This window comes from Doryrhamphus excisus, linkage group LG1 (genome assembly GCF_037039965.1).
Source record: "Doryrhamphus excisus strain RoL-2023G ecotype Guam linkage group LG1, RoL_Dexc_Guam_v1.1, whole genome shotgun sequence".
In the NCBI taxonomy this organism is placed as follows: domain Eukaryota; kingdom Metazoa; phylum Chordata; class Actinopteri; order Syngnathiformes; family Syngnathidae; genus Doryrhamphus; species Doryrhamphus excisus.
The window spans coordinates 9,274,187-9,515,549 of NC_136357.1; the positions used below are offsets into that span (position 1 = coordinate 9,274,187).

The window sequence follows — 241,363 nt, forward strand, 5'->3', positions numbered from 1 at the left end:
ATTGTATCTTATCTTAATTATTAAAATACTTCCACATTGTGGCTGTATTTTGTGAAATGTTTAGATGCATATTTTTGTTCATTAACATTTAGTACATTTGCACATGTAACTGATTAATTGCAATGCTCATATTGTACAGGGCAGCTTTTCTGCTTCTTTAGTTATCATCACAGATTTTCTCCCTGCCGTCCCCTTCTTCAATATCGAGTATCACTTATAATGCATTTTCACACACATCATTATTCTATTAGTGTTTAAAGAAAATGCACATTATGTATTCACTATTCCCACACTGTGATTGGCCAGTCACACACAGTATATACTTTGGTTTGTATATACAGTTACGTGTTAAACTTGTTGTAAACTTCCAAATTGTACGTTGTACATGAATGTACAGTCAGTCAGTCTCGGTAGAGGCAGTCACTGTGTGTGACTAGCCAATCACAGAGCGTGAAGAGTGAATACATAATGAGCATTTTCTTAAAATATGAATATGGAGAGCGACGGAATGTCCAGATTTTTAGCTCTCGTTAACCCACACCTACTTCCACTACAGATGGGTGAGCAGATACACATAGTGGTGTACTCGATTTATATTCCATCTATCCAACTCATCCAACTACACTGATCTGTGCCCAGCACAGTTTCCATTCCATTCCATTCAGTACGATATATATATCGACCTGACATCATCTAAAAGGCAATCAGTCGAATGAATCTGTATTAGGAAATAAATCATTGGATTTAAACACAGCAGGCTTTATATGGATATGTGTTTTATTAGCACTTTTAATGATGAAGACTCATGTAACATTTCTATTTTACATAATTTGATTGTTCATGTCTGTTGAGTGTGGCTCGCAGATGATGTCATGTAAAAGTGACTGTTGCCAAGGGTTGCGAACATGTCCTCTCCAAAGAGCACAAGTTGTCCTGTAAACAGTGACTCAAGACGCTACACTCAATTCAGTCTGCTTGTGATGTCATCGCCACGCTTTTTTATTGGGTTCATAATTATACACTTATTACTTATATAGTGTTGGACCACACTGAGTCTCACCAAAAGTTAAATCCAACATTAGCCCATGACATCTCATGGATCAGAACATCAAGACAATATGAAAGGTATGGAGGATATAAATCCACTTTAATATCTACATGCAGATGAAATTTGGTTTCAATTTTTTCCCCTCTGAATTACTGTGTGCATGCAATTTGTAGTGTGGCGTGAGGCCACACTTTTGATGATCAAAAAAATGTAAATGGCTACTGTGTTAATTTTTAAAACAAGCCCAAGTTATTATATACAGTTTTTTTTTTAGCTTTTGCCTTGACTCAATGTTAAAGCAATGAGAGCCAAAGGCACTATTTCCCAGTATGACGTTTGCTTTAACTTCTTTAATACTTAGCGTAGAGAAGTGAACGAGGTATGAAATTCAAGTTCAAGTCCTGTAGATGAGAATTAATCACAGACTTGATTTAATTCAACCTGTTAATTAATTCATTGTTGATTCAACCTGAAGTGTTGGTTGCACTTGATTCAAATAATGCATGTGAATGCATGTGTCCTTAATGTTGGTTATTTTTTTGTTTATAGCCATAATTAATTTACACCTGTTTCCATTATTTATTTCACAGTCAAATTGGTTGAATGTTTGGCTAAAAAGTTACTGAATCGTTTCGGATCGTAATGTTCTAAATGAACCAATATTGTCTTTGAATCATATCAGCAACCATGAATGTGATACAAATCGAATCGTTACACCCTAAAATTATTAATAATTGTTATGTTTACATTATTCCTATCAATGATGTAGTAATTAAAACTAGAAGTGACTGTGTGACATTTATAATCATGACTATCTGTAGAGCTAAATTCCCAGCAGCAAAAAAAATGGAGGAATATGTGTGAATATAATTATTAACCAGAGGAAGGGCTCCTTCTCCTGCATTCAAATGATTACTCTCTCACACTCTTGTATGTACACATACATAATACACTTTATAGTGTACTCTTTTCACCCCTTTCACCAAGGGCATGGACATATGTCCTCTTCTTCTGCCGCAACTTGCTCTCTTTCTGTCCCCTTTCACTCACCGTGTCTCTCTCATCTTTGGAAGAGATAACAGTGTGCTTTCATCTTCCTCCTCCCTGAAGAGAAGACTGCCCAGCAGAGCCAGAGTAGCCGAGTCAGCATTTTGGTCCGCCTATGATGTCACAGACCCCCCTCCCCAACGCACACACATATACTGTACATACATAGATATAAACTGGGGTGTTAAAAATTGTGCCCTGCAAGAGGTAAGAATGGGGAAATCTGTGCACTCCCGCAGACCCAGAGTGCAAAGTCTTAGATTGAGACTTGTGATTTTTTTTTACCTCAGTTTGGATGTGATAGGAGAAGAGTAGGAGGTAAAAGAAAAAGAAAAGAAAGGTATTTGGGAGTGGGAATAAAGTGCCTGAGGGGGCAAAGGGAGGGTCATTTCGGGGAGGTGGGGGGGTTTGAATGTGTTAATACACAGGAAGACTGCATCAAACCAATGCACTGCCTGCTCGAAGCTCGAGCAGCTGAGAGGAGTGCGTCAGCAGTACATTCACGTTCCCACTGAAGGACAAAGGGAGGGGGGCAGAGCAAGCGTCTTAGTTGCCTGCAACACACATGGGGGAGGAGGAGGAGGGAAAAAAGAGAGAGATTGGAGCATAAACAAGAAGAGAAGACTGGGATTAGGATGCTGCTGCTGCCGCCCGTTTATGTGTGACGGTGGGCTGCCTGTTTGAGCGCCTGCATGCCGCCTCCTCCTCCTCTCCTCCATCTCCCTCCCATATTCTCTCCTTTGCGCACTCTATCTTCCCCTTGCTCTTGATCTGTCACTAGTTCTCTCTCTCTCTCTCCCTCTCTCTCTCTGTGTTCTAGTCAGGCTACTGCAGCACTCCACCAGCCAGCCAGCCAGCCAGCCGCACACATGGCCAACTGACACAACTTACTACCTCAGCCAGCCCTGGTGGAGAAAAACTATCAAGTAAGCACGAAGAAGAGCACCGTGGGACACGACCTAAAAGGAGGACCAGCGAGCCTCAATCCCTGTTTATGGACAATGGAGCTGACTTTGTCACACATCCATTCTCTCTCTCTTTTTTGCTCTTGAGGACAAGCACGCTCCCTCTCTCACACTTCCGCGAAGCTCCAGCAGTGCAGCGCATCCCTTATTCTACAACCGACCCCCCCCCCACCTCCCCACCCTCTACCCCCACCACCACCACCATCTCTCCCACCACCATCACCGCCCCCCTCCCTCAGGAGGAATAGACGGATTACTGCTAACTGTGCACACGGCAGCCTGCAGCTGCTCTGACCGGGGCCAGCCCCGACGCTGGGAGGAAGCAAGAGGAGCTCAGAGGAAGAGGAGAAGAGGAAGAGAGAGGGGGCTTGATTGTGCCTGGAGTTCTTTAGCCTTTTTTTTGTCTCTCAGTCTCTGTCACAACAGGGCTAATCACCAGCCGAGCAGTCCTTGGCAAAGTCACACTGATGGAGGTCTCGCCACCAAAAAAGGCTACCAGCATGTATCAGGAGACAGTTGGACCAGTATTTTTGGGGGCAGTTTTCTTCTAACAAGGTGAAGTACATCATGGATTAGTTTTACCTTTGAGAGACTTTGGACTGGTAGGGTTAGCCGGGGCAGAAGAGATTTAAGCACCTGGTAAGCCTCACTGGCCTTACCTGCGTCCTGTGAGTGCTCAGTCCTTCCTACCAGGAGCCATTTTGTACCGTCAGCCAATCAAGGGCCACTATCACTTGCAAGAAAACTAATTCATGCCACTGTGACCCATAGATGGACTTCATAAATCAATGAGACGATTTTCAGACTAATGAGGTAAGTCGACATTGTTCTTATTGAAGCTGTTTTCCTACTTCATCTCTTGTCTTAATCTCTCCTTTACTTGCCCCTCTCTCTCTTATTCCTGCTTCTGGCGCATTTTATTTTGATGCAGCATCTTCCTGCACTGTCGATGGAACTCGGGAGCCTTAAGTTGCTCCAGCCAGGCTAGGGTGATCCGTCCTCTGGTGTGTGCCGTCTCCCCCCACCATGCAGAATAATGTGCCCTCCACATCATGAGTCCTTTGGGCCAGGTTAGTGTGCAGCCTACCTGGAACACAGCCCTGCTTGCCGTGCTCTCCCTCATGGTACCTGCCCTCAGTATGTGCCAGTCCAGCAGCCCAGCACTGGGTTCGGCCAACCCACAGAACTGTCCGGGTGTGTGCTCCTGCACCAACCAGCTCAGCAAGGTGGTCTGCACTCGACGAGGCCTGGTCCGGGTGCCTCCCAACATCCCAGCCAACACCAGGTATCTTAACCTGATGGAAAACAGCATAGAGACCATACAGGCTGACACTTTCAGACACCTGCATCACTTGGAGGTACTGCAGTTGGGCAGGAATGTTATCAGGCAGATTGAAGTGGGGGCCTTCAACGGCTTGACCAGCCTCAACACCTTGGAGCTGTTTGACAACAGGCTGACGGTGATACCCAGTGGAGCTTTTGAATACCTGTCAAAGCTAAGAGAATTGTGGTTGAGGAACAATCCCATCGAGAGCATCCCGTCGTATGCCTTCAATCGCGTCCCCTCGCTAATGAGGCTTGATCTCGGAGAGCTCAGAAAGTTGGAGTACATCTCCGACGGGGCATTCGAAGGCCTTCAAAACCTCAAGTACCTCAACTTGGGGATGTGCAACCTGAGGGAGTTCCCCAATCTTTCACCACTTATGGGACTGGAGGAGCTTGAAATATCAGAGAATGTTTTCCCTGAACTGAGACCCGCGGCCTTCCACGGGCTCAAAAATTTGCGCAAACTATGGATTATGAACTCCGCCATCACCATAATTGAGAGGAATGCATTTGATGACATCACAGCTTTGGTGGAGTTGAACTTGGCTCACAACAATCTGTCATCGCTCCCCCATAACCTCTTCACACCACTGCAGTACTTAGTGGAGCTACATCTGCATCACAACCCTTGGAAGTGTGACTGTGATGTAGTATGGCTGTCTTGGTGGCTCAGAGAATATATTCCCACTAATTCCACCTGCTGTGGACGCTGCCACACTCCGAGCCACATGAGGGGACGGTACCTGGTGGAAGTAGACCAGACGACGTTTCAGTGCTCAGCACCATTCATCTTGGACGCGCCAAGAGATCTGAACATCTCAGCAGCAAGGGTGGCGGAACTGAAGTGTCGTACTGCAGCTATGAGCTCTGTTAGATGGCTTCTCCCAAGTGGGACCGTGCTGACACATGGATCGGTTCACCCGCGGATTTCCGTCCTTAACGACGGAACATTAAACTTCTCCAATGTTCTACCGTCAGACACGGGCGTCTATACTTGCATGGTGAGCAACATGGCGGGAAATTCCAACGCCTCGGCCTACTTAAATGTCAGCAATGCCGAACTCAACACATCAAATCTGTCCTATTTTACCACGGTAACAGTGGAGGTTCTCGAGCCAACAGTTGAAGAAACCCCAAAACCCAAGCCTACTGTTCCGGCCTCGCCTTCAGTCTTTAAGCCTGTCTTCATCTCCACGCCTACTGTGCTGTTCCAAAGCACACAAACGCCAAGGCAGGTGTCTATACCTACTGCCAGAATCCCCAGTGGGCCTGCTGCAAGCCTGGATGAGGTCATGAAAACCACCAAAATCATCATTGGCTGTTTTGTGGCTGTGACCTTGTTAGCAGCGGCCATGTTGATAGCTTTCTATAAGTTGCGCAAGCGGCATCAACAGAGGAGCACAGTGGCCGCAGCCAGGACCATAGAGATCATACAGATGGAGGAGGAGGTTCCTCCGGGTCCACCCACTTCTGGATCTAGCGGCTCGGAGGAGACGGGATTGGTATTACCGACGCTAGTGGAACACAACAGCAACACCTTTAAGCCTGGCTATGTGTCTCGCCAAGGGGCCTACGGAGCCCACTGGACCCAGAACAACACTCTTCATCGTTCAACCAGACAGCATCACAGCCACATCAGCACCATAGCGGATCCTTATATCATTAAGACTACTCATGGAAAAGAGAAGGTCCAAGAGACCCAAATCTGAATCATGTTCCACACGGATTTATCACTGACTCTCCCTCACCTCTTGTCCATGTCGTAGAATGCACAAAGAAAAAAAATAAAACGGTCTTTTGTACAGAAGTGCAAATAAGAGACACTTCTTGTTTCTTGTACATGCCTATACATATTATATCACTTAAAAAAATACAAATATATATCTATATATGAGATGACCAGGCAGTGGTAAGACATGCAGATTTTATTAGAAAAGAAAAACATTTGAAACTATTTTCTATGACGGGCAACCTCTGTTGAAGGATGGCTTTAGTGTTTGAGGGTGGTTAATGAAGAGACATATAGTTTGTTTTGGACCATATTTAGGATGCAGTAAAATATGGATCTTTATATCCAGCCCCACATTGAAAGCTCCATTTTTTTACTGTGCCAAATGTGATATGCAATAAAATGGTATTATCCCACAAAGGAAAATGCAAAAAGAGGCAAAATGAATAGATCTCAAATTTTGACTAAGCATAGCAGTGTGATGGCACAGATTGAACGTGTGCTGTTGGGATGCTTTTCAACTGCAGTGCATCGCTGCAGCTAAGGTTCACCCTGTGTTTGCTGCTGATGGCACACTTTGACAGTTGTTTTATCGCAACATTTTAATTATATGTACTTATGGCACATCAAATGAACATGCAGACTAATAGCAGTTGTTGCAGATACTGTACTTTGTTCTGTCATTGGTTGCATTTTTGTGTTGTTTCTTCCCCCCTTTAGGTTTTGCTTCTTAATGGCTTGTGTAGTGTTTAGGGCTAATTTAGTAATGCATTACAGCAGTTGCCTGACTTGTCTCTGCAAGGGCTCATTCTGATGCTAATTTTTCAGCGGAACTGACATGTGGTGCAGTGATACAGGGCTTTGCGGACCATTCTGCTTTTTTGGGGAAGGAAAAAGGATTGAAGTTAAACACAATGAATGTCTGTGTGATACCCGGGGCTTTTCCATGGACTCATTGACTTTGTTTTACCAGTTTATTTTAAAGGAACCCTATTTTTATGGAGAGACAAAAAAAGAGGCTATGAAAAATAAAACCTTCTCATTTGTATTTCTTCAAACAGAAACACTTTCATCTGATGTCTTTTGTGTGTAATTTGTTGAAGAGTAAATAGCGGGGACAGGATTGTAAATCTAGCCCTAACACCCCCCCCCCATCTTACACTCTCCTATGCATTTACTTGGTGTCTGCATGAATGGGTCTTTAAGTAACTGGTGTACAATGCTGCATTATACCCCACAGTGGGGCTCTATGCAGGTCAGATAGGCTGTTGGTCTTTGATGCCTCCACTTAGTTTTTCTTAAAAACATTCATCTTTTTTCAGTGACTGAGCAGTTAAAAAATACATACGTATATCCCACAGTTGTGCAGTTTGTGGGTTTCTTTTCCTTACATCTGCAGGTTCTAGTGTATACTGTAGCATAGACAGTTGAACACCATCACACAACACTTCATTTAGATGACAAACACGGTAACTCAAAGACATACGACCTTGATATGGTGTGCCATCTATACTGGTATACAAGCACTGGCCAAACATTGTGTAATGCTGCAGACATTTGTCAGATGCTATTCAAACCCTGCAGCTAGATAACCATTTAGAAAATGTTGCCGACACACACACGCACACACACAAAATTCATCCTGCTGAGGCTATTTGCAGAAATTAAAGTCCGACCCCTGTGATAATTATAGAGCATGTTGAGTTGGCAGGAACAGCAAGGCTCCACTCTACAGCTCCAGGCAGTGTGTTCTTTTGCTGATCACAAAGGGTTAGCCATTGTCAAAATTATTTCTACTTTATGAAACGCTACACCTGTATTTTGGTCCTAGATGGTACTCCTAAGTAACTTTTTTTTTCAAAGAAGAAAAGCTTATTTTTGAATTTAGATATTTTTTAGTTACTATGTTCGGGTGTAAATTTAATTTAATGTGTATTTTTTAAATTATTTCAAAACTTTATTTGGAAATCAACAAATCAGTTTTGGACAATGTTAATGTTATGTTAATTTTATTTGTATTATTTAGGCTAATGTTTATTTGTAGAATTCATTAATTTTTAAAAGTTATAATACAGGCTTGTTGTACTACATATCGTAAATTAATTGTACACTAAATAATAATGACATATTTGAATAGAACTGTTTTAAGGTTGCAGCATAAACTTGCAGCATAAAATAAAATTAATAAGATAAGGCCAATCAGAAGTACATGATTTTTTTTACTAAATACAATCCATTTATTTTGTAAAATATATATTTTGACATAATTTATATGTGGGTTTGTTTTCAAGTTATAAAAATACAAATATTTGGACAATTTTATAACGCTATGTCTTACACTTAAGGCGTACATTTAATGTAAAAGTATATCATTCAATAAAATTAGGTATTCATTACATCTTGTCAATCTTACTTTTTTATCCATTACCCATGAATCCATTAAAAAATAGGTCATTTCAAGTAATCAAAAAAATGGTGAATTGGTAAGTTCTGTACTAATTAATTTGCATTCATTTTGTAGAAAATGCTACTAAATTATCAAGGGGACCAGGCACTATTAATAGGACTGAATAACAGTAGATATACATCTGGTTCAGCAAAACAGGGACAGTAATTATGTAACAGTCAGGCGTACAGATTGAATGGGAGCAGGTTATGTCAGGATGAAACATGGCTGGCTAGTTAAGCGCACCAGGCAGGGTGTGTGTACAGGTGGACCGACAAGGAGATGGAGCGGCCATGTGTTTGTAGATGGATGTTTCAAACACTTAAACCACAAAAACCTACACTCGCTGTAACTCTTATCAGGTCATTGAACATCACACATTTACCTGAAGTAGTTAATACCGAGGGTATTCATAAAAGAGTACTGTTGCATGACAACAGTTATTTCAAATTTGGTCATTTTGATCATTTACCAAATGTTCCAAACTGTGAATGAAGGAGGTGTGGTCTGATCTGATACATGACGAGAGATATGTAGTGGTATACATTATGTTTTTATATTGACTGTTTTAACTTTTGGCCCTCTGCTGCTATGCAAACTGTATCTACGCAACTGTCTTAAGCGTTAACATGTAGACTTGAAAATTAGACTTAGTAGTACAATTTTTATTGTTTTTTGTTGATTAATAGTAATGTTATTATATGACACTGTGATATTCAGGACAAATTCTATTGTAAAAATCATATGGTGGGATCATTATGTTGATGTTATGCCTTTTCTGGATATGACTTTCTTCAGCCCTTTCACTGGTTAATACGGTTCCAATTAAGGGGAACAAAGCATAACTTGATGTTTTCCTTTACCAGTGTATACATATAACTGTTTAGTGCACAGCCATAGATGCAGTGAAAAGATGTGTTAGCCTAAACTATCCAAACTAATAATTGTGGTTTGCACATTTCCAACAGTAAGAGACTTTTGAAACCACGAGAAGTAGTGTCTGGCCCAAGCTATGTTTTCCCCCAATATTAGTAGTGCATTTGGACGAGGAAAAAATGTTTTCCCGACTTTAACCCGTATTTCACACTGTCATAATCAATACGGGCCGCAGTCACTGAAAAACGTCTAATTGTCATGATAATGACCCACCTGGAACACTGGCAACTGTGTTTTCTTTCCCCAGGGTATAACCATGGCACTGTCAGCTATTGGTTTCACAGAGGCTTCTGCTGTTGTCAAGGGTTAAGAGGTAGAACATCGGAGTGCAAGTTTCTAGTAACATCAAAAAGGGTTATTGTCAATCCTTTCTCTCAGGTGGATGCGTTGATATGTCTTGCAGATGAGTCGGTCATGATTTATATATGGTAGTACAGCAACCGTCTTCTGCTCCATTGCTCTGTCTCTTACTTCTGTTGTACAAACTGTCAAATGTGTCCTTCAACATATCCAGCAAAAATGCCTAAATTCTTATTACTGAACCATCATTGGCCCGCTTGTCAACTATTCATGGAGTCGGTGAGCAGTCTACATGTCGACCATATTAGCATCGCTGAGGTGTGTGAGTGGGTGTGTCGTATCACTGTGCTGAGAGAGTAAATATTACTTTATTATTATTATACTTTATATATTTTTAGGACTGAATTAGAATTTTGATGTGAAGGAATTTTGAACTTCACTCAAATTAATTAATAGTAAAATAGTATTTATTTTATTTAAATCTACATATATTCTCGAAAAAAATACAACTAATATATTACTTTATTCCTGTTTTTTTTTTTTATTTAAGTGTGGCTCCATTAATACAAAGCATATTACAAAGACTGAACTGAAAGAGCAACGACCGGCTATTTATTTTAATCTGTGGCTATAAAAAGATGTAGTTATTGTTCGATTTACTGAAGAGAAAAACACACTCAATGAGACATATTAAGATTATTATCATTGTAATCGGTGTTTTGGTATTGTAAAGGCACTTACTAGAGCACGCATAATGAAAATTGGTCATCGTTACAACCATAGTTAGAACACTATAGCATAATACAATTAGGTTTAAAAACCTATTTATCTCTCCTTGAGGCAACTGTTACAAATGACGACAGTTTTCAGCAGCCTGTCAGAAGCCTACACTATCCATAGTAGAAAGGCACAGCGGAGATAAAAAGAATTAAGTGCCACTACATGCAGTCGCTTGTCTCCGCAGCTCAATGGGATCTGGTGGGAGGGGGAAGCAAACAGGCGAGATGACATGCTGTGGCTAACATGGTTTGAGCTAAAAGATTTGCTGCAAAAGTGAGTGCTTGAGCCTGAAGATCTATATCTGTTAATGAAGTCTCAAGCAGCAGCAGTACCAGGCAACACAGTAAGTCTGCCCAAGTTTCCCTGGTGACTAGGGTTTCCAATTCCCTGACAAATAAATAAGGGACTCCTTGTTGGCAGGGAAATACGGGACAAAGGGTATCCCTTTTTAGCTCAATGCGGAACACAGACTTTTGCTTCCAAATGCGGGATGATTCCATTTTTCAAGAGATAGTAGTTGGCAACCCTACTGTTGACTCATGTTTTTTCTGCAGACACAAAGACATTTGGAAAAATGATTCATGCTTGTACTATTAAGAAATAGTCTAGACTTAAATTCTAAGCTCATTTTATTTTCATTGCTAAGGTTAGGCTAACCCTTAACGTGCTGCCCAAGTGCAGTCTAACTTTAGTACGAGTCTCCAGTGTTATTCTCATGTGTGAGCTCTCTAGTCTTGATTTAAAAGGTCAGTCAAATTAATGACTAGGCCTCCACATTGTTAGCCTTTCACTCGTGCTATCCTGTCTAGTTTTGCTTTTGGTTTTATTAGTCTGACACAAACGTAATTTACTTCACTGTCTTGAAAGTGCGACCCATGAAATATCACAGTATCATAACTTCTGGAACCTGAAATTTTATCTTACTAAGCTGCAGTTATGAGCATAATTCTTATCAAACAGTACTTTTCAATGAATGTTCTGATGGTCACTGGTGTCTTTTTTCTATGATGGCTTGTAGGACCATATCAATAGGTTCCACTGAGAATCTAATGAACTAATCACATTACTAAATTGTTAGGATTTCCTTAGGGATGCAGGTATGCTGGAGCCTATCCCAGCTGTCTTCGGGCGAGAGACGGGGTACACCCTGGACTGGCCACCAGCCAATCACAGGGCACATATAGACAAACAACCATTCACACTCACATTCATACCTATGGACAATTTGGAGTCACCAATTAACCTAGCATGTTTTTGGAATGTGGGAGGAAACAGGAGTACCCGGAGAAAACCCACGCATGCACGGGGACAACATGCAAACTCCACACAGATGCCCAAGCAGAGAATCAACCCTGATCCCCTGACTGTGTGGCCTCCATGCTAACCACTTGTCAACCGTGCAGTCTGCCTCCTGTTCCAAAATCTGTAAAAATGTGATTTTCGTCGGTGCTCCGCTTGATTGACTGTCAGGCCATTTCCTGCTGACACAGGGACATAGTGCGTTTGCTGGCAGTGTTTAACCAATCAGAGAACATGGCTTAATATGTATACGTACGTACGCATAACGTATGCATAACATCCGCCACGTGCTGCAAAACAACATTGTGCTTATCTCTCCGCTACTGTGAAAAACCAAGTGAACTCCAGCCGCTGGACATTGGTGTCAACAAGGCGTTCAAAATGAAGTTTTGAGTGCTGAGAGAGCGATGGATGGAAGACGGCAAACATGGAGGCAGCGCTGGTCATGTTATGTCATCATTGATGCTCCAACTGTTGTCTCGGCTTTGGCAAAAGTCGGAATCATTGTTGAACAACCACCTGACAACGAGACTGACTCCAACAATGATGAGAGGGAACCCGGCATGTTTGATGGCCAAATTGCCCAGTTGTTCAATTCGGACACAGAAAATCAGATCACAAAAATAAAAATGATTCTAAAAACTTACATCTAAATATATGTGCATTTGTGGTAAAACGATGTTCTTTTTCTTCAGCATACTCAACTTTTGTTTCTCTCGACCTTTTAAAATGTATGAAGATGATGCTGTCTACATATTTGTTACGACAGTAATTTATTTCCTAATCAGTACTTCTCTAGTTTTATAGATATATAAACCTGTCCTAAAGCAGTGTTATGAAGCACTTCATCACCATCACGCAGCCTTCAGGCACACACACACACACACACACACTGTCATTGTTACTGTACGTGTCATTGTCACTGTAATTTAGGACAGCATGCTCTCATTGGACTGCAGCAGTGCAACTCTGGATACAGGGTGGCAGTTGGAGATTGTTCCTGGAGGTCTGTTTCTCTGTCACTTTGTCTGCCTCCATCATTCTGCGGTTGTGTGTGTCCATTTTATGTTATTTAACCTCACCCACTCACTGCTGGGGAGGTACGAGCTTGCTGCGGAACAAAAAGGAAAAAAAAAGATTTGTTGTAGAATCAAATGTGATTGCACAGTGAGTCAAGGGCAGATCATATTTTTTAGTACAGTGCACAGGCAGGGTGCAGCTGAGGCACTCTTTCACTAATGTGTGTGTTTATTTGACTATTATTCATGCATGCGTATTTTTAGTATAAAAACACTATTTGCTGTTAACACAATTGAATGGAAATGGTAACTACATATACCATATTGATGGCAAAGTAGAGTGTCTTTAACACAAAAACCAAGATCAGCAAAGATATCGTGTCTAACGAGAGTTAAACGTCAGGGGGAACAAGCTGCCAATGGGCAGAACCAACAGTGGCTGATCTCAAGCCTCTGGGCCGAGTGTAAGGCTGCAGCAGCTTAGTCTGGCCGGGTCCTAAGGTGCAAAGATTTGTGGCTGCTGGGATAGGCTTCAGCATGCCCGTGATCTTCATGAGGAAAAGCAGTAGAAATTGAAGGAATGAAAGTGAAATTTGAAATTGGACTGTGAAAATAACTGGGAGCCAGTGAAGGGAGGCCAGAAGAAGGAGTAGATGTGCTCATGTCGCTTGGTTTTTGTCTGGAGAAGGGCTGCCACACTTGGTCTAAAACCGGATCATACAAAATCTCGAATATTTTTTTTTATTTTAGGCAACATTATAAATTCAATTCATTCATTCTAGACACCCAAAAATACTTTTAATATAGAACTATTATGGTGTTACATGCAGAAAACAATAGAAAACACATATAAATGATTACTGAAAGGAAAGGGTTAAATGAACATTTAATGTCACTTTTACCAGAATCGAATGCTCTGGTTGACAAAAATGCAACGAGGCAGTGAAGAGCCCCACAGATGACACCATAGTACTTTGCTAAGGTGTTGAACTCAATAGTGTTTGTCACCTTTTTTATTAAAATGCTCACACTAGCAATTTCCTTCATCTTGTTGTAGGTTTGTAGGTGTAGGTTTTTGCAGCCATGACCAATAAAAACGTGTGGTATTACTGCTCATTAGCATAGAACTACAAAGCCAGCCTCTGCAAGACTTCATAGATGAGTGGCGGATGTTGAAAGACAACTTTTTCCTATTTCGGTTTCCAGTTGAGAGCACGCTAACAAATATGTTTTGTAATAAATATATGTTACAAACATGGTTGGACTCATACAGTGTATTAATAACAGTCATCAATGTTTGGGATTTCTTGTTTGGGCACACGAGTCCACCGGTCCGGACTAGTGGTTAGCGTGCAGGTAAAACACCAGGATACAACAGTGACTGGAAAGGAGGGATTTAATAGTATAATATTTTTTTTTCATTCATTCAATTCAGCTGCTCAGCTCTACAACAGGTCAGCATGACCTTGAACTGACTTGTTTGCATACAATTTCCCTTAATTTGCCACCTCAACTAACATAGTTATTTTGTGTCGTGCTCTTGCAAATATTACACCCAGTAGATGAAACTGTCAGGTTTCCCTCCATCTTTATCTGGTTGTATCATCACTTAGAAAGCTCTTCTGTGCAGTATCCTGGTGTAGATTTAAAGATGGCTTCATTGATAGAATTTAATTGAGGTCCTGTCCACACAGGAACAATCCTGAGAATTTTTTTTTTTTTGGCGGGTTTAAAAAGAATGGCCAAATGAACTTAGGCTATAGAAGAAAAAAGGACCCACATAAGTCTGTCTTCCGCTTTCCAAAGCTAATTTAGATTTATGACAAAGTGGAATTAAGAATGTATCATTTTGGGTGTATGAAGGAAGAAAATACCGTGCCACTCAAAATACTCAAAATATTATGTTGGCTTGTTGTCAAAGCTCGGTGTCGCTGATGTCATTGTATACATTGAGACATTTTTTTTTCAACTTATTTGAACAATAAAGTCATGAAAATACAGTTACTGTCAAATCGTTAAATATTTGCCACTTGCACAAAATTACCTGTCTGGCTTCTTTAAAAAAAAACCCATTGACATCCAGAATTTTTTTTTTCTTCTGTGATGCCATTGACCCTGCCAATAACTTCCAAGGCTTCAGGGTTGCTATGGTTTCCCTCGATTCCATTGCAGTGCTGATTGGCTGTTGAGGAATAGTGGTTGACACTGATCTGCGTGAATAAGGAGCCTACTGTGACCCTGGCAGACTGTACTGCATTCATATTTACTTTCAGCTGCTTTCTTTAGACGGCCTCTCAAAAGAAAACACTTAGTGGGCTCATTCATGCTCTGTGATGCGTTGTACATGCTGTGGTTGTCACTCGTTTCAGCGACTAACATTTATACTACTACACTCATCCCTCCCTTGCCATGTTACAGTTTGAATTTGGTGGAAGCAAATGTTAGGTATTTTTGTCAAAATTAAACATTTTCAAGCATAAAAATGGGTACAAAAATACAGTATAAGGCACTGAGAGGATGCATTCAAAGATATGCTAATATTATATAGTATTAGAATTGTATACACCACTCACTAGGTGTCAGTAATGTTATTGTAATGTTCGGTGAGACACACACACACACACCAGACTTGATTGGAGGAACAACAACGTCAGGTTTGGATGACGATGGGGTGTTATTTCATTTGTAATTATGTTTAAAACAGTATTTAGAAGGTCATAAAAAAGTATTCTATATTAAAACATTTGAATTATTAATAAGAAATCATCCTATGAATGGTATGAATGTGAGTGTGAATGGTTGTTTGTCTATATGTGCCCTGTGATTGGCTGGCGACCAGTCCAGGGTGTACCCCGCCTCTCGCCCGAAGTCAGCTGGCATAGACTCCAGCATACGGCCGCCACCCTGGTGAGGATGAGCGGTATAGAAAAACAATGGATGGATTTTCACTTCCATGGTTTCTGGGGTTTTCTTTTTTTGGTGCACTGCTACTTGAGAGACATAATGACATTCAAAAGGTTTATGGCTGAGCTGGTGCAACCTGCATTCTTCTGCTGTGTGTAGCGTGTATTCTTCTAATGGTGCACATTGTAACAAGTAGCAGAGCTGTAATGCAGGACACCATCAGTGTGTGAAGGTATTCTGCAATGCTGTGACTGGGGTGGGATGTTTGACATGATTCTGTTGTGTTGAAACCAATTACAGTATGTTATTGAAGTATATTAAATCATACTTCTAATTATGTGACTGAGGGATGCCATGTTGCAGATAAAAGCACCAACACTTGCAGTTCTGTGTAAAAGGTATGGGTAAATAAATGCTGAATCTCCGGCTCTGATGCAGCTATTCTTGCGGGATCTGAAAAAAAAAAAACACACAAGGGAGTTGTACATGACCTTCACAAAGTGGGAAAACAATAGTCGCTATACATTTTAAGGTCTACAAAATCCATTAATTCACATCGTCTGCACTTTGTTGTTTGCTTCCCTGTCCTTGTTGCTTTTAATGAAAACCAACACTCCCTGCAGATAGTTGAATAAGTCTCATGGACAGCAGATCATAACCTTGAAGCTTGTGAATATTTTTAATATTTAGCCATGGTGGATTTACTTGAGCAAACAAATTGGCACAGCAAATGGGAGCAGATGCAAGATGTGCAAGTGTTTTACTGAAAATATGATCACATCCCGGTAAAAGAAACAGGCAGAAACCACAGCAGACATGAGTCTAATAATAGCCTTCTTTTTAGGGCTTCTTAGCAGTTCAGCGAAATAAACAATGTTAATTGAGCTTTCGGTTTATTCAATTAAACTGTCAATAATCAAACAAACGATCAAATCATACTGCCAAAATGAAGCAATTAGCAATATCAGTATACTACATTACTTTTTGTTTTGTTTTGATTTTTTAGTTTAGTTTTTTTTTTTTTTCAGAGAGCCACTACAAACACTGAAGGAAGGCTGTACACTATACTGCACTACACTGCACAGCCAAGTCCCATTTGTTTACCACTTGCAAGGTACGCACAGGTTTTATGCTGCTTACTGGATAATGGATCATTTATTTACCACTATTTAATTCATTTAACACTAACAGATTTGTCCCAGCTAGTATTGTATTAAAATACAGTACATTTGCTACCCTGACTGTGCATTAGTGTGTCTACGGCATTATGTTGCCAGTTGTTTCAGCCTCTGCGCATTCGGGACCTTATCACTCCTGAACACTCTTTTGCAATCCTGTCAACTCCAATGAGCTAATTGCTTTAGCCTTCTGTTCTTTTCATATTTAAATTCTATTGAAGCTAGACCCCTTTTTGTATTGTGGCCCTCTCCACAATGCTACATATGATGTACTCTCAGGTTTGGTGGTCTTATCTATGTACTTTAGTCATTCTGATAAAGGTTCCAAATTATACAATATCTTCCAAATTTGGTTCCACACTATTGGACTGGAAGTGTGTTGCCCAAAATCTATCCTTGATGCTGGAATTCACACATAATGTTTCCCAGCATCTTTTCTGTGTCAACAGTTCTAGAAACACATCAGCAGTTTACTAGCATCCAGTGTATGCATTTTTTGGTCCTTCTTTGGCGACCTTCTTCATTTTTCTATGCTTTCACACCACCTTGCTTTTTTACTCTGTGAATTTCTCTGAGAATCCCCACTCTAGCTTCTCAGGGAGTGAAGATGGATAATACCATGAAAAGAGCTACAGTACAGTGCAGTGGAGAGGGATTTGGGAATACCAAGCTCAGGCGTCATTCATGTGCATCTGCACTGTATTATTATCCCACTGAAGCTCCATCTTTACACACCTAGGCGCTCTGGCGTCACCTGTGCAGCAGTAAGTAGACACCTACCTTTTAAGTAGGCTAGGCTGTTCATAGTGGAATGAGTTACTCAATGCACAAGAGCGATAAAAACTCCTGTATTGTCTGATATCATTGATAATGTGTCCTACAATATCATACATATGAGGGTTGGCACAAGAGTCACCAACTGTTGACTAGGCAAACATTAATTTGAACAGTGTCTACATCCACTCGTGTTTCTCAGTGCCCACAATCAGAACAAAGAAGCAGCTTGTCGCTGTGATCCGTGCATATTGGTCTTTGGCACCGTGAGCACAAGCTGCTGATTTTTTCGGTCTTACACAGACGGTGAGGATCTGACACCTCTTCATTTTGAGCATGCCCTCATGAGAGTGGAATTGGATTCGGGACAGGGTCACGCTTGCTGTTTCAACCAACACTTGATCATTTGCGCTCCCTCATTGGTGCAAGAACCAAAGTTTATCATTGTTGCTGATCAGTATGGGGAAACTTTTATTATTGTTATTATTATTATTATTATTATTATTATTATTATTATTATTATTATTATTATTATTATTATTATTATTATTATTATTATTATTATTATTATTATTATTATTATTATTATTATTATCAACAAACAGCTCTGGTGTATATATTACCTGGCTTTTACATACTTTTAACACTTGAGACAGGGGTCCACCACATTTTTTCTTGTAATTTGTTTTCTCGTTAGAATAGGATTTCCCTCCAATCTTCTTACTGAAGGGATAGGACAAATACATATGTGTGCTTATATGGTCTTTCATGTAAATGGTCTGTGGGGAACAGAATTCTTGCTCGGTGGTTGAGGATCTAACATTTATTTCCCTCAATCTGATACAAATTAATTCATAATTTTTCATATACTATTTGTGAGGCGGTAAAGTTAAATCAAGTAAGTACTTACCCCCACAAAATAATGTAACTATTCATTATTTTCAAAATACATTTACAACACTTTAGTCATATAGTCATAATCAAATAGACCGTATGTTAGTTATTTAAAGAGGTACTTTTTATAAAGACATAACTAACTTTACACTTAATAGCTGTTCGGTAGGTGCTTTTTGTCGATAGGATATAAAGAAGTGAAATATCCTGACTCACTTAACCGACTGTAATTTTCTCAAGCTTGTGCAACAGAGCAGGAGGAGTCTTTTGCGGGGAATAATGCGGTACAGAGTGTCACAGAGGCTAACTCTGTCGCTCATGCTCTCATCTGGCCAGGTTTCTCAAGGGACCAGCCGGCTCGGGCCTGTTTGAATTAGTCTGGAAAATCAGGCCAACGGTGCTACTTCAGAGACAAATTTATTCGGTGTGTGTGTGTGTATATATATATGTATATACGTATATTATGTGTGTACACACAGGATCTATCTATGCACACACACATATACGTATATATATGTGTGTTTATGTATGTGTATCTATGTACGCGCAGGTATGTATATTTATGTATGTGAATGTGTATATATGTACAGTGTGTATACACATATATCTACAGTATATTAATATATATAATGTATATATATATGTATGTATGTATATGTATGTATATATGTATGTATGTGTATATATATATATATATATATATATATATGTATATACATTATATATATATGTGTGTTAAACAGAATGCTGAATATACACAGAATGCTGTTAAAATTGTATGTGGGCTTGAGCAATATTCTCCAGAATCATCCAAATGGCAATTTATTACATGGTGAGACATGGAGGGACCCCCTGGGTAAGCAGACAGAGATAAGACTTTGCCATGGCAATATTGCTTGCGTGGTAGAGTATTTTTAGAAAAGGGAGATTATGTGTGTCTGTAAGGCGTCAACCTGAAGGCAGGTTTGCATGTTAAAAATAGAGCATATTTATGCTATTCTTTATAACAAATGTCAATATTGGCAAAGGCTTACTCATACACACACACACACACACACACCAAACACATGAGACATCAGCTTATCTTGAGCATTTGTGTAATAATGGACTACCACCCGCCCCCTCCTAACACACGCTCTCTCTTTCATCAGACAATGTACAGTATGAATCATACAATTCTGCTAAGAAAAATGAGAAACTGCTGTTATGTGTGTGAGAGACCAATGTGGAATCTTGTTAGTCAAGTAATTTCTTTTGTGAAAGTTGGTGGACTTTCCAGCTGTTCTAAAAAACTCATTAACTTGTTTTCCTCGCGCTAGAATGCACAGAAAAGGGAAATAAATATGTGCTTGTGTTTCACATAAGGATTGTGAATGTTGGGGGAAAAAAGTTCAGTTCCTCTTTAACATGAACTTTTATTCTCTGGTACCTTCTTGTTTGCGGGTTTATTTTACTGTCTAGTGTTCCCTCTCAGCTTTATAGGAGTCATGTTGAGTTATTGCTGATGAAAACTCTGAAACCTCGTCTTCAGTCACAGAGATAAAAAATGTAGGGTGCTTTCATTGTGAAGAGTTGCAAGTAAATTAAAGGTTTATGCTGCAGAACCAAAACAAATGAGATAACCCTACTCATTCTTTCATTGGGAAAATCTCAGCATTATCATCATCATTTCCTCGCGGGTTGGCATCCTCCACTGCCGTGCTGTCAAATACTGTTCATTTGGATAAAGAAATGGGGACTTTTCACCAGCATAAAATCAACAGTGAACAGAGGTGGATATTGAACCGAGCCTGAGCCAGAACTGCCCTGATAACTCATTATACAATATGATAACGTATTGGCTGGGCTCTGAGTTACACGCTGATTCACTAAGAGAATAGCAGACAAAGAGAGTGAATATTTATCCTGAATGAAAGTAGATTTTGTCCTGCAGTATGCCAAGCAATGTATTTAAAAAAACAATCACAATGTTAGATAAATGAGGTATCCACCCTTATTACATTACCCTACCTTGCACTTGATGGAGCCAGCCATGGGTACAGAGTGAAAAAAAGGTTCCCCTCACATTCTGTGTGGAAGTGGTACTTTATGGCTTGTTATTTGGGGGGCAGCATGGCTCAGCTGGTAGAGTGGTCATCTCCAAACCTGAAGATTGTGGGTTCGATCTTCTGCCCTGCTGTGATCATGTCAAATCATCCTTGGGCAACATACTGTGCCCCTCAGTTGCTCATGATGGCAGACGTAGGCAAATGTAAACAGTGTTTGAGTGCCTTGGAGGTGGAAAATTGTAATATAAGTGAAAGACCATTTATGATTTATTGTGTTCTTCTTCCCCATTTAGTTTGAAATCCTTTCCTCAGCATAAAAGAAATAAATTCAAGGCTAACTCACTCACTCACATTTCATTGTAAACTTCAGCAGCAGGTACAATCATCATTATACACACTGGCCCGGCTCACTTTCTGTTATGTGTCTTCCATAAACTGTTCCCCCTGCACCATGCAGAGTCTTACCTTTACATTACAATCCTATTGTAACAGACGCTACCTTTGTACTTTCTTGGATTCAATAGTGTTTCTCAGCTTCTAATCAAAATGCTGGCACTTACAAGTATCTTTGGTTCTATTTAAAAGAAAAACACACAGACCACTAAGTACTAAATATCAGTGTGCTTGGTAATGGGAAGGGTAATTTTCACGTCCAGAAGGAGTAGGAGGAAGCAGAGCTTATTCAATATTTTTGTTTCACATCAATTGCTAATATATTTATTCACTTCCTATTGAACATGTGCCCTTTACCAGTTCTGAAATAACATAAGAAAATTATATCAAAAAATGTAATACTTACATAGACCTCTAGGAAATGGAGAATAAGGAGTAACTGCAGTTGTTATACGATATACTGTAGCATTGTACGGGTATTTCCTTGTGGTTGTGGATTCCTCTTCCTTATACTTTATAAACATCAAACACTTGTACCGTTTCTTGAATGTGCATTGTTTGAGTTCTTTACTCAATCCATTCCATAATGTGATTCCACACATTGTTCATGCGTACGTTTAAGTGTAGGTTTATTTTTTTTCCCCCAAAATCATATTTGAACACCTCCTCAGCACAGTGTGCACCCTGCTTATTAGTAGGGAGAAAGGAGACATAAACTGAATTCATCATTCTGTAGGTGGTCTTTGAACTAAAAAAATTCTACGTGCGCATAATAAAGACTTAAGATTAAAGTATTCCCTAGTCGGAATCCTAACTCTAAAAAAAACACTATCCATTCTTCACAGAGACTGAGACACCAACATGCGGATGCTTCGTTTGGGCATATGGGGCATATGACAATTGAGATCCCACTCAAGACTACAGATAGACCATACATTTTAAGTTTTCTTTTTACTTGGACTTAGTTACCATAAATTTCGGATTGTATGCTTCTGCTTTTTTCCCGTGCTTTGAACCCTACGCCTTAAAAAATGATACTAATACCAATTTATGGCTAAAAGTACTACAGTTTCCATGGTGCTGGGAACACCAAGTGTAGGTCGGATTGCAAGGTTTATAGTGTGTCTTTGTGTTTAAATATCCCATTTTACAACGTAACTGCATAACTGTGGCTCAGTGGTTAACTTATTTTTACACTTGTATAACAGCTAAGGGTGTTCAAATATTACTTAAAAGATTCCTTGTACAGTTATTGGGTTTTATAATGGCAACAGTGTGATCCTGGATCGGATTCCTTATATTCTCATCCATGATTGTGTCCTACCTTAGTGCTTTCACTGTATGTTGCTGTTGATACGGCTTGATCTTATTTTAGTTTTTTTTCCCATTATTTGTCTCGCCCATCTGTGGGGACTTTGGACTGCTTACTTATAAGTAGGTTAGGTCTTTCAGTAGCATTACTCCTGCTCCAAACCAAACGGATCACTTTGTCCTCTCAATCCAATTTAGGAGCGTGATGCCCAACACCCCCTTGCAAATATAAATGTGTGTGTGTATGTATGTGTGTGTGCAATAAGTGTAAATTGGTATGTGGCCTCTGCCTACAGCTGGATGGTGGCTCCAGGCTAGCCTGAATTATGCACTGTATCCCACACACACTTTTACTCATTCAAACACACAAATGTGTTCCCTCTGCAGTCTGCACCGGGGTTAAAAAAAAGTGTTATTGATATCCCAAGTAAGCTGCTGGCCAAATTCAGGAAGTCTGTCGGCATTAGGGGATGAAGTCGGAACAAGCCCGCAGACGTCAGATGTTGCGGGTAGAACGCTACAACTCGCAGCAGAGCTCATCAGCTGAATAGATAAGTCTCCTCCTGAAGGCAACGTTGTTCACTTTGGACTCCAACAGAGCAAACACTGCTGATCAGCAGGAGGACACACACACATTAACACACACCAATTCCTTACGCACACACAAGTGTATCTGCCCTGAAACCACCCTTTCTCCCACCTTGTTCCCCTGTCGTTAATGGAGGGAGGAGTGGATGTTAATAGGCGGGAAAAGGTCAAGGTCAGCTACTCGCCTTTGGCAGAGAGACTGCAGCTGCTTAAATTTGTTCACGGGAGTCAAATATGGAAGATTTGGGGTGATGTGCAGAATATAGACAACAAGTACTGTAATGCACCATTAAATCAACCAATTAAACAATTATATTTCTCTTGCCAGAAGGACCTCTCTCAGGTCCAATATCAGCGACCTCTGACCTCACTTTGGTTTATTAAGTAGTCTTAATGCTTCTGAATGAATGGACACTCTAGAATCTTGTCGTGGACACCAACCATTCATGGCAGCATGCCCCAATACTTTTGTTTTTGTCTTGACGTAAAGTTAGACACCATTGGGAGTTTTCAAGTTTCGCCTCTGATGGAGTGTCTTACTCACCTGATCCTTTAATCAAAGCCTGCATCCATCTTATTAATGCCAGCTTATCTTCGAACTCCTACTTTTGTCGTTTCATCTTGCATTTTTGTTCCTCTCTCGTCGTGATGTTATAACGAGACAAAGCAGGGATAGAGGTTGGCGTGGGGAGGAGGCACACGTCAGACAGTTGCCTAACAAAGTATCAATCTGGGCTAAAATATTCAAGGCGGCACTCTTCTCTGTGACAGCACCAGGGGGCCCACAAGGCAGTAAAATGGCTGTTGCTGACAAACACGAACACTTCATTTACATGTGGCTCAGTTTCCGTTTTATTAATTCTCTGCTCTCACCTTCCACACTGCGTCTTTTTGTCTCACTGTAAATGATAGGGCTTTTGTTTTGATTGACAGGCAAGCCATGACTCCCCTCCCTCCCTGCTCTGTCTCACTGTCTCATATTCTGAGCTTCCCTCTGCTCTCATTCTGCCCGTCAGCATTATATAGCCTCATGAGGAGAGAGAGGAGAGGATGAGGAGTTGATGAGGAGAGGAGTCTAAAACGCCTCTGTAGCTGCTCTAACTTATGCATCTTTTTTTATGTTCTCTGGGTTGTAATAGGCTCTTCGGCAGTACTACGGATACACTGCTGACACCAGAAATGATAAGTATTTCATGTTTCTTTTTTTTTGGTCTTTTCTGGAGAGGCTGACAGTCATTGCCAAATGTTTGCTCACGTGTGAGCTTTACAGACATGGGTTATGCTGAAAATCAGAGCAGGGCTGTCTCATAGATGCCAAGAGATGCCAAGCGGAGAATCGAACCCAGGTCTTCTCGATCTCTTGACTATGTGGCCTACGTGCTAACACCTCGGGGCCCCTATAGAGCACTTCATATTCGAACTACACTTCCTGGCCACAAAAAAACAGATCACACACTAACATTTAATTCTCAGAATAGTCCAATGTTTTGCCCTTTGCCATTCCTCAACTCATTTGGCTGTGTGTTTTGGGTCATTGCCCTGCTGGATGACCCACGACCTGCGACTGAGACCAAGCTTTCTGACGCTTTGCAGCAGAATGCCTCCCTGATTGTAAACCAGGGTTGTCCACAGTGTGGCCTGCAACTTCTCATCAATCCATGTTAATTTAAGACTCAAAATAATGTACCGATTTAAGCTATGTCGATTAACGATCCGGTTAATAGTGGCCACTTCCGGTTCATGTCCGTCCATTTTTGAGATAACTACACTCACATCCGGTTTATGTCCTGGCCATTCTGAGTACAGATATAGATAATTTAGATTGATACAGATATAGATACCCTGCACACATTAAAGACACTCTGTGTTGGGTGCAGCAAACCAGCCATAGGTAGGTAGGTAGGTAGGCAGGCAGACAGAAATTGGCATTTCTTGCAGCTCTGCAAAAGTATCATAATAAACTTCATAAACAGATCACTTTAAATTCAATAATTCATAATACATAATATGTTAATTAGTGTTTTTCATCACTTCCCCTCCATTGTACTGATGTGACTGATTTGTCCTCATGTATGTTATATTTTCAGTGTGTATATTCTTTGAAATACTAGGCTACTGAATTATTTTTATCCCTTACACAATAGGACAGACTACTAGCAAGGGTTAACATGCAAACCTGGGGAAATGCTAAGTAGGACATTTAGATTCTTCATGGCTGTAAATCCGCCGTTCCCTTTAGCAGAAAGACATTCTTTGACTCTGCACACACGAGGCTGCCGAACACAACTAATCAAATATGATTCTATGAAGCGATACTACCACCAAATTGAGAAACAGTGGCGCTTTTTTATAGGGACCGTTAAACGGAGACAACCGAGATTTGTGCGTTTGCAATTTGCGAGGCTCTTAGCGATAAATTCATCAAAGCCTGCAATGCCTGACAACAGGAATTGCGCGGCAGCACAATAACGCTAATAATAAGTGGCAATCTGGCAGACTCTTTTAGTTGCTCATTCATTTATTCTGCATACTGCAGCCCGGTTTGTTGTGAACAGAGACTGACTCATTATTAGTTAAAATCACATCTGCAACACAAAATCCACCTGTGTCATGGTCTGTTGCAATATTTAGATACTACAAATGTGTACTTTTCTTTGAGCATAGCTGCAAGAAACAATCAGTCCTCTGATAAACATTGTACAATGCAACTTTGGTTTTCCTTGATAATTCTTTCTAAAAGGACAGATGAAAATGGGACGAAAAATTGGGCGATTTTAAATTCGCTTCACACATATTAACAAAAAATACAGTTTACAGAGAATAATTATACTCGGAAAACAATGTGAAATAATTGTAAATGACGAATGGACGGAATCGTTGATGTGGACTTCCCACACATCCAGGTGGGATCGAATTCAATAGTGTTTTTCATCTTCTTCATCTAATTGCTGGGACCCACAACTTTCTTTTCACCAGTTTCTCACTTAACAATAAATAAACAAGCAACAGGTAGGGGGCAGTGCAGGTGTTCATGTTTCACATAAGGCTTGTTAATGATGGGCAAAATTCTTCCTAAAAAGTGCAGTTTTCCTTTTGCTGCATTATACAAAAACTGAGACAGTGTACAAAAAATGAATCATATACTACAATTGGGCCATTTGAAAACAAAGGATGTAAATATTGTGTCACACTTTTTGTATGAAGTAATCTGTGAGATATCCAAGAAGCATCCCTGTAAGAAAAGTGGGGAAAAAACATTTTTTTGCTGAAAAATCAACAATAGAAGCTGCAGTACTAGTGTCCTTCAATCAATATATTGAGCAGACCTGTCTAGATTTCTTTGTTTTGTTTCTCTTTTAAATGTCCACTCTCCTCTCCACGTAAAAATTAGACATGTGTTTACTAGAGGAGTTCCTCTCACGCTGACTTCCAAGTGACTTGTTGATGAGGCCAAAACTAGCAACTCCAGCCCCAGTGAAAGCCGCCCACACAGCTCAGTGGAGTGTGTGTTTATCTCATTTAGGTTGGAGACGGCGAGCACCAGGCCCTCACGTGTGGTGAGGCAGAGGACCGAGCGCATTGTGACGAGTGCCTCTGTGCATGTCGTCAATCCGGCAAGGCTCCTGCAGGCTTGTGCTGCTGTTTTTCTGCTGCACTGCAGAGGCCTGCGACGCCTCCTGCTCGCAACTTTAGACCGGTTTCCCCGGCAACCAGGGTGTCTGCACATGGAGAGCAAGCAACTTCCCCAGATGAGAGCTTTTGTCAGTGCAGTCACGATCACAAGGAGAGAGAGAGAGAAGGAAAGAGAGAGAGATGGGTGAGCACAAAGTAATTCTAACCCATTTATCACTTATATATCTTGGAGAGCCATAAAATGCTATCTGTCCAACCAAGTGGCCAAACCTTCCCAAGTTACACGGTGCTGGAGCACTCTCTCACACTCACACGTATGTCACATACAACCTTTAAAACATTAAAAGTATTTTAAAAGTGCTCTTCTTGTATAAAGCTCTATAAAATACAACCCTGGAGTTCTTTACTGAGCTTTCAGTGGAGCGCAAAGGAATGTCATCTCAACAGGTAGTGCAGGAGTTGCTCCTACTGCAGATTGTTTGTTGTTACATAAAGGTGACAAGAAAAGTCCTTGTCCACGACAAAAATAAGCATTACACATGCTGCGGGGGATAAATCCTCCCCACGGATGAATTCACTTTCATTAAAATCTTCTACATAGCTGTACATCTCGCAAAAATATTAGTGGCTGTAAGTAGGCTAATGCTGTGTGTGAAATTTAAGCTTCACAGTAAGCAGACAATTAATCATTTAAATGCTTTTGTGTGTAATCTGATCTGACATGGTAAAATGAAAAAAAGAAGCTGTATCTAATCAAATTTCCAAGCACTTTCAACCTTTAGATCTTCTAGTTTTTGTTTGAGATAAACTACAGCAAAAAAAAAAAAACATTGCTGAAAGTAGGCACACTAGCTCACAATTAAACAGAACGGACCAAGTTATGTATCCACTTGCAGGACATACAGGTGCATCTGGACAGTTTAATGGCTTAAATTACATATATTACAAATACAAATTTCCCCACTGAGGGACAAATAAAGGCACATCTTAAATATAACATTCAAATATCAGACAAGGATATTTGTATACGTCCATGTATACATCCATGCTCCTCTAGCGGCTGTAAAGCAATGGAGACGACAAATCTGCTCTTTATGCTAAGAAAAATAATCTAAGAATCCTTCATCTTGGGTTATCTTCATCCAGAAAATCCAGAGCCAATCCTAACCAAGTATACCCTCGACTGGTCGCCAGTTTGGGGCGATGATGAAAGCCTATGTGATGTTAAGTGTGGGTTGATCCTACACCAGCAACAATAAAGTCAGCCATGTGAATCACTACACGGATTAACCAGGTAACGACTTTAGACCCCAGTTACCTTAGTAATCTTTTAAAATTGAGAGACATAAGAGTAATAACTCTCGAAAAAAAAAGAATGTTGTGTATCAACGCTTTATTCATTTTGAATGACGTGAGAAACAACCTTACAAAGACCGTTGAGGAATGTGAGATACGGCTGTCCTGCGAGGTAATGTGATGGTTACGTGATACATTTTCCGGGGAACGCTATTTTCTGCACATGTTTTTGTGTGTTCTCTGCATTTCCATGTATAAAAAAAGAAGCGTTTTGTTGCCCGAGGGGGAAAGAATGTACCTGCACATCCAAAAACTCAGGTTGCGTACCCTCCTCCCACCTTCCTCTCGCTCTATCTTACACCCCCTCTTTTTTTTTTTTTGCTCATTGCTCTATTTGTCTCCATGCATGACTCACCAGACTTGGAAGCTTTTCATTCAGAACATTCTACCTCCCCTCCACCCACTCTTGTTTCAATAACGCTGGCTAGCTGACCTTTTTCTTTGCGAATAATAACAAGTGTTTCCCCTCATGCCGTGGACATTGGGATACTGCCCACTTGATGAAGATGCTGCAGCTTGCATATATTAGTGCATGATATGTGGTTACAATCATAACAGAGTGGTGGCCGGGGGTAGGGGGGGTGGTGGGTGCATTTGTATTCATATTAAATGGAATCATTTGGTGCTCTAATAGCACGTCCATGTTTGTAGGCTAGTCATTATAGCCACTCGTAACTCTTCATTACAGCTAACAAGCAGATAAGAAGCTGTGTAGCATGGACACACAAAGCCTGGCAATTTCAGAAAAAAACTATTCTGAGAGTTTCCACTTTGTTTGTTTGTGTCTCTGATTGCAGTGAAAGATTTTTTTGTGTCACGTTGGACATAACAAGGGCTGCACGGGAGTCGAGTGGTTAGCGTGCAGACCTCACAGCTAGGAGACCCGAGTTTAATCCCACCCTTGGCCATCCCCGTGAATGCGTGGGTTTTCTCCGGGTACTCCAAAAACATGCTAGGTTTATTGGGAAGTCCAAATTGTCCATAGGTATGAATGTAAATGTGAATGGTTGTTTGTCTATATGTGCTCTGTGATTGGCTGGCGACCAGTACAGAAGACAGCTGGGATAGGCTCCAGCACCCCCGCAACCTTTGTGAGGATAAGTGGTAGAAAATGAATGAATGAATGAATGGACATAACAAAAAGCTGATTCCTTATGAATACGGATATAGAATACAATGTCAATAAATTATGTCACATCAATTAGGGGCGCAATGCAGACCAGAAATACCTCTCTTGTGGGAAACCTTACCTGAGGACTTTGTTTTCACTGTCTGATCGCATAAAACTAACAGTTATATGTGTCATCTTCACTATTTACTCAGCCAAGGCTGAACTGTTAACATAAGTGATTGTTTTTGTTTGTCCATCTCTGTTAGCAAACTGTTATTTGGTACTTGGAGAATGACACAAGATAATGTACTCCTGCTTTTATTTTGTTATTTGTTAGTCTAACCTAAGTGATCAGTATGAGCTGATCTCACTCATGATAAATATCAGAATAATCAGCATGAATTTGGTCTATGGTAATATCAATGTAAAGGGGACTAAATGGGTGTTATTTCAAGTCTAGAGGGTTCTACTGGTGTTAAAAAACTATATTTAGAACATTGTAAACAAGTTTTCTGTCATGATCTGCACTTGTTTTTGTTTACTGCCCCCTGTTGTCTCTGTTCTGTCCTGCAGCGGACTCCTGCCTTGCTCTCCTGGTCTGCACACCTGTTGTCCATCAGCCATTAGGCCTTCATATACCACTCCCACTTCTATTGTTCCCCTGAAGATCGTTTGCCTTGTCATGCCTGCACATTGCACGCTTCAATTTTGCTCCCGACCTTTTGTCTCTCTGACTTGTAACTCATATTTTTGCTGCTTACTGTCTGTAAGTAGTTTAGCAACTTTGGGAATCCTCATTTACTACTTTGTACTCTTTTGTTTGTACCTTTAGCTTCCCGGTGACCTTTTGCTGTTTGTTTTCCTCCATTTGTTTATTATTAAATTACCTGTTTTATACATTTGCCTTGGTCTCTGCTCTGGGGTCCTCAACACCTGCCAATAGTGCCACCCAGCGTAATGTTTTCTATGCCATAAATAAGGAAATATACATTGCCAAAATCCACTTATCATGGTCAGGTTCAGTTTGTCAATTCAGAGTATATTGTTATCCAATTTAGGCATTTTTTTGTCATGCCGCTCTTCTACAAATTTTATAAAGGCTAACTGACTCCAACAAACCAAACCAGCAGCTCAGTTTTTACACCACCTTAGAATACAACTGTACAAATGTAATATAATCTTATGTAATTTAAAAGACTGCATAATTTCCAGCTATTATCTAAGATTTTATTTGATATAGAGTGTGTATGTTGGTCTGTACATATTGTTAAACATTCCACTGTGCACACAAAGGAAAAAAAAATCCATCACCTTTGGGGCAGGCTGCTGTTATGGATTTAACATATCCAAATACAGACTGCTTCGCTTGCCTCCACTTTTCAGTTATGCCCTATGATTTGATTATATTAGTGTCCAGGGAGGAGGTAGAAGAGGCTCTGAGCTATTGTGCACGGGAGATGATGCCAAAGCTGTGCTGGATCCAACACTCCAGCCTCTGGCACCGGTGAAGAGAGATAAATGCACCAAACAATTCTCAGGAGACTTCCTGTTTACTCGGGTGTGGAAGAGACTTCTCTTCTTATCACCTTCACAGTCACAGTACAACTTCTACAGTCCGACTCGGGCTGTACGTGAGCTTATGAAGCATGGATTTGCTGCATGACAAAGCTAACATTCGCAACACGGGGTATCGTTTCACTGCATAGAAATAGGCTGGTGTCAACTATGAATGCTTATGCTTCTTGCTAGCTATAATAACTGGTATACAGTATTTGACATAAAAGCAGTATAGGCATGCATATTCTCAACAATTAAGGTATCAAATTATACTGAATTATATTATCAAATTATATGGATGGGCGGATAATTGGGGAAAGAAAGGACACAAAAACCTGACATGGTTTTATTTATTTATCTGATATTAACTTTAATTGAATCCTGTAAGTGATTTGCATTGGCCATTACTGATGTGATGTTTGCAAAATAATTACAGATAATATTGACATGGAAACCCAATAAAAATAGTTACTGTACCTTTCGTGTCCTCCGCCATCACACGTGTTAATTAGTGTGGGAGTTTCTTGAACGCCTTTTGTTTTCCTTCTAACACACACCAGCTCCGAAGCAATAATGTCGGCAAATTACTCCATGTAAATAAAATGTTATGAAGTTAATTATGTATTGATACTGTATTTATGGTGTCCAGTCATCATGACTGTTCAACTTGTCATCGCATTTGGAGAACCGTCAAATATAAAGTAAACATAAGCTCCAAGGTCAAAGACTTTTATAATAACTACATAGTGTACTGTGATATATATAAAAAGCAAACATAACTTGTATAGTTTAGTGTCTTTTTAGTACAAATCAAAGCATTCTATTAGGTTTGTGAGATTGTTTTCAGTGTGTGACTGCAAAACAATGTTCTCCAGCTAAACTCGGACAAAATTCAAATTGTCTTTGGATGACAGAAACAAAGAGAAAGTGTTATCAGTCACCTTGACTCATCAGGTTAGAAATCTAATAATGGTACACTACTGGTTAATGATGGACTCAAATCTGAACTCAATCACATTAAATCAATAACATCATGAGCTTTTTACCACTTAAAAACATTGCCAAAAATCAAGGGGATAGTGTCTAAACCAGATTTAGAGAAACTAATCCGTGCATTGCGTCCAGCAGGCTGGACTACTGTAACAGCCTTTTTTTACCGGGCTCTCTAAACAAGCTGTAAAACAGCTGCAGTCCATCCAGAATGCTGCTGTACCAGTCCTGACTATAGAACCAGAAAATATGACCATATTAATCCAGTACTCTCCCGTCTCTGCACTGGCTTCCTGTCGCTCAGAGAATACGCTTTAAAACAGCTCTGCTTGTCGAGAAGTCTTTTCATGGTCTTGCGCCAAAGTACATCTCTGACATGTTAGAGCCACATAAACCATCTCAGGCTCTGAGAAGCTCAGGTAGTGGAGGCACCCTGCAGGCACCCAGAGTCAGGACTAAACATGGTGTGGCTGCATTTCAGTTTTATGCTACCAGAAGATGTGCGACAATCCTCACCCTTGGCAATGTTCAAATCTAAGCTAAATACTTGTAAACACTTCTATTCAATTATGCATTTTGAAAACAAAGCATGTTATCTGCACTCTTCATTTAATTTTTTTTTTTTATTTACATCTTATAATTAAAACCACTGATCGTTGGTCTTAAGTCAACATTGTCACCTGTTCTGATGCTGTGCATATGAGTTACTCCAATATTGTAGTTTGTCCAATAATTGTGCCCAGTGTCCATATTGCCATACTATCAGCCACCAAGCTCATATATTGTATTTTTGTAAAAGTAATCTCATATTCTCCCATTATTTATTTATTCATCTTTCATTCATTCATTTTCTACTGCCTATCCTCACGAGGGTCACGGGGGTGCTTTGACGGGGTACACCCTGGACTGGTCGCCAGCCAATCACAGAGCACCTATAGACAAACAACCATTCACACTCACATTGATCCCTATGGACAATTTGGAGTCACCAATTAACCTAGCATGTTTTTGGAATGTGGGAGGAAACCGGAGTACCTGGAGAAAACCCATGCATGTACTCCACACAGAGATGGCTGAGGTTGGAATCGAACTCCGGTCTAGCTGTGTGGCCTGTGCGCTAACCACTTGACTTGTGCAGCCTCTCCCATTATTTAGTTTCTGCATTATCTATGTATAGCACATTTCAATGGAGCACTTCCGAAAATTTAATTTTGCTAAATAATTGATCTTTTTTTGGTGGGGGGGGTGATTTATTGATACAGTTAGACAGTCTCAGTTGTCTTGAGGTGCAAAAGTGATGTATCGACTTTAGTAGCGGCTCATAGAAAATGAAGTGCATCAATACATACAGCTGACATTCTCACATTATCACAACAGTTCAATTCAGACAGAGCTCAATATAGTTTATTCACTCATGATAGCCATATTATCAGTATGGATCATGTCAGACGCGTTCATAGCGCACATTTGGAAACAACTGACTGAATAAAGACAAATGGAAGTATACAATATCTTTTATCACTTGTTCACAGCACTTGACAGCTGGCTGCTAATAGATAGATCAGATAAGATCAATCGCTTCGTGCTGCCAGAATTTTTATTTTTTTGCGCACAATCACATCCATCTTATCCTCATAAGAGTTGCGGGCATGCTGGAGCCTAGCCCAGCTGTCTTCGGGCGAAAGGCGGGGTACACCCTGGACTGGTCGCCAGCCAATCACAGGGCACATATAGACAAACAACCATTCACACTCACAGCATGCGGGCATGACCACATTTCAAACAAAAAAGTACAGTGCAGTTTTCTGACAGTGCCGTCTTATGTACACAGTAAGAGCAAATAATTGCTTGGATTCCCAGTTGTCATAAACACAATAGGATATAATGGAATATATTTAGGAGACGCTTTTAACATATTTAATTATGCCTAAAATACACTCAACAAAAATATAACACTTTTTTCCTCATTGTTCATAAGCTGAACTAAAACTTTTTTCTATCTCTCAAATTTTACTCCCTAATCTGTTTAAATCTGCATTAAAATGACCAAAAATAAACCAGTCCTCCTCACTATAATGTTTTCTAGGCAACATTGGGCATTGGGCTCCGCTGCCACACAAAACAGAGAAAGGAACCGGCTGGAAAATAGAGACACATTAATTTCATAAAAATCCTCCCTGTACAAACCGATAAATACCTAATTTCACCACAGCACCATCTGCCAGATCTGGTTGGGGAATGCCCTACTTACTCTGATTTCCAAATCATAGTAATAGTCCATTCCATTCCATACTCAATTAATCGCTCCACTTTTCTTCTCTTCTCCAATTTTGCCTGCAGGGTTGTGCTTAATCTTTGCAGTTTTTCACACCATGCAGACTGGAGAGTCCTAAAGATGCAAGTGTCATCCACAGCTTTCAGCACGTCTTCTATGTTTGGGCCAGAAGAAAGATGTTTGAGGTGAGTTGTATGGAGACATCAAATGAAGCACTTTGTTGTGAGGGGAAGGACATGACAGAAATATACTGTGCAAAAGTTTTAGTCCAGAACTATTATGATAACTACCTATTTTACAGTTGACACACACAGATTGACATATTTACATTGCTGTTTAATTTGAAGTAGGGGTGCCACAATTTTAGTTGGACATTAAGTATCGATGGGAACCTAAACTAAACCTTAGATTCTCCTGTAATTGTTAATTTAAAGAAATTTAGATTCTCACTTTTGATTACTGAAAAAAATTACACCAAAGAAGAAGAAGCGTGTCAGGAAGCATTTGCTTTCATCTGTTTTAACCATGGACTGTGTGCAGCAGCGCTCAAATGTTTAGCTGAACTTCTGCAAGAAATATGAATGGTTGGCGCAGTGCAACATTTGCAACGCCGTCATATCACGCAAAGGAGGGTGCGCCACTAACATGATTATACACCTCCGGATTCATGGTGTACAGAGTGCTCTGTTTTTGACGCGCTACACCAGACTACTTCCCACCAGTCAATTTTGAAATGTGTTATAACTGCATGCATGACCTAAGCATGATGTTTAGGTGCATTCATGACAGACACGCTGTGTCTCCATGGAGGTGAAGAGAACCACACTGCTCACCGATTTCTGGTCGTCCCGCAACAAGCTTGTAATGATCATATTTCCACTCTCGATGTTGTGCCAAGATTGTCTGCAGTGTGCTCGCTCACTTCCACCTTTGCCCTCCAAATGGCTGTCTACCAGCTGGTAACTAGCAGCTGGTAACCCACACTTTAGCTTGCATCCAAGAGACGGCTCGTGAATTAAAAAAAAAACACTTGTTAATTGGGAAACTCATGCCACCGTATAAATGACAATAAAAAAAATAGCTGTAGTGATCCAGCACCTTCGTGAGCTTCTTCAGTTTCCCCAGCTGAGACCAGAAAGTGGCATTTGAGACTCAACCTACTCCAGTGTCAAATCCCAGCGACACTACATACAAATACATAGGTCTTGTCGAGGGAGCCATCTGCTAGGGATTTGAAGACAAACTTTCCATTCAAAATACACATTACTTTGTCCATTTCTGCTCAACATAAACTGCAACACAAGCTGCGTTTTCTCAAATTATGGTGTGGGCCAAGGATCAAACAGGACATACGCACGTTAATCTTACATCAAAAAAACAATGGCATTAAAGAGAATTTCACCAAGTTTGGTTAGCCTAGCATTGCTTAGAAAATGAGCACGTGGCCTATACACGTATGTGAAAGATTTTCTCGTTTGTGTGTGAGCAAAAACAAAGAAATGTCCATTTCCAGAAACCTCCAATCATATATCTTTGATTCAATAGTTCCATTACATAGTGCTGAGGCCCAGATAAGAAGTAATTGACAAGAATTGACTGATACACTAAAGACTATTGAGCACACTCATTATCTCAATGACCTGACCCCTCAGCTCGGCCCGAACCACATGACCACATCCCATCAGTACCACACACGCAAATACACACACACAAAGATCAACCTTGTTGTTACCGGGCAACTGCTGCAGCCAAACCTGTATCCAACTTGATCACATGACACAAAGGCTGACGCAGATGACAGTATTAGTGTGTGTTTGTGTGTGTGTGTGTGTGCTTACTTTTGCAGTACATTTAATTTTGTGCTTTTCCACCACGCCTATATTAGAACAGATTGTATAACATTCTAACGGTTAAACAATCCGCTCACCTTTGTCAAGGTGCATCGTGGGTATGATGGAGCCTATTCCTGCTGTCTTCGAGTGAGAGGCGGGGTGCATCCTGGACTGGTCAGGGGTGGTCAGGGCACATATAGACAAACAACCATTCACACTCACATTCATACCTATTGACAATTATTTTTAAATAATTCATAATGCAAATGTTATGTGTTTTGCAGTGAATTAGACAAATGGGACACTGTAATTAAAACTGAAAAATGCTAGCTCACCCTTGCACTCATGCTAACTTGAATGCCTCTACACAAAACCTGGACTGACTACACATGCGAACATATGCATTCACCATCTCCAATATTACAAAGACTGTCTGAACACCTCATAATGTGTAGTAGTAATGAAGGCATGGGCATGAGTTTCTCTTCACTGCACTCACTTCCTCTTCACCAATATCATTCACTCATCTCTCACAATTGGATTGGTCCCTCAGCTTTCAAAACAGCAGCCATAACCCTGATACTGGAAAAAAAAACCAAAAAAGCAGGTCAGACCCAAATAATTTCATTAACCTTAGTCCCATTTCCAATCTTCTATTACTCTGAAAAATCCTGGAATAGACCATTGCCTCCTATCTCAACTTCCACCTCGCAATTTCAGTCTGGTTTCCAGCACACCACCTCCACCTGGAGGATGACTTCTCAGGTCTTCTCACTATCCTCATTCTCCTGGATCTGTCCACAGCCTTTGGCACCATTTCGCCAATTCTCTCCTGTTTGGTCTCCCCGATATGTCACGATACAAATGTCAGCTCCGTCAGAACTCTGCTGCTTGTATAACTACAAGTAGCTCCCCGTCCAATAGTTCATCCTGTTTAAAATAATTCCCCACAATTTCATGTCTTTCCATAACCATCCCCTGCCATATCTTTTTGACTGCTCCTGCCGCTCCCTCAAGTCATTGTTATCCCCCATCTCACGTCTTGTCTTTCCACCATGTAATATTGACTCATTTACGCTCTTCATATCAAGACTCAAAACAAATTATTCAGGACAGCTTATTCACTTTAGCATCAACTATTTACTCTCTTTTAGCTCACGTATGCAAATTTAACTGACGTTTTCAGCTGTATTTTCCACTCCATTCTCTTCCGCTTATCCGAGTCCGGGTCTCAAGCCAGTTGTCTCAGTAGGGAAGTCCAGACTTCCTGGTCTCCGACCACCTCTTCAACCGGCTCCACCGGAGGACACCAAGACATTCCCAGGCCAGCAGGGAGACATAATCCCTCAAGCGTGTCCTAGGTCTGCCCCGAGGCCTTCTCCTGGCTGGGCATGCCCACAACACCTCACCAGGGAGGCGTCCGGCAGGCTAGATGATTTGCAGGTGCTGAGTATCATCCCAGAAGCTTCTCACTCAGATGCAAACCATCACAGTAAACGCTGAATGTCACAGCCTGAAGAGGCCATCAGGACCATATCGCACATAAGTAGCAGAGATGACGTCCTAAGGCCTCCGAACCAGACTCCCTCGACGCCTTGGCTGCGCCTAGAAATTCTGTCCGTGAAGAAAATTATGAACAGAATCGGTGACAAAGGGAAGCCTGGGCCAACGTTCACCGGAAACAGGCTTGACATCCTGCTGGAAATGCGAACCAAGCTCCTGCTCCGGTTGTGCAAGGACCGAATGGCACGAAGTAGCACGACACCAATCCCGTACTCCCGGAGCGCCCCCCAAAGATGGGACACGGACAAATGCCTTTTCCAAGGCATCAAAGCACATGTAGACCAGTTGGGCAAACTCCCATGCAACCTCCATCAACCTTGCGAGGTTGTAGAGCTGATCCAGCGTTCTGCGACTAGGATGAAAACTGCATTGAACCTTCTGTAACAGAGGTTCGACCAATGGTTGTACCCCTCTCTCCAGTCCCCAGCCCCCCTGGAATACACTTTCCTCTCGAGGCTGGGGAGTGTTAACCCCCATAGTTGGAACACACCCTCCGGTAACCCTTCATAAAAAGGGGGACCGCCAAACCAGAGGTAAACGTGTCAGTCAAGGCTCTGGATGTCCCTCAACATCCAGAGCCTTGAGGAATTTGCTGAATTTTTCTTATCTATTTTTGTGCTGCTTTTATTATTCTTATTTCTTGTTTGTATGATGTTCTTGAGTGCCCAGAAAGTTGCTCAGAAATCAAATTAATGATTATTATTATTATCTATAAAACCTTTAGTAAAATCTGTTGACTGCAAAGATAGAAAGAACTACATACTTTCTGGATCCTTCAAGCTAGACTACATTATCATACACTTTTCATGCCACCTACACGGTTTACTTCAACACCCTCCAAATATCTGATGTGTGCATCAAAAAAATGTTGTTGAGTGAAGAGATTGCAATGTGATGAACTAAAATGCTAGTCTCGTGGGTGCAAAAGAGAACCACTCGCAAAACAAACATTACAGAACATTTATAAGAGGTAGAAAATAAAATAGGAGATTGGGTAAACACGATGACGGTGGAAACTAATTTGGGATGCAGTCAAGCACTTAAGGCCCTGCACGTCTCTGCAGCCTAGCAGGCAAAAATGTAACCCGAACAACCAACAGAAAAGATTTTCACATAGTGCAATGAACTCCCAGTGAACTTTGCAGGGCACAGGCCAGTGAGGAAGGATGGGAACTCAGGTAGTATAGCTAGTACTAGCTTGTTTAGTTTGTTTATGTACCTACAGAATAACTCACTGCACTGCACTGTCAGCCTGTTCAATTTAGTAACAAACAACATTCACACTTGAAACAAAACTTGGTTTGGAATATACTTGGTTTGGACTTTCCTGGACGCATTATAAAATTAAACCAAAATGCCATCTTCTGGTTATTTGTATTTATGTTATGGTATATTTACCACCTTCTAAAATATACAAATGCACACATAGACAGAGAGAGCAGAGCAGAGAGACAACATTTCCAACACATTTTTGATTACATATTAGTAAGTTTGTATGACGTTGGCTGTAATTTTAATAATGGCCCATGTCTTTGGTCCTTGGTTCACATTTCATGAGTTGACTTGCAAGTGGACCGAGACACATCTCTCAAGTGGTCTTGATCCACACCAGTGTGCAGATAACTGCATTCACACTTGCCCAAATAATGCATACAAGTAGAGCAAACCAAACATGACAAGCCAAGTGTGAATGCACCCTTGCAGTAATTTGCTATGATTGTTTCAGGATGTGGCTTAAAAGATATCAGGCTGACATTGATGACAATATCAGAAACCACTTGGGATTCAGTGACTTTCACAAGGAGACTTAGATAAGGCTAAGATGGAACTCAGGTCAAACCAGAAACCTTCAGATTGCGAGATGGCCGCTCTAGCTCATGATCCACGTTGCCCACAGAAGCTTATCGATACATTGGTGGAATATTATGGGCTGTCTTCCCCTAAGCGATGCCTTGGTTGGTAAACATGGGAGCTGACTTGAGAAAAGGCAGACTGCGGTGACACAGAGAGATAAGTGATAAGCCAGTAGCACGTTTGACACCGAGCGTTGTGTGGTATCCACAAAGTCAGCTCCCATAAGATCAGGCAGGATTAGATTTCTGAATAGCAGTCATGGGTGAGAGAACAGGCTTTATGGAGCACACGTGTAGGCTGTAGACAAGTAGACAGTGGTACACAAACCACCAAGAGATTTCAATGGTGGCCTTCAATCATTTGAATCAGTTATTCATTAGTTATTCAATTAGACTTCTTTTCCTCCGGTAATTCATAACAGTAAATCCCCAACCCACACCTTCATATGGAGTTAGATCAGGTCAATTGTCATGACCATTGAAAATTGAAAATGACTTCAACGTTATACTGCTTCATTTTTGTCAAATGTCAGTGACTGATGCACGATCGCGGCGTCTGTCTTCTGAAAAGCACCGTGTATGTTATGAAAACTAATTTATGATTGCAAGGTGCATACTGCAATGTATTGAGACGGGTGTAATATTTCAGCACGCTTGTGTTAGTCATACATGTAGAATGCTTGATGCCGCTCTTGTGCTATTGTTTAAGTGTACCTAATGTTGTGGCCAGTAAATGCCGGTTATCGTTGCCACTGTCTGTGTACTGCTAACTGAAAATTAACAAAATTCTTGTATTGTTGGTAGCACGCCTGTTTTATGATAACTTTATGAAATTAGACAAAAACATATTTCAAGAAAAAAATGTAGACATGCTACCCCAATTGAGTTGTTGAGAGTCTGCATAGCGCAGTGTATCGTGCATTTTACGGGACACGTATACCAAGTACCTTTAGATACAAACCAAAATAGAGGCAATCTGAAGAAAACCTAATAAAGTGGAGACATTGTGACAAGCGTAGAGCTGTTTTAAACTTCCCAATTGCACTGTGTACTTGATTGAAGCGCTGCTGAGTTCCTCTGTGGCAGCCGCTTGCAGAGTTGGTCTAGGGAGAGCCGTTGCTGTGTGTGGCTGGCCAATCACAGAGCGTGAAGAGTGAATACATAATTAGCATTTTCTTTAAACATGAATACAGATAATGACGGCTTTCACACTCGTATCCGGCAAAAATGCATTATCCGTAGTAGTTGCTACTGTGGAGCATACTAGCAGGAGACACATGAATTTACTCACTGCCACCTTAGCATGCTTTTCCATGGTCGAAGATCTTGTGAGTTTTTGACTTTTCATCTCCATTGGCAAGGCGGTGTTGAAGTGTTTCTCCCACAAAGCTTGCCAATCATCTGGCAAGGTGAATGGTGTCTTTTAGAAATTTGAAGAAGCCTGCTCCGTCTCGTCAAGACGGGCATAATAACTGTAATAGTCAAGTCATTTTAGTGAAGGAAAACTTACATGTAAAGCCGTCTGGCTGAGACTTCATTTGCGCCTCCTCCTCAGAAGTGATGAAAATTGGAAAAAATTGTCAATATTTTAATATTATAAAGCATACATCTATCACAGGATGTGGGCATTGCTATTTGCTATTTTTCACTGTGGAAACAAGCTTACCGCCCTGCGATTGGCTGGCGACTAGTTCAGGGTGTACCCTGCCTCTCACCCGAAGTCAGCTGGGATAGGTTCCAGCATACCCACACGACCATAATAAAGATAAGCAGTTTAGAACATGGATGGATGGAAATAAGAAGTTTTGAGCATTTTAAGTTTATGTAAAGAGTCAATATTTGCAGTCTGTGGCATGCTGTCAATTCATCTCTGGGCCACATCCTGACTTATGACAACACATTACAGCAGAGGTAGGGAACCTATGGCTCGGGAGCCAGGTAGGGCTCTTTTGATGACTGTATCTGGCTCTCAAGCATTTCTTACCACAATAAAAATGTATTTTTGCTAACATTTTAAAGTAAACATCACAGAAATGACTGTTAAAAATAATATTAAAAATCAACAACTTTTTTATGCATTTTAATTCGTCCATCTATTTTCTACTGCAATACGGCCGACCATATCCATCTTTCCTGATATTTTCCAGGTCAAACACCAAAACTCGATTATTACTGGGTAATGCGGTAGTCTACCTCGATCATTGAGATGTCAACATGTAAATATAAACTTTTCTCCTTTAGTCAAATAGTCACCTAGCTAAAGCTGCAGAACCAAGCCTTCTGGCAAAGATGGCCAAAAGAATGAAATATACTGAGTATGGTGCAAAATTATGCAGCAGCAGAAGTTGTATTAATGGCAACAAGTATTTGATTTATTATTAGACACTGCGCTGCTCACGAAAGTGTGCTGGCCACACCCCATTGGCGTGGGTAGTGTGCCTGGTCTACACAATTAGAGCCCATTATATCTAAAACTGTTGGTCTTACATAAAAATGAACACATTTTATTGCATTCAATGTTTAAAAAAATTTATATGGCTCTCACAGATACACATTTAAAAATATCTGGACTTCATGGCTCTCTTAGCCAAAAAGGTTCCCGACCCCTGCATTACAGCATAATCAATGCTTGGAGTTTGTCAGAATTTGCAGGTTTTTGTTTGTCCACACGCCTCTTAAACATGAATCATTTCAGGATGCTTTGCTGTTGGCTTGACACAGCTCTGATGGTAACTCTCATCTTTTCTTCTCCAGACAGGCTTTTTTTCTGGATGCCCCAAACAATCTGAAACGGATTCATCAGAGAAAATAGTTTCACACCAGTCTTCAGGACTGCAATACCTGTATGTTCTGCAGAATACCAGTCTGTCAATTTGTTTTTTCATGGAAAGAGGTGGTTTCTTTGACACAGGGCCATTTTCAAAAGTCTTTGCCTCCGTGTGCATGCAGATGCACTCATGCCTGCCTGGTACCTTCCTGGTTTCTTCAGCGAGCGCTAAATTGGTGGTTCCCAGATGCTAAATCAACTTTGAGAGACGGAGCTGACGCTTGATGGACTTTCTTCGGCGTCCTGATTCCTTCTGCTCAACAGCTGAACGATCTCCTTGAAGTTCTTGATTTTGCAATAAAAGGTTAAATGAGGTGTACTCTTATAAGCAGCAATATCCCTGCCTATGAATACTTTTTTGCGCAAAGCAATGGTGAACTTCTCTTGATGATGTTTTGGTGTAAATGTTTGGAGTTGGCTGAGTGCCACTCAACAGTGGCAATTAGTTACTAATGCTCAAAGTTACTAACGGTAATGTAAAGCCTGTTTTATGCTTTCCGCATCCACGGCGTCCGCGTGGCTCCATGTGGACAAATGATGTCATCTTCACACCCCGTGCAGAATTTTTTTAAACTACGTGGATGAAGACAGAGGGAAGAAAATTGCAGACGGACAGGAGGTCCTCGCAGCTGAAATACAGAAATACCGGTATTTTATGAAGCAGCATACCCGGACGCATGTTAGTTTAAGCATGAAGAAACACTGAAACAAGTTTTGTTTTAAGTCAAGTTATTTGTTTTTCATTTTCTTTTGTAAGCACATTCTCCACTCGGTGTACAAGTCCCTGTGGTGTTGAGAGGAGGAAAGAGGAGAGGAAGGAAGAATGAAAGTCATTTCGAGCTGCGATTGCAGCTCTCCTCCTATTCAAAGGACGAGGGGACCACCTTCTTTTCCTTTTTTGTCGCAGCAGCAAATAAATACACAATTACTCTTCTTCGAGAAGTAGACACGCAATGCGCAAGTGTCGCCGTGTTGGAAGTCAAATGCAAACCTCTTCCGCTCTAGTTGATTACCTTGGTAGACGTGTGTTTTCCATATGCTGCCCCCTGCAGTTTCGGAGCAGACGCCGCACAGACTATAAAAACCACATGGTCTCTTGAGTGGATTTCCATGCTATTCGTTCGTGCTGAAAGTATAACTCAGCCTTAAGTCAGGCATAGTTTACTTCCTTTTCTTAAATGACAATGGCAATCATAGTGTCTGCTTGAAAAATTAAAATTGCCCAGTTAAGTCCCCACTCAACCTGTAACCTGCAAAAAATCTAATCTGAAAATTAGCTGGGCATTTTAAAAATATATAAAGTTCTACTTGCACAAAAGCTGATTGGTTTAATCCAAATTACCTTGCCATTTTTTTTTTTTTTAGTATATACGTAGGTGTCCTGTGATATTTAATTTATCCATGTGAATTCCTAGATGTTACCAAAAAGTCCCAGGGTATTTTCATGGAAAAAAGGATTTTATAACAAATTTAAAATTTGGTACATTTGCAGAAGCTTGGAGACACTTACATCCAAACAAATTTTACACAACTAAAGGTTTCTACATTTCAATGAAAAAAACAGATTTTTGCAATTTAAAACAAAAATTGCACTTATTCTGCAAATGTCCCTTTCAAAAAAAAAATGTTATGACCCGTGTTGTAAAATTTGTAGTTTATGCCCATTAATCGCAATATATATTCCATCAATTCGAACTTGGAAAATTGCAGATTTCTGTTGTTTATATGTATAGTTGTTGTGAATTCCCTTGTTCTGTACACTAGCTCCATACACAAAGGTTTGTGAAAATTGGTTTCGTAAACCAAGTAGCACAATCAAACAAACAAGAATTATGACTTCAGTAGTAGATCTTCTAAATAACGGTACAGTGATACGAGCAACATGTTACCAGCATGCCTGACCTCATTTCCCTCACTGTGTGTCTTTCAATTCAATTCCACATGAACATATATAAAGAACGATTAAAATGTCTTTATGTGCGAAGAAAGCACACACTGCAGCTAAAAGGCTGTACATTGGCAACGGGGGCTGATAAAAGGGAGAGTAGCCGGCAGAAGAAAAAAAAAGTCAATCCATTTGAACAAAAAGAGTATACGTACCTTAACTTACCCTAATGTAGCCTCAGTCAGTCTGTGTGTGCAGTCAGCTATACTGCCTGTAAAACATAATACGATTAGGGAAACTTGCGAGGGTATAAAGATTTGACAACACGTGCTGTGACAGACATAAACCACACACCAAGCAGTTTGTGTGCACAACAAACCAAACAGTGTGGAGAAATACTGCACTTCAATATTATGCAGTGTTTGCAATCGCTTAGCTGGTGCTTATTTGCACTGCTCCAGCACAAATGCCAAAGTTGTCTTGTGCAGAGCGGTGCACATTTAACAAGGTCTCCTCGCACCTTTTTCCTCCATATCATGGCGTTGCACTTCCTCAGCACACACGCTTGCTAAAGCAGATGCATGCAAAGACACGTGCACTACGAAGGCATATCTCCATCGCCACACAAATAAATGACTGTACATCATAGCACCTGATTGCCGGTTGCTATAACTGTATACACTGTTTTTAGCTTTTTAATAATGCTCGAATAGTTGTTACCTGAGACAACCCCGGGGAGAGGAAAAACAATTCTGGCCTCCCACAAGCCCCGTGGTTTAATCCCATCCAGTATCCTTGGGAAATAATGCCTCCTCTAATAATTCCTTTGGTCTTTGGGCCCAACATTGATGCCTTTTTTGTGTTGGCTGGGGCCATTAGTTCTGACACATGTATAATTGATTATCATATTAACAGCAAAAATCATTCAGCTCATTTTTTTGCTGATGTGAAGCAGGTGGATAATGGCTTTGAAGCAGTTGAATCTATACCTCATCTTGTTTGCTTTGGTCGAACATACACTTCTGGGAGCATAAGACTCAAAAATATTGCCCTTTTTGTTGTTAGTTGTGATATTCCATTAATGTGGAACCACTAATGATGAAGACAGTTGCTCCTGGGGCATCGCTTGACCTCCAATTTGTTCATATTTTGAACCATTATTTCGTAATTGTAAATAATGGAGATAGGAGCGTTTCAAGTATCAAATTGTCACCATCATCAAAACTTTATCATCGAAACAAACAATGTTTGAATTATTTTACACAACCACTGCAGTTAATATTATTCTGCCCGATGGCATTGAAAGAGTTCAGAACATTCAGAGATTCTCACTCACAAAAACAGTTCCTCTTTACATGCATAATTAGCCTCATAGTAGTGTAAATAAGCAGGCAGCATTGTTGCACAGCACTGAAGGGTTTACTGCTGAAGTGAAAAACAAAAGGAAGCTGTGACACAGCTCAGTAATGTAAATGAGCAGGACACAAATTACACCATATGGCTGAGAGACAATTGAGAAACTCCAGTGTCGGGTCACCACTCCCTGACCTTATTTGAGAAACTGATGCTGTGGAGAGTTACAATGGTGTCCAGAAAATGGAGCACCTCTCAATCTCACTTGATTTTTTACTTTATTGGATTTCAACAAGACATTAGAGGGGCGGACTTCCTTATATGGTTCATGGTTAGGAAGCACTTTGGGCGTGTGACCAATCACAGCGCAGTGGGCATGCCCGGAGTTGGGCCGTGGGTGGAATACATTAAAAAAGACAGTTTTGGCAGGAAGCACAAATCAAAGCAAATACAACTGGAATAGGCGTAGATTCTGCAAAATATAAAAAGTTTTCTGTGCGGGTTATTGTGTGTAGCTGCTCTATAGGAAACCACAACTCAATACAAAGGGTCGAAAAATTAGCACAATAGGTCCCTTTTAATCCTTTCTTTGACAAACTTACTACTTTTAGTCTAAGGAAATGTTGATTTATTCTTATTAAAATAATTTTCTTCCGCAAAATTGTGTCTAGTGTCTCATAGTGCAAAGTACAGTACATACATACAGTATTTATCTCAGCAGACAGAGGCACAGTAGCCGCCCCACAACACAGTATGATGCTCTTTCATAACTTTATTCAGACTTGAACACATCAAGCAGTGCAATTCCAACACCATACTGATGCTGTATGTATATGAATCTCCAACTGACAAACATGTCTATAATCCTCCTCAGAATGACACATCCTCAATGTCACTACATTGTGCATTCACAGACATTACACCACCTCACTATGTGTGTATATTTGGTGTAAATAAACAGAAAGACAAAGGAAAACAATAAGTAGACATTCTTATCACTCACTAGAGTAAATCTTACTGCCAAAGTACAATCTGCTGCATTTAAGTATTGTACGTAAATAATGCATATTATTCTTTGCAGTGCTCGTGACACCGCAATAATAAAAAAAACAACAATCTGACAATAACTGACAAAAAAAAAATTCGAAAAAAGACGAGTGACTGCAAGCAATTTATGTCTGGAACACTACTTTGCCAATCTGACGAGGCAAATGGTTTCTTTAGGAACAACACAGCAGCAATTCATCCAACAGTTGAGACAGTCAACACGAAGCATGAATGTAATTTTTGAGAATTCACTTTGAAAAAAATTAACAATGTAGAACATAATTTCAAACAACACATAACATACAGTATTTAAGTCAAGTTGATGAATAATAAAAAGGGACCCTTTAACGCTCACTCACAATGAAAGAAATATGTGCTCAGGAGAGCAATAGTTTTTATAAGCGGACAGATAGATATGCCATAGTTACCATATGCCCAGCACCACTGGGAGCCGAGGTGCACCGAAAGTACGGTGACGCATGAGACACGCACACACACTGCAGGACACCTGGCACTCAGCACTTAACGCATGCAAATGCACCAATAGTAGCATCCGTGCACTGTACCTGAATATAGCACCATCCTCTCTCTAACATTGTGCGTATTGTTTCTAATTCAATCATGGGTTAGCTCGAAAACTAAAGGCTAATATCGGTTTAATATCCTGTTGTGAAAAGTAACACACGTGTCTCCCAGGGGATCTCCCTGACAGAGAGAGATAGATGTTAAAAAAGACACACAGGACGAAGCAGGAAAAAAGAGGGTCAAAGATAGACATAACAGAAAAGGGAGGACGAGGAAGCAGCACATTATCTCAGTGTATAGAGTCCTTGGAGGAACATTGTGTTTGTAGAGTGATACCTATCAGCTCCCTTGCTGTCTCAGGAGGTATTACTGCACAGTGGTGTACTTTACTCAGATAAAACATCCCTGCATCTCTGATGGAGAGATATAGGCAGTTAGCAGCAAAGTGAAAGGGACAGGCAAGAAGATGCAGGAATCAATTCCTTTTTACAAATGCATTTTATTGCATAATGGAGAGATAAATCCTTATGTGACAAACAGACTCACCAGTGCAGATGTGTTGAAGCCACTACATACATTTTACATGTCCAACGCAAGGCATTTTGGAATGTGAGCAAAAACCTGCAAGCTGCTTGTCACTTTGACTGATTTCTCAGACAATGCTGCTAAATGGATGATTCACACTGCGGCGTGTCTGCATGCCTTCCTGCCTGCATGTTTCACTTGGTCGTGATCCCTCCTGAGACGCTGATTCACTAACTAGTGATTAATATCAACAGTGGCTTTGCTATTGACGCTTCAGGACGTCGTGCTTACCCGTGGATCTGGACCTTGAGATATGAGGTGCAGATTCAGAGGTGAAGCTGGAGTTGATCTCTACTGACTCAGTGGTGAGAAAATGGTTACACACTGCACTGTGTTAAAAATACTCTGCTGAATGCCAAATAAGCCCCTCTACCTGCCCACACGCATACGCAAAACTTTATTATTATTATTTAAATTATTTGTGCAATTTACTGTTTATGCTGTACATTGTTGTTCATATTTGATGTCATCTATTTATTTGCCACATTATTATTATTATTTATTATTATACTGGAACCAGGCAACGACATTTCGTTGGCAATTTCACTGCTGTGTTATTGTGCAATGACAATAAAGGAAGTCCATCCATCCATCCATGCATCCATCCAAACCAGCATTGTTTGAATATAAGAAGAAGATATGCAAACACAGGGAGAACATGCTAAGTCCATACATATAGTAAATATGATTATATGAATGAGTCAATAAAAAGCTTTATTTAAATACAGGGTTTCGCCTTTCTCCTGCAAGCTCTCCCATTCTTCTTTCCAAGCATTTTTTGAGTGTTTTGATCTCGTTGCTGTCTGATATTTGCATGGACATGCATGTTTTTGCCTTATCCAAGTGATTTCCCTGTTTTTTCTTCCTTACTTTCAAAGAGACAGTAAAAGTGTTTTTTTTTCGACTGCATTTTTATAGATATTATAAGCGGTTATTATTTTGGGATTGGAGGAAGACAAGTTATAAAGGGTCAAATAAAGAGCAACTCAAAATGCATTAGAACATATACAAATGTGATTTGAACTCTGAAGTTGTGTGCAAATTCTGAGGTATACTTTTGTTCAAAGTTTTGGTTGACATCTGAAGTGTTCAAACTAAGGAGCATTTGAAAAGTTGGTGTGCAGGATTATATTTTTTCCTTTGTGTCACATGCTGTTGTTCAAATGTGTGATATGAGCAGGAAAAATAATCAAATAAAAATTTTTACTCAGATTAATCATGGCACCTCGTCACAAAATATACATTAACGTCGGACACACAGGTTGGGAGAACCACAGTGTTGGCCTGGATAATTCGCCCACTCTCTCCGTGAAGGGTGCGTTCATGTCGGACACCGTGGAGAACCTTATATCGCCACGACGAACATTGGCCCCCACCATAGCCCTCCCTATGCTGTTGGATTGACAGTTTTTCCAGGTAAATTCTTGGGTGATGGCTATGTGGTGACCGACAATATTGTTATTTGAGACAGCCACCAAGTGTACTTCCTTTTCCAGGTCATGTAGCTTTTAGCAAAGTGTTGAGGCGTTGGGTGCTGCTGGATGCTGAGTGGAGAGTAAACCAATTTGTGCAACATACAGTACCTCGACTCTTGTCTTGTTGCAAATCACATCTCCAGAATATACTGTAATTATACAGTCACTGTGCTGATAGCTGCTCAACAATGATCAGTCAACAATGTGATCATTTCCAAATGAATACAATACAAGAAAGGTTGATTCAATCTCATTGTCAGATTAGAAAATAATCCTCCAAAATACTGAAAAGCGTGGGCCTCTTCAAATAAAACAGAAGTTAATTTATGAGAGTGCGTACAGTCGTAAAAAAAAATATTGAGCACCTTTAATCTTTGCTGATGTAATTTACTTTATCTCATCCTTTCAATTTTGTCTCCCGGCCTAATCTTGAGTGAAGCACCTTTTTTTTTTTTTTTTTTTGCAGAAATGTGGACTGAATGCTAATAAATATTTGCCATCACACCTTTTAAGACAGATACGTTAAGTTTGTTATGTAAATGTTGGTATAAAAACATGCAATGTTAATGTTTTTGGACTTACTTTTAAAACACTGTTATAGAGTCAAGCTGGGAAAATCCTTGGGATGTTGCGAGGGTTGACTGTATTTTTTTTTTCATTGGTTGTTTCCGGTTAATCCATTGGGTGTATTCATGCTGCAGCTGCCACGCAGGCCACACAGTGAGGAGACCCAAGTTCAATTCCACCCTCGGCAATCTCTGTGCGGAGTTTGCATGTTCTCGCCGTGCATGAGTGGGTTTTCTCCAAGGACTACAGCTTCCTCCCACATTCCAAAAACATGCTAGGTTAATTGGCGACTCCAAATTGTCCATAGGTATGAATGTGAGTGTGAATGGTTGTTTGTCTATATGTGCCCTGTGATTGGCTGGCGACCAGTCCAGGCTCCAGCACCCCTGCAACCCTTGTGAGGATAAGCCGTAGAAAATGAATGAATTAATTAATTAATGCTGGCTGAACAGTTTGCGATTATAATATCGGTTTTGTTGCTGGTTGTGTTGTACAGTCGACATGTTAATAAGTGACCATGTGGTCAAAGAGATAATAATAACATCTCCTATTATCACCTGCTTCCAATTATCTCCCCTTCCTGTTTTCAGTTTAGATAAATAAACACCTTGACTATAATCTTTGTATGGTAGCATTCACAGTACCTTTACCTTTACATTATTTAGTACTGCTGCTTGCAGCACCAGCAAAATTGAGGCTCACCACGTTTCCCTTTCTTTGCACTGTAAAACCACACACAGTAAATATACTATTTTATTTATGAAGAATGCATTTAATCCACCTTCTGTTGATACTGCTTTTGAATTTGTATACAGTTATTTTTTCATTAGGTAGTGAAAGGGTGATCATGTGGCTCCACCCATGTCTTCCACCTCTGCATGCGTCATTTAAAACTCTTGTGGGTCACATCTGAAAATAATTGTGAATTGGCAACATTCATCTTTTCCAGCCCCCCTTTTTGGCAAATGTCGACAGTGCTAAATACACCCACGAATTACGCCAGCCAGCCAGCTAGTCAGAGACAACCACCTGCAGATTGACAAGCTTATCCAGGGAAGGGGGGTGTAGGCAGGCAGGGCTTTAGCCATACCTGGGATCTAAGCCTGGTGTCCAAATACTCTATGCAGATTGGCACTAGTTGCTGGGGAGTTTGTTTTTACACTGCCAAAGTGCCCTTGAACAATGAAAGCACTAAACCCAGTGCTGTTGATACATAAATATAATATATAACAAATATTCATATATATATTTTTTTTCATTATTGGTTTTCACAAGAGGATAAGCAGCATAGAAGATGGATGGATGGATGGATGGTGGGCGACTATACCATATATTGCAATTTATGAAAGAAGTTCAAAATCCAAGGGAAATCTAAAATCTAAAAACAGAACACATCTGAAAACGATTTAATTAAATGAATGTGTTTTGTTTGCCAGGCTTTGTCTCACACATTTGCACAGTGACACATCAGTCGGGACTGACTCAATCGATCTGCTACAGTCCAAAAAATGTGTTGTAACACTTACTTTTTGATGACCACTGCACTTTCTTTCTTTTTTTTATGACTGAGTTTCAGAGTCATGTTAATGTCAATGAAATCTTATTTTGTGGCTGGGAAAGGAACTTAACAGCAGACTCAATAGTCAGCAAATACACTTTAAAGGTGCGAGAAAATCAAGTCAAGTCCCCTGAGAATGATGACCCGCACCTATAGATCAAGTGGATGATCTCAACTAAAAATCTACCTAGAGAAGTAATGAGAAATTAGATTCACACTATGTTTTAGTGTATCAATTTACAGGATGGCCCACTGATATGAGAAAGATCCTAACCACCAACCTTATTGTCCTACCACACAGACTCATCAGCACTTTGCACCCTTCATTTAAAGAGTCCAAAGTGCACTGAAGATGTTAAATTGCATTACAAAGACAACCTAACCAGATTTAGGAAAATGATTGTTAACTTATACTGAAACTCAGCTACCTTTAATGCAAGTTCAATGGCTAATGAATGCTTTTCGTGCGTCTCCGTTGTCACATTTTCCATGTCTCCTTTGCACTCTCGCTGACTCACTAATGCATTAACACAACTGTATGGACTGTGGCGCCATTCACCTCTGTGGGAGTACGGAAGTGTATTTTGGAGTGTGTATGGAGGTTCTACTTTGAGTTTCTTCCGGATGACAGTGCTTCTCACCTTATCGCGAAGGGAGAACCCAGCTCCCTTAAAAATAAAAATAATTTTGGCTGCTTTCGGTCACTAAACATAGCTCATGACTGTAGATGTGGGTAGGCACATACATCGACCGGTAAATTGAGAATGTTGCCTTTTGGCATCACTGCAGATGCCGAACTAATCTGCCTGTCGATCTCACGTTCCAACCTTTCCTCACTCGTGAACAAGACCCCAAACAACTTACTGGAAATTCCGCCACATGGGGCAGGATCTCATCTTTGACTCATTCTTTCCTGATCAAGAACCATGGACTCGGACGTGCTGATTCTCATCCCATTGCCAGTGAGAGTTGAAAATCATAGCTCAATGAAGCCAGCAGGACCACATCATCTGCAAAAGGAGAAACCCGATTCAGCAGCCACCAAACCAGAACCCCTCAATGTCCTGGCAGCACCGAGAAATTCTGTCAGTCCGCCCAGAGCGTCATTCAAGCTAGAACCGCCACTGCTCGTATTGCTCAATATAGTAGATATAATCAGAGAAAATAACCCATTCAAAACATGAACAAAACTTGTGCTTGTGTGTATTGCAATAAATGTGGTCCCCAGCAATGTTCCCTCTTTTGCAAGGAACATTGCAATTGATCCAGAGTTCTCTGAACACAGCAAATCTATGCATCCGTACAATCCAACCAACCAATGTAATGTTTTAGTTATATTTTCACCAAAATGTTCCCTCAATTCTTGTACTCTGTCTTGGTTATCATACAAGATTATACCATTTGGTACTTGGATAGCATTGTTTGTTTTTCAGCTGTCTTGGATCACACACCCAACACCAAATAGTCTTTTGATATCCTGTAAAGAACATTCATTTGGCAAACTAAAATGAGAATAGTACACAAACTAGCCCGTGTGCCTGCATATCATTCCACAGAAACGAGAATCACATGCCTTTCCCCTTTAAGCGCTAAAGTCGCACAAAATTGCAACAAGCAACATTGCTAAATTTAACAAGCCATTTCTGCAAATACGGTGCCTCATGTAGGCAATACCAGGAGATGGTGGACATCTGTAACTTCAATCTGAGCAACATTTGTAGGCATTTCTATGCAAAGTTTACAGACTTTGAAGCCTGTTGTGCGTACGGCAGTATGTCGGCTCGTCCACACACACAGCATACTTGAGCCGATGCTTTGCTAAACCTTGTTCGGAGTGGTGGGTTGTCAAAACACGGCTAATGGTGAGGGGGTGGTGGGAATGTAAAAAAAAAAAAAGCAGAAATAGTATGCGGTACGATCTGTGGGAGGCTCTATAGTATAGAGCAGTGGATAGAGTCTATACACTGCTAATAGATAAATATGACCCGAAAAACATAATGACCTGGATGAATGCCAATATTGACAGGTATAATAGATTAATAGACACTTTATATATATGTAATATTTGCAGTAATAATAGACATTGATGATGGCTTGAGACATGAGGAAGAGTATCCCAAGTGCATGAGACATTTTGTTGAGCTGGTATCGTGGAGACAGGTATCTGAGCTTGGTGATGTCATAATATGCACATTAGATGAGTACATTTACTCCCATCACAAATGCCTTTATCCCTAACAATTTTCAACTAAAAAAAAAAAAAAAATCTGCGGTCTAAAGGGTTAACTCATACTCAGAAGTCAATTTCCCCCAGCTTTGATGCCATCACCAATTGACACTTGACACTAGTTCTAGTTACACCACAAGTATCTGTGGGGGTATTTTGTATTGAGTATAGTTTGAAAATAATCTACCATGGGGTCAGAGAATATTGCAAGTGCGAGCACATTGATAAAGAAGCTGAAAAACACTACTGAATTCAAGAAAGAAGTCATTGCAAAACACAAACATGATGTCCTTGTGTCTCTTGCTTCCTCTCCTTTCTCATAACTCTTCTTCTTCTCTTTGCCAACAAAAATCTTCAAATCTTAAGGGCAATGTTAAAAGCTCATTTTATTTATACTTTAAATGGTTTATAATTGTTTTATGCACATACAACTATAATTATGCTCTATAAAAAGCAATACCACTTAGTATTACAATGTATCACTTAGAAGAAATATTGCTTGAGTTTGTCTTAAAAGTTTTCCATGCAAAAATATATATTCCTTCACATACACAATTACATTTTTGCATGGAGAAACAGGTTAGAGCCTTATGGGTTCATGTGTAACGGAGCATTTCTCAGTCTGCTCTCTAATACTGCACACACACACACACACACACATACATATATTTGCAGTGTGCGTCAGAGGAGATTCACAAGTGCTTTCACGCCAGCATGAGCAGCCCTGACACTCGCCATGTTCTCTGGATCATTTGGGCTCATGTACCCCGTAGATCTCATGGTGCACTGAGCCAAGTCACAAACCTTAGCCCCCTGTGTGCATACGTGTGTGTGAGTGTGTGTGTGTGTCTTTCTTGCTGTCTCCTTTTTTATGACTACATTTTCTCCCTCTCCATCCATCCAGCTGACCTGCAGAAACATGCCACACTTCTTCTCCCCTTGATGCCTTTAAAGTATCCTTTATCAGCAACCTCTGTGTGTGTGTGTGTCAGCATCAGTAGGGAATACATGGCGTGTGCATATAGCCTCAGAAGCTGTCAATTCACGTGTGTTTTGTGTTCACTCCAATACTATTTATTTAATACAGCATCAATTGATTTTGACGTTTAATCTCCAGCTTGTCCGTGCTCTCTTGTGCGTCACCTTCACTCCACATCTCAGCCTCCCTCTCTTTCACACACACACACACACACACACTCATACTCCATCTTTGGTCACCTTTTTTTAAAGGTTTTTTTTTTTCCCATCACAACAGATTCATGTCATATGTCACATGTCATGTGTTATAAAAAGCTGCTGTGCTGAACTATTTGCTATCTAATCCATAGTGTTGTTTGTGTCTTTCTGCTTTCATTTACCCAACTTTGGGTAGATGTTAATGTGCAAGTTTGTCATTGAGAAAGTATGCTTAAATTACCAGTACATACTCTATGGTACTGTGGCGCCATCTGCTGGAATGAGGTGAGAACACCAACGTCATCGAAGAAAATGAATAGCTAGGACAATGGTTCCCCTCTTTTGGAGATGGAATTATTTTCAGCCCCCCACAAAAACAAGATTAAAGAAAACATTTAATATGTTAAAATATGTCAAATAACATAGACATGTAGCATATTGGGATACAATTATTTCAGAGTGGATGCGGTTATACAGAACAAATGTAACAATACGATACAAATCTGTAAAGGAGAGCAGCGCACACGAACGTTCTCCTCTTTCAGTGTTTTGATTTGGTCCATTTCTACAAAAAAGCGGTATCGCAAAAAGGGATGGTCATAATAATTGATTCATTGGTTGTGTTTATATCTGGCAAAATTGCATGCAGTACTTGGCTGCAACCAGCAGAGGTGCTGTTGATTCAGCTTCCAAACAGCATCGGAATAGGATTTCAGAACTCTCATAGATTAATCAAATGACCATCCTTAATTGCAAAAACCTTTGTTAGGACTCCTATACCAGCTAAATCCCTGTACATCTCCACAGATACAGTATATATATATATATACAGTATATATTAATATACAGTCAGTGGGTTTCAATTGACATGAGGTTTATAGGCATTTTTTTATACAATGTAAGTGAAAGCTTGAATGTAAATTCATGAATACTTGCTTCAACTACAACATTCATTTATCTTGCCATACATAGATCTATAAGACCCAACAGAGAGTGCCATAATACACTCATTAAATAATTATATACACTTAAAAGCCCTGCCTCCAACACATGGATGTACTCTGTTGCTGAGCCACAACACTTTGGTGTTCAAAAGTTTCAAGTAATGCCAGGAATCCAAAGTATTCGCACATAACACAACTTTATCGCTACATAGCATGATGTATTTAACTTACAGTACCAGTGGTCATGCTGCATTAAGGGCTAGGGGAGGTATTTTAGAGTTAATACAGAATGGTGGTTCAGTTTCAAAAATAATGACTAAGTCTCTCATCATCTGTATAGTGCAAGACTGAGCTAACAGCTTGATCGGCAAGACGGGGCTGTTTTAATTGCCAATGGCCCAATGAATTCTGAAGCCTAACAAGAAATGCAAAGGTGACGTGGCCAGGAAAAAAGAAGTCAAGCAAGTATATGGTTGCAGTTTCTAGTTCAAATGTTGTCTGTGTGATGTAAATCATTGCTGCTGGAAGGGAAATTGGAATTTAAGTGGTTGGTGGGCCAAACTTTGGGTTTTGCTAACTTTGCTGCTTCAGTTTACATATTTCCACTGCTTCTTTATAATACAGCTTTAATATTACCACACAGAATTATGACTTGTTTTTTTTCATAATATTAGGATTTGATTCTCATTTATATTATAAATATAATACTCTCGCTAAATTCACATCATTTGATATCATTCATTCATTTTCTACCGCTTGTCCTCACGAGATTGCGGGGGTGCTGGAGCCTATCCCAGCTGTCTTCAGGCAAGGGGTGGGGTACACCCTGGACTGGTCGCCAGCCAATCACAGGGCACATATAGACAAACAACCATTCACACTCACATTCATACCTATGGACAATTTGGAGTCGGCAATTAAGCTAGCATGTTTTTGGAATGTGGGAGGAAACCGGAGTCCCCGGAGAAAACCCACACATGCACGGGGAGAACATGCAAACTCCACACAGAGATGGCCGAGGGTGGAATCGAACTTGGGTCTCCTTGCTGTGAGGCCTGCGCGCTAACCACTCCCCTGCTGCGCAGCCCTGATAACATTGTGATTTTGTTTAAAAAAGTTTTAATTTGTTAACTCTTTAAAGTTAAAGTTTTTAATTCATTCATGAAGACTTTCTTATAAAACTTGAAAAATTCTAATTTATTTTTGTACAATTACACCTATTTTTTCTCAAATATAATTTCCTCTTGGAATATTGTTATTTTAATCGCAGCAACAGTTACTGAAGCATCAAAGTAGTAAAAAGTAGTAACAAGTAAGTCCTTTCCACTGCACTGTTTGATTATTATAATTGTAAAAATTTTTCTTAGTCTGATTCGGGCACCATCTCGTCTTTACTTGCTGCTTTAATGTGCTACTAAACACCTGAACAGCTGTGTATTTTTGGTAATTACCATCATGTGCTCTGAAGAGTGCGGCATCTGTTCATGGTGTGTTTAAATCTTACATTTTACTTACTCATCTACTAAGAAGCAATCCTAAAAGCGGATGAGTCCTCCTGAGTTTTGCTGCAGTTGCTGGTACAATGTTAGTTTAATCCCCTGGTTTGCTGTGTGTTATTCCGTGCTGAGCTCTGGTTCAGGGTAATGTTTGAAGACTTTGTAGATCCATTGTGTGTAGAACGGCACGTTGATGAAGATGCCGGGTCTGTTGGCACGAGCGCAACCTCTGCCGTGGATGCTCACGCCAATAATAACCTTGAGCTCACCATCCTGACACACCAGAGGGCCACCATAATCTCTCTGCAGAGGAGGAAATATTGTATGTAACACTTGGGCACTTTGGAAATGGATGACATCATCAAGGTTAATTTTTTGCATTGAAAGAAAGCTAAATGTGTTTTTGTTGTTGCCTTAAAGGTAGCAATCATCCACGGTGTTGCAGGACAACTCTTAAAGAACACGCAAAAACCAAGGCTTAGGTTGCTGATGAAATGTAGTGCAACCCTCTCAAGCTTCTCTATTTTACTTCTAGCCCCACACTAAGCCCATAAATTCAAATAACATTTACTTAGGATTCAAGATCTTTGTCAGAAAAGCGTTGAACCCAGAGTGCAACATTCATCATTTCACACAAAGAAGAATTCAAAACTTGGATTTGGATCTGCAACAAGAGGAGCTTTGCATTTACCTCACACACGCCTTCGTTCCTCCTGCCTCCTGCACAGATTTTGGAGTTGGTGATATGCAGGCTTCCCCTGTGCAACTCTCTGCACTTTTCGTTGCTCACAATGGGCAGGCTGACTGCTTTTAGGATGCCCTCATGACCTGTACCTGCATGGCAAAGTTCATGGTAGTTTAATTACCTTAACATTTTTAGTGTAATCAAACGCATGCGCACCATGGCAAGCCACATCTCTCTCTGTTATGGTGGTAGACGGAGGCACAGTGCAATTCTAACACCATAAATGTATCCCCAACTCACAAACATGTCTCCAGTACTTGGAATGACATGTCCTCATTTTTACTGCGACTTTACGACCGTGAGTTCCATTCACGGACATATCAGAACATTTTTACGTGGCATCATTTACATGGGATCAACATTTTCAGATGTGGTATCTTTTATCTTGATTTAAACTGAGTTCATAAATTGAGTTCATTTGGAGCCATTAATACATACATATCATGTCCTGTAAAAATGGCCATATTTGACACAATTTCAAATGGTGATTAATCAAGATTAATTAATTAGAAAACTGTGTTTCGTTTGGTTCATGTTTTTAATAATTCGACAGCCCTAATTATTATATATAACATTAATTATTTAAGTAATTTATAAAAACTGCATTTTTTATTTTATTTAATTAAAGGTTAATTAATTAGAAAATTGTGTTTCATTTGGTTCATGTTTTTAATAATTTGACAGCCCTAATTATTATATATATATATAATATTATATATTATAATATTAATTATTTAAGTAATGTATTAAAACTGCATTTTTTATTTTATTTTAAATTGACTCAATTAATTAATGAAATACATGTACACAGAGTGACATTATGACTGGTAGAGAGACAAATGATAGCATTAACAGTGACAGAATGACTATATAATGTAACGATGAAGGACATAAACAGACAACCAAGTCATTGAACATTGAAGAATGCATGCTGTCAGAAGTAATAATCTTTTTTTCCACACTGTTATATGATTTTAAAAAGATAATTATATTAATTATCTGATTAATGGACATTTCAAGTATTCCAAACACATGCATGATTTAAAAGAGAGTATATAAAATACCTTTGGTCTCTCCCCATCCATACATTTTACACATGGTACCTTCCGAGATGGAACAACCATCTACAGGCAGCTGAATGGTATGGATGTTGTCTGCAGGGAGGGCAGGCCTGCACATACGTATTTGGTTTCCAAAATATGAATAATCATCACCGTGTATAATGAATTACATAGGATACATATTTGACATCCAGGTACTCACTTGGAAAGCCTTATTAGGGCCAAACTGGAACCTTCTGGGCCACATATCACCTGCGCGATGCTGACTTCCTGTCTTGTTGACCAATCAGACTCCTGAATATTAGATACTCCCAGCCACACTCGATACTCACTCAGGTCTGGAACACTGGAGACAAAGTGATACAGTTAGCTGGTAATATAAACTGTATACAGGAGATGGTAAAAAATCTGACAACAAGGTAAAGATGACATACCATGAGGAAAAGCACTGTCTGTCTGTGAGTACCCACTCCTCTCGTATGAGTGAACCCCCACACCAATGTATTGACCTGGAAAGGACACAAACAACAAAATGACATTGCACAGTATTGAGTAGCCGTCTATGTTAAAGTCACCAATTAATGCCTGTAATATTTACAGCAGCAGCACAGGATACTCCAGAATATTAATTATATAATCGAATAAGCTTTTGTGTGTTCTCAAAGGCAGCCAAGACCATCCTGTACGCCCCCAGTACTTCAGTAGTTGTGGAAAATGTGCCGAATATTAAACACACTGCTGTACCCTTTTTGTATGCTGACCATCCAGCTGCCGTCAGATACACTCACTGGACCTCCTCCAACGATCCTGGTTCTCTTATGAACAAAACAACCCACAGAGGACAGCTCACCTGGAAGAGCACAAAACACACACACACTTAAATTTCATTGGATTTGCTCTAAGTAATAATTCACTTGAAGTCAGACAAAAACATGCCTCATGACAATACAGAGAGGCATTCATTTATCTCCATTACGGGTCTGACCTGCGGATCATTTGTGGCCTGCAGCTAATTTTTTCACGGGCCCAAGCCGGTACAAACATAACCTTTACCCTTACGACATCCTAGGGACATTTTGTGATGTTCATTTATTTTCTATTTTCAAGCCATTTTGCTGTGTTGTATTCAGTTTTTTATTTAATCCAGTTCAATTTAAAAACCATTAAAAATGCTATTTTTTTAATCCTAAATATACAGTATATAATATAATGCAGTCCTTTGTTACAATACTAGTTTGGACTACTGGCTTTCAATTCTAAATTCATCCACCAGATGGAGTTACTTTTTCCCATTCAAAGCATGCAGGAAAATGTTTCCTGTTTCCTCCATGCTTGCCTTGCTACTGAAATTGTACTTTTGTTTCACTATAGTAAGTGTTGGATAATCTGCAAGTGTATCTTTCTGTAAGTATGTTTGTGTCAATGTACATACCCGCCCCCTCAACAAATATCATAAATATGTGATTTATACAATCAGGCTGAAGTAGTTTTAACAGACTTACTTGTTTAAAGTGGGGAAAATATGAATTCGCTATTATGTAATACATGAATCCCTCATTTGTCACAGTTGATTGATTCCAGACCTGATTGTGAAAAGCAAAGCTCTGCAAAGTAGGATTTCTTGAATATTTTTGAGTTAGTGCAAAGTTTACTTCTTTGAATGCATTTTCTGAATGCCTTATATTGGTATTTTTGTGGATTTAGCCATTTTAATGCTTGAAAAGAATTCATATATAGTTTAAGCAAAAAATACATACAGTTTTATTGCGTATGCTTTTTAAAATTAATAATCATGAAGCAGCAAGGAATTGTTCTACTTGTAATAACCATAACAACCATAACAAAATTAAAAAATCATCAAAGTAGATACAGTACCATTAATTGCAGTATTGCTCCTTTTCTATAGTGAGTTTTTTATAAATTAATTAACAAATGATGGATTTTTCGTGCTTGACAATAGTCTATTACTCGTCAAAACATATTGAAGTGCAAGAAGTATGCAGTATTCTGGTCATTAGGTGGCAGTAATGACGCAAAACATTATCTTACATTACATCATGTTAAAACAAAGTCAGCCGTGGCATGTCCAACATGATAGAGTAAGTTCTCCTCCCATTCGGTGTGGATGTAGTAATTTTTGGCTTCTTAACTTTAATAAATTCAAGTCTAACTGGTTAGCTCGCTAGTCTATTAGGTCACTAGCTTGCAGGCAACTCGGGTCCCTGCAGCGTAGGAGTTTCAATGTGGTGTAAACAATGAATAATAGGAGTGTAACGGTAAGTTTAGAGGTGTTATTCCATGTCTACAGGGCTCTAAACCTAAATTAAAAACCAAATTTAAAAAGTCAATAACTAGTTTTCTGTTCTCTAACTACGAAAATATTCCATTTATTAACGTTGAGTCCTATACTGCAAAAAATAATTTAATGTGGGCAGGTCTAGAACTAATTAACCGCTATAAAAGAGGGTCAACGGAAATTGTTTTTTTCCGATCATTAAATTTATTGACAGTTACTGTATGTATGCCCTTTTGCAGCTTATTTGTGCATTCAAGTCAACATCCCTCAGTGCTGGAGTGTGTATGTTTCCAACTGAGCTGTGAAGGGTTAAACTAACGATCCACTATGAAAATCATTGAACATAAAACATAACCAGTTATGTTAACAAGGTCATTAATTAAGGTAATTATTGAGTGCCTTTACAGATCCCATTAATGAAAAATGAAGTCCCTGAAGTCATATTTCACCACCACGACTGGTTCATCTTTCCAAGAAGGGGTTATGCCCACAAGTACAAAGTGTATAGGCACACAATGTAATCATAACGCTACCGCTTGCTCATAGGATGTTCCACATGGCAACACATAAAACGGATTAGTGCTTGTCTTGGATGCCATTAAATCCAAATCAACAGCAGGGCCATTTGTAAGCGAAGGCAGACTGATGAGCTGCCTGAGACACTCACCCACTGGAATGATGCTCTGGGAAGCATTACCTGCACAAAGGAGAGGAGACAAACGAGGGGGTCAGTCTTTATTAACGGATACAAATAAGAGAGAAAGACCCCACACCAGAGAGGAAAATTTACTGTGGGCCAAATGCCACAGACACCAGTGACCTTCAATTTGTCATGTCCCATTAGTCTGTAGTCACGAACAACTTACAGGACCATACTGCTAAAGTGGTACAATTGGGAGTACATCACTGTTTTCTGGAAGGAAAAAAGCCTCAAAAACCTCAACCGCATGTAGCTGAAGCATAATGGTTAGTCACTATTGTAGTGTACTTTACTTGCGGGTGACTCATTTTTACACTTGTGTGACAGTTCCAATGTAAATTTAAAACATTGATTCATGAAGTTTTAATGTTGGGCAAACAAGGCTGTTACGCCCCATAGTTTGTCGGATGCTATGTGTGTGTGTTTTTTTTTTCCTCTCCCCTCCCCCCTTCTGCTCTGCAGAGTGGTGACACACCTGGAAGGTGCATCCCAGGTGTGCCTGACTGCCAATCAAGTGGAGCTGGCATATATGAGGCAGACAGCAAGCAGTGCTCTCCTGGAAGCGTTGTTGTGTGGTAGACCAGGTGGCCGTGCTGTTTGCTGTGTGCGTGGCCATTTTGTGTCAGCTATTTTTGTTTCACTAGTTTCTTTTGCGTCCTGGTGTTGATGATTGCTTTTTGTTTCCATCCCCAGTTTTTGTGTGGAATGTTTTCTGTTGATCCTGGAATAAAATTCTTGATTTATATTGACCTGCTCGTGTGTTTACCTTTCACTTGACTGGTATTTTCCTTTTACACTTTTGTTAAGCCCTATTTTGCCGGAGACACCTTTGAGACTTAACAGAGATATCATAATTACATTTTTTTAAGGGGGACCTATTATGTTTTTTCTACTTTCTGACCTATAAATGTAGTTAGAATGTTGTATTCTCGTGTTAAACAATGCCGAAGTTTCAAACATTTGGAAGTGAGCCCTGAAAGTAGTTTGGGATGGCTTGAAAAGCTCTGATTCCAAACTGTAAAACTGCGTCTTTGTGATGGCACAGAAGAGGTACTACGTCCTTATGTGGTTCATAGTTAAGGAGCACTTTGGGTGTGTGACCAATCAGTACAGTGGGCATGCCCGCTTGTAGGCCATGGGTGAAATAAATTAAAACAGACCGTTTTGGCAGGAAGCACAAAACCAAGGAAAACGGCTGGAATAGGTGCAGATTCTGCAAAATCTAAAAAGTTTTCTGTGCGGGTTATTGCGTGTAGCTGCTCTATAGGAGACCACAACTCAATACAAAGGGTCAAAAAAATTGCATAATAGGTCCCCTTAAACATACAGTGGAACCTTCATTTTTTTGTTTCAATAAAAATTATTGCCGCATATACGTATGTCTCAATTATTGTATGGTAAAACAGTGCACCAAACAAACTAGTTCAGTGCAAAACAAAGTGGTGTCTCTTAAACAATGGATAGTGGTTATTTTAGAATTGGGACACCATAGACGGATTCCGACCAGGAACCCTAATAATATTTATTTTGTGTGTGTGTGTGGTTTATTTGTTCATAGAACTGACACACATTGATGAGGTGCTGAAGTGCAATGCATGTTTCTGAGTGTTTGAGGAATGTGTTTTTTTCTCAATTTTATACTATTAAAAATCTGTTTATTTGTATTTATTTTTCCATTATAAACAACAATTTAGTTTGAAAATCCGTAATATAAAAAAGGTAGCGGGAATAAACAATAAAATGCCAATAAACACCTCCTTGTAGGAGGTAATATGACTAAAACATACAATGAATAATTGTGTGTGTCTATGATGGTATTAAAGTATGCACTCACATGGTTTGACATGACAGTAGTCCCATCGTATAGCAGAATTGTTGGTGTAGCACCACGGTCCATGTTTGTCCTTATCAGGGTTTCTGCAGTAGTTCCTCTCTAGGCTTGAAACCACCAAGCCCCTCTCGCCACTATTAAACACACAATAATAAATCAACAGTCAACTCAAAAACACACCTAATATGTAAGACAGATTTCCTGGTGATTGAACTTCCAGTATAAGTTGAACGCATCCATGTAGATATAATCTGGACAGTGGAAGTACACAGCTGTGTAGGCCATCTCTCCTTTGAGAGGAGAAAAGGTCTGCAGAGGAATTACTCACTCAGACCATATAAACACCCACCTATTCTCTAAACACATGATTCTACATCACACTCAAGTCCTACAATGAGGAGATGTGAGGTAGCAAATCACAGCGGTTCACGCTCGTGTTTGTTGTATTTCAAGCAGCCGAGCTTAACAGCCAATTCTCTTGCTGACTCCCTAACCCTGACCCTCGACCTCTCCGGGCGGGAACCAAGCGGTGCAGCTGATTGGCTTTGAAGTGCTCCTACAACGAAAGGGTTTTAGGTCAGAGGTGAGGAGTGAAGTGGACCCCCCCCCCCCCCCCCCGCCCCTCAGGTCAAGTTATCACCGGGGGTCATTCTTGCTGAGTTAGGTCATCTGCAGGGGATATGCTTTGTGGGCCCTTTGGAGTTCCAAAGAGTGTATAGGTGTTTCTCAGTGATTCACTGACATTGGGACCCCCTCGGAAACAAGATGCTGCAGCTCGAGGGGCTATCCCAAATATTTGAATTAAACATTTGTGAGGTCACTGATGCCGGACCTGAAAGAGAACCTGGCTCATCATTTCTTCTTCAATATTGTTGTCCATGTACTGTAGTATGTATCTCGTTGATGCAAATAAAGAAATTACATTGCGTAATAGTAAAACAATCATTTAAAATAATATAAAATGATACCAAAATCATAATATAAACAATATAAAAGTTGTACTGATATATATATATATATTTTCCACCTATAAATAACTACATTATAATATCGATTTCAAGTGAAACCTGAGTTTTGTTGAACAAATGCAGAGAAACAGTAGACAGTGTAAACATGGACTTAATGTAAACATGAACTTGTTTAGAGCATCCTGTGCAACAAAAGAAATTGTCAAATTCCAAACTTTTTAGCCAAGAGACAAGGCTCTCTAGGTGCTACAGTTTTGGTTAGCGAGTTACATCAAATAGGCTCATGAAGTACCGTTTTGGTTTATTTTAAATGATTACAAAAAATATATATTGCTTTACTAGCTAATAATTATTATGATTATTATTATTAATAATACTAGCTTTAGGTCTTTAGTGGCTTTACAGATGTTATTTATGTATACGTTTTGGCCTCAATAGTGACCCTTGGGGCACGCCACATGATATACATCTAAACATGCAGATACATATTCTCGCTTCTCATATTGCTTCCTGTTTGCTAGGTAGCGTTTTACCCATTTTGAGACTAACCCTCTGATTCAATACCTTTCTAGTTTAATTAAGATAGTGTGATTAATTGTATCAATTGCTGCAACTGAACACTCTGTATGAAATATAGCGTTGGTAATTTCCTCCGTTGTTTCAGTTAGTTCCATGGAAGTATAAATATTAGCTGTGTATTTACTGTCTGTGAATAATTTGTTCTTATTTTTGAATTTATCTAAACCTGTTGTTGAATAGTTTTTTGATGATTTTTGAGAATACTGGTCATAAGGAAACTGGTTGGTTATGAGTGAATTGATGTTTGCCTACATTTTTGAAAATTGGTACTACTTTAGATTTTAATGTCTGTGTGTGACAGCAGACTCTATGACCAGAGGTCATGACATTTTTAGAATATTAGCGGGACAGTCACTATTCTAAATATATTTTTAGTGGGATTACCTGTTACTGTGTTCCCTCCAGGGAGCACAGGGCAGGTTTGATCTCGTCCTCGACTGCTCTCCTTGGTATTTTTCTCCAAAGCCTTCGTAGCAATCTGAATTTACGAAAAATAAAGTATGACATTATTAGTGTGTCTTTCAACCACCATTTACAAATATTAAGATTAATTTAGTGATATAGCAGATTTTGCTGGATTGTGCAGGTTTCCATAATGAACAAGGATTGTATATGCATTAACAATAACACAACGAATATTCATTATTTGTAATTATAGAAAACCTTAAACTCCTCTCTTCAGAAACTGCTTGTATTTTCATAAGGTCCCTTTGGAAATTGGTAGTTTTGCTAGCATTTATAGCCTTGCATCGTTAATTCAAAAATGTCTTGCTCGATTGAGAATTCCATGCCGCAACAATGCTTCCAGCCCATCAGTCACCGTCCAGTGAGACCTGACAATCTTGCGCTGCTGTCAGACTTTGTTTGTGTTAGGCGTGGTGGTGAGGCCTTCCCACAGTCCTATAGGGCCACATTTCTCCACAGGGACTGCAGGGGAAAATATTGGTACAGGCTACGTTGTGTGGTTTGGACCCTACTATATGTACTCTTATTCTACCCAATCAAGGATAAAATACTGTACTTGTCTTTATTCCTGCTTTGGTATTTCCAGTGGTAAAAAAAAATCTCTCACCAGGCTTGTTTTGGGAGCCACACTGGGGGATGTTGGTGCAAAACATTGTGCGGACTCTTGGGTCTGTCGTGAAGCACCATGGGAATTGTTGGCCATCTGGATTCCGACAGTAGTTTTCCCCCAGATCCCTGGAAAGCGCAGAAACAAGACATATTGTGCAGTATATGTACAGACATTAGCGAATGAGCGAGTTGGGTGGGTGGAGGACTCACTTGCAAGTGTATGCCTGTGGGATGAACGAGTGGTTATGGGGATACTGAGAGTCCCAGCGTTGGCAGGTGAGCCCAGTGGGGGTCATGTCCACCATCCCCCTGTAAGCTTCTCCATTACCCTGGTAGCACTCGCTTGTTTCCACCACCGTTCTTTTGGGAGGTGTGTCTGTGAAAGCAAAGCAAAACATGATGTAAGTGGAAATAACAAAGGCAGAATATTTAATCAAGGTAGTCAAACGTGAGTCAACGCTTTAAATCATAAATTATATATTATACACACGTTTAAAGTTTGGGGGTATTTTGTTCTTTTTTTTTTCTCTTGAACCCCACGGCTGACACAGTGATGCAGCTAATTTATGGTAATGTTTTAATCTTACGACATCTTTTATAGTTGAAAAGAGTCATCGTGCGCTTCATGCACACACCCTCATCATTGGAAACACACAAACAAATATGATGCAGCTTTCAAGTCAATTTGCCTGTCAAAGAAGGAAACAAGGCTGCTGTACATAATCTTGGCATCAATTAATCGATGGTGAGATGTTGGAAATGGAACTGGGAAAGCTGAAGCAAAGCAAAGAGGCTTAGGAACTATTGCCCAAGTCTGCCAGTGGATCTTGACATTGTGAAGCAGTGTTCACGATCCACACTCCTGCACGATGAAGAAGACAACTCAACATTAAGGGCTAATTTGCCTTTAGACAAAAGTGACACACGAACAAAAAAGAGAGACTGACAAAGTGTGTGACGAAGAAAATTATGAAGGTGTTCAATTCTGACACTGAAGAAGACAATTTTAGTGGGGATGAGGACGGCGATAAATGATTTTTCTGGTACGCTACGATTTAACTGGCGGTACTACATACACTGTTGAACTACGCCGTTTTACACTAAACTATTCAGCATTGTTTAACTGCAGACATTACATTCACTGTTTGGGCTAACTAAAAGTTCAATCTTTCTGTGTAACATCTTTCTGTGCACTAAATAGGAAATACTATTACAAAATTCTAGGTGATTCAAATGTTTATGTATTTTTTTTAATTTTTCAAACATTTTTTTGTATAATAAATTAAATTAAAGCACAGAAAAAAATCTCAATTTAAATCGTATGTTTCTATAGAAAACCACCCTCCAAATGAAGCATAAAACCAAAGAGATATACATCAAAAAAGCAATTTGGCTGACTAATTCTACTGCAATTTGCAGAAAAAAAACAATGATATGGATAAAACGCCTTATCTGACTGAAGCGGAGATGGTGAGATAAGACAAGACCGTGAGAATTTAAGAGAAGAGAACGTTCCCAGGGCGCGACAAAGCGTGAAGACGGATTATAAAATGACTAAAATAATTCATAACTTGGGCCCACCCCTCTGTTTTTCTCCTTGGACTGCTATTTGAGCAGATCTGTAAATTATTCTGCAATGGCCCACACATGTTAAAGTAGAGTTTAAACACAGCATGACTCAGACACATTTGCTTATCCTTGATGTAGTCATAGTTCTTAAAATTAGCTAGTCTAGTGACATTTAATACAAGCATTGTAGTAACAATTTTGCCTTTCCAAACAAAATAATTTGGATTGAGACTGTCAGAGCGGTATTAATTTAGTAATCGGTTTTGATTGTGGTTTGTAGTTGTGTAGAACTGCAGTGCATCGTAGTGGTCATAAAAAATGATATATTTATGTAGCTAAAACACACATATGCTTTAAATATGTGCTTTCCAGTAACTTTCACTGCTATTCATGTCTGTCATTGTCTTGTTTTACCATAAAAAGACTGATGATGGTGCTCACAACACAAACCAAACACTGTTTTTGGTTTTTGATAGAAAATGGATGAATGGATGGATATATCTAAAAATATATTTATTGGAGAGCACACAAAAGTGCAGGCATTAACAAAAGAACACTTTGTCTCACACTCTTATTCTCCAGTCACTGCCTTGTTTTCATTAAGACTCACTGGGTCGTAAACTCTGTCTGTTCCCAACAAACCTCCATATCAGAGAGAAAAGGGGGCAGATCATTTTAGAGAAAACAGGGGTGGGGGACACAGTGAATCACGGGGTCCACATGGAAGAGTGCCATCCTAGTAAACATGGTGCCAAGCAGGCTGATGATCACAGCATGAAAACAGACCAAGAGCCTGATCATCAAGCATCTTGTTTCAGTTTTATGTATTTAAACATCACAGGGATTTCTCGCTGATTATAGGTCCATTTTACAACATGTTACATCTAGTCTCATCAACACCTATCTTTTGTGTGTCACTCAGACTTCTTTTTAATGCCTGGAGGTGTAATGTAAACAATCTGTGTGTATGTGCAGCATGTTAAAGTCGTAACCAAGCCCTCGACAATTTGACCACCTCACGTAATAGCTGGTGTAGAACAATAAACATCAAGCCTGTGGCGCAGGGGAGTAAAAACATTGCGGCTATTATTGAAGACATAACATGAGAGCCAAGTGTGTGTGTGTGTGTGGATCTGTCTGTGTATTTCAGAGCATGCAACAACTCGATAGACTAGTTGTAGAGGTGACTAGGTGAGTAACGTTTAAAAACATGAAGTAAATGTTTAGACATTGCAAGTACTTCATCCTCAAAACCATGACTTAATATTTTGGTAGAAAAACGCTTGTAAGGCAGAGAGTTCTGATGTTTGTCGCAGTTGATCACCAAGGTTGCACACAATGAGGATGGATTTTAGTCAAGTCCTCTTTAAAGATAGTATCCAAACCCTGAAGGTTTCAAGGCTGTCGCTTGGCAACTCAAATTTTCAGTTCCCTCAACAGATTTTCAGTCTTTCAAGTTTAGATCTTAAGTTACTTCTTCTAATTTACTTCTTCCTGAGCCTTGGCTGTATGTTTTGGGTCACTGTTATACGGAGGACCTGTCCATGTCCCCAGCTTCAGTGTTCAGGACAGGAGGTTTTCATCCAAGATGGCATGGGCCTGTTCTTTGGCTGTGCAGTGTTTTGTTGATATTGTGGTTCCTTTTTCTCTGTTAACACATTATTCATGCCTCAGACACCAAATAATGACTCCCCCCACTGTATCTCTGCATAACATGCATGATCAATGCATTGCAACAACACACACAACAAAATAAACGCATGCGTGCCTTACCACAAACTTTGATGTTACAGTACTCCCAGATTGTTTTAGGGTCTGTGGTAAAGCACCACGGTCTGTGGCGTCCATCTGGATTCCTGCAGTAGTTATCATCAAGGCCCTTGTCAGGATACCTAATGTAAAACATGCATTACATCACTTCACTTGATATAAAACAATCATGTATGTAACAATATGTAATGCCTCTCTATCTTCAGTATCCACTTGTCTAGGTATCCAGTCTATTGTGATTGACTGAAAAATATGAACTCATTAGTTGGTATCATACTTTCAGCTGCCGTCAGGTTGAGTTCCAAATAAAACCTTTGATTGTATATCTTCAGTATCTCCTCCTCATCCTCCTAAAATATATAATCATGGGTCACTTTCTCTGTTTCCATAAAGTTGGCTGTTGGCTCATTTGCATACTAACAGTGATCGGATGTTTGGGATTGGATGAGGGAAGCGGAAGAAGGGGCGTCAATGCATCCAGCCACAGAGATGAGCAATGAGTGGAGTGGTCCATTTTCACTTTGAAAATGTTGATTTGCGGGGGGGCAAGCCATTTATTAAGGGGGAGTTGGATATGTCACTGCAGGGTTTAGGTTGCATTGCATTGGGGTTTATGAGGCTTTCAGAACATTGTCATTTTACTTAATTCAAGTGTTTTTCACCAGTCAATTTTTTTTGTTCCGGTTTCCTCCCACATTCTAAAAACATGTTAGGTTAATTGGCGACTCCAAATTGTCCATAGGTATGAATGTGAGTGTGAATGGTTGTTTGTCTATATGTGCCCTGTGATTGGCTGGCGACCAGTCCAGGGTGTACAGTGCCTTTCACCCGAAGACAGCTGGGATAGGCTCCAGCACCCCCCATGACCCTTGTGAGGATAAGCTTAAGAATGGCAAATTGGGTATTTTTGTCACAACAAAAATTCTCTAACAGTTTCTTTTCAGTCTCATCAGATCATTCCTTTTCTGTCCTTATTTTAATACTGCATTTTTGCTGTTTATTAGTGAATAAAAACATGTTGCTTGAATGTAGCACCCGTATCTGCTTTTGCATGCCCCCACACACCACAGAAAAACAGCCTGACATAAATAAAGATACGCAATTGAACACGGGGAGTAAAATGTTCCACCTCCCTAAAAAGCTGAAGCAAGAGGCCTTCAGGAATCTGAGCACGGCTTACAAAGAATTTAGGGCAATTAGTCCAAATGAAGCCTTTTCCCAGCTAAAACACACAGGGAGCACGACAGGGAGATGTGCTGCAAGTACACTGGCTGACTGTAAATGATTTAGTGCAATCACTTGACATGAGTTTCAACCATGAGGTCTTAACCCTCTGTGTGTGTTCATGGGCTAATGTGATCAAATTGGTGCAAGTGTGCTTGTTACCTTTCAGGGTGGTACAGGTGCTTGTGTGGCTCGTCCAGGTCCCAACGTTGGCATTCCTTTCCACTCTCTGTGTGGTCCATGGGTCCTCTGTAATCCTCACCATTACAATGCATACATTCCACTTCATAACAATAACACACACACATACACACAGAGAGAGAACAAACACCTTTAAATAAGAAAATTAAGTTTAGATGGACTTGCAGCTAGAAAAACAATTTGGTAATAGAAACAGAAAAAGAAACTGTGTAATGTATGACTAAATGCAGGATATAAGCAGACTAAGCAGTACAAGTAATGAAAACGTAATTAAACAGCACAGCAAATCCAACCAACTGTATAGTAGGGTACTACCTTCTTGGTGACATAATATTTTTTAATAAAACAACTCTCTTTTCCTTTATTTCTTGACTTTATACGGACATGATGCATAGAAGCTTTTATTAAGTGACAGACCAATGAATGTGCTTTCATGTGCATAAAATCTCATTTGTTGCATGGTGAACCCTACACACCACCGTCAACTGTCAACAACAATGAAAAGTGCAGATTAAAAGCAGATGTCCATGACGCCGCACATTTTACACACCAATCTACATGCATACGCAAGCCAAGTGTGTGTGTGTGTGTGTGTGTGTGTGTGTGTGCATGTTTCTTATTAGAGGCAGCTAATAGCTGGAGTCATTTTCTTCTGATTATTGCTTTTCTATCAATACAGAAAGGTCATTTACAGTGATGTATCAAACTACCTCTGGAATGCTGAGCGTGTCTAATTACCAGTGGCCTGATCGAGCTGCTGTCATTCTGAGAAGACGGCAAGAATTCTTGTGGGATTATCAAGAACCTCCTTCAAGGAGACATCAGCTCTTGACAGCAATACTGTATGATATAACATAGAGGCTGATACAATGGTGGGAAAGTATGTTCACGCTCATCACCACCACCATATAAATGTCACTTTATTCATCCAGAGACATTACTCAAAAATGTTTAGCTTTATTTGTGCTATATATATAATTGCATGAAACAATGCTATAATTTGTTGTCTTTTTTTGCAGGAACACATGCATAGGCTGAAAAACATAAAAAAAGAAAAACACTTTAAAACTGCTGAAATCTAAAAGGGTGTACTCATTTTTGTGTGTGTACTCAAACTGTACGGTGTGTATATCCTACCTTGGGAACACTGTGGTATAGCACACTCCTGGTGTCTCAGGTGTGCCCGTGGGTCGGTAGTGAAGCACCATGGTCCAACGGTGGAATTATCAGGGTTACGACAGTAGTTCTCCCTGAGGTCCTTCTTCCTGAAGCGCTTGGACATGAATCTATCAGGAGCAGAGCAGTAGTTACATAAACAAGCACATGTGCAAGAACCATCTGCAAACTGTTTGCAGCCAGTATGTGGATATAAAAAAAACACTCAAGGCCACACTTAGCTTTGTCTTATCAGCATAGGTGTGAGTAATATATTGCAATAATGTACTCAATGATCATAGGACGGTATCATTTTAAAAGAAAATTCCAGAAAAATATATAGCTTTCCATGAGCCTAGAGCAGGATAAAATGTAAACACATTGATGATGGTGACTCATATATTCTCCAACAGGAGCACACATGGCTAAGGCCTCCAGAGATAGATCCTTCGCCGAACAGTGCTTTCTTCAGCATGATGACGGAAAGATAATCTCTTAACCATTGGCTTAACCCTTTCTGGGCTGCACAAAAAATATATATATTTCAATTTCATATTAATATACCAGTAAAAAGTAATTATTCTTTGGTGAAATAAGACTAAATAAGATGATTCCTTACAGTGATGTGTGCAGGTCCAGTTTTAAGTTATGTTAAGATAAGAAATGTTAGGCTGCGTTTATACATGTGGTTTGGTACTGGACCGAAAATGTAAAAAAGGCACTTTTTTGTGTACTTTGATGCAGCTCGCTTAACTTTCTCACAAGTATTTTTGTCATGGGATCAAAAACTTTGCATTAAAGAACATGTATAAAGTAAAGATATGATTCGGCAGCTTTTTTGACTAATTGCATAGCTTTATATTATGTATATTGTATGTTATGTATAACTAAAATGCCATCTGTACATAAGCTAGTTTTACAGTGAATTGCAGTAAGATTTATCACACACACAGCACTTTTTGCTGTTGTTTTAACACTGATCTACGTATGTAGCATTGACATTTGAGCCCAAGTGAACCACACCAGAGTTCACTTGCAAGCGGACGAAGATCCATCTCTTCAGCAGTGTTCAGATGTTTGCATTCACACTTCACCACACAAACCGTACTTGTGACGCAAATGCACCAGAGTTCATTTTAACCAAACCAAACACACCCTAAGTCAATGTCATGTACTGTGATGGGTGTGTGAGACAGAGGAAGCATCAAGCATACAAAGCATGGAATCTAAATGGGCTTATGGGCAGGGTACCGCTCTCTTTGTTTGGTCTGCTGTCGTCCTCGTCCTCCACAGAACTATCAAAGTCTGTAATGGCATTGAGTGGATGGAGATGAAAATGGAAAGAAGGAAGCGGTGTGAGGTTGCCAGATAATAAAGGTCTCTACAGAGAAGTTAAACGTGTCTGGAATAAAGGTTGCCTGATGGTTATTAATATGGAACACTCACTCCTTCGGTAGCCAACACACTGCAGGCTTTATGAATACAATGAAATACTGCTGCATGTGCTGCATCCATTGTTGAAAACAGGGACTACTATTGTCTTACATGTAAGAAGGAGGCCTATTCATTTGAAATAACTGACACAATATGGTGGTGGGTGAATTATTGCCGGCCAGGGAATCATTTAATCATCTCCATTATGTGTGTGTGTGTGGTTTATTTGTTAATAGAACATACACAGAACAACAAAGAACTCAATATGAATTGAATTAACGCATTCAACCTGCACTTCCAAGGCGTTCAAGCGCATTGCACATTTCTGAGTGTCACACAACCCATGGTTTTTCATCACTGAGTTGGATTTGATTTCATATAGTGCTTTTCAAGGAACCCAAAACGCTTCACTGTGAAGTGAACGCATTATTCATTCACTCTGGGGGTGGTAAGCAACATCTGTATCCGCAGCTTCTCTGGGGTAAACTGACCGAAAAATGGCAGCCAATTCATGCCTGCGGCCTCCCCAACTACCAGCAAATATCGCAGTCTGGGCAACACTGGAGGCTAGGTAGGTGAAGTGTCTTGCCCAGAGACACAACATTACAACAGAATCGAACTGGCAAACGTCCGGTTCCTGAATGACCTGCTCTACTTGCATATAATAATACATTGTAATATACAGTATAAGCAAGAATGCTATCGATTTTAATGGGTAATTCAATGCAAGCTGACCAAGATAATCAAGATCAAAGCTAAAATTGGTACAATAATCATCACAACTGTCTAGAACTGTCAAACTTCAAATGTTCATGTCTATGTCCAAACAAGAACATTATTGACTGTGAAGCAATTTCTATCGGACATATGATGAAGGAGGCAGCTGAGGTCAAAGGTCTACGTGAATGATGCACATATTAATGGAACACACATCCTTCTAGTGCAGGGATGGGCAAACTACTTTATATACAGTAGTTTGGTATTTGTGAGGGGTGATCTAAAATGAGAGGCTAAAGCTAACGTGCATTTAAAAATATTTTTTTACTTACTTACACGTTAAAATACTTTAATATGCTGTCTAAAACCAGCGTGAAAAAAATGTGAATGTTCTCCTTAAAGTGTAGTGTTATATTGTTTTACAAAGTCACAGCTTACCATGGTGTAAAACATGTAGTTTGTTTCACCGTTTCTCTCATTTCACTGAGCTGCAGCTGAATGAGCGCAACAGGCATATCACTGGTGTGTGTGTTTCTGTGTAAAAGTACTCAGGCAGGTTGCAGCAATGAAACACAGCAATAAAGAGATCCTACCTCAGAGCAGAGGTAGGATCTCAGATCTCACAGCAGCAAAAAAAAAGTTGGGCACACAGTCAGGAGAGTTGAAAGACCTGAGTTTGAATCTCCGCTTGGAGTTTGCATGTTCTCCCTGTGCATGCATGTGTTTTCTCCTGGTACTCCCAAATTCCAAAAACATGACTCTAAATGGTGAATGGTTGTTTGTCTATATGTGCCCTGTGATTGGCTGGTGAACAGTCCAGGATGTACCCCGCCTCTTGCCCAAAGTCAGCTGGGATAGGCTCCAGCATACCCCCACGACCCTGGTGCGTAAAAGCGTCATAGAAAATGGATGGATGGAAATATAGTCTAGACCCCTGACAATGTTTTTCACCTCAATGTGGCCCTTGAGTAAAAAGTTTTCCCACCCCAGTTCTGGTGTCTCATGTGTGCTTTTTTTATCATGTCAGGTGTTTCCCTTCAAGCCAAACAACTGACACTTGAAATGGACGATGAGGCTAAATGCAGGCAGAGAACATTACAGACTGTCCTGAAGATTCACAACGATTACTTTCACAGGCCAATGGAGAAACAATAGTTCACTGCTTGCAAGAGCAAAATCTTCTTAATTGGCTCATTTTATTTTTACAGGCAGTTATTTAGAATCAGGCAGCATGCATGCTTTTGAAAAATGTGCCTTATCTGGGAATTTAACTGGGGGATGTACCTTGAGCTTCACTAGAAGCTGTTCGATGTTATCTTAATCCCGTTCAAACAAACACACATACACACACAGAGAGAGAGCCTTCAGCAAAAAAAAAATAATGTGTGCAACAAAGTCAGTTTTGATGAAGCACTGCAACCCGGGAACTATAAAGTGTACACACACATGCACGCCTGCAGCTACTGACTAATTGTATAACGAACAGGCCAAAACAAACACTATTTTTTTTACATTGTTATGATGAATTATGTGGTTCTTACTTGTGTTCATGAGGAATATTGGAAGCCCAGGCCTGACACTGGATCCCAGTGACTGTCACCGACCGTCTCCCCCTGTAGCTCTGACCTGTACCTACGATACACTCACGTATGTAATCTGAAAGAAAAAGTAAGCATAACTACAGTGGAAAATTCAAAAGTAGTCATCATCACACATGAAAACAAGATCATTAACGCTCAGTGAACAGCTAAGAAATCTACAACACAATTGTGTTTTCGTTTTATTCGTACTACTACAAAAAAATGATGCCAGACGAAATGTGAGATGATAATCATCGGAGTCTGTGGTTGGAAATTACTGCATATAATATGAACAACTAACAGTCTAAGTCATATAACATATATAATAGTTAATAAATCATGCGATTTTGTGGTTGAATACAGCTTATTATTCAAATAATATACATATTTAAGCAAATTGTATGTATTTTTTGCCTAAATCAATCATGAAATGACCAAATAAAATAAAATATAAATATAAGGCATTAAGAAGATGATTGAAATTGTGAAAATAGTTTTTGACATTGGCCAGTAAGTGGTTTATTTTCTCTGCTTAGACAGTGGTGTGAAAATGTGCTTGCCCCCTTCCCGATTTCTTTCTTTTTATTTTTTGCATGTTTGCCACTCTTACAGGTTTCAGATCATCAAACAAATATGTACTTATATACGTATTAGTCAACGACAACACAACTAACCTAACTGGAATACGTTATTTTGTTTTATTCCACAGTGTTTAATTTATCTGCTTGTATGTTTAATGTATTGCTTCCAGAATAAATAAAGTTTTTACAGTTTGACTGGAACACATTGTCATTTTATATTGTTTGCTATGAGGGAAATGGTTTGGATGTCAAACTTGAAAGTCAACAAGCATTGTGATAAACTTTGGCAGTTCCAATGTATTGTCTTGGCCGATGTTTGATAATGCTTATTTCTGTTTCTGTTCATAATAATCTGCATTGTGTTTTAATGCAGAGTGTTGCACATGTTGCATGTGCATTCAGGGCGGGAGAGTTTTCCATGGTTTACAAAAACGTTTCTTAATAACAGAAAATGAAGCATAATGTGCTGCGACACAATAAACACGACATTGGTCCTTGCCCTTCCTTGTTTACTTTTCAGGGGACAACATCTGAAGAATGCTAAAGTACCTCCAGGCTATTGTTCAGCAAACTGGTAATATATGGCAGAAATACAGTATGCATTATATTTCATACATTTATTAAAAAATAGTCACCTTTCTTTTGATAAAGCTGGAAATTCAAGTCGTTTTGCAATTGGGCGACTGGTGAGTTCCGGTCAAAAGACAACCACTGGCATTTCCTGTTTTGGTGATCATAGAGGAACGCTCTAGACACAAGAAATGAGGCAGTTAAAAAAAGAAAAGTGAAACTTGTAGGATTTTAAATAGTACTTGCATTCCACTCAATTATCACCAATGTTGCCTGCAAAGACACCTGAAACTGTGCTATCCACTCTTTGTAAGTACTGTACATATCATTGGCAATATTACCTGCAGGTGAATGGGAGTTTTTTGTTGCGGCTGCAGGTTCGAGCACACTTGGCAATGGTGATCTTCCTGCTTTTGGTTAGGTGGGATGGGGTTAGGGGCGTGACCACCAGACGCACGCCATCGGTCTTCTGGTAGTCCTGCAGGGCATTTCTTCTGCCCTCTGATGTGATGGATGGACACATCATTAGGTTCTACATCGCAAGAGAGCTTCTACTATTAATGTTTTGTTCAGAGGTATTGATTTTAACATTATTATTGTGGATGTAGATGTTTCTAATACTCCTGCTTACTTCCGGTCATGACTATATGTTTGTGTGAGCTAACTCGTCTCCCGACGAGTGAAAATTTGTCCATATATGCACCCCCACTGTGTTGCTAGTGTTGTTATTTTTCTGACAAATACACATTTTAGTGGCGGTGTTATTCAACTGAGCGCTGTTAGACCCAATCAGTCATAACTCAATTTCTCACATAGCTCAATGTGCTCTACAAAACACTGTAATGCTAGGATCTCAAGCCAAATCAACACCTAAGTTCGCACACGCCTTCCGTGGCCTGACAAGCATTTCAGTCAAATTTGTGCAAGATAGGTTAAAAAAAATATGGCTGCCATTCAACAGAACATCTTTGCTTGGGCATGGGAACGAGTTGGCAACTAATTCCCCATAAATCATTGACCATTTATCCAATGATAATAAAACTTAGAGGATATTTATATTGCAAGTATTCCAAAGTATTTAAGGCTCAACCAATATAGTGCGGCATAACTACCACTTATCCATCGTGTATCCATACTTTTCACGTGACTGTATGAAACCTCACAGTATGATACATATCGGTAGAGGTGTACCTAATGATATGTCCAATGAGTGGCATTTTTTATATTCATCAGGTCATGTTGTGAAAAACAGAATTCAATATGAGGCTACATTGAACCCCATGCAAGGATTTCCGCTCCAATATTATAACAAATACTACTTGATTGAGTAGGAACCATCATTGGCGACTTAGTGGTCACAATTGACTATAACAACTAAACCCATATGTCAGTAATAATTTGTTATTATGTATCAATTTATTAAAACTGCTATATGTCATTAGATATGACATATGTAAGAGTGAAATTAGAGAGGCAATACTACAAAACATTTACAATTGTTTTATTATTGATTTATGTCACTAGTAATTAATTTCCAAACTTCGTTATTGCAAGATTACTGCAATAATATAACATTACTGTTTAGCCTGTTTGTATGTCATATGAACACATAAGGTTTTATAATGCTGTGCAAAATTTGTCTATAAGGTTTAAATTTTAAAAGAAATCTACCAAGTGTAATTAAGGGTGACATGTCACCACTTGGTAAGTTATATTATTCTTTTTGTTATTATTTTTTTAAATGTTATGAGTGCAGTATTGGGTAGAAGACACACAGCATGTATCTTTCTCTGGTGACAGGTGGCTATAATGACTCACTGCAGTTATTACTAACTTATAAGACCTAATAAGGTGCTTGCCAGATATTACTGCAACCAAGACTCTCTCTCAATCACACACACACACATATACAGGAAGAGGATGACGCATACAAGTCCTTGTAAATGACATAAAGCAGTCATAAACCAGTTGCTGATTGTGCATGTGGGTGAGTGTTGCGTTGGGTCACAATTTGGGTTAAGCCCACTCAAACGCCGTTCAAGTGTGACTCCACATGCCGTGAGTGCACAACAAACGTTATGTGCAGTCCGATTCCGATATGTTCCTACTTGATCATAGAATAAACTTGCACAGGCTACTTTGTGACTAGGTATGCACTAATGCGATGCAGTCTACAAGGGCGTTTGCGCACGATGACTACAGCGTCAATTCAGATTAAACAACATCCCAACTATATAATGAGAAGTGAATTATCACACTATTACAACATGTGTATGTCCTCTAAACTACAGCATGGTGTGGACATATTACGCCATATTACTATACGCATCAACAGTGTGCGTCATAGCGCGGTGCCAAAAGCGACCCAAACTGCTGAATCCAACTTACCTGAACAGGACAGGATGAAGAGTGTCAACAGCTTGTAAATCCACATCATAACAGATGTATTGTTTTAAGACGAAGAGTGCTGTCCAAAAGAAGAGTCTGACTCTGACAGAGAGATGTTGCTTCCACCACTGAGCTGAGGATGCGTCTCCTTCCACGACTTCCTCGCCTCGCTTACTCCACTCCTCCTCGTCCTCCCTCCTCCCGTGTGTCAGTGACTTCTCTTGCCCACAGCCCACCCCATATTACGTTTTTGTTTCAGTCGTCTCCATTGCTCCACATACAATGACAAAACAAACCCACTGACATATTTGTGTACACTTTTGAATCATACACTACTAATAATTTAACTATAAGTTCACCTCCCCCTACCTTCTGCCTATAATAAAGCTCTTTAGTTATGTACTTTTGGAGGTCAACGGCTGTTCACAATGGGATGAAGATTGCTATGACTCTGCAGTGTCATTTACCAGCCAGGCAGGAATCAATCAGATATTGGCTCTTTTCCAAGACATGAAAGTCAAAGTCAGTGCAACAAAAACAGCAGAGGTGGTGTGAGGAATGACTTTATATAGTAGTATTATATTCTTTAAAAATGTGGTACACCAACCATGTAGGAGTCCTTTGTGATCTCATGCTTTAAGAATGTGTTTCTTATTCCTTTCTAAATGTAATACAAACAGACAACAACTTTAGTAAACTTCCATCCATCCATATTCTATGCCACTTGTCCTCACTAGGGTTGTGCGTATGCTGGAGCCTATCCCACCTGTCTATGGGCAAGAGACGGGGTACACCCTGGACTGGTCACCAGCCAATCGCAAGGCACATATAGACCAACAACCATTCACACTCTCATTCATACCTATGGACAAACCTGGAGAAAACCAATGCACGCACAGAGAGAACATGCAAACTCCACACTAGAGACACAGAATCAACCAAGGTTTTCCCAATCTCCTGACTGTGTGGCCTACGTACATGCTAACCACCCGTCCACCGTATGGCCGGTTACTGACCATTTATGTACATCATTTTTAATTCATTCATTTTCTACCGCTTATCCTCATGAGGGTTGCAGGCGTGCTGGAGCCTATCCTAGTTGTCTTCAGGCGAGAGGCGGGGTACACACTGGACTGGTTGCCAGCCAATCACAGGACACATATAGACAAATATATCTAAATATATTTTAGCGACCACTTGTCAGTCGGCATCACTTGAATTTGGTAGAATACTTTGGCAACTTAGGGCACAGAGCCCTGTTGCGTCCCACAGCAGAGGAAGTACAGGAAGTTGTGGCAGGAACACAGACACAGGCAAAATATATGATTACAAGATGATTTGAAGAAAACCTAAACACTAGTAAAGATGAAAAATAATAAAAGCCACATACAGTAGAAATCATGTAGTAGGCCTTCTTGAAAAAAAAAACAAACAAAACCGTTTTTTTTAAAACTCCACGTCCTGTCGTCCCCTCAATGGCCCTGGGATAGTATTCCACAGGTGTGGGGCAGCAACGTGAAAGGCCGGGACTCACATAGGACAGAGTTTGCTGCGTGGCTGTTGAAGGCAGTATAGGTGTTGGTGGAACAGACATGTCTGGAGGTATTCTGTAGTTTGAGGAGTTCTTTGAGGGAGACTGGGATATTTCCATTGAGACCACGATGAGTTAAAAGGCAGAGTTTGCATTGGATTCTGTGGTAGATGGGTAGCCAGTGGAGTGTTTGGAGAACAAGTGTAATATGATCATATTTTTGCTGCCTTGTCATGATCCGTACAGTTTTGGCCAGGGATCGCAAGTAATGTAGCCTGGAGGAAACAAAGGCATGCACCAGTTTTTCACGTCAGGTTGGGAAAGGACAGAGTTGTCATATGTTTTGAGATGGAGGAAGGAGGCTTTAGAGGGGTGGCAAATATTATTTTGAAATGATGAATGTGAGTCAAGCTTGATGCCTAGGCTTGTGGCAGAAGAAAAAAGAGGGATACTGTGGCCAGAGACCGACAGACAATGGCTCTGTTTTGCTACTGTTTAACTGGAGGAAGTTCTGTGACAGCCATGCCTTTGTCTCCTGCCGCCATGCAGTGAGAACAGGTGGCATAGCCGGGTTGGAAATTAGATTTGTTTTCAGGTATAGCTGAGTGTCATCAGCATACAAATAAAATGAGATGTTTGCTGATTATGTGACCCAAGGAGAGCATGTAAAGAGTGAATAGTGCTGGCTTACCCAGAACTTACCCCTGAGGGAGCCCATGGGTGACGTGTGGGGTGATGATTTTGTCTCCCCCAGAGCCACATAATCAATCTTGCCAGTGGGGTCTAATGGAAACCATGTAAGGAGAAAATAAGAATAAGAGAATGAGAAACAGGGAGCAACTACACTGTGACCATACCCGCCCAAAAACCATGAATGACTCAGTCAAGGAGGAGCATGTGTAACCTGTAACCTGCTTTGAAATGGTTATATTATATTTTATATGTCAAAAAATATGTTATACAGTTTAGATCGTTATCGCAAGAGGCTGCAGCAATATTTATTGCAATATAGTTTTTAAGCCATATCGTCCATCCCTATGTGTGATGAAGCACTATCATTTGTTAAATCAAAGAAACACTGCTATTTTGGAAAAAGTACTAACATATTTCACAATTCCAGTAAGCTTTATTTCATCACAGCACCACTTGCTGGATGACATACAATATTAAACAAGCACAAAAACACCACTGTGGTGCTAGTTTGTGCTATTGGCTTTCTTTCTGCTGTTCCTGATAAAGACGGAGGGGTTTAGTTGAAGGAAAATATCCCAATCCATTGCTTGAGTGCCATCTCTATCTCCTGTGATGACTGCATAAGATAGTAGACCTCAGCATGTCATCATAACATGCAGCCAATTACTTACTTGAAGTCGGAAGCGGAAATCACATTGTCATAATACATCAAATCAAACAGAGAAAGGAATGGAAGAATATGTAGGTGGAGACTCTTCTCTCTCTTGTTCAAGTGACTAATGCTCCCGCCGCTTCCTGAAAGGACCGCCGAGTCGCTCGCAATAATAAACAACTGTGCATGAGTCAGACACTTTCACTGTAGTGGAGCATGAAAAGAGTCTACATGTGTCTCCATTTTGCTTTCCCTTGCACGCATGTAATGCTGCTTTTTAAAGCAATCTTATCACCGATTTCATCTGGTTCATTCAGTCATTACCGCATCATCTTCAGAGGAACCCTGTAGTGTCTGGCATGCCCGAGGATAAAGATTGAGTAATTGCATGTCTTTCAGGATGCACTGTAGTACAATACATGTTGTTGTCCTGTATTGTTTACTGTGCTTTTTATGAATGTGCAGCTTTCATCTGGACCTCTGTGTGACCTCCAACCATATGACCTTATGCACAGAGGCACGGATGGAGAAGAGTTGGGAAACATGGTTGTGATATAGCCAACATTCGCACTGGAAGTCCCAGGGCAATGGGGGCACTTTATAGCAGATAAAGGAAATGGTGTCAGCAGGAATTAAAAAAGGACAGAAAAGACACCGGTATTTTGGTTTGGGTTTTTTTTTTTGTTTTGCTTGTGTTTGTGTGTGTTGGGGTTAGTGATGACAGCAGGCACAGATGCTGTAAACACTGATACGGCGTGTTAAGAGATCCTCCTTTTAAACAAACACACACTTCCTGTTGTCAGTGCATGAGATGGAAGCCACTGCTCATAATTGAGCTCTGCTGACAAGTTACGGTAACACAAATAAACGCAACACGCAAACACGTACACGTCACGCTCTTCCCACACAAACATGCTGAAATTGTGACACTGCAAGCAACTCATAGTGCATTACCATTTTGTTTTTCCGATTGCATCAGAGGAAGCTTCAGAAGATGGACTAGAGGGGAATTTAAATGTTTTATGATTATTTAGTTGTTCAGCAACAACACATGAAAAGGTGTCCTGGCTGGTCAGTACTAAAAATATGTAAAGTTTGTTTTCTTTGTTTACAAGGTCGGACATACAGTGCATCCGGAAAGTATTCACAGCGCTTCACTTTTTCTACATTTTGTCATGTTACAGCCTCATTCCAAACTGAATTAAATTAATCTCTTACCTCAAAATTCTACACAAAATACTCCATTATGACAATGTGAAAAAAGGTTTTTTTGACATGTTTTGAATTTATTAAAAATAGAAAACAAAAAAATCACATTTACATAAGTATTCACAGCCTTTGCTTAATACTTTGTTGATCCACCTTTGGCAGCAATTACAGCCTCAAGTCTTTTTGAATATGATCCCACAAGTTCAGCACACCTATCTTTAGGCAGTTTTGCCCATTCTTCTTTGCAATAAGTCTCAAGCTCCATCAGGTTGGATGGGAGACGTCTGTGCACAGCCATTTTCAGATCTCTCCAGAGATGTTTGATCGGATTCAAGTCTGGACTCTGGCTGGGCCACTGCAGGACATTCACAGAGTGGTTCTGAAGCCAATCTTTTGAGATCTTGGCTGTGTGCTAATGTCTACTGTCTATATGGTCAAGGTACATGACCAGTCTACTGAGGTCAAGAGCGCTCTGGAGCAGGTTTTCATCCAGGATATCTCTATATATTGCTGCATTCATTTTCCTTCTATCCTGACTAGTCTGCCAGTTCCTGCTGCTGAAAAACATCCCCACAGCATGATGCTGCCACCACCATGCTTCACTGTAGGGATGGTATTGGCCTGGTGATGAGCAGTGCCTGGTTTCCTCCAAACATGGCGCCTGGCATTCACACCAAAGAGTTCAATCTTTGTCTCATCAGACCAGAGAATTTTGCTTCTCATGGTCTGAGAGTCATTCAGGTGCTTTTTGGCAAATTCCAGACGGGCTGCCATGTTCCTTTTACTAAGGAGTGGCTTTCGTCTGGCCACTCTACCATACAGGCCTGATTGGTGGATTGCTGCAGAGATGGTTGTCCTTCTGGAAGGTTCTCCTCTCTCCACAGAGGAACGCTGGAGCTCTGCCAGAGTGACCACCGGGGCCTTGGTCACCTCCCTGACTAAGGTCCTTCTTCCCCGATCGCTCAGTTTAGAAGGCCGGCCAGCTCTAGGAAGAGTCCTGGTGGTTCCAAACGTCTTCCATTTACGAATAATGGAGGCCACTGTGCTCATTGGGACCTTCAAAGCAGCAGAAATTTTTCTGTATCCTTCCCCAGATTTGTGCCTCAAGACAATCCTGTCTCGCAGGTCTACAGACAGTTCTTTTGACTTCATGCTTGGTGTTTGTGCTCTGACATGCACAGTCAACTGTGGGACCTTATATAGACAGTTATTATATTTCCAAATCATGTCCAATCAACTGAATTTACTGCAGGTGGACTCCAATTAAGCTGTAGAAAGATCTCAAGGATGATCAGTGGAAAAAAGATGCACCTGAGCTCAATTTTGAGCTTCATGGCAAAGGCTGTGAATACTTATGTAAATGTGATTTTTTTGTTTTCTATTTTTAATAAATTCAAAACATGTCAAAAAAACCTTTTTTCACATTGTCATAATGGAGTATTTTGTGTAGAATTTTGAGGTAAGAGATTAATTTAATACAGTTTGGAATGAGGCTGTAACATGACAAAATGTAGAAAAAGTGAAGCGCTGTGAATACTTTCCGGATGCACTGTATATACAGTCGTCCCTCACCACTTAACGTTTCTAATTTTGGGGCGTCTATCAATAATTCTAATTCGAATAAAAGCACAAGCAAACTGAAATTCACCTCCGAACCCCTAAAGTCACTTCCTGTCCGTAGCAACCAATCTTGCAACTTTTTCTGTTGTCGTTGGAGAGTTTTCTGGCTTGTGCGGACTTAAAAATGAAAGCATGTATTGTTCTACAGTTTCTGATCTCACAGAGTAGCAGTGGGTGCTGCTAAGAGGTCCACCCTGCCTAACAGAGGTCCTCTATTTTATTTTGATAAATTGATGATCCATTTTAAATTGACAAACCAAGAATGAATTTTATTTGTATTTCTAAATGTAGTAGTTACTGTAATGCACTCACTTTTTTTGTCTCTCCTAGCATCATTGTGATTACATCACGTGCAAATGAAATGCAAATCACTCGATTATGTCATCTATGGACTTCTAGTACTAACATTTCGCACATTTTAATAGGCTATGATGCTAGGTGAGCCAAGTCCCTGAAGAAAAACATGGCTGAATGAAGAATCATTGGCACAGATCCAGACTTTATTTTAAGATGTGTAGCAGGGACCCATTAAAAATATATATGTTTTGCATAATAGTGAAATGTGTGGTTACAACAGGGCTCATTACATTCATTGCTCATTGTTACTTGTCTTTTTGACTTAAAAATGTATACTGTTGTGTATTCTTTTTTGTGTATTCTTATTCTGTATAAAAGTCACTTATGCATCTTTTAAAGGCGAACAAAGTTCCCCTGTGAACACACTTTGAGTAAAAAATGCTTTATGTTCAAATAACAATAACACATAAATCTGCTGCCAGTTTCCGATGAGAATGAAAATTATTATAAAGTGAAGCAAATGAAGTCACTAACCATTTGACCACTTCCAGTCCACGCTGAGCCTTTTGTTCGCCTCTCCTTTTGTGTTTATGGGTGTTGACGTGAACATGGAAAGCAGAATTTGGAAGAACAATTAGTTGACTTTGTGTAACCCTGCAAACCATAACTGTTTAAAGGGCACATCCTTTAGTTCAAACATATCACATGTGGTATCCATTGTACACCACAATGTACAGTTAAACTGAAATAAAATATAGGTCATGTTTACTTGCACAACTTACTCTATAGTGAAGAGGAGAGTTTGTTTGGTTCTATTGTTATTGCTGTGAGTTTATTTGTTCCAGAACTTTCCGTCTCCATCATTTGTTTTTGGCGTGATAATAACAGGTGGAAATGGTTTTGTGGAAAAAAAAAAGTGCATGTTATTACCAACGAATGCTGGCAAAAGTATGATAAAACTTTATGTGTATCTGTATTACATATATTCTGGCATGTCTACCAAAGCATTTCGAGCACAACCCAAAGGGGGCGCCACACATTTACACTTATGCAACTTGATCCCAACCTGTGTTTGTCAGTGTAAAATACCTGTGGTCAAAACATGGAAAGGACAACAAAACAAAGCAAAGTAAGAACATGAGTGAAAGATTAAAACAGTGACCCATCCAGCATTTCCTCATTTCTTTCACATCTGCTAACAGTCAGCATTGTGTTGTCTGCTGTTTGCTGCTAATTCGCCCCCGTGTGACTCACGGTGAGCTGTAGACAACACAGGCGGAGGAACCTTTAAAAAAAAAAAAAAAAAACTGGCTGCAGGTACATTTCATCCCACGTGTGCCTGTGTCAGGACTCATACATTTAATTAGCATGTTGATGGCCAACATGGCTCAGAACAGCACGTGTCCTCGGAGTTGAGTGATTTTCCAGACAACATAAGTAAGGTAAAACATAAGCGCACACATTGAAGCACACAAGGACACACAGAAGCCAGCTGCTAAAGTTTTGACCAAATTGTCCACATCAATTAGGCTGAGCTCTCCATCCGCATGTGACCTACAATGTAACAAATGCTCCTTTTAATCATCAAGGGTGTTTTTTCCACGTAAAGTTACCTGCACATACATATATGCCCCCTAACATTTAATACCTCATGTTAGCACTTTGTGCATATCACCACCCACTCTAAACACACAAAATCCCCAAATCAAGACCAGTCAGGGGTTCGAAATGTGTTCCTTTGAGAGAATCCACCTGGAATGAGATTTTTAAGCTCTACTTTTTTAAGTGTGCCAGTTTGTACAATGCACACTTCACACAGAAGCGCTGATCCGACAATTGTGTTCATATTTATGAGGTTGGAATCATAAACCTTGAGGTAAATGCGGCTTAGTGACTTCCTGATTAAAACGCAGTTGTTTTGGATGATCTGTGAACACAAACTAATGGAGACTGAACTCAACAGCACCTCTGCTGGTAGAGGGCTGGTATAATATATTGTGGCGTCGTTGGGAATGCTTCAGGCTTCCTAGCATGCCTTGTGGCTCTTGTTTTATAAAATGTTGCTAGAGTTGTGTGTTTAGAGTTATGATTGTTTATGATTCTCCATAGTAGTAGCCTAGTAGTAGTAGTCTAGTGACTCCCCTATTCAATGAGAACTATTGTGGGGTTCAAGTTTGTGGGCCAAACTAACACTAAACTTTGTAGAGGGCCATAAAGCTGTGTGTTTGAGGCCCCTGGTCTCAGGACATATATTACTGTTAGAACATCATTGAAAAGTCTGAATGTTTTGGGGGGATTTAGATGCATCAGGTTCGTTATGGAGTGCACAGGAAAAGTTGTATGATGTTTGATATAATTATAAAGCAAATTACAGGATTGATCTGTAGTCAGAGCTCTATCCGCATTAGGACACTGCTTCTTTTCATCCTGGGCCCACACCAGATTATTTTGCACATATTTGTTTGATAAATACATAGTTTAACTTTTTAAAGCATTTATGGCTTATCATGTATCAACTAGGACAACTTTCTGACATTTTTCTAGACATGTATATACATCAGATATTTGCAGTAGCTTTTTGCAGTCTAACACAAAATAAAGTGAAAACTAATATAAAATCGGAATTGTATAAATATAAAAGCTGAAGATGAATATTGTACTGCAAATGGCCTAGTCTAGTCTTTCCAGTGATACAGTAAATACTATACTGTAAGCGCACAGGAAATAAAGCAAACCTAAATAAACCAAAGTAGCATGTCAGCAAACTGAGCTGCAATCTTATTGATTTTCACGTCTTCTTAGTGAAGAGTTCAGATCGTTAGGTCTATTTTTATCGTCAGACGCAACTTTGTACTGATCATTAAACGTTCAACGTGATTTATTTATGTTAAAGTAAGAAATATCGATTTTGAATGATAGCTGACTGAGGTAGCTTTCAAGTCAAAGGTGAAGTCAATGAAGTACTTTTTGATTGTCAGGTTTTTCAATTATGTTCTTACATTTATGAGGGATTATTTCTCTACTTCTGTTGGATATGCTAACGAAGATGGTTCATCTTGATTGCTGTTTTGACACTGACGCTAATGCACCATTATTATTATGGGATGTTTTTACAGGACGTCACAGCCCGGAAAATATTGACCTTGATGCTTCTGGCCTTTTGCATTTAATTGTGAAGGAAAACCCAGGCCTTCCTGTAGCATTAAGTCAAGTCTAATCACAAAGAAGAAAAACAAACTGCACCAATTAAACTCTTCAGCTGCTTTCATTGTGAGCAGGTTTGGGGGAAGTTTATCCAAACTCGGGTTGATTGCCCCCAGTGGGGTCACGAGGCGGAGGCCACCGAGAGTGTTGCAGCTAAACTTAGAATTAAAGCGTCACTGTGTTACAATTGTGAGTAAACATCTCCACATAGTCATGTTTATTACTATCAATATAGTGTCCCTGAACTCTTAGGGAGGGTTTAAATATGTAATGCTTATCCTTGCTTATGCAGTCCTTTTAGTTGAATCAGCGTCAGTCGCGTGTGTCACTTCCTGCAATTAGAGGAACAAACTGAAAAACCCGGTTGAAAGTTTGACCCGTTTGGCTGCAAGTCACGCGGCTCCAGCTTCAGGATCAAATGTTCTTTCTTGAGAAGGACTAAAAAAAATGGGTAAATTGCAGAAACAGCAAAAGAAAAGTTACTGATGCAGGAGAAACAGTAGGCTGTTTCAGTCTCCCAATAGACGCTCCAACAGAACCGTTTCTATAATGCATGAGTCACGGTCCTGTTTGGCAATGTGTAAGTATCAGTACTATTGGCCATTATTTGCATTTGTACAGATTGGATGACATAGCCTGGACGCATTAACACACAAAGAAAAACACATACAGTATATGCAAAATGATCATTAATATCAGCAATATTTATACAATAATCAACATGCTGAAAGGAGGGCTGTCAATTAATATATACAAATATTTAGTCATGATTAATTGGATTTTGACCATAGTTAATTCATAATTAATCGCAGGTAGAAGGATGTTTTTGTTGATAATAAGTAGGGATGTAAATTTCTTTGTAGTAAATGATTCAATATGCATCTACATGCAGCGGTTTAAGATTAAAAAACATACATTAAACAAATAGAATAATTGATGCAATATGATTGAGTGGTTACATTTGTTGCTGTATACATTAATCTTATCCTATAAAATAAGGAAGCTAATACTATAAATTATTTCCAGTATTGTCAAATGTGTCATATCACATAGCACATCATATCCACAAGCATGCTGTTTGGTCCCCAACCGTGGGGAAACACCACGGGAAATATTGAGGTGTAAGTATTAAAATACAACAACAAAAACAGGACAAATAAAATAAAATACAGTAGTTTGTAAATAACTACATCAAATTTTACGTAAAAGGATGTCAATTTTGGAAAAAGAATAATACACTGTTAGAAATCCCACGTTTCATGTTTAATGCGAGGTGACTCCCACTTTGTGTGACATTCTTCCACACTGCCCACATACACCGGCACCTGTAATTTTTTTCCTTTTTTTCTTTTTCGTTAACTTTTACTGCCCTAATTGAAACACCATATGTTCCTTTGTTGGCATTCTACCAATCACAGTTGGGGAAGGGCAACAATAACTGCCCGATGAAAGCTATTGTTGATTTATTGTGCCTTGAAACAACTGAAGCAAAATGCAATGCAGTACTTGGATGCAACCAGCAGATGCCCATATACATAAATAGAGTACTGCATGGTAAAACAAGCATGGGATGCCCGGTGGGATTCGTTGTGAGCATACTTTCAATCGGGGATCTCAAATGAAGATGAGCCGTAGAAGTTACAGCGTCTGTAAGTCCTTAAGTCAGGCATGTTAAAGGCTACGACCTCACCCCTCGTTTACAGGGGTATCCTCTTACAAAGCTGCTTTCTAGATGACCACTATATTGCAAACATACACAGATCTTCTTGTCAAACACATCTTTAAAAGAAACAAACTGTTTGGGACTCTCCATTTGAAGTTGCGGGGGTGTGCTCGTTCTTAGATTGGCATTGCATAAACACAAGTCGCTTCAAACAAACAAAACGTGACAGAATAAAAAAAAGAACAGGGTCATCAAAGGCCATAACAATACAACACTTTTATTGTGAATATATTATATTTGCACAATAGTCAACACCATGTTATAAACATTTTTTCCACCTTTCTCTTCTCTTTTATACAGTAAATAGTGTACAAATGTATACAAAATGTATTCAGGCTATAGTCCACAAAAGAGTAAATAATGTACAGTATTAAAGCACAATCAGATATCATTGGAGGGGACACAAACATGCCTCAACATAGACATGGACCCCCTTAGGGTTAAAACACATTTCAACACTTTGATAAACAGGCATCACCTGCACACGCAGCACCGGCAGATCAACATCAAGGCAAGTTGGAGAGAAGACAACTGTTCCACCTCACAAGGAGGCATGCTTGTTGTGATGTTTAATGATGAGGTAAGGCAATGCGAGATGATTTAAACACCTTCATTGTTCTCTCCAGCAGGCCATGATGCTCACCACGGGGCGATCAAACAACAACAAACAAAAGCTCATCCCGGGAACTTTGCAGCGTTTTGTGGACACCGACACCTCAGCATCTGCTTCACAGCGCTTTTATTTTGTTAGAGCAACAACAATGAGGGTAAAAAAGAAGCAGGAGCACAGAGAAACAAGGAACAGTCATGGTTGATATTAAGCTCAAGTCATTTTGGCTCCTGAGTCTGGTGAAATAAACAGAAATAAAGGGAGTACAACGGAGGTAACAGCATTCCTCATATTTTCTTATTTTTAGGGCCCCGATGTGTTCTCATGAGAACTTAGTGGAACCCCTAAAAATCTAGCAATATGTCCATGATGTTCGAACTGTATTATTTTTCTGCATCACCGAGCATCACAAATGCATCTGTTGAGGTAACTGATCTGAAAATGATCTGTTTCACTCCAGTGGCAGTGCTATGGGTACTGATCAATATGGCATGCTTTTATCCACCATAGCTACATCTGTTGGATCTGGTGAGTCACTCCAGCATAATAAAATAAAATATAAAAAGCAGAATCTCTCTGTTCGGCTAAACAAAAGCAAAAGAAAATAGTGGAGCATTTACTTTAGTGTTTGTCCACCAGTTTCCGGTTCATGGACAACGATGGAAGACGGCATAAATTTTTCCATTGACGATGCACCGTGGCAATACACTCCAAAACGTAGTATCTTTTCGACATATCGTTGCAACAGAACCATAAAATATACCTTGTAAAGATATTTTACAAGGATTGGCTATGTAGATTTTGAAAGTGTTTGTCCAAGGTGAAATGGAAATTCTATGGTTGGAATTGTTACCTTTATTGAGGTATCGTGAAACATATCTTGGATAACGTTTGGACTTATTTGATTAATGATTTAATCCTGGATATTAAAAAAAAGGACACAAAAACAGCTTGGTTTCATTGAGTAGCCCTGGCATTAACTGGAATTGCATCCTGTAAAATGATTTGCAGTGGAAGTCATTATTGGAAGTCACACAATTTCTGCTATACCAATAATATGGACTACCTACAAAAACTTTAGAAGTCCAATAAGAATCGTTGCCTCTCGTGTCCCCCACATCACATGCATTATTTAGTGTGGCGAGCACCTGGAACACCTTCTGTTTGGCTTCTAACATGCATACATTGAATCGAAAATGCAGACTAAGAATATTTGTTGTGTTGTGATATGTGTTTTTGTGCTTATTTATGACCCTCTCGCCTTGTGCTTTTCTTACTTGGCACTACACACCCTTCCAAAATACTAATTTCGAAACATGTATAAAATCCTACTAAATTCTCATGAGAATTGTTTTATGGGCCAGCAGCAAATTCGACCTATGGGCTACCTGCTCTATACTGCTATATTGCAGTAAATATCAGCACAGACACACCGTTAGACTGTTTTGCCCCTTTTCCACTTCACAGTGCCACCTCAGTTTCACTCAATTTTGTCAGTGTTCAACTTCAAAATAGTCCTTCCTTAGTTGTCAAACATTGCATCCATCGGATTCGGACACAACAACGAGTTGTTCAACTTTATTAAAGAGAACACTGACGGCAACAAGACCGACCTTTGCAGCAAATAGGAGAATGCAGAGTGCGACACTGCAGCTTTCAGAGCTAAGGCACAGCAACGGGATAAGCTAATGTTAGCATGTGTGCGTATTTGGGACATTTCAATTCATCTATCCATGCAGCTAAGATGAATCAGTTTGACTGGTCAGTGCCCAGAACTGGTTTGTCAACCCGGAACCCAAACTACTACAACAGTACCTGATTTTTCCTGGTGGAAAAGCGTCAATTGCGAGTGTAGGCACTGCGTATTGGAAAAGCGGGCATATGAGCTATGATGGAGGCACTGGAAATTCAATGCATCAAATGAAGGACACACAATGCAATCAGACCAAACAACATGGATGCTCTCTGGCCACGTGTAACTGTCATTGCTTCTCCATTTCACACCCATATCTGAGATTTAACTCGTTCTGCGTTCAGTGTGACTGCATGGAGCTTTGGTGTCAGAGTCACGGTATTATCTTTTGCTCTTTATAGAGCACATGCGGCTACGATACAACACTTAGCTAGTAGCAAAATGCCTGTTGATTGTTGAGTACAAAAGGAGCAGGTACAGTACATTGTTAAAACACAAACAAAAGGGGAGGGTACTCGTCATAGTTGCACTGGTTGCTGCAATCAATCATCACAGCAATTATGCTTCACATGTAATGAACAGAATAAGCAACAAATCAACAATTACACAAATCAACGCTGTCAGTGAACATACAGTCTTTGAGTGATTTTCCATTGGCTTAGTGGATTTAAATGTCCACTAAGTAAATCTGCAAAAGAAATGAGGCAGAATTAAAGGGTTTGGTTAGCGCTTACTCTTGCGGTTTGCAGGAGATTATGGGATACAGCTTAAAAGCATCTGAGCAGAGTAATAATGCCATTTAAAAATGAAAAGCATAAAATAACCAAGAAACCTTTGGCATCGGGAAATGAAGACAGCAATACTGCGTTGAGAACAAAATAACCACATTGCAAATCTTCTCCATACCGTCCCCGATGGTGTCCACCGATGGCCTCTTCTTGTGAGATAACACCATCACTTTACGTGAGCGCTTTCATGACCACTTTTCCTCGTCATGCTCAGTGTCTTTTTGCTGTGTGTTCGTGTTTGTAGGTGTCACGAGCTTTGTAAAGGTGTGCTGAGCCACAGCAACAGCAGTTGGAGGGTGAGAACGGCCCAAAGACTTGGGTTTAGGGAGGTCCCGCTGCCACAATCAGAATCGTCTTCCTGTGGGACAAATAATTTGTTTAGTAGTACACGTACAGTATACTCTTAAATCATTTGTATGCTCTCTAGTGGCTGTGAGCAGAATTAGGAAAATTGGGACGATCTAATTGGACACTCAATTGCCCTGCACAATATTTTCCTCATGAAAAGCAGTAGATTATTAAGTTACTCATTGCTGGAGTTCACAACTGTCTGTAGAAGCCCTGTAGGGCAGTTTTGGTGTTTACCTTAGTACACTTTTTTTTTTTTTTTTTTTTTAGTTTTTTTTTTAGTTCATATTTTTCATTAAGAGTTAAGGATTCTAATTGGCATTTTATTTCATTTGTGTCTAAGATGGCTTATTGTCTATCATTATGTCTACTATATTGGGTAATACACGTGTAGAGGTGACTATACGGGTGTTATTCCATGTCTGAAGTCATAAAAAGGTTTTCTTAGCTCCTATTCCGAAACTATTCCATTATATTAACATTGAATATAAACAATGGATGAGTCTACTTTTGTAATTGTCATTTTGTGTGGGAATTTACCTGTTTGAAATGATAAATGATGTACGTTAATGGTTATACTAAATCATTATTTACCTTCTTATCATTTCCATTTCAATGCCATTACAATCAGTTATAATTTGATAATATTTTAATAATGATATCTATTATTTCCTCTTTTGTCACACCAGTGAGGGACATGGAGCTGGGATTCCTGTTTATAGTGTCATTCACTTTCTCCACTGACAAGGAATTTGGGATCCTTTTTTTGCAGATTTCCAGACAGGTCCAATATTTACAAAGAGAAAGTATAATCAGTCTCCCTGAGATTTTTCTCTAAAACTTAATCATCACAGAAATGTAGGGGTCATTAAGAACTCAGATCTGAATTTTAACAGACATTTTTTTTATCAATAACATCATCTTTTTCCCACCCAAAAAAAAATTGCCAAAATCAAGGGAATCATATCTAAGCCAGATTTAGAAAGACTAATCTATGCTTTTATCTCCAGCAGGCTAAACTGTTGTAACGGCCTTCTCGCTGGGCTTTCTAAATGAGCTGTAAACCATCTGCAATACATCCAGAATGCTGCTGCTTGAGTCCGGACTAGACCATCTTAGTCCAGTACTGACTTCCTCTCTCTTGGAGAATAGACATTAAAACAGCTTTGCTTGTATATAAGTCCTTTCATGGTCTTACTCAAAAGTACATCTCTGCCATGTTCGAGCCACATAAACCATCTTGGGCACTGAGCAGCTCAGGGAGTGGTCTCCTGTGGCCGCCCAGTGTCAGGACTAAACATGGTGAGGCTGCAATTCCATTTTATCCTGCCAAAATCTGGAACAGTCTTTCAGAAGATGTGCGATAATCCTTTGGCAATGGTCAAATCCAGGCTAAAAACACTTTTACTCAACTGTACATTTGAAAACTGAAAGTATTTTAACTGCACTTTTATTTTTTTTATTTTTGTTTTATGGAATTATTTATAGAATTTTATTTAATGATTTTAGAATGATTTTATCATTTTCTGTGATTTTAGCTTTATTTCTTTATAGTAATTTGAATTACATTGTGTACGCATGGTGCTCTATAAATGTCTTGTCTTGCCTTGCCATGATTGATCAACTTTGCTTAAATGTGTTCTATATTGTTTATAATCATGTTCTACGTTGTTTGTTCTGCAAAAGCGGATGGTAAATTCCCAAGAATTACATTAATTGTTCATCCTCACAAGTAAACAAATATGGCGGTATACAGTATGAGACAGAGGATGTTTACAGTGATTATTGCGAAGACTTGAGCAATGTATCAATAGTTTTTGAGGATGAAGAAACATCTGGAGATTAACTCGACAATTTGCAGAACAAGGAATTAAGCAGACTTTAGTCGAACAACCGACAATGAAACACAACAAAGCAGGCACATATAACAGGGAAGCTGTAAATGTGCAGACGATTCAGCAAACGCTATAACAAGCAATACATGCTGACGTTGACAAACAATTCTTCCAAACCAACGACAGGCTTGTGAAAGTTGTCCCACCGTCATCTGTCAGCAACAAGCCATAATCTTTGTTTTCGCCATCCACACAAATACGCTGAAAACTGAGTTTTTTAAAATCTTCACCCTGGCTGGAGTTGTCAATTAGACTCAGGACAAAAACCTCTGTGTGTGTCTTTGATTTTATCTTTAACATATACGTATATTTTTAAGCGGGGGTTATCTTTGCCTTGTCTTATATTTGTGAAGGTTTTTTTCAATGTCCTACAAGCATACTGTACACCTGCCTGCAACTCTCAAATGGACTGTTTTGAGTGTGTGTGTGTGTGTGTGTGTGCAAGAGTGTTGGGAGTATTCAGGAAGCTCTCACATGCCAGCAGCAGGCCTGAAAGAGCTTTGGAACTGCTTGGACTCAAAAGGCAGGAAATCCATGCAGCACTTCCTCTGTTTACTTTAATAACACAATCTGTCGTCTTATGAAGACCTGCACTAAACGTAATGGCAGAGATGGCAAGACGAGAAAAGGCCACTTCCTACTTCCTGTTAGCTGGTATATACGCTCCCTGAACATAAACACAAACGCACATGAAGAAGTGTCGTGATCTAAGAAGCTTCTACTAGACAATGAAAGGCAGAGTTCACAGAGATACGAGAGACATTTTTTATCCTAAATATTTAGACAGCTTCTAAATGGTGGTGTGGTAATGAACAATATTTTATACGCCTTTGCTCCTTTGAGTTTCTGATTTATTACAATTTGCACAACACATGAACTGAATCACCTCTCTTTTTTTTTTAGAGGAATCCACATAATGAATTGAATGGTAACGGGTGTGACCAATGCAAATGAAATATTGCTTCCTCAAATTACGTCATACAGAAAGCTCTTAATATTGCTGTTGTTTTAGGTGGGGAAGTGTGATGCTGCTATGCAAAATCTATTCAATAGTTAGGGGTATTATTCATTGAAATTAGTATTAATTTTGGAGTAGATAGAGTGGTCAGTCAATACAGTCGATAGACACCTGGATAGCTAGATAAATTGATAAATGCAATAATTCAATATGTATACATATTTATTATTATTCTAATTATTTGTTATATTTAATTTAATTACTTTCTGAGAACAGTACATTTCACCAGTGAGTATTTGAGGTTGATTCACGTTGCTTTCTGATTCTGCAGGGAAACATAATTATGAGTACATTTGTGTGTTACAATGATATAAAATCTGGAACTTAAAGCAGAAAACTACTTTGATACAGTCTATGCTGGGAGGCTACTTCATAAGCGGTATAGGCACACTAACCCAATAAAACCCATCAGCAGAAAAAAGAAGAGGGGTGTGTGCCTCAGAGTGAATCCTTTGCTGATTGGACACAGGGGCTCATCCTACCATGACGGACAAGAGATGCAGCCAGTGGGAGGCAGAAGCAAAGAAAATGAGATGGAGAGCATGCAAAATAATGAAACATAATAATGAGGACACAATAGAGGACTATATGAAATGTCAGACCAAAAACCAACACAGAATAAAATCTGATGCTTGTGAAGAATTACAGATATTGTAAATTAATCTTATACTGTGTGGTTGTCTTACATTTTCATTGTTGTCGAAGCACACATCTGGTCCTTTGCGGTATCTTGGATTCTGGGCCAGTTCACATGGATCTGGACCCTCAGCTGAACATTCATTTTCAGGAGAACTAAAGCAACAAGACAGTCTAACAAAGCAGTGATAAACTAGAATGGCACTCAGTAACACGTAAACCTCCACCAAGGCGCAACTATCCACAAAAATACCTTTTGTGAAATTGTACATATTCCATGAACGCTGTCAAAGACATTGTTTTATGCTACCAAGGAAAAACTGAGAGATGAGATTAAATGCAATCAAAGAAAAGTCTCAATAATCCCGACAGAAACTCAACAGTCCTAAACAGGACAAATTGTCCGCCTGTGTTAAACCTTGCACGGCCCATTACCTTATTAGCAACTAATGGCCCCGTCAGTAACCACATGGCCAACTCCAGTGATGACACCTTTACTGTTAAACCAGCAAGAAGCCACATTCAAGCCACATCTGCCAAACATATATTCTGACTAAAACATTTGAACACACACACACACACACAAGTGCAGCTCCTGCTTTAACCTGAATTCCACTGTATGTTGGTACGCAGGCCAAAGACAAAGAAATCCAATCTGGTAGTAATGTGAGACCATCTTTCATACGCAGTGCATCTGGTTTACTGTTCACCCGTGAACATTCTGAGGGGACCTGCTGGAAAGTGCTTAGGCGTGTGTCCTTGGATTCGGACTTTAAAGCTCTCTTGTCATGGGGTGATGGATGGAAGTGCTCGGGAGTAAAAAAAATAAAATAAAATAACAGGACTTGTTACTACTTAAGTGAAAGGATACAGGGTTGTTCAGCCTGTCGTAGCGGCCTGGGGTCACACGACAAACACGTTGCTTTGGCATCGGTGATTAGGAACACCAGGTTGGTGTTGGGCAGCTTCTCTGCACGATACATCCTGTCAGGCAGTGGTAGACCCACACGTTAGTAGGAACTCATATAACAAGAAAAATACTAGTTAAACAGCTTTCTATCTTCCATTTATCTATCCATCTACGTACAAATAGTCATTTCCCCAATGATCTAAATACCTACCTACCCATAAACTCATCTACATACCTATTAACGTATGCAGTGATCATATCGATAATTGTATGATTGATAATGTATGCAATCTATCTACACACCTATATCTAAATACAGAGCAATATACCCATGTACATATCTATCTAGCCGTTTAACCCTCAATCCATCCTATCTATCACCAGTCAGGGAAGAGTGTATTATTTTTCAGAACATTCATTATTAATTGCATCGTAAAATTGAATCCTCTTCAAGTTAGCCAAAACCATACTCTCCCTACTTTTCTACCAATTCCAGTGATTTACTACTTGAACTCCAATGTAATATAAGTAGTTCCATTTGATACATACTGAATGGGTCCGCTCAGGTGTGCATGTGGCCTCTTAAACCCTTGCTTCTCTTATTGGACTTTTTATGGTCGCCATGAGGCTTTGTGTGTGTGCAGTCGTTAACATTGGGAACCAGACATGCGGGACCCATAACATTCAGTAATTACAGCCATATTTAACCCCCAAATTGACACAAAAGGAGGTTAGACCAAAGTAAATGTGCAGTGGCCCGTGAATTGTGGCGAATTTGAAGAAAAGCCAGTGGCTGAGGGAACTAAAACAGATAAAAATGCGCTTGTGCCTCTTCCTGCAGTTCTTATCATTGACAGATCAAGGTCAAAATGTGTCAGATTGAAACTTGTAAGAGAACCTTTCTGAAAAGAGTCCGTGCAGGAAAGTAACACTATTCTTAACCTATCCCCGTGGATCATTAAAGAGAAGGATGTGTAGGAAGGATATCTGAGGAGGGGCGGCAGGGCATCTTTATAGTGTCATACATTCACACTTGGATGGGGAAGTTGATAGTTTGTGGACCTCGTAAAAATGAACATACATAGACCATACTCGGATGAATGAACAGATATACCTTGAACAGTTTCCACAGTCGAGGACTCCTGAGTAGGATCTTTCATCGTTGTCAAAGAAATACTGCGTTTGCTCTGTGATGCAGCTTTCTTTAAACATGGCATCTGGGATATCCTCGTCAGTTGACTCCGCTGGAAGGTTTGCACAAGTGTTTGAAGTAAAACTTGAGTTTCCACTTCAAAATAGTATTATAACAAAGTGTGACAACCAGATGGCTGTTGGCTAGGGTGAGGAGAGACATTTTATTCGACAGGAGACTGAGAGCAGCAAGAAAATGGGCAGTTGCTGCATTGTGGAGACTGTGGAGTACAATCCTCCACCCATTTTGTAACTGTTCAGCATGCATGGAACCCAGGTACCAAAATAGTACCTGTTTTTTCCAATAAAAATGTGACAATTACCAGTAGAGCCATGGCTAGCCTGAGTTGGCACTGTGGACTGGAAAAAGGCCATACATTAATGAACAAGTGGCCAAATATGACTTTATTGCTCACCTGCCTCTAGAAGGTTGGGGAACATGAGGCTATAGAAGAGCTGCTGGAGTATGGACCTACAGAAGAGGACATTAAAAAGACAATAATTATGTTATTATAGTTTGAGATACACAGAAAAAAGCATATCAGTGCACCTTTCAGTACACCTATGAGAGTATTTATTGATTTCATCTGAACTATGAAATCATCTACACTATAGACACACAGACATGTATTTTAATATACCTGCCATTTGGCAAAACCGAGCAAAATTGACCCATGGCCTGTTTTGGATACCAAACAAAGACCCTTATTTGGTACCCTCAAAATGTTTGTTTCTTTCTGCTTTTTCCCTGATTACGGGGTTGCCATAGCAGATATTTTTTGATCCGCATACTGATTTTTGGCTTGAGCCCTTTGAATTCCGCATGCCCTTCCTGATGAATACCGATGGTGCTTACTAATTTCGTAGACCAGGTGCGCCTATGCCACAGCAACGGGGTGTGAGCAGCGCTGTGAGCAGTCGAGCGCGGCGCAGTCGAGCGCGGCGCAGTCGAGCGCGGCGCAGTCGAGCGCGGCGCAGTCGAGCGCGGCGCAGTCGAGCGCGGCGCAGTCGAGCGCGGCGCAGTCGAGCGCGGCGCAGTCGAGCGCGCCGCAGTCGAGCGCGCCGCAGTAGAGCGCGCCGCAGTCGAGCGCGGCGCCGTGCACCCACGCCTTCATCCCTCGCACTACCGCAAGTGCACAGTTACATTAAACACAGCATCACGCTAATCGGCGCAGTCCGGTCTACCAAATTGGTGGTGCACTCTGCGTGGGCTGCACCACACACCTCCACCCTGCCTTTGCGTTCATAAAACTAACAACACAGAACATAATTACAATTACAATTGTTTATATTTAGCAAAAATGATCAATTATGTCAGTGACCCCTTAAAGGGTCATAAAATTGTGTATCTATAGAACACACACAAAGCCAAAACACCAAAGAAATTAGCATCCACACACTCACCAAGCAGCACTGGATGCCCACCAGCCAATACTAAGCAAGTCTGCTATGGTTGGCTGCAGAAGAAAAGACATATGTCAGACATGGAACAGACATAAGAACCCCCCTTCCCCGAAATGAATGAAAATTCAATGAGCAGCAACTAACCACACAGACAGAGCGAGGTCCTGCTGCAGCCTTGCTGTCCTTCTCCGGATCACAAACAGACTGATAGTCATAGGTCTTGTTGAAGGAGTAAAGAGAGGTGTTGACCAAGTTGATCATCAGCACGGGGTCCACCTCACCAAAGAACTGACCTATCTGAACACAAAAAAGGAGACTTCAAAAGCTGTCCTGCCTTGTACTGTCTTTGCTACTCCATCATCAGTTCATGAGTAACTTGCATCAGCTTTCTTGGCCAATTTGTATGATCAGACATACTCAGAGAATTTGTTTAAGCAAGCAGCTCTCCACAGAACTATTGCTTATGCAATGGAGTGTGTAGCAATGTCCTTGTCTGCAATGTCAAATGCTATGAAACATGATTATGTTCCTGGAATGGTCGCAGCCAAGTTATTATTTTTTTTCTGGCGACCTCGTTAATCGCGGTGTGAGACTGTTACTACCAACAACACAGACTATAACCCAGTTTCAATTCTTATGAATCACTGCCCCATATTTTTATTTTTAAGTCATAAAAGTACACAGAAAGAAACCAAAAAATATCTCATCTCAACTTACATAGTAGGTATAGAGAAAAACAACTAGAAATGAAATCCTACATCCCTAGTAATCATATAACAAGTCACACTGTGCATGCTCTTTTTTCCTACATTGAATCCTACAAATGGCACGTGAAAACAGGCAAATGCTTTTTTTGATTGACATTCATGGACATTCCCAAGACCACTAACATTAGACCTTGGGGACCTGGAGCAGTCTGCAATCAGTACATCAGTTTGAAAGGCTTACTGTACACCCACAAGAGACTCACTTTAATAAAGCATCCCTGACTGACAGAACAATCTTTGATCCTAATGTTAGGCTTGAGTAGAAACATGGATGGACCGCTGTCCTACAGGAGTTTGGAAAAGAGCTTAGAACAAGCAGGCCATAGTTGTAATTTAGCCGCAAGTCCTTCAGTTGACCTTTATCGGAGACTGATTCATTTCCCACGAGAGGCAATGGTCTACTTGCAAAGTTTTTGATTTCACCTTTTTATCTCTTTGGCTACAGATCTTTTTCTCTGTGAAATCAACTAATGTCTTTACAGAAAGAAGCCCTAAACATGTTTTCCTATCTGGAAATTAAGGAATATAAATGTATCCGTTAAATAGTATAAATATACAGTATGTTATATACCAAAAATAATATAAAGTTGCTAATCATTTACATGATTAAAACCTGAAATATATACACTGTCTGTCGAATTATTTATTTGTGCCTTGAAACAAATCAAATATTCAACTTCTAATATATATTTTTTTTTCCCAAGTGACTTGATCTATTTGATTTTGTATGAGCTAAAGAATATTTAATGAGCAACTCACCAGGCTAATATAATCATCCTGATTGGACATGAGGAGAAACCCACCATCATCCAAGATCACACAGTCGACATGCTGAAGCGAAACCAAAAAAAAAAATTATATATGCATAAAAACAATATAAGGTAGCATTAAATGCATTCTATAAGGCTACTAATCATATTGCTGTACCTTGTCATTCCTCATACAGCCACAGATCTCATCTTTGCACTAAAAGGAGAACACAATATGTAATAAGACTACATTAGAAGGAACTGCTCATGTCTAAAAGTAAAACTGTAAAAATACTAGTCTGTGAACCATAACTTACATTCTCTTTAAGTGTGGCGTTCATGAAACTGTTCATCCAGTATGTGACATTGAGTCTCACTCCTACCACTACAAACCAGACCAGAAGCAAATTAATCACTTTACATTGTCATGTTGTTTTTACATTTAGTTTTAGCAAATCTGTCCATCTATCCATCCATCCATCCATCCATCTATCCATCAATCTATTAGAGCATGACAAATACATGTATTGACCTTTTGTCGCAAGCGGCCAATCAATGTGGTATTACTGACCTGCAGGCTTAAGTGTGACTTCATCGACAGTGAGTTCCACGGCTTTGCTGACAAGAATACCTGACTCTGACACAATCTCCCGGCCTTCTGCGGCAACTGAGGAAAAACATACAAGGGAACTGTAACCGTAATCATGGCACATTTGGTCTAAAAACCCTTGTTAAAACTCTCAAAGCTGGCAGCATTTCAGAACCATTGCGGTCGATTGTTGGGACATTCCAAACATTTTTAGCTGCTTGCAATTTATGTTGAGCTGACTGGATGGAGCCTGTGAAGCCAGCCCATGTGTTAATCCAGTCAAGTGTTATCCCAACTCATTGTTTGCCTCCCCTGATGTCTGTTTGAGAGATTAGTGAAGATAAGCAAGAGAGGAAGCACACAGTCCAGGAGTGAGGGTAAGGATGAGTGCTGACAGACATACTGTAAGCAGGGAAAAGAAGAAGGATAAAGAGTGTGATGTCATCAACATACAAGTGCAGTCTTTGCCAAGGAGGCTTGGGATGACATCCAAAGGCAGGGAGCAAGGTAGGCTCAATGCCAGACCACACTGATGAGACTCATGCAACAAAGTGCAAACACAGGCATACACATACAGTATTAAGTTCTTACTGTTAAAAGATGGAGCGGTGAAAATGTACATCTCGTTGTCCAGAGCTCTCTTATAGAAGCTGGACTCGTATGTCTCGGGGTTCTCAATCCACTCTTCACCAGAACTAGAAATAATAGCACAGTTGCAATAATTAATGCAGTACATAACAAAAAGTTAATAGTACAGTGAAAAAAAATTGTGGGAGACGGGATATCGCTCAAAAGTCAAGTCAGTGAGCATTGAAAGCACAGGTTTCAAACACATGGATCATGTCATTTTACGTGGCCTGTGAAAGCCTGGAAATAATGTATGTCAATAAATCTTAATCTGTCATGAGCGAAGAAAATACTCATGACAAGCTTGTCAACGCACTGGAAATTGCAGATGGTCATGACTTCATTAGTCTGAATCACGATGTCATCTTACAAATAACGCAAAAGTCATCACACAGCAACTTAACATTCAAAAGGTGGCTGGAAAATTTACAATACAAGTACCAGTACATGTTTTAAATGAAATAAAAAAACAAATATTGTAATGTTATTCCATAATGTTAAACGCATGTAATCAGAGCAAAGCATTTATTTGGAGGACATGCGGTATTGAAAATGCGTGGATGGATGGATGGATGGCACTACAATGCTGCCTCTGTCCACCAGAGGGAGTCAGAGGAGCACAGAGGGAGGCTGACAGCATTGCAGCAACTGTAAAGGAGGGTTGAAAGTTTACGAAAAAAAAGTAGCAGCTTCTGCAGCTGAAATTACGGTATGTTATGTTGGCTTGTTTGGCAGATTATTCATTCATTTATCACACATTTACATGTTTGAAACCCAAGACTAAACTAACAAAAAGAAACTTGAATCAAATGTGGGTGCTGGATCTGTGGATTTATCCATATCCTGCATGGACCCAATCCTGCACTTTTAAGAAAATAACTCAACAAAGCAGACAAGAAAAGCAGCCAACCTAAAAATATCACAGTCCATTTCAATTTTCACAGCACACAGTTGCATGCCGAGATAATTGGCCAAAGCTTGTGTAGTAGTTTTGCAGTGCCAGAGAGTTGAAGAGGAGAAAGTTGAGCGGGTACCTTCTTGGGAAGACTCTTGTGATCCCTCCATCTGTGGCTACAAATCTGGCGACTGTCCCGTTCCTGACAGGATGGAAAAACATGGTCAAGTATTGCGCTGACAAATAGTAAATCTGTGAGTCGCAGTTGGGGAAAAGACACTCTCGACTTTCACAGGACGAATTCTTTGACAATATACAAAGGACCTTTGGAGACTGCTAACTGCTTATCCCGTACAGGTCCACAGGCGAACTGGTGCATATCCCCACTGACTTTAGGGTTCACTACAGGACACTTCCAAAGAGGTGCTAATATAACAATATGTGCATTTCATGAAGTAATCCATACAGTAGAAACACCTCTAAGTATAATGTATTTTTCCATTTCCATCACTTTAATTCTATTATTACCTGAAATGTAGCATTTTCGACATGTTTGTGGTGTATGTTGCGGCAGGATTGCCCCCTCCTTTTGAATTTCTGCATGGGTTTGCATATGTGCCAAGAACTTATGCAGGAATAAGAACCTCAATTTGGACAAAACTTCTCTAGTGCAAACCTGATATAGTATTTAACATTTTGCATGCATTCCTTAACCATCAGTGGGTTTACCATGGTAGGAAACAGTATGGGATATGGAACATTTCTACACATCTTTTGGAAGAGTCATTCAATCAGCAATAAGCATATTTTGCTTTGTCGACCACTAATTTTGTGAGTAAATTGTGCACGGCCTGAGTGTCAGCTTTGTAATCGTGTGTGTAGGACAGAGATTTTCACTTCAAAAATAAAGCAGCATGATTACATCTTTGAGTCATAGAAAGTTTGGCACTCACACTTTCTGCTCTTTCCACAAGTCAACCAGCTCAGCTGTCAGACCGGCATCCAAGATTAGTCGACTCACAAGGGACACATTACCTATGATTAAAGACAGATCTTGTCTACATATCATGCACATCATTTCTTCACCATAGTAATACTAACAGGGAGAGTGTGCTCATGACAACAATGGCAGTCTAATGCCAGGGAAGTGAACTAAATTAGCCTTATGGCTGTCAAGAAGAAGAAGAGTGATGAGAAGTAAAGGGAAGAAGAAAGAGTTATGGAGGTTAAAGTTGAACAAATTAATGTCATTTATATGTCGGACTGATTCATATTAGGACAGTTTCCTTATTTAGTGGAACCTCGGTTTTCGTCATTAATCCATCCCAAAAGGTCAGACAAAAACCAAAATATGAAAACCGTTGTATATTTAACATAAAGAAAACAAAGCAAAATTAAAATCAACTTTATCTTTATTGAAGACTAGCAAACACAGAGATGGGGGTGAAAGGAATGGAATAGCCATGCGGATGCCATGTCACTTGAGTCCATTACAAACTTAACTTTAGAGGAGACCTACTATGCTTACTTTCGGGCCTTTACATCGGAAAATCCCAGGTAAATCCTTAAGACACCGACTGACTTACATTTATTCAAAGAGTGTCAAGGAGAGCCAAAAATCAACCAGGTCGGAGCTGGCGAGCTTTCAGCGCACCTTCAGCGCACTATTGTGTCACAAAATTTTCACTGTGCCAAGATGAAAATGTGGACACCTCCCTATGGTGCACTGCCACGCCCATCTACGCTCAGCTCATCCTACCAGATTACCAAAGTGGCTGTGCACAGTGGTGCGCTGGATAAAATTACCACTACACGGGGTGCACCACGTTCCGCCACACTGTGCCACCTTGTGGTGCAGCACAAAAGAGAGCCCTGAGTCACAAATGCATGTACTATTATGCTTTGTTGGGGCATTGTTTTGCCATAAAATAATGGAGACAGTGTAAGAAAAAAAAACAAGACATATTTTAATCAACTATCTTAATCAAAAACTGAATCCTTGGAAAATTGGGGCATGCAAAAACCGAGGTTTCACTGTATAAACATTTAAACCATTGTGTCAAACAGATTATCATGCTGTTGCTATTTACTCTTGTTTGGTGGTGTGTTGGCAGTTTTACAATTTATTCATTTAACGGTCAGGAGCTCCTGTGGCGTGTGGAAGAACCGCACATTGCTCTGGGATGGCAGATTTCCCTTAGGTCAGGGGTGTCAAACTCGATCTAGCATAGAAAATTGATGGATGGGACAGTCTGTGAGATATATAACCTAGAAGTGTTTGCATCTGTGGAATGGGCAGCATTTCCTCGCAAGTAGTTAAAGTGATCACTTCTTATGCCTTTTAAAGTGTTTTTTGTACAGACTGGGTGGAATAGATAAAGTGTTGTTGTTTTTAGTCATGTAAAGTTAAATTATTGACTTTTGGTGTGAATCTGGCACCCTTATTAACATTGATTGTGAATTTTGTGCTAGGTACATTGTGTATTTAAAATGAAAATGGCAGAGTGGTTTATACTGGAAGAATTGGTGGACCAACTCAATGCTATTCTCCAAACAGTTTTGTGGGCCGGTTTAAATTGCATTGAGGGGCCAAATTTGGCCCCCCAGACCTGAGTTTGACACTCCTCACTTAGGTACACAGCCACTGGAGTAGCTGAAGAACATAGACACAAACATGCGAACACATGCACACGCAAGGCATTGTCATCTGCATCATGATTGCTCCTTGAGAGTTATATTTGCTAAGCACCACCTTTTATAATAAAAATGTATCTAAACATTAATCCACTATCTTCTTGGGGGGATGGGGCGCCCTCCCTCATATACTAGTAGGGAAAACACCGGATGGCATTCTAGGAGTTGTCATGCATCCACACTGAGTTGGGCTGACATTAGCATCTGCAGAGACCAGGATTAATATAGCGATTTTCCTGAGATCATTCAAATGTTTGTTTTTTGATTCCTAGTATCATGAAAAAACAGTTTACACCAACATTTTTAGAATGACTTTTCAGAACGAAACATATTTAAAAAAAAATTGATAAAAAGCTCATACGTATCATTAAAACAAATGTGAAAAAATTCTGATCTTTCATCCAAGAAGAGCTATGGTTAACACCCTCATTTAGACATCTTAAAATCATCGTAATTGAGAATTCCTAGGAACTGTAGAGGAATCGGAACCCGGATTATTAAAATTCAAATGATGCCCAACCCTCATTAGGACCATTGGCAGGCCACTCCAAATCTTAGGGGTTCTCTGAAAAAAAAAAGTGCTGTGTCATCTTGGAGTTTTGCCAGTTTTACATGTACTTGCTTTCTTGTCATGTACTGACAAGAAGCATTGTTTTAACAGAGAAATAATCAATACACAACTTTATGCACTTTTTGTTTTATGCATACACTGTAAAGCGTTCTCAACTGCTCTTTAAGACACAAAACTATTCAAAGGCAGTTGTAGGACAAGACCTGAGTGTGACCTTGGCTTCAAATGGATCAGGAATAGCTGTATCCATTAGCAGGGGATAATGGCGGTAAGCTATACCAGGGGTGAGATCCATTAGAAGATGACCAATCAAACACTATGAGTCACTGTGCAGAATGACAACGTAAGGCTTCTAGGAAGCTAAGTCGATCAGCCTGATGTCACCCTGCTCAGACCTGACTAATCAAATTAGCAGAGTCATGATCTGCCTTTCAGACGCTGACCACTGGGGAAGATTGGGGACGTCACCACGCATGCATACACACACACACACACACACACACACACATACAGTACATACACACATGTCTCCAGTGTTATAATGATACAAACACACAGCAGTGCTCCACAATGTACATTGATAAAGGCAACATCAGGTGGAAACACTATTATTTGCTAATATGTTGGGTTTAAAAACAAAACAAAGTGATGCATGACTCACATGCATCTGGAGTGTTCCTATCAATGTACTGGTTGAATTCAAGGAGAAACTGGGTGTTGTTGAGTGACAACTTCAGCTCTTTGCAGTACTCCCTGAAGAAACAGCAACCGTCAGTTTCACTCTCAGCACCATGTTTGCTCCGGCATGCTCAACAAGACTCTTAAAGGTGAAAAAAAAATATCTCCACTCACCGTGGAGCGATGAAGGTGTAACCAAATTCATCAAAGTTCTCCAGCTGGATGGTTTCCATCACTTTGGAAAACACACATATAAAAATGCAAATGGGTGATGGAAATGTTGCCACCTTTCACAATGAGGTTATGAAACCTTTGAAGTCATAAAGTTTGAGTAAACTTTAGGGGTTCTACTATATTTTCATGAAAATACGGAATTGCATTAGATATGACTAAATATGCATGAATATGACAACCAGTCCCATACACATTGACATGGACACATGAAATATTGCACAGATATGAAGTGCTAGGTAAAGACAAAGGGGTGATGGGTGGAAGCTCACAAAGACTGAAATACTTGCCTGTTTGCCCTGTGACCCCCATGAAGAAAGAGAGGAGGAGAAGAAAGTGAAAAAGATGTAGTCGTGATACCTGGGATAATAGCCTCATATAAAATACAATATCAGAGGAGAACTAGCATGTCATAAAAAGAAAATCTCTCTCAGATCAGATCTATGCTTAAAATCTTATAAATGGCAAGACAGGCGTCGATGATCATCATTCACTACCACTCTCTTAAAGTGAAGACGTTTTGGACTTTTAGAGTGTACTTAGCGGCGTGGTGCTGTCTGCAAAAGCCATCACTGAGCGCCCACTTTGAACATTGTCATGGAAATGTGGTGCAAGGATGAAACGACGTCCTTCATGTAAAAATATGATGGGCAGATTCATTGCCTGTTTCTTTATGGGCTGCAATGCACCATGTCGCTCATATACAGTATATATAGCACCCCCGTTCTATGCATGCATGTTTATCCAGCATGAAGACAATCTCTTATGCGTCAGTAGGGAGAAAACAGAGATGTGTTGATGTATTGGTGGTCTGGCTGTGGAATGAAACTTTAGACTGCCGCACACCAAATTTTCAAGTCCTTGCCTCGCTCTCTGTAGCAAAGCGTCACCGTGAGTTTTTCGGTCTTTAACAACCCTGTAAACGTTGACAGACTCTTTATGGCAGGGAGGTAGTGACACAAAGGCCAAATCACTCAGTCAAAATCTCATCTATTGGGATAACGGTGCCATTAGCCAGCAGTACTTTGTGGAGACACATCAAAGTGATGAAAATTCACCAAAGACAGATGTTTTTTAAGCTGAAGTCGTGTTTTTCTACCACTAATAATACCCTGTGAGGCATCTTTAAGCTTTTTCAAAGAAGAGTAATTCATCGCGCCATCAGCAACAGAATTTTAAACGTAACAATCACACACTTTTTGAACGGCATAAATGTATTCAAGCAGGAAAAGGAACATCACAATGCAAAAGAATGACACAGAAAAGTAAGTACTTGCCCCAAGTTGATGCTGTATATGTCCAGCAAAGAAGACAGAGAAGAACATGCCTCAAAGTCAGAATACCAAGACACAAATCACAACATATAGCAACTAGATTTGTGTGTTTATAATCATCAGTGTAATTTTTAAGCACCAATTAGCTTATTAGTGGAAAATTCTACAAAGAGAAACCAGAACTGAAAAGAAAATGGTGAAAAGTAGTAGTAGAATTTCCCCCAAATTGTGTACTTGAAAAACAATGCTAAAATGTAAAATATATGTTGTACATAAAACATTGACTTATGATATTAAAAGCATTCTAGTATTTATATTATAGTTTTGGGATTTTTTTGTGCAGAGAGACAACTTTTTTCTCCCCAAATTCTCTTGTTGTTATTAAATAAAATTAATAAAATAAAATTGCAATCTACTCGCAGGTAATTCTCCAATAAATACAATTCTAAAAAAAACCCCAAAAAACATTGATATATACAGAAAAATCTAAGAATGCACTTCAATGAAACCAATCCAATCCTACAAGCTATGTAAACTCTGTGTTATAGTTGACAAACAAATTAGTGTAATATCTCATGAGAAAGAACAATGAACAAGCTGCAAAAATGACCTTTGGGCTGCATTGTTCTCACACTGCAGTGCATAGCTTTCATTTTATGCAGCCATTTTTGTCAATTTACGGAAAGTGTTCAAAATCAGAGCTCTGTCCTACAGTCTGTCTGAGAATCCCTTACATTTCTGTCTGTATTTTGCCAGACTGTCCCGTACTTGTGTGCAGGGTGGAAAATGGGACATTACGTCTCAGGGACAGCTTTTTGCCAGCCTGTACAGGCACACAAGCATGCACTCACAAAATGTGCAAAGTGCAAAATGTTGCAAAACCAACAAAATGGTACACGGTAAAACTGTTGCATGTTTTGAGTAAACACTTCGCTAAAATGTCACTTAATACATTAATTCGAAAATATCAGGAGGTCTCATAAGACATGATGAAATATCCCATTTGCAGAAAATCTGTCTTGCGAGAAGCCAATCAAATCATGAACTATGGCATTGCTGCTATGAATGATAATATAATAATACGGAAGTAGCCGTGTGCAAGGCATCATTGCAACAACACATGTGGGTCGCACACTATAAACCTTGTAATTCAACCAACCTCTGAGTTCTCAGCGTCTGCGAATGATGTGTGGCTGTTTGTTCTGTTGTTGAATGTTCCCGAGACCAAAAAATGGTTAGTGGGGACAGCTGTAGTAAATCTACATTTGATCAAATTTACTTAGAATTGTAAGCTCAAAACACATACTTCGGACTTGTCTGCACCCTTAATCATAGAGCGGTTGTATTTACACTCATTGTATTTGGCTGAACGCACTTTACAAGGACCAGCCATCACTGCTGCTAACAAACCTCATACATAACAGATCTGTGTTAACAACTTGCTCGCTATATTCAGTGAGTAGAGTTTTGCAGTAAAAGTGAAAATCAGGAAGTGTCAGTTGTTCTAAATCTCATGTGCGCATCTCAGATTGTACATAAGTATCGCCGTGCATTGCCAGTCTGAAAGAAGGCAGACCTTGTACTCCTTGTCACCTGGCAACATGACAGACAAAATTAATTGCCTGTGAGGAAATACATGTAACAAAGGCCAATTCCGCAACTGCATTTAAGGAAATTTTTATGACATATTATTATTTATTATTAGGGATGCTATGATCAGGGTTTAATGCTGATAAAATTGGCCAATACCGATCACATAGATGAAGTGTAAATGTACTATTGGCTATTGTGGCACAATACACATTTCAAAACACACCTGCTTTGGTTTGTGACAATACATATAACAAAGTTTGTTTGTCTTGTCGTATTTCTTCATTGCACTGTTCTTAAAATGAATGTTAAAACCTCGTCTTGTCTTGTTTATGTGGACCTAACCTTGTGCATGGTTTCATCTTGCGAGTTGACACCCCTAGTAGTAATATCATTTTTTTCCATTTTGACATAGAAACATAAGGAGTGATATTTTACTCTGTGTTAAAAAGCAAATACAAAATTCAAAATACAAGTTTAAACAGGGCGTTAAATTAAATTATTTTGAAAGAACATTACTGATTTTGATTTAATTTTGATATAAGATGGCCTTAGTACAAGGTACATCACACGTGCAGTCGCTTCATAGTACATTAACAAGCATGTTCATAATTTGTACTTGTGCGGTACAAACTGGTAACGCATGAAAAGCTGAACATAGGGAGGTGAAAGAGGGTCAGAACAAAAAGTGTGGCAGAAGAATACAAGTTAGGGAGGATCAAAAGAAGCACAGCACACTTGGGTTGGGTCACTGACAAGAAGATCCTGTGCTTCAGCATGCATGGGAGTGCATGGCCACTGACCACTAGGTTACACTACAAAAGAAAAGCACAATGGGGATGCGCTTGATGCGAGCTAAGGAGTGGCTGCGTTTCCAGCTGGGAAGCAACAGTAGTGACCCAAGTAGGGCCATTAAAAGACAAATAAAAGAGCTGTTTACTTCATGATAGACTGTGTGGTACTCACACATTGCTTGTTTGATGTCATCACCCAGTTTGGCTTGAATGAAGTGTTCGCTGTATTTGGGCAGAACAAGGGCCAGGCTGCAGAAAAGATCATCAAAGTCAATAGTCATAATAATAATAATGTGTGTGAAATTTCCAATAAACAAAAAGGGTTTTTTTTCTATTGAGCTAGTAACTAGCAAGCTGTTCATATAGATTAGAGCCAATTTGTGACCTTTTACAACATTTATATGTCTTTAGTCAGCAGCTTCAAACAGACAACTTGTTTTGTTTTAAGGAGCAGGATATGTGCCTGGAGTTTTTTGGTGCTTTTATACATATTTTATTCACAGATATGGCACTTCCTTTTAATGTGAAATGGCCACAAAAACACATGATATTACAGTGTGTGAGTGGATAACTGTTTGTAAATAGTGCAAGGAAATCCTGGCATCAAACACTATACAGTAGTGACCCCTTGTGGCTGAAGTAGCATCATCGGTCCTCAAGAGACCTGAACAGAACATAAAACATCTACTTTTGGTGACTCACCTGTAATCAGTTCCATTGACGGGTGCCCATGTGTAGGTTCTGATTCCTCGATCAATGTATCTCTACAAGAGGTAACATCCGTGATTGGACAAGCAATTGCCATTTAGCTTTTGCTTAGTAATTAAATTACTCATATTAAAAAAAAAATAAAAATCTCTCACCTCATCCTGAGTTTTCACCAGTGTCTGAATGGTGCGTTCGCCCGTCTCACCATCAATCATCATTCTCCGAATCTGCAAGGTGAGACCGATACTATTTGATTTACTGTACCTGTACAAAGGTTCTGTACCACTACTTAAGAACTACCTCATAAACATGACACATATTTATGTATTTACAACTACCTCTACTTTAATGTCGTTCTCCAGCTCAGCATCCAGAAAGTCCAACGTCACAGGCTCCTGGAATTTAGGATTCTATAGAGATATGATTATAATTTGGTCATTAAAATCATAAATATCATCACTTGTGTGACAAAAAAAATGTCCGCTTTTCAGCAAAATCTACTATAAAAATATTACATGGTCTTTTTTTTCTTAGCTAGGCAGTATTTTAAAAGTACACCAGACTTAAATATCTATACATCCATCTAATTTCTATACCGGGGCGAGGCACACCCTGGACTGATTGCCAGCCAATCGAAGGGCTGGTTTATCTGTTCCTGAATGCCACCACTGCACCTGGTTTACACCCTCGGTACGTACTGTATGTTCATGAAGATAGTTTAAGACAATGACACACCAATATTCTTGCTGCTGTAGTATTGGTCAGTGGTCTCAAGCCAACAGACCCTGCTTTTCACTTACAACAGTGAAGGCCTCCTAAAGCATCTCCAGGAAGTAAAAGTTACAATTTGATGATTACAAATAAAAATTGGAAAAATAATTATGTCACTATCTTAAGGTGCAGGGAATTGTATTAGGAGACATTTTTCCCCATGCTGACCCCAAAGATTTTTATATCATTTAGCATCTTAATGTCACTGGATATAATTACCTTATATAAGAGCCTCTACGTCATTTGCACAACAATGTTCTTTCATATTTCTGGGCCAGTCTAAATGTAAGGCATGAAAAGTATAAAGTAAATCAGAGAAGTGTTTAAAATGAAAAATAGACAGACATGAATGGCTTTATTATGGTATAAAATGGAATCTGCAGTATTATAGTCCTATTGTATTGCTCTTATTTGTGCCAGATGAGATGATGCCAATGGAATGAAAGGACACTACTGTCCTCTTTTTTTTTACACAGCAAACCCAATTAAATACAAAAAATATATATATATATTAAACGCATGGATAAGAAGTGTGTAAAATATTCAATGGCATAACCATATTGCATGAGTTTCTTACTTTTGGTGGCAAGTACAAATGCAATGGAGCGGCAATGAAAGATGATGCATCTCAGCATGAATAAGAGAGAGGAATATAAAAAAAAGGAATAAATGATCAAGGGCTAGCAATGATGCATGACACAGAATAAGACATCAAACATGTTGAAGAACGACAAGGAAAGGAGAAAAAGGAAATGATTAGAGACGGGAAGGAATAAAAAGAGGGGAGGGGAATGTTTAATGTCCATGTAAGAGTCGTGTCACAATATTAATTGTCAAAAGACTTCAAATTGTTCTATGATTTCTTTTTTTTTTTGCATAGGACACATTTTTGATACAGCTCTTGCAATGGATCTTTGCAGGTGCAAAATTGTTGGTACCTTTTGGTTAATGAAAGAAAAACTCACAATGGTCACAGAAATAACTTGAATATGACAAAAGTAATAATAAATGTAAAAAAATCTATGAACGAGCAATGGAAGTCAGACATTTCTGTTCAACCATGCTTCAAAATAATTATTTCAACAACAAAAAAAACTAATGAAACAGGCCTGGAAAAACATGATGGTACCCTTAACTTAATACCATTGCAATCAAAGATTCCTGTAACAGTCAATGAGAGTTTGGCACCACTCAGCAGGTATTTTGGCCCGCTTCTCGTGAGCAAACAGTTGTCTCAGATTAGAAGCGTGCCTTTTCCAGATGGCATGTTTCAGCTCCTTCCAAAGATGCTCAATAGGATTTAGGTCAGGGCTCATCGAAGGTTACTTTTGAATAGTGTAATGTTTTCCTTCTAGCCATTTTTGGGTGTTTTTAGTTGCGTTGTGTGTCGTTGTCCTGTTGCAACACCCATGACCTTCGACTGAGACCCAGCTTTCTGACACATTTCTCTCTAGAATCCCTTCATAGTCTTGAGATTTGATTATACGCTGAACAGACTGAAGACACCCTGTGCCAGATGCAGCAAAACAGCCTGAGAACATCACAGAGCCTCGTTCGTGTTTCACAGTAGGGACAGTGTTCTTTTCTTGATATGCTTCATCTCTGTGAACATAGAGCTAATGTGCCTTGGCAAAAAGTTCCATTTGTGTCTCGTCTGTCCATAGAACATTATCCCAGAAGCTTTGTGGCCTGTCAATATGTAGTTGGCAAATTCCGGTCTGGCTTTTTTATGATTTGTTTTCAACAATGGTTTCCTCCTTTTGCCGTCTCCCATTAAGTCCAATTTGGTTCAACAACAGGTGGAGCTTGAAGTTCACATTTCTATCTTTCTAAGTGTTTCTGGGCTGCTTTGTTATCATTCGTATTATCTGTCTCTTTCATTTGTCATCAATTTTCCTCCCACAACCACATCCAGGGAGGTTAAACTTCTGAATAATATGTGCAACTGTAGTCATAGGAACATCAAGCTGCTTGGAGACGGTCTTTTAGCCTTTACCTTTAACATGCTTGTCTATAATTTTCTTTCGAGTCACCTGAGGCAACTCTTTCCTTTGCGTCCTCTGGTCCATGTTGAGTGTGAAACACACATATCACCAGACAGCACAGTCTTTACCTGTCGCCCTAAATATCATCCCACTAACTGATGGTAGAGTGTAGTCCCCTGTGAAGTCTTTTCTAGGGGTACCATCATTTTTGTCCAGGCCTGCTTCATTGGTTTATTTTTAAAATAACTCTGTTTAAGCATGGTTGAAAAGCAGTCTGACTTTAATTGCTTAAATTTCATATGATTTTTTATTAATTTTTTGTTACTTTTGTCGTATTCAAGGTATTTCAGTGACCATTGCGGAGAGTCCCACCAATTTTGTCCATGTGTGTACCTACAGTATTATTGGAGCTTATGAGGTCCTAATTGAAAAGGAGAAGGACTCACTCTACCTCACTTGTTTATCCACTACTTCTACTTCTATCTTAAACACCCTCTACCTGATCTCACCTCGTGAAATGTGACAGCATACTTATTATTGAGCCTGAGACTCCTGTTATGGATCCTTTTCTAGATGCAATCATGGAAAAGTGTAAAAAAAAGTACCGTACTGACCCATGAGGAGCCGTGTTGGATTTTATGGTCTAGAGATTTTTGCATCCAAACTAGCAACTGCTGCCGAAGACTTGTCCCCCAACGAGTTACAGAATGTTATCAACATACCAAAAAACTCCCAGTGGCAAAAAGAAAAAGTGAATGCTGTACCTTTGGTTGGAGATTGGGGTGCAACAGTACATAGCCGTTTGGATCAATGGCAAAATAGTATCCATTCGGGCCAATCTGGATGGAGAAAGCACAGGAAGGAGAATTACAGTGCATGCATACTGTAATGCTAACCAAGTCTGTCCCCTAATCAGTAGTCACAATTTTTTGGAAGTGTGCCACTGCAGTGGTTTGCACATGCAGGACACAGCAAGGCCCATTTTGCTGAACATCTTTTGTTTACCTATACGTTACGTCACAAGATAAGATGGTATGCGAGATAAGAGGAGACAATACACGATTTTAACATTACTTTTAAGAAAAGTACACATAAATGCACATAACAATATATTGCAAATTTCCGAATGTAATGGAATTACATTACACTCTTTTGCATTCTGTGTGTATGCTCCTGGCCCCGTCACCACCCAAAGAGACTGTATGACTGACAAAAGGGTCACTCTATTCATGCTGTGAAACTATAGAACCAACTCGCCAAGGTGCTGAAACCAATGTACAGTATGAACCTTCAAAAAAAAGACACACATGCACATGGCAAAAAACTGAAACCGACAAAATCATCAATTTCATTTTTAATTATTGTGTGTTTTGTGTGTATTGTGCATTTGTCACGTCTCGCCTTGACTACTGTAATGTACTGCTTTCTGGTCTTCCAATGGCGAGTCTCAAAAGCTTGCAGTTAGTACAAAATGCTGCAGCGCGACTTCTTACAAGGACATGTAAGTGTGACCATATTTCTCCAATACTAGCCAACCTGCACTGGCTCCCAGTTCATTTAAGATGTGACTTTAAGGTACTGCTTCTGGTTTAAAATATTACATGGGTTGGCACCTTTTTATCTGGTTGACCTAATTGTACCCTATGCTCCGTCTAGAAACCTACGCTCACAACACGCCGGTCTTTTGACTATCCCGAGAGCCAGAAAGAAGTATGCGGGCTCTAGAGCCTTTTCCATTCGGGCCCCAACGTTGTGGAATGCTCTACCTGTTAATATTAGAGCTGCTACCTCAGTAGAAATGTTCAAGTCTTGACTTAAGACTCATTTCTATACTTTAGCGTTTAGTTAAAAATATTCCCTGCCTGTTTTGACTGCCGCTCCTTCTCTCTCCCATACCACCCCCCCCCCGGTGGAGGGGGGGTCCAGGAGAGGCTGTTTGGAAGTTGCCTTGACAAAACTGGACATCTGACGTGGCCTACCTTGTGGAGGCGCTGCAGCAGAGGGACGGTGATCATCTCAAGACCCGCGGCTGCCCAACTGTCCTAATGGCATTACATCTTGGACCTGGACTATTATACTCTCTGTTTATATTTAACTGTCACATGTTAACCTCTCGACATCCATTGCAGCTTGGTCATCCTAGAAGGGGGATTCCCCCATCTGCGGTCCCTTCTCAAGGTTTCTTTTTCCCTAATGGGTTTTGAGTTTTTCCTTGCCCTGATGGGGGTTCAGCTCAGGGGATGTCGTTTGTCGTCTATTGTCTATCATCTACTGTTGCCTGCTTGTTAAGCCCTTTGAGGCTCTTTTGTGATTAAGGGCTATATAAATAAACTTGACTTGACTTGACTGGCCTAGTGTCCATGATTCAGTTTTTTTCTGAAAGAAATCTTGTCATGTTTTAATCTTGTGAGATCTTGTGACACCGCTACTGTGCATTTTTGTTATACCCTCATCAGATGTTATGTTTACTTCTTTTAGTTTATTTAGTGTGATGAACGTAGTGCCAAAAAAATGGTGTTCAACTCACTGTGAAACGTGGTGTGAGCTTTTTGATGTCATTCAGAGACACGTCAATCCCCATCACGCCGAGAATGAGCTGATTTTGATGCTGAGAGACAGTGGGAGAGATATGAAGATAAATAAACCGCACCCTATGGTTGACGCCGCATGAGATTATGTGATTACTTCACAGCACCTCGCCATTCCTGTCATCTTTAGTCTTGGTCTTATTAAAGACAGGAAGTGTCCCGGTAATGACAAGACCCAGTTCCTGAGTGAGGGACAACCAACACACACACACATAAGAATTTTCTGAGCATGGGAGATAAAGTTTGTACAAGTACAGGGGGAAAAAAAGTCAGACCAGTGCATCGAGGTAGACATTTGTCCATTGAACTTGTTTGGCTTGCTTGTCTGCCAGAACCATGGGTCTTCCCAGGACATCCAGGTACTCCTATATAACAGAAAACACTGTGTTATGACGGGTAAAAAAAATAGAATAAAAAATAAAGATTTACCTGTGTGTTGATTCGTATGGCTCCAATAGAAGGGATCTCATAGAAATAACCTGTATTAAAAATTGCACACAAAAAGTCCATCAGTAGACGAAATCACCATTGAACCCCCCCACCACCTCCCACCCCGTTCAGCATTTTCATCCCATTCCCTAGAATTGTATACAGTGTGAATATGCATTGTATTGCACCTTTATTGGAGCAGGCCATCCACTGAATGGGTCCTTTGTCATAATTGTGCTGCCCAACCGAGAAGGTGAAGATTCTAACCTAGAATATTAATACCATACCGACAAAGCAACATACAATGATGTTAAAAAAAATCAGAAAAAATGTTAATTGCATTTTTATTTGTTAAATATAATTCAGTGCAATTTTCTATGAATTAAAAAAAATCAAACAAATATGATAATATATTGCATTCCAGTAATAACACTGTTAAATTAGGCTGAGGTTCTAACAATTAACATTCACTGTCCCATAAAGGGCATCCAAATAGTTATTAATCATACAACCCTACAATGTTGTATTAAAGAAATTGCATGATTAATCTCAATCATTTTGTGGAGATGTATCAAGAATAACAGGCCTAATTAACTGATTATGAGCAATCAGGTCATTAAGTATTAGTAACTTCAATATTAGTGTAAACATTATTTGCATAAACACAATGTTGCGCATGGGTTCACATTAATGAGGTTCATATTGAGATTTGAAAGACATGAACTCCGAGCTTTTCATTAGGTGTGCTGCCTTTAAGGTAAGTAGCCCATGAAGTGTTAAGTATTTGTGGCTTTTATCAGCATAAAAAGTGGAAGGATGTGGATGGTTTAGCCTTAGGGGAGCTCCAAAAAGCTCAAACGGAAGCATTTCCACAAATCTCAAGCAACATAAAACGTGAAAGCAACTAACATTTGTGATGAATACTACTGGAGGAAATAATACAATTGGGAAAGGCTTTCTCTGAGTTGTTTTCAGATTGTGATATGATGTTTAAAACATGGAAAACAGTGTGTGTGCTTATTGTGTGTGTGTTCTTATACTTTTTTGTCTGCGTTGTATTTCTCCAGTATGGCCTGGGCTCGTTCTTCTCCTCCATCAGTAAACAGCATGATGATCTTGTTACAGTTTGCTCTGCTCACATTAGTCTGGTTGCAAAAACAAACAAAGCCAACATGGCAGTTATTGGGATTTTGGATACATTGCACATACCCTGGTACCAAACATGTATAATTAGGATATTTTTTCAGCAAAGACTGAGATGTCAGTCATAAAGACGTTGAAATATGGCAATAGATATACCACATTTTGCAGCTTACTTAACATTTCAAGGAAAATATGAAAGTGAAGTGGAGGCTTGAGGCATTATGCTAATATAACTTTTAATCTGCTATTACGTTTTTTCTATCCTATTGACACCTTTATATAATAAAATTGGTCAATTTAAACTGGAACAGTGCAGGAACTGAGGGGGGGGGGGTGCCATTCAACTTATGTAACACATTAGCCCAGCAGGTGGCAGCAAAAGACAATAGTACTGTCTTGTCTTAGCTACTTGTTTGATAAACTTTATTAGCGGGAAATCTCATATTTGGCATTCATTTTATGTAAAAAAAACCCCAAACAAATCTGAATAAAAGAAAGGATTAAACAGTGTTTCCAGAATAATGCCGTTACTTACTCTAATAATATTGTTATTGTTGTCCAGTAACAGTTAATCAATTGAATTAGTATTCCAAAAGTTACAAAGCCATTATCGCTTACCAACAGGGAAATGTGAAGCTTTATTATACACTGATAGCTCTAGCAACAATCCGGAAGTCACTGCATTATGCACTACTACTACATAGGTAGCTAAATAGCTATTTAACCAGAGCTGTGGTTGCTCACACTCAAGAAAACAGTATAGGATACAAAAAAATATCTCAACGGCACATGTCACTAAAATGCTAAATCCAAAATTTTGACGTATTTGAAAGTGTTTAAAAAAAGTAATGCAATAAGTGACTTTCCACTGTAACTAATTACATTTAATAAGGAGTAATTCTGTTACTAATATAATTACATTTTTGGGAAAGTAACAAGTAACAAAAAACTCATTTTTGAAAGTAATATGCTGGTTCCAAATTAAAAATATACCAAATATACCAAAGCAGCTCATACACATTAACTTGTCTTTGAATAATTTGTTTGTGAACAAATGAAAAGAATAACAAAAAAAGTTTTAGACAAAAGCAACAACAAAATACTAAAGTAAACGTAGAGTAAAATATTTAAAATAATATCAAATATTACCGCAGAGAGCTGCTCAAAAGCAAATTCGAATCCCTTTGTGTAGTTTGTAATTCCTTTTGCTGTGATATTCTGGACTGCGTCTTTCAGCAACTTCTTGTTCCTCACATTGGCTTGAACCAGATGGTCAAAACACGCCGTCTTCTTCACCCTAGTATTGAACTGTGACAAAAACAGCAAGGCATTATGACTTCAATATAAACATCCATACAAAGAATTAGTTGGAATTACTCATACAGTGATATGAAAAGGTTTTTTTAAAAAATCACTGGTTGTTGGGTTCAGCTATTTCAGTTAAATATTTCATATAGCAGATGAACGCAGTGATAAATGAGAAGTGAATTGATTTGAATTCCTTTAGCACAAATTATTGGAACGCAAAATTTGTTTGGTAAACTCATTGAATCTAAACCTGCATACACAAGTGAAGCCAATCATGAGAAAAGGTATTCAAGGTGTTGTTCTCCGTTTTGTATATGAAGGGTAGCACCCTGGTAGCCTCAAAACAACTGCCAAACGCCCTGAGAGCAAACATTGTTCAACATCATGATTTAGGGGCGGGATCCAGAAGTTAGCTGAGAGATTTCAGCTGTTAGGTTCCACTCTGAGGAGCAAACCATCCGGAAACCGGACACCATCAAACCTGACTGGAATGGAGATATTTGTATAGAAAATTTGTAAAACAAAGCCTTCAACCAGAATCTACACCCTCATTGGAAGCTATAGGAAGCGCTTATTTCTGCAAAAGGACAATCTACTCAATATTGTGTCATTTTTCTGTTGGTGTGCCCAAAATTATGCACCTCCCTACTTTTGTTTAAATAATTATTGTACACTTTCTGCAAATGCTATAAACTTAATTTCACTTCTCATGTATGGCTGTGTTGGTCTGCTATATGATACTATTTCACTGAAATGGCTAATCCCAACAACCAGTGATTTATAAAGGAAAATCTTGAAAATTATCAGGGGTCCCCAAACTTTTTCATACCACTTTATATGCACATTCGTCACAGAATCAGGGTCGTGGAATAAACATGTACTCTTGCATAAATTACCAAATGTGCAACATATGTGTTCAAGAAATACATTGAATGGGTACATATACGGACACACACAGAAACACACACACTCCCACCTGGCCTTGGCTGTTATGAGCCAGTGGAAAACAGATACATTCATCAAGGCCTGCTAATTGCTTCACATCCTTGGAGCTCAACGACACGGTACCCATGGTAACAAGATGAAAGCTGTATAAGAACAATCTTATGCAGCACACCCTCTTTTTTGGGGGGGGGGTTCATTTCCATCCCATATCATTCATATGCGACACGCACTCAGCTTGACAACAACAACAATCAAAGCAGTCTTCTACACACTTGTACACAAGGTTGTGCTCCAGGCTGTAATGATAGTGCTGATTTTCATGACTTAAGAAGTGTATGAATGATGAGTTGAATACAACATAAAGTGCAATGAATGCTGGAAAGGTGAGGTATAAGAAACCACAACAAATCGACTAATCAGAGTTTCTCTGTGAGTCCTCAAAATAAACTAATCTCCAAGCAGGGGATGCAAAATGACCTGTGACCCTGTGTGGGTGTGCATGCATTTCTAGTGTGGCCTTGTCGGTCTTGAAGCTGCTTCTCCTTTGACAATAACAGACAAACAACATCTCTATTTGACTGAAAGGCAATGATCACAATGGCCAGAATCAAGGTGAAAGCAAATAGACGGTCACGAACACACTACAGTGCACACACAAATACAATGGAGGTGAGCATAATGGCCCACGACGCACACACACGCATCCATTGTCACATAATCTATTAAAAAAGACTGAGGCAGAGAGGTAAGAAGGGGCTGTGGGAGGGCGAGGAACAGTACAGTATGTGTGAATAGAGAATATGAGAGTGGGAAATGGAAAGGGTGTGTCACCTTGTATGGCAAATAGTGAGATCTCATATGTTATGCGGCACAGTGGAAGCTTGATTTTTGAATGCCTTAAAGTTTGTAAAAGTTTGTTTCAGCAACCATTTTATTATATCCTCTCAAGGGACAATAAAATAAGACTTAAACTTAGATATACTTTACAATACTCAATACTTTACAAAGCTTGTATAGCAGAATTGATTCACTTTCCACTGAGACAACTCAAAACACAGTCATTATTGTGTAAAACACAAGTGAGCAGCAAGATAATTTTGTCTTGCCTATAGGAGGCAGTGATATAATCTGGGCTTGAGTGCTGCTTGCGTCTAGGGAACTGCGGTTCATTAAGGGAAAAATTAATTCCAACATGTGCTATGACATTGTGAAGCAAAGCCCCTTAGAGAACGATCTACTATGGAACAACAAACACAAACACAGCTCCAAAATGACAATGGTGAAACAAGTTGAAGTTGAAGGTGATGGAGGCTTTAAAAGGGACCTATTATGCTTTTCCACTTTTCTCACCTATAAATGTAGTTAAAATATTGCATTCTCGTGATGTAATTTAAAATGTTGTATTCTCCATGCCAAAGTTTCAGATAATGAGGTTTGCGCATTTGGAAGTGAGCCCTAAAAGAAGTTGGGGAAGGCTCAAAACTGTGGGTGTCAAAAAGCTACATAAAACTGCCCCTTTGTGATGTCACAGAGGTGCAGACCTCCTTATATGGTCTTGTCTCTATGCCGGATAAACGCTCTGCCCTCCCCCAAACTCTGCTTCCTCTGCCCTCCCGCAAGCTCTGCTCTTTTGTTTACTTGCTAGCAAAGCCACGTTTGTTTACAATTCCTAACGACGCCACCATCAGGCACAAGTGGTTGGTGTTCCTGATTCCCTACCAGCAAAAGAAATGTATTTTAATCTGTCAAAGGCATTTCACACTGGACTGTTTTGTGAACATGGGCCAGTATGCAGCTGGACTAGCTGACGCCTTTCCAAAATCACAGCAACCCTCTGGCCAGACATGGCCCTGTGGTCTTCAGCAGCAAAGCTTGCTTATGTCATGGAGCTGACAGTACCATGGGAAAATGGGATTGAAGAAGCTTTGGAAGAAAAAAAAACAACAAGTATTCTGACCTAGCAAAAGATGCATCCAAGAATGACTCCATCCATGGAGGTTAGATGCAGGGGGGTTGTTGCTACATCTACCACCAGTCTGTTGAGGAAAATCTGAGTGAGAGGTCATTCCCTCCAACAGCGTATCAAAGCCATAATAAGTGCTGCGGAAAAAAGAAGGAACTGGCTCTGGATACAGCGGAATTACAAAGCGTGGAAAACATAAAGACAAGTGGTATGCAGTCAGGTGTACACCTGGTTCAGGGTGAAGGGAGAAGTCCTTCAAGGGAAGTGTAAGATATGGTACCGAGGGACCTGAGACGCTGGGTACATTGTTAAGCCATCTCGAGAAATCATGTGCAAAACATTTTACCTTAAACAATCCTTAAAACAGCATCAAACTATCCACAGAAACATAATAAAGATGAGTAAAGGATTCCCTGGCTCTCAACATCTTGTTGATCTGCTCATGACACATACATTCAACCAAGTTTTCTTTACCTGTGCTCTTCCAAATAGTTCTATTTACTAGTTAGTTGGATTTTTGTGTTTGAGGCAGCAGGCATTCCAAGATTGGATTAGTGATGACACAAGACAGAAGGCTAATCTTCCGGCCTTAATGCTGCTGAACACTTCCATGCTCCAGTTGGCACTCTGGCACTGCTCACTGGACTGACACCAGCTAACACAGCCAAACTAACTGAGCAGGCTGGATAGATAAAATGTAGCGGGAAGAGATCACACATGAAAGAGGAGTAAAGATGAAGAATGGGAAGGAGTAGCCAACAGACATTCCTCTGACCTACAACAGCTGCCGTGGGAGTGTGCGTGTGTGTGTCTTCCTTGACCAAATGCCAACCTGGTCCCTGGGCTCCTGTTAATGAGGGAGGATTCATAGCTAACATTAGAGATTAATGATTGAATGTCAAGTTCCAACACCTCCAGGTGGCGTGCATTAGTCCTGGGTGTGTATGAGCGAGCCCGTGGAAGAAAGAGACATAGTAAGAGGGTGACACAGAGCAGAAAAATGAGTTCTGATGAGCACAACCTCCATTTGTTTGCCTTTTGCTAATTGATTTATTAGGGGGCGGGATGAAGGCAATTAAGCAGACTACGTCTACACTTAATATGTATTACAGCTTGGACTATTAAGAAGTCATTACTAGTCGTCATGACAACACTGACAAAGTTCAGTTTAATGCTAAAATACAGCAATGTCCACAGAAACATGTTCACCAGGAAAATTAATTTCTTGGCTCATTTTCCACACAAATTGCTCTCATTAAAAATTAGCTTTTAGGAGGAAAAAAAGCAAGGATGAACTTAGAGTATATGTTGTTTTAATTGCATAACTGTATGTTCTCATGTACTGGAATTTCCGGTGCATAAGCCACAACTTTTTTCTTAAACTTTCAACACTGCGGCTAATTGATGGCTATGTTCTAACCTTGTGACATCTCCTTTACTTTAGAACTACTGCTTATGAATTTAAATACTGTGCCGCTCGCACGTCAGTGAGGATATGGTTGCTCATTTTTTGGCAGGAGCCAATAACAAAGAACACACGGCACACTTGTCAACCCACTGGAAATCACAGGACTTCTTTACTCAACATAACAATGACTAATGGTGTCATCTTACAAAGAAGGCTAAACTTGTCTAAGAAATACACAAGTACCAATATGATAACATTAAAAAATATATAGTTTTCCCATACTGCATAATGCAAGTAAAATCCCCCCCCCCCCCCATCTGAACCTTAGCGATGCTTTGTTATTGGACTTCTGCGTTCCACCATGCGTACACCATGTCCAAGCAGAAGGGTTGATGCAACCAAGCAGCTCAGTGAGTGTTCCAGAGGGTGCCTGAGGGTAGACGCCACTGGTCAAGCATGCCATTTGCCTCAAAGGCAGTCAGCCCATCAGCCAGAGATCCGACCGGGTGTCTCAACAACTGGTATCACCGCTCATGAGGGAAGATGAGATGCAGCATCTAGGAAAGTTTGATGCCTACCCAATGCCCCGTGTCAATCACCTAGTGAAATGCTGAAAATGCCCTTCTGTCCGCAGTTCCCTCAGAAACCTTGCGATAGATTGGTCTCTTACTGAATGAGTCACTGAAGTTTGAATTGTGCATGATAAACAGCTCAGAAGAGACAATCTCAATTTAGATGGTAAGTATTATAAAACACAACATACACCAATACTGTATATAAATCTTCTCTATTTTGTTCTACGTGCTCCACCTGCCATTCTTGGAAACACAAACAAGTATGTAATGGATGCTGAAGACTGCAAATCTGCCAAATCACTGTCCACTGAGACAAACAATGCATTGTTTCCAAAAACAAACCTTCCCCAAGGGTGTATAAGCAGTCAGCTCCAATCCTTGGGCCCATCTCAACAAACAAACAAAAATGCCTCCATGGGCACATATCTACACGCCACTCCGGCTCCTGATTGGGTCTTTCAAGACATAAACAGAAGAAGATAAATGAAAAAGTGTAAAATGATTGGTAGATGAAAAAAGTGAAAGTGAAAGGAGAGAAGAATGAGAAAAGTTGCATTGTTGTACACACAGTCGAAAAGGTGCACAATGATATTGTTCACTAATTCAAAAAGATGAATGGAACTGGTAAGATGCTGAGAAGGAAAGGCAATAGAGAGATGAAGAATGACTTCTTCCAGGTTCCAGTGTTTGTTCCAGTTTGAGGCTTTAATTTCCTCAGAAGCAACGGTACAGCACACACACACTATATACAAAGTTAAAATCAATCAAGGGCTGTGTAAGACCCCTGACTTCCCCTTGCATCTTAGGTCTTCATACACTTTGAGTTCTTGCAGTTTGGCCAAGTGTGCAATTCCTTTACGTTTGTGCATATAGCCATGCAACCTTGGTTTTCATCATTAATTTGTGCCGAAAGGTCAGACAAAAAGCGAAACATCCATCTGTGTGACACAGCAATTGTAGTGTGTGTGGTGTCTTCATTCGTGCATTGGAATTACAAGCACATCTAAATTGAGTCTGGAGTTTCTACCTTTGTGGAAGTGTTTCCTTACCTGCATGGCCTGACTTGCACTATCAACACTTACATAAACAACGTTGACGTAGTCATCATCAGACAGCGTTTCCAGCATCTCGCTGACAGAGGTCCTGATCAGTTTGAGCGTCAAGCCGGACACGCTACCGCTCCTGCAAGGAAAGAAAAGACAGGTTGATATAATAAGGAGCTAAATAAAAAAATGAAATATGTTAGAATCAGGGGAAATCAGAAGTACAGAGATCAATGTAGTTATTAAGTTAACTCACGCATCCACCAGAATCAGCATGTCTTTGGGAGAAGCTGCTCCTTGGATATACCTGCATACACAGAAAAAAAATTCCTAAACTTTGAAAACAGCATATACAGTGGTGCGGCTAATTTATGGCTACGTTCAAAAACTCATGACATGACTGCTTTACTTTGGAACTACAACAAATTGTTTAAATACTGGTAGCTCTTCCTTTGGCAGGAGCCAGTCGTGAGCTATAAGCGAACTCACAATGAGCTTCTCAAAAATGGCAAGAGGTCAATAGTCAATGATACAGTCTGACTGACCCCTACACCCTACAAATAATGCTAAACTCATCACACATCAACTTAACGGTCAAAGGGTGGATAAGAAAGACACAACACACAAGCTGAATGTCTTTCCATAATGCATTTCATCCCAGCAGTGGTACTCTGGCTTCTTCAACATGAAACCCTAAGAATTGTCCATATAGGTGTAAATGTTTGTTTGTTTATGGGAATACCTCTGTTGAAGACCAATAAACAACAATATTCTTAAATATAAAATTTATAACATTTTGCTCAAATCTAGCCTCACAAAGGCAAATTGTAGCTTATTTGTAAGAGCATTTGGCTTAATTTAAACTTGTAACAAGACCATTTTACTTAATTCTAGTTATGTGATATGAACGGCTCACTTAAACTTAGACCCGATGTCTTATTTTAGGACTCATTACATTATTAAAGTCACAAGAAAAATATTGTGGTTATGAGAATTTTAACCAAATAAATTTGAAGTCTCATTTTAATATAAAAAGATGCTTTGCATCACGATTTGAAGAATTGTGGTAATTTCAACACAAATTGTATCTTTAATGGTTTTTGAATAATTATGTTTTTATATAAAAATATAGTCAGTGTAATGATGCAAATACTACTCCACTGAAACGCTAAAATAAATAAAATTGTGTCAAAAAAAAGTCATACTGTAAAACAGGGTTATAAGGGACGGCTGGGTAATAAGGGACAATTTTCGGGAAAATGTTTTAAATGTAACTCTGCCTTTTAATGTTAAACAGGAAGCTACTTTGTGTTTGTGTTTTTTTAAAGAAGCACATATTCTTGAACAAATCATTCAAAAAATATTTTCCCGAAAATTGTCCCTTATTACCCCGCTGTCCTTATAACCCCGTTTATAGTATATAATTATGCATGTAAAAAACAAAATCATCTTGTGCCTGAATATTCAAACCAACAAGCAGCATCCTAAATGGGAAATGAGCCATTACCAGGAGAAAGTAATGATGTTTTTGTATGTCTTACCAAGGTCTCCTGCGTACATCATACAGGTCAATTTTGCTGGGCGTCTTACGAGCATCCATCCAGGGAGAAGCTTCAGAGAGGGAGGGAGAGGAGAAAAGTATTCATTACACATTACTCACACTGGGGTAGGAAATAAACCACTAATTGCTATTTTATTTACGACACAGGGGACAACTTAGCAGTGACCAAAACAGACAGACATGTGGGTAATATTACACACATGTTGAATTCAATGTTATAATTCACGTAACATTACATTCTACCATCATAAATATAATTCATGGGAGTAACCAACAGAGATGCTGGCTGAATTTAATTGCTTGCACAATCATTGGCTCGTTTCTATGTGCTGCCATTAGTGAGGACAGGCGGTATGAAAGCAGCCAAGCACGCATGAGATATGACTGCTCTTTCTGCATGCTAAGTGTTTAAAAAAAACAACAAAACAAAAACAAAAAACAAGTCAAAGCCAGTGATGATCCCTGAATATTGCACACAAACCTCTACTGTGAAGCCACACGGGGAACTTCATGAATAGAAAATACCATGCGGCTTAAGCAAAGATGATAGAAGGTTTGTATAGTGCAATCACAGCAAGGAGTTGGGATTTTGATTAATTCAAAAGTCTTGACTGTATTCACTGTATTATTGTATCTAAGGACAGTCTGTAATTATAACCAAAGTAATAGGAAGTGACGCTGATGATCACCCATTTAAAAAAAAACAACAAAACATACACTTCTAACTTTCCCTAATGTTGTTTCTTATGTTGTAAGGTGGATCCTTGGTTCTGAAGAAATATTACTGACTTGTTTGTTATGATGTCATTTCCAGCAAGACAACGTATTTTCCCTGGGAATCTACTTCATTGAATGCATTTCTTAATGTCCAATCAATTTTAAGAACAAAATACACAAAAAGCTATTTACAGTCCAGTGTGACTTGAATGTTTCTTTCTTCTCTGTGACACATTTTTTGACTGATGTGACCTGTAATCTGGAAAATATGTATTATTATAGATATTACTGGCCCCTCAGAACCAGAATTGTAAAAGTATGTACAATTACTGTTGAAGATGCATAGTGTCCTGGTTACAGTTCGCTGACCTTGACCTTTTTTTCATGTGTGTGCGTGTTGTATTTCATTCCTTACCTGGATAGTAGCGAGCCAGACCGGTAGCGCTTCCAAACACCTGCCACAGAAGAGTGGGATCGTCCTCTCTGTTTCTTTTGAACACTTCCTCCAGTGCCTCCGTCCAATTTAGCTCATTCAGCACAATGGTGGCTAAAATGCCATGCATAAAAAAACACAAGCAAAACCCAATGTGTAATTGAAAAGTAAACACATTTATATTGTGACAAGTTTACATATATTGACCTGTTCATTTTTACCTTGAAACACCTGATAACCTCGGTATGTGTGTATGTGTGTGATTGATAGTGTGTGTTGTGAGAGGCAACAGGCATTATGGATGCAATGACACAGCACCTTGACAGCGCTGAGATCCACCTCAGACTTACAATGATGGATGGGGACACAACACTCGCTGCCCCGAACTGGATCAGACTCTTACCCCACACGCCGCTTTCTTTTCCTTTCCTTTTTTTCTTTTCCTTTTAATTCCGTTCAACAGTGTGTTGAAGTTATTGTATTTTTTAAATTGGTCTGTGCTCTTTAAATGAACTTCTGTGTGCATGAACTCCTTTTAAACTTCCATAAGTGCCTGGCTAAGTGTGAAATACATCGGTCTCCATTATTGATTGCGACGTGCTTACTGATGTGCAAACACTTCTCATTTGTATGCATGCCTGTAGAGGGATGAGCTAAATGAAGCGTCAGTATAACCGTGGATATTTTATTGTTTCTAAATTAAAACACATGTGTATGTGTGTGTTAGTTCACAGTAGGCATTTGCCTCATTAAATGGTGAATTCTTAAAAGGAAAAAAAGGAGATAAAATATGTTAGTGTCGATGGTGCATGATAAAAAAATCTGATCGTGCGAAGCTACAGTGGAATAGAGTGAAATAGCTTGGAGAGAGGAAAAAAAACAAGAAATATATACTAAAGCTAAACTCCTCTGCCTCGTAGTAGACACAGCAGCCTGAAGTCAGCGATAATGCCAATGACACTAATTTATTCTCCAGCAGAACTCTGCATCGCTTTGAATGTGCACTCACTGATGAATTAATTGTGCAACTGAATGCAATAACCTAAACACTCTGGCTCTCCATTCCTGTTTACTATTAGTGTGATGCAGTGCAGTTGTACACCACAGCAATCTACAGCAATTATAAACGTATTTGTGTCAATAGAAACTGGGCAGATTTGCTGAAAATGCTCTAAAATGTGTATTATCTCGATTTCTATATTGTGTCATTTAAACTCTTTAGTCCTGCTTTTTCCCTAATTTACCAAAACAAATGTGGCCGTTATGATCCGTCTATCATCTATTTCCAGCCTACAGTAGCCGTCCCATGCTTCTGCCTGCCTGTGCAAGGTGATTTCATAAACCTTGCCTCCTACTTTACCCAGAAAATCCAATTTTCCCCCAGCTGAGAAAAGGCTATTCCTGGAACATTTATAGGGTGGAGCTCAAATTGGGGGAAGTTGAAGTCTCAACAGCATATGGATGTCGTCTTTTTCTTCAGGCATAAAAAAATAAATTCTCTGTCCAAAATGTGTGACATATGTAGACTGATCCCTTTCTTCAATGTGTTTTCACCACAAGCGTAACTTTGGCTCTACCACTGGAAGGTTCAAACCTGTTTATTTATTTATTTATTGAATCATTAACTTAATTTGACAGACGTGTATTAGAAATACAGTACACTGTGATACTTTCACTGAGATATACTTGGTCTTGTTGGAGCCGTGTACTTGCTATTTATGCCACAATGACACAGTAGTTAATTCCTACTGTGTTTAAGCATTAGCTTTCAGGACTATGGCCGCTTCCATTCAATTGATTTTGTTTTGGTGTCAACTATCCATGAAAATCGAGTGCTAAAAATTTTAGATAAATCCTTCTTCAATTGCTGCACCTCCATTTTCAACTCCTTCTCCTTGGTCATCTGTTTGGCAAACACATTCTTGAACCTGATATTTAAAAAAAAAATGTAGCTTGCCAACTAGTCCTGAATCATCACAGAACTTAACAATACGGGTATTAACCTCTTTTTGGTCAGAAGTTTTTTCTTTTTTTATTAGGTCTAAGGTGTCGACCAACAATGAAACGTTAATGTCCGCCTTTTAGTGCTTGGCGTTCTGCTGTCTCCTAAGTGAACATTTGGTAGAGAAAGCAGGTCGGGTAACACTAATCTAATTTTATGGCGCAGCGTAGGGTGGTGCAGGGTGGCCGAGTGTGGCGCAGCCCATGCAGCGGTAATTTGGTCCAGTGCATCACTGTGCGCAGCCAATTTGGTAATTTGGTAGACTGGACTGCGCTAAGATGGGCATGGCGGCACACATTTTCAGCTTGGCGCAGTGACAATTTTGTGACAAAACAGCATGCCAAAAGTGCGCTGAATGCTCGCCAGCTCCAACCTGGTCTGTTCTTGGCGCAGGCAAAGCGCACTCTGAGCAGTGGTAAATTTTGGAGCCAGAATTAGAGCCAAAAGTATTCAGAGGGAAGGTTAAATTACCGGATGATTAAATATGCTATTGTTTTTCTGGCAAATTATACAAATAAAGAAAATCAACTTGATAGTAATTAAATCAGAATGATGTGATTATATTTGGGGTGTTACATTGGCTGGATCTGATTTTTGCGGGGGCCGTGACCTTCCTATCTCCCGTGAAATTTACACGCTTGCTGTTCACCACTTGCACTGTACCCCACCTTTAACCTTACCACCTTTTTTTCTGACTTTAAGGTAGTGTTTCCAAGTATCTGATTTTTACAAACACACAGAAAGAAAAACATGGCGTATTCACAGATACTTTCAAAATAGCCTCTCCATCAATTCAAAGATTTTCCCTTATGGGAACTTGATTTATGGGAGCCAGACCGCACAAGGTCCCCATGACATGAGAACGTAAACAGACTTTGCTCCACAGAGAAAGAGTTAGCAAGTCGGTTTCCAAGCCTTTACATTGCGGAGCATTCTTATGGAACATTCGTCCCGATTTACTTGAAGGTTTTGATGAATTCATCAAAAAGGTATTGGTGATAATCAATACATTAAATATGTTTCTTAATATTGTTGAATTTGGGACAATCTATGTTAATATTGTTGTGTTGTTGTCGTCAATTGTAGAGCTGGAACAATGAATGGATGAATCGATGACTAATCAATTATCCAATTAATTGACTCATATCCTTTGTTATTGGACTGTGGCACATTGGAGAAATATAATTAAACATAAAAACTACTAGCACAAATGTGGGAAATAAGACGCATATAAACACACTATGTAAAGTTAAAAAGGTTGAATGTTGACACTTTTTACAAAGCAAGAAGAAAAAAACCTTTGGGCACCCGATTACTTGATAGAAATAACAAGCTTCAGCTGTTTCTATTCTCCTAGTCAAGTGTTGATGACGGCAACCTGCATCAAATCAAGATGGTGTCATCTTCAATATATATCCAGTTGCTTGATGTCTTTGACAAGTATGTTCCTATGGTCCCCCATTGTGATTGCTGTATATTTTACAATTGCCTTTCCAAATGCTTTGATTTTGCCATGCTTTGTTAAGTTAAGTTAAATTATGTTATGTTTGCTTCTCTGCATCAGCAATATCACCTTGTTTTTTTTTTTTTTTGTTTCTTTTGGTGAGCTTTGAGACGATTTGGTGTTACTATTTCTGCCAGACACTGGAATCCACATCCACCCACTATAACAATAAGAAGGAAATCTAATCTTCTACGGGATGTACTATTAAAGAGAAACTTAAAAATAATTGAATATATTTTTAGAGAAATTTGTGCTGTTTTATTTAACTTAAAGGTAAACCTCTTGTACTCATTCATTGCTTGTACAACCTTTTATTATTTATGTAAAACTTGGTATTTTTAATGCAATTTAGGTGCCAAGATAATTGTGTTGTATCGAAATAATAAGGTGATGTCCAAGGTTTCATTACATTTCATATTGATATAAGATAGTCTGTTTGATGCAATTTAAGACAAAATAAGGTTTGGACCATCACTGTGAAAAACAAATTGCATACACAGACCTTACTCAATTTCAATTGAAGACCCCTGCCATAAAGCGATAAATATCATAGTGTGTGACACACACACACCGATACTTTCATCTCATACAGATCATTTTCCGTCTTGGAGGGATTCCAGCAGCTCTGAAATTCATTACTTGAAAGAAATACACAACATCTTTGAGTGTGTGAGGAATTGTGGCACCCAGCCCAGAATCTAACCAGGGATTTGTCAGAGGAATGACAAAAAACAAAAACAAAGTCACACTGGGTTCAAACACAAGCTAACAAACAAGCCTGAACTTTTACAAATAAAAAAAATCAAAAAGTTTGACATCAACGGACACCTGATCCATCGTTCAGTTTTCCTATGTCTAAGGGTCTGAAGAAAAAGGTGACGTTTGTTAACCTTGGGGCCAAACGGGTCCTCAGCAGGACTTTAACCCCGCTGAGGAAGTCACTTTTTTGGGTCAGCTGGCCCTTTCCTGTGAGTGCTGACATCTCACGGAGAGATAATTAATGAATGCTGTAAGCCAGTCAGTCTTACATAGATCTAACCCACCAGGAGAAATTAGCCTCCTGAGACTGCTACCCTCCAACAACTTTACATTTCTGCATACTGACACTCAAACCAAATGATTATGAACCTTGCAAAGTGCCGATAACACCACATAATTAAACAATGATAAATAAATGCGTTTCCGAGTTAAATCCAGTCTGTGATAAACTGTACATATGTATGTTTCAATGCTAAGTGCATAGGATTTTTTTTTTTTTCGGTTTGGTGGTATTGACATTTGTTCTGTGTGACCCTGTTAAACCAAAAAAAATGTATCAGATGGGAGAAGAAAAAAAAATCTAGTCTGTAGTGGAGAGAACTAAGAGAATAAAAGAAATAACTCAACACTCTCACAGAGCCAGGCGCCATTAAACATTTAAACAGCCCTGATATTCTTCATAACTAAGAAATGGCCACCATATATTCGACGCTTGAGGAATACTCAATGTGCTATTTGATATCACATTTGCAATCTCAGCTGCGTGCATGTGGAGTGCAGAAAATGTATTGAAGCCATTGAACAGTCAGTATGAAAGCTAGCAATAATAGTTTTTAAATATTTAAAGCAGTGGATTATTTTTTCTCATCCATGTGGAAAATGACACATTATTTTTATTCAATCATGATTTTCATTATTAGGAAATTCATGTAGCATTATTAAATTACACTATCGATTTCAATTTCAGCAGTCGTTAAAAGGCTATTCAGGTATTCAGGTTTCATTAGGGGGTATATTTTAGCTGGCGGACAAGTGGCAGGACTCAGAGTGAAGAGACGCAGTTTCGATTCCACCCTCTGCCATCTCTGTGTGGAGTTTGCATGTTCTACCTGTGTGTGTGTGTGGGGGGGGGGGGTTTCCTTCCACATTCCAAAAACATGCTAGGTTAATTGGCGACTCCAAATTGTCCATAGGTATGAATGTGAGTGTGAATGGTTGTTTGTCTATATGTGCCCTGTGATTGGCTGGCGACCAGTCCAGGGTGTACCCCACCTCTCGCCCAAAGACAGCTGGGATAGGTTCCAGCACCGCCACAACCCTTGTGAGGAAAATGAATGAATGAATGATGAAAAAGTGGCCAAAGATCCTTAATGCATAAGGATTAAGGATAGTCACTGTTTTCATAGAGTTTTACATTCTGAAATGCATTTTTAACTTAATTATGTAAACACGTTACAGCTTTGAGAAAACACAATCTTTTACACCATTCTAAATGATCCTGGTAACAATGAGTTTAATCTAGAGCAGGGGCCTGCACATTATGGCACAGTCAGCCTCCCCTATAGTACAGATAGATGGTCCGAAGTTTGCGGCTTCTGTTGCCTCCCAGTAGAGGCTCACCTCACACTTTGAAAACCCTTGACCTAGAGCCTTCTAATGAACTAGAAAATTTGCTAAGCATGTATTGAGAAATAGTAAAATGTTTAAGGAGACATTCATTCATTCATTCATTTTCTAACCGCTTATCCTCACAAGCGGGCAAGAGGCGGGTTACACCCTGGACTGGTCTATTGGTCTACTGGACTATTTTGATCTATCTCTTGTACTAAATACCATTATATCATCCTCATCACTTTCTTTTTTGAACAAATCCATTAAGCCAAAGGCAAATTTGGCAACGTTGCAAATTGCAATCATCTTCTAATGGAGTTATATGTGTCAGCTGTAACCATGGTTACCACAGTGTGTGCATGCACTCACAGCCATCATAGATGTCGGTGGGAATGTGCACAGCCGTGTGACTGTGGTCTGTCAAACGCTTAAATGACGGGTCCTCCTTAAAGTCCGGGCGGATTCGATATTTCCGTCCCTCTGTCTCATTTGCATCCAGCTTGGGAAGAAACAAAAAAACGTTTGAAACCTGCTGCAAAGCATGTAATATATGTAGAAAACAGAGCACCATTAGATATTTCAAATACCCTAACAATGCTTCTCTATTGTCTCTTTAGAAGTGATTATGATAACACTACTTGATGACATTGTGACAATTTGGCATCAATGGTATCAACATGGATGTGACAATACATGAAGAAACATGCACTGAAATGTAGAGAAAGGCATGCAGGATGGAGACGGAGGTGACGGGAGGAAAGAAAAAGGAGGAAGAGCATGTGTGAACACTTGCTTCCTAATAAAGCAACTGTGCAGCCTGCTCATCTATCTCATCTGTCAATTAGAGTAGAAACATGGCAGAAACCTCTTCACCTGCAAAAAAGACGGTGGGAGGAGGGATGCATTAGAGGCGGCGAAGACAAGAGCCTTGGAGGAGAGGCAGAGCAAAAGATGTTGCATGAAAGCAAAGAGGCAAAACACAGGAGTGGAAGAGGTGAGGATGAAGGAAGGATAGGATGCGAAAGGGAGGACAAGAAACAACCTTTTTCACTGGCTCACATCTGAGTTGCTTCAATGACAGCAGATGTAAAATGGACAAAAGTCTTGGGACACACCTTAATGAATTAAATTGTCAAGCAGGGGCTTAGTTTAGAACCCTGAATCATAATTATTTTTTACTAAAGCAATTATTATACTTCTGCTGTCAACTTTTTTGTGAAATAGACAAATGTAGTACAATATACTCAATATACTGCCAACAATACAACATATTTGTATATACTGTAATGCTGAAGCTGTAGGATTCCAATATCAAATATCATTTGATACAGCATCATAAGTAAGTAGAGAGTCCAAAAGACCAGATTTGTCATTTTTTAAGTTCCACGTACGTTGATTTCTAACACTGGTTGATGTAAATAAACAGAACACTGGACAGGACTGAAAGTCCATATTATATGGCTCTCCCATATTGGCTGAAATAATGACAAGTGTTAGTCATTATAGTCTATCAAATGTTGTATTGTGTAAATACTTCTGTTTCTTTTATACTGTTTTCTATCCATTTTCTATGCCGCTTATCCTCATTAAGGTCGCCAGCTGACATTGGGCAAGAGGCGGGTTACACCCTGAACTGGTTGCCATCTTGGTCATATTTCTGCAGTATAATTTAAATATAATTTTTTATTAGCTTGCTCATAAAGATCACATTGTTTCTTTACAATTAATTTTAATTTTCATTTAAAATTATTAATAATATATATGTTTTATTTTCTTCCAGAGTGCGTCAATTATTTTTAAACTTGTATGACCGTTAAAAATCGGACTTGAAACATTGCCTGCACAGTTAAAGGTTATATGGTGCATTGTTATGCAAAATGGTGTTGAAATCAAAAGGGCATGGACGATATAAATGGTTCCTGTTGTTGTAGTGGCCATGTGCCCCAGTACTCTTGTCCATAAGGTGTGGATAGAACAAAAACAAGCACTCACGTTGTCCTTTGAATTGTAGTATGCAATTTCATCATCCTGCAAACAAGCACATTACCAGAGAAAAACATCACTATAATGTGACAAGAACAAGCGTTATATTATGACTTATACTCCATTAGTTAGTTTAATGCTGTACAGAGACACAAGGGGGTTCTGAAATGGGACTCCTGATGTGTCATAATGTGCAATATTTACTGATGGAGCTGCAATCACTGTAAGCGTCACCCTTTAAGCAGCCATAATAAAGCAGTTGAGATGATGAAATAGATCAAAATAGATGTGCATGACTTGTTTGTGTGTGCATCTCTTGAGGTCAGATTTGTAGGCAGAAAACTAAACCATGCAAATCAAAAACCTTCCACTTCTTATGGTACAGTGCTCCTCATCCTTACCTCAAATTCATCTTTCCACAGATGCTCCATCTGGAAATTCTCCGCAGCTGTAGCCAGTTTCTGGGGGAAATTAAGGATGACAGGGATTTAGCCTGGGAAATACGTGCAGAGTCGTACAGTCACTGGTTGGTCTAATTACTGGAAATGTGCACAAAAAGTAGGTATGTTAGCAGCAGACCAGACACAGACATATTATTGCATCCCCTCCCTCGTGGACCTCAAACTGCCAGGCTATCAAGGTCTTACAGCACTGTGAGGCAAAAGGCCACATCGCACAGCATAATAATGTCAGAGTGAAAAGGTTTTAAGGTGTGTGTGTGTGTGTGTGTGCTTTACAGCATATGAAATGGCAAATGACTGAATAAAGTCAAAGGCAAGGGAATTACTGACTGAGAGGTTGTCAGTCAAAGAGGATCCTGCGTAATAAAAGGTGGGTGTAACAGTAAGTTAATGTCACCTCGTGAAATGTATAGATTGAGTATTTTTTTGAATACACTTTAATAAAACAAATCAAGCCACGGAAAGCACAAAAAACATTCCCATTACACTTTTTAGAGAGTTAGTCTATGGGCCAATAAATGATGCATTCAGTGTTGGTGCACATCAGGACAAAGGTGAAATATAGCAGTGACTTTATACCATTACAGTCTACTTGCATTAGGGCCATATGGGGCAGTGAACCACGAGGTCCAGCAGATGGAGCTGTGGTGAAAAAAAACATGTGCGTGTCTGTTGATTCCTATGCTGTAATACTCCTACTGATACCTACAGGACTGGAGTGGAATAGTATTGGAGATGTACAAGTTTAGTATTTTGTAGCATTGTTCAGCCTTGGAAGCGGTCCACACTCTACTGAGTACTATTCAAGTAGTTGAAAGGGTTTTTTTTTTTGGTGCATGTTCATCACGTGATGCATGTTCCTTTTATGTACTCCAGCCTCAATTTTGAATTCATACACTTTCAATTTTGGGTGGTTTTGACAGCCACGGTAGCTGAGGTCAAACGCCCAATTAACTGCAACTTTTCATTTCAAACACTAACATCTCCTTCAAAATTTCAATGTTTTGTTTTTCAGAATACGTCTGATCCAAGATTGACTATGTGGGTTTTATGTTGGCTTATCTGACCCCCCAAAAGCCAGCAGCCTTATTAAGGACCTCTTCCATCCCACACAATCACAGTTCTCCTCTTCTTCCCTCTGACAGATGTGACAGGACATTAAGGTCTGCTTTAACAATTGTGAGAAAGAAACAGCACTTATGTATATGGACTTGTTTCTCATTTTCCCATGAGGCAACACCCTCCCCTCCTTGGATGCATCTATAGTTGCTAGAGAGGGTGAAACTACAGTGTTTTGCAGGAGAGGATGTTTAAGGTATCCCTTAAGTATTTAGTTCAAGTGCGTGCTTCTCCCTTTGTCGGAGCTTTGCGACTGTTTGAGTGAGAGTGTTATTGCTCTGTGTGGTCAACACCAATCTGCACAATTATTACAAATATACTTTAACTTGCACTTGGTTCCTGTTCACTGCATAGTTTGGTAGCTGCCACAATACCAACATGCGCAAACATGACAACATTGGTTGTTTTTGGATATTTGTTGTTACTGAATTTGAATTGTAGGTTACTGTATTTGTAGTTTACCCATGGCAATGGTAGAACTCAAGTTCATAAATTACCCATCACTTGTGTAAAAGACATGTATTTTATAGTCCTATTTCCTATTGGAAAGCCTCAGCGAAGACAGAATTGTGAGATTTTATACTAGTCACTACTCGTCTATTTTGAAAAATGGAGCACTCTCAGCAATATCAGTGCCTCACTCCATACTGTAATAACTTTAATCAAATGACATTATGTGATTATTTATTGATTTTTTTTAAACCAGAAAATTATGTTCATTTGTTAGCTGTATGCACTGAGTGATGAAAGTGTATATATTGATGGCCTTCTAAACACAAGAGATCTACTTGATGAGATTAAGTAGTTATTCCATCTCATCTCATTGTTCAAAAGACAATATCAACTGCAACTGAACCCCTATTTGAGGTTAAACAATATTAACAATATTAAATCGAGTCATCCCTCGTAATATTGAGGTTTGATTATCACTCTGCATGGCTGCATGTGTTTTAATCTGTTTCCTGGAGCGTGTTCTGGTCGTGACGTCAAAGCTATCTATGACAGCAATATGAGTAAAAAATGAGCACTTTAAAATGAGATTGATTATATTCTAAAGAACTCCAAAATGTTATAGTGCCAAAACACATAATAAAATATGCCAAGGACCGAAAAATAAACAGAAGTGGGGGAAAAACCCATTGAAGCATGCAGCTTATGTACACTCCTCCGTGATATTCATTAAGTTATAAGAGGAACAAATCCAAGTATCACATGATCTTACAGTACAACATCTGATAAGAATTTCACCAAGGCTTCAGTATGTGTGCTGATAGTTTATGAAACAACTTGTATGAGGAGGGTGGAACTTGATAACCGTACAAAATCTCACTCATTCCTTCCCATTAATAATTCACTGCACTGACAGTTAAAGTCAGAAAATACGCCCCAGGTTCAACAAGATTAAAAACATCATATTTAAAAAAATACTTTAACTATTAAATTGTCACACAGGCATTCAATCAAACAAATGTGCTGCACTTTTAGTGCCACTGATTTCCACATTCAGTGATGAGATGCATGAGTATTGGTTGAAGCTGCTCAGGATACCATGCATGTTTTACTACCTATCTCTCTTATATTATACCCAAATGGCGCATGGTGTCAAAAATGGCTACCTTATTGTGATAGTACTATAGTATATGCATGCACATGCATATACAAATCTGTACAAACACATGCCTCAGTGGATAGCAGACGGACACGCTTGTTAAAAATTCATGACGAGACTTCAACAGGGAGGGCTGCACTTCCTTCTGGGAGATATGTGGAAGGAAGGGTGCCTGCCTGTGAAAATATGTGTCAAAATGAGCCTAAATACCCGATCCGTCATTTTATATCACTTTGTCAAACACACATACACAGAACTTGAATTTGATTAAAATTTGTCCACATTTAAGAGTGATGGTTTCATCTGTCTTTCCCTCTCTCGCTCTTTAAATATGTATATATATATTTATATATACTATACCTCTCTATATATCCCTATATATTAGGGATGTCAAAAATAATGCGTTAACGGCGGTAAATAATATATTTCATCAATTCAGTCACACTTTTTGCGTAATTAACGCATGCGCATTATGCCAAGCCAGCTTTCTCTGTTATGACAGACGGCATCACAGTGTAGCTCCCCACACAGACTATGTCGCCTCTTTAGAACTGTATTCTGAGCTGAACACATGAACAGCAGTGCAATTCAAACACCATTTATGTATCTCAACTCTAAAACAAACACGTCTTTACTCCGTTCGTCATCACATTACTTCCTCACCAGGCAGATCACAAGATGCTTTCACTGTTTGGGGTGAACATCACAACGTCTCTATTATGCCTGCACGTGGTCTAAATCGGGTCACCGACATGGTGCCCTCTTGCAATATCGCTTCGAAAGACCACACGAGTCTCCTGCCAGTATATATATATATATATATGTATATATATACGTATATATATATATATATATATATATAAATATATATATATATATATAAATATATAAATAGCTTGCTGCATGAGGTGGAATCTCAACAAGAAAGCATAGTGGAATTCCCAGGGTGATTGTGTGATTGTTCGCTGTACACGGAGAACAAAAGCCCAGCAAGAAAGTGTTTCAATTAGGGAGTGCTGCAGCAATTTGCTACACCGGTTTTGGTGGAGGTATGCAGTCTCAGGCTACCTTTTATTCATATAACTCTATTAACACAAAAATTGAGTAAGCTCATATTGCGTGTGTATATATATATATATATATGTATATTTGCCGGACACTTAATTAGGTACACAAACGCCATTTCAACTACCTTACATTATTCCTATACAGGAGAATCTTTTAAGTTGAACACCGCTGAGGTAGTACAATCAGGATTTAACCAATAAAAAAATATATTGCTGAAGTCACACAAGTATGTGAGCTGTAGAGATGAGACCCACTGAACCTCTCTGATGGTATAAGTCACATATTTTGTATTGTAACGCGGATGTTCCAGATGTTGCGCCCAGTGAATGTACTGTAGGTTTGGTTCAGGCTCCCTCTCAGGGTAAGCGTCCAGCTGTGTTTACAGACTAAGCTCTGCGTGTGCCTCGATATAATGTCCTATCAGCACATCCAGGGATGGGAATGGCTTTGCTGAAAATCAGCTGAAAATAAGTCAGGGGTCTGGGGGCCACCGGCCCCCAGCCAGGTCCAGGGCGAAGCCCCCCGGAAGCTCCCAACATTTCAGCTTTTGAGGGCACTAAAACTGGCATACAATGAAAGAAATATTAAGACCTCAAACAACAAAAATAAATGAATAAAAAACATGGAACAAACTGCATTCAAAGTAAAATTAATAGATTTCCATAGGTTTGAATATGTGACTCACAATTTCCTTTTAAACACGTACGTTGAAGTCAACACCAGGTAACTTAACATAGTCGTTTTCTTTTTGCAATCAGTGCATGCAAACGATCAGTCGCAACCTTCCTCTTTTCTGCTTTTTGATGTGCCAGTCTTGCAACTTTCGCTGCCTTCTCGTTTTTTTTCTTCTGCTCAGCTCTACTCTCTTTCTCATGTTCTCTCTTTCACCGTGTTCCGCCATTACGGGTTCACCGAACGCGTTTGAAACGCGACGTGTGATTGGCTGAGAGACACGATACAACCAATCACAGCAAGCCTACTAAACCAGCTCATCTTCTCGTCGACTTCGCGGCCAAGATGCCACCTCGGCCCGATCGGACACGATATACCGAGACTGTACCTACACCTACCCCCCTCCCCCCCCCCACAATTTTCTCAACGAATTTACACGAATTACGAAAATGGACTTTTGCCAGAAAAATCCGCGGAATTCCGCGGATCCGCGGAAAATTCCCATCCCTGCACATCATGTTAAAGCTCATAAGGCACATGTGAGATTCATTTGGTCCAGATGGAGCAATCCAGTCAATATAACAGCAAGATACTTTATTTACCATTTTTGGGGGGAAACTAATTTTTGTGTGCATGGCTGCTGAATTTGTTTCATCCTATCAATACTTGAGAAACTCATTAATCCCACAGTTTTTACGAATGCCATAACCGTAAAGAAAGCCATTCGAAAGTAGTAAAGTAGAAAGTCATTAAATAGTTATTTCAAGTTGTCATTTGCTTAAATTGATTGACACAAGCAATCTCACTTGGAAGAAAAGAATAACAAAACACATTTCAGCACAGCAACAATTGAGTTAATGGGCATCCCTAACTCGCCGCCTGCTGTAACGATCTTGATCTAACTGCTCATTAGTCTTCTTCTCAGTGATTGTGGTGTAGATGGCTCAGCTCCACACTCTAATGAGTCTACTCCGTCAACTGTGGATGACCACTGGAGACCTGAGGAGAGCCACCTCTCAACTGCAGCCTTAATGGGGAGGATGAGACTGGGATTTAAATCTATGGCGGATTCGAAAAATGCTGCAGTAGTAGCATCAGCTAAGATAAATTCACTGGTTCTGTTAAGTCCAAAGATGAATACAGCTGATGAGGATTCAAGTCTGCCAGAATGCAGGAATGATCATGCTTGCAACTGATGAGGGTCAACCTCACACAGAGTCTCACTCAATACAGCGGTACAAAGTTTGGACAAGGTAGCAGACAGACATGTAATTATGAAGTTTATATAATGATAATGCAATGAAGTAAAATTTTGCATTGTACCCGCCATCCATCCAACCATTTCCTATGCCACTTATACTCAGTAGGGACGCAGGGGTTTGCTGGAGCCTATCCCAGCTGACTTTGGGCAAGAGGCGGGGTACACCCTGGACTGGTTGCCGGCCAATGGCAGGGCACATTTTGATAACAACCATCCACACTCACATTCACAATAACGCCCGTACAGGCCAAACTCACACAGAAATGCCCTAGCGGCAATTCGAACTCAGGTCTTCCCTATATCCCGACTGTGTGGCCAACACTGACATTATCGTGCGGCCATGCAGAAATTATAAAAAAATAATGATGAAGCTTTGTTCCAAATAAAAATGCATTAAAAATGTTATTTTTTTAATACACAATACAAAGTATTTTTTCCACATATATTTCAAATATTATAACAATATTTTATTTTAATATCTTTACAAAAAATAAAGCTATAATTGAAGACTTTTTGACTATAATTGAAGAATTTTTATTTTATTGTAGTTATTTGTTGTGGTGGTCCGTTGCTCTTTTGTCTTGCTTTCTCCTATTGTGTTTTTTTCCCCTCCTGTTGAGCTTGAAATTTATAACTATTTTTTTCTGGAATATAGCATTGTATAGTCCTTATTTTGACTTACGATGAGAGCACAGACCCAAAGGGGTCTTTCATGGCCAGCTCCACATTTTACAGAGCAGCTCACATTGGAATTTAATATGATTTTGTACAAAAAAATACCTGTACTGTGCATAATCATGTAGTTTATTGAAGTTATTTTCTGCTAAATTGTTTTTCACAATAATATAACCAAACTCTGAATCCCTTAACTCCAAAAATTCTTTAAAATGCTGTTAGACTGCATTTTTAATGTCCGGTATGTTTACAGAGCATACTGCAACAGGAATTGCGATAATAGTGGAGTACATCACTGTGATTGTTCCAGCATTTACACAGCGTTCACACAGGCATAATGTAGCTGGAAAATAGTCCAGTTGATGTATAGTGTAATATAGCACTTAACTTTCATCCACTTTCTCACATAATCCCCATCACAACAAGTTGATAATAAAACAAGACGAGGCTTTATAGATAGAAAGATGGGATCAGTCTTACTAAGGCTCCACCTCTCTCTCTCTTTTGTACATGCAAAAAAAACATCCAAGCCTGAAATCAATGGTCCATTCAAAGCACACTGCTTTCTCCCTCAGACAACAAAGCAATACTCCGCAAAAGCAGTAATGGTGTAAAAGATCATTTACACATACTTTTATTCCCTCCACCCACTCATGTCCGACCATGCCTACGTGAAGAAAGGTTTTTGTCATAATGAGCCCAACAAAACCTTAATTATAAAGAGAACGAGGAACTTTGGAGAGGTCAATATAAGAAGTCCAAAAAGGAGGAGAAGGCATTATGAGCTAATTGATTATTGGAGGGTACAGTCCAAAGAGGAAAAGCCCAGTGACCGCAGACCTCATTAAAATCTGAGAACAAACATTTCCGGTCAGACAGATCGAAATAGGAAATGTCTATTTACTAATAATAGCGTGTAGGTATAAGGAATAAATTTCCATTATCGACTATTGGAAAATTAACAACCATTCATTCTGGACTCCTGTTTTCCTGCCAGTCTAATGTGAAGCCCAACAGTGATGCAGTCATAGCGGATGTTTTCATGAAAGTAGCTCACCTTCCCATAGCTGACACTGAATCAACAGTGCTTCTACTGGTGACAACCAAGTCGTACTCTCCATTTTTCCACACAATTATAAAATCCAGTAATAACATAACGTAAAACAGGGAAATTACAAGGAAAATCACAATGGTAGATTAGTCATAAATGAGAAAAGGTAAAAGGGAAGCACCGGAAATTAAAAACGATTGACCCAAGCGGGCAGAGCGACCAAAGCCGACATCAAATCTTAGACAAAGAGGATCAGATGACATAAAAAATGTTGATTTTAAATTCCAGTTTGACAAGAGGACTGTGGCAAAGGGCCAGCAAGAAGGCCACAGTGGAGGGAAGGCGATAAAAAAAGAGAACAGCGGCCCTGTGGGAGAGCCATCCAGCTCCATGTGACCTCCTCTCTTGCTCGCTCTCTCTCCCTGATGTTGAACCATCTCATAGGAAAAGTCGGTCTACAGCTGCTTCCTGTTTGTCTTCCCATGTCAATCTCTGATTCGTCTAACTCTCTTACTCTCCACCTCTGAGAAATTCTACTGGGATAACATTTCAGCTATACCCTCAGTCATACATGTGATATGTGTGGTCCTCGGGTTACATATGATTTCCTCGACTGTGATGTAAGCCGAGATTTTATGTCCTAAATCATAAATAACAGTCGAGTTTGCTAATGATGTTTTGGCATGGTTGTTTGTTTTTACAAACAACACGTTTGTTTTTACCATAGAGACATTGTCCATTGACAGTCAAAGCTATCCCTAAGAAATATGCAAACCAAATATGTGTTTAAATGGAAAAATATATATTTTAAAAGTTTACTCATAATGCATTGCATCTGAGCAACACATTAACAGGTGGACAGAGGAAGACATTGCAGTACCATCGATCATGCCGCTTGTTCTCCAATGAAATGAATTTCCAATGAAATTCCTTTCGACTAAGAGCCAAAAGACACCTATTTTAAAGTCTTCCCATAATCCATTGCATCTGAGCAACACATTCATCAGAGGACAAACAGCAAAAAAAATGGTGGATGATTCTGCAATGCTGTCTCTGTCCACCAGATGGAGACAGCAGAGCCCAGTGCTCAGAGGGGGGCTGACGTCATTGCAGTGCCTCAATGAATTGCACAAATGCAATGCATTATGGAAAAAAATTATGTTTTTCCATTTTTAACCTGTAAATATTGTATATTGGACTAGTTTTTGCGTGAACCTGCTAACTTACAACCAAACAACCAAAACAACAAACGATAATAAATCGCAAAGCTGCAGTTGATCATTTTAAAATTGCACTTAATAATGTGTGTTACAATAATAATAATAGTGTTACAATAAAAATGCCCCCCCCCAAAAAAAAAAAAAATGTTAGTCTGGGGAGCCTCACACCTGTCTCTAATGTTAAAATTGGTTCTCAAATAATGGCAATTTATTGTCCACTGCTTTCTGTGGACCTTTTTTTGAACAGAGAAAAAAATTTACATTGTCCTTTCTTGTACATAAAATACTTTTTGAGTCATGCTGCTCACAAACACTGGCAAACACATAACTTGGGGGCGGTATAATAAGTTATGTGCATAATATTCCAGACTTCAGGATATGTGTGAGTGTGTGATGCAAGTGTTAGGAAGCAACAAAGTTTGTGTGAAATGTGTTTGATGAGACAAACAGAAGCTAATTATCTCATTGGGCCAGGATCGTTTTGAATTTCTAACAAGTGTGTTAACATAACTTGATGATGATGTACATATTGTTCGTTCAAACGGCTGTTTTGTAAATATTTGGATTTGGAATAAATAGGATGTAATTGAACAATAGTGTTCTTGCCTTGAAATAGTCTGTAAGGTATAAAAGACCGGTGTCTTCTACGTACATGTCAGTCACTTTGGGACAACATAAATATGGTTCTTAAGATAATAAAGATTAGTCAAAAATTGCTGTTGGGATTGAAAGGAAATTTATTGTTTTGACTGTTTGATATTGATGACATTCAAAATCAATAAGGATCTTTCTTAGCTATAGATTTGAAAATGGTAGAACACTGTATTGGATATTAACTAATCATGCAAAAAGAATGTACAGTATGTGTCTTAAAATGAAGCTAAAGCCATAATCAGCCATAAGTGTTGCAATATAAAGAGCTACATTTTCTTTTAGATGAAAATATGAGGCCTCTCCCAGGGCTACCATAAGTCTAGTTAGAATTCCCCATCTGTGCTACTCCCTCCTACTCCGTCGTTCTGTCTGACAGACACACATACACATGCATTCTCACCAATACACACTCACACTCACACAGACACCTTTCGTCTGCTTAATATAATCAGTGCAGAGCGGAGATGGGAGGTTGAGTAACATCTGCTCTGGAGACTTGCGATATCTCTGATCGTATCATAGCCTTGGCTCATTATATTGACGCGTGCGCACGGACACACAAGCGCACACATGAAAACACCATGATACCGCATCTTGCGCTCATTATGGAAACACTGTGACAGAAGCCAACAGATTAATAAATATATGGCACGCACCTGGGGCACGATGACTGAGAGACACATGCACACATTACACAGGAATCGCTTGACACACTTTCAATAAAACAAACGCAAGAAGTGGACTTAATTATTTACAAGGGAAGATGATATCTGTGTAAATAGAGCAATTAGGGAGTGGTGCGCACAAGCTGTTGTTATAATTCAAACAAACATATTGTTCATCTTGTTAAAAATGCATAATGGCAATGATGCCAGCGTCATGTGTGCCAGATGTCACTTTAAATAGCAGTAAACGATTATCATTAGTCGTAGTAAGAATAGTAGTCATAAAAATAATAGTGTTATTATTCAGGGTTTCCATTAGGGGTTTTTTGAAGCTGTGGTGGTGGGCCGCATGGGAGGGCACACTGCCGCTGCTGCGTCTGAATTGACTTATTTATTCATTAAGTTATTCATTTAACGTTTTTCAACAACCAACATAGCATGAACCGAGAACATTGGAAAAATGTTAATTTGATTTCAAAGTTGCTGAGAATAGTTAAAATAAAATGATGGGTTTCCTTTTGTTACCTAACCTATTTAGTCCAATTGTATTTTGTATTTCATATTTTGTATTTCATATTTTGTATTTTTCATTCTTTTTTAATAGATGTGTATGCACCTACTATACCAAAACAAATTCCTAGTATGTGTTTGATCATACCTGGCAATAAACCTTTTCTGATTCTGATTCTGATTCTGTACTACATGGCTAGTACAAAAGGGCAAAATTTATAGGTTCTCTCTGGGTATTCTGCTTTCCTCCCACATACCAAAAACATTCATGCTAGGTTAATTGGCGACTCCAAATTGTCCATAGGTATGAATGTGAGTGTGAATGGTTGTTTGTCTATGTGTGCTCTGTGATTGGCTGGCGACCAATCCAGGATGTACCCCGCCTCATACCCATCAATTACATGTAGCCGTGGTATTATTCATTTTCAATGGGTACAGGAGGTATTCAAACGCCTTAAAAAATTGTAATGTATTACTAGGGGTGTCAATATTTTATAAATTGACAAAAATATATATATATTCATATCGGTGTTGTTTTCCTTGTCAATAATAATATTGATATGACGTCACGCTCCACAAAAAAACAATCTTGCAAGCTTAGTACGTCTGCTGTCTAGAATAATATCAATGTTTGACTCTGGGTTGCAAATATGCAATTTGTAATTGGTTTAATACTCCTAATCTGATATCACACCTCGGGAAGAATCAGTTGGACTCACATGAAGTTAGCATGCGTGTAGCAACATAACATAATAGGAGACAAGCTGAATGATTGGATTACAGTCGTACTTCCCCACTTCATGGTTCGAATTCTGCGGCTTAACACTAGTCACTATGTGTCGGTAATATTACTGTAATGTAAAGACCCATCATACAACAACAGACTTTTATTTATACAATAATAAGACATAATAATAATAATAAAATAATGCAAATCAATATAAAAACACAGGCTGTTGTTGCTGCATTAACCCGCACCAAGCAGATATGCAACACTGAACCCCTGACGTCACTTTTGGGTCTGGAACCAATTAACCACAAGGTTATGAACATAGGATTATTGTACTCAAGTTTCATAATTTGTACTTTACCGGTACTTTGTTCTTATACAGATGTTTGTGCCACTTGGAAATGTGCAGCTTTCCAAATTGTATTGTTAATTTGATTCTTATTTGTGAATTTATCAAGATCACCATCTTTGGTATTGGTGGGCTGACCAGGAAGTGACATAATGGCGATGTGTATATTGCGGATGGACCATGCGAAACTCAACACTGGTTTTCAATGTATTGTTAGTTAGAACAAGAGTAACACACTTCACCTTCCGCAGAAACATACTAACATACTGTCAAACAATAGCTCCCCAAAGTGTATTGACAAAACCTCGACATGATGGTTCCAAGTATACAAGAAAATATGACTGGCCGACTTTATAGTCTCTTAGTGCCAATATAGCTTTTCATTTTAACAGTGTGCAAAGCCCTTGTGTCTCTTCAGACTATTCCACCATAATGAGGGATCATGTTGAACCTGTTGGCTGCCTTAGTGATGCTAAGTGTGACTGACACACGATTGGATTCAACCTGTCTAATTTTTCAGTATGTATTGGGAATCTAGTTCACTACATATATGGCATAGAAAATAAAGAAATAAGTATTCATGCCAAACTTCTGTATATGTTTGGGGTGCTCCAATCGATTGGCCACCAGTCGGTATCGGATGATATCATTGAAAAAGGACGGTATCGATATCGACCAATACTTGCTTTATTTGGGGGCGAACACTTGGCAGGCTGTGGTGAGTTTTCGAGGCTCACGATGTGATCATCCATTGGGCAGCGGCTAAAGGCTGCTCCCAACCCGCTGTACTTGCAAGTGTGGGCAAAATTTGGGGATGAGTACTGCCTCAGTACAGATTTGGGAGCATGCAAACACTACATAGCACTTAGGCGCTTTCGTTGTGTGCTGGGCTGCCTCTGCAACCACTTCTGACTCTGTGAGCATGCACCTATTTTCTTGGTCATGGCCCCCTGAAGGTACAGAAATGTTTTCACAACCCCCCCCCCCTCCCCGATATGAAATACTAGAGAAACTGATAATATCCATGTATCCGTACTGTAGAGACTGAACTTGAAACTGAAACAAGGAAAATTGAACAATGCTGGGTTGCAAGATATGAGACCTGATGCAGGTAAATATTTATATTTAAGAATAATTGCTGCTATGCCGCAAAAAGAAACCAGCAATTCAGCAAACAAATGCTAACGCACCAACACAGCGGGATGCCACGGTCTGAAGTAAATAATCAACACAAAATCAGAACAGATGCATTTGAGCAGGAAAGTGGATAGAAACAGATGAAACAGAACAGGAAGTCATTACAAACTAGGGACATAGAAACAGGAAGTAAGGCATCAAAGGGAAACTAAACCAAACTGTCAAACCGGCTCATTCCCGCATCGTGACACATACGAGCGTATTCAAGAGTACAACATGGTGTAAAGGTTTTTTGCTGCCATATGGTGCAAAACGAGGGCAGTGTAAAGTAGTATAAATGAAGAAATCATGACATTCATATTGCATCACATTGCCCTAGTTGTTTACTATCTCCACTATATCTAATGTTCACATCCGCATTGGTTACCTTTATAGCCATTGTGATTTACTGTATGTAACTTTTCAAGTGTACTCATAAACCAGCTACACCCATCCTATTTGCTGCAGAGTGAGCTGAGGTATTACTTTAAGTGGAATTGCAGACCAGCCCATTTGTCACAGCATACTGTCATGTCACACACTAGAACACACATTCATGCAGCCTGATCAAGCCAAAGCAAACGTCATGTGGCCTCTGATGCCAAACATCTATTAACGCCCACTTAATGTGTGTGTATAAGCTAATGTCTGTCTACGGACTCTTATCAGTTTGCCTTTCACCTCCATAATTCTGCAGCATCAATAATTTAGATTTTAATTAGGCCTCAGGCCCCTTCACACACTTTCAATGTGGTCATCTACAGCCTCCACCCCCCTCTTTCTCATGCCCTCTCAAGGGTAGAGGTGTTTACTATAAACCCCAAACAGCTCAATACCTTTTTGGTAAAACAAACATGTTCTTATGCACTAACCAGCTACTGCACTGAGTACACCTGTACAATCCTGGGAACGAATACTAAAGCTGTGCCAACATTACTGTCTTCACAAAAGAAAAAGAATGCACAGATTGTATTTACACTGTCAGTGTTATCATACTGGACTGTACCATACTGAGAGCTGTTTCTAATATCGTGGTTACCTTATTTATTCACACCCCTCCATTTTGTAGCCGGAGTACCTGGAGAAAGCCTATGAACAAGGAAAATATACAAGCGCCACACAGATTGCCTGACAGAGATTTGAACCCGCAATCTCTAATATGCCAATATGCAAAATACATCCTCTGTATGGCCCAATTACCGGACTGCGACTTAGTCACTTTTACACTCGTATTATCCAATATAACAAACAGAATAATTGAAAATATGACATAAATAAGACATAAGAAAGCACATGTTAGCATTGACAACGGAAATCCTGTGGTAACATCAATGTAACGTTATTGACTTGTGTAGAATACTGTTTGTGGTTAAGTCAGAGACTCATGAGCCACTTCAATTGCTTGATCAATAAGCAGAAAACACATATTCAGTGCACATTCCAGCAGGAGCTGCTGTTGGCCAAAACTCACACAAGTGTCTGCTCTTGCGCTAATATCGAAAGGTGCTGCTGCTAACAATCAGCAAGGCAGTTAACTTCAGCTGGCTGACATCACACACGTCACTTCCCAGGCTCTGCTCTTTAAAGGGGAACTGCACTTTTTTTAAAATTTTGCCCATCATTCACGCTCCTTGGAGCGCACCTGGAGCACACCTCTTGTGCTGGAAAATACGCCATCTCATTGAGAGCAGACATTGTAAGTGTTGGTGCCGTACCTGTGCTGCTGTTGTTGACAGATATGTTGATAAATATGTGTATCAATCACCTGGGAAAGACTTGTCAATGTTCTGATAAAATATACATATTGGCTTTGTTTGGTTTGACATAAAATATGAAAATAAATATGACAAAAATGTCTTGGCCATTTTAGTTTTGTAAAGGTAGCTCTCACAAGAAAAAAACTTGGTGACCCCTAATATAGCCAGTGACATTTAAACATTTACACTGCATGTATGTGAACGGTATTGGTATCGGCCAATTTCACTCATAGATTATCGTGGATTATAGGAAGCATCAAACCCTAATCGTAACATCCCTAATTTCTGGATTTTATCAGGAAATATATTTATACTATAATACTGTAATAAACAACAGTAAGTACGTCCTCTCTATTAAATGTCCGAAGCGCCCTGTAGTTAAGTGATTGTTACTGTGTGTCACATGTAATGAGGACATTGCTACATTATTCTGTAGACGAGTAAAAGCCATAGTTTTCTCTACTATGCTACTATACTTTTGTATAGTAGTACTTTTTTTGACCACAGGTTTTATTTATGTCATTAAACTTCAGTGCCACTACAGCCAAAGAGTATAAAAAAAGAAAATGCACCTTCACTACATGCCAATGTGAGTGTGCCCATTGGATATGAAGGCTGAAGCATAGATTGTAAATCCTTTGATAGTCTGCTCTCTCCTAACAGTGTGCAGCCAAGTGCTCATTAATAATGCATGCCACACTCTTCCCACACACTTATTTATGGAAGCATGAGTAGACATGCATAGCCACGCACACAGGTAGCTGGTTAAACCGCTGCCTTTGTCAAGCTCGTCCATCATGCATAGAGTTTGAGATCAGAGACGGACAGAAGTGTGAAAGTTGGACTGCGTTTGACAGCTTACTGGATGATTTATTTGCTTGAATGGTTCTGTCTGTGTGTGTGTGTGTGTGTGTGTGTGTCATCATAGCAGTGTATTTGTCATTCATTCATCCATTTATGTGCAACCTCAGGACATAGAAGGCAATATCAATATGCCTTGAGGTCACTCACAGGGCAGGACGTGACATAAAGATGCAATAAAGAGCTAGAGGTGATCGATGTTTTGAGGTAAGATGGACTGTCGGCATTAGGCTTCCTGACCCCCCTATAATCAAATGCCACACACCCTTATAACCCACGCGTCTATCACTCCTAAATTTCCTGTCACTGCTTCCATATCAGTAGTTAACTTAGAATACATGAGATATTTACTTGGCAGAAGATGTGTTTATGAACTAACTCAGTCTGCATTACTAATCAGACGACCATGCCTTCTCAAAGCACTAAGGGAAGGGTGCTACCAGCGTCCACTGAATGCATGAAAACAGAATCTCGATGACCCAGTTTTATGGGAAAAAAAACAAAACCTCCTCAGGGTCAGAGCTTTCATTAGCTCACTGAATTCCGGCTTTTATGTTGACACGACTTCACTTGTTTTTTATGAGAATTTATTAGAATATCGTAAAAGAGTAAGTCGTTTTAATCCCTTTGTGAACTATTACTATACTAAAAACTAGAGATGAGGGAGTACACCACTAATTGTATCTGTTCACCCATCTAAATGATCTGTATCCGTGTCTGTACTCAATGGGAGGGGCATAAACCAAAAGTGTGTGTGGTTTATCCACAAATGGGATGTGCTTTCATCAGCACATTACTTTGTTTGAAATTGACAAGAATTGATGAAAGTTGCTGTATTTATTATTCAGCTATATGTGTACTCTGCATGTGTGTAAGTGATCTGTAAGGCTTTATTGTTTAAATATGATTAATGAAGCCTGTTAAGCTTATCTGTTTGAAGTTGGTGATTTATGCAAACATCCAATGATGGAAAACAGGGAAATAATCTGTCAGCATGTATTTTTCTCAAAAGCACAGCGTTCAGTAATACAAACATATTTTTCTAAGTCACTTTATCTCACCGGCCAAATTAGAAGAGAGCAGACAAAAAACAAAAAAAAACACAGGCAAACACAATGAGCTGTATCCAGCTCTTTCTTGTGAAATGCAAAACAAGTTTAAGATTGCAACGTGCATACTGCAACATATTGAGAGGGGTGCAATATTTTACCACGCAGGCAAGCTGAGGAAAACCTAATAAAGTGGAGCCAGTGAGCAACTTGCCAATTGCACCGTGCACGTGATTGGGGCACCAAATCTACTCCATGGTTAGCACCTGCAGCCTCGGTCTGGACAGGCACAGTCACTGTGTGTGACTGACCAATCAAAGTGCATGAAGAGTGAATACACAATTGTGGATAATAAAGAGATGCATTAGCCGTAACGACTAAAATAAAAATGTGTTTAAAAGACAAGACAAGACAAAAATGCAAACTAGTGCAACAGAAACAGTATAATAACGGTAAGAAGAACTACTTGTGATGATTTCATGAGTTCATTAAAAAAAAAAACAGTACGGTACACACAAGTTCACACCAACAGCTGAGTAGCGCCACCAACATTTTCAAATGCATGCAGAGATATGCATACTGCACATTGTGGCCTCTGTTGCACAGTCCAGTGGGCCCTGCGTATTTAAAGGCAATGAGAAGCTTTTGTTTAATTAGTTAAGATTACACTCGGCTGTGTTACACTCCCTCACGCTTTCTCTCCTCCCTCTTTGCCACTTGCGCCGGTGGAAGGGATGGAGGAGTGGGTGCGGCGTGCTGTGCCAGACTGCGCTGCGCCGATCTGCGCTGCGCCAGACTCCGCTGCGCCAGACTCCGCTGCGCCAGACTCCACTGCTCACAAATATTGAGAAGTGCGCTGGCCCCACCCCATTGTCGCGGCGCAGGCGCAGCTCAGAGCAGGTGCTCTACAAAAATAGAGCCCTATAACTCAAATGTAATCAAGCATTTTCTTTGTGTGAGAAATAACTGGTCTATGTAATATTGGTGTGCCCTTTCATCAGTTTGTAAGGGATGTCCTCTGTGGTGCTGTATTTCATTGTACTGGCAGTGAAATAGCAATTGCTGTAAAATGTTTATTCCTTGCTACTTTGAAAACCTTTTGGCACTGAACAGGATCTCCCATACTGCCAGAGGATTATTACAACATCAGGAGTGCGGCGGCTTTCTCTTAGAGAACAATGGTGCTTATTTATCATAGGAAAAGCAAACAATCCAATTGAATGTCCCTTGGGATAATGAACACTCGGCCAACCAAACAATTCAACATATGATTCAGTTAATTAAGAGCCAGATGGCGGTGGAACTGGAAAGTGAATGTTTTGGGAAATAACACGGTAATCAACTCAAGTAAAGATGTTTGTTGAAAGGCATTTAATAAATGTAATTATGAATATGATGTAAACCATTTCACATTTACAATTACGACTCAATTTAGTTTAGGTAAAATTATAGACCAATAATCCCACTCTATAGCGCAACACAATTAAGTTTGCAAATGCAGCATCACTGAAGCTCAGTATGTTGCTGTAGTGAGGAAGCCCCAATTTATTTATTTTTTATTCTTTGAGCAGCGGGTGTATTTGGATCCAATTACATTGCAATACAAAGTACAGTGTAAGACTTTTTCAAATCTCCATAACCAGAATGGGATTATTCTTTTGAGAAACAAATTGAGTATATTTTTCATTTTTATTTTTGTGTGGTTTATTTATGTGTAATTGTCTCAGCATTGTGGCCTCTGATGAGCAGTCTGGTGAGCCCTGAGCATTTAAAGACAATGAGAGGTGTTTATTTGATTGTTAAGATTGCACTCGGCTGTGCTAAACCCTTTGATGCTTTCTGTCCTCCTTCTTTGCCACTTGCACCAGTGGGAGGGACAGAGGTGTGGCTACGCCGGACTGAGCAAGACTGAGCCGGACTGCATCATTCACGAAAATTGCAAAGTGTGCTGGGCACACCCCGTTGGCACGGGCACGGGGCGCACAGGGCAGGTACACCGCAACTGCCCCTGGCTTACGGAAATAGAGCCCTGTGGTTAGGACATTGAGTCCTAACCACAATGTCAGTTAGGTCCTTTCTCCACCAACACTGAATTGAGACATTGGGTGCCGCCGCCTAATGACCAAAGTCAGCTGGAATAGGCTCCAGCTTCCCTATGAATGGAACTACACAGTATTCGAGAGACAATGTCTGGTGTTTCTCTGCATTAGTCCTTGTTAGCAGGCCAACGTTCCACCTCCACACAGATGGCGAGTTCATTGAGTGTTTCCAGTCTTACCTCTAAGGCTGCAGACCTCTTTCTGAGCAGCTGTTCAATGTTCCTGGCTGCTCTGGCCACAAGCTCCTCTGCATCATTCTGCTCCACAGTGTAGAGGTGCTTGTTTCTGAGAAAGATCTACACCCAAAGTCACATATTAGTGCAAATAAATGTTACGTGAATTGACCATTAAAGATATGGTTGTACCTGGGTTAGACTCTTGCCAGCTGTGGCCGTGTCTGCAAGGGTGACAAGCTCTTTCTGCATTTGATCAACCCATTCTTTAATCCTATTGGACAGAGCAACACACAGTGACCACTTCAGAAGAGACATCACAGTGCAATTAAGCTGTCAATCAAGTTGGCCCCGTAGGTGCCAAGCCGCTCGATCACGGGACATCAAAACAAACAAGGGATTCATCAGGTAAGGTGTCATGTAAAAGGTCAGACAATCCAATTTAAATCACCACGATCAAATACAGTGTCATCAGTAAAAGCACGTCAAGTCACGTCATCGAATCCAATGAGAAAGTCTGCTCATTGGAATACACATCAGCTTGAGTGCTGACAGTGAAGTAAAGTGGAGGGCGAGGGAGGAAGTGGAGAGATAGCCGATATGCTTGTCTGTATGTCAGAGGCCTCCAGGGATGTCAGGTCTAGCCTTCAGGTGTCACGCGATGGATTACACAACATTTGCTGTCTGATGAGCTACTCTCATCTGGACCGTGCTGACAGAGTCGATCAGTCAGAGACTCTGATTGCAGCAGATTGGGCTGGACGGGTATGACAAATAGTGTACCTGAAGCACTGTACCACATGGTCATTTGTTAGGATCCTCAGACCCGTCAAAGGCAAGATAAATACTTGACTGTGGATGGATTATTCACTTTTCTGGCCTCAGTGCAGTTGCAGTTAGGACATGTATGGGCACCCAATCCAGATGTGTTGTATAATTTATATATTTTTTTCATTTTTTGTTCAGTTACAGGGCAAATGTATCAAGTATTATCAAGTAACATTTTTTTATATAATTTGTATCAGGATGATTTTTTTTTTTTGTTCTGAACTTCCTTTTGCCCAGTTATTAATGATAATCGCTACAGGTCTTCCCAATCTCCTGACTGTGCGGCCTGCATGCGGTCCTGTAAATAAGCAAATGAACCAACATGCAGTCCGGGTTACCGTTACCACAGTCTGTGTACTGCTAGCTGAAAATAGTCTTATAATCTTATAGTGTAGGTAGCACGCCTGTTTTAGGATGACTTCATGGAATAAAACAAAACCATATTTCAAGAAATGCGATCATGCTACCCCAATTGAGTTGTTGAGTGTCTGCACAATGCTGTGCACCATGCATGTTACGGAACAAGTTTACCACAAGCAGACATATCGACTTCACATATAATGAATGTGACACCTTGAAATAGCCACAAAATTTCAGCTAGCAGAGTAGTACAATTAGTTTATATATAAGGGATGTTGTCGGGTGTACCGATGGTATCATGATTATGCATGCGCATCAACAGTGACTTGCTGTGTTACTCCCAAGATGCACGTCATACTCTAGTACACACAGCAGAGTAAGCATGGAAAAACCAACATTCTCACCCACAGAATATTTCAGACCAAATGTAATGGCTGTTGTGTATAAGCAATACATTATTCGAATACATTAAGCTCGATACAACTGAGGAAGATACAAACTATTGAATAAGACCAAAAGGCCAGACAAAAAAAAAGGAGGGATGTGTCATGGATGGTATGCAATATATGGGGAGAATACTTAGAGTACAGGATGAAAGATGAGACCATTAACAAGCAGAGGAACACCAGCAGGGAAAGCACACAAAGTGAAATTGTTTAGGAGAAACTTGGCTAGGTGAACAAATTGCAGTGCAAAGCAGCTGTTTGCCTTTAATTCCCATAGCCAGATGCTTATGGACAGCACTGCAGAATGAGCAGACTGCTACTGTGAACAAAAATCAACTGTGCAGAAATAACGCACTGTTTCCTCTTGTATGCTGATGTTGACGATGTTGATGATGCTGGATGACCTGGCAACCATGTATCATTTAATCACACACGAAAAAGAAATTAATGGTTGTAGACATCCACATTGTAGCCCTTGTATTCTTCCTAAAATTATTGTATAGTCTAACACACAAATAAGGGTGTGTTTACTGAACAATACCTTGCAATATGGGATGGTTTTTACTTGTATTGATTTTTTTTATGTCTTAAAGGAAAACTGCTCTTTTTTTTAATTTTTCCCATCATTCATCCATTCCCATCATAATATATTCACTAGCTCTCCTCTGCACTCTCCTCTGTTTTAACAGTAGACAATCACTTTTTTTACCCTTAATAATTATAAGAATAATTATCTGAAACAATTAAGTGTGACAAACTAAAAGATCAGAAAGGGGCAACTATATTTCAAAATATAAAGAAACTATAAACTAAGATCTTAAGCAACGTGGTGTCTAGGCTGCAAAATCACACCGATCTCAGAGACAGTATGTTTAATGCATTTTTGAGTTATTTAAATTGCAATGCAACTAGCATTCATCCATGCCATACTCCTATTTTAATTTTGCACATACAGTAAGTACATACAGTAGAAACTGACCTTCCGAGCTGCAGCATATTTTTGGAATATCCTCATTTATGCTATTAACAAAATCATGCGGTTCTCCTTTATTCTCTTGGGCATAGTGATTGTGGATGAATTAGCATTTCAGAGGAGCACAATTAGTCATATTCCCAGTTTGTATGTTAATGAGGACTTCTCCAACTGTGAGAGCTACTGTACAGTAAATCACTTGTGTGTTCCAGTTTGAGATTATGTCGCTGAGTGTTTTCAAAGAATTGGACATCCCTTCTGTGTGCTGTTAATAACTGAAATACTGTATTTCCACCATCCCTTGACTAACATACTGGAGTATTTCAGGACAGTCAAGGCCCACAACGAAGTTGACATCATAAAGATTAAATACGATCCATGCATGAAGTGGTGAGCATATGTCACAAAAGGTTTTTGCGCTTGTTTTAGAATTGCAAATATAATATAATAATAAATTATATAATGTGTATTTTCTTTATATTTATATTATAATATAAATGACACCTCCTTCAGGTTGAGACAGGTTTTATTGTTTTCTTTTTTTACTACTAACAGTAGTTAACATACTTACAAACTGATTACTTATATTCAACGCGAATAATTGTTTGAAAATCCGAGCAAATCTTTAAAGGTTATACTGTGCCCTTTTCAGCTGGGTGCCGGGGGGGCTGACTCTGTCCCACAGAGGATATCAAACTGGCCCACGACTGTATTCTCTTTCCACTTAGAAAAAATGTAAAATCCTGTAGATTCATTTAATCCTAACAAAATTGCATTACGTTGCTTAAATCAACATCAACACATTATCTTTGGCATAACTGACCATCTACTGTTTGCTCATGGGCAGGGCAGTCACTCTTCTGTATTTCCTCTTTGTTGATGGAAATGTCTGCTCACTATTTGAAGCTTCATAGTAAGCAATGTTCCTATTACTGTATGTAGTCGATATCAAATCACTCAAAACTTGCACACTTTTTACTGAACCATAATTTGTGGGTATTCCTCTGTTAACTCCTTCATTTACTCTGCTGCTAGATAAATTCAAAAGGAAACCAGGTAACGGCATTAATTGTGCAACAGATTTGCTCCCTGCCTCAAGTCAACTCTCCTTTCCACTTTGTGTTCCTGTCTGAGCTGCTCGATCGCTAATGCAGAGCCGAGCACTTGAATAATCCAAGCAGTCACAAATCTAGTCTCACTAGACTCACTTTCGAACGCCGGCATGAGGGTGCCGACAAGTGAATCTTGAACCTGACCTGGGCTCACTGGTTCAGTGATTTTTGCTGGGCTTATGAGTTTGTTGCGAGTGTGTGAGTTTCTCAGGTGACATGGACTCTGCATCGAGTGCTGAATCATACATTGACGTCACCGTCATAGTGGATGTGGAAAGAGAGAATGGGGAAGATGCCTAATTCATGTTCTGTATGGAATTGTACCAACCGGTTTACAGTCAAAGCAAGATCATTTTACCAACAGACATTCTTGACTTTGTGGCATAATGCTGTATTAATGACTAAAAAATATATATACACTAGTATATATAAATGCTGTATTAATTAATGATGAGAGGCGACGTATGTCACTTCCTGTGTGAAGCACCCACCTATGAAATGTGGTTGCTCGTTCGAGCCCGTCACGTGCAGGCCTGGACTACACAGATCGACTTTGAAATAAATAACAACTTTTCAGAACATGTTGAGTGCTTGTGTTTAAAATGTCTTTCAGTGTTTTGTGTTGTTTCTCACCAGGTATGAAGCATTAATGTAAGCCAGAGAAGACAAAGGCATCTGTCCATACAGAATTAAAAACCTCTGTATGTTGTATTTTTCTGTTCTGTCTTATTCATTCAGCTTTATTTTGACTTTGTGTGTCCTACTACAAAGCGTCTTTGAATACCTTGAAGAGAGCTGTACAAATAAAATGTATTCAATCAGTATTGACCGATATCAGTGAAAAAGCACGGTATCAATATCGGCCGATACTTGATTTAAAATGCCGATCCCCTCTGCCCCTACTGCAGTATTCAGAACAAGTATGTCTGCTGTTTGCGGGACTTTGTGAGAGTGACATGAGTTTCACATCCTGCAAAATGTCCCTCAAAATATGTCTCACCAGTGTGGCACTTGTGCGGCATATGGCAGGGTGTGGTGAGTTTGAGACTCGCGATGTGATGATTCGTCAGGCAGCGGCTAAAGTCCTCGTCCCAACCCATTGTACTTGCAAGTGTGGCCATAATTTGAGGATGAGTATTGCCTCAGTATGGATTTAGGAGAATGCAGACACCATATAGCACTTTTAGCACAGGAGGAGCTTTCATTGTTTGCGGGGTTGCGTCGGGCTCCGGATGACGTGTGACACGCGTACCCTCTGCAACCACTTCTGACTCTGTGAGCACGCACGTGGTGGGTGCACGTCTGTCTCAGCATCTCAGTATCTTTGCTATCCCATAAAGAATTTAGTTGAAATACCTACTGTATTATATTGGAAGTAGACCAATATGAACGTTAAACTATGTTTCCATATACAAATCCCCTCAGGGGTTGTATTGGCTAAAATGTTGAGGTTAGTTATTGAGTGCTGACTCAACCAGGGTCATCCAGGGTAAGCTCCAGCTCCATGTAACTAACCGGGCTAATGATAAAGATAATTCATAGTATCAGAAAATTGTACATTGTATTGCTTTCCATTAGGTGAAGGAGATCAGGGAAGCTACTGTTTTATCAAACAAGGGAATGCATGGTGTAGGTGAGGATTAATTGTTGGAAAAGCATAAAGAGTATGAAAATAATTGCTGTTAAGCTGAGGTTAGCAGTATTCTTTCTGCTCTGCTTGCTATGTTTTGATTACTACAGCCACTAGTACAACCGTCTCTTAATTAAACACAGGCACAGAAAATGCAACTGGGTCAGACACTGGCACACATTGTTTTTTTCCCCCCAACACAGGAAGAGCAAATGGGAGCAAACAGAAAGAGACAATACTGGAAAAGGACAGACAGATGTTGTGATACTGTCACTTTGGAGGGAATAATAATGAGCTGGCCCGTGGAGTGTACCTCAGCAGGCGGCTGTTTAAACGACTGCCCAATTTCTAATTGCACTGGCAAAATACAGCAGCAGGCCAGTAGTTTAAAAGTGGGCATGGGAACATCAGCAGCTTCCAAAATCATACTGGAGAGTAAAAAACAAGCAAAGCACCACAATCACTGTAGTATGCCATGGAGTGATCAAATAAAAAACAATAAAATAATTTTTTAAATAATAATTTTGATTTGAGTTAATTTTATTTTAATAATAAGAATAATTTGAATTCAATTTTTTTTTGTTAATCAATTGTCCTATTAATTGGCAATTATTTTGGTATTTCATTCATCTTTTTTTAATTGTGTCATTAATGAACATTCACATGTAAATATTTCACCCATGAAAGCAAAACTAATATTTTTTTGTTTTGGAAAAATTCACATCAATCAGCTTCAACAATTGGTTTGGCCATGCTTGATCCGGGTTTTTCCATGAGGCTATTAGGGAACATTCCTCAAGTGGTGAAGATGGCTTCACGAAGGGCATCAACTGTCTGGAAATGATGGCCATTTTTGTAAACTTCCCTTGCCATCCATCCCCAAATGCTCTCTATGGGATTTAAATCAGGGGAATATGCGGGGTGGTCCTAAAGAGTGATGTTATTTTCCTTGAAGAAGCCCTTGGTCAAGCAAGCATTGTGAACTGCAGCGTTGTCCTGTTGTAAAACCCAGCTGTTGTTACACAGACGAGGTCCCTCAGTCATGAGGAATGCCCACTGTAACATCTCCACATAACCAGCCACCATTTGACAACCCTGCACCACCTGAAACGGGCAGTTTTGTGGAATTGAATCGTTTATTTTGTTTTTAAAACTCTTTTACCGCAGGTGTCGTCTAATGCTTATAGCGCAGCAGTCTCTTACTGGTGTCTTGGGTTGAAGACGGCCCGGCCCTGTGTCTTCATAAACAGCCAATTGGATCGTCCGGCTCAGTGCAGTTGTAATTTTTTGGGGTCTTTTTTTTTGTCCACTTGAATTTCTTAGACTTTTTTTAATGACTGTCTTACTGCTTCCAACCTCAGCAGTAATGGCGCGCTGCGCGATGCCTTGCTTATGCAGCTCAATCCTAGCACATTCAAGAAGAGAAAGCTTCTTAGCTTTGGCCATCAGGAAGGCATTACTGTGTGAATGCCTGACAGAAAATGACAATTTTGAGCAGATTTTGCTTTTATAGCCTGTGGTCTTGAACTTTTCATCAGGTGAAAAATAACCTTCCATCCATCTATCCATGTTCTATACCGCTTATCCTCACGGATATGCTGAAGCCCTGCTGTCTTTTGAACGAGAGGTGGGGTACACGCTGGACTGGTCGCCAGCCAATCACAGGGCACATATAGACAAACAACCATTCACACTCACATTCATACCTATGGACAATTTGAAGTCGCAATTAACCTAGCATGTTTTTGGAATGTGGGAGGAAACCGGAGTACCCGGAGATAACCCACGCACACACAGGGAGAACATTCAAACTCCACATGGAGAATCGAACACAGGTCTTCCCGATATCGGCCTTATACTTTGCCAAAATGTTCCGAATTGAGTGATTCCACTATGAATAAATGAGCGTATTGATTTGTATTTACTTATGATACGTAACCTCGGCTAGTTACAATAACAATGCAGAAAAAACTACAACAGCTAGTCTTGGTTCCCTCCGCTATACTCCCCTCCTCATCCATTTATTCAACAAACTATAATGATGGATGAACTGAGGGTTGCAACCACCTCATTTTAATTTCTTTTGCTTCATCTCTTCTGTGGCTAAATAATCCATTTGCATCTCATCAGAATGCACACGGAGCGCAGACATATTGTAGCCATGATGATGAAGCCGCTCATTGCTGTGGTGATAAATGGCAGTGCAGACAGATATGGAGGGTACCATAGTTATTGCTACAGTTATTAAAATTTACTTGCATTCATTGCTTAATAATTGTCATCCACATAGTCAAGAAGTACGTTTAAAAGTCTTTGGGGATTTGAACGGAAACTGTGATGGAAATAGAATGTCCCTAAGAGACAAAAGCGTTGGAACGCAGGGTAATATGAGGTCTTTTGGGAAGACTTTCGACAAGGGTGTGGAATCTGTCCGTGGGAATCCACAACCACAGTTCATGGGGCTGAAATGTGTTTTTTGTTTAAAAAATAAACCTCTTGTGTAAAGTCTTTACATATGTCAAAAGCAACATTATAAACTAAGACAGTTGTAGCATGTGACATCAGTTTTACCGTAACTTTGCTTCATTAATAGAGCCAATACCATATTCATGCATTGAATAGAAAGAATAAACGTTCAGTCATTTTCATAATTTTCAACTGCTTGCCCTTTTCTAGATAGTTTCTCTAAGGTTCAAGGGAAATATCTCTAGAGTAGAAACTCCTGTCTCCTGCAATGACAAAGCCAAGTGTTTTATTACCTTGATCTTATCATAAATCTAAGTACCTATAACTATAATCACAATTACTATGGCCGCAATGGAGCATCTGTCTATCCAGTATAATTGCAGAGCCACTCACATAGACAAAGACCTGAGATGGGAAGGAAATACAGACGTGTAGTGTGCTAATCATGTGCGGGACTATGACACCACACATGACACACATTGGTTCATTCAATACATCAATACTGCAAACAGGATTTGGGTCATTGACTTTAACGTCACTCACATTTTCTCATTTTCACACGAGTCAAGATGCTGTTCAACCAAATTTAGACATTAATGAGAGGACTCATATTGATTTGATGTGTCAAGAGCATAACCGATTACTCGATTAATCAAACAATCTTCAGATTAATCATCATTTGCGGGCCTAAATGTGATACTACAACTTTTGTAATATTTGTATTCCAATAAATCTGACTTGGTTGAGAACCAGCTTTTTGAAACACATGTAAACACCTTAATTAGATCGTGTTCAACTTTAACACATTCTGATTAACACACATTGAAACCCAGATCGATTTGGCATGAATACACGATCAACCGAGCGTGTACCACTCTCCGTGGAGGATCATGGCTCAGCCCTTGACAACATTAAATTCACAAGGGGAGAAGACGAAGCCGGGGGGGAAGGGACTGTTTACACCAACAAGGAGGCCATGAATCGCATGTCTAGGGGTTGATTCGTCTGCTTTCAGTTGCAGGCAGCGTAATGACGTGTGAATGGTTGTTTGTCTATATGCACTCTGTGATTGACTGGCTTTTGCCCGATGTCACATGGGAAAGGCCTCTGCTCACCGCGACCCTGAACAGCATAAGCAGTCGGTTGAAGTGATTCATTAATAGCAACATTCTATTGTGTGTTTATTTTATTGTCTTATTTTGTATTAAATGTGCTGTCTGCCTGGGTTAGGTACTGCATAAGGGTGTGCTTTTGAATGTGCTTTAAGAATTTAAGCAACCTGCCCTGTTCTTGCTCTGCCATTGTAAGCCATGCCCTACGTCACACACATGCAGGCGCATTTATGTTTGTTATCAGCTAATAATAGTCATTTGGCAGAATATTGAATGTATAGTTTCAAACACACATTGATAGTCGCTTATGTTGTGTATACGAGACAGCCATGAATGCAAGTCATATTATTTTGCCAATGTGACAATTTCTTTTTACATATTTTAAATTCAATTTGTGGCACATGAACAAAATATTTCTCCAATCTGTTCTTTAAAACCACACTTACCAACATATGCTAGCCGGTGGTGATGCTCTTATATTTTTTTATGTAATTTGGAACCAAATTTGGAACCAAACCTAATATTTCTGACATATTTATCAATTTATCATAATTTTTTGCAGCAGTTGAAGAAATACTATAAAAACATTTTTCAAATTACAATATATATATATATATATATATCATAATAAAACCTTGCATATATTACAGTACATGTAAAATGTTATGTTATGTTCCATATACTGTATTATAATGCAGGCATGAGTGCAATTACTCCCACTGAGGTCAAATGCAGGACAAACAAGTTCAACAACTTGATCAAAGATGACGATGATGATGACAATGATGACGGTGATGACGGTGATGACGATATGTCCACACGGTGACCCACGCATGCATTGACTGCATAGACAAGACAACCCACGCCAAGCGTCTCGAGAGCCTCATTAAAATCAAGACAAACCCTTGAAAAGAAATGCAGAAAGAAAAGGACTGCAAATAGGATTAAATACTTACAAGAGCTGAGAAGGAAACTGTGAAGCCCACAAGGCGTCCTGGAAGAGCAGGACAAGGAACACACAGGCGTGCACTCTGCAGGTATCCATCTGAAAACAACGTGTGTGTAGATGTGTGTGAGACGGGAAGGAGGAGGGTGAATGTGGCGCTCCCCGCCGCCGATGAATGAGAGAATGAGCAGGCTGAGTGACGCTCCGTCGTCTCCCCCCCTTGCAGTTTAACTATGACCGACACCTCTAATCTGATCAGCCGGCCACCATGCAGCTCCAACAGGTACTGATGGAGATCCTCTATGCCGCCTGTGTGAGTGGGTGTCTCTCTACCAATCTCTCTTTCTCTCTCTCTCTCTCTCTCTCTCTCTCTCCGTCGCTGTGTCTCTGTGGCCCCCAGTGCTTTTCCATCACATAAGAAAACCCTTAAATGATGATTTAACACTACAGTATATCGAAGAAAATCAGTTTATATATGGTCAAAATTGATCAATATAAGATACTAAAACTGCATGATCATAAATTATATAAAATATTTAAGAAATATTGCATTACAAAATTAGACCAGCATTAAACCAGACGGCAGGCCGCAAAGATGTATGAGTAAAAGTTAAATAATTTGAAATTAACAGTTTTATATTGCAATGCTGTGTTTTTCATATGATCACAATTGCTATCAAAATTGAAATCAAAGTAGCAATTTTTGGGGGGGCGGCATGGTGGTCAAGTGGTTAGCGCGCAGACCTCAACAGCTAGGAGACCAGGGTTCAATTCCAACTTCAGCCATTTCTGTGTGGAGTTTGCATGTTCTCCCCGTGCATGCGTGGGTTTTCTCTGGGTAATACAAATCAATACGCTCATTTATTCATAGTGGAATCACTCAATTCAGAACATTTTGGCAAAGTATAAGACCGATATCGGGAAGACCTGTGTTCGATTCTCCATGTGGAGTTTGAATGTTCTCCCTGTGTGTGCGTGGGTTTTCTCCGGGTACTCCGGTTTCCTCCCACATTCCAAAAACATGCTAGGTTAATTGGCGACTCCAAATTGTCCATAGGTATGAATGTGAGTGTGAATGGTTGTTTGTCTATGTGCCCTGTGAATGGCTGGCAACCAGTCCAGGGTGTAGTCCGCCTCTTGCCCGAAGACAGCTGGGATAGGCTCCAGCACACACCGCGACCCTTGTGAGGAAAAAGCGGTAGAAAATGAATGAATGTAACAATTTTTTTTTCATGTCTATTCAGCCATCTAGCTGGCTAAACCAGAGGTCAGCAACCCGCGGCTCCGGCCGAGCTCTGGTTTCCGAAATGAGTATGAAATATCCGACCCACTGCTAGTCCGTGAATGCATGATAATAAATCCTAACTGATTTTCTTGTTATTTTATCATTGTTGTTCAAGAATTACCAGATTTACCCGAACATTAGAGGATTTTTTTTTATTTTTCTTTGACGTTGGACACAGTGGACAACAGTAGGAATGTGTGCCCAAACCCGGTAGTAACTGAAGCAAAAACTAAGACGCAGTCAATGCTTCATTTTGGTCTTATGCAGACTCAACCACGTGCAACAAGTGCTTGAAGGTACGCAGGTAACGTCTTGTAAGAACACACAATGACCTTCACACGGTGCCAAGTTCCATCTCCCCCAAAGACGTATTATACATCTTTATATGTATTTATACGTGTTTTACATTTTTGCACGAGAGGTGATGATGCAACTCTACATTAGAAGAGAGCATGATTGATGCAGCCTTGAGCCGAAAAAAAATGCCAAAACGTTGCAGAAGTGCATTTAATAAGAAATCAAAATACGATGTGCAGCAACCAGCAAGAGAAAATGTAGTATGAAAGTAGTATTGGTCACTAGGTGTCAGTAATTGTGGAAAATATGGTGAAAATAGTTAACCCCCCAAATATTTTGATTTTAGGTCAACATTTCACTGGTGTAAGAATGTGAATGAATGTTTGGCGGCAGTCAGAAAGGCCATAGGCGCAAATTGGCTACCACATTTCTGTCAGTGTGCACTAGAGCAGCTGTGTATACAGATATAGCTTACCACCACTGTGTGACTAAGGAGCGACATAATAATGAGTTCATTTCACTGTGAAGGGCTCTGGTACCTTGAAAAGCGCTACATAAAATGTAATTTTGTGTTAAAATATAATATTTTCATCCGGATTCCTCCCACATTCCAAAAACATGCTAGGTTAATTGGTGACTCCAAATTGTCCAGGTATGAATGTGAATGAGTGTGAATGGTTGTTTGTCTATATGTGCCCTGTGATTGGCTGGCGACCAGTCCAGGGTGTACCCCGCCTCTCGCCCGAAGACAGCTGGGATAGGCTCCAGCACCCCTGCAATCCTCTTGAGGATAAGCGGTAGAAAATGAATGAATATATTATTTTCAGCATTTTATGCATTGTGATGTGACTCGACATTTTTCAATTTTTTTAAATTTACTTTCGTTTTCATGTGGTATACATTTTCAAGTTTGATACTAAATAGCTTTTAACTGCTCATATGACCTCCCACAATATTGTTGAAAAGTTGATTTGCGATGTATAAAAAATTAATATTGTATGTTGGTGCTTTTAGTTAGAGTGTCAGCATTTTTATTGGAAAAAATTGAATATATGTGTGCGTGTGTGCGCGTTAATGCAGCCCTGGAGGGAGATCAGGGCAGCGCATAGGCAGGATGCTCAGGGATTTGGTTATCAATCGTTGCTTGGCAACCACACACCATTTCTGGTGTCCTCTCGCCCTCCTTCTCCTCCTCCTGTTTCCCCCCTTTTTTTCCCTCTTTGTCTCTCCTATCTCCATACCTCGCCCAATAGTTGCAACCTAATCTTGCATCTTTATCAACTCATCTTCCATCAAATGACCAAATTTTTCTGTCATTCTCACTGGAATTGCACGGTGAAAAAGAACATGAATGGTCAGAAGTGAAGAGGTGTCAGCAAGTGCAGGAATACAATAGCAAGGCGAAGTGAAGACAGGACTGGAAGGGCAGATGCTTGCTCTGCAGATATTTTGTCTTATTAATAAAGGTAGATGCTGCTGCATAGATAATAAGAGGTGTCAGACAAATCCCAGCAACACCTCTCTCCTTGACAATGCATCTCTATCTGAAAGCCTGATAAGTGCTAATATATTCCTTACCTAAATGATCAACTCCCTTCCACAGCTCTACATGAACTCTCTTACATTTTATTCAATAACTTTCCTTGCACCACACAGTACACCTCCATATTACATAGCTGATCACATAGGCCTATACAGTATCAGCAGTTTAATATATGGCCACACAGCAACATTTAATATAGCCTCCTAATTGGTTGATGCATGCTTCAGTGATACCTTAAGAGTGAGACATCATTGCTCATATTAAATCAGCCTCACTTTAATGGCGTTAGCACAAAGATCATTTACAAGCTAACACTGCCCCCTGTTGGCAAAACATTGCCATCACAATACGTTACCAGCTATATCTTGTGCATAATAAATGTAATAAATGTTTGTAATTTTTGTTATGTTGTTTTAATTTTACATCTATTTAAATACTAAAACTGCCCTCTGTTACCAAGCATTTGAATGATGGTTGATTTTTTTTTGTTTTTTTATATTGAGGGGGAAAAAACATAATTAAAGTTCAATTTAAATGTACACCGAAGCATTACAAGATTGAAAAAAATTAAAAAATATTCTTTCCTGTTTGGTTTTTAATTATTCATTCATTCATTTTCTACCGCTTATCCTCATGAGGGTCGCGGGGGTGCTGGAGCCTATCCCAGCTGTCTTCGGGCAAGAGGCCATTCTGGACTGGTCGCCAGTCAATCACAGGGCACATATAGACAAACAACCATGGTTTTTAATTACTGTATAGTAATAATAATAAACATGCAGTGGGACGACCATTTTCTGATCCAAATAAGAATTACAGTTCAACTGAAACATGTGCTCTCAGTTCTTGTTGGAAATTAAATACATCATGTATACTTTTTTCTTAAAGCAAGATATAAGTAGGGATGTGTCATGATCGACACTTGTTTTGGTCTGCTGCCCCCTGTTGTCTCTGTTCTGTCCTGCAGCGGATTCCTGCCTTGCACTCCTGGTCTGTACACTTGTTGCTCATCAGCCATCAGGCCTTCATATACAACTCCATTTCCATTGTTCCCCTGTCAGATCGTTTGCCTTGTCATGCCTGCACATTGAACGCTTCATTTATGCTCCTGACCTTTTGTCTCTCTGCCTTGTAACTTGCATTTTTGGTCCATACTGTCTGGAAGTAGTTGAGCCACTTTGTACTCTTTTGTTTGTACTTTTAGCTTCCAATTGACCTTCTGTTGTACTGTTTGTTTTCCTCCTCTGTGAGCACCCTTTGTTTATTATTAAATACCTGTTTTATACATTTGCCTTGGTGTCTGCTCTGGGGTCCTCAACACCCAGCGTAACAGGATGTCCGATAAATAATTTTAATCGGCCCGACATCGGTACCAGATTTTTACCCCTGATCATGAAAACCAATATTTAAAAAAAAATGCTCATAGTACACATATCGGTTATCGGCTGTTATCGGTGTCACAAACTGAGAGTTGGACAAGCCACTATCGGACATCCCTAGTTATAAGGTATGACAAATATACAGTATGTATGAATCATAAAATGAAAGTCCTAAAGTAATACAAATCCATGTATGAATCATGAAAGGAAAGAGATAACACTACCTGTTTAATATAGTCTCTTCTTAATATTTATTCTTTTGACTCATAGGGGGCAGGGATATTTTTTACAGCACAATTTGCATAATATCTCAACACATCCTGTGTACAACCACAAAACCATTACATTACATTTTTTATGTTTTTTTACACAGCGTGTAAAACAAGACAATTGTACAAGCATTTTTCTTTACAGTCAGCATACCGATAAATCTATACATATTCTCTCTCTTTTCAAATTATAATCTCTGAGACGAAAAAAACATGCAACATCCAAAACATAAAGTCTCAGACGACATTTGAAGTGGATTTTTTTTTGTCTTCTCACTTATAGACACTTATTACTGTACATTTATATGTCTTTTTTTTTTTAATCTCCACTCCTCAACACTCATGCATGCTCACATTTGGACAAAATAAACATTCACTCTGTAGAAAATAAACACGTTATGTACAATGTCAAATAACGTCAGTCACATTCGCACCCTGCAGGACAACGACAAATGGAGGATTGCACAATAAACAGGCAACAGGACAAACAGTAATGTGTTAGAGGGGAGTCTACTAGGGAAAACAGTCATTAGCGAGCATTTGCATTTGTCGGAATTAGTCTTTTATTTTATGTTGTCAAGTAATTCATCCTAAATTGTGCATTGCCTTTTGGTACTCCTCATATTTACTATTTTTTCCTTAAAATTTGCTACATAGACATCAACAAACTGCACATCACATCAACGTCTTAACACATTTCCGTTTCATTCCAGTGCAGAAAAACACTTGATCTCACATGACAAATGAGAAAATAAACAATATGATAAAGTGCACAAGCTCCATGTGGATGTTAATACTTATTAACATCATCAATATATATTAAATCAGCTAGAAAATTAAATACTTTAATAGACCTTATGCTTAAACATATATAAGATTGAGTACGTTTAATTCCTTAAAAAAACAACAAAAAAAACATGTTGCATAGAAGTACCCCAAAAGAACGAATGGGTTTTGAAGAAAAAAAAATGGCACGATAAAACACATTTCTGAAAAAAAATGTATTCTTTGCTTTAGTTATTATAATTTGTGTGTCTTTTTTGCTGTTAGAGTGACATCTTGTATACATTTTTCAAAATGCATCAAAAAGTGAAATGCTTAAATATGCAGTTAGTTGCTTAGTTGATTGTGATTTTTCCATTTTTTTAATGACTATTTCAAGGGGTCACCTGCACTGTATAAGTGCCGACATTTGACCCCATGTGTCCTTTTTATGATTTTGTGTAAGTGAGGGGGCCTGAGGGAATGTTTTGGTGACAGGCAGTGAAAAAGGCTGGTTCACCGTGTTGTACCAGGAGTCACACACAGACACACAACAGCACAGTGAGTTCGACAGCACACACAGCAGGAGAGGAGGGCCGGACTTCACAAATAGACTTTGTGTTCAGTAGAAGAGTGTTGATAGGCTGTCAGGAAGTACAATTAATAAACACATAAACACTAGTTCATGTCTAATGTTTCTAACATTCCACTCAGCACTGCTTCATTTGACCTTACAGCGCTGCTTGTATAATGTGTTACTGCATGATGTCCTATTTTGTGGTGCATCTCCAGAAATAGAAATGAAATCTGTAGCAGATTGTCAGGACGCCACCATATATACTCATATTCATATATCATCTGTATCTGATATTTTATATCAACATCACACTCTGTATATATTTTAATTCTCTGTAATCTGTGACAACTTTCTGACAAACTTGTTTTCATACCAAACTTGCAAGACCTTTGTTCCCTAATAAAACATTCCTACATGAATGCACCACAATGGCATGAGGTGAAGCAAAACTGCATGAAAAAGCTGCTGTTTTTCCAACTTCTGTATAAACGGCACTGACACACAGTATTTTTTTACAGAGGTAGTATCAGAGCCGTAACAGAGGAGTGACCAGCGCATGGTGATGATTTTATGAGTATTGCTCATGCTTAATATGTTGGATTAAGGTGTGTACACAATTCAACATGTCCGGAAGGGACACTTCACTTCCTGTTTCCTGTTTTTCATGTATCTGGATGCATCCCAGGTATGTGAAAACACATACAGTTACAGGATACAGGGTTCTGTGTGAAAGGCAAAGACGGATAAATGCCTCCTCTGTTACAGCTCTGATGCACTATTTTGCAGGGTCTCTTTGTGAAAGAGGCAATTGAGGTCACCCACCAGCAGGGGGCAGCACACATGCCCTGGCAGTTATCATTATGTAACATCGGAAGCAACCCCTTATGGATGTAAAAGTGGATGGCTGTGAATTAAAATAAGTCGTTTTTTTAATTGGACATTTGCAAGCAGCACCACTCAACTCCATCTGCTTTAGAGGTTGGTCGGAGTGGAGCTAACGAGCAGCTTGTGCCAGCTCACCACCCTCTTCCTCATGTCCACCTTGTCTAGCCAGATGTAAGCTTCCCCGATGAGAGTCTTCTTCACGAATTTCCCTCCGTTGGACACTAAGAAAAGCTGGAAGAAAGACAGAGAAGCTGAATCTAATTGCTTATTCTGCTACTATGTTGTCAGCTCCAGCATGGGTAGGCTGATGGCAATGCAATTATGGTAATGCAACCATGAAGATTTCATTTTTCTTATGGCATATTTTATATTTCTTACACTCATTTGATGTGATCCAAGCTGGCCAAGGCAGCTGCGGTCAAAGGTTAAATTATGTGGCATATTTTACCAATAGTAGTTTTGTGTGATGATGTGTTATTAATGTTCTACAGGCCACTGGGTCAGAGAAGGTGTTTCTCCAAGCCTCGTCTACATAATCCACACTGCTTGACTATTGTAATCCCAGTAATGATTTATGATCATATATAAACTTCTGTTCACCCCACTACACGTTTTGAGGCTGCATTATTATATACATGTTTTACTTTTGCGTCTCACAGCGATTATGGTGCTTTCAAAAAGTGCAAAATCTCAAAAAACATCATCAATGACGGAATTATAAAAGTAGTTTAACATTTTAGCTGTAATATCGCATACAGGTGGTCCTCAGTTTAAAGCAGGGGTCGGGAACCTTTTTGGCAAAGAGAGCCATGAAGGCCAGATATTTTAAAATGTGTATCTGTGAGAGCCATATACATTTTTTTTAAACATTGAATGCAATAAAATGTGTGCATTTTTATGTAAGACCAACAGTTTTAGATATAATGGGCTCTAATTACGTAGACCAGGCACACTACCCCACGCCAATGGGGTGTGGCCAGCACACTTTTGTGAGCAGCGCAGTGTCTAATAATAAATCAAATACTTGTTGCCATTAATACAACTTCTGCTGCTGCATAGTTTTGCACCGTACTCCGTAGACGTATTTCATTCTTTTGGCCATCTTCGTCAGAAGGCTTGGTTCTGCAGCTTTAGCTATTTGACTAAAGGAGGAAAGTTTACATTGACATGTTTTTTTGACATCTCAATGACCGAGGTAGACTACAGCATTACCCAGTAATAATCAAGTTTTGGTGTTTGACCTGGAAAATATCAGGAAAGATAGATATGGTTGGCCGTATTGCAGCAGAATATAGATGGACGAATTAAAATGCATAAGAAAGTTGTTGATTTTGAATATTATTTTTAACAGTCATTTCTGTGAGGTTTACTTTAAAATGTTAGCAAAAATACATTTTTATTGTGGTAAGAAATGCTTGAGAGCCAGATACAGTCATCAAAAGAGCCCTACCTGGCTCCCGAGCCATAGGTTCCCTACCTCTGGTTTAAAGGGTTCTGAGTTTTTCTATTAATTATTAATATTGTACTGAGAGAAAAATAACCCGCACGACGGGAGTGTAATACGTAGGCGGATGAATGCATTGGAGTAACGCTTTAGTTAACTTTTTAATTTCAGGTGCACTTTTTTGGATTTTTGCCCATCATCATCACAATCCTTATGTGAGACATTAACACGAATGTCATTCCCTTCTCTGTGCATTCTAAAGATATAAAAACAGACAAAAAGAGACAGCTCAGTAGTGCACGTATCGGGATCCACTTATGCCGCCAACAAAGACTGCTAAAAACACCTGTTCTCCTTTTATTATTATTTCGTCTAATTCTTGCATTATTTAGTATTATTGTATGTTATTATATTATGTTTGTTTTCTTCAGTTACTCCAGTTTCCTCCCACATTCCAAAAACATGCTAGGTTAATTGGCGACTCCAAATTGTCCATAGGTATGAATGTGAGTGTGAATGGTTGTTTGTCTATATGTGCCCTGTGATTAGCTGGCGACCAGTCCAGGGTGTAACCCGCCTGTCGCTTCAGTGGGTTTAGTCTGCAAGCATACCTGCGACGCTTGTGAGGATAAGCGGCATAGAAAATGGATGGATGGAGGTATAAGATTCGCTTTACATCTACATCACAGTCTAGCAACAGAACTTGTATGGAACCCGAGGACTACCTGTATTTGTAAAGTATTACTGACTTAGTTTGAATGATTTGTGATTTCTGCAGACACAAACAGCATACAGTATTTTTGGAGAACAAAGAAATACGTATTAATCTGCAAATGAGCCAAGATAGCTGGCGTGGCTTTCAGACTTTATTCCCCTTAAGAGAAATAACTCTGTTAACTCTGTTTTCAGTTTTTGATCCATGATGCTTGCAGTCAAAGGTCAAGTTATTACATGTTGTTTCTGCGGGAAAAATATGTCTCTTCCAAAATAAGCCACATCTACGAATTCCCAGTGGATTGTGTAATCCACGGTTGCATACCTGTATGGAGTGTCCTGTGGGGTTGAGAGGAAATCGGAAGGTCTCGTTAAAAGAAGGCTCCCTGTCATGACGACAAACTCTGGTTTTCTTCTTGATGATCCTTTTCTGAGTCGCCACATTGACCACGTACAACTTCACATACAGGTCTGAAGGGAGGGTGTCAAAGTAGACACAGATGTTATGGATGGGGCCTGACCTATATAACGCTCATGAAGAACAGTTCATCCGCATCCAGTCACTCATGCATGTGCATACACAAACATTCGCATATTCACACACATAGACTGTGTCTGTTTCACACCTGGCAGGTGGTCTGGGCTTTTGAACTTGTAAGTAATGTTCCTGCACTGAAGGATCTCCAGGACCAACTGGTCACCATCTGTCTTCACCTCCTTCTTTAGAGCAACTTTGATCTCGCCCATCACTTGGGTTTTACCTGCAATCACAGTACACAATTTTATTGGTTACTACCTATTCTTATTATTATCATAGTTGATAGTCCTGATTATTACATGCTTGCAAATGGACTCGATGGAAAGCCTCCAATTGCAATCTTGAAAAGCTTTGCACATTTTTTTTTGCACAGTTGTCCTTAAATTGGGAACCCAAAATAGGTTGCCGGACACTTTTATTGGGTCACAGAATGTCAGAATGAAATACTATAAGCTTTTTTTTTCTTATCATCAAGCAGGCACACAATTTATTCAAGCTAAAACAAAGTTCAGAAAATTCTTGATTTATTTTTGAATTGGTAGTCTTCCAAGAAATGTCCATTACTTTTTGGTGAGAGGCCACTCATTGATTTTGTCCAGCACTTTTTAAAATGATTATTTTTGCTGTCACTTATGAAGACTTGTGTATAACAGTCTGTATTTGTTTGCATCTGCCTCGCTTGGGTTTTCCTGTGTAGAGCATGTGTTACAATATTAGTGCGCAAAGTGCTATGAAATTCTATGAATGTGTGTGGATAACACTGTGATGAAAAATATTCCAAATGTAAATAATCACAATGAATAATGAGTTCAACCTAAAAACATAACATACTTCATAAAGGTGAAGGACATCATTAAATGCAACCCTTCTACAAGCTCAACTACATGTTTTCCTTAGCCTGTTGGAGGTGAACCCCTGGAGCATCATGTGTGGAACAGCTGTAGACTCCAACAGTCCATGGTGACCTTGGACTGTGTTACATATTGAAATTAAACATTAGGGAAAGATTGTATCACTTGAAATGTACATGCAGTTATGGCAGACAACAGGATACTGTTGAAGTCATGTCTTCAGATGTACAGTAGTGTTTCTTAAATTGAGATGGGGGCCCAGTCAGGGGTGCGGTGAACTGTTGGAGGGTGTGAGAGGCAGGAAGGAGTTCAATATAAGTACAGACCTGCCAACATGTATGAATTTGTGTACTCAGCAGGTATAAATAAATACATAGACATTATCAGTTTTGCAATATTGTTTCAAATCTGGAGGGTGTACTTATATGTACTAGCCAGCAGGTGGTGACAACATACAGTAGATCCCTGCAAGTAAAGGCGAGTTATAGAGACTCCCATAAGTCTATTTTTGACAGTCTAATAAAATCGGGGTTATGATGCTGCCACCAAAATTCATCTGTGAGTAATGATGCCAAAAGCAAGGAATAAAATACACCCAGAGCTTTCAGACACTCAACTTGGATCTTTCCTTGACAAGAGCACCAGAAACGCAAAATTTACAATCTACAAGTTACTGGAAAAATCAATAGAAGATTTACACCTGTGTTTTATAGGCTACTCCACAGCATTTAATAAAGTAAAACATGAAAAATCTGCTAAAAATTTTGAGTGATCTGGATAGTGATGGGAAAGACTTGAGGATGACAAGAAATCTATACTGGGAATAAGAGACACCAATAAGAATAGTTAGTGAATGCAGCCAATTCAAACCATCAAAGTGGGGTTCGACAAAGTTGTGTACAATCTCCCGATTTGCTTAACGTCTACAGTGAAATTATCTAACACAACAGCAATTAACAAGATGGAAGTTGGAGGAAGAAATGCAGCAACCTCAGATATGCTGATTACACACTGACAATTCATGACAATTCAGCCACTTGCCTTCATTCTCTGGAGTCCCCAGGTGGTTTTTGTCAGTTCCATTGGGAATAGTACCACTGTAACAAACACCACAAACAATTATGTGTTGATCACAAAAATTCATTTTTTTTAATATTTATTTTCTTACATCCGTGGCACTTGAAAAATGGCGCTGTCCACTCCAGTTCCACCTCCTTCACCCGAATCCAGTCCTCCATATGCGTCCCCTACCAGACTGGGGGCCGACAGGACCACTGACCCTGAGACATCACCTAGCCTGTGTCCTGGTCCTAAAAACAACACAAGCAGAAAAAGAGTAACTATCTGTTCATCTGGAGATTTTATGTAGATTATAACCCTTTTCGTTGGTTTTGGTTGCTGCTTGTTGTACAGTAACACTTTTTTTGCAATACAGTGTTATATACTTTGGGATTATGAGAAATTAGTCTGTATTCTGTATGTAGGTCAACAACATTAATCTCCACAACCTCATAAGATCCATGCACTGCAAGAGCTGTATTGTAAAGTATGCTGCATTTTAATAATGTATTAATGAAAACAAATATTATTGTAGTTGCACTGTATGTACAGTATTGATTGGGAGCAGCCATTTAAAAATCGATTATTATTTCATTTATTATTGTATTCATAAACTGTTATTTTGAAACAGCTCTTGTAGTGACTCTTCCTAGAGTGTGCAGATGGACTTTTTTGCAGTCGTAGTCAGAACTGCTTTTGCAATGTTAAATAAGCTTGGAACACAATCAATAACTTAGTGTTGCATACATTGTAATAGTTACATGAAATACACAGGACATGCTCCACATGCACAGTGACACATTCATTCATGTATTATTATTCCAGTTACTGACATATTATGAATTAAATATGCATAATTTAGTTATTTTATTTAGTATTGTTTATAAGTAATTGAATTTTAGAATTATGTAGGTATTATCTTTCTGATGTTGCCTCACCTTCCCTCGCCACTGCTCCTCTCTCTTTGCTCTCATTGGTGGATTCACAGGTTCACAATGACCTTGCGCTGTCTCTTTGACCACTTCATTCTGTGTCAATTGTCCCTTTTGCTATGAGGCATGGGAGTAATGAAGGGGGGGAAATGACTGGGTAGGGTGGGGAGCCTGTCAAATCCGTGTGTGTGTTTGTGTGTGTTATTTTTGCTACGCCGCTAATGATTCAAGCATGCAAACACACACTTCAGAAGAAGCCAAGGGAGCCGCTAGGTCATGCTTTATAATAATAGTCTTAATGTGAACAGAAAAGACACTAGAACAGGGCGATTCAACTGGTGGCCAGTGAATTACATCAGACCAATCCACAAGTTCAGTTTAAAACCTGGAACAAATTAGCACTTTTGCAGCAGATTCCTAAAAACAGCAGAGAATGCTTGTCATTTTGTAGATCTTTGATGAGCACTAGCAGAGTGCCTCTGTTTTTATTATTTTTTATGTCTTTATGACTATATGTTCAGGACTTACATATTGTAAATTATGTCAAAGCCATTCGTTTACATTACAATATTTTCTGGACTATAAGTCGCTACGGTGTATAAATTGCAAAATCAAAAAAACACGGCAAGTCGGGTGGGAAATTATTTAAGATGCTCTGAACTATAAGTCACATTTATTTACAAATTTATTTCACAAAATTCAAGACCAATAAAAGATTTAATCTGGAAAGGCAACTTATTCAATTACATTATAGTACACAGAACAACAGGCTGGGTAGGTGTCTGATATGTTGGCATTACACATTAACAGTTATTCTGCCACACAGCAGTATAAAGAACATGGGAGTCTGAATAGGCCAAATTACAATAAAAGTCAGTGAGTCCAAAAAGTAGCATTCGTAGCATTAAAATCAAATTCACCAAGCTCCCGATCTCATTCCACATCACTGAATCCATAGAATTCTTCACCAATACTGTATATAGCTGTCACAAGCCTACAACGCACTCTGTCAACAGAGATGTACACTCGTTTGTCAGTTATATAAAGTGCAATTTATAGTCCGAAAAGTACATCATGTTTAGAACAAGGTTCTTAGCGTTCTGAAAATGGTCCAAAGAACAATTTAGTTGAATGGCCCTGTCCCACAAATTAGTAATTATTAGTTTGTTTAGTGGTAATTTTAAGAGTGTCTGAAGCTGCCATCCCAGATTGGTTTCTGCTCAGGAGTCAGGGATCACCACTGGGTTTATTTGTTGTAGAAACCATATGCTCGGGATTGGCGCATGCATGCTGTGTATTTTTTTAAATTAAAAGTTTAGTATTTAGAAATGTATTTAAATATTGTATCTTAATTTGCTGAAAAAGCAAATAATACTGTATATTTTGTATTTTGTTGCATTAAGTTTAATGTAATTAAATGTAATTACCAATTTAAATAAGTAAAAAAGGGGAAGCTAAGATAACACTTTCAGGTTCCATCTCAGCGTTGCAACATTGCATGCACAGGGAAAAATAAATAAGGGAAGCATGAGAAAGGTTAGTGCATCAAGGGTAGGGAAGGGATTTACTTGGTTGCAGGCGGGATTGTTGCACGGCAGCCTCAGCAGCAGCAATGGCTATCCCAGCATCCTCCAGGTGGGCCTGAGTGACACTGCTCTTGCTTTGGCTTCGAGACGGCCCGTGGGAGCGGAGCTGGCCATCAGAAGAAGACTTGGAGCTACCCGGGCTGCTGTGGGACTTTTCCAGAGGCAACATCTGACAATCTGTTGGAATATTAGCATCAGGGAAGATATTGTAAAAGCATTGTTGGTTGTTTGGAACCAAGACACAGGAATGCTATGGAGATAAACTTATAAATTTTGGTAACATTATTATATTGTCACACAAATTTGATTGGTTTGTGTAGCCCGCCAGGTTCCACCCTGGTCTCAAACCAAGATCTGCTGAATGAGAGTCGAGAGAGCCAGCCGTCAAGCGAAAAGCTGTAAACTCAATGTTGATGGGACGATGGGCTCTCTGGAGGTGTCATGGGCCTGTCATCAAAACACCAATGAAGGAGGATGCCCACCTGACGACACTAAAGTTTGTTTTTATTTTTTTTAACCAGCCCCCCTTCCTTCCAGGCTGAGCTAACAGATGACATAACAATTGTATGCTATTATTTTCACATTAGATAAATATAATCTAATGTGTGCAATTGCAAGCAGAGCTTGGGGGAGGACAGAGAGCTTATCTCGCCTAAAGTGCACGGCCATATAAAAAAGCCAACCTATGTGTGACATCACAAATGTCCAGTTTTATAACGCTCTCTGAAATTGAGCATTTTGAGCCAATCCGAAAAACTTCTTGCACAATATGTCCCCTTTAAAAGAAGCGTTCACCCTACCTTTGGAGGGATCAGGGAAGATTCCATGGCTTCTGCTCTTGATTACAGAGTTTTTAGGTGAATCATAACTCCCTTCTCCCTGATCTGGTCCTTGTCCCTGTCCTGTACCATGCCCAGGCCCCATCCCAGGCCCCGGTAGGTGACCCTGGCCTGGGGCGTGTCCCTGACTGTTCCCCTGACCGAATCCAGACCCAGGTGGTCCCTGAGCTCCATGGTGGGCTCTGCTGTGTTCAATGCTCTCACTTTGTTCCTTAAGTGGCAGCCAGCGAGGAGTGTTATCTAACTGGGATGTGTTTGACAAGTCAATCAACACCTGGGATGCAAAAAAACATGCAGAGTGAGGCAAGTGTTAGCTTCCATTAAATACAAGGCTTTGACACTAAAAGCACTCACTTCTCCGAGGAAGTCATTGGATGACGATCTGTCATAGTCCCACACAGTCACCTCCAGAGTCTTTTTCTTCAGCTGGAATGAAGAGGAAAAGTGGATAATTTATTGTCTCTGTGCATTTACTTGTGTGAATAAATTATGTTTGTTGTGCTTGTGTCCTCTGTGGGCCATGCATCAATGAATGCAAACAACATGTGGCAATGCAATAAGCAAAGATGTACAGGAAATTTGCATTAGGTCAATAAATGCCCACATCTGTGAATATACATGTTGTGTGTGTGTGATGAAAAGAGCATCAGCAGTTGTACTTTGCAGTCGGTGCAGTCTTTGTGAGCAAGTAGTGCGATGTGATTAAACGGAGGACGTCCCACAGGGGCTGGCTGAAATAGTATTCATAGTGCAGACATTTGCCTCTAACTATGTCATGTTTCCAGACACCAAATGATAAAAAAAAATCTAACTTCAAATTCAAAGTGTAATGGTTTTGGAAAAAAAACAAAAAAAAAAACAGGAGTTAACACATTTAAGAACCCCTTTAACCCACAAATTTTGTAAATATCTTGTATTATATCTTCTATTGTTGGCAGTTTAAAAATCATCCACTGGACTTAGTTTTCATGACATGACCTTTATGCAAGCTTTGTTTGTAAAAATGGGTTACTAGAATGCTGTTGCAAAGCTTTGCCACACGGTGGTGCTACAAGTTGATTAGTTAGGGCGGCCACACACCACAGAGAAAAAAAATAAACTATTCTGCTGTGCTGTAGACCAGTGGTTCCCAAAGTGGGGTACGCGTACCCCCTGGGGTATAGTTGCCCGAAGGGGTACATTAATAAAAATGAAAAACAATTAGCATCTAACTCTCAAAATTACGAGTGTGCCTGAACACCTCACAGGGCAAGGAGACGGAGATATTTACAAAACAAACCACTTACACAACAATAAGGCAATGTTACAAAACATTATACTTCTAACAGACACCAATGTTAAACAAAGCTTTCTAACTGCATTTATAGGTCAGAAAAGTGGAAAAAGCATAATAGGTCCCCTTTAAAACACTGGACCAAATACTGCATATTCCCAGCTGTGGGAATGCAGATAAAAGGATAGACATAGACATAGACATAGACTCCCTTTATTGTCATTGCACAAAAACACAGTAGTGAAATTGCCAACGAAATGTACAGGGATACTGAAACCCCCTCAAGATAAATTGCAAGAAGACAATTCTTGTAGGAATGAAACATCCAAAAGAGTTCATATAAAAGAATCTGCTTATTTCTGTCTTAGGGAGTTACATAGGGCCCTATGATTTCCACGGTAACGGAATCACCGAATTGGCCAATTGCCTAGTTAAGCAGAGCACGCTAGTGCTGCTGTGTGTGTGACTCAGGTTGGATGCATGTTTAAACCATGTTGTGTTTTACAGTGTTAATGTAAGAAATCATATTACAATGCCTGCTAACAACATGCAGGTTCTGAGTTAAAAAGACCAGAGACACTTCATTCTTGCACCCAGCTCGCCTTAACCGTAAAGAATGAAAGAAATAAGAGCACTGTTTTCTGTATATTGGCTGTGTAAACAAAACAATGTTGGTATGTTGGCGTATACCATACCTGTTCCAGATGGATGTTCTTGTAGATAACTGTCTGGTTCCATTCTGGATTCATGGTCTTCTGTGCATACTTGGTCCTCCTCTTGTTGTCAACACTGAAATATTATGAGAACAACACAAATTTAGAGATTTCTTCATTTATTCAATGTATACCAACTGAAAATATGTTTTAATATGACCTTTCACTGAAGACAAATCAAAGTAATGATTGGAAATAAACTATAAATGTTGTAAAGTCACTTATCACTAAAGTACTTCTAACAGAGGCAATGTGAGATGCATGAAGAGTGAAAGCTCTGATACCAGTCATCATAACACCATGAAACAGAGCAGACACACAAACAAAACACTAAAAGAAAAGGATGGGAAAAATGACTACATTTTACAGGGATAGAAAAGGTGAAACACCAACTGAAAGCAAAGATCAGCACCACACTACCTTGCATTCTGGACAACCATGACTTGTCTGAGGGAGTCCAGAAGAGGAAGAGGAGGGCAGATTTTCACAAGACAAGAAAGCCGAAAAACAAAAAAACAGTCAGAGTAACCCAATGAGCGTTAAAGAAAAGGCAGTAAACGGAGAGTGAGCCGAGGCAATCAATACTCTCTCCTGGTTTTATCACCAAGAAAAGCATGTAAACAAGCATCATCACATGAGTGCAATTGGCCAATTGGCTACTCTGAATTGCTGTGCTGCTCCAGCCATCAATGTCAGACAGATACAAAACAATGAGCTCTACTACATTGCTTCTGTTGGAGAAAATACGCCTGTAGAGAGGGCTTTATTTGAAACAGATACTGTTACACAGGAGATAATGATATTGATCCCTGTGCTACAGTATTTACAAGATCCCGAGATGAGGGTAGAGCAGATAGAAATATGAGGAACCATCCATGATGGGGGCAACATTGTTATGTCTATACAAAGCATGTCGGGGAAGTTTAATCAGGAAACTGGTCGCCAGTCAATCACAGGGCTACTATCTTAAGATGTTTCTCCAGAAAATAGTTGAAAATACTTTTTGCAAGCATGCGATCAAATCCCACCAACTAATGACTAATGACAGGCTTTTTCCCCCCAGAGCTTTTTCCTCCTGTCACTCATACACGTCAGTAACCTGGAGAGATGCAACTGTGACATTGAGACCTGCTGGAGAAAAGTGTCTCACAGGTTGTTCACAAGTTAGCAAACAACAGATGCTAATTGAATAATAACGGTGATCAATGAAGCAGAGTTGTCAATTTTGTCTTAAAAAATGTTTTCCCAAAAATGTGTCTCGGAAAAAAACAGCTGTCTTTATATTCATGTTCGTCTTCTATCTGGGTCAATACAATAATTCAACCCATTAGTAAAGTAAATGTAGTTCAATTCAAACACCATCAACTGCATCATTCCCAGTCTAAAATGGCCTCATATCATTATGTTCTGTCTCATTCTGCATTCATACAGTACAAACACATCATTACATACAGCACAGTCATCCCAACCAAATAGGAGAGGGAGAGAAATCAAGACAAGCACAAAAAAGCTGGAAGGCGGAAACACATCAGACATTAGAAGCCCGTCTCAAAGCTCACCCTCTCCCCGGTAGCAGGTAGACCTTGACGAAAGGGTCAGAGTAGCCGTCATTGTCCCTTGGGGCTAAGTTTCGGGCCTGGAGCACATGCACAATCAGGTTTCCCACATTTCTGTCATAGTTGATCTGCAACTGAGTGGGGAGACGAGTGGGAAAATGATTAGGATTGAACAGTCATGTGTTCATGTGAAAGGTAATTTACTTTAGAGTCATAGTCACAAGTAATATGATCAGTGTTCTATACAGGTGGTATGGTAGCTATATATTTAGATATTGGGCAAAAATTGTGCGTAAAAGCTAAGTCTCAAAAAAAGCAAAGCTAAGCAAAATCTGTTAACCTACTATAACATTGGTTAGTATACAGTATCGCAATTCCTAGAAAAGCCTGTGATGGTGGTATAATTTGGATTTTGACCAATTTTTTTATCACACATATATAATGTGAGACCACTGCATATCTCATAGGACACCATTTGCTGCTTTTTCTTTAGCTTTTATGGTACCAAAGAACGATACTGATAATGTGTGTTAATAACCTCTGATGCAGACATTTAATGTGTTCCCTGGCTGGTCCACCAATATTACAGAGCACTAAAGTAATCTTTTGATTCTTTTGTGCATCAGTGCATCAACAAGCGCAAATATAGCGGTAAAGACAAGCGCGTAATTTGCCCAGAAATAGGGGGGTTATGACCCCCGCAAAATTAATATAACCTCCCGAATATAATCACAGAATTCAGATTTAATAAAAATATGCATTATCTTACATTGATATATTCTTGAGTTCCTTTATTTACATCATGGTCACAGCAAAACAGAAGCATATTTAATCATCCGGTGAGTACTTGAACTTGCTTTCTCTACCTCATGTTCAACAGTGTTGCCAACTTGCAGATTTTGTTGCTCAATCTGGCGACTTTCCAACCCCTCTTCTCAAAAGCTACTTGTTTGGGAGTTTTTTTATACTTGGGGACTCAAAAGTGAAAGCATGTATTTTGTGTTCTCACTGAGCAAGGTACGCCGCACCCAAAGAGAAGCCGGCAGGAACCAGTCAGCTTCCGAGTCGTGATGCTGTAATTTTCTGTTAGCTCCGATATAAGAGGAGGTGTGTTTTAGGTTTGTTTTTTATCACTAGTCTTTTGCTACTCTTGATTAGCAAAATGAAGCGCATTATCTTGGAATTTTTCGGGTAAATATAAGTCATTAATAAGCCTACTGTATTGCTATGTTCTCAGTTGCTATTACATATAGTCAGAAGAGTGTGCTACTCACGAACCACACTGAGTCATGTTAATAATAGAATAAACACAGCGTCATCTGTTGTGGTATGTTGTCATCTAACCCTCGGTCAGGTCATGACCAAGGGCTAGATGGCTTGATTTAACCGCAGAAGTACCCCCTCCGTGATCGATTACATGTTGTTGCTTTGAGAAAGTGTTTTGTACCTGAATTTCTCCAGTAATGGGATGTGATATCTTCATTGTGTCTGTTGGCTGAAATAGGAAACAAAGGAGAATGATTATGAGTTAGTCATAATCACAAAATGATGCATTATACTTACTAATGTAAACATCAAACATATCAATAATACCTGAGTTGTGTATCTGACAAGAAAAGCCACATAGGATAATCAAATAGCTGAGGTATGCTGACATTAATTAAACATATTATATTTAATGTAGAAATGTAATTTCATTTTTGACACAATGCATTCACTGTGTACTGTTGCTTAAACTGAGTCTACATGGTCCTTGTCCACCTCCACTGAGGGTCATATGCTAAATGACCCCATTTAACTGTTCTATCATAATTGGCCTGTCATCCCCTGATGTACGCCATAGTACTGTTTGACCTTCACATGCGACCTCCCTTTGGAAGTGTTGTATGATGTAATGTTAATGGAGTCAGAACAGCCAAAGTGGATGGCACCCGGCACAGAGCGGCTCACTGCAGTGTTAAACAAGACAGTATACTCTGTGGAGTCTTGGCTTCAGGAGTAGCCCCAGCCACAGCCGTCAGCAAGTGATGTTAATACGCAGCAGTATTAGGATATTAAATACAGAGTAGTGATTTAATTGTGAATTATTACTTTTACTTTTACTATTAACCGTTCCCACCAAAAGTGGTAACATTTTGGAGTTCAATCAAACATTTCTGAAAAATGTCTCAAAGGTCAAACAATTAGCATGCAATTGCACTTCTAAAGTATACAAAAATATAAAGTTTGGACTGCCGTAAATGCATGATGTCAAGCTAGAATGCTGCACGTGTCGAACTCAGCTGCTTTCTTATGTGCACAGAAGAACAGCATTGTTGACCACCAGAGACATTTAACCATAGATCAGGCAATTAACGTTTGTGACATCTATATGAGCGATACAATGAATTAAGTCAATCAATTATGTACCCACATTTTACCAAGTATATGGAAACATAATCATTAATTATGAACAATACCAATTAAATAATATGCCATCAGGTAACAGTGTTGCAAAACCCATATAAGACCACATAAGACCACAAGAGAAAGTAGTGCTCACTGGTTTGTAGCCTACATGAGTTGCTTAGGTGCTCCACCAATTTGTTCATATAAAAATGTCACTTTGTGTATATTTATTTGTATTACTCAAAGACGTAGTAATTTTAGGCATTAAAATTCACTACCTTGTGCCGTTTCTTGTTTATGGCAGGGGATGCAGGCTGGCCAGGGCTCGGCACACCACTGGAGGCTGCAGATCCAGTGCCTGAGTGGAGTAGAGCTGACCGCTCCAATGCTGACAACACTCCCAACCCTCCAGGTCCAACTCCTGTGCCCAATATGTCTGGAGCTTGCTGCTGGGACACCTTCTGCAGCTCTGCAGCCAGCTGCTTAGGATCCACACCAGGAGAACGCTGCCCACCGACTGAAGAAAAACATCCACAGTAATGCACATTGCACAAACAGGAGACGGTACACAGGTGCATGCAAATGCATCGTACATACCAGCCTTAAGCTGGACATGGTACTCCAGGACTTGTGGGTGCTCGGGGTCAGACAGCATATTAAGGTCGCTGTTTGGATCCACACAAGGGGACATTTGCAACCAGTGAATTTAGTAGGAATGAGTGGTGTTTGTCAGATGAAGGGGCGTGGAGGAGAAGGTAGTCATGGGTGCACAGCCACCATATTGCATCTAAACATGTCAAATAGTTTCAGTGGCACAAGAGGGCTAAATGGTGACAGCTGTGACTTACAGTCTCACACAGAGCTCCGCCTCTGTGCACGGCTGGCTCATGATGCCTTGCACTTCTTCATAGGTCTTTCCAGTCAGCGGGATGCCGTTCCACTCTAACACCTGCATGCCTATTATGTCAAAAGTGAAACAACTTTAGGTATTAACGTCACAAAATGGCATTAGCAGCATATAAAGTATGTGTGTTACATTGTATTAATGCTGGCAAAGGCGTTTGCTTTTGTTACAACATTGGTTCAATTGAGGGTGTGTTGTGCCCCCCATCCAAAACAGGGGCGGTCCCTGACTGAGAATATATCCATCATTTCTAAAACTCTACATAAAAAGACAAAGACAAATTTTTAAAAGCCACTTATTATTGTATGTATGTTGGAAGTTTAATGAACAATGTAACAAATAGAAGATTTCAGCCCTTAAGAAGACACAGGTGAGCTCACTAATACAAGAATAAAACCTGCCAAACTCACCAGCTGCTTGGGTTAATATGTGTCTTTTAAGAAAAGTCCCTCTGCTGTCGCTGTGCAGCACTAATACATTTCGTCCTTCCCCGTGCTCTATTTTCGCTTGCACCTGAAGGCATGTTCTGTTGTGCTACGCTTGCATCGTTCCAATTCAGCATGCAGCAGCGGGTAAACATCAGCTCCCTGACCACAGTGCCTGCTCCAGAGACTGCTAATGAAAGCAGTACCTCATTTAAAGACGCTCTACGGCTTTTCAAATAGGTGGTGTTGAAATAGGCACAAATTCCTTTCCCCTTTGTTAGAATTATGACTGTAGATAGAAACTATCCATGCTAAAGACAATCTTTAACTGTAAGAAGCAGCATAAGCATCTAAGTTCAGTATTTTGAGGTGAAAATGCAAGGCCTCTACTGCATCATGCTTGTTAAATATAGCTCAATGACTAAGACCTCCCAAGGTAAAGCCTTTTATAAAGAACGTGACGTCTTTTGGAATGAGAAATGATACACCACATTTAAAATGAATGTTCAGATTCTGACTTTTTGGATAAGGGGTTCTTCTAGCAAATATCATCCTACAGATTTTAAGCATTACTATATCCATTATACCCTCTGTGACTTTTCCCGTTTGCTCTGCAACTCCACCAGGAATAACTCTGGCAATATAGGCTCCAATGTCTCCACGGCACCCTGGAATCTCCTTGCCGCCAACCACTCGTATCCCAAGACCGTTCCCTAAGCAAAAAGAGCATAATCAGGACTAAACGATAACAACATCTTTGTGGACTTGTTGTCTCGTCTGTAAGCATTTGTACCTGACACACTGGAGTCCCTCTGGTCTCTCGTAAGCTTGACGCGAGTGTGAGGGAAGACATAAGGGACCAGTTTCATCTGAGGAAAAAGTTAAAAAAGGAAGAAAGTTCAAAATGTATACTACTACGTGGTTAGCATTAATAGTTAATATTTTGAAGTAACAATCAGGTCGAAGAGAGTCCCACACTACACAATGATTAATCAGTTTATTTTTCCGTATTAGAATATAAATATATAAAATATGAGTACATTTTATTCTCAAACTGGTCACTTTTACGGTTCATACAAATACACTGGACCTTTAATAGTAACCACATCTTATATTAGTAGCCTATGACCGGTTGTTTCTCTGCCATCCAGCCATTTGTTTTATAACAGTATGTTATGCTCTCTCCTATGTTGCAATTGTTGTATTAAAATTGTTTTTCAGCCTCACACCTCAGCAAATGTTGTCAAGACCTACACAGCACATAACATGAAAATCCCCAAGAAGAATGAAGAGTAAAAAAAAGTGAAAATAAGGTAAACAAGACGCATTTAATGAAGTAGGCAATGCAAAATACAGTACAAACACATTAAATACACTGTAGAGTGGAGTTCGCCGCTTTGGATGCAAGAAATATGAAATTCTTGTTCTGTTTGTGGTACGATGAACAAGATGATCTAATCAGATTGTTCTGATGTATTTCCTCTACTCGTGACCACAAGGGGCTATTTGGTCCCTGCTATTGCTATGATACATGTCACAAATTACCAAAGTTTGTCCTTAACTGATTTACTTCTTTGACATTTAGACTCAACAACATCAACTGTCATGGAAGTATGTAAGTTTAAATTTTACCTGTCTCCTTTCCACCATGTGTCTATGTTGAGGGTGTCCTTCTCTTGGTTTATCAAACCAGTCTGTGTCTTCTCTCCTCAGGTGGTAGGCTAGGCAAAAGAAGCAGCAGTTAGTCCACCTGTAATTATATAAAAAAAATCTACTAATCTACTTAAAGCATGGTAAGGATAAAGCAAAGCTCAATTTTTCAATCAAGCTTTGGAAACACAGTTTCCAATATGCATCACAAAGTCTGTTACACATCAGTTTTCTGTATTTCAATGTACGTATGTCTTCTTCTTTACTTATGTGCACTGTGAAAAAAGAAAGGGTTAATACATACGTCTATGATTAAAAGCAGAAGCTCTTACAGCAGAATTTTTAATACAGCTTCTATGCTCTTGGAATTGAATATATTTAAAACACTTTTTCCACAGAAAAATGTAAGGATTCCACTTTGATATTCTTCACCTTTTAGTTTATCAAAAATAATAATACAGGTGGTTCTTGGGTTATATACAGGTTTGGTTCCTTGATTGTGATGTAAATTGAGTTATAGTATCTGACACGTACACTACACCACACTAAAGACAAGAATTAAATGAAATAATACAAAATTAAAGCCAATGCAATAGGTACCTTTCCTTCTAAATAATAACACCTCTACACTAATATATTATTACCATCATTTTCAGAGGATCAGTGTAGTGTTAAACAGGTGACCGATGTGCATGCACAGGACTGTTGAATTTGCTGATTTACAGTAGCGCAAAATTACGTTTTTAATTTATGGGAGCATATAGTATATGTAACCACAAAACTACAGAATGGCATAAACCGAGGACCACCTGTATTAAATTAAAGCAGTTAAATACATTAATAAAATCCTACATCTCAGCTTTGATGGAATAGTTAACGTTTCTACTAATTAGAATATGCTGTAGTAGGTCTTTAGAGAATGTAGTGACATTTATATTTGAAACTTTGTACTATAGTTTTGCCTCATGCCCTGTAGCCACTGACTTTTTGAGATTATGTAAATGCATTATCCTATTGTCTCAGATTAAAAGTCAACTATCAGCACTTCTTAGAATTAGAAGCGGTCAAATCGACAATCAATTCACAGTGGCAATATTGACTTTGAAGAGCTTGATCAAAACACCAGACTTACTCTACATTCTAATACCAATCAGATCGACACATTTGTGACAATTGCAAAAACTACATGAACATGAAAGACCAGAAATGGAGCTGATATGCTTACAAGAACCAGTGTGATGTGCAGCCATTCCCTAATGATGCATAGTTTGAGTCACTGCAGCAGATGTGCTATTGTGATGGTTCATTCCCAAATGAATTGGACATGTCAGCAACTAGAGTTGTGTTAAATGGCATGTTACTTTTCACCATTGAGATGCGGGTCATTCCATAATGGATCCAGTTGGTATGTTAATAAGATAACTCATAGAGAAGTGAATCATTGAGAATGATATGCGACATGGAGGCAACATGGGAGAATGCTGTCTCACCTTCTATATTCCAGTTTGGGCCTCCAGCTGGGATACAAAATTGTATATGTATGTTTTAAAAGAAGGAATATATGTTTTGTTTAGAGAAATGCGTGCAGCAGACTACAAAGTTAAGCTACAGGAACTAAGCTGATAGTTGATATGTACAGGGAGTGTATGTCAGCACATGCATTAAAAGCAGGAGTCAATGTATGATGCATGCTGGAAAATTACTGCATACAACTAGCCACTAGACACTTAGGGAGAGGCACTATGAAGAATACACAGAATACATTATAGGGAAAAGCTCATCCATCAATCAAAGTGGGCCTAAAGAGTTAGTTCACCAGTTAGTTAAGATACTCTACCGTGTCTGATACTTTCATGAAAGATTCTGGCTTCGTCTCTGTTCAACACCAGCATGGACTCACTGAGTCCTGTAATCAAGGCAGATTGACACTTATATGTGGGGTAATCACACAAATCATCTTCTCATCTGCTCCAGAAAGCTCCTTCAAAAACAGTCCAGAAGCTCATGTAATATGGATGGGGATGAGACTTTAACCATCATCAACAGTGTTTTGGAAATGTCAAGTATGTTCCTCTGTTTTACAACTAAGTATGTTGGTGTGTGAGTTGCCCTTATAACACTATTTGAAATGGCAATGAGACCTCCTGAGAACAGCAGAACATGCAGAGGACATTGACTTTATTAAGATGTAAACTCAAAATACAGATTGTCAGTGTATGTAAAAACAAAACAAAAAAACATGCAAGGATGCAAAATCAAATGCAGTTAAAAAAAATCAATCAAGACACACACTTAATCTAACAATAATGACATGATGATAAGGCGATAATATAAATGGAATGGCCTTTATTGTCAAGATGTACAACAAAATTGGAGAGTTTAACTGCGATAAACAAGGGAGGACTGTATTCCCTTTAAAAAAAACACACACACATTGATCAACTTTAAAATGGAACATGTACTTGTGGGGGAAATAAAGCAATGTAAAAATAAAATGACAAAGCATGCTCTTGAAATCACAGAAGGAATATGGATAGACTTCCATGGTTCCATACATAAACTCAAGCTAAGAGTCTTATGTATCACTAAGTGTAAGCACTAAAAACAGAAAACAACAGCATGCACATGTTTAACATGAAGAAGGAAAATACTGCTGTTTGGAGTACTGATGACTGAAGAGCACAAAACCAGTAAAATCACTCAGCAGTTGCATGCATGACAAGTACGTCCACACAGTAAAGTTCTTGCAATAGTCTCTGGTTCCATTTACCTTCACTGTCCGACATGGCACCTTGTAAGTCATCCATGATGAATGTAATATCTCGATCGTAGCCGCAAGTCCGAGATTCTTCCCTCATATGTTGCTGAACCTCCGGCAGAGAGTGACTAGATCCAAATTGGTCCCTGGAGTCGGCAGCAATTGGAGGGAGCGGTCCCGCTGAAGCCCTAGCCATACCCATAGGCTGCCCCACAGGGCTGAGAGGGCTCTCCTCCTCTGAGTTTTGAGCCACAATCGGAATACGGCCCCGACTTTGGCTGATAGGCAAACTGGTGGGCTTTGCTCTGGTCACACCGGGAGCAAATGCTGCATCTAAAACATCCCCATCTGTTTTAAGTCTCAACGAGGAGCTGGAAAGATCCCGTTTGATTGATAGATCCAAGCCATAGACAGAGGAGGGCCGGGAAGATGGACGAGATGATGGTCTGGAGCGGCTGCCACTTGGGTAGGTACCATCATCCTGGACAGTGGCCCTAATAGTGGAACCGAGTCCAAGAGACTGTCCAAGAGAACCAGCAAGATTAGCCCCCAGTGAGGATCCCAAGTATTTCTGCTGCTCTGATAAGTTCTTCCTTAGTCCAAATGTAATCTCATCCTGAAGCAACCTTGCCCTAGCAGCCAGATTGGTCACAGAAGAAGCTCCAGATCCCATGTAGCTACTAAAGTCTGGTTCCAAATCTCGCCTCTCCTGAATGGGGGAGAATTTAGTGATGGCTTTTGGGTCAATTAAAGCCTTTTTGTTTTTCATCTGTTTCTGGTAAAGTACAGCAGCCGGGAGCTGTTTTGCAGCCTGTTTTTCCAGAGTGAGCCTTCCAATGCTGTACTTTTCACCTTTTGGGAAGTGGCGAAAGCTGCTGTCACTTGGGAGATACTGGGGAAGTCCCAAGCCTGGTAAATGCTCTAGTCCCTCAGTCCCTCGCCGGAACTCCTGCTTGATCTGCTGCTTCAGGAGCTTTAACTCATAAGGTTCTTCCATAGTGTCATCTTCTCCTTTACCATAACCTTGAACTTGGGACGGCCCTAAAAAATCTGCTACCTAAAGGGGAAAAAAGTATCTTAATGGCAAACAGAAAAGAAGGTAAGTGTATATAAAGTTGATTGTTAATAAAAATTAAGTTGGTGTACCTCTGTGCGTCTGACTTCTGCTGCCCTAAGTAGTCTGTCAGCCTTAGACAATTCCTTATCAGGCAGGGTAAAACCAGAACCCAAGCCAGTGGTACCCAACCCTGTGGAGGCTTTGGTGAGTTCCCCAATGTCCTCGATCAGCACATAGTTTCTGGCATTGTGGTGGTCAATATCAGCATAGAAGGAATCTGCAGATATGCTTGACATAGGACTAGAGGCCATGCTCCTTTCCTCTAGTCCTAGCCTTAAATCTAAGCTGCCATACTTGCCTCCGAGATGAGCCACCCCATAGCCACTTTCTGAGGAAGTCGGAACAATAATTAGAGGCTGGTTACGTATGACCTCATAGTTAGTAGAGATCTTAGGTTCTAAATCAGACAGGTTGGTTTGACGCTGCTTTCCTTGTAAGAGCAGCGCATGTTGGTAGCTGCTAGTCTGATCTTGACCATGGGGAAGGGATAAGGTGGAGTAAGGTGATACCTGTTGGTGGTAAACAGACTGCTCATACAGATTATGTTGACTATAATGGCTAGTGGTTTGAGTCTGGGGAACATACTGGCCATAATGGGAGTAGGGGCTCGTGAGCGTGTTGTACTGGGAATCGGCTTCTGTCTGTGGGGGAATGAACTGATCAAATTCAGACTGGGGTGCTGTCCGCGGCCTCTCCAGGCCATCACTCCTGTCATCTCTAATGTTGCTAACCTCACTGTCTGACATGTAATCTCTTTCCTCCGCCACCCCTTGGAGATAGGCCCTCTCCCTCTTCTCTCGTTCTTTCAGTAAGGCCTCCTTTCGCCGATTGATACCCATCTCCAGGTACCTACGGTGATAAAGACATATTCAGTGAAATGTATCTTAACATTTCAAACAAAAACAGAGTTCTCACACCATAATACCTTTCACTATTTGTGTGTTTGAAGAAGTCTCACTGAGGGGTGTCAAGGCAGCCTTTTAGCCCATAAGCTATCAAGGTAAGTGTGGGCATCATGCAGATGGATTAGGAAGGATGATTCCATAACAGGAACAACAGCAATGGTATAAATCAAAATTCACTGATGATTATTTAATGGAATATGACAGACAAACAATTTTCTAAATCGTGTTAAATCTGCAGCATCTCACCGTAGTTTGGCATCAATTTCCTTTTCCTCTTCATCTAGTTCAGCCTGTTTCTTGCGTAGTTTTGAAGATTCCCTCTCCACCAGATCAAGCTCTTTGTCAATATCCTGTAGGATTTTCGCCCGAGCCATCGTGGTACTGCGGGCAAGACGGCGGCGGGCGGAGTTGGTGCTGTAGCCTGACCGTCCCATCAGCGAGTCATCCTCAGGAGGTGGATCTGGAAGTGTCCGCTTGACCTTCTTACCTGTGCCAGAGGGGGAGCCTCGCCCCTAAAGTACATAGTTGAACAAATACCAAATCAAGATTTCAAATACAAACCAAAAATTCAATCAACTGCATAACTTACGGAATAACTATCTGCATAGTATCCACTCATCCTGTCTTCTGTTGTAGGACTCAGAGATTTAGGATCAGATAGAAACTTCTGACCAGGCTTCAACCGAGGGCCAGAGGAAAATCTGGTTGGGTCCGTAGTCAGCATTCTCTGTCCTCCAAGTGATTTATCAGGAGATAGGGGGGACACTGAAGTATAGAAACCTCTAGATCTAGCCGGTGCATCAGTTGTTAGGTGTGTGCCGTAACCCATTTCATTGGGTGTGTGTCTTCTATCTGAATCTGTCTGACAGCTCAGACTACCACCTCGCTGAGAGTTTTCTGGAGCTGAGATGTGTTTGATTATTTCCACCTTGGTGTCCATCTGGACGTTGGGTCGTTTGATGCTTCCAGAGTGGTCAGTCTGAACGGATATTTCAGCAACTGTCTGGATAGCAATGCTAGAAACCTTAGAGCTATGTTTTCCTTCACTGCTGTGCTTGCGAGAGCGCCGCCGAGCCTTTGTGGGAGCATCCCATTCATCTTGGTCTTCATCGTCAGTCTGTGCTGAGCTATCAATGTTTCTCTTATTTTTCTTCCTTCTTCCGATGTGCTGCTTCTCTGCTGAGTCTTCATCATCAGTCTGCACGCCGCTGTCAATGATCTTTTTACCTGTGTCCTGCTCATCTTGAATATTTTTTGCCATTCTATTCTGGTCGTGACTTTCCTGTGGTCCAGTTGATGGACCTGTAGACTCATCTTTAACAGGCCAGTACTGTCCACTGTCTCCAACTCCAGCATACTTGGCCTCAAGGAGGTTTGTTGTAGTGCCTACGTTACCATAGTGCTCATCTAACTGCCGCTGAAGTTGAAGCTGGAGTTGCTGGATTTGCTGCAATTGCTCCTTTTGTTGGGCATAAGTTTCCTGCTGGGCCATCATATGAGCATGGTGTTCTTCCTCTTGCTGCAGGAGAAGCTGTTGTTTCAAAGCCTGGAGCTCCTCAAGCTCTTGTTGCAACATCAGCTGCTCCTGTTCACGATAACGCTGGATCTCTTGTCTCTCCCACTCTAACTCCTCTGCAAGACACAGCTGTTTTAGCTTCTCCAGCTCTAAAAACTCCCTCTCCATCTGATACTGAGCCATCTTGGTGCTGTCTAAGCCAGGGAATATTGGAGACAAAGCTAGCGCATCCAAAGAAGCAGCCAGTGCTTCCAGGGTGGTATCTGAATACATTTCGGGGAAGCCTGTTATGATGTCAGCCAATGCTGTGGGTAGAAGCTCCTTTGGTAGCACTGTGTCATAAGGAATAATTTGGCCTTGGTCTGTGGCAGGTATAAAACTATATTGTTGGGGCACAGACTGATTGTGGATTGTCGACGTAGGCACTGAAGTAGTGCTAAAGATGGAGCCAGGTTGGGTGGTAATCGCATATGTTGATGGAACTGGGGCAGAAACAGAGGAGTACACTATTCCATCTGAAGTTCTTAGAGCACTATTTACACCAAACCCAGAAAGAGCATCCTGGGAAGATGAAGAAGCAGTCATCCCAGGGAATGCTGCGGTAGCTTTGCTAGTGTAGTCAAGAGCTTTACCTGCCACAAGAAGTCAAGGGTATAGTTTTTACTAAATATACTGTAGCATACAGAATTTTACAAATAATCTTTAAATTATGCTCAGTGCACATGCATTTGAAGTCATTTGAAGTCTAGCAAGATGCAAAACCAAAATATCGAGGAAGTACACGCAGGCACACACATGCATCTGTTTGAAGACAAAAGAAAAAACGACACACAGTTAAAATAATAAAAACCAAAAGTACATCAGCATGCAAAATAAGAAACAACTCAATTACAATTACATTCAATAAATCAAATATTTGATCATGCAGCAGAACTATGTTGTACTCACCAGAAGGGAGTTTGGTGGCAGTGAGGTCAATAGCTCCGTCTGTAGATCCATTGAGGTATTCATATTCCTTATTGGGATCATAGGGAAGGAGCCCTACCTCTCTGAGGCTGGCCTCGGATATTGGTGATTTTTCACCATTGATCCCTCTGATGCCATATTGTCCGGCAGTGTCATACTGATCAGCTTTGTAGTTCAAACGGTTGTCAGGCTGAGTTGTAACGGGGGGTTGTGTTCTACAGCTCCCAGTAAATGGCAATTTGTAGATAACATCACAGCATACACTCCTTCTACCTGCAGTAAGATCAACTGGTGCCCCATCATCTTCGACAACTGTGGTTATTACTTCAGGACTTGTTCCAGATAAAGCTACCATCGCTCTCATTGGTCTGTAGTTTGACAGATCCATGGCCCCTGTCGCCTCTAAAGACATGGCAGAGGCCTCACTGTTGATGTCTGTTGGACCAGAAGTCACTGGCTTCCCTCCTCTGGCTAGTGATCCAAAAGAAAGATTAATTGGCACGTCTTGAGCTGCGGATGCTACTACGGTGACGACAGGCAGGGTCCCCACAGGTCTGTAGACAATCTGTGCCAGTGGTTCGAATGGTTTGTATGTGGTGAGAGGCAGTGGTAATGATGTGACAGGCCCTTGCAAGTCAAGAGGTTTCTCTGCTGGAGGGTTACTATATGAAGCAATGGTGGCTGTGCATGTGACTATTGTGATGCTATCAGTTACTACAGACAGTGTTGTTGCTGGGATGACCTCAGCGCTAAGATTTACAATTTCAGGTTGCACTGCCGTAATTTGACGAGCACTGTCATTGGGTGACTGTCTATATAACTCAGCTGGAGTCAGGTCCATGCCTTGGTCAGTCATCTTTGCACCAATTTTTATGGTCCGTAGATCCATAACATCTCCAGGATAGATTATTCCACTATTTTGTTTAGGATGAGCTTGGTATTTACTTTCATCAGGTTTTATAGGTGTTGTATGCTGTGGAAGTCTTTCATGGACAACAGACACAGTAGTCCTCTGGACCTCAGTGGTTACTACCTGAGTCACTAAGCTTGGTAATATTTCAGCAGGCTGACCTGTGGCAGAAACTGAAGAAGAGTACTTGCGACTCATGCTGGAGACAACCTTCTCTTGTCCTCGGATTTCTTGGCTCTCAATGGACTCTCGCTGAATTTTAGTGATGGTGATTGGAGCAACAGGTCCAGCAGTTGGAATGTCCTGGACAGCGGGTATTGAGGTTCTCCTTGTGTATGCCTCAGTGGTTATTATCTCCAGAGGGTGATCATATTCTGATGAATATGTTAATAGCTGTGGTTGTTCGATTGAAGGATATGAACCTTTTCTGCAGGTAGTATCATACACATTGAGAGGGATATCTTTTTCAGCTGGTATGTTTATTACAAATGGTTGTTGCATGGTTAAAGATTGTCTTCTTGCAGCAGCAATGCCCTCAGTGTTGAAAACCTGAGCCGGTATTTCCAAATCTGTAGGAACGGTAAATATTTCACCTACGCTGCATGGTTGATTTCCAATGGATGATACAGATGTTCTCCTTTCTCTTGAAGGTTGCTCATATAGAAAAACTTCAGTGGGCATTGAAGCCACTACTTGAGGCTGTATCGCTGATGACATCTGTACTTGCCTTGCAACAGCCTGTGTCGCATCTGGCTGTATTGTAGTAACTTCAAATGGGGGTGTTGAACATGGTATGGGTGATGATGAAATAGTTCCATAGACATGAGGCATATAAGTAATAGGAGGACCGTCTGGTTGTGTCTCCATTATCACAGGTGAGGGAAACACTTCAGCAGTTGCAGCTATCTTCTCCCTCGTTAACTGAGTCAGTTGTGCAGGAGCTGTAGCAACCTCTTGAGACACCTGAGGTAATATTTGTACTTCTGGTATTGCAACAACATAATCATTTTGAGATTCTCTCTCTGCAAGGACTGTCCCCACCTGAGCTACAGAATATGGTTGCTGTGCAGGTATTTGCTGCACATTTTGTTGAACTGGCTTGAATTCAGTAGTAGACGTCAGTGAGTCAGTCATTGTTTCATGTCCCATAGGTTGCTGCTGAAGAGGTAGCTGCTGACTCATTGCTATAACTGATCTTAGAGCTGTCTCACTGACGAGACTTGCCATTTCTTCTTGTTTTTCGACTTCAGTTGAGGGCGCGATAACTGTATTTTCTCTGGGAATTTGTATACCAGAAGGTACTGCAGGCTCTAGTGGAATAACTACACATTGTGATAGGGGCTGAGTTGGCAGTGTTTGTATTTGGGCCACAGGAACGTGTGCTTCAGCTGACATCTCCTTTGAAAGTTTCACACCATCTGAGGCCATCTTTGGATGAGTGACTGTTGGTTCAGGTTGTGGTCTTGCATTGGTTTCACTTATAATTTCTGATGTCTTTGTTGTGTTTTGTTGCATTAGTGTAGGTGGTGGCAAGGGCTGACCCACTGGTTGTTGGTGTTGCATTATCACAGGTATATATGGCTTCTTTATTGGATCTGGTACACAATAGACCTGAATTGGCGTTTCCTGATCAGACCCACCCGGCACTTTCGAGACCACTGTCACTTGCTCCAATGGGACAGTTGATGCAATGGGTATTGGGGGTGGATGCCTCACAGTGGGGACAGAAGCTCTCCGAACTGGGGCCTGTGCTGAAAACGTGTCACTGGGTGATTTCTGTTCCAAAGGCGTTGTTCGTACCCCTGGCCTTTTTGTAGTTGGGATGGAGCCTCGTCTTATTGGTGCCTGGACAGTTATTACTTCTGTTGGTGAGCCAGGCTCAGATGGAAGAGTTATCACTACATATGTTTTCAAACACTTTGCATGTCTTGGAGATAAAGGTGACTTTGGAGATGTTGCCCCTGACTTACTCTCCACCGGTCTCGTCAGGGTAAGTGACAGGGCATTTGGAGGTTCTTTAGTCCGAGGCAGTGTTGCAGCTTTTGGCGCAACAGGAGGTGGTTTGACACTTTCTCCTGGTTTGTGGCTGAAAACCAGTCCAGCTGGAATGATTACAGGCTTAGGTGGTATTGGTGGGGGAGCCTTTGGAGAAGGACAAGAGCTAGTTGTTGTAACAGAAAACTGTTGTACCATTCCTGAAGTAGCCGTCATTGCTGTGGGAATTTGTGGTTTTGGGTAAATAGTAGGCTTTGGTAAAGTGGAAGGAGGTGGGGTAGGTGTCTCAGATACAGGTATTTCTACTGTTTCTACAACATTAGTTCTGATGGCAGGGTTAGGTGGTCGTGGTGGAACTGAGACAATTGGCACTGCAGTCACTGAAGTGGATGGTAATGTATCTACTTTGAATTTATCTGACATGGCTGTTTTAGATAGGGCAGTAGTGGTAATGATAGGTTGTATACTTGGTGCCTGAGATGCAGTGGAAGAGATTGTGCTGCTTTGTGGAGTATGGTAAAGACGAGAGATGTTTTCCGCACTTGGCACTATGATGACTACATGGCCTGGTCTTGTTGGAGTCACCACTTGAGGTACAGCCACATCATCTGGTTTCATCTCCTCCATTCTTGGCTGTATATCCACAACAACAGACTGCATTGTCTGGACAACAACTGGGGCTCCTGTAGTCATGGTGGGAGCTATAGTCGCGGAAACATATGAAGAGCCCCTTGTCGGGAGCTGCTCTTTGTCATGCTCCGGTAATGAAACTGAAGTAGATCTTGGGGGAGGAGGAGGTGGAACTTTCTTTTTGACTATAGTAGTTGATGGAACAGATGTCGGGATCATAGCTGATTGAACAGGGACTGAGTTTACCACATTGTGCTGGGCCTTGGTTGGGGTTGCTGTGATTGTGGTTGCTGAGCCTGTCATGGGTGTTTGTGTAAAGATTAGAGACGTAGTTGAAACCATGTCAGGCATCTGGACAATCACCGGTTCATCTGCACCAACAGTAGTAGTAGAGGTAGGTTGAATTGAAACTGGAACTTTGCTGGTAACATGTGTTTCACTAAATTGAGTCGGTTGCTTGGCCGTGACAAAAACAGGTTCTTGACTTGGTGCTGATACCTCCACCACTGAAGTCTCAATTGGTATTTGAGAGGGAGAGGAAACCAAGTCAGGCATTTCAACAACAGCAGGTGAAGTCTCCACTGGGGCTTCGATTGGGACCACAGCAATAGAAACGTCATCCATTGTGATGGTTTCAGCTTTGAAAGGGTCAGACACCACATCTGATATCATTCCAGTGACTGCAGAGCTTTCGCTAGAAGCTTCAATTTTAGTGGGCAACGGTGGTAAGCTCTCTTGGGAGGATTGAGTTACGAAGGAAGCTGTAGGTGTACAAAGAGGAGTTGAATCTGACGATAAAGGTGTCTGAGCCTGGAAAGAGGATGAGGATGTTGCATTCGAGGCCATGCTAGAATCTGGTGTGGCTGGTGAAGTTGGCGGAGACAGTGGTGATACAGGGGAAGGCGTAGTGGTTAGTTCTGGAGCTGATATTGGAGTTGGAATAGGTTTTGGTTCTGGGATTTCACAGACAACAGAAATCAGTTCCGTTTCTGTCATCTCAGAAGAGGGTGGGCTTACGGATTGATTCTCTTTGGTTTCAGAATCATCACTTGGGGTAATGTCAGAAGAAATCCCAACACCATACTCATCTGCAAGACTGTCATCCTCTTCTTCCCCTGATGAACATTGTGTAATCTTGAGGTCAGGTATGGGGAAGAGGGCCTTTCTAAGTGCAGGATCTAGCGGAATCATGGGTCGAACAAAACCTATAGAACCAGAAGGTGTGCTTGGAACAACAGTCACCTCAGGACGCTTGGGGGGCTCAGAAGGCCGTGGTGGGGCTGGTCGTTTCTTTTTCTTGAGTGGCAACTCACTAGAAGAGTCAGTTGCTGCAGAAGGCTCAATTTCTTCAGTGTAGGGTATTTCTTCTGTAGGTTCGATTCCAACACAGGTTTCAGCACCTAAAGGAGGTGTAGATTCCATGGCAGTCTGGGCCTGTTGAAATTCTTGCTCTATCATCATCAATTCTCTCTTCTTTTCCATCATCTCTTCATAAACCTCCTCTGGCGACCTGAGTTTCTTGAAAGGTTCAGGTGTGTCGTCCTGTTTAGGTTCAGTGTCTTGATATTGACATATCACAATCTCTGGATCCTCAACTAAGGATTCATAGAGATAGTCCTCTATTGCCATTCCTCCATAAAGTGGTTCAACGTCTGGAGGACTATCGCCTGGAATAGCTTTGGCCTTCTGGATAATTTCCTCATATGCTTCTTCCGCGCTCTTTAATAATTTTGAAACTGGTTCATTTTCTTCAACTGGGGTGAACGGTATCACAGTTGGAGAAGGTTTGCGCCCTCTTTGTACAGCTTGTCTTGTTTCTGGTTCTTCTTCAACATCGGCCAAACGCTCAGAGCCTGATGTTTTATTGGTGTCATCCATTACAGTGACTTGTCTCAGATCCTCTGCTGAGGAAGGACTTTCACTCTGAGATAAGAGCTCATGCACACTTAGTTCATTGTTTTCTTTTTGGGATTTCTCGTCCTCAGATGAGTCTTCAATGATGGGGAGTGGCTGGGTTGCATGTCTGTGTTTACCTTTGTGATACTGTTTGTCACCACTTATTCTTTTGTGACTTGGACTGCTATCACTGTCCTCCTCCAGGGATGATGCAGATGTAGGTGATGACCCTGGAGTAAAACTAGATGCTTGAACACTGGATGACCCCTTTGACAGTGATTCAGTGATACTCTCTACCTCTTCATCAGTGCTTTGTCTTTGTCTGATGACTGGAATTGCTTTCTTAAAAGTTGTGCTGGGGAGTGTTTCAGAATCTCCTGCACTAGCCACGAGAGGGGATTTTCTCCATGCTAAAGTTCCTTCATTGTCCGTGCTTCCTTCACTAGACAGTGATTTCAGTTTCATCGAGGTGTTAACAAGCACAGCCTTTTTGACGACGTTTTCATTGGACAATTTCCTTTCTTTCTCACCATCAGAAAGAGACATTTCCTCTTCATCACCCATACCCATTATCTGACTGCGAATTACATCTTCATCTTCTATAGATGAGTCAGCACTTTCAGTGTGGATGTCCTCACTGATAGATGACACATCACTCACTTTCAGCCTCCTCCTTTGAACCTCAGGTGAAGGTGTGAAATCACTTCCGCTGCTCTCTTCCATTGCCTGGAAACTAAGGCGCCTTTTCCCACCTTCAACCACCTCCTTAACTTGTGGGCTCTGTTCTTCTTCGACATTGTGTTTAGTTGAACTGCATATCACCTGGTCGTCATTCGGTTTGTCTGATAAGGGTAAAATTTGAGGTTGAACATCATCTTCTGACTTGGTAGCTGTCATAGACACAACTGTGTTCTCCAATTTATCTATTCCACCAGGATGGAAAGGTATCTGCAGTATCTCAGCTTCTTTTGAAATTGTATCTGGCTCCTTTGTAGACTCTGGTTGGCGCTCAGAGGAGAGGGTGGTATCAGCTATTTTTTCCACCGCTTGATTGCTCTTAGTTGGTGTCAACTGTGGGACTGTTGCGACCAGCACAGGTTCTTGTGACTGTTCCTGAACTTCAGCCTTGTGAACAGATGTTGCAGGCTCGCTCAGTTTGATTTGGTCTTCAACATTTGTTGTCTTGACTTCAATCTTCTCTGATAGAGGTTGTTTTGTTTCATTCACTGGAACAGTAGCAAACTCAACTGAGAGTTTGGAGGGCTCAGTTTTGGGAATTTCTTTCACACTTGAGTCATCTTTTGTCAAATCTGTTCTTTCTACTGTTACATCTGTTCTGGCCAATTCAGGTTCAGGGACCACCTGTGATTTAATGGGTTCTGCTGTAGATTCAATTAACTGTTGTTTTTCTTCGATAACAGTTGGAACCTTGACTACATTTGGTCCAGACTCAAGTTCAGCTTTTGTAGTTGCTGCATCTGTGGCTTCTGGTTTGCTAAATATGGGGTCTATCTTTGTTGTTGGCCTTGTTGTTGCTGTTGGTATAAGCGTGGTCGGTTGTTCTGCAACTTCAGCTTCAGGCTCAGCTTTTGCAGGAGCAGGTTTTATTTCCACCTTTTTCATAGCAAGTATGGCTGGTGTCTCTGGTAGAGCTGTTACTGGTGAAGGCTGAGGCAGTTTTCCTGAGTCTCCGAGTTGTCCCACCAAAGCCTTTTGTGTATGGCAGTTAAGACATAGCCATTCCTTCTGTAATAAAAACACACAAAGCATGATTATTAATCACAGGGAGCCGTCGAGCAGGCTTGCATGCGCAACCTTCTACCCAAACCACTGGACTCTGTGGTATGTCAAAGCCGCTGCTGTCACTATATATATATTTATTTTTTACATCTGCTCAAACCCGTTACTCCACTGAGGATTTCTGACTGCTGGAGTGTGCGAGTAAAACAGTGCCCAGAGAAAATCCACACACATGGAAAACATGCAAAGTCCACACAGAGATGCCCAAGCAGAGATCCAAACACAGATCTTCCAGATCCCCCGACTGTGTGGTCAACATGCAAACCACTCGTCCACCATGCGGCCCATGTAAGTCAAACAGCGCATTCCATACACTTTCCAATTGAAGTAAATTGAGTACAATGCATCCAAACAGCATGAACCTGTCAAATTCTACAACCATGTTAATTGGTAAATCGACCACAGAGCCACTCAGTTCATAAAAACTGTAAGTATTCCATTGTAACATGAAAAAGGAGGTATATGACTGTTGACATATGACTGTTGGTATATGACAGAAACAAGGTTATAAGACATATATTGAGGTTTTGCCATATTTTCTTAAAATTCCCAAGGAAACATGAAGTTGATCTTCTTTACACTTTCTCTCTGCACGGGAACCAATGTGAGTGCACAAGTAGTGTTGTTAAGCTTTGGCTCTCCGCCTGGATGTCTATTTGTGAATGGAGTAATCGAGTCAAGAATATTACTGTAGGAGTCAAAGAGGCAGACTCTTTCATCAATGTTCATATTAAATGATGGGGAGTTCAATGCAGAGGCATTAAAAGCAGCAGAAAAAAGAGCTGCTGTTGAGGGGTTAGTGGTGACGCAGAGCTTGTGGTGTGAGTCAGGCAACGCAATAGAAAATAACACAGAGGAATGGAAACACCTGTGTTGTGTTAGCCATAGTTAGTCATTCAGCACAAAACTTTTGTTAGTCCAGGATCTAACATTGAGCAGTGCCAGATTGAGATTGTAGAACACACCCTTGCTCTGTGAAGGCTGTGCTTAAGTTAATGTTCAAATTCTTTCGGTGTTTGGCAGCAAGCCGGTGGAGGTAGTCCTCTGCCAGAGGCATTTGGCGCAAGAACTCCACAAGTATGTTTTTTTTTCACAGGCTTTTTTTGTGTGTTTTTTTCCAAGTTAAAAAAATGGGTAGTGTTACAGTGATGGGAAAAAGTTTTATCAGGCACCCCTGATAATTTTCAATATTTTCCTTTATAAATCACTGGTTATTGCGATCAGTCATTTCAGTTAAATATATTATATAGCAGACAAACACAGTGATAGATGAGAAATGAAATTAAGTTGATAGAATTTACAGAAAGTAATATTTATTTAAAGAAAAGTAGGCAAGTGCATACATTTGGGCACGCCAACAACTGTTTGGATTCAGGTTGAAGGTATTTTTGACCATTTTTCTGTCCAAAACATCTCCAGTTGAGTCAGGTTTGATGGTTTCAAAGCATGGGCAACCCAGTTTAAATCACACCACAGATTTTCTATAAAATTCAGGTCTGGGGACTGAGATGGCAATTCCTGAACGTTGTACTTCTTTACTTCCTCTGAATGTCTTAGTAGGATTTGAGCAGTGTTTAGAGTCATTGACTCGTTGGAAGTCTCCAGCCCCAGAGCAACTTCAACTTTGTTACCGATTCTTGAACACTGTTGTCAAGAATCTGATGATACTGACTGGAATCCATGCGACCTTCAACTTGAAAATGATCTCCAATACCTGCACTGGCCTCACAGCCCCACCACCAAATGTTACTGTGGGTAGCAAGTGTTTGTCTTGGAATGCTGTGTTCTTCATTCGCTATGCATACCACCCTGTGTTATGTCCAAATTACTCAATTTTAGTTTCATCAGTCCAGAGCACCTTATTCCAAAATGAAGCTGGCTTGTCCAAATGCTATGCTATAGCATACCTCAAGCGACTCCGTTTGTACGTTACAACTGTTAAGTGTAATCCACTAGTACACTACAGTGTTGCAGTAGTTTCCATTCACATTGTGCTATTCTATTGATTAACAAAAATAGAGAATTTTAAATTTAGCATTTTTATGCTTCCAAAAAGTATATCAGTGGGTAACACTAAAAGAGATGTGCTTCTTATGTAATTGACACTTGGCTGTGGACACCAGAGATCGCAAAGCCTCAGGGGTTGAGGTTGAGGCTTTACAGTTGTAGGGGTGGCAAGGATGAACAATGTATCCCTCATCAAAACAGCCACAGCTTGGCTAAATAGACAGGATGGCTTGTCTTTTTATTTTACGACATACAACATACAAGTACATTGCTTCAGTAATAGAACCTCTGAATAAAAAATGAAATGCATGAAAGACCTGAGTGCCAGCAACATGTCTAGCCATTTTCCCTTCTGACTCTGCTTTAGCTGATGCCATCAAAAGCCTGCAAGTGGCCGTGGTGTGATAAGTAGAGCACATGTGTGTCAAGCTTTGTGTGTCACAAAATGAAATCCGTTTGCTTTGACCAGTAGAAAATAGGCATTGCCTTGTGTTAATTATAAGATCGACAAGCGGAAAGGCCAGTTGATGTGATAATCAGTTGTAATGTCTGTGCTCGCCTTAAGTCCGAAAAGTTTAATTGTGTTTGCCCCAGAAGAGACAGTGTAAAGCGAGGTGCTGCAGTAGTCTATATTGATTTATACATCCCATTTAAGAGAGTTTGTAGTGCTTGAGGATAACCATTACCGTATTGACAAGAATATAAGACAGTATTTCTTTCCCTAGAGAAACGCTTTTAAAAAATCATCGGCCAGGATCTAGAGATTTGTACATGCAAACAGTTGATGCCAGATGACTTTCACAAAACTAAGTAGGCATGGGCTGGTAACCAGTTTCAAAACCACAAAATCTATATGTCATAAAGTTCCAGCTGTGTTTGACAATTGCAAAGTGAGCTAGCTTTCTGAGTACTTATTGATTCACACACAACTTGAGTGAAGTCAGCGGCTAACCTAAAATGCTTGGTTACATTAACAAGCACTAAAGCACAACTCCCAAAGTCTGATTAATGGACGCCACGCAGGAGAGGCGACATCGCCTCTACTCCATTCAATGGAACCTGGGCGATAGGGCAAATGTCGTGTGTCACCATCCAGCAAATTGACAGAAATTCGTGCATGTGAAAGTTTGTACTTGTGCGTGTCATTGATGAGTGTTACCCAGACAAGGACCAATCAACAGACAGGATGCTAAATCTGTGCACTATACTTGCAATATCAAATTTCCCAGAGCTATTTGATGATAGCGTTCCAGATTTGTAACAACTTTGTCAATATGCCATCACAATTACAGTGCAGTTACAAATCTGCACTCTCCAATCAAAACAAATCAGTAAGAATTCAAAAAGTCCTGATCAACATATACCACATAGCTACTTTGCCTTCAGAGTTTATGCACGTCATTCATTTTCAGGGTGTACCCCGCCTCTCGCCCAAAGAGTTTATGCACGTGTTATGCGTAAAAAGCAAATGTCGCCCGGTTTTCATCCATTAGAGCCTTAAAACAAAATATTGTAATCTGACCCAATAACTGCACCAAAAGCCTCATTAAATAGTTACAGTACATAGAGTATGTGGACTGCCCACCCACATACAATGAAGAAGAAAGTCAAGAATTGCATGATGCCACTGATCTACTGAGAGCAGATGGCCCAAGAGGAAGGACCTCCTGCTCTAATGTAATGTACTATGTTGACTTTGACATAATCTGCTTCACCTCTACTTATTATTGAGCATATCACACAACATTTCCATCTCAAATCTCTCTCACAGGTTCTGACAACAGCCTCGCTTGATTCTCTGATGCAACATCAGATCCCATCTCGCTAATGCTGTTGCACAACAACCGTAATACATTTTGTGTATCGCGGGTCTACTGAAGACATGAGCTGTTATGTAATGACAGCACTTGGATGGCCACATCAGTCATGTCATATAACCTAGACTTAACATCGAAACACATTAAAGGCACAAGTGTTTGCCACATTCCCTAGTCACAGATGTCACATTACACATTCCTTGTGTATTTTAATACCATATATCACTATTGGGTTTTAAAGTGGAACTGCACTTTTTTAAAATTTTGCTCATCATTCACAATCCTTATGTGGAACATGAACACATATTTCTTTCCCTTGATGCTCGTTTGCTGTCGGCATTTTTTACCTAATGACCAGGGCATACGTCTTGTGCCAAAAGACACAGCCATCCCAATGAGAGCGGACATCGTGTTTTGCAAGTGTTGTCGCTGTATCTATGCTGCTGTTGTTGACAGAACTGGCATAAGTATGTTTATCAATGCGCTGAGAATAGTTTAGATAAGTGTTTTAAATCATCAAAATAAATAAAGATACTGCAACTGTTACATGTTATCATCAGTGTACATGTTAATGCATTATCACAGCATGTACATCAAACAATGTGACGTTGTTAGAGGTTATTTTTAGAGGGATTCATAGTCGAAATAGTTGTCTCCCAATGACAGAAATGTAAGCTAGCTGATATTAACTAGTTTCTTGCGTTATCATGCACAGAAAAAGGAAATAAATGTGTTCATGTTCCATATAAGGATTGTGAATGAAAAAAATGCAGTTCCCCTTTAAGGGATTCCCACTGAACAAAAGGGTGAAAATGATCAAGTCAAGTATTGCACTTACCCCTCCAGTATGCGGCATGGGGTTAAATCCACAGAGGCTACAGACAACACTCCTGCATTCAGTACATGTGTTGTAATTAGGTGGTTCCTTGGAGGCCATATTGAGCTCAACCTTACAGAGTGGACAGGTGGACAGTGTATCGGATTTGGGAATGTCCACTTTGGGGCCTTCTGTGACTTTTGTTTCCTGGGCTCTAGCCTGAGCCAAGGGGGTAGGTTTGGTCTGTTGAGGCAGTTGTGGTTTTCGAGCATCTTTGTTTTCCTTTGCAGGGGACATCTTGGGAGAAACTGGAGTAGTATTGGGCTCATCTTGAATAGCAGAGGTAATCAATGTGGATGCTGAGCTAAAAATGGAGGAACCAAATCCAAACACTTTACTAGTGACAGTGTCAGCTGCCTTTGGTTGTGTTTTGGGAGCACCAAATCCAAAGAGCCCGCCCGACTCCTGTTTAGTAGCTGCAGCTGCTGGTGGTGGTGTATGTTTGACAGGAGATTTCAAAGGCTGCTGAGCTGGTTTCCTATCTGCCGGTTTTGCAACACCAGCCTTGACTTCTGGTTTTGGAGTTTGAGAAATCTCTCCCTGGGTTTGGGGTTTTCCAGTAGGAATCACATCCTGGCCTTTTCCTTGATCACCAACCGCAGGGACTTTTGTCTTCGGCACCACACCTTGCGATAAATCAGGCTTTTTCATTGTACATGTCTGTGAGTCCTCATTCACGGGTTTAGCGCCCTCTTCTTTGACTGATGAAGACTTCTCTGGCTGAACAACAGCATGTTCAGAAGGAGGAAGACCGGTCCTGGTAGGTGAGGGCTGAGGTTTCACTGCAGAACGTCCAGTAGTTTCAGATAGTCCGAGGGCCCTCTGCATCTGACAGTTCAGACAAAGCCATTCCTTTACCTTAAAAAAGCAGGAAATGGTCAGTTTTTAGGACTAATATATGAGCAACCACAGATTTTCCAAAGATAATACAAACACATAATTTGACACATTTATCCAATTTACCTCTGAGACACCGGGCAATGGATTGAAGCCACACTGGTTGCAGACAGTAGTTTTGCATTCTGTGCAGGTGTTGAAGTTGGGAGCATCTTTAGAATCCATGTTCAGTACCACCTTACAGAGTGGACAGGGGGGCTGAGCTGGTTTTGGAGGTGCTATTGGTGCTTTGGGGAGCATGGATGGAGACTTATCCACTTGTGTTGTTGAGGGAGTTGTTTTCACCAGTGGTTTTTCCAATTTTGCTTCCTCGGTTTTCAGGACTGCAGGTGGTTTAGTGTCATTTGCAGGTATTGTTTTAGGAGAGGCAGGCGGTGTTGTTTTGGGCGAGGCCTGCATAGACATTTTACGTGGCGTAGGAGGTGTTGTTTTTGTTTCATCTTGAACCGCTGAAGTTATCAAATTGGATGCTGAATTCAAGAAAGACGACCCAAAGCCAAACATCTTTCCAGTCACTGACTCAGTAGGTTTGGCAGATTGTGTTTTAGGACCACCAAAGCCAAAGAAACCCCCTGACTCCTGCTTTGCAGGCTGGGTTGTTGGCGGCATTGATTTGGCTGGAGATTTCACAGCCTTTTCAGGCTGTTGGGGGATTATTTTGCCTGCTTCTGGTGCTGTTGAGGGAACAGCCCTTACAGTAGTGTCTGGAGGTTGCTTCTGGGGTATTCCAGGTTGCCCTTTAGGAGTAATTTCAGGTGAAGTTGATGCAACATCTGACTTCTTGATTTCAAGAGGAATGCTTTTTTCAGGCAAAGCAGTAGCTGCCAGGTTTGCCTTCCCAGTTGGCTCACTAGTGGCTACGGATTTGCTCGCTTTGGTCGTATCTATCTCGATAGTCTCGACAGGAATGGGTTCCTTCGTGTGCATAGCTGTATCTTTCTCCGTTGTGGGAGGAGTCATGTCTTTGCTCGGTGAAGATAGAGGTTTTATCAGGGGAAGCCCAAGAGGTTCAGAGGCACCAAGTGCTCTCTGCATCTGACAGTTGAGACATAGCCATTCTTTCCCCTGTAAAAACAAAACATGGAATATTACTCATAGAATGTGTCAGTTTCAATAGTTTTGTGATGCATTACTCAATTACTATCAATAGATTACCTCTGCTTTATTCGGCATGGGACTAAATCCACATTTGTTGCAGACTGTGGTTTTACATTCAGTGCAGGAGTTGTAATTAGCTTGATCTTTGTCAGCAACATTAAATTCAACCTTACAAAGTGGACAGTTGAGCTCAGTTGCTTGGGGAGCAACTTGGGGAGCCTCCAAATTTAAAGGTTCTGATGAACCTTGGTCCAATTTCTTCGTTCCTGGTGGCAAAGCCTTGACCTGCTGAGGTTGGTCCACTATCTTCTCCATTACCTTTTGTTGAATATCGGCAGACTTCACATCCTTTGTGGAGGTTTTAGATACAGCGGGGCTTGACTTGACCGGTGGGATCTGAGATGCTGGCATTTTATCAGAACTTTGTGCCGGGGCAGACATTTTACGAGAACCTGGTGATGTAATGCGTGATTCCTCACGAACGGCAGAGGTTACTAAAGAAGATGCTGAGCTAAAGAGGGTTGAACCAAATCCCATCATCTTTCCTGTCACTGCTTCGGCTGTTTTGGAGACCCCTTGCTGAGATTTTGTAGCATCAATGTTGACTAAACTTCCTGTACCTCTGGTTGGCTGTGCTGTGGCGGGAGCAGCTTTGGCAGCAAGGTTTGGCTCTTTGCTCGGGAATTTGGATGGCTGCTTTATATCAGCGGACGAGGCTACTTGGTCTCCTGACTTTTGAATTTCTTCTGCTGCCTGATCTTTTTTACCAGATGCCTCTGTTGTTGCAGGTGAGGTTGATAGAGTTTGAGCCTTCTTATTCTTTAGTGAAGATTCAACATCTGTGCTGGAAGGTGTTTGATCAATTAAAGGTTTATCAGTGTTTGAAATTGCAGGTGTCTTCTCTTCAACTGGAGCAGCTGTGGAGATTTGAACTTCTTTAGCAGGAAGTGAACCGGGTTTAATCTCTTTTGTTGGAACTTCATTCCTTTCTAATGCAACTAGTGTAGTTTTGCCTTTCTGATTTTTGTCCATATCTCCTTTTTGTGTTGGTATCATGTCTTTATTTTGATAAGCAGCAGCTGGTATAGCCACTTTGTTGGGTGATGACTGAGGTTTCACAGATGGGTGTTCTACTGCTTCCGTTGTTGAGAGAGCTCTTTGCATCTGGCACATCAGACACAGCCACTCCTTTTTCTATAAAACAAATGTACTGAATATTGAGTTTGTCCATTATGATTATATTATCCATTGTGGCATAAACAATACTTTACTTACCTCTGATATGTTTGGCATAGGGTTGAATCCACACTGCTTGCAGACTGTACTCTTGCAGTTGGTGCATTTATCATAGTTAGGAAGCTCTTTGGAGCCAATGTTGAGGTCAACCTTACAAAGTGGACATGTGGACTGGGCATCTTTTTGAGATAAATTTTTGTCCACTTTGGCCTGTTCAGATGAAGCCTGTTGTGTTTGTTCTGGCTTAATATGTTGTCCCTTCTTCTGTACAGAAGGAGATGGACTCTGTTTTGCAGGGGACATCTTGGGAGAGACCGGTGGAGTGGTTTTGGGCTGGTCCTGAACAGCAGAAGTAATTAAAGTGGATGCACTGCTGAAAATGGATGATCCGAAGCCAAACATTTTCCCTGTCACTGATTCTGCTGGTTTCGTAGCTTCAGGTTGGGTTTTACTGCCACCAAAACCAAAGAAGCCACCTGATTCTTGCTGGTGGGCTGTAGCAGCAATACTCCGCTTGCGTTCAGTTTTTCTTGTCGGGTCTGGTGATGTGCTTAAGCCAGATGTTTTGTGGTCATCTTGTGGTATCTTTTTAGCAGGAGCACTACTGCTGTCTTTCTGACCATCTGGCTTGTTAGCAGACTGAGCTGTTACAGGCTGTGCAATTCCAGCTGTTGGTTGTTTCTGAGGTGCGATTGCCACTTTCTTTTCAGGCTCAGCTCTGCTGGTAAGGTCTTTTATGGGAACTTGAGAGTTGTTAGGAGTTCCTGTAGGGTGGCTCGCACCTAAAGCTCGCTGCATCTGGCAGGTGAGACACAGCCACTCCTTCACCTAAGAAAATGACGTAAATAAAATTTATTTCTCTTTCCATTCTCTATAACTCTTGGGGTCATAGGGAAGCTGGATCCTAAGGACCCCCAAACTGATTGCTTAATTGCAGGGTTTAACTATGTTATGTCAACCGTGAAGAATCAGATTGTGAACTACTACTACTTCTATCCGACTACGAATGATTATGTAAGTAATATGGAAGTGGCAGTGTGCATGGCACTATTGCAACTGCACATTAAGTGCTTAACGCTCACTATAGCCATTGCATTCAGTGAGTAATGTGTGGCTTTATTTTCCATCTGAGTTAAACAGCTGCCGAAGCCTTAATGTCCAAGCAGAAGCTCCAGTAATTACAGTAAGTATGTACATTTGATCAAAGGTACTTGAGATTTGTCAGATCAAAACATGTAGATGTTAAAATTTGTTTGCACCCTTAATCACATAGTGGTTTTCTTTCCTGTTGTTAAATGTGGCTGAGCGCCAAATTTTACAAGCACCAGCGATCACCAGTACAACTTCATATATAGAAGAGATCTGTGTTGACAATTTAGCGACACGAGAAGTGGTGCGTATTGAAAGTGGAAGTCGGGAAGTGTTTCTTGCTTCATGCATGTTTGGGAATTAAATACAAGGTTAATTATCTGCTGCGCAGGCAGGGGTGATGACGCTCCGAATATCGGCATGCAATGCTGGTCTAATACTAGGGATGAGCCCTATGGATAATGACATTTTGCCGGATACGAGTATGAAACTAGTAAATTTCGTCATTATCGGCATTTGTATTTAAATAAATTGCTGATTATGTTTTCACTCTTCACGCCCTGTTATTGGCCAGTCACACACAGCAACCACGGTTAAATAAAAAAGTTTGTTTATGAAATCTTTTTTTTTTTTATTCATCTCTTGTCAGGAGAAGGGTGTTTCAAGACGATGCTAGATTCCAATGTTCAACATACAGAATGTGTTTTGCAAAACAGTAAAAAGACACAACATATAAAAATACAGTCTTACCTTTGATTCATTTGGCATGGGGTTAAATCCACACTGATTACACACAGTTTTCTTGCATTCAGTGCAACTGCTGTAGTTGGCTTGGTTTTCCGAACCCAAGCTGAGTTCAACCTTACAGAGTGGACAGGTAGAACCTGGTTGGACAGCTGCATTGGTTGCTGCTGCTTCCATTGGCGGTTCTGTTGTGACCTTATGTCCCTCTTTGGCTGGACCTAATTGAGGTGTCTTTCTCTGCTGTGTTTGCTTCTTCAGAACATCAGATTTAATTTCTCTCGCAGGTGACTTTTTGGGAGAAGTTGGTGGTGTTGTCTTAGGCTGATCCTGAACAGCTGACGTTATTAATGTAGATGCAGAACTGAATATTGAGGAACCGAAGCCAAACATCTTTCCAGTCACTGAATTCTGCTCAGATTTTGTTGCACCCAATCCTCCACTCTCCTGTTTCTTTGCAGGAGTGTCATTATTCTGCTTGCGTCCAGTTTGGCTTGCCAGATCTGATTGTTTCTCAGCAGCATGCATCTCATTTTTCTGTGGCGTTTTATAACCAGGTTCAGGGCAAGCCAATGTTTCTGGTGTAGCAGGAGCTTCAGGTTTTTCTAATTTAACTGAAGTTGTAGATGGCTTTTCATGTGGGGGTTCTGGATGGCTTGGATTCGACTTTGTTTGCATTTCTGTTGCTGGCTTGGACATGTCCTCTGATGTGACTGCAAGAGGAAGTTTACTCTTTGATGTTTGCTCCGATGCTTCAACTGCTCTTTTCGTCTGACAGGTAAGACATAGCCATTCCTTTTTCTGAAACGAAGAACATAATATTGCTTGTGTGTGTTTTTTTTTACTAAAAAGTACCTTTGTAATTTAAACAAATACATATTAAGTACTGAGTCTTGACTTACCTCTCCAATAGGCATGGGGTTAAACCCACACTGATTACACACAGTGTTTTTGCATTCAGTGCAAGTATTGTAGTTGGCTTTGTCTTTCATATCCATTTTGAGTTCAACCTTACAGATTGGACAGGTAGAACCTGGTTTGACAGCTGATTTGGTAGTTTCTGCAGTCTTTTTAGGTTCTGATGTGACCTTAGTTTCCACTTTGTCTGGACCTGACGGAGGTGTCTGTTCCAACTTTTGAGGAACATCAGACTTAATCTCCTTGGTAGGGGGCCTTTTGGGAGAACCTGGTGTTGTTGTCTTAGGTTGATCCTGAACAGCAGATGTTATTAATGTAGATGCAGAACTAAATATTGAAGAACCAAAACCAAACATCTTTCCAGTCACTGAATCTGTAGACTTCTCTGTATCGTGCTGAGATTTAGTGGCACCCAAGCCAAAATAACCCCCTGTCTCTTCTTGCTTTGCTGCAGTGGCACTAGTCTGCCTACGTTCAGTTTGGCCTGCCAGATCTGGTAGTTTGTCAGGAACTTTCTTCCCATTTTTCTGTTGTGTTTTATCATCAGGTGCTGAGCTATCCAACTTTGTGGTAGAAGTTTCTGGTTTATCTGACTTAACTGAAATCATAGACAGGTTTTTCTGTGGGGACTCTGCATTCCTTGGGTGTGCCTTTGCTTGAGTTGTTGTAGTTTGTTTGGAGTTGTCCATCGACTTGACCACAAGCGGAACTTTGTTATTTGATGTTTGAGCCTGTTTTTGAAAAGCTTCATCTGCTCTTTTTGTCTGACACATAAGACAGAGCCATTCGTCTTTCTGAAATGAAGAAAATACAATTGGTTGTGTGTTGCTTCTGATATAAAGTAACCAAATTTTAAAAAATAGTGTTGAGTCAACTTACCTCCCCAATAGGCATGGGCTTAAATCCACACTGGTTGCACACAGTGTTTTTGCATTCAGTGCAGGTATTGTAGTTGGCTTGATCTTTCGACCTGCTGAGTTCAACCTTACAGAGCGGGCACGTAGAACCTGGTTTGACAGCTGATTTGGTAGTTTCTGCAGTCTTTGGACGTTCTGTTGTGGCCGTATTTCCCTCTTTAGCTGGACCTGATGGCGGCATCTTGCTCTGGTGCGTTGACTCGGTTTTCATCTGTGCCTCCAACTTCTGATGAACATCAGATTTAATGTCCATGGCAGATGACTTTTTGGGAGACGCTGGGGGTGTTTTATTAGGATGATCCTGAACAGCAGATGTTATTAATGAAGATGCAGAGCTGAATATTGAAGAACCAAAACCAAACATCTTTCCAGTGACTGAATCTGTAGAATCTTCTGTGTCCTTTTGAGATTTGGTAGCACCCAAGCCAAAAAATCCTCCTGTCTCTTGCTGCTTTGCTGCAGTGGCATTACTTTGTTTACGTCCAGGTTGGCTTGCTGACTCTGGTAGTTTTTCAGGAATTGTCTTCTCATTTTTCTGTTGTGTTTTATCATCAGGTGCGAGGCTAGCCAACGTCATTGGTGTGGTTGAAGTTTCAGGTTTGCCCAACTTAACAGAAGCTGATTTGTCTTGTGGGGGTACAGCCTGGCTTGGATTTGCCTTTGGCTGAGATGTTGGAACTGGTTTGGAGCTATCCATTGACATGGCCGCAGGAACTTCAAATTTCTGATTCTGTTTTAGAAAAGCTGGTTGCTCAGATGCTTCAACTGCTCTTTTCATCTGACAGGTAAGACATAGCCATTCATTTTTCTGAAATAAAGCAAAAAATAAAATGGGTGTTGCTTTTGATGTCAGAATTAACAATTCAAGACGTTGGAACAAAAGATTTCGACTTACCTCTCCATTTGGCATTGGATTAAATCCACATTTGTCACAAACGGTGGTCCTACACTCAGTGCAGGTATTGTAATTTGGGAGTTCCTTTGAGCTGTTGTTTAGTTTGATGTTGCATAGTGGACAGTTTGTATGGCCTGCTTTCAATTGGGTTTGAGGAATTGTACCTGCCTTTGGTGGCTGGGATGGCCCTTGTTTAACCTGGTTGGCCTCTTCTGGTTTCTTGACCTCCTGAGCAAGAACTTCAGGTCCTTTTGGTGGCAGTTTGCTGGGGGAAACTGTTGGTGTACATTTGGGAGAATGTTTTAGTTCATTTGCACTCTTTTGAGAAACCTGCACTGGAGCAGACATCTTGCGAGAGCTTGGTGGTGTGGTGCGTGATTCCTCCTGAACAGCTGATGATATTAGAGTGGATGCTGAGCTGAAAATAGAAGAACCAAAGCCAAACATCTTTCCAGTGATAGAGTCTGTTGTTTTGGAAGCATCAGAACCTGTTTTGGGGCCACTCGAGACTTCGGAGGTGACTTTATTCTGTTTTAGACCAGACTGAGGAGTCTGGTCAAGTGATTTCCTGGTATCAGATTTCCTGGTATCAGGTTCCTGCTCAGACACTGGGGTATCCTGTTTGTTCTGTTCTTTTAAAATAGCAGTCTTATTAGCCGGTGTTCCAGCTGTGGGCTGACTCTTTTGCAGAGAACTTGGTGCAGAACCGTCCTTCTTCTCAGATGCTGCACTGTGCACTTTCAGAGGCACGCCAGATTTCAATGATTCCTTCTTAGTTGTTTCCACTTCATTTAAAATTTTTGTCTTCTGAGGTTCAGAAGATGGAAGGGTTTTTTTCACTGTATTGGGAGGTTTTATGGCAAGCTGCGTGGGTTCTGATGCATTCAGGGCTCTTTGCATCTGACAGTTCAAGCATAGCCATTCTTTTTCCTAGAAAAAACATAAAAAAACATACATTGAGAATAACAAAAGTCAATATTTACAGTGATTGTACATTGTTGCTGTCCAGTCAAAAATATATATTTTTACTAAATCAGAAATAATAACAAAACATTTGCTGTTTGTTTTGAAGACACTTGTTTGTTGGTCACACATCGAGAGGAAAAAAAGAAATTTAGAAAGAACAAAAATCCAAATACATACTTAATGTTTTCAAATTATTTCATATGAATTAATAATTTAATAAATATATATTTTATTGGAAACAATTATACTAATTACCTTTGCCAGATTTGGCACGGGATTAAATCCACACTGGTTACAAACAGTGTTTTTGCATTCTGTGCATTTGCTGTAGTTGGGAGGATCCTTGGAACCTAAGTTAATTTCCACCTTACACAGAGGACAGGTAGATTTGCCTTCTTTGGAAGCTGGAGCCTCCTTTAACTGATCAGATGGCGGTTTAACTTGTCGGACTGGCTCTTGTTTCTTTTGTTCTTTTTCCTGAGCAAGAGGCGATTTGGTCATCTTTGTGGCAGGTATCTTGGGGGACAGCGGAGGTGTCGTTTTGGATTCATCTTGGCCAGCTGTGGTTATTAAAGTGGATGCGGAAGTAAAGATGGAGGAACCAAAACTAAACATTTTTCCACCTATTGATTCCGTGGACTTCACCGTATCAGAGTGAACTTGGGAATCTTTTTGTGCACTGGAGGAAGCATTATTCTCCTTTAGACCACTTTTACTAATTGTATCTGGTGGCTTCTGGGGTCCCTTCTTCTGGTCTTCCAATGGAGCTTTTGGACCTGGAGCTGGAGTTAGGGATTTATGGTTCTCCGGTCCTTTCACAATGTTCTTCTTTGCAACTTCTTTCTCTGGTACTGAAGCAGCAGAGGTTTCCTTCACTTTAGACTCAGCAGTTGTTGGGATGTCCTTCTTGGGGACATTAGACAATGCACGAGCTGTGTTTGGCGAGGCCTGTGGTTTCATCATGGGGGTTCCTGGGGGTTGGGAAGCTCCAAGGGCTCGTTGCATTTGACAGGTGAGACATAACCACTCCTTCACCTGTAAAATATTATGTTTAGTGTTAATTAAAATATCATGAGTTGAGTAATAAACAAAACAAAGTGCCTTACCTCCTTTACATTTGGCATTGGGTTGAATCCACATTGGTTGCAGACGACATTTTTACACTCCGTACATGTGTTGAAGTTGGGTGCATCTTTAGAGCCAACATTGAGTGCTGATTTACAGACAGGGCAAGACTGAGGACCAACTTTGAATGCATCTGCTTTCCCTTTAGGCTCTGACAATGGTTTGTCTGCTTTCGGACCCTCCTGGCTTTGTTGTGGTTTCTTTTCCTGCTCTGCTTTCTTTGCAGATGGAGAGTCTTTTGAAGTAGACATTTTGGGAGAGGCCGGTGATGCTGCCGGTTTAGATTCATCTTGGACAGTAGAAGAAATCAAAGTGGATGCAGAGCTGAATATAGAAGAACCAAATCCAAACATCTTCCCTGTTACTGACTCTGCAGGTTTTGCAGGATCAATCTGCTTTTTAGGGCTTCCGAAACCGAAGAATCCTCCTGTCTCATGCTGGGCAGGGGCCTCAGTGGCATTTCCTTGCTTTTGTGCAGTTACCTTTGACTGCTCTGCTATCCTCTGTTGATCTGGCTTCTTGTTGTCCTGCTGTGTTTTCTGGGCAGGAGTGGGGTAAGCCGGTTTCTGACTGTCATGTGCTTTAACAGCTTCAGCCTTGGATGACTGTGATGCTGAAGTAGGTACATTCCTCTGTGGAGAGTCCAGTGGAGAAGTCTTTTGGGGTACAGTCCTTTTTAACGGTGAAGTAGCCAATGGACTGTCTTTCAGGGGCTCGATTCCTTTGGTAGCTCTTTTCACCTGGCAGTTTAGACAAAGCCACTCTTTCCCCTTAAATGACACAAATGGACAAAAACGGATGTTAATTTGTCGTTAGTAGAAGAGCCATTAAAAACTAGGTACAGTTTGAATCGGGCATGAGGTCTTTAGACTTGAATTTATATGGTTGGGTGTTAAGTGATGGGTGAGTTACAATGTGATGTGACTTCATCATTCCAGAGAGAGGGTGTGAAGTTAGCCAAATAATTGAAAACAACAAAAATAATCTCAATTAGGTACAGTGCAGTTGCGGAGGCAAAAGGCCACCCCCCACCAAGTCTTGGTTGTATAATATATACAGTAATAAAAAATAAGTAATAAAAACATATATTTTTGAAAAAGCAGCAAAATTCAAACCATAAAGTATATGATAATAACATGACATAACTTTTTCAGGTATTAGCATATGCTTACATTTTAGTTATTACAGGGCAGGGGTTTGAAAAATAGAGGGGTTTACAACATCAATTTGGCAAACTTAATAGTGAAACCTCAATAAAATATGAAATGAACTGAACTGTCCCGCATGGTGGAAACAACCTTAAATGTTCAAAGATAATTAATTTTTTTAAAAAAAGGGTAGGTACAGCTTAGAACAGACTTGTCTCATTTTAGTGGTGCTCTGGAGAGCAACTGATATTGAACTACTGCTGTAGGTTACTGGATATGTTGTTGATTTTTCCAATCCAATGGCATTTAATATATTTAATGTGCACATACGTATCGGAGGGTAAAAGCAGTCGCCTTGGGCTGTCGTTGGCAAGCTCGTCCTTAAAAGCTGCACATTGTGCACTGAATTACAGAGTCGAGTGTGTGTCCTTTGTGTCAAGTCATTTGTGCTTCAGACTGCCAGGAAGATGCCTTATCCATTTACTTCAGTGTATGGCCTCGCCTGTAGTACAACCATGAGAGGCGTGGATGTGTATTTTTAGCATAACTTGTGCTGTTGGCTAAGACCTTAAAAAGAAAGACCTTATAATGTCAATATAGTTTAATTATAAAAAGCCAGATAGGGATTAATTGTTATTCACCTAATGAGGCCACAGAAAATAAACACGAATAGCAACGATGCAGCTTTCTTTTCGTTTGCAAGTAATCTGCTTTCAGCAATGCCTGTTCAAAGAGATACACTGTACAAGCACATCTTTCTAAAGCTGCAAGTTAAATTTAAACACTATTAAGTCCAAATATTAATGTAGCACTGCAGGTTGGTGATAATTACTGAAGGTACCAAGTCAATTTGTCTTGCAAAAACATAATTAATAAATAATTAGTTTTTTTGTATTTTTTGCTTTTTAATGTGATATATGTGTGTCTTACCTCTTTTACATTTGGCATGGGGTTAAATCCACATTGATTGCACACAGTGCTTTTGCATTCCGTGCAGCGGCTGTAGTTGGCAGAGTCCTGGGAGCCCATGTTGAGCACCATCTTACAGATAGCACAAGAAGATTGGCCTTTGTGGGGGACATTGCTGGGTGCTTCCTCTACAACTTTGGCCTGTCCTGCTGCTTGAACTTTGGCCTGCTCGGTTTGGAGTTTCTTCTCCTGTTCTTGTGGTTTCATATCCTTGGTGGGTTGCATTTTAGGAGAAACTGGTGGTGTGGAGGCTAACAGCGTAGATGCAGAACTGAATATGGAAGAACCAAATCCAAACATTTTCCCAGTCACTGACTCCTCTGCAGGCTTTGCTGGTTTTGAAGCACCAAAGCCCTTCTTGGGCATCCCTTCTTGTTGTGGTGCAGGACTCACACTTCTTTTCCCTGGTCCGCTTGAAGGATGTGATTTCTGGGAACCTGATGCTGTCTGGTTCTCCTTCTGCGTAGAATCTTCACCAACATGTTTTGGTCTCTCTTGGACCTTAACCTCACTTTTGGCTGGCACTTTTTCTGAAGAACTTGGGGTCTTGCTGGGTGAACCTGATGCCGGTGTCTCCTTTTTGACAGGAGCAGCAGGCGATGATGGCATTTTGGATGATGTTGGCTTTTTCATTGGTGCTTCAGCTCTCTTTATCTGGCAGGTGAGACAAAGCCACTCGGATCCCTGTACACAAGGAGAAGAATCATTGTATCTTTGACTATACATTCTAATTCATATGATGCTGAAACTGATGAAATGAAAATAAGTTAACTGTGTGATACAGTGGAGGATAAGCACTGCTGAGTTTGTAAAATTAGAATTTGACAAGCATTTCCAAGGAATATTGCCTTGAGTTCAAAATGCTGTGTGATGCTAATGTTAGGTGAGAAATAACAACATTAAGTAGCATTAAGTATGTGTTTAATAGACACTTTTGGTGTATTGTTGCTGAGCTATAACTATATGCAATGTTAGCATATTGGAAAAGACGTCAGTGAGCATTATTTCTAGCCTTTTTGCAACATGTAATCAAAGAAAACCAGAAGTTACCCTAGAACTTATATTCAAAGCAGAAAGACTCCACATAATCTGACATGTCAAGTGTTCCATTAAAAAATATATTGTGTAGTAACTTACCTATAGTAACACCTGTATGACAAGTAGTACAAATAACACGTATGCAGTAAAACCTAAGCACTTTACCTTCAAATTATGCCTTCAACATAAAAATTATTTTTCAGCCTCTATTTTGAAACAAGTTAGCTTAGTTTTACACTTGTATGACATATACTGTAAAACCTTATGAAAATCCTTTTCTGATGCATTGACCCTGAAGTGAGTATTTATTGTTAGCACTCAATTTCCAATAATCCTCCAGAGGAAATTGACTTAATCAGAATTATATGTGCGGTTAGGTACCTTGTAAAATAAGCCATAATTATTTGCAACAATTTAAAAATATATTTTAGCCTACTTCAAATTAATTCCCCCTCCAAAAAAAACAATAATGGAGTCAACCTTTCCCAGGCGCTCACAATTTTACTTTTGCATTATTTCCTATGGGAAAAATTGCTTCAATTTGGAGTTCAATCCAACTTACATCAGAGTCCGGTGGGCTGAAGCCACACAAGCTGCAAACTTGTGTTTTACACTGTGTGCATGTTTTATGGTTTGGTGGCTCCTTGGTGTGTATGTTGAGTTGGGTTGTGTTACAAACTGGACAAAGTGGCTTGGCTACTGCTTTTGCTTGGGAATGTGCATCTTGACTCCGTGCTGAAGATGGAGACCCTGAACCCCGTGAGGGGTTAGGTGTACCAGGTCCTTTCAGCCCGGACTGCTGCTGTGCTCCCGCCTTGGGTGCAGCCCGTGTTGGGCCAACAATAGGGGTACTCTGTGGTTGCTTGGAAGGCTTAGGTGACCCCTGTTGTTGCTGTCCAGTATTTGGTGACCTTTGTTGTTGCTGCAAAGGTTTAGGCGACCCCTGCTGCTGCTGTTGTCCAACCTTGGCTGCTCCTTGCTGTACCGAGTCCGGTCGCATTCCAGTCTTAGCATTCCCTTGCTGTGGTGTCCCCGCTCTAGGTAATTCACTCCTAGTCTGTCCGCCAGCTTTGGGTGAACCATGTTGCACTGAGCTTTTTGGCTGAGCATCAGGTTGTGCTGGGGGGTGTTTTAGGGGTCCTGTCTGTCCATTCCCATGCAGCTCTGGTCCTCTCTGTTTAGCAAGGGGCTGGCTCTTCTGCAAAGGATCACCCTGGTTGAGTTTTGGGGGTCCCTTCTCTTGCTGCGTGCTTTTGTTAGGGTCCAAACCTGACAGTTGACCTCCACCTGGCTTGACCCCGTGCTGTGGGGGAGCTTTCTGGTTTTTGTCCCCTTCCCCTTCATCGCCAAATAGTCCAAATTTGTTAACAGCAGAGGACACAGCACTAAGCGGATTGCCCCCACTGAGGAATTTGGAGGAGAACATCTTGCCCTCTTCTTCTTCCTCCTCCTCGTAGGAGCTGGAGTCTACTGAAGTGTCTGAGTCAGAGCAGGAGCTGCTGTCTGATCCTTCTCCGGGCACTCCTGCAGAGGCCTGAGGGGGAGCTGGAGTCGGAGCTGAGGAGAGAGCATCGACAGCCCCGCTGGTGCTGCTATTAGTGCTGCTGCTGCTGCTGCTGCTACTACTGCTGCCTGGACTCTCCTCTGGCTCTGCATCTACATTAGACTTCCTGAATGCATGAGATAGAGATGGAGGATAGGGAGATGGTGTAGAGGGGGAGGTCAGGATGACAGGGAACAAGATAAGATGGAGGGATAATGGAGGAGAGAATGTGTGAACCACATTAACATCTGTCTGTGCCATAATACATTATACAACAACATTATGTCATAATAATTATAACATAAGAAGAAACACAAACAGCAATTGTTCTGTTAGCAGGGCTTCATTAATTCTATTGGTCCATTTCACTGTATACAAGTGTATACAATATACATTGTATACGTACGTTGCAACTAATGATTATTTTAATAGCCGATTAATCTGTTGACTATTTTTTTTTCAATTAATCGATGAATTGTATTTAAAACCAAGACATATTGTATTTCCTCCGAAATTGCATGAATGGACTTTTTCCCTCCCCAAAATCATAAATATTATTTAAAATCCTGAACACTTGCATGACTGTATGTACACGGTTATTAACAAATCTTGAATTCATTATGAACAGAATGACTACGTTTGCATGCATCACACACAATTGTACATAGTGTATCACAGTAGCTAACATATGGCAAGCACACACAGCTGTTGGAGGCGGGTGAGTTAGAAGGGCATGTGAGGCACAGGGGACTAAACTCATAAAATGTCTTCCAGGTCTGTTTGTGTCTTTATTCTGATGATTCTTGAATACAGTGCTTTTTGCTGATAAGTGTTTGTCCCCTATGGGGAAAACCAGTATATTTGTAAAAACAGTAAAAGTATATTTGAAACTCGTGTATAATATACACAAGCCACACACTCTTTTGGAGACAGCTAGGTATGGACAAACACAGCTCATTAGCATTAAAGCTACAGATACATAAAACTGTGTTATGAAAAGCACTTTTAAATTAAATTCAGGTATCAAGGCGAATAAACTATTGTGGAATCTGAGACTTATTTAAAATTGATGAAAAATACTATAATTGACCTTAACCACTCTGGTATTAGAACAGGCCCTTCTTACACTTACTCTGAAACAGGGTTGTTACTCAGTGTCCAGTCAGGGTATTACATAACATCATGTGATTAATTCTGTCTTGGGTGTTACATGTTAATACTAACACACTACAAAGTCAGATGTTTTCATTCAAGGTGATGAAGCCTTAGTATATCCGTCGTTTTTGTTTTTTTTTAAGTCATCAATGATTCTGCCTCTGCACTTTGATTTACTCTCTACAGTAGTCTGTTGCTTCTATGCAGGAGCATGGACCAGGTCAGTAAGCCGCTCTAGTGAGCATAAACATTACGCGCCTGACAGATTCAATACAACACAGAACAATGTGTAAAGGCTGCAATTAAATGATCATTCAAGGTGCAGTTGCTTGTCTCATTCATCACATTGGGGTGCAAACACTGCAATCTAGCTTAGTGAGATGAATGATTAAAATTGCAAATTAAATTGCAAATATATTGCATTTGTACTACATGCAAGGTTGCTATCCAAAAAAGATGACATAAACAGCAGATGACATTTATGGTGGCAGTATGTAGGATGGTGTAAACTAGTGAGAGACAGTCAAGCGTGACGACGCGGATGGAGAACACCTCATCCACATTTCCGTTCTGTGCCCTTGACCAGAGGCTAATTCACACTAATTCAATGTACAATATAGTCTAAATAACACAAAATCAAACGTCAGGAGGGAAGCCCAGTCACGGTGTGTATATATGTGTGTGTGTGTGTGTGTGTGTGTAGGGGGGGGGCATCTCCTCCCATCCTGCATCCTTCACCCTCCGCGGCCACAATGTCGAACAGTGTGTTGCTCTCATTCATACAATGATAATGATGATAATACCTTCAAATGCGTCCCCATCGTGGTCCAAAAAAAAGACGTATTTGTAATATCCTTCCTGAGAGTGATGGAGGGCACAGGGCAGCCGATAGAAAGAGCGATCAGCAGGCTCTCCGCCTCCTGTGCGCAATGCGCATGCGTCCCAGCTGACAGGTGATCACAATGCATGTCGTATAGCTCACGCAGAGAAATTAAAGGGGACGGCGAGGTTTTTATTTTTTTAATTACATCCACGTGACTCACGTGACCAAAGCAAAGTGTTTGGACATGCCTGCGTGGATGTCTTGCACGTTTTTTTAGTGGTGAGGAATTGTAAATGTCATGTTGGTGAAGTCAGAGGGAATGCTGCATTCATGCTTACACATTTTTATCACAGTATTTGGGATTTAATGTGTCCGCATCTACTATCACAGACGACTGGTGGATAATAGTGTATTTAAGATCATGGTACATTACACTTTTTGTCTAATATGCATATGCTTGTCACTTAATTATGTACATCTGCACACTCTATCCATCCATTTTCTATGCGACATATTCTCACTAGGGTCGTGGGGGTATGTTGGAGCCTATCCCAGCTGTCTTCGGGTGAGAGGCGGGGTTCACCCTGGACTGGTCGCCAGCCAATCACAGGGCACATATAGACAAACAACCATTCATACTCACATTCATATCTATGGACAATTTGGAGTCGCCAATTAACCTAACATGTTTTTGGAATGTAGGGAGGAAACCGGAGTACCCGGAGAAAACCAACGCATGCACAGGGAGAACATGCAAACTCCTCACAGAGATGGTTGAGGGTGGATTTGAACTCAGGTCTCCTAGCTGCGTGGCCTGCACACTAAACACCCGTCCGCCGTGCAGCCATTATTTCATAATAATAACATATTTAAGTAAGCCAGGCTACGTGTGATGTCCCAGTGAGCCAGTGTTAGAAGAAAATATCTCTGAAACAAAGAAAAAGCAAAATACATCGCCTTTAAGAATCATATGTTGTTATGAATTGGTATTTTAACACAGTTGATTGTCTCTATCCTATTAGAATATCAGCCAAATGTTTGGAGGCACGTTTGTATTCTATGATTGAGAAAACTGTCTCCATACTTTTCACTGGTACTGTATTTGTGTATGTTGCAGAAAAACATATTTCCTCAACATCTGCTGCATCAACCATCAACATCCACATGGAAGATGGCTTTGTGACTAATGTGATGGCCCCTACCGCCAGGTAATTGGTGTTGGTGTTGGGGCCATCAGGTGTTGGTGTTGCTGCTCCCTCGCCCTCTCTTTTGCCCTCTCTCTCCAGGTTACTGCAGGACCTGGAGTAGTTGGTAATTAGGTCAACTCCCTACACCTGGGCAAGGTGAGACCTTGGGAGCCTAAAAACCTCAATCTGAGGACACATGAGGAGGAGAGACCGACGGACAGAGCTTGGCTGTAGTTGTGCAATTTGTGGCAATAAATGTTGGCATTGTTTGGTCAGGCCCGTCTCCCTCCTTTGTTGTTGTCGCTGCCTAAGACCCAGGCTGTGACAATAAGTAAACACATTTCTGGATTATTACCAAAATGCCTACTTTAGATGTTTTTGTTAGAATGTTAAGTTTGCAGATTTGTTTGAGATGCTTTTATATATAGTTGGTGTGGCATGCTATACTACATATAATTCAATATAATCCTCTCGCCCGAAGACAGCTGGGATAGGCTCCAGGACTACATATAATGTGAGTCACAATTGTGAAGGAACCCTATCCATCATAAAGCAGAAATTCAGCCTGTTTGCTTACTCTGTCGAGACATTTTCTCTCTATTTTTAATGAGTACACATACTGTATGCGAGATAGTAAATGTCCACAGGCACAAAACACCTCTACAGACATTCCTCTCTACTGGCCTTCATACTGGGCCTTAGTTTTTCCACCCAGAGAGCAGATGTAAAGTGCACAAAGAACCTGCTTAGGCTCATTGTGTTGTTGTTGTTGTTGTTGTTGTAAAACGATTTAAAAAGATAAAAACAGAGGAAGAGACAAGTTAAGATACTTCCATCCTGATATATGTTTGGAATTCATAGCTGATAGTGATGCTACCACCATTTCTGTATGAACTGGACCCATGCTGACTCCGGGGAAAAAATCGACCGAGCAATTTTCTACCTTTGAAAGTATGTGTCACTGCTTTGTATAAATGGCACCAACAAGGGATGACAAAGAAATATAGACGCCCTTTGGCAATTTTGTGCCACAACAGACGGCCATTTCAACCTGCATGAAAACGCTGGCATTTTCCCACCTTTTTGAGTGTTGATGCAGCATCACAAGGATTAAGTTGACCTGCACAATTTTCCGCCTCTGCAGGTAGTACCAGAGCTGTTCTTAAAAGCTGGCATTTTTTCCATGTTGCTGTTCAATATGACCAGCAGCGATACAGTCGCCCTGGAAATTAGCTGCAATTCTTTTTCATAAATCTTGCAAAGGCTGTCATTTTTCTGCCATTATTCCATGTTGCAAAGCAAAAGACATTGAAAGACAGCAGTTGGCAGTCAATGTTACTTATTGAAAAGACGTCTACAGACGAGAGAAACAAATAACTTCACAACAACACATCAACAGCAGTGTAATTCCAACACCATACTGTATATGTATCTGCAACTCACAACACGCCTCTTCCTCATTGTCACTAGACAACTGCGAGATGCATTCACACAACAACAACCTCTTTATCATGTATTTATTTGGTGTGTATGTGTTGTCTAAATAAACAGAAAGACACAGGAAAACAGAAAGTGCATAGCCTTGTATCTCATTTATGTAGCTCTTACTGTACAAGTACAATTTGCTGCATTTAAGTGTAAATTTAAGCTGGAAAATGTCTAGCCGGGACAACCAAGCAACCAAGTATAATAATTACAGCAATCACTTTTACTGCAAATACTAATCCAAAATCGGAGGAGAACGTCAAGGTCAAGCTCGCAGTAGACCAGCTTGAGCAGGCGTACCGTACCATATGGTGGCGCCTCGATGCAGCAGTATAATGCAGGCTTTATTAGTTATGTTATGGGCATCTCAACTACCACCGTTTATTTGCTATTTGTGGGTGGTGTCACTGATTGTCTTTTTACTGTGTCAATATAGTATGCATAGTTTCGGCAACAGCAAGATTTGCTGGATTCCATGCGAAAAGCACAGGCGTATATAAATGCCAGATTTATTGTGACAGCGCTGACGTAGCAATATGTGGAATGTCCGTGTGAAAGAGCTGTTTGAAAAAGCATACATATTGATATATGAATGCATTACATTTTGCTTAATGTGTTGACTTTTTATTGCACCATTGTGTAAAGTAGATAAATGAATCTTCTACAGTCATACCCAGTAGTGGTGAAGTGTGAATGAGTTGTGTGGGAGGCAAGTTTTGTGAGTGCGTGGGAAAGTTACATCATGTGTGATGTGCATATGCACAACTGCAGCGGTCAGAAATCCTCTCATTAATCCTGCAATGCACATTTTCATCTCATTCTCTCAATCTACCATTTGAAAATCATTTGTTGTTGTTGTTACTGTCATGGTACCCTGGCTTTTATCGTTGTTTACGCAACAAGAGAAATAATGAAAAGTGCCAGGAAATGCAGCTCGTTCATGTGAAAGCCTGGACTACAATCTGCACTCTAGCTATTCCCTTTTCTCCCACGCACACTAGTGTTGTGACACTTCAGACCAGCACTTACAAAAAAAAATCCCTGCTCTCTCACAGCTCAAGCATCATCGACTCAAACAGCAACTGCCCAAAGTGCATACTTGCATGCTTTCGGGTGTAATGTACAGTGAGACAAATATAGGATGCTGTTGGTAAAAGGCTGCATAGGAGAAGAAGCTTTCCCTGTTGGGAAACTGGTAATGATGCGATTACCTTTAATTGTTTTTTTGAAGAGGAACTTGTGTACACAAATTCAGAGAAGGAAGAGATTGTTTTTTGGCAAGCCAAATTACTATTTGCAATCATCAACTCAATCCCATAAGATCCAATACAAAACAACCAGTAAACGACGACAATGTATTCCACTAGGAATCTTTGTTCTTCCCCACGCATTGCCAAATGTTGAAATAAAACATATTATATATTTTTTGAATGGCTATTTGTAGTGGGTAATGCAAAAAAAAGTGAAACAACTGTAAGAACCCATGTAAGAAGATATGTATGTTAATGTCCATAATTAATAAATTTTTGTTGAACATTTTTCATTATCGTACACCATAAAAATGTAAAGGTTTTGGGATGGTCTGGAATACAGGCAAATGTTAGTCACCCTAGATATTGAAATGGCAATATTGACAGCTAAACTGCACATTTTCAGGTGGCCTTTTATTGTGGCCAACCTAAGGCATACCTGTGCAATGATCATGTTGTCTAATCAGCATCTTGATATGCCACACCTGTGAGGTGGATGAATTATAAATGCTCAATAACACATATTTAGGTAGATTTTAAAACAGATAGGCCTTTTGTGTACATAGAAAACATTTTACATCTTTGAGGTCAGCTCATAAAAAATAGTAGCAAAAACAAAAGTGTTGCATTTATATTTTTGTTCGGTGTATCTTGAAATGAATTTTTTTAAATGAATTCAGTACAGCATTTTTAAACCAAGAATCAATTTGTGCATCCATGTTCTCTATCCTTCCTCTTTTCATCCATCTAAGTCATGTCTCCTCTCCCTTCACGCACATACGTATAAGACATTACTGTTATATTGCATTGTTATTTTCACATGCAGGTTCCAGCCCTGATGCCAGCACCCACGCGCCAGTCCCTCTCCTCTCTGGCGCTCAGTCAAACTCACTCAAACAGAGCTTACGAGCAGTACTTATCGCTCTCATTTTAATTAGGCCGACACAGCAGACCGTAATGCAGCATGGCAGTTTCCTTTTCAGTTGCAACTCTCATCTGCAAGATTTTCTAGTCAACCACAGATACTGCAATCACCTCCAGTTATATTTTACATTACATATGTATTTTTTAGGCAGTCATTATTTCTTTTGCCAAATAACTTACCTCTGTCGACCCTTCAGGAAGGCAAAGCAGTTTTTCCCCGGCATGTTTTTATGTTATTTGCCTGTAGGTGAATCGGAGCCAGATCTGTGTATGTCTTTAGGTCTGTGTGCCTGTGTGTGTTTGTAAGGGGGGGTCACCGTGTAATCTATACAGTAACATGATCATGTACACTTCACCGGTGTCATTAAATTTACATATCTGCCCTGAGGGGTGGTGGGGGGAGTCACAACTCTACTCCTCTGCATGGAAAACGAGGAATGAGGGAGTGAGCGTAAACAAATGGGTTTGCATATTTGACATTCAAGATCAGGTTAAGTTCTCAGCTTAAGTGTGCTGTATTAGGTATTGTGACATGCAATTACATTAGCATTGAGGAAAAATGAATACACCTCTTGACCCGAGCTACCTGCAGTATCATCAGCAAGTGTGAAGACGCTGACAAGCAACATTAACGAAGCAATTGGACCTATGACATCAGCAGCCATTTTTGGTATATAAAACCCTCTTGTAAGGTTGACAGGTAACATGCATCTTTCACCCCGGTCTGGGTTCCAAATTCACCTGGTTCTTCCTCTGACAATGGTCATATTAAAGTACAATAAATATAAATTTAAATATTTATTGTTGAATCATACCTGTGAATGTTCTCATTCATCCATTTTGTTTTCATTCAATCAATTCTCAGGGCATCAAATTGATCGCGACTAGACTGTTCAGGTTGCCTTGAAAGATGTTTCTGTCTCTCATCCAGTCAGACAAGATACACCAGTCCCACCTAGTCTTTGAGCGTGAACTGATGAAGCCTGCTCGGATGAAAAGTGAAAAGTCTTCCAGGAAAACCTGAACAATACATTTGTGATGTATTCAATGCTGAGAGAATTGATGAATAAATAAATATTCTTATGGTACTATAGAGGGAGCTGTCCTAGAATTTAAAAGTACAAAGAGGCCGACTCTAACTGTGAATGAATGGTTGTAGACAACCACAATGTATCCAATAGGGAAGTATTGTATGTATTTATATACGGAGTTACAATCATGATGCTCTCGTCATTTAGCGTTAGACTCATTCATTCATTTTCTACCACTATTTTCACCTATTTATTTCATGCGAATGTGTGATTTGCACAAAAAATCCACGTAATTAATAAAATTAATTAGTTACCGCCATTAATGCATTATTTTCGACAGCCCAACTACTGTCTGCTATGTTTGTTATGCTGTTAGAGTGCCTTGATTTCAACTATTTCATGTCTTTATACAACACACCATGCACACCCAATTGGAGCAAATAATTTCAGCAGCATCCATCCATTTTCTATACCGCTTATCCTCATGAGGGTCGCGGTCATGCTGGAGCCTCTCCCAGCTTTCTTCGGGTGAGAGGCGGAGTACACCCTGGACTGGTCGCCAGCCAATCACAGGGCACATATAGACAAACAACCATTCACACTCACATTCATACCTATGGACAATTTAACAATTAACCTAACATGTTTTTGGAATGTAGGAGGAAACCAGAGTACCTGGAGAAAACCCACACATACACGGGGAGAACATGAACATCTACACAGAGATGTCTGAGTGGGGAATCGAACCCGGGTCTCTTAAATGTGTGGCCTACGCGCTAAACCACTGTGCAGCATTTCAGCAACATGCGCTGCATTCATTTGCCAAGCATTATACAAAGATACTGAGTGACACAGACTGCCTCTAGGTCATGTAGTTGCAACCCAGCAATAAGAAAGCATGATGACAGTTAATAGAGCAATGTCTTCGGTAATGTATGATTTGTGTCACCTGAACTGCGTTGTGGAAAATCGGACTAGTGAGCCTGGCGAGTGCTACACCATGCTAGAACCTTGACACCATTCTAAACACTCCAGAGAAATGAGCATGAAAGTGATGGCAGGCTGCCGTGGAGTCAGCCATCCAGTCGGCTCATTTGCTGCTTTCCCTCTGCATCGTCACACAAGAACACAACACAAGCCTCTCATGCCACCCACTTTAACTTTGCAGACTGACCACCACCATGCATGGCTAAAAATACTCTTAAAGAGACATCAGCACTTTCTAATCTCCAGTTCTATTCTTATCATCTTTTGATCCCGCCAGCCCCTTCCTCTATTTAGTGCCTTGGTGTTGAACAAGCTCCCAAATCAGTAAGCCAGTTATAATAAGAGCCAGTGTCCAATCATTGATGTGCATGACCAGACTGCTGAGTAGAAGAGAGAGGGAAGATAAACAGAGATTATACATCTAGCGTTATAATGGGCGTATAGAGAAAAAAAATGACTTGAATTGAATCCAAAATGAAACTGCTCAAAATAGAAAAGTGTGAGTTTGTGACGCTTCCTTTCCAACTAAATGACTTTTAATAGTCACTTTGTATGCTGTGTTCTCACCAGTGCAACCACGTGATACACGTCATGCATTCAACCTGAATGGAAATGACTTGCATAAGTATGTGTTAGTGCTTTGAAAAGAAAATGGTATAATATTCACACAGCAGCACTTATAAAGTCCAGACTTCAGCTTTTATATTATTGAAGAGATGTAAAAGAATATCTGAGGACTCCTGCTGCTGCATCAGTCTGCTGTGTCACAGATTCACCATACAAATCCATGAATTTGCACATTTATCCTGTGTTTTAATAGATTTGCATGCAGGTGAATTAAAAACAAATTACCTTATAAAAAAAAACCTCCACAGTCTGTTCTATGACATTGAGTGACTTCCAGGTTGTTGTCATTTCCAAACAACTGGTCCCATAATACAAAAAAAAATTACCTTTTAATTTGGCTGTGTTTTTCTCCATCCATCCTCTGAATGGCCCGACCAGGAATTGAACCCGCACTGTCTGTGCAGACAGCAGCAGTGTGTAACATTACACCACCAGGGAATAAAATAAAAGACAATGTGATAACCATTAATTCAATTTAATACAATTAAACAAAATGTGTTGCATTTCTCTGAAATTGAATGAAAGAGTATTGGAGGAGAGGTCTTTTTTGGTCATTACATGTATAACCAAACATGTATTTGGTCATGTATGACATCTCCATCAGCATGTAAACATCCGCGCATATAAACACTGTGGAACACATACAAAACAATGGACAGGCGACAGTGTGCGATGATACAGTGAGAGAGAAAGTAAATGCAGAGCGATTGTGAGGTTACAGTCTACGGTCTTCATTACGGAAATACAACCAGAACTCAGCTCACAGGACGAAGTGGGGGGGGGAGTCATCATTGATGCACTACACCGCTGATGGGGATGTCATACAACTTCATAAAAAAAAAAAATTGGAACTATGCCTTTAAACCTACACCAACTATTATTGACTAATGTGCAAGAGAAGCTGTTTATGCTGATACAAAAATATTATGCACATGTGTGTAAATTAAGTCAAATATGGCTGCCATCAAGACAATCATCACTTTTCACGAGTGTCTTCCAAAAGTTTACATGGCAGCTGCCTGGCATATAAAGGGCCATGACAAACTGTACCATCTGCCATGTGTGTGTGTTCATATGCGTGTGTTATCTGTGTGTGATTGCACCGTGAACTCAACCTGCAAGAGGGATGAGATCCATTCTCTCATCAAATATTCACCAGCAAGGCTCTCTCAGTAGCCCGACGCTGTAATGCACACACTTTGCCCTTGTTATGGCTGCTTGATGTATTCACTGAATTTGGTAGTTCATAAAATGCTTGGAGAGACCATATTCCTTGGATGTTCCTTTTTCAAATTCAGCACCAGCACCTCTCTTTTGCAATGTGTTAAAACTGCAATATTTTTTTATATTTACCTTTAGTGATGTCAAAGATGCTGGCTGTGAGCTATAATGGCACCCGGCTGTTTTTTATTGTCATTCAGCACAAAAATACAGTTAACCAAGAAATTTATTTTTTTCCAAAAAATTTAAAAAATATGTAATTTTATGAGAATAAAAATGTAATATAGGAAAATTTAGTTATAACATTACAAAAGAAAAAAGCTGTACTATTAGAAACAAAGATTAAATTTGGTTAAAAGTTATAGTACTACAATAATAAAGTCCAAAATATTCGGAAAATAAAGACAAACTACTAAGAGAAAAAATGCATAAGAAGAACATTGAAAATATTTGTAATGATAATATATATATATATATATATATATATATATATATACAATAATATGCTTCATCACCAATAACACAAACCTGAGATGCAGGCAGTTTTTTCTTTAAATATAAAAAAAACATCTCTGCATATAGTATCTACATGCGTTGGTTTGTATGCAGCCCTCGGTACAAAGACTTTGGACAACCCTACCTTCATGTGGATTGAACACTAGTCAGTAATATCTATCATTACCATAGCAACCCTGCATCACTTACTTCAATTGTAGTGGCGTTATTACCATCAGCTTCCAAAACAAAAGGTAAAAACTTGTGTATTTAAAAGTCCAAATGTACAAAGGGAGATCTAAAACATTAAGTATTACATTTGAGGCAAATCTTCATATAATAATGGCACAAGATCAGTGGCATTATGAGCATTAGTGTGCTTCCAGAAGATTTTGACGGATATTTCCAAGATGCCATTAAAGGACACACAATCTTCTTAACATTCCTTAATCAAATCACTCACATAAATCCTCACATTTGTAAAATTATGCCTTTGCAGCTTTTCTAACAAGGTGGAGGAATACAGACATAATAAATGTGCTCAAAAACAGTCCAAATAATACAACGGCCATGTAATCTTTTGTTTATGTTCCTTATACAAAGATCTTATCATCTTCCTGTTCCCTCTCTATTTATTTTCAAATGGAAGTTGTTTTACTTTTTGTTTTATGTAGTTTCATGATGTTATGATACTACTTTAAAAAAATGACCGACCTGTACAGTTAGTAGGTGTCAAATTTTGAACTTGGAAGTCCAGCATGTCCAATGTCTAATTTCAGATGTCTTCTTGAGGTTTTCTTTGTAAATATGCTCTCCGTCTGAGGGCCAGCTGTTCAGGCTGTTGCTGCCACGGTGCAAAGGTCAGGGTGATGTAATGGGAATGATGTGGGGATAAAGAAAGGGATTAGAGATGACAACCAGCGCCGACAGAGTCACAAATGTAGTGATTACAACCAGATTAATGACATAGCGGATGCTGTGTCACACGTCTATATGAGCACACTTGTGCCTTTGGAATCAAACATACAGTTAACTACTTTGGAATCAATGAAACTGATCAAACCAAAGCAACAAACTTGTCATCAAAGATTGATGTTAGATGTTTTTACTTATTTTAACTTATTTTCATGCTTAGAAAAATGAAACCCATAAGGCACATTTGACAGAACTGTTTTCCCGGCTCTGCTGTAGCTCTGAGGTGACCTCATGAAGTGGAAAACAGGTTGACTTTGTCCACCCATTCCATTTTGGTGCCATTTGGTGACTAAGGAAAAAGGTGCCAGCTTCTACAGACTGGCTAAAATGGACTTTTAGCACAATCAAATAAATAATCTTCTAGCTTTTGACTCACTTGCATCTGTTGCTTGACCCACTTGGAATTTGGGTAGCATGCAAAGCAGAAAATAATTTAAAAAGGTTTCCGACATGACTCATCACCTCAGGTGGAACTTCCTCTAATCTCATTTTCATTTTAAAGGCACTCATTCCAAAATTTACAAGGAAGCACTCTGCAGTTATCTCTTGTAGATCAGAGGTGTCAAAAATGCAGCCAATTAAACAAGAAAATGAAATAAAAAGCTCAGCATCGGACACACCAGTATCCACAGTGGCTCACCAGACAGACTGGTCCTCAGCTTTATCCACCCAGGTAGCATCCCTCAAGTGTCAGAGTGTCCTTGAAGAGCAGTCATGGCTGGTCAAGTGAACACTTGCCTGTTGAGAGCTTGTCTTGGGAAGGTGATCCATTCATCAAGGTGGCATAGATAGAATAGATATTCTCCATCCCAGCTCGCTGGAGAACCTCAGTGTCTACAACTGTGTCCTGTCTTTTGTCTCAGAGCAGGGCCCTGAGACAGCTGCAATAGGTGCAGATTCTGGAAGATTGAGAAATCTTTCTGTTCTGGTTATTGTGTGTAGCTGCTCTATAGGAGTCCACAACTCAATGCAATTATTATTACTATTATGCAAAATGAGCATAATAGTTGTTTGGCACACTGTCCATGTCCATGTAAAACTTGAGTTTCATGACTCAGATTCAGTCCTATGGCTCAGTCCTCTCAATGCAACTTCCTCAACAATGGAGACAAAGCGTCACAGATTATTGCCAAGGTCGACAAACTTGTCTGCTACTGCTAGCCTCTTTGATATAGTAGAATATCAAAGTGACTCATCCATTCTTTGATTTTTCAGTATGCAGCCCGTGATGGTAAAAGTATGGACACCCCCGTTGTAGATCGACCCTTCCTATCTCCCCTTCTTGAGCTGCAGGGACACAAAACAATCACGTGTTTATGTGTTCACTACAGCTGAATGTATTGAATCAGTGAGTGGGTGCAGCAGGAAGGGGTAAAGGCAGCTGCATGATTGTGATAACACATGTTGACTCACTGTGAAATGTGATGGTGTCTATCATTTCACATTCTCTTTGCATACTACACTCATTTGTGTGTCCATCTCATGTGCATGTATGCCATGTTTACTGATGATAAATATATTCTTCCCATATGCAGGACAAGCTGCTGCCTTCACAGATAGTGTTTCTTTTCTGCTTATCACAGCTATTTAACCTTCACTTTGCACATCTATAAAACTAAAACATCGGAGGATAAAATTCTACCAATTCTAGCTCTGAGTTCTAGTGTTGTAGATGAATTATATAAGCAGTAAAGATTTTCTTGACGTTACTTGAATATATGGCAAGAACCCCGATGAGTATGGAGGAGGTCAAATTGTTATTTGTCTTCCAACTGCCTGCCACACAATTTAAAGAATCAGGGTTTATGGTTTTATAATCTATATACCCAACTGTGATAAGTGAATAATTTGCAGAGATTCACTCATCACTTAAGTGAATCTCTGCAAATTAGGATTTCTTATTAATTAAGAATCCTACTTTGCTGAGATTCACATATCACGTGGAACCAATTAACCGTGATAAATGAGGGATTACTTGCATTAGTTTATTCAGAAAACCAAATAAACACACTGACCGGATGTTATTTATAATCCATCCATCTATCAATCCATTCATCTTCTTCTGTTTATCCACTTCAGCTAACTTAATTTCAGTGTCACTGTTTCTAGCCCTAGCTAGTTAACTAGAGTTGCAAAAAGTTACCCAAAGTTCACTTTAGGTTCAAAGTTATTGCTTCTTTTTATTTTTTATTTTGTTTTTACTTGGTAATTTGCAAATGCAGAAGAAATTATTCTCTGTTCCATGTTGACACGTCCTGGTATTAATTACTAACACCCTCCAGCTGTCTGGCGCTCACAGAAATGTAATCCACACCCTTATTTGTTCTTAAACCTGATTGGACATTAATACATTCATTCAATGAGGCAGATTCTGTGGGAAAATTAATTGTCTTGCTGGAAATGACATAATAACGGTCTCATTAGTCGAATGCTTTGAATGGGGACACAAAATACACAACACATTCTCACACATCTCAAGTATTTTCGAGTCATCAGGCTCCAGTCTGAGTCAATCATCTTTGATGATACTGTCAAGTGAAGTCTGAAATTGTGAAAAATATGACTCAAGTCCATATCACCCGAGTTCACAACTCGATCGTATGTTTTTTTGTTCCAAAGGATCCTGTTAACCAGCAACCATTTTCTTCCTTATTGATTGAGAAAGTAATGTTGAAATGTTTATAACTCGCTTATAGTAACTCGTTTGAACCAAATGATTTACATCTTCATCATGATCTCAATGTATGTCAACCTTACAGCTTTAAGGTAGAAGCAAAAACATGCACTACGTACACTAACTGTGCATGGCATTCTGCTTCATTGGAGCCTAACTGAGGGTAATTAAATTGACCTCACAATGTGTGACCTCAAGAACAAGTGTTATTCATTCATGTGTGCCCAAAACTGCTCAGATAGCATCTCTTTACGCAGTGACCGTTGGACTTGTATGGAGAGCTAGAAAGGAAAGAGCTTTGATGAAGAAGGCTGCTTCAGAGCCTGTTGCTATGGTAGCCATATGGAATAAATCAGCTGCATGAATTCCATCCTCAAAATGCCTTTAGCACCCTGCTGGCACAGGTGGACCAAGGCGGAATTTGAATGAGTATAAAAGCTGTGACGCCCCAATGCAAAATGTGTGAGTGATAACAAATAATGGCAGATGGCAGATCACTGCAAAGCTCTACCAGCCTGAGTGCAAAATAAGCCATAATGAAAGGACGCATACCTGCAAGGATATTTGTGGTAGAACTACATTAACTTGACATATGCTCTAGGGATTACTTTTGTTTTTTAATCTGTCATTAAATGACTCCAACCAAAGACAGATTACCATGCAGTTGTCCGTCCAAAACATGACAACTAAACAATTAATTGTTTTCTGCATGGAATGACTGCATGCGAGTCAGTCATATTGCAGTGAGTAATGTAATCAGAAGGAGCAGCCACTGTGCAGAGGTGTAATGTAATTTGCATTGTCACTCTGTTTTCCTCACTCAGCATAAAATCATGAGGACACACAGAACTATAGAGAAAATGACTTGTTTTGCATGACTGAGCTATTCATTTTCCAATCATTTCAATTGCTGGTGAAAAAGGGGCATTTGAACACTCACATCATCACTCTTTTTAACTAACCGTGGGCCTTGAGATGTCCAGATTGACAATTACATTGACATTACTTTACAGAGAGTTGTGTGATGCAACAAACGTGTTAAGATTTTTGAATTTTTTAAAATCTCTGCTTGTTTTCATTAGGCCACAACTTGCTCTGGTCTACCCTTTAAAAGAAAGCCCAGTTGATAATGCACTGTTATATACGTATGTACAGTCGTCACTCCACACTGTGCAGTTAAAATGTCATGGCTGTACTCTATTATGTTTTTTTCATAAATATATGAATTAATGCATCGTTACATGATTAAAATTAGCAATTTCAAGCATAAGAATGACTAAATAAACTAAAATACAAATAAAATACAAGGCATTCAAAAGACGCATTCAAAGATGGTGACATAGTATTCTACACTGGTCACTAGGTGTCAGTAATGTGACTGTAATGTTCGGTGAGACACACAATCACCACACTTGATTGCCGGAACAACAGGCTTTGAATTATTGCACAACAGCCACAATAATCCCTAATAAAAGTCCCTAACAAAAACATGGGCTACCATTGCAGCCATCACCAGTGTAGTAACCCACACAAACATGACACTTTTTTATGTCTACTATATTGGGTAATGCAAGTGTAAAGGTGTCTGTAGGGGTGTTATTTAATGTCTAGAGGGCTTTAATAATGTGTATATTAATAATGTGTAATAATGTAAAGTGTATTTTAAAGGTCATAAACTGTTTTTCTCTACTCTGACAAGGAGCATATTTGGAATTCACTGAATGTGGTCGAGTTTGGCACTGTGATTACGGGATTACGCTAGTCTAAAATGAAAAAATCCACTAAATATACTCCAGAAAATATCTATTTTTCAGGGCGTAAGGTACACCCCAACTATATATTTTAATATACAATTATATTTCTCACTATGCAACACTTTGAAGATCCTTGGCCTGTGCAATAATACAGTGTTTGGATACAAATGACATGCTGGCTACATACTGCACGCAGGCATTGATCGCCTGGTGTCTGCAAGCAGATACCAAGCAGACATTACATTGCGGTGCAGACAGGACACATGATGCTGCTAAGAGGGTTGGAGGTTGAACTGTGTGTATCTTATGACCTGTACTAAAGACTCTTAAACTCCATTTTTTGGGCTTGTTGTCATGTTGGAAAACTGCCATGTGGTCCAGTTTCACATGGGAGGGAATCTGCATCACAATGTCACAGTACCTGTTGGAATTTATGGTTTAGGCAGCACTCATTGTTGCGTCCATTGCCACAGGTGAATAACTGGAAGAGTCCACAAAGAGTTGCAACAATGTGTCCTCTTCT

At 40.0% G+C, this 241,363-nt stretch overlaps 4 protein-coding genes and 1 long non-coding RNA gene across 10 annotated transcripts; 2 read left to right on the plus strand and 3 right to left on the minus strand.

The window, feature by feature from the left end:
* The first annotated feature begins 2,729 nt into the window (after window positions 1-2,729).
* lrrc4.2 (leucine rich repeat containing 4.2) lies at window positions 2,730-8,137 on the plus strand. The gene is made up of 2 exons (XM_058076409.2): window positions 2,730-3,873; window positions 3,992-8,137. The coding sequence occupies exon 2, from the start codon at window positions 4,113-4,115 to the stop codon at window positions 6,093-6,095; it is 1,983 nt and encodes a 660-aa protein (XP_057932392.1). The 5' UTR covers window positions 2,730-3,873; window positions 3,992-4,112; the 3' UTR covers window positions 6,096-8,137.
* Window positions 8,138-26,574: 18,437 nt separating this feature from the next.
* LOC144900699 (uncharacterized) lies at window positions 26,575-42,272 on the plus strand. The gene is made up of 3 exons (XR_013628889.1): window positions 26,575-26,802; window positions 34,011-34,092; window positions 41,910-42,272. It is a non-coding gene; the product is annotated as an uncharacterized LOC144900699 (long non-coding RNA).
* Window positions 42,273-54,757: 12,485 nt separating this feature from the next.
* On the minus strand, window positions 54,758-79,480 carry hgfb (hepatocyte growth factor b). Its single transcript, XM_058076007.2, has 18 exons — window positions 79,264-79,480; window positions 77,217-77,376; window positions 76,941-77,053; window positions 75,686-75,800; window positions 71,976-72,124; window positions 70,800-70,920; window positions 69,417-69,535; window positions 66,285-66,450; window positions 66,073-66,200; window positions 65,385-65,478; window positions 63,457-63,587; window positions 61,590-61,619; window positions 59,371-59,476; window positions 59,061-59,135; window positions 58,829-58,972; window positions 58,630-58,736; window positions 57,512-57,654; window positions 54,758-57,123 (listed from the first exon to the last, which is right to left on the minus strand). Exons 1-18 carry the CDS (start codon window positions 79,310-79,312, stop codon window positions 56,938-56,940), a joined length of 2,136 nt encoding a protein of 711 aa, XP_057931990.2. The 5' UTR covers window positions 79,313-79,480; the 3' UTR covers window positions 54,758-56,937.
* Window positions 79,481-90,327: 10,847 nt separating this feature from the next.
* Window positions 90,328-166,907, minus strand: LOC131130920 (voltage-dependent calcium channel subunit alpha-2/delta-1). 6 transcript variants are annotated; one of them, XM_058075074.2, is made up of 40 exons: window positions 166,623-166,904; window positions 156,932-157,013; window positions 156,746-156,862; window positions 137,982-138,041; window positions 137,590-137,625; window positions 135,967-136,096; window positions 129,704-129,835; window positions 128,552-128,621; window positions 127,267-127,317; window positions 127,050-127,149; window positions 120,918-121,076; window positions 119,666-119,770; window positions 118,814-118,892; window positions 118,626-118,675; window positions 118,472-118,561; window positions 118,304-118,378; window positions 118,136-118,216; window positions 116,373-116,447; window positions 116,118-116,177; window positions 113,191-113,247; window positions 113,008-113,079; window positions 112,847-112,908; window positions 112,317-112,393; window positions 108,430-108,490; window positions 108,239-108,330; window positions 105,266-105,347; window positions 104,452-104,514; window positions 103,382-103,485; window positions 102,773-102,868; window positions 102,519-102,586; window positions 102,380-102,418; window positions 102,212-102,283; window positions 100,830-100,982; window positions 100,686-100,738; window positions 99,698-99,753; window positions 99,205-99,334; window positions 98,052-98,164; window positions 97,231-97,313; window positions 96,940-97,022; window positions 90,328-93,641 (listed from the first exon to the last, which is right to left on the minus strand). In XM_058075074.2, exons 1-40 carry the CDS (start codon window positions 166,709-166,711, stop codon window positions 93,605-93,607), a joined length of 3,294 nt encoding a protein of 1,097 aa, XP_057931057.2. In that variant the 5' UTR covers window positions 166,712-166,904; the 3' UTR covers window positions 90,328-93,604. The 6 variants fall into 6 exon arrangements, 4 of the variants coding, with proteins under 4 accessions (XP_057931057.2, XP_057931058.2, XP_057931059.2 ...); XM_058075075.2 differs by lacking the exon at window positions 96,940-97,022 and having other exon boundaries at window positions 90,329-93,641; XM_058075076.2 differs by lacking the exon at window positions 116,118-116,177 and having other exon boundaries at window positions 90,329-93,641; window positions 113,191-113,262; window positions 166,623-166,903.
* Window positions 166,908-171,340: 4,433 nt separating this feature from the next.
* pclob (piccolo presynaptic cytomatrix protein b) lies at window positions 171,341-231,300 on the minus strand. Its single transcript, XM_078793243.1, has 38 exons — window positions 231,257-231,300; window positions 223,272-224,379; window positions 221,633-222,355; window positions 219,536-220,324; window positions 218,685-219,464; window positions 217,464-218,393; window positions 216,531-217,376; window positions 215,636-216,445; window positions 214,743-215,534; window positions 212,943-213,731; window positions 211,725-212,861; window positions 210,636-211,634; window positions 209,634-210,530; window positions 197,723-204,917; window positions 195,848-197,406; window positions 195,505-195,770; window positions 194,383-195,202; window positions 193,249-194,293; window positions 192,316-192,384; window positions 191,969-191,995; window positions 190,461-190,549; window positions 189,622-189,697; window positions 189,416-189,541; window positions 188,348-188,456; window positions 188,097-188,164; window positions 187,778-188,016; window positions 186,559-186,606; window positions 185,115-185,245; window positions 183,976-184,002; window positions 183,538-183,631; window positions 181,924-181,995; window positions 181,531-181,843; window positions 180,713-180,907; window positions 178,322-178,463; window positions 178,195-178,250; window positions 176,391-176,525; window positions 176,090-176,235; window positions 171,341-173,837 (listed from the first exon to the last, which is right to left on the minus strand). The coding sequence occupies exons 1-38, from the start codon at window positions 231,298-231,300 to the stop codon at window positions 173,694-173,696; spliced, it is 23,835 nt and encodes a 7,944-aa protein (XP_078649369.1). The 3' UTR covers window positions 171,341-173,693.
* Window positions 231,301-241,363: the final 10,063 nt, after the last annotated feature.

Excerpts from the sequence above, each read along its gene's own strand:
- pclob (XM_078793243.1), bottom strand. The coding sequence starts at position 231,300 with ATGCCGGGGAAAAACTGCTTTGCCTTCCTGAAGGGTCGACAGAG. Across the intron at positions 224,380-231,256 it reads TTCCTGAAGGGTCGACAGAG|GAAGTCTAATGTAGATGCAG; the intron begins GTAAGTTATTTG and ends TCATGCATTCAG. Across the intron at positions 211,635-211,724 it reads CCATGCCGAATAAAGCAGAG|GGGAAAGAATGGCTATGTCT; the intron begins GTAATCTATTGA and ends TTGTTTTTACAG.
- hgfb (XM_058076007.2), bottom strand. The coding sequence starts at position 79,312 with ATGATGTGGATTTACAAGCTGTTGACACTCTTCATCCTGTCCTGTTCA. Across the intron at positions 66,201-66,284 it reads CCACAGGCATACACTTGCAA|GGATCTGGGGGAAAACTACT; the intron begins GTGAGTCCTCCA and ends TGCGCTTTCCAG. Across the intron at positions 58,973-59,060 it reads AGACAGTGCTTTTCCTCATG|TGTTCCAGACCTGAGTGAGT; the intron begins GTATGTCATCTT and ends CTTTGTCTCCAG.
- lrrc4.2 (XM_058076409.2), top strand. The coding sequence starts at position 4,113 with ATGAGTCCTTTGGGCCAGGTTAGTGTGCAGCCTACCTGGAACACAGCC.
- LOC131130920 (XM_058075074.2), bottom strand. The coding sequence starts at position 166,711 with ATGGATACCTGCAGAGTGCACGCCTGTGTGTTCCTTGTCCTGCTCTTC. Across the intron at positions 118,676-118,813 it reads GATGGCCTGCTCCAATAAAG|GTTATTTCTATGAGATCCCT; the intron begins GTGCAATACAAT and ends TTTTTAATACAG. Across the intron at positions 112,909-113,007 it reads TGGTGAAAACTCAGGATGAG|AGATACATTGATCGAGGAAT; the intron begins GTGAGAGATTTT and ends TACCTCTTGTAG.